Source organism: Oncorhynchus masou, chromosome 18 (genome assembly GCF_036934945.1).
Source record: "Oncorhynchus masou masou isolate Uvic2021 chromosome 18, UVic_Omas_1.1, whole genome shotgun sequence".
In the NCBI taxonomy this organism is placed as follows: Eukaryota; Metazoa; Chordata; class Actinopteri; order Salmoniformes; family Salmonidae; genus Oncorhynchus; species Oncorhynchus masou.
The window spans coordinates 61485696-61728195 of NC_088229.1; the positions used below are offsets into that span (position 1 = coordinate 61485696).

General features: G+C 44.1%; 1 protein-coding gene across 22 annotated transcripts; it reads right to left on the reverse strand.

Annotated features, from left to right (window-relative positions):
* Positions 1-89288: 89288 nt before the first annotated feature.
* On the reverse strand, positions 89289-213589 carry tcf7l2 (transcription factor 7 like 2). Of its 22 annotated transcripts, none has more exons than XM_064924119.1 (16): positions 212972-213589; positions 212758-212824; positions 212480-212604; positions 173768-173869; positions 167694-167753; positions 114702-114834; positions 112556-112658; positions 111224-111298; positions 105503-105640; positions 105156-105342; positions 104531-104639; positions 103825-103887; positions 103010-103060; positions 101717-101789; positions 101147-101219; positions 90197-90284 (listed from the first exon to the last, which is right to left on the reverse strand). In XM_064924119.1, exons 1-15 carry the CDS (start codon positions 213158-213160, stop codon positions 101177-101179), a joined length of 1518 nt encoding a protein of 505 aa, XP_064780191.1. In that variant the 5' UTR covers positions 213161-213589; the 3' UTR covers positions 90197-90284; positions 101147-101176. The 22 variants fall into 22 exon arrangements, with proteins under 22 accessions (XP_064780176.1, XP_064780174.1, XP_064780173.1 ...); XM_064924121.1 differs by lacking the exon at positions 101147-101219 and adding an exon at positions 100449-100473 and having other exon boundaries at positions 90203-90284; positions 212972-213588; XM_064924104.1 differs by lacking the exon at positions 101147-101219 and having other exon boundaries at positions 89289-90284; positions 105503-105625; positions 212972-213588.
* Positions 213590-242500: the final 28911 nt, after the last annotated feature.

Here is a 242500-nt window from a genome sequence, read left to right on the forward strand (position 1 = left end):
TTAACAATTGTCATTCATCTAGGCAGGCGTGTGTGTGAAAGCACAGATAACTCCAAAATAATAAATTAATAACGCTCTACCATTGGGATCATGTGAATGAGCATGTTTAGTCATTCTGTTTGACAACAAAAGGAAACGGCCAATTCCGGGGAGTGGAAGTCAAATTCTCACTGATATAGTTCCCTCCTCCAAACGATGGAGTCTGGGACGTGTGCTGGCAGAAAAAATATGGTGCAAATACACAGTATGGAAGCAACTTTTGTTTGCCCAGAAAGAGAGGAAGATATTCTCTCAGCGTCCTTGGTTTTAGAAAGCATTATTTGTTGAAGAAAAGGTGAGATAATGATTGCTTTTAAAACTCTATAAAGGATTGGGAACCTTGAATCTGGAGGTTACAGGAAGTGCTTACTTATATATGCAGGGTTTAGTAAATATCTCAGTTTTATTTTCATTGTTAGTTTTTTTTGGTTGTTTTTTCTCCTGTGAAGCACATTGGATTACATTCCATGCCTGGAATGTGCTGTAAAAATATAATATGTTGTTGCCTAGTGTTGTATACAACCGGCGCAATTATTTAAGAAAAGGCTGCACCGATTCGAAATGTTTCAAGGATGGCGGAGAGAAAGATTGAGAAAAAGATTGTCACGACTTCCCGCCCGAAGTTGGCTCCCCTGCCTGTTCGGGCGGTGCTCGGCGGTCGTCGTCACCGTCCTACTAGAAGTTGACTTCCCCTGCCTGTTCGGGCGGTGCTCGGCAGTCGTCGTCACCGTCCTACTAGAAGTTCGCTCCCCTGCCTGTCCGGGAGGTGCTCGGTGGTCCTCATCACCGTCCTACTAGAAGTTGGCTCCCCTGCCTGTCCGGGCGGTGCTCGGTGGTCCTCGTCACCGTCCTACTAAAAGTTGGCTCCCCTGCCTGTTCGGGCGGTGATCGGCGGTCGTCGTCACAGTCCTACTAGAAGTTTGGCTCCCCTGCCTGTCCTGGCGGTGCTCGGCGGTCGTCGTCACCGTCCTACTAGAAGTTGGCTCCCCTGCCTGTCCGGGCGGTGCTCGGCGGTCCTCGTCACCGTCCTACTAGAAGTTGGCTCCCCTGCCTGTTCGGGCGGTGCTCGGTGGTCCTCGTCACCGGCCTACTAGAAGTTGGCTCCCCAGCCTGTTGGGGCGGTGCTCGGTGGTCCTCGTCACCGTCCTACTAGAAGTTGGCTCCCCTGCCTGTTCGAGGGTGCTCGGTGGTCCTTGTCACCGTCCTACTAGAAGTTGGCTCCCCTGCCTGTTGGGGCGGTGCTCGGCGGTCGTCGTCACCGTTCTACTAGAAGTTGGCTCCCCTGCCTGTTCAGGCGGTGCTCGGTGGTCCTCGTCACCGGCCTACTATAAGTTGGCTCCCCAGCCTGTTGGGGCGGTGCTCGGTGGTCCTCGTCACCGTCCTACTAGAAGTTGGCTCCCCAGCCTGTTGGGGTGGTGCTCGGTGGTCCTCGTCACCGTCCTACTAGAAGTTGGCTCCCCAGCCTGTTCAGGCGGTGCTTGGTGGTCCTCGTCACCGGCCTACCAGAAGTTGGCTCCCCAGCCTGTTGGGGCGGTGCTCGGTGGTCGTCGTCACCGGCCTACTAGAAGTTGGCTCCCCTGCCTGTTGGGGCGGTGCTCGGTGGTCCTCGTCACCGTCCTACTAGCCGCCTTTTTCGTTTGTCTGTTTGTTTTGTCTTATTAGTTGCACCCATGTTTCTGTTGTTAGGTAGACCCGCCCTTGTTTTGTGCAGGATTGTCTTTATGTTACATGTGTGTGGTTTAGGTAGAGGTGGATTTATTTTCTGAACTTGGCACCCTGTGTTTTTTGGGTTGTCACGTTGTTGCCCGCGCCCTGTGTTGTTGGGCTTATCATTTTGTGTGCCGAAGTGAAGAGCCCTTTTCCCCAGTGGAACTCTCTGCGTCTGATTCCTTCAACCACCTAGTCCTGCGTGACAAAGATACTCAAGTGCACCCTCAATATGAGCAATATTAGGCTGTAGCAATATAAGACAGACTGTTGTTTTTTAAGCCACTTTTGTATGTAACCTAATAGAAGCGAACTGAATCTACAGTTTTTTGGTATGCATTTTTTTTACTCAACACAAACCCACACTCCAGACCTGGGTTGAAATATTATTTCAGGTATTGTATTTCAATTACATTTCACTACATTTCAATTACATTTCAATACATTTCAAAACAAGTATTGAGATAACCTTTTTTTGAGAAAAAAAACAAGTAGTTGAATATATTCGAAATACACTTGGAAAGTGTTTGAAACTCCCATACATTTAACCCAGGTATTCGAAAATAGTATTTGAAATAGGTATTTTAAAATACTTTCAAATATAATTTGGTGAACTGTTTGTTTTATACAAATAAATGCTCAAATAAAAGTGCTTGTTTTGTGCTCAAATACACAGGAAAAAAAGTATTTAAATAATACTCAATTATACATGTATTTGAACCCAGGTCTGACGCATGCACGCACACACACACACATACACACACAGCCAATTTCACACTATCACTCTGCCTGTAACTCTTTCTATCTACCCTGTCAATAGAGAGAGTTTGTCTGAATGCGGGCTTGTGCATCATGTGAGGTGTGACTGAAGATTTGATTAAAAAAGACAGCGAGAGAGAGAGACGTGCCAACTTCCACTTATCACAGACTCTAAAGTCAGCCAGGTGTCGAGTGTTTGGGAGAGATCATTTGAAATTCTGGTGAGAGAGAGTGAGCGGGAGTGGAAAAGGGAGACTGAGCGAGTGAAAGACTCTTATCCCTCCCAGACAGACCGGTTAGGAGTAAGAACAATGCGCTACAGATCAACAAACCTTCACATCTCAAACGAGAAGTCTCAAATGTGTACCTTTTGATATTTTATCATCGGCAGTGTTTTTGCTCTTATCGGCAAGAAAGGCGACTTTCAGTGCGCTTCTCTATCACTATATGTGCTTTACATATTTCATGTGCTCTTGTTTGGATGAGTGCACTGGATGATAGAGATATTGCCTCTTTCTAAACAGAAGGATTCTGAACAACTCTTCCTGTCCTTTTTGTCTGGGACTACTCTGACCCCTGTCTTGCACCAGGTGTAGATTTCCTTGATCCCTTTCCCTCCTCCCCTGATACCCACCCCCGCCACCCGCAATGAATGATTCACTTGGAAGCCCCCCCCCCCTCCATCAGAAAGGATCACAACCAAACATACACTACAGCCAAGCTTCTACCTCTCTGTCTGATCTCACTCTGTTGTGTAACACTTGAAAAATCTTTGCGTTCCTCGTACTTCTCGCTCTTCTTCACACTCTCTCTCTCACTCGGAGTTACATTCAGTATTGACTGTTTATCCTTTTTAATGTTTTTGAGAGGGCCCCGGGCTTGCGGATGGTGGGGGAAAGCGTTCTTCTTGACACACTTACGCCCCCGTAGTGAACTTTAGCTCCCAGCGCTCTCGCAAGTACAGAGACCCTCTCTCTCTCTCTCCCTCTTTCTCTCTCTCTGTCTTTCTCCAACCGGGGGCTCTTCTGAACATTGGCACCCAGGCGTTCCTCCTTTCCAAAGATCACCCAACGGAAGATTAAGACGCACAAACACTTGCGCAGAAAATTTACACAATAATCCTTTTTGCTTCAAAGCGGAGGCAGTTGGGTTTCACTGAGTTTTCTCAGGGGGGCTTGTAGTGCATGTAGTGTGTGTAGTGCAGAGTCACCCTAGAAAAGGCCAGGCCTCAGTCAAACCTGACTGGGAACAACAAACATGGTCCTTCTTATTTCTCTCCTTCTCCATCCATCTGTCTGTCTTTGAATCAGTCTTTGAGTTGTTCCCTCTCTCCATACTTCATATTATCGTTCCATTGGGGTATCTTTGGACCATGTCTATTGAGAAATACATCGAACCTAGCGTTACATATTTTAACTCACACAATCTTGAAATTGTACGTTGGGCTATTTGCAAACACAATTCAAACATTTTGTCCGTCAACATGCATTATGCTGCATTAGAGAAAGAATCAACCCGCGTGGGCTTTTCTCAGAAGATCAGTGTGTCGAAATGAAATGGGTAAATATAATCACTTCTTATCTCCCAGTCACTGTGGGCTGTTGGGTCAGCCAAGTCCTTAAACTCTTCGTCTCTGGGCTTTTGCTACACATTTATGACATCAAATTCATCCTAATTTGACCCCAACAATAATCATATTTTTTTTATGTAATATGTACAGACAGATAGTGACCCGCTTAAAGCACAGTGTAGAATCAGCCCACGATGGCCAATATGAAAAGCAGTCTGAATTCACAGCGATTATGTTGTATTGTTAGCTTTTCTTGTACTCTACCCGGGCGCTTTGATATCCAGTGATTGACTTCTAACTGGCATTTCAGAAAGAAAACACTTTTCAAGCCCCACACATATGCTTGAAGAGCATTTGATAGTAGGAAATGGTGAGCCTTCTCTACTGTAGAACAGAGAGCAGCCTGTAATGGAGGCTGTTTGGTGTGTGTTTAATGAACACTGGTACACAGTCAGATCCATCAATGTGGCACTTTGCAGTGACAAGAAGATCCTGTAATGTCACCATTTGGAGATTATGCTACAAATTAAACAAGTGCTTCTGTCCCATCCTGCCCACAAGGGAATATATGTTACATCCAGCCATAGAAAAAAATACATCCCCATTCAGCGTAGGACCAGATAGATTCAATATGTCTTGACTAAATGAGATTCTAATATGAAAATAGCCAGGGTGTTTAGCTCCTTCATCATCGAGTGTGATGACAAACCAAAGATGCTTGCACGGACAGACAAAAGAAAGGTCTCGTTCTGTGTGTGTGTGTGTGTGGGGGGGGGGGCACAAATGCTTCCCCACAGCCGCTCCCTCTTAAACCTAAAGGAAGACATCATAATGAGCCAATGACCTGAGACAGTTAACGACCCTCCTACCCCCCAAGGACTCCTTGCCCCCTCCAGCCCCGCTGTTACTTCTGGCCAGGGCATAGGCTACAACTCAAAGGGATGACCGCTCACAAGTTATCGAACGGCCGCTCAATAAAAGGTCACAGTAGCCCTCCTCTGCTGTGGGGTCCAGTTCTGGGAGTAAGCCCTCTCTTCCTCTCTCTAGACGCTCCTCCACACACACACACACACACAAACACACACACACACACACACACACACACACACACACACGCTGTCCCCCCCGCCTCATTCCCTGCCATTGCCTCAGCCACCTGGGGGATAAGCAAACAAGCTAATCATCTGTCTCTGCTCACACACACACACACACACACACGCACACACACACACACACACACACACACACACACACACACACACACACACACACACACACACACACACACACACACACACACACACACACACACACGCACACACACACACACACACACACTCCTGACTGACTGACAAATGTCAGGGTGACTTGTATGGGATTTTTATGAAAATCCTTGATTCATTGAACTGGTTAATTAGGTCCCTGAGGGCTGCACGCTAATTGCGAGCCAGAGAGCTGGCGAGGCAAGAAAACCCAAACAAAAGAGAATGGCCCAAACAAACAGACAAGCGCTCAAGAGCTAACACACACACACACACGCACGCACACACACACACACACACACACACACACACACACACACACACACACACACACACACACACACACACACACACACACACACACACACACACACACACACACACACACACACACATATTTATGCACACTCACTCACACATAAATTAACACACTAATAAACACACAACTGTTTTCATTTTTTACTCTTCTCGGCCTTCCCCTTCTCCTCACATAATTCCGTGACCTGCCAAATGTTCTCTCCTTCTTGATGTGCCGAGGAAGGAGAGAGACGCACAGCCACTGAAATCTGCCACATTGCACAAAGCATCTGTCGGCGCACAACACCCTGCATTTATTAAGTTTGTACCAATTAGCGGCGATAACTTAGCACAAACATCCATTTGTGCTTCCCACGTTGAAAACCCCCTAAAGTGACGGTGTCCCTCGATGTTACCCATGTGTCACCCAACTTTATCTTCCACAAAGTCGCTTGTTCTTGCATAATTAGAGCTGTTTTTCTTCTCCCATCTTCTCACTGGCTCTCGAGTGCACCTTGAGAGGCGGGCGGAGTGCTTTGTAAAAAAAATCCCACCAAGGTTGATTGAAAGACTCAGGGGCGTATCTTTTACTGGGGATGGGGGATGGGGGGGGGCGGGGACGAGACATGTCCCTCCCACATTCTGAAATTGCATTTTTTGTTGCCCCCAGTTTTATGATTGTAATGTGATACAAAATGAGGCAACGATGTGCCATAGGACCATGCGGACGCTTCTGAGCAGTCGGGTAGGCTGTTTGGAGTGTTCATCCGACTGGATTAAAAATATATACAATTATGCCCCCCCACTTCTAAAACCAAAGTTGCACCCATGGAAAGACTTGTGAGATGGAGACAGAGGCGGAGGTTGATTTTAGGGACCAGAACACAGAGGGAGCCCACCAACACTTCCACAGTTACACCTGTTTCAACAATTATTCCACACTTTGATAAGGAGCTGAACTCCTTGGATCTGTGTTTGGTTGAGTTCGCAGAACATTTTTAGTCTTCTTCTTGCTGTAGACTTGTGTTTTCCCAACTTTCAAACCTAAATAGTGTAACAGTATCTGAAGGGATGCTGATATAGTTGGAAAAGAAGCTGACCTGCTCAAGTAGATTTTAAAGATGGGCCAAGTCCTTTATTTTGATTATTTCAGCCACTTGGTAAGTCACACATAGTGTTATTAAGCACATTGGACTTACAGTCGACAGGGCATGTGGACTAGATGAGTGTGAACTCACCCGGTGGTCTGCTGTTACAGTTCTATGTCACTAAATCCCTTTTGAATGATGAGCAGCACCAAGGTCTTTGGTGCAGTCCTGCATTTCAATCTATGTTTGCTGTCCGGGCTCTGGCTGAGCCACTCAAGGACATTCAGAGACTTGTCCCGAAGAATCAAATCAAATCAAATGTATTTATATAGCCCTTCGTACATCAGCTGATATCTCAAAGTGCTGTACAGAAACCCAGCCTAAAACCCCAAACAGCCAACAATGCAGATGTAGAAGCACGGTGGCTAGGAAAAACTCCCTAGAAAGGCCAAAACCTAGGAAGAAACCTAGAGAGGAACCAGGCTATGAGGGGTGGCCAGTCCTCTTCTGGCTGTGCCGGGTGGAGATTATAACAGAACATGGCCAAGATGTTCAAATGTTCATAAATTACCAGCATGGTCAAAAAAATAAATAATCACAGGCAGAACAGTTGAAACTGGAGCAGCAGCACGGCCAGGTGGACTGGGGACAGCAAGGAGTCATCATGCCAGGTAGTCCTGAGGCATGGTCCTAGGGCTCAGGTCCTCCGAGAGAGAGAAAGAAAGAGAGAATTAGAGAGAGCATACTTAAATTCACACAGGACACCGGATAAGACAGGAGAAGTACTCTAGATATAACAAACTGACCCTAGATGCCCGACACATAAACTACTGCAGCATAAATACTAGAGGCTGGGACAGGAGGGGTCAGGAGACAGACACTCCTGCGTTGTCTTGGCTGTGTGCTTAGGGCCGTTTTCCTGTTATTGGGGAAACCTTTGCCCCAGTCGGGAGGTCCTGAGCACTCTGGAGCAGATTTTCATCATGGATCCCTCTGTACTTGCTTCATTCATCTTTCCCTTGATCCTGACTCATCTCCCAGAAAAACATATCCACAGCATGATGCTACCACAACCAAGCTTCAATGTAGGGATGGTGCCAGGCTTCCTCCAGACGTGGCGCTTGGTATTCAGGCCAAAGAGTTCAATCTTGGTTTCATCAGACCAGAGAATCTTGTTTCTCATGGTCTGAGAGTCTTTTAGATGCCTTTTGGCAAACTCCAAGTGGGATTTTGTGCATTTTACTAAGGAATTGCTTCTGTCTGGCCACTCCACCCATAAAGGCCTGATTGTTGGAGTGCTGTAGAGACGGTTGACAGTTTGGAAGGTTCTCCAATCTCCACAGACTCTGGAGCTTTGTCAGAGTGACCAATGGGTTCCTGATTACCCCCCTGACCAAGGCCCTTCTCCCACGATTGCTCATTTTGGCCAGGTGGCCAGCTCTAGAAAGAGTCTTGGTGGTTCCAAACTTCTTCCATTTAAGAATGATGGAGGTCATTGTGTTCTTGGGGACCTTCAATGCTGCAGAAATGTTTTGGTACCCTTCCCCTGTTCTGTGCCTCGACACAATCCTGTCTCGGAGCTCTATGGAAAATTCCTTTGACCCCATGGCTTGGTTTTTGCACATAAGACGAGCTCCGACTTATATGGCAGGGCCTGCAAACTATTACAGACTACAAAGGGAAGCACAGCCGCAAGCTGCCCAGTGACACAAGCCTGCCAGACGAGCTAAGTCACATCTATGCTCGCTTCGAGGCAAGCAACACTGAGGCATGCACTGAGGCACTGAGCATCAGCTGATCAGACGTGAGTAAGACCTTTAAACAAGACAACATTCATAGACAGATTACCAGGACATGTGCTCCGGGCATGTGCTGGCCAATGTGTCTTCACTGATATTTTCAACCTGTCCCTAATTGAGTCTGTAATACCAACATGATTCAAGAAGACCACCAAAAGTCCCTGTTCCCAAGAACACTAAGGTAACCTGCCTAAATGACTACAGACTCGTAGCACTCACATCCATAGCCATGAAGTGCTTTGAAAGGCTGGTAATGACTCACATTAACACCATTGTCCCAGAAAACCTAGCCCCACTCCAATTTCCATACCGCCCAAACAGATGCACAGATGATGCAATCTCTATTGCACTACACACTGCTCTTTCCCACCTGGACAAAAGGAACACCTATGTGACAATGCTATTCATTGACTACAGCTCAGCGTTCAACACCATAGTGCCCTCAAAGCTCATCACTAAGCTAAGGATCCTAAGACTAAACACCTCCCTCTGCAACTGGATCCAGGACTTCCTTAAGGTCTGCCCCCAGGTGGTGAGCGTAGGTAGCAACACATCCGCCACGCTGATCCTGAACACTGAAGCCCCTCAGGGGTGAGTGCTCAGTCCCCTCCTGTACTCCCTGTTCACCCACGACTGTGTAGCCAGGCACAAATCCACACCATCATTAAGTTGACAGACGACACAACAGTGGTAGGTCTGATCACCGACAACGACGAGACAGCCTATAGGGAAGAGGTCAGAGACCTGGCCGGGTGGTGCCAGAATAACAACCTATCCCTCAACGTAATCAAGACTAAGAGATGATTGTGGACTACAGGAAAAGGAGGACCGAGCACACCCCCATTCTCATCAACAGGGCTGTAGTGAAGCAAGTTGAGAGCTTCAAGTTCCTTGGTGTCCACATCACCAACAAACTAGAATTGTCCAAACACACCAAGACAGTCATGAAGAGGGCATGACAAAGCCTATTCCCCATCTGGAAACTAAAAAGATTTGGCATGGGTCCTCAGATCCTCAAAACGTTCTACAGCTGTAACATCGAGAGCATGGTTGCATTCCTGGCTGGTACGGCAACTGCACGGCTTCCGACCACAAGGCACTACAGAGGGTAGTCCGTACGGCCCAGTACATCACCATCCAGGACCTCTACACCAGGCGGTGTCAGAGGAAGGGCCAAAAAATGGTCAAAGACCCCAGCCACCCCAGTCATAGACTGTTCTCTCTGCTATCGCATGGCAAGCGGTACCGTAGCGCCAAGTTTAGGACCAAAAGGCTTCTCAACAGCTTTTTCCCCCAAGCCTGAACAGGTAATCAAATGGCTACCCGGACTATTGGCATTTTGCCCCCCCCCCCCCCGTTTATCATATATGAATAGTCACGTTAACTATACCTACATGAAAATGAAAGAGAGCTGCACACTCTAGGAGCTCTATACCTATATGCACATATTGTCTCAATTAGCCCGACTAACCGGCGCCCCCGCACATTGGCTACCTGGACTATCTGCATTGTGTCTCACCACCCACCACCCGCCAACCCCTCTTCTACGCTGCTGCTACTCTCTGTTTATCATATATGAATAGCCACTTTAACTACACCTACATGTACATATTGTCTCAATTAGTCCGACTAACCGGTGCCTGTATATAGCCTCGCTACTGTTATAGCCTCGCTACTGTATATAGCCTTGCTACTGTATATAGCCTCGCTACTGTTATAGCCTCGCTACTGTTATAGCCTCGCTACTGTTATAGCCTCGCTACTGTATATAGCCTTGCTACTGTATATAGCCTCGCTACTGTTATAGCCTCGCTACTGTATATAGCCTCGCTACTGTATATAGCCTCGCTACGCTACTGTATATAGCCTCGCTACGCTACTGTATATAGCCTCGCTACTGTTATAGACTCGCTACTGTTATTTTCAGACTTTTTCCTGTGGTTTTTATTTCTTTACTTATCTATTGTTCACCTAATACCTATTTTTTACATAAAAATTGCACTGTTGGGTAGGGCCTGTAAGTAAGTATTTCACTGTTGAATTCTGCACATGTGACAAATAAACTTTGATTTGATTTGATTTGACAAGCACTGTCAACTGTGGGACCTTATATAGACAGGTGTGTGCCTTTCCAAATCATGTCCAATCAATTGAATTTACCACAGGTGGACTCCAATCAAGTTGTTGAACCATCTCAAGGATGATCAATGGAAACAGGATGCACCTGAGCTCAATTTCGAGTCTCATAGTCTCAAAGGTCTGAATACTTTGGGAATGCACTGTATACTTAGTGTGATAGTCTTCTGTCATATGAAACCATAAAATGATTAGAATTTATATGTTCACCGTCTGGTGTATGGTGATATAGTTTACAAGCAGAGATTGTATTTGAAAATAAAAATCATACCTTGATTACATTGAGACATTTTTTATTTGTGGGAATGGGAACAGATTAGCAAAATGAAATAAATGTTTGGCTGAATTCCTGGTGATTTTACAGTATTTGTTTTAACAAAACATTCCCATCACAGACCAAACAGTCGCGTAGGCCTACATAAATACATGACTCTTGCATTTAACATGCGACTCACATAGACTTACACATAATAAACTATAGGTCTATAGATTAGTTAATAGACTATGGGATTAGAACAGAGTGCCCTGATATGACAATAATAATCACAAGAGAAGCTCATATTGACTCAAAACAAATTCATTTGTTTAATTACTCTGCCATTTTAAAGTCATGTCCCCCTCCCCGTTTCTCCTTGACTTCTCGTAAATATGTCTATCAACCACACTGTGGTTGTTAGAATCGTAATGTCAGGAACAGAATTTGTGTTATAAGCTGTTTGAAGAGTGTAGACCTGTGCAGCTGATGATGGCCCATCAAAACTACAACTAAACTATATTTAAAAAAGACATTTCACACATATAATAATAGGTTTAGCCTAAAGACAAAACTGAAAATAGTCTGATGGGTAACAATAGTATCAATGGTAAAATTGTGTGTGAAGAATCTGATGAACAGCACAGTTTGGAATGGACACAGAAGCAGGGAAACGAAACAGAGTGCCAAAAAGAGACTTTTGCAAATCCTCCTACAGTCACAGGCAGGTTAGACTTTTGATGTCTGTACAGAATCGGAAAGAGCAGATTCTGCAGTTTCCAAAACACCCATCCTTGCCAAACTCTCAAAAAGAACCCCTTGAGTGTTTTTTTTTCAAAGTATAACTTTTTGGCAGAATTATGTAGAATGTTGACTTAAAAAAGAAACATCATTGGCCTGAAGGGGGGGTCCAATAAGGCTTCTTGTTTAGTGTTAATCACTGGCATGGAGGCCAATCAAAGTCAATCAGGTTTGCATTAGGATACACGCTGCATATTAAACATCATCAAAGGAGACCTAACGGTATGCTAATACATATGATAATAGGTCATAGTCTACATAGACTCGAACAGTGGTCACCAAACTTTTCTTAGTCCAGATCACTTTCTGAGTCAAATTGCAAGCCGAGTGCTATTCTCTGCTGGGCGCAGGAGATCAAGTGTGCCTGCAATGTTTTATGTGATTTCTGTTCATTGATCAATACCCTATAGGGCCTAACTATAGTACATGGGTGGAGAAGCACAGGGCAATGTTCTATTTCCCAAAACAATGTACTTCCTAAAAACTGACAGGCTATTTACGTTGACTGGAAATAATGTTTCATGCATTTTCTATTTTCATATATAATTAGAAGCTAGGCTGTATGATAACACTGGTAATGGGTCAGTCGTTGTAGCCTACTACTTGTGAGGCACATCAGAGCATAAATGTAAATATATATATATATATATTGATATATACATATTTTACTGGACTGATGGTCAGTCTCAGCGGAAGGAGGGAGAGAGTGCGACTCGAAGTGGAGAAGCGTGTTTCAAGATTTCTAAAGGTGTCGAATAAAAACATTGTCCCCTTCGCTGTATTCTTTGACAATCTCTCTCTCAGCATGGTTTTGAAGTCTTACAGTAGCCTGCTCTACTGTCACTATGAACTTTGCTGTGTAGCAGAAGCTGCTGTAGACATGGTGATCTAAGCTATCCGATTGGCCAGTGGTATGCCTACAGGTACACTTGATCTAGCTCTCTGGGGGGAGTTTGTATCTTCGGAAAAAATAAAAAGATTTAAAACACTTCGCCTACCCGGCATGCAGGGCAGTTGAATCAAGTTCACCTATCGCATTATTAGCAAATAGGCTAATAATAAAAATGGCCAGCTTTAATGACTGAGCGACCAACCTTCTTGTACCTTTTGTTAAAGCTGCTGTACAAAAATAGTTAGTTCTGCGTCCTCCACCGAAATGCCATAATGGGTACTTGGATGACTGTATCGCTGTCATTTGACCAAATGAGTCCAAACAGGGCAGACAGGCACCTGGGGCCTTCTTCATTGACCAGTATGAATCGTTTTGAAAATACTGTTGAGTTCCATAAATTGTATGTCCAATATCTCATTCCATAATGCCTGGAAATCCGACTTGCTCCTAACGGGGTCTACTTTCCCCGTTGTAGATGTAGCATGCAAGTCCCCCAAACCTTGCTGGCAGCTTTTTGTTTCGGGAACTTGTACAGGAGCTAACATCCCAGTTGTGGATTTTATTTTGGACCATTAAATCATCTGTAAGCTTAATGATTTTATTGCAATCATCTTTAGAATTGTCTTTGAATCAAATAAAACTGTCCTCCTTCAAACTGCAAGCAGAGACATAAACATGGTATACACAAGTTCATTTGACTCTGGGGAAGTAGATAAAGGGCTTTCTTGCCAAAATCCTGAAGTATCCCTTTAAGGCCCTTGATTAGATCAGTAATCAGTGATTGATATAGTGGGGACTGGAGGCCCTTCGTGGTAGAATCACTGATATCAAATAACAAATACAAAAATGTAACAGTGAGCTTTGTTTGACCATTTTACTTGTTTTTGTTAGCCAAATTGGCTGGTGAGTCATAGCCTATACAGCGATAGCTACTTTACTGCACATGGTATCAGTGCGGAGCGACACGTGCCAGAACCCGCACATTATTTTGAAATTGATAAGCTGATTGTTTTGTTTTTTTTACAATTTGTTTTTATTGTTTTTCCTGGTAAATAATCAAGCATAATTCAACTTCATTACATAGGTTCAGCACTAGATTTTAGGCATAATTTTAATTTGAAATGTATTACTATTATTACTATTATTATCATTATTATTATTATCAATATATATATATTTCCCACCCCCTCCCTACTATGACTACTATCTGATGGTGTATGCAGGCCAGTGCTTGACTTGGACTGAAATATATGCCAGTACTCATTTTGGGTGCCAGTACTGTTTATATTTATGTTCAGGAACTCCTCAATACTTTTGAGATACTATTCTATAGGAGGTGCAGGAACTCAAGCAGAATAACATTTCAGCACCGGTACTCAATTCAACTCAAGTACTGTGTTTAGGTAAAAAGACAAATAATGTTCAAATCTAATTCATTCATAAAGCCCTTTTACATCAGCAGATGTCACAAAGTGATTATACAGAAACCCAGCCTAAAACCCCAAACAGCAAGCAATGCAGATGTAGAAGCACGGTGGCTAGGAAAAACTCCCTAGAAAGGCAGGAACCTAGGAAGAAACCTAGAGAGGAACCAGACTCTGAGGGGTGAACAGTCCTCTTCTGGCTGTGCCTGGAGTACATTATAAGAGTACATGGCCATATAGGCCAAATTGTTATTCAAGATGTCTAAACGTTCAAACAATAATCACGGTGGTTGGAGAGAGAGAGAGAGAGAGAGAGAGAGAGAGAGAGAGAGAGAGAGAGAGAGAGAGAGAAACAGCAGGTCCGGGACAAGGTAGCACTGTCCGGTGAACAGTTTCAGGGTTCCATAGCTGCAGGCAGAACAGTTGAAACTGGAGCAGCAGCACGACCAGGTGGACTGGGGACTGCCAGGAGTCATCGGGCCAGGTAATCCTAAAGCATGGTCCTAGGGCTAAGGTCCTAAGGGGGGAGTGAGAGCAGGAGAAAGAGAGAATTAGATGGAGCATACTTAAAATCACACAGGACACCAGATAAGTCAGGAGAAATACTCCAGATATAACAGACTGACCCTAACCCCCCGTCACATAGACTATTGCAGCATAGATACTGGAAGCTGAGACTGGGGGGGTCGGGGGACATGGTGGCCCTGTCCAATGATACCCCCGGACAGGGCCAACCAGGCAGGATATAACCCCACCCAATTTGCCAAAGCACGGCCCCCACACCACTAGAGGGATATCAACAAACCACCAACTTACTACCCTGAAACAGGGCTGAGTACAGCCCACTAATATCTCCTCCACCCCACGAGCCAGAGGGGGCGCAAAATGTTCCGTTTGGAACACTGACAAGTAGAGCATTAAAAAAAGATATAAAATGATAATAATTGCTCAATATGATTGAGTGGACCTGGGCCCACCCATCCTCACCCGTGCCTATGCCCCTAGTAACAACATTGGTATTGAGGCCTCTCAAAGGAGAGCAAAAGGAAAAAGTCAAGCAGCACTCAATGCACATAATGCTCATCTTCTGAATAAGGTCCAGTACCACAACAAGGTCAATGTTTGATTCCAGGGTAATTTTGGAGCCCTTTGTAACAACCCTCCTTAACATTCATAAGCATTCATCACCCCAAGAAACGAGCGCTATCGCAGTGTGATTGCCTGGTGAACACTTCTGCATTGTTCAAATCGCCCACCAGCGTTTTCACAGTGCCCTCTGCAAACTCTGTCTCTGACCCACAATCCTTCACTCTTAAGGGAGCGTTCATCCTCTATCTCTGCAAGAAGAGAAGGCTGATGGAGCAAAGGTCAGGTGCCAGAGAGCCGGAGAAAGAATTTTCAAATAAATGGATGAATAAATAAATCACCAGAGAAAACCAGAGATTGCTTCGTAGTAAAGGAAAAAGGAATAAATTACACATTTAAATGGGATATGTAAAATGCCTTTTCCGGTGTTTTCATGAAATGTTTAGATACTTTGATTCTCTCATTAACATGCCCCAGGCACTAGAAACATACTGTTTTTAAGTTGATGGCATGCAATTGTTGAAATGAGAAAGCATAGTGAAAGCCTGCGCTTAATTTCTTCTGTGTCTGTTTCTGTTCATCACTCTTGGGAAAGGCCCTAACTTTCTTAGGAACATGATGACAATAAAACAATACAAAAGCTAAAAGAATTTGCCTTGCTGAGACATGACGTCAGCCTGTGTAATGTGAGTGGCATTTCAGTGGCGTAGTCCATCTGCAAAGCCCAGTTAATGATGAGATTTGGCTTTGAATGCAGGGCGCCTCAGAATCTTCATACAAAAAAGTCCCCTACACAAGTCCTGCTGTTTCAATCCCCCTCAGACTAGCGCATATCGATCGGGTCGTTATTGACATGACACCTGCCGAGCCAGGCTTTAGCTATTGATAACCGATGCTATTTCTGCTGCAGATCAAAAACGGCGTGTCAGCTTTCATGTTTGAAAACCGTATTGATTTGCATAATAACCTCAAAAATGAGTACCCCAGATGAGGCAAGGACAAAACTGTTTCAGCATTTGTTATGATGTACGCTGCATAGACTTACAGTAACAAACAAATGAGCAGAGAACAGACTGTGATTGGCTTGACAAGTCAGAGTCAGACGACACCTTTTGTAATGCCACTGTTAATGAAAGTCATTTTATTTTATTAAATAATAAAATAACAATGTAAAAATAAAAACAAACACCCCGAGATAGACTGTAGACAAAAGCGCTGATGTGTCACTTTTCACACAGATGCAAATTATTGCCGCGCGTCGCAATCGTTTATTCATGAGAGGGCTGCCTTCCTATTGGTGGGTTCACCTGTATGCACGGCACTGCTTTCTCTTCCTCCCCATCACACCGCCGTGAAAGAGATGTCAGCCTCCAGAAGTGATGTGGAGACAAAGTTACTCTCCCTTCTGAAATACGGGTCCAGTTTAAAACCCACTGAATTATGCATCATTTGTCTGTCAGAGTAGCAGTAGTACCAATATCACTGCATATGTCCATTTTCAGTCTTAATTTACGTATGACCTCACTGGGCTCCTGTCGTGGCGTAGTATAAGTGAACAGCTTGGGTGTTGGGTTTGTGCCTCACAGTAGATTCCACTGTGTATGTTCAGTGTTATATATGTCCAGTATTATCACTTCATTTCAAGGAATATCAACCAGGGTCTACTGTATTTCAGTTTTCGTTTTGGCATGAATTACATGTAGATGAATTAAGACAATTGTCCAGTTACCTGTGATTTAAGGGAAATCCCCTTTGGTTCATTTCAGTTTATTTGGACTCCATCAGGCACCATAAAACGTGCTACAAACAAGGGTGGGACGAAGGCACATTCTTGCACCAACTCCCATTATTGTATTATACACTAAAGCATTCCAGCAAGAATAAATCCCCAATGCAAGATGCAAAATAAGAAGCCTGGGTTTTTGGAAAAATAGAGGGGTAGTGGTGTCTGACAGGCTTATAAATCTAGGACAGCTATCCTAAAGAGGGGTGCACAGATACTCATTGCAGAAACATAAAAGCCCTTTGTAGTGAGTTAAAGAGGGAGGTGATAGAGGGCCGAGGTTTATAGCCACTGAAGACTTCTTGCGCTCCTTTACGCTTGTAAAGTGTAGCTCAGAGGGAGGTTGTTGACTTTATAGGCAAGTGAACATACATGTTTATTCATCGTTAAAAAAATGTTGTTGTTAGGTGACAGCAAATTGTTGGGAGGGATGGGGCTGTATTTCATGTCTGGTTGAATTCAGATAAAATGTCTGGTAGTATATATGTCAAACTGTACCAGCATCTATGCTGATCATATTTTTGTGTAGACCCCTTTCCTGCAGTCAAACGACCATATCGCCCTCTAGTGGACTCATGGGTGGTATGTTAATATTATTCATAATTTCATCATTAATTAACATTGTTCATTTTTTAAATGCCAAAATTCTGGTGTTTTTATGTCAAACGTTTAAAAATATATATATTTCAGTCTTCTGTGATGTACATAAAGTGTAATATTTGGATGCAAACTCAAAATGAAATATATTTCAACTCTATATCTGACATGGTACAGGTGTCTTCTTTTCTTTAAGCACATATCCATGTGTGTGTATACTTTTGTTTCAAATTAGATTTGTGGAAGACTACCAAGAATCACTCTATGTGACCCTGATTTAGCCCACTGCTGTTAACATGTTCAAATCAGTTTAACAGATGTTAACATGTTCAAATCAGGCTTGTTTTTTTGATAATGCTTGCAGTTTCGTAACAAGGGTGGCAATTTAGCACAGGTTAAACACCGTGTCTGGAAACAGAGCCAAAAAACGATATGGAAAAGGGGTACGCTACTGAGGGACAGACACAGGAACAGATGCTTGAAGGAGGGCAGAGGGCTAGAATGGGGAAGACCGAAGACCTGATACAAAGACATGGGGGAGAAGAGAGGAGACGGGGGGCGCTAGAGGGAGAGGGAGTGAGTAAGGGGAGTTGGCCAGGTTAGAGAGGGAATCAGAAAAAGGGAGAGTGTTGTAATGTCACTCAAAAAGACCATGTGTCGATACAGCAGGTTGCCACGGCGAAATGGCTCTCCCAGACCTGCCTTGAAAAAAAAACCATAACATATGTGCCTGTTTATTTACAAAGTGCTGACACGAGTGCCTGAAAGAATTAGTATTCTGTTAGGTAAATGTTTTCCTCTGGGCTCCCCTCTCTGCAACTGCTTACAGATGTTTCAGCCATGCAGAGAGCGCAAGCCTTTTCCCACCACGCTATGAATGAAAAACCATGTAGAATGTTCTCTCCTGGCCAAATCCTGACAGTGATCTATGACTTATAGCTGCCTACTCTTTGCCGTACTACCCCCAGCATCGGCAAAGAGTTTTGTCTGTCAGATACAGATACAGTATTTAGTGCCGCTTTTATAGACCCCATATTTTTATGCCACAAAGTTTTCAAGTATTAAGTTTACCTGGCAGCTATCCAACACCAGATGTGTCGGCAGCGATGCAACAGGGGGAGAGAAAGCTTACACCACGCGGCCCAGTAACAGAATCATGCTAGACGCAGGTGACAATGACGTCTTGGCCTTTGTATCCTTTGGGAAATGCTAGGTATGCACCCGCTGTCCTGCAGGCTTAGATGGATCTGAAGACGTCAGTCACTGGCAACATGGCTGCAAGTCTTGAGGGCCAAGGGGAGCTATGGAGACACTTATCATAAAACACCTAGACTTTTCTTGTGTTTACACAACAAGGAATATAGAATAGATTGAGAATATTTAGCTTTCTTGTCTGTGATATTGGAGATAGAAGGTACTGTGTAAGTAACAGCCACGCACACACACACACACACACACACACAAAAAACACACACACACACACACACACAGAGGAAACGTAAAAGTAAACGACCCAATCTTGTTTACGAGAGTAGCGTTGGTCTCGCCAGACTGCCGGTGGAGGGGCACGCAGCCTTGACTCCCATTATTAATAGTAACTGAGGGAGTCGGGCAAGGAAAACATTCCTATCAGCAGGCCAGATAAAACCCCTCCAGAGGTAACTGGGGATAGAGAGCAGCCCTGCCGCTGGCCAAATAGAAAGATCATATCTCCATGCACTGAGCTGAGCCAGTCAGCCAATCAGACCAGCCACACAGAGACTTTCTACCAGGGAGATGTATAGAGATGGAGACAGAGCCAGCAAACCAAGTCTGGCTTTGGGATGGTTTTGGAGGGAAAGTGGACCTTCTCTGTCTTTTTGGAGACTGAGGGGCTAGACCAGGTCTGGTTTTTAGACGATTTGGACAGCACATAGACCGGACCTTGTTTTCAGAGGGTCTAGACTGAGGATAGTACTGTAGACCAAGTCCAGTTTTAGATGGCTGAAGAACGCTCAACTCCGTTCTCTTGTATGGAGGCGGTCCCCAGCTAGGTTTTACATGGCTTCAGAGGGCATTGAGATCTAATGTGGACTGAGGAGTGTTAGCAGGTCGGAGGTATACAATACATAGTAACTAGAAGTTGATAAGAGCAGGTAGAGGCTCACGGGCTATAGCCTAGGTTGTAGCTGTTTGGTGAGGGGGCACCGTGGATCAAAATGATAAGCATATTGAAATGAGAATAGGTGTCACGTCCTGACCTTAGTTCCTTTTTTATGTCTCTATTTTGGTTTGGTCAGTGCGTGAGTTGGGGTGGGCATTCTTTGTTTTTGTTCTATGTGTTATAGTTCTATGTGTTTTGCCTGGTATGGTTCCCAATCAGAGGCAGTTGTCAATCGTTGTCTCTGATTGAGAACCATACTTAGGCATCCTGTTTTCCCACTATGGTTGATGGGTAGTTGTTTTCTGTTTTGTGTTTCTGCACCTGACGGGACTGTTTTGTTTTCGTTCATTCTCTTGTTATTTTGTTTTGTGTTCAGTTTAAATAAAAATAACATGAACACTTACCACGCTGCGCTTTGGTCCACACCATCTTCATACGACGTCCGTTACAGTAGGCTGTTCAGCAAGATGTGACTTTCAATTTATAAGCACCAATACATCCAATCCAGTCTCTGCCTTATCTAGTCTATGGTCTATGTCTTATCTAGTACATGTCTTATCTCGTCTATGTCTTATCTAGTATATGTCTTATCCAGTCTATGTCTTATCTAGTCTATGTCATATCTAGTCTATGTCTTATCCAGTCTATGTCTTATCCAGTCTATGTCTTATTCAGTCTCTGCCTTATCCAGTCTATGTCTTATCCAGTCTCTGCCATATCAAGTCTATGTCTAATCTAGTCTATGTCTTATCTAGTCTATGTCTTATCCAGTCTCTGCCTTATCCAGTCTATGTCTTATCCAGTCTATGTCTTATCCAGTTCATGTCTTATCTAGTCTTTGTCTTATCCAGTCTATGTCTTTTCCAGTTTATGTCTTATCCGGTCTACGTCTTATCCAGTCTATGTCTTATCTAGTCTATGTCTTATCCAGTCTATGTCTTATCTAGTCTATGTCTTATCCAGTCTATGTCTTATCCGGTCTATGTCTTATCCAGTCTCTGCCTTATCCAGTCTATGTCTTATCTAGTCTATGTCTTATCCAAACTATGTCTTATCCAGTCTATGCCTTATCCAGTCTATGTCTTATCCAGTCTATGTCTTATCCAGTCTATGCCTTATCCAGTCTATGTCTTATCCGGTCTCTGCCTTATCTAGTCTATGTCTAATCTAGTCTATGTCTTATCTAGTCTATGTCTATCCAGTCTATGTCTTATCCAGTCTCTGCCTTATCCAGTCTATGCCTTATCCTGTCTACGTCTTATCCAGTCTATGTCTTATCCGGTCTATGTCTTATCCGGTCTATGTCTTATCCAGTCTCTGCCTTATCCAGTCTACGCCTTATCCTGTCTACGTCTTATCCAGTCTCTGCCTTATCCAGTCTATGTCTTAAACGGTCTATGTCTTATCTAGTCTATGTCTTATCTAGTCTATGTCTTATCCAGTCTATGTCTTATCCAGTCTATGTCTTATCCGGTCTATGTCTTATCCAGTCTATGTCTTATCTAGTCTATGTCTTATCTAGTCTATGTCTAATCTAGTCTATGTCTTATCTAGTATATGTCTTATCTAGTGTATGTCTTATCTAGTCTATATTTTATCCAGTCTATGTCTTATCCAGTCTGTCTTATTCAGTCTATGTCTTATCCAGTCTATTATCCAGTCTATGTCTTATCCAGTCTATGTCTTATCCAGTCTATGTCTTATCCAGTCTATGTCTTATCCGGTCTATGTCTTATCCAGTCTATGTCTTATCTAGTCTATGTCTTATCTAGTCTATGTCTAATCTAGTCTATGTCTTATCTAGTATATGTCTTATCTAGTCGATGTCTTATTCAGTCTATGTCTTATCCAGTCTATGCCTTATCCAGTCTATGTCTTATCCAGTCTATGTCTTATCCAGTCTATGTCTTATCCGGTCTCTGCCTTATCTAGTCTATGCCTTTGGGCTATTCTGATATTATTTTCAAGGAGGACATTTTGCTTCTCATTTTTTGATAGAATTTGGATTATGTATAAGGCTCGAAATTTACAGACGTCAAATGTATGATGTTATCCCTCTGTCCTCTCTTTCTCTGTAATTGTCATTTCCACATTTCCTTTGGATGAAGGAATTTTTACTATTTTCTTTTTCATTTCCGGGTAATTACTTTTTCGGATGTTTGAGTAGTCCCACATTTTTTCAACTGACCTTGTCCTTTTCAAGGTCCAGACTGTAAATCGGCACCTGGGCTTGACGAAGTGTGATAAATCAAATGAACACTGTATGGAGGGTGATAAAAACACATTTTCCAATCTTCTCCTCCTCTCGGGGTTTCTATTGTGTTATTCCTCATTCTACTTTCTCTCTCTCCAGGTTTGCTTATTTCCACCGTGCTCTACCTGTACATTGCCAGAGATGAGGGAGGTGAGATGTTCTCTCTCTCTCTCTCTCCTCATGAAACAATGTGCTTAGTCCTCAGGGTATACCCAGGGAGAGTCAACTGAACAACAGAAAAGACCATCCAACTGCACAGATATTTATGTTTCTGCCTATGTCTCCAACATGCACTGCACGGCGTGATTCATGGTGGTGATGAGGGACCAAAAAGCACTCTGACAGACAGGATACAGGTTTATACACTGATATGAGCGATGTGGGGTGAAGGGGCTACACCTGTCATCACTAATCACAATGGTCTGAAATAAAGAGCAGGAAATGAGGAGGCTGGGCAGTACACATGATGAAAACGCACACACGTACAACATAAATATGTATTCACACACACACATGCCGTAACGCACACAGACGATGCATGCTCACACAGAGCGTTGCCTGTGACAGCTGTTGGCATAAATATCGACAGGAAGAAAGCCCTTTTATTTCTTTCATTCTTTCTTTTGGCATGCCTATCGCCGTACACACTGTGGCCATGTCCCTGGCTGTGTTCTTCATTTTACCTCCAGATTTTTTTTCTGTGAAATTGAAATGGAATAATTTCTGCCAACCAAGATGAGAAGGGGACCGGGAAAATGGGGGGGGGGGGCATTAATAAAAAGATTTCTGTCAGTAATGAGCTTACTCTATGTATAGTGCAGGTGAAATGGGGTCTAATGATGACGTTAGTACAGAGAGAAGAATGGACTCTCAGGAGTCGCCAGACAGAAAAAACGCAGCTTTACCTCAGCATAGTTGCTCTATTCAATTATGCAGATTATCCCATTGGGCTCCCATTGCCTTTACTTTAATGATGAAGTGGTGCATAAACAGACATGGAGTTCATTTCTCTTTTTCTCCATTGTATTATTTCCTACTTGCAAGAAAGTTAATTATTTTAGTCATTATAAAGAGGTTTCACTGTCATGCAACTGACAAAGCAGCCTGGTCTCATAGACTAGACGTAACATAGTCCATGTAAATCCGAGACACTCAAATGACTGTTATATGATATCTTACGTTTGGTATGGTTCAAAATACAGAAGGTAATTTAAGGCAAAAACGGAAGTAGGAGGGTGGATGCGTGTGCGTATAACATGAATATCTAGCAACTCAAAGGTTTGGGGTGTTAGAATCTCATCACGGACAACTAGCATTTTAGCTAATTAGAAAATTTGCACTACTTACTACTTTGTAGCTACTTTGCAACTACTTAGCATGTTAACCTTTCCCCGAACTCTAACGCTTTAACCGAACTCCTTACCTTAACCCTAACCTTAATCCTTAACCCCTAGCCTAGCTAACGTTAGCGTTAGCCACTTAGCCACCTAGTTAACATTAGCCAGAACAAATTGGGATCCATAACATATCCTATGTGTTTCAAATTCGCAACATATAGTACTAATTGCAATTTGTAATGTATCAGACAAATTGTAATTCGTAACATCATACAAAATGGTTGGTGAACATCCACAAATTAATACATACCATACGAAAAGTAACTTATCATACTAATTGGAGTGTCCCGGATTTACATCTACTATGTTACGTCTACCCCTGAGTCAAGGTTGGACAAAGGGAGAAGGGGAGACAGAGAATGATGTGAAGAGACACATTTTTGCCTTCTGGGCCGATGGGATGAATCTATAAAATACAATCATCACATTTGATATAGGATAAGAACTGAGGCATCCTCTCATGTGTAACAACAGACAACCGAGCTTCCTTGGAGAATAAGTGGTTTCTCCCTTGTGACCACCGGGTGGCGGTAGAGTACAAGGGACATGCACACGTTGAAACCGCATCAGCACCAGAGCTCCATCACAAGAGACGATTGATCACTTTGTTTGCCTGTCTCAAGACATCTACAAAAACTATGCCAATAAGCCTGGCGATTCATTGTTAACTTTTGAACGTAGGCTATACAATTTAGGCCTGCATGTTATTAGACTATTGACGCTAAGGACAGGCGCATTTCAAAAATATGTTTTTAATCTTAAAGCACTTTTTTAAAGGTTTATTATTAGGTGTCCATGTTTGTGAAATCGAATATGCTGGCTAACAGTAAGACATATTATAGTGTAGGCCTAGACATTTGACCAATTTTAGGCTACTTTCCCTGCAATAAATATGTTTATTATGATTATTTATTAATGATGCATTCGCAAATCATTGCAGCCCATGTTAGAGTTTAGAGAGGATGGTTGTAGGTTTGCCTTTCGTGGGACCTGCATGGATTTCATGACTTCATGGCCTAAAAAAAGCTTTTTAAATAGCTTCTCATCCCGAAGGTTTCCATACTCTTACTAACATAATACAATGTTTAATGCTCTCTAATGGCATGTTAATATTATTATCGTTAATAAGCTAGCCTATTTTTATTAGGCAATTTTTTATTAGGCTATTGTGGTTTTCAGTAGCCCGTATATTGGTTTTATTGTCAAAATGGTAATTTATTTTGTGCATTTTGAGAGCATAGGAAATAGGATAGCCAGATTGACTGTGTGTTATTTTTCACGGAATTTGCCCAATCCGGGAACACTTCAAACTGCTTTCTGTAGGCTATTTCCTCAATGAATAGTTATTATGTTGTTTCAGCGCTAGCCTATATGTGTTATATAGTATTTTCTGTTGCAATTCCAAACGTTATTTAGATAATGTACTTTGTTGTGCGCCTTCTGTGCCTCTTCAGGGTCTTTCTCCCTATAGAATGTATTTTTTTTAGCTATTATTGATGCTCGCTACAGGCTAGGTGAAATAACTTAGCTCTTATAGGATTCAATAGACTATGGGAGTGTAGGCCGATGTTTGTAGCAAAGGCAAGCATACGGTCTGATCAATCGGGGGAAGATGACTGCATCAGAGCCTAATTCATTGAATGATGGAGAGAGAATTGATGCCCGTTTAATGCATTGCAATGAGTTGGTATGGGACTGTGCCCAAGACAGAGCAATGTACAATAAATAGGACTTATACACATCTTGTTTTGTGATCATGCAATATCTCAAAGGACATAACTTTTTTTCCATAATAACTTGCATTCATTGGATGTTGCTGAATGGAATGAAGGTGACCCTGAAGTCGGGCTATGCAGTTTAAGGTAAATATTGAAAATTAACCATTCCAGGTAATAACATTGAAGCATTCTGAAGTTGATTTATCTCGATTGGGGAAGTGTGGTTGTTTCATCTTTTGGTAGGATCTGGTAGGATTTGATCAAAATACAATGCTGTCCTTCAAGTAGACTGTTTATGTTGGCATAGTCACTTACTGTGTCCGGTTTCTTAGTAACCACGAAGAAACAACTAAGAAAAAACGAATTCTTCAGTATCTGCAACCCCTAATGTCCCCATGTGCGCTGCATGGGAAATAGCTCAATGGAGACTGTACTGCTGCTCGGCCTACCCAGGTTAACGCAAAAATTACCCAAAGTTGCCATAATTAAGGGAATGGGACACAGTTAAAGACAGGTGTACAATAAAGTTGAGAGCGGGGAGGAAGGATGCATTGATGTGTGGTAATCGCGCTCCATCTCAGTGACGGGCCCGAGCTCATGCATTCCGGTGCGCGCAGCGGGAGACGCGCTCTCCCTCCTCTCCTCCCTCCTCGTACGGTCGCTCGCGGTCTCGGCTGAGGTGGCGTGCTAATCATTTAAACAGCACATTCAAAGGAAATAAAATGTTTCACACAAGGATACAACAAAAACAGGAGGGAGGAACGTGATTAGTAGTGTTTGTGAGGTGCAGCGAGAGTGATTGAGTGGAAGGGGGACTTTGATTTGGGTCTTTCTGTTTTTAGATGCCGAAAGGTTCGGCTGCTAGTCTTCACGAATCTATAGTTAGCTGTCATCATGTAATTGGAAAGTTTTTTAGCCACATCAAGAAATCACTTTCAGTCGTGGAGGCCTAGCCTACTGTTCAGTTCTTGAGGAGGCACTGAATTCTTTGTTTTTCAAACATGACTCTTTGATGTGTGTGGTATTTTATTTAAGAATATCATTGTCTTTATCTTCTGTAGTCTGTAGTTGTAGGCTACAAAAATGGGTGAGAAAATGACATTTGAATGCAAATTCGGGTAAGGGAGAAAAGTCACTAGGAAAATATCACATCTAAGGAGCACTGAGTTAAAAAATGGTGTGGACTTATTCACTTCCGTTTTGTTCTTCGACTACATAAAATCTCTTTCTGAAACCCACATGGGCAAACACCCAAACACACCGCACTGAAGATGAATTACCTTGGTTTGTGGAGAGGTTAGTTAATATACACATTTGATGTCATGCAGCCCCACTTGTGTTGAAAGGGATTGTTAGTGTGTTGGTATCACCTCCTGTGCATTAAGCTCCACTTTAAACAATAAGCAGCGGAGAGCATATCCAAGCAGCCACAGTTTAACTCTTCCCTTTGATACCGATGCCTATTACTGTTGGGCTTATCTAATGGATTGGCTTCCCACACTATATTCTAGCACAAACCAATAATATGACCAAGTTAACGTGATCAGTGCATTAACTATAGCTAATAAAGCCGGTTGAATGACTATGAAATAGTGAGTTGTGACCTTTGACCTTTTGAGTGATGCCCATTGGGTCTAACAGTATTTCCTATGGTTGTAGGGCTGAGATTGGACCCCAAAACAGTGTACATTTGATTTAAACATATGAACTGAATTCTTTTCAGAGAGGAAGACAGTGTTCAATATCTTGTCTGGGCTTGGAGTGGAAGGCCACATACATGTGTTTTGTTGAGGTGGCAACAATGCTCTATTCTATTGGACTCAATTCCCTGATCACAGAGCATGCCTTTCTCCCTCTCCTTCTTCTCTTCCTTCCTTCTCTTGTTCCCTCTGTTCTAAAATGGGAGTGGGGAAAAAAAACGGACACATTCCAAGTTTAGCACCACTCAGTACCATTGGTTAGCCCAGAGGCTCACCGAATCTTTTTGAAGTGCCCTATAAAAGAAGAAGGGTAAATTGTTAGTTTGGTCGACAGATTGTGTATTTATTTCAGCATTTCCGCCCTTTTTTAGAAACCGGGCCCAACCAATTATAGCCATGTCTTTCAGGTCTATAGAATGTGTCTATATACAACTGAAATTATATGTACAGTCGTAATATGTCTGAGTCTGTGTTTGTATATTTATGTTGATCTATTTATGAGCTATATCATTAGTACATATGATGACTGCTTGCATAGTAGCAGCTATACTATACATGTATGAATGAATGGATGTGAGCTGAGCCAGTGTGTTTACAGTGTGTTTGTTCTCCTATGCCTTCCAGAACTGTGGCAGCAGGCAAAAGAATCTTCAGACAGCACAAACCAAATAGCTTCTAAATGGGCGGCCGCACTACAGCTGTTTGTTTATTTAACTCTAACTTGTAATTATGGCTCTGACAGACTGTAACATGGAGAAAGCCCATATTTGGCTCCAGTTTGAAACCAATCATCTGAGGCTGTGCTGGATTGCTCTTGATTGTTTAACCCATCGCTGTCACGCTGGTATAAAAGATTTTGGAGACAGGCGCAGGAATTCACAATAGGGGTTTTTAATACACCCAAAACAAACACGTATACAAAAACACTGGGCTGTACCCAAACAAAAGAGCGAGGGTAAACCTCGCTGAACAACATGGGACGATACCCATAATACACAAAATATATAGCACGCAGTAACAGCTGCACCAACGCATAGGTACTCACACCACCAACAGACATGGGAACAATAATCGACAGAACACTGGTAAACCAAGGGCACACTTATACAATTACTAATTACTGGGAATAGGGTCCAGGTGTGCGTAATGAAAGTTCCGGAGGGATCCGTGACAATCCCTGCCTTGTAACAGGGTCAATTTATGTGTTTAACCCATCCCTGCCTTGTTTTTGTTTTTTTTACTAGGCAAGTCAGTTAAGAACAAATTCTTATTTTCAATGACGGCCTAGGAACAGTGGGTTAACTGCCTGTTCAGGGGCAGAACGACAGATTTGTACCTTGTCAGCTCGGGGATTTGAACTTGCAACCTTTCGGTTACTAGTCAAACGCTCTAACCACTAGGCTACCCTGCCACCCTTGTAACAGGGTCAAGTTGTGCGTTTAACCCATCCCTGCCTTGTAACAGGGTCAGGTTGTGCTTTTAACCCATCCATGCCTTGTAACAGGGTCAAGTTGTGCATTTAACCCATCCCTGCCTTGTAACAGGGTCACGTTGTGCGTTTAACCCATCCCTGCCTTGTAACAGGGTCACGTTGTGCGTTTAACACATCCCTGCCTTGTAACAGGGTCACGTTGTTAACGTTTAACCCATCCCTGCCTTGTAACAGGGTCACGTTGTAACAGGGTCGTTTAACCCATCCCTGCCTTGTAACAGGGTCACGTTGTGCGTTTAACACATCCCTGCCTTGTAACAGGGTCACGTTGTGCGTTTAACACATCCCTGCCTTGTAACAGGGTCACGTTGTGCGTTTAACCCATCCCTGCCTTGTAACAGGGTCACGTTGTGCGTTTAACCCATCCCTGCCTTGTAACAGGGTCACGTTGTTGTAACAGGGTCACGTTTAACCCATCCCTGCCTTGTAACAGGGTCACGTTGTGCGTTTAACCCATCCCTGCCTTGTAACAGGGTCACGTTGTGCGTTTAACCCATCCCTGCCTTGTAACAGGGTCACGTTGTGCGTTTAACACATCCCTGCCTTGTAACAGGGTCACGTTGTGCGTTTAACCCATCCCTGCCTTGTAACAGGGTCACGTTCTAACACAGCTGGTTTTTGTGAGACTTTATTGATGGATTGTAGAATGTCTAAACCTTCAGTTTTATGAGATATTATAATTGTATAGTGTTTAAACTTGATGTGTGTGTGTGTGTGTGTGTGTGTGTGTGTGTGTGTGTGTGTGTGTGTGTGTGTGTGTGTGTGTGTGTGTGTGTGTGTGTGTGTGTGTGTGTGTGTGTGTGTGTGTGTGTGTGCATATGTGTGTAATGTTTTGTAACTCATCATACAATCAATCCATACCCCATAGATGAAGGTCGATCAGGACTTTGCTTAAGAGACAAACTGTATGTAAATCTCGGATACAACTGCTGCGGTTTCCTAATTTCCTCATTTTCATGAGCTGTCCTGACAACCAAATGAGTTGGCCAATCTGCTTTGCTTTCATTATTAGGCCTATCCATAGTGTGGAGATGAGTCAGAGAGGTATAGACGACGGAAACCGCAGATCTCAAAAGGAGCAGGAAGAGAGGGACTCGACTTCACAGCAAAGACACAAACCCAACCCAATCGCTCTTTCCTTCCCTCTCTCTTTTCCTTTCTTCTCTCCTCTCTTTTCACTGGTTTAAAGTTGTCCTGGCTTTTATTTTCAGAAATATTAATTTGGTTGAGAGTGTGAGTCTGAACACACCAAAAAGAAGCCGAAAAAGAGAGATGGAGAGCGAAGAAAAAGGGAGAAGGGGAGAAAAAGAGCTGCTCTGCGTGTGCGTTTCTCTCTCTTGACGTTTTGCTGAAGTTTGTACGCCACTTGAGCCCGCCGTTTCCCTCGCTAATGATACCAGTGGAGGCTCTCTGGGGAATGGCGTCCGTCGCCGCCTGGCTTTTACATTTTCCGGGCTGGATATTTTGGGAGGCACGAGCGAGGCCTATGAGGCGCATCATTCCAAGAGCTCATCTCGCTCTTTCTCTCGCTCTCCCTCTCTCATCCCCCTACCTCCAATTCGTTCCACTCCTCTCCCTCTCTTTTTTGTTGTTGTTGTACGTCTGCACACACACACATTCTCAGTCTCTTTCTGTAGTTTTTTTCCCCCTCTCTATTTTGTGGGGGGATTTTCTGAATGATGAAAGTATGCAGAGAAGAAGAGGGGAAAACATGTGCATGGGGAAAACCCCTTTTTATTAACTTATTCATTGTATATAAAATCAAGTTTTTTCCTCTCTTCCTCCTCTTTTCTTGGTTAAGGCAAATTAATGTTTAAAGAGGTAATTTACTGGGCCCTGGCAGGATCCACATTGTGTATCATACAAGCACTGGCAACAAAAGGAAATTCTAATCTAGACAGTAACACGATGGCACAGAGGATTCTCTGCGGGGGGCCGGATGAATTATACAACAATCTGTGTTCTCCCTCGTTTAATTTAAAGGTCTGTTTTCAAGGCTATTGCCGGTTGAACATCAGAGAGGAAGGTTTGTCTGTTGAGGTCAAGCCCATATTGACAAATATCAAAAGGCAAAAAGAGCGCCCAAAACAAAGATATGAATAAGCAAACATAAAGTGACTAGGGAGAGGAGGCAGACAGACACACAAGCACCATGTTTGTTGACCATGAAAATAGGCTTGGGTGAGGTTTGTACGGATAAACTATAGAAAGCAAACACATGAAAACAGTGTAAGGTCTATTCTCTTCATAAATCAAAATAATTGTTTGACTGTATTGCTTAGCTGTGATGGTTCTGTGCTTGGATGAATAAAGCTATTGTCTGTAACTGTGTTGTAGAATAAAGTAAAGTCTCAGGGACAGTAACAGTGTACCTGATATGAAAAATCTATATTTACTACTACTAGTATTTAAAATTTGTAGAAATGGAAAAATATGTACAAGCAGAATTGCAAATGGCTGATCCACAGCCATTGGGGCGGCAGGTAGCCTAGTGGTTAGAGTGTTGGACTAGTAATCGAAAGGTTGCAAGATCAAATTCCTGAGCTGACAAGGTAAAAATCTGTCGTTCTGCCCCTGAACAAAGAAGTTAACCCACTGTTCCTAGGCTTTCATTGAAAATAAGAATTTGTTCTTAACTGTCTTGCCTAGTTAAAAAAAATATCAGTCATACTGCCTACATGTCAACAATATTATATTGATTCATCATGAAGGTTTCTGGATGTAATTCTCAAGGCCAAGAAGTCCTCCGATACTCGTATAAACACAAAAAGATGGGAGTGTGTACGGCCCACTACATCACTGGGGCAAAGCTTCCTGTGGCCTAGGGCCTTTCTCTGACAACTAATCTCAGTGTCTTGAATCCTTGGATACAGTGAGACTCTTTTTGACCACACGCCTCTCAGCTATTCACACACTCATCCTCCCACCACCTTGCTCTATTGTCTTGTACCTATTTCCACCATCTTAAACTCTCACTATCCCTTCCCTGTCTTCGCTCTCTTTCCCTAATTCCGCTCAGGGCCGTGCGTCTGTCGGGCGTCTGTCGAGTTGTCAGCTGGTGACAGAATTACGCGGCCACCCCGAGTCTCCTCGTGTCACCACTGATTTCCCTCATAGCTCAACTGCGAGCGTCACACTCCATCATAGCTCGGCGAATCAACAGGTCTCGCCCCCCTGACTCCACCCCGCCGCTCGCCGCCTATGTCATCCTGACTGGATGAGTTTGACCTCTGAACTCACGGAGCAGACAACTCAATTGGCTCTTTTTGTGTCACCGGGAGGCTGTGGCAGCAAGCATAGCAGCATTTCATCACCACGTCTGCTCTTTGACAGGAGAGACGTAATATCTATGTGCCTCTTCTTTTTCTTCACTCTTCACCCTTGAACAAAAAAGGCCGTATAAAATTAACAATAAAAATACTGAGCTATGTTGTATGCTCAAAATAATAACACAATTGGTCAGAGAAAGAGATTTCATTTAACAAGTAATAAAAAAAAACTCTCAAAGATAGGGGTGAGTTATTGGCGCCCCTGTTTCCAGTACTCCAGCACCCTCCCCCTGCGAGGATTACAACACTAAGTTTTTTTCTAACATATTTATGACATTGGAGAACACATGTTGGGAGGGATCCGAGACCATTCCTCCATACAGAGTCTTTCCAGATCCTTCAGTCTGCTCTGATGGACTGCCCTCTTCAATTCAAACCACAGGTTTTCAATGAGGTTCATGTCCGGAGACTGAGATGGATTGTGGATTTTGATGTGTGCTTGGGGTTATTGTCTTGCTGGAAGATCCACTTGCGGCCAAGTGTCGGCCTCCTGGCAGAGGCAACCAGGTTTTGGGCTGAAATGTCCTGGTTCTGGGTGTAGTGAATGATGCCGTTGACCTTAGAAAGATCCCAGGACGAGTAGAAGCAAAATAGCTCCATAACATCAAAGATCCACCACTATAATTTACCGTAGGTATTGAGGTACTTTTCTGTTTTTCAACGCCAAACCCACCACTGGTGTGCGTGGCCAAAGAGCTCTATTTTCATGTCATCTGACCATAGCACTCCCTGGAGTTTGATAAACGCCTTTGCCACTTGGATTGGGACCGATGCTACGGTCAGATGACATGAAAATAGAGCTCTTTAACCACGCACACAAGTGGTGGGTTTGGCGTTGAAAAACAGAAGCACATACAAAAAAGTGCAAAGTTGTACCACTGATTTAAGGCGCCTCTCTCTCCAGAGGACAGCGCTTCTCTTACCTCCTCTCTATCAGTCAAAAAACGGAAGGTAAAGCTATAAACCCCACTGTGTGTGTGGGCTTCACACAAGTCTAGAACTGCGTCATCAGCACATAGATGAAACTGTGTTTCTGTGTGTGAGTCATGTTGGGGAAGGTGGCTGCCTCGGAGCTAGATTATGAGCAGGGAAGCAGATGGAAGATGGAACGCAGACCCACTGGGGTGTTGTGGTAGAACTGGCACACAGAGCCCTTCTTAGAACCGCTCCCAGCCCGAGTGGATGCCAGCACTCACTATAGCTGAGGTTGAATGACAATGTGTGTGTGTCTGCTTGTTACTCCCTTAACCTTTTATTTCACAATTCCTTTTATATTTCACAAGCTTCCCTTATCCTCGCTCTAATCCTCCCATCCTGTTTGACTCTCCTCACTTCGGCTCTCTCTCCTTTTATTCTTCATACATGTCAAACACCTTCCATATGAAAATCAGGCAAAAAAAAAAACTTGAATTAAATCTTACTGTAATATGTCCAAATGTATCCCTTTAAATACTACCAAAACAATGAGAAAAGTACTGTAGTACACGATCTGAAAACCATTTCTTTATGACTGTCCTTTAGCAATGCATTACATGTGTACATCTTTTTTTTTGTGTAGAGATGATTGACGGGGCATTTAAGGTGTGTAAATGCTCAGTGGGACATCTTTGCACAAAACAAGAGAGTTGTTTGTTAACCCACAACTCCCTAAAATCCTCAGCAAATATACAGATACATGGTTCTTATGGATATGACCACCCACCCACTCACTCAGCCGAGATGAGTCTAAATGGGTTTTACATCAACCACTATGCAAACAGACAAATGCACATCACACCCGGACTATAAAATGAGTATAGCCTGTACTTAGTTTCTCTATACACTAATAAACCTTTTTAACCAACTCCAATGAATTTCACATTAGTTAAGTTATTAAGAACCCATTCTATTCGACAGTATAACCTGGCAAAAGTCAAAACCACATGCGAATGTGAAAGATGATGTATACTGTGCAACAGATTTTTTTTTAAATCCATGTCAAACATAGTAAAACAGAATTCAACAAAAAAAATCTAAATATGTACCAAACACACACCAATTGACAGTACCAACGCTGAAAACTATAGACCTGGTAAGTGAGGGTACTAGGTACCAAACTGACTCCAAAGCCCAAGGTATACAGGCCTCCTTTTGCTGCGCTTCTTAGGCCACGCTAATGTTCCCGAAGTCTGGAGCTTATTGGTGTCTCTCCGTCTATTTGTCTCTCTCCCGTTCCCTATCTCTCTCACACACACACACACACACACACCTCCCTGCCCTCTGTACAAATCCTCAAGTTTGATTGATGAGGAAATAGCGGGCCAATTGCAATGTCCGTTCTGATGGATGACATCATTTGGCCAATGTGCTGATCACATATGCCAAACAGACCCTGACGTTCTTCCCTCCCTGCCTCCCTCCCTCCTTTTTGCTTACAATTGATCAGTGGGAGTTTGTTTTTGGTGCACCAGTCTCCTTTTGAATTTATTGCATGTGGTAGACCACACGACACGGCACGGCTCTCTTCTGACCATCCTCACAAGGCACGGCTCTCTTCTGCCCATCCCCCCTCCCCCGTCCTCACTATTCATCATTATCTAGGGGGCGCTGGCCATGACAGACAAACAGTGGCAGGCCGTTAGGTATCTGTTAAATTGGTTCTATGTCTTGAGTTTGTGGTATAGATTATAGATTTTACTAAGAGAGCTGATTTAATACAGAAGCACAGATAAATTAATTGCTTATGGGGTGTGTATGGTGGTGTCATTAGACATTTCTTTGGAAATTTCTCTGAAGGTTCTCAAACTTTTCTTCACAGACATTTTTACAAGGACACACACTGCAAATGTAACAGATGGCTTCGAAGCTTAGAAAAAAAATAGTTTTTCAAGGAAATATCTCAAATTCATCTCACTTCCTATTATCTGTGGTCACTCTGAACGAGTTCCGGTTGAGGGGAGAAAACAGGCTGTCCCATACTTGCAGGATGTATGCATATTCCTCAATCAAAATTACAGCCCCTAACACATGTAACTGTTTTGTGAGACCTCATTCTCCCCCCGCCTTATTTGCAGAAGCCATCCGAGCGCCACCTTATATTCAAATGGATTGACAGGTGAGGAGGGGGCGACGAGTTGATTGATGGGCGGGCGGAATGTAGCGCCGTGTTGGTTTACGAGGCAGAGAAAATCTGAATATGGAGAGTGTCACACTTGCCATATAAAGAAGGATTTGACAATGCATTATGTTGGAGATCTGTCACGCAAAAATAGATGAGCGGAGGAGTCCCGTGTGGTTCAAATGATGGTGTGTAGTGCAGTGAGTAACACCCCATTTCCCGACCCGACCCTCCCCCCATCCAATCCTCTGTGGACTATTCCGACATGGGTCCCATTGGTAGAGACCACTTTCTCAGAGTTAGCAACTGCCAAAAAGGACATTTTATCAGCATTCATGGACTTCGATGTATTTCTTCTTTTTTTTTACCACAGAGTCTAGACTGTAGAGGTTTGTTTGAGGATATCAGGCCACTTAAATCAGCTCTCATTAATGCGCATGAACTGAAATGATCCCCAATTTGCACAGAGCTCCAATACAGAACAACTCAAATTGCCTGGAAATGTCAAATATATTTATGAAAGTCTCCATTCAGTCTTGACATTTTATTGTAAAATTACTTTTTTTGAGAAGAAAACATCAAATATCCCACTGGGCACACACTGGTTGAACCAACATAATTTCAATTAAATTGCGTTGAACCAATGTGGAATAAACGTTAAATTGACGTCTGTGTCCATGTGAGGTAAATAATGAAAATGATGCATAAAAATGTACTTTATAACTAGAAGAGGATGCTTTATCTGAATAAAATATGCGACATGATCCCGTACAATATGCCACGTGCATAATATATACTTAACAAAAACATAAACGCAACATGTAACAATTTCAAAGATTATCTTGGCAAACGAGAAATGCTCACTGACAAAAATTTGAGAGAAATACGCTTTTTGTTCATATGGAACATTACTTCAGCTCATGAAACATGGGACCAACACTTTACATGTTGTGTTTATATTTGTGTGTAGTGTAGTATAGGTGACTTAAATAGTTGCCAAGGGAAGACATGGTTTAAAATACCCCACTCTACATATTGTGGTTTCTATAGAAAGGTCAGTACACTGGGAAGTTATAGTGCCTATAAACACAACACACCTGGTCCATCCCTGGTCCTAGACTGACTGTGTTACACTGAGGCCCCTAATAAAGTCATGATGTTACCTAATGGGAACCAGAAGTCCCCAGCCCTTGGGGTTGATTTGGGGTCGATTTGGGGTGGGATGTGGGAACACATTCATAGTGAACTCATCAGCTTCTATCTCCAAGCCAGAACCTCAACCACTGTCATTAGCAGGTTACCATCAGGTACTCTACCGTGCACCTTAGAGACTGCTCTCTGATGTATATAGTCATTGAACACTGGTCACTTGAATAATGTTTACATACTGTTTTACCCACTTCATATGTACACTGAGTGTACAAAACATTAGGAACACCCGCTCTTTCCATGACATAAACTGACCAGGTGAATGCAGGTGAAAGCTATAATCCCTTTGGATGTCAGTGTAGATGGAGGCGAGGAGGCAGGTTAAAGAAGGATTTTTAAGCCTTGAGACAACTGAGACATGAATTGTGTATGTGTGCCATTCAGAGGGTGAATGGGCAAGACAAAATATTTAAGTGTATTTGAACGGGGTATGGTAGTAGGTGCCAGGTGCACCAGTTTGTGTGTCAAGAACTGCAATGCTGCTGGGTTTTTCACGCTCAACAGTTTACCGTGTGTATCAGGAATGGTCCTCCACCTAAAGGACATCCAGCCAACTTTATTTACCTTTATTTACCTTTAACTTGACACAACTGTGGGAAGCGTTGGAGTCACCATGGGCCAGGATCCCTGTGGAACGCTTTCAACTCCTTGTAGAGTCCATGTCCCCACGAATTGAGGCTAAACCCCCTTTTACATCTGCAAAACAGTGTCCGCGACCAATGAACTTTGATTTGATTGTGTCATGTTCAGCACTTTTGTGACGATCAGCTCAGGTGCTGGGTGGGCCCGAGCTGGGTGATATGATCAACTCACTGGCCATGGTCTTTGATTAGGATTTACGTGTGTGTGTGTGTTTGCGTGTGAGTGTGCGTGTGTGTCATGACACCTCGATATTTAAGCCTGGGGGTGTTTTTGTCCCCCTCGCCACACAAAGTTAAACTGAGCTTCACTATGGAATAGACCCCATCCAGAGAGTAGGGGTTTTAGCACTGAGTGCTGATTTAATTGAGTATGTATGGTAATGGTTTCAAGGCGCTAATCTGTTATTTAGGTGTGAGGTGCAGGCCTCAACATGGTAGAGGAAACATATCATTGGCCCTCAAACAACAATCAATTCCTGATTTCCCCTCGTCCTGCTCTCTCCCGGCGCATCGTCTGGGCTGTGTGTGTGTGTATCCCTGTGTGTAAGTGTGTGAGCCATGTTTTACTCAGGAGTTCTCTTTGGCGACCCCTGACCCCTCTTTCTCGGAGGACACTGAGCTAAGAATGAAGCAGCATATCAAAGAGTGGAAGGGCATGGGGAGGCCAGTGGGTTTCTGGCAAAATCATCTCAATAAATAAATATCACAAGACACAGCCAGTGGGCAAAGCTTTGAAGCCCCACTCTCTCTGTGCAAGAACTTCTCTCTCCTTCAGTGTCTTAACTCACCATAAATCCCCACCACTCGTACGGACAAAATATGGGAAATACTGTGTACCGCAATCTGTTCCAGTGGCGCCATTACCTTTCCAGAGTATTGTTTCCCATGGAGGAGACTTTGAAAACTAATGTTTTCACTATTAAGATGGTCCCGGTTGTGGTAAGAGTCATAGCAACACTACAGTTGTCACGCCCTGACCTTAGTATTCTTTGTTTTCTTTATTATTTTGGTTAGGTCAGGGTGTGACATGGGTGATGTATGTGTGTTTGTTCCTGTCTAGGGGTTTTGTATGTCTATGGGTGTTTACTAGTCTAGGTGTTATGTATGTCTATGGTTGCCTAGATTGGTTCTCAATTAGAGGCAGCTGTTTATCGTCATCTCTGATTGGGAACCATATTTAGGCAGCCATATTCCTTGGGTATTTCGTGGGTTATTGTCTATGGTTAGTTGCCTGTGTCTGAACTTGTTTATATATATATATATACAGTGCCCCCTTGAACTTTGCGACCTTTTGCCACATTTCAGGCTTCAAACATAAAGATATAAAACTGTATTTTTTTGTGAAGAATCAACAACAAGTGGGACACAATCATGAAGTGGAATGACATTTATTGGATATTTCAAACTTTTTAACAAATCAAAAACAGTAAAATTGGGCGTGCAAAATTATTTAGCCCCCTTAAGTTAATACTTTGTAGCGCCACCTTTTGCTGCGATTACAGCTGTAAGTCGCTTGGGGTATGTCTCTATCAGTTTTGCACATCGAGAGACTGACATTTTATCCCATTCCTCCTTGCAAAACAGCTCGAGCTCAGTGAGGTTGGATGGAGAGCATTTGTGAACAGCAGTTTTCAGTTCTTTCCACAGATTCTCGATTGGATTCAGGTCTGGACTTTGACTTGGCCATTCTAACACCTAGATATGTTTATTTTTGAACCATTCCATTGTAGATTTTGCTTTATGTTTTGGATCATTGTCTTGTTGGAAGACAAATCTCCGTCCCAGTCTCAGGTCTTTTGCAGACTCCATCAGGTTTTCTTCCAGAATGTCCTGTATTTGGCTCCATCCATCTTCCCATCAATTTTAACCATCTTCCCTGTCCCTGCTGAAGAAAAGCAGGCCCAAACCATGATGCTGCCACCACCATGTTTGACAGTGGGGATGGTGTGTTCAGGGTTATGAGCTGTGTTGCTTTTACGCCAAACATAACATTTTGCATTGTTGCCAAAAAGTTCAATTTTGGTTTCATCTGACCAGAGCACCTTCTTCCACATGTTTGGTGTGTCTCCCAGGTGGCTTGTGGCAAACTTTAAACAACACTTTTTATGGATATCTTTAAGAAATGGCTTTCTTCTTGCCACTCTTCCATAAAGGCCAGATTTGTGCAATATACGACTGATTGTTGTCCTATGGACAGAGTCTCCCACCTCAGCTGTAGATCTCTGCAGTTCATCCAGAGTGATCATGGGCCTCTTGGCTGCATCTCTGATCAGTCTTCTCCTTGTATGAGCTGAAAGTTTAGAGGGACGGCCAGGTCTTGGTAGATTTGCAGTGGTCTGATACTCCTTCCATTTCAATATTATCGCTTGCACAGTGCTCCTTGGGATGTTTAAAGCTTGGGAAATCTTTTTGTATCCAAATCCGGCTTTAAACTTCTTCACAACAGTATCTCGGACCTGCCTGGTGTGTTCCTTGTTCTTCATGATGCTCTCTGCGCATTTAACGGACCTCTGAGACTATCACAGTGCAGGTGCATTTATACGGACTTGATTACACACAGGTGGATTGTATTTATCATCATTAGTCATTTAGGTCAACATTGGATCATTCAGAGATCCTCACTGAACTTCTGGAGAGAGTTTGCTGCACTGAAAGTAAAGGGGCTGAATAATTTTGCACGCCCAATTTTTCAGTTTTTGATTTGTTAAAAAAGTTTGAAATATCCAATAAATGTCATTCCACTTCATGATTGTGTCCCACTTGTTGTTGATTCTTCACAAAAAATACAGTTTTATATCTTTATGTTTGAAGCCTGAAATGTGGCAAAAGGTCGCAAAGTTCAAGGGGGCCGAATACTTTCGCAAGGCACTGTATATATATATATATATATATATATATATATATATATATATATATATATATATATATATATATATATATATATATATATATATATATATATATATATATATATATATATATATATATGTAGCGTCATGTTTGTTTTGCAAAGTTTGTGTAAGTGTTCTTCATTAATAAATAGAAGAATGTGTTCACGCTGCGCCTTGGTCTCCTCCATTCAACGAACGTGACAAAGGTTGACTGTTAGTAAAGCTGTTAGTAAAGTCATGTGACAGAAAATACTTATTTTCTTCTTATTCTTATTTGAGATCATACATTGATGAAAAACAAGAAGGTTCATTTATAAGCGTCTAAATTGCGTAATGAATAACTGTTACGGCGCCTCCGACGACAAACCCCAGCGACCTTAAGATGAATGCACTAATTGTAAGACACTCTAATTAATTAACAGTATCTGCTAAATGACTTACATTTAAAAAGTGGTAGCTACACATCTTTACTTTCAGCAGCTTGAAATGGTTTGACTTCTGTCTTTCTCCATCTCTGGTCCTGGTCCCCCCCCCCCAGGTCAAGTAAACAGGTCGGGGAGTGCATTGAAGTCTAGAAACATACAACAAACAGTCACTGAATTTATTCCCCTGGCTGCTACCAACAAAACCAACATACAGTACCAGTCAAAAGTGTGGACACACCTACTCATTCAAGGGTTTTTCATTATTTGTTGCTATTTTCTACATTGTAGAATAATAGTGAAGACATCAAAACTCTGCAATTACACATATGGAATCATGTAGGAACCAAAAAAGTGTTAAACAAATTTAGATTTTAGATTCTTCAAAGTAGCCACCCTTTGCCTTGATGACAGCTTTGCACACATTTGGCATTCTCTCAACCAGCTTCACCTTGAAGGCTTTTCCAACCGTCTCGAAGGAGTTCCCACATATGCTGAGCACTCGTTGGCTGCTTTTCCTTCACTCTGCGGTAAAACTCGTCCCAAACCATCTCAATTGGTCAGGTGATTGTGGAGGCCAGGTCATCTGATGCAGCGCTCCATCACTCTCGTTCTTGGTGAAATAGCCCTTACACAGCCTGGAGGTGTGTTTTGGGTCATTGTCCTGTTGAAAAACAAATGATAGTCCCACTAAGCACAAACCAGATGGGATGGTGTATCACTGCAGAATGCTGTGGTAGCTATGCTGGTTAATTGTGCCTTGAATTATAAATAAATCATAGACAATGTCACCAGCAAAGCACCCCACACCATCACACCTTCTCCTCCATGCTTCACGGTGGGAAACACACATGCAGAGATCACCTAATCTGCGTCTCACAAAAACATGACGGTTGGAACCGAAAATCTAAAAAAAGGATATATTTTCACCAGTCTAATGTCCATGTTTCTTGGCCCAAGCAAGTCTCTTCTTATTATTGGTGTCATTTAGTAGTGGTTGCTTTGCAGCAATTAGACCATGAAGGCCTGATTCACACAGTCTCCTCTGAACAGTTGATGTTGAGATGTGCCTGTTACTTTAACTCTAATGAATTTATCCACTGCAGCAGAGGTAACTGCTTCCGTTCCTGTGGCGGTCCTCACAAGAGCCAATTTCATCATAGCGCTTGATGGTTTTTGCGACTGCACTTGAAGAAACGTTCAAAGTTCTTGACATTTTCCAGATTGACTGACCTTCATGTCTTAAAGTAATGATGGACTGTCATTTCACTTTGCTTATTTGAGCTGTTCTTGCCATATAATGGAATTGGTCTGTTACCAAATGGGGCTATCTTCTGTATATCACCCCTACCTTTTCCCAACACAACTGATTGGCTCAAACGCATTAAGAAGGACAGAAATTCCACAAATGAACTTCAAACAAGACACACCTGTTCCTTGAAATGCATTCCAAGCTACTACCTCATGAAAATGGTTGAGAGAATGCCAAGAGTGTGCAAAGCTGTCATCAAGGCAAAGGGTGGCTACTTTTCTTACTGCATGATTCCATATGTGTTATTTCATCGTTTTTATGTCTTCACTATTATTATACAATGTAGAAAATAGTACTTTAGATATACAGTACAGTGGCCTGTTTCAAATGGCATGGAGACAAATGTGAGAATATCTCTGCACTGTCAGTGAACAACCTTTATCCTTTGACATGGACGACAGTGAAATACCAGTAGCCTTGATTATGTGAAAGTGGTAAAATGCATGAGAGTATGTGGTCTCTCCTCCATGAGAATACAATTGTACCACACAATGTATGCATGTTTTGTTTCCAAGGCTGCCCTACACAAACAAATGTTAATTTACTCGCCAAACACTTTATCCACATAAATCTGACTCTAATTCTATAATGATCCAGGCAATTAACTCTGTAATCTGTTATTAGAGTTAACAATGCTGTTCGGAGAGCGCCATCGGGGAGCAGTTTTGTTTTTTACTTTAGAAAATAATTGCGCGGGGGGGGGGTAAAACAGAGCAGTTCAGCCAAGTTTGTTCAAGGGAATTTCATGGCTATTGCTGGCTGTTGCCTCACTGTGTTTGTTGGTGACCCTGGGGAGATATGGAACGTCTTTTTCAAGTGGAATTACAATAGCACGAAGTGGACTTTGCTGAGACTGATTCGTAATGAATGATAATGGCAGTGGTTACTGTACAACAGTGCCTGGTAGATCAGTGCATTTATTGTATACGGCATATATTACCTCCCAAGTGGCACAGCAGTCTAAGGCACAGCATTTCAGTACTAGAGGCGTCACTACAGACACCCTGGTTCAAATCCTGGTTGTATCATAACCAGCCGTGATTGAGAGTCCCATAGGGCGGTGCACAATTGGCCCAGTGTCGCACGGATTTGGCTGGTGTAGGCCGTCATTGTATATAAGAATTTGTTCTTATCTGACTTGCTTAGTTAAATAAATGTTTACAAACATTGGAGAAAAACAAGTTTATATTTTGGGTTCTCATGGAGTGTAACAGTTTAACTAATCTCATGAGGCATTTATAAGTCATATTCACCGGCTTCGTCAATAAGTGCATCGACAACATTGTCCCAACAGTGACCGTACGTACATTTCCCAACCAGAAGCCATGGATTACAGGCAATATTTGCACTGATCTAAAAGCTAGATTTTCCGCTTTCATGCGGGAAAGCGGGACACTAATCGGGACACTATTCCGAATGCTTATAAGAAATCCCGCTACGCCCTCAGACAAACCATCAAACAGGCAAAGCGTCAATACAGGACTAAGATTGAATCCTACTACATCGGCTCTGACGCTCGTCGGATGTGGCAGGGCTTGAAAACTATTACGGATTACAAAGGGAAACCCAGCCGCGAGCTGCCCAGTGACGTGAGCCTACCAGACCGAAATGACTGTTATGCTCGCTTTGAGGCAAGCAACACTGAAGCATGCATGAGAGCACCAGCTGTTTCGGACGACCTTTAATCAGGTCAACATTCACAAAGCCGCAGGGCCAGATGGATTACCAGGACTTGTACTCGAAGCATGCACGGACCAACTGGCAAGTGTCTTCACTAACATTTTCAACCTCTCCCTGGCCGAGTCTGTAATACCTACATGTTTCAAACAGACCGCCATAGTCACTGTGCCCAAGATAGTGAAGGTAACCTGCATAAATGATTACCGGCCCCGTGGCACTCACATTGCTATCCATGAAGTGCTTTGAAAGGCTGGTCATGACTCACATCAACACCATCAAGCCAGAAACCCTAGATCCACTCCAATTCGCATACCGCCCCAACAGATCCACAGATGATGCAATCTCATCCACACTCCACACTGCCCTTTCCTACCTGGACAAAAGGAACACTGATGTGAGAATGCTGTTCATTAACTACAGCCCAGATGATAGTGCCCACAAAGCTCGTCACTAAGCTAAGGACCCTGGTACTAAACACCTCCCTCTGCAACTGGATCCTGGACTTCCTTAGGGGCCGCCCCCAGGTGGTAAGTGTAGGCAACAACACTGCCACACTGATCCTTAACACTGGGGCCCCTCAGGGGTGCGTTAAGACAGCCTATAGACAGCCGACAGCGATAAGACAGCCTATAGGGAGGAGGTCAGAGACCTGGCAGTGTGGTGCCAGGACAACAACCTCTCTCTCAATGTGAGCAAGACAAAGGAGTTGATTATGGATTTTAGGAAAAGGAGGGCCGTGCAGGCCCCCATTAACATCGCCTAGTTAAATAATGGTAAAATAAAATAAAAATTGAAGTAGAGCAGGTCGAGAGTTTCAAGTTCTTTGGTGTCCACATCACCAACAAACAATCATGGTCCAAACACACCAAGACAGTTGTGAAGAGGGTACAACAAAACTTTTTTCCCCTCAGGAGACAAAAAAGATTTGGCATGGATCCCCAGATCCTCAAAAAGTTGTACAGCTGCACCATCGAGAGCATCCTGACTGGTTTCATTACAGCCTATATAGCAACTGCATGGCATCTGACCTGAAGGTGCTACAGAGGGTAGTGCGTACGGCCCAGTACATCACTGGGGCCAAGGTTCCTGACATTCAGGACCTTTATACTAGGTGGTGTCAGAGGAAGGCCCAAACAATTGTCAAAGACTCCAGACCCCAGTCACCCAAGTCATAGACTGTTCTCTCTGCTACCGCATGGCAAGCGGTACCGGAGCATCAAGTCTAGGACCAAAATGCTCCTTAACAGCTTCTACCTCCAAGCCATAAGACTGCTGAACAACTAAACTAATCAAATGGCCACCCGGAACATTTACATTAAACCCCCCACCCCTTTGTTTTTACACAGCTGCTACTCGTTGTTTATTATCTATGCATTGTCACTTTACAAATTACCTCGATTTACACTCGGTACCGGTACCCCCTGTATATAGCCTCGTTATTGTTATGTACATTTATTGTGTTACCTATTGATTGGTTCAAATTTTTTTACTTTAGTTTATTTAGTAAATATTTTATTAACTCTATTTCTTGAACTGCATTGTTGGTTGAGGGCATGTAAGTAAGCATTTCATTGTAAGGTCTAAATCTGTTGTATGTGACAAATACAATTTGATTTGCTGTGATTTGACAGCCCTTCTTGGAGTTTGCCAAAAGGCACCTAAAGGACTCTCAGACCATGATAAACAATATTTTCTGGTCTGATGAAACCAAGATTGAACTCTTTGGCCTGAATGCCAAGAGTCACGTCTGTAGGAAACCTGGCACCATCTCTATGGTGAAGCATGGTGGTGGCAGAATCATGCTGTGGGGATGTTTTTCAATGGCAGGGATTGGGAGACTAGTCAGGATCGAGAACAGTGTACAGAGAGATCCTTGATGAAAATCTGCTCCAGAACACTCAGGACATCAGACTGGGGAAAAGGTTCACCTTCCAACAGGATAACGACCCTAAGGTTCACCTTCCAACAGGACAACGACCCATAGCCAAGACAACGCAGGAGTGGCTTCTTGACAAGTTGTCTTTTTTTTAATACATTTTTTTAAACCTTTATTTAACCAGGTAGGCCAGTTGAGAACAAGTTCTCATTTACAACTGCAACCTGGCCAAGATAAAGCAAAGCAGTTTGACAAAAACAACAACACAGAGTTACACATAAACAATCGTAGAGTCAATAAGACAAAAGAAAAGAAAAAGAGAAAAATCTATGTACAGTGTGTGCATTGGGGATGACCCGTGCAATATACCTGCTGGAGCGCGTGCTACGGGTGGGTGTTGCTTGGTGACCAGTGAGCTGAGATAAGGCGGGGATTTACCTAGCAAAGACTTATAGATGACCTGGAGCCAGTGGGTTTGGTGATGGATATGTAGTGAGGGCCAGCCAATGAGAGCATACAGCTCGTAGTGGTGGGTGGCAGCAAGAGCGACATCATTGATATATACAGAGAAAAGAGACGAGAATTGAACCCTGTGGTACCCCCATAGAGACTGCCAGAGGTCCGGACAACAGGCCCTCCAATTTGATACACTGAACTCTATCTGAGAAGTAGTTGGTGAACCAGGCGAGGCAGTCATTTGAGAAGCCAAGGCTATTGAGTCTGCCGATAAGAATGCAATGATTGACAGAGTCGAAAGCCTTGGCCAGGTCGATGAAGGTGGCTGCATCGATGGCGGTTATGATATCGTTTAGGACCTTGAGCGTGACTGAGGTGCACCCATGACCAGCTCGGAAACGGGATTGCATAGTGGAGATGGTACTGTGGGATTCGAAATGGTTGGTGATCTGTTTATTAAAACTTGTTAAGGCAATGGGTTCCCCTACGGGAACTACATCCCCCGTTCAGCTGAAAAGGTGGCGCAGGGAATGCAAAAATATTCTTTAGAAATATTTAACCTCCACACATTAGTGGAATAGTCCAATACCTCAAATGAAAGATAAACACCTTGTTCATCTACCCAGCATGTCAGATTTTTAAAATGTTTTACGGCGAAAACACAACATATATTTATGTTAGACCACCACCAAACCAAAGAAAAAACTTGGCCTTTTTTTCAGCAAAAGATAAAAATCGCAAAAGCAGGATTTAAAGAAAAATCAATCACTAACCTCTTGAATATTTTCATCAGATGACAGTCATATGACATGTTACACAGTACATTTATGTTTTGTTCTATAATATGCATTTTATATCCATAAATCTCGGTTTACATTGACGCCATGTTCAGAACATCCTCCAAAATATCCGGAGGAATTATAGAAGGCTACGCCAGATAACAGAAATACTCATCATAAACTTTGACTAAAGATACATGTTCTACATATAATTAAAGATACACTGGTTCTTAATGCAACCACTGTGTCACATTTTTTTTACGTTACGGAAAAAGTCTAACATTGCAATAATCTGAGACGACGCTCAGACGTACCAATATTTCTCCGCCATGTAGGAGAATGTCAACATGTCAACAGAAATACAAAATTACAACAAAAATATTCCCTTACCTTTGATGATCTTTCATCAGAACGTAGTGCAAGGAGTCCTAGTTCAACAATAAATCGTTTTGTTTCATAATGTTCAATTCTAGTGTCCAAGTAGCAGCATTTGCTACCACTTTCAGCTCAAATGCCCAGGATATCTTAGCATCAAAACTTCCAAATGACATATTACAGGTCGAAGAAACTGGTCAAACTCAGTGCAGAATCAATCTGCAGGATGTTATAATCATATAGATCCAATAGCATTCCAACCGGATCATTTGTTTTCATCTGGGCTGATTGGAACAGCCGAAGCACTCAAACGCAAACGCGCCTCAACAAAATGGAATCCTTTTGCGACACCAACTACTTTCCTTCCCATGAGGTCAAAGTGCACAGCAAATGCTCCATTACACTTTCTACTGAATGAGGACATCTAGTGGAAGACGTAGGAAGTGTTTCCAGATCCATAACTTGTTGGGCAGGGAGGGGGCGATGACGTCAAAGTTGCCCCAACTTTTAGTATTTCAAAACTTGTTTGGAAGATTGCCTGCCCTGTGAGTTCTGTTATACTCACAGAAATTTCAGAGTGTTTTCTATCCAATATTGATAATAATATGCATATATTAGCAATTTAGGACAGATTTTGATGCAGTTCACTATGGGCACGCAATTCATCCAAAGTGGAAATACTGCCCCCTATCTCTAACTGGTTTTAAGGGCAGGATGGATATAAGTCTATAACAGTTTGGGTCTAGTGTCTCCCCCTTTGAAGAGGGGGATGACCGCGGCAGCTTTCCAATCTTTGGGGATCTCAGACAAGACGAAAGAGAGGTTTAATAGGCTAATAATAGGGATTGCAACCATTTTGGTGGATAATTTTAGAAAGAGAGGGTCCAGATTGTCCAGCCCAGCTGATTTGTAGGGATCCAGATTTTGCAGTTCTTTCAGAACATCAGTTGTCTGGGAACGAGAAGCAGGGAGGGGGGGGCAAGTTGCTGCAGGGGGTGCTGAGATGTTGGCCAGGGTAGGGGTAGCCAGGTGGATGGCATGGCATGGACTTTACAGTGTCCAAAAACCTTTTGGAATTAGTGCTACAGGATGCAAATTTCTCGTTGAAAAAACTAGCCTTAGCTTACCTAACTAACTGAGTATATTGGTTCATGTCTTCCCTGAAAAGTTGCATATCGCGGGGTCTATTCGATGCTAATGCAGAACGCCACAAGATGTTTTTGTGCTGGTCAAGGGTAGTCATGTCTGGGGTGAACCGAGGGCGTTATCTGTTCTTAGTTCCACATTTTTTGAATGGTGCATGCTTATTTAAGATGGAGAGGAAAGCACTTTTGAAGAGCAACCAGACATCCTCTACTGACGGGATGAGGTCAATATCCTTTCAGGATACCTGGGCCAGGTCGATTAGAAAGGCCTCCTCGCTGAAGGGTTTTAGGGAGCGTTTGACAGTGATGGGGGTGATCGTTTGACTGTGGACCCAGTACGCACGCAGGCAATGAGGCAGTGATCGCTGAGATCTTGATTGAAAACAGCAGAGGTGTATTTGTATGGCATGTTGGTCAGGATGATATATAAGAGGGTGACCATGGTTACAGATTTAGGGTTGTACCTGGTAGGTTCCTTGATGATTTGTGTGAGATTGAGGTCATCTAGCTTAGATTGTAGGATGATTAAGCATGTCCCAGTTTACGTCACCTAACAGTACGAACTCTGAAGATAGATGGGGGGGCAATCAATTCCCATATGGTGTTCAGGGCACAACTGGGGACGAGGGGGGTCTAAAACAACCGGCAACAGTGAGAGACTTGTTTCTGGAAAGGTGGATTTTTAAAATTAGAAGTTCGAATTGTTTGGGCACAGTGTTACGGCTCTCGTCGAGAGGAGTGGACCAAAGCACAGCGTGGAAAGTGTTCATGATTTTTATTTTTAAAAACACTCAAACAAAATAACAAAAGTGAAAACGAAAGTCCACAGTTCTGTCAGGTATGGACACTAAACAGAAAACAAGATCCCACATATCTAATAGTGGGAAAAAGGGCTGCCTAAGTATGATCCCCAATCAGAGACAATGATAGACAGCTGCTTCTGATTGGGAACCACACTCACCCCACTTCGGTGGCGCCTCTGGTGCAGAGATCATTGCCTGGACCTCCGGACCGTAGATCATTGCCAGAGGCTCTGGACTGGGAACCCTCGCTGAAGGCTCTGGACTGGGAACCCTCGCTGAAGGCTCTGGACCGCCGACCGTCGCTGGAGGCTCCGGACTGGGGACCGTCGCTGGAGGCTCCTTTCCCTGGATCATCACTGCAGGCTTCGTGCCATGGATCATCACTGGAGGCTTCATGCCATGGATCATCACTGGAGGCTTCGTGCCATGTATCATCACTGGAGGCTTTTTGCCATGGATCATCACTGGAGGATTCGGGCCATGGATCATCACTGGAGGCTTCGTACGTGGAGCCGGAACAGGTCTCACCGGACTGAGGAGACGTACTAGAAGTCTGGTGCGTGGAGCTTCCACAGGGCTTACCAGGCTGGGGAGACACACTGGAGGCCTGGCATGTGGAACCGGAACAGGTCTCACTGGACTGGGGAGATGCACTGGGAGCCTGGAGCGTGGAGCAGGCACCGGATACACTGGGCCGTGGAGGTGCACTGGAGGTCTCGAGCGTAGAGCTGGCACAATCCGTCCTGGCTGGATGCTTACTTTCGCCAGGCAAATGTGGGGCGCTGGCACAGGATGCACTGGGCTGTGAAGGCGCACCGGAGACACAGTGCAGAGAGCCGGCGCAGGATATCCTGGGCCAAAGAGACGCACGGGAGACCAGGAGCGCTGAGCGGGCACCATCCATCCCAGGTCTTTTTTGATGGAATCTCTTTGGCTAGCCGGAAGATGGGTCTAGTTTGAGGCTAGCTCCAAGCTAACTGGTGCTTGCTTCGTGACAGAGCACGCGCTCCAGTAGGTATATCTCACTGGTCACCCCCAAAGCCAATTCCTCCTTTGGTCGTCTTTCCTTCCAGTTCTCTGCTGCCCATGACTGGAACAAATTGCAAAAATCTCTGAAGATGGAGACTCACATCTCCCTCACTAGCTTTAAGCACCAGCTGTCAGAGCAGCTTACAGATCACTGCACCTGTACATAGCCCATCTGTAAACAGCCCATCTATCCACCTACCTCATCCCCATACTGGTATTTATTTATTTATTTTGCTCTTTTGCACCCCAGTATCTCTACCTGCACTTTCATCTTCTGCCGATCTACCATTCCAGTGTTTAATTGCTATATTGTAATTTCTTCGCCACCATGGCCTATTTATTTCCTTAACTTACCTCATTTGCACTCACTGTAATATAGACTTTTTATTTATTTTGTTCTACTGTATTATTGACTGTATGTTTTGTTTATTCCATTTGTAACTCTGTGTTGTTGTATGTGTCGAATTGTTATGCTTTATCTTGGCCAGGTCGCAGTTGCAAATGAGAACTTGTTCTCAACTAGCCTACCTGGTTAAATAAAGGTTAAATATATATATTTTTAAATAGACAGAGACGTTAGACAGGAGTAGCCACTCGGATATGATCCGGAGTAAAGGTTTAGAGCTTGCGGTAGGAATCCGGAGATGTGGTAGAGAAAAGCAGTTCGATATGCTCTGGGTAGACATCACGCTGTGCGGACTGGCAGGAGTTGCCTGGGCTGGGGCTGACAGTCCGGGTTAACGGTGATGACCGCTAGCAGTGGCTAACTGACTACTAGCTACTAGCTAGTTAGCTGGCTAGCTGCTGAAGGGAGTTCCGGTTCAAAAGTGTAAAAATAGTAGATCCAGGCGGGTTGCAGGAGAGCATGTTCAGTCCGTAGATGGAAAATGAGATTTAAAAAAAAAATACAAATATATACGAAGAAAGAAGATATATACAAGGGACGGGACCAGACAATCAAAACAGACATTCCCACTGCTATGCCATCTTAGTTAGCCATAGTCTTTGTGGGGTATTGTGTGTGTCACACCCTGACCATAGTTTGCTTTGTATGTTTCTATGTTTTGTTTGGTCAGGGTGTGATCTGAGTGGGCACTCATGTTACATGTCTAGTTTGTCTAATATGGTTCTCAATCAGAGGCAGGTGTTAGTCATTGTCTCTGATTGGGAGCCATATTTAGGTAACCTGTTTTGTGTTGGGTTTTGGTGGGTGATTGTTCCTGTGTTTGCACCAGATAGGGCTGTTTTGGGTTTTCACGTTTCTTGTTTTGTTAGTATGTTCATGTTTAGTTGTCATGAAACATGAACTTCAACCATGCCGCGTTTTGGTCCGCCTCTCCTTCAACTAAAGAAAACCGTTACAGTGTATAGATTGATGAGGGGAAAAAACTTTAAAATCTATTTTAAAATAAGGCTGCAATGTAACAAAATGTGGAAAAAGTTAAGGGGTCTGAATACTTTCCGAACGCACTGTATATTGCAACAATGTATGCTTAAACTTAGACCATTTGCAAGCCAGTACTAACCAACCCACTGGGCACAGATGGTCAATTCAATTCTATTCCACGTTGGTTCAATGTAATTTCAGTTAAATTACATGGAAACAGTTAAATTACATGATTCAACCAGTGTGTGCCCAGTGGGAGGCATCAGTCCTACATGTGAATAATCTGAAATGGAAGGTAGATACACAACCAACAGACTGTTATTTTACTACACAACTAACAGATTCTTATTTTACTATCAGCAACAAATAGCTCCCGCACCTATCCCTGTAAAGTCCCTGTCAGTCTATAAGGTTTTCAAGCTGTTCGTTCCGTTATTCTTAATTTAAACACCATCTCATCCATCCTCAACATGGCGGACACAGATAAATCAGGAGGAGGGATAGCCCAGGGGGTGGCCGGGGAGAAACATTAAGCTCTGTAAGTAGTCAATAACACTTAGTCCTTCACTGCTGAGTGTGTGTGGGGGGGAGGTTCAAGGTTTAACACATGACTGAGGAGCGCGGTGGAAAACTGCAGGCCCCTAGGGAATATGTTATTGACTGTTGAACAGCCCAAATACATTTTTAACAGCTCTCTACAGCTTGACAATAGCGCTGGATTATTATTGTAAGGGGCCCTCTCATGGTTAACCACGGGCCCTCCTCTGCTGATAGCGCCCTCTCGTCTCGGTTCCTTTTACATGAATGGAACGGTTCTCTATAGCGATAGCTCTAATATTGGAGCGTAATATTTTGGGAGGTGATATTTTTTATTACTGGCTTAGTGTGGTGTTGAGAGGAAATGTTGTAAGTTGCTATTTGTTTTCAATGAGCAAAATTCTTATTCAAAGGAAACTAATTACATCAGATTCATTCTACTCACGATATACATAGATGTGAATATGTCTGTTTAGATTGTATAATGTTCAGAGGCACTGGGAGGAAGTCAGGAAGCAGAGTTTAACGAGAAGCTGCATTGTTAATTTGAGCATCCTGACTTAGTGGTTTGGGTTTTGATCTGTTTCAAGTGGTTGGGTGTCATCACATCTCTTGTTCCCTCTCCCACTGAGTCGTACAAGTGACAAAGGGCCTCCCTCACACAGCGGTGCCGGTGTGATCGCTCGCACATAGAGACACGGAAAATGTCAGCACTAATCTCCTTTAAAATGTCTCTCTTGTCTGCTCCAACACTCACGGTAGGGTGAACACTGTGTCTCTCTAATTATCTCCTGTCTGGTATACTGTCTGTTGCTATCATAGACTGAAGTTACAAAATAGCTACCGCTCTAAACTAAAGAGGGCAGTAACAAAGTGTAAAGAAAGAGTACTTTGTAAGTAGCTAAAGTATCAGATTATGGTTAAGAGTAAATTATATGTCTCCATGCTAAAGTGACCTGAGTGCATTGAAAGTGGGAGCAGTAATAGGATTGATATTGGAAGATGGTGGAATAACAGGGTGGTAACTGTGTAATATGTATAACTGCGACAACTGTATAATAACATACATACTGTATAATTCATACTGCCGCTGCTTATTTCCTGTTATGCAAAACCAGCCCAGATATCAACAAACTCCGTAAGTGAAACCAGATTTTTTTTTTTACTTTGTCTAAATCTTGCTTTGTAATCTCCTCAGGTTTTTGTTGTATTGTACAAGGTACTGTACGGTGCATGTTAAAGCCAGTAAATATTTTCCGAGGTGACAGTGGCCATATCTGAATACCGGTACTTGCATTCTAAATTGCATGCTGATTATGTATGTGAAAAGATACCATTTTATTGTATGTGAGATTTAAAAAAAATATTGTATGCTTTACTTTACGAATACGAAATACAATTTTGTATTTTCATCTAATTCAAATTCGCTGCATGTTGTTGAGTAAGAGAATCGTCTTTTCAGACCCATGTGTGTTTGACATCAGCTAATAGTCAGATAAGGAGGCGTGCTCTATAACAAATGTTAGGGAACAACCCAATTGTGCAATAGATGATGCCATCTCAGTATGCGTGTGCCTATAGTATTTTAAGGGGTCCTTATTACAGTGTAATTACACTGTAACAACACTGTAACAAGTATTGTAATTCATTGTAAAATACATAGTTACACTGTAATAACAACATGTAACTGGTGGTAATTGCAGTCTGTAATTACAGTGGTGTAACAACGAATGCTTGTTACCATGCTCGTTAAACATGTTAAAGTTGTCCGATAGCATCCCAACCATATATCCCAAATGCACCATGTTTCTGCCTGTATATTTCAGCCTGCACTATCCATGTTATAAGTGTTAGCCAATTGAAAATAGACCACCTCATTAACACAACTCAATAAAGGGCTCTGGAGTCTGATGCCCAGGCCCAATGGCAAAAACAAGTTCACAAATGGTTCACATAAAAAAAGTACTTGAAATTATTAAATCAGTTAACGGTGCAATGGGTCAATTACTTTAACCATCAATTAAACATTTTTAGACAAATGAATAAACAGTTATGGTTAAAATTGTAAGATAGTCATTTGTGCTTGACAACCCACGTGGAGTTCCAGGTCTCCGGTAGCCTCTGGAACTGCCGATCTGCGGCCAACAAGGCAGAGTTCATCTCAGCCTATGCCTCCCTCCAGTCCCTCGACTTCTTGGCACTGACGGAAACATGGATCACCACAGATAACACTGCTACTCCTACTGCTCTCTCTTCGTCCGCCCACGTGTTCTCGCACACCCCGAGAGCTTCTGGTCAGCGGGGTGGTGGCACCGGGATCCTCATCTCTCCCAAGTGGTCATTCTCTCTCTCCCCCTTACCCATCTGTCTATCGCCTCCTTTGAATTCCATGCTGTCACAGTTACCAGCCCTTTCAAGCTTAACATCCTTATCATTTATCGCCCTCCAGGTTCCCTCGGAGAGTTCATCAATGAGCTTGATGCCTTGATAAGCTCCTTTCCTGAGGACGGCTCACCTCTCACAGTCCTGGGCGACTTTAACCTCCCCACGTCTACCTTTGACTCATTCCTCTCTGCCTCCTTCTTTCCACTCCTCTCCTCTTTTGACCTCACCCTCTCACCTTCCCCCCTACTCACAAGGCAGGCAATACGCTCGACCTCATCTTTACTAGATGCTGTTCTTCCACTAACCTCATTGCTACTCCCCTCCAAGTCTCCGACCACTACCTTGTATCCTTTTCCCTCTCGCTCTCATCCAACACTTCCCACACTGCCCCTACTCGGATGGTATCGCGCCGTCCCAACCTTCGCTCTCTCTCCCCCCGCTACTCTCTCCTCTTCCATCCTATCATCTCTTCCCTCTGCTCATACCTTCTCCAACCTATCTCCTGATTCTGCCTCCTCAACCCTCCTCTCTTCCCTTTCTGCATCCTTTGACTCTCTATGTCCCCTATCCTCCAGGCCGGCTCGGTCCTCCCCTCCCGCTCCGTGGCTCGATGACTCATTGCGAGCTCACAGAACAGAGCTCCGGGCAGCCGAGCGGAAATGGAGGAAAACTCGCCTCCCTGCGGACCTGGCATCCTTTCACTCCCTCCTCTCTACATTTTCCTCCTCTGTCTCTGCTGCTAAAGCCACTTTTTACCACTCTAAATTCCAAGCATCTGCCTCTAACCCTAGGAAGCTCTTTGCCACCTTCTCCTCCCTCCTGAATCCTCCTCCCCCCCCTCCTCCCTCTCTGCAGATGACTTCGTCAACCATTTTGAAAAGAAGGTCGACGACATCCGATCCTCGTTTGCTAAGTCAAACGACACCGCTGGTTCTGCTCACACTGCCCTACCCTGTGCTCTGACCTCTTTCTCCCCTCTCTCCCAGATGAAATCTCGCTTCTTGTGACGGCCGGCCGCCCAACAACCTGCCCGCTTGACCCTATCCCCTCCTCTCTTCTCCAGACCATTTCCGGAGACCTTCTCCCTTACCTCACCTCGCTCATCAACTCATCCCTGACCGCTGGCTACGTCCCTTCCGTCTTCAAGAGAGCGAGAGTTGCACCCCTTCTGAAAAAACCTACACTCGATCCCTCCGATGTCAACAACTACAGACCAGTATCCCTTCTTTCTTTTCTCTCCAAAACTCTTGAACGTGCCGTCCTTGGCCAGCTCTCCCGCTATCTCTCTCAGAATGACCTTCTTGATCCAAATCAGTCAGGTTTCAAGACTAGTCATTCAACTGAGACTGCTCTTCTCTGTATCACGGAGGCGCTCCGCACTGCTAAAGCTAACTCTCTCTCCTCTGCTCTCATCCTTCTAGACCTATCGGCTGCCTTCGATACTGTGAACCATCTGATCCTCCTCTCCACCCTCTCTGAGTTGGGCATCTCCGGTGCGGCCCACGCTTGGATTGCGTCCTACCTGACAGGTCGCTCCTACCAGGTGGCGTGGCGAGAATCTGTCTCCTCGCCACGCGCTCTCACCACTGGTGTCCCCCAGGGCTCTGTTCTAGGCCCTCTCCTATTCTCGCTATACACCAAGTCACTTGGCTCTGTCATAACCTCACATGGTCTCTCCTATCATTGCTATGCAGACGACACACAATTAATCTTCTCCTTTCCCCCTTCTGATGACCAGGTGGCGAATCGCATCTCTGCATGTCTGGCAGACATATCAGTGTGGATGACGGATCACCACCTCAAGCTGAACCTCGGCAAGACGGAGCTGCTCTTCCTCCCGGGGAAGGACTGCCCGTTCCATGATCTCGCCATCACGGTTGACAACTCCATTGTGTCCTCCTCCCAGAGCTCTAAGAACCTTGGCGTGATCCTGGACAACACCCTGTCGTTCTCAACCAACATCATGGCGGTGGCCCGTTCCTGTAGGTTCATGCTCTACAACATCCGCAGAGTACGACCCTGCCTCACACAGGAAGCGGCGCAGGTCCTAATCCAGGCACTTGTCATCTCCCGTCTGGATTACTGCAACTCGCTGTTGGCTGGGCTCCCCCTGCCTGTGCCATTAAACCCCTACAACTCATCCAGAACGCCGCAGCCCGTCTGGTGTTCAACCTTCCCAAGTTCTCTCACGTCACCCCGCTCCTCCGCTCTCTCCACTGGCTTCCAGTTGAAGCTCGCATCCGCTACAAGACCATGGTGCTTGCCTACGGAGCTGTGAGGGGAACGGCACCGCAGTACCTCCAGGCTCTGATCAGGCCCTACACCCAAGCAAGGGCACTGCGTTCATCCACCTCTGGCCTGCTCGCCTCCCTACCACTGAGGAAGTACAGTTCCCGCTCAGCCCAGTCAAAACTGTTCGCTGCTCTGGCCCCCAATGGTGGAACAAACTCCCTCACGACGCCAGGACAGCGGAGTCAATCACCACCTTCCGGAGACACCTGAAACCCCACCTCTTCAAGGAATACCTAGGATAGGATAAGTAATCCTTCTCACCCCCCTCCCCCTTAATGATTTAGATCCACTATTGTAAAGTGGCTGTTCCACTGGATGTCAGAAGGTGAATTCACCAATTTGTAAGTCGCTCTGGATAAGAGCGTCTGCTAAATGACTTAAATGTAATGTAAATGTAAATTGTAAGCCTATTAAGGTTGGTTGAATAATGGTTTATAAATGCACTTAAAATGATCATAAGACAATCTCTTATGCCACGATGTAACCTTGCAAGGGTTTCACTGTTGAGGAACATTCTCACTTTTGGATGGAATGCATTGGTGCAATTATTGATTTATTCAAGGAATTAAAGCATGATGTCAAGATCTACCCATCTGTGTAACACATTCAAAATAGCGAGAACCTTGAACAGGCCCACATTTGTTGACACTGATGCCATCTGACATTGCGCAAAGAACGTGTGGAGAAGAAGGTCAGCTTGCAAAATTCAGACATGAGACATTGCAGTGAAAGTAACAAAATGTTGTAGATAAGACATAAACGTCAACACAAGAGATAGAAAGTATGCAGTTTGTTTAGCTTTTTTGTATACATGAATTCTGCTGGACGATTTAGCATCTTTGTCAACTAGATAACTAGCTAGCCAACACAAGGCTAACTGTAGCTTCTCTGGCGTTTTTGTTAGGCCTACCAACTAGACTAGCTAGCTAGTTACCATCTACTACAGAATAGACTTTCGATGTGATCTGTTGAGTTTTTGGGGATTAGCTTGCATGATAGCTAGCTAACTCGTTTTCTAACCTTGACTAGCTAGCTACCTAAAGCTGGCAAATAGCTATGCTATGGTTGTTACTCGCTAGCTAGCTGGCTTGATGGTCTAATCTTTCCTGAACCTTGTTCTCAGGATATCGATACCCCAAGGATGTTACGTGAGACACTCAGCATGTTAATATTATTAACTAGCTAGCTACTTGTGTTAACACACTATGAGTAACGTTAGTTCCTTTTCAATGTAGCTAAACACGAGCTAATTTATTTGTGTTAGAAAGCACTATTATTGCTATCTGGAAAACACAACAAGGTTAGGTAGCAGGCCTTAACTATAGAAATCATGATTGTGATTATTAGTGTTGGGTATTGTAAATTGTCATAACGATATTCTTCTTCTGTAACGCAGATTTCCACAAGGGCTCAGACTCCAGGTTTGGAAAATACTTACACAGAAAGAAACCGATGAAGACAGAGTTACCAATTTTCATTGTTAATTGTAATGTTAAAAAGGGAGAAAAAAAGACAATCCTGCTTTTCTAATTTAGTTTTCTAGGCTACTACTCAACACCACTAGAATAGTTATTGTTGTGTTATTGAGTAGGCCTATATCTTTGCTAATTTAATTAATCAAATTATTATTCTAACAATACTAATCCTTGTAATTTTGTAATAAATGTAAGTAATTACAATACCTTAACTTCTTGAAACTCCCCATCCCGGATCCGGGATCGTGACTAAAGCCTCAGGCTCATTAGCATAACGGATTTCTGAAAATCGCAAATAAAATTAAAATAATGCACTGCTCTCAAGCTTAGCCTTTTCTTAACAACACTGTCATCTCAGATTTTCAAAATATGCTTTTGAACCATAGAAATTGACTAATTTGTGTAAGAGTATGCAAAGCTAGCATAGCATTTTGTGTAATGTAGCACGCAACATTTTCACAAAAACCAGATAACCAAATAAATAAAATCATTTACCTTTGAAGAGCTTCTGATGTTTTCAATGAGGAGACTCTCAGTCACATACCAAATGCGCAGTGTTTCCTGAAAGCGTCTGTGTGTAGGAGAAATCGTTCCGTTTTCTACATTGCGTCTGGCTACCGAAACGAACCGAAATGCAGTCACCTACAACGTAAAACTTTTTCCGGATTAACTACATAATATCGACCGAAACATGGCAAACGTTGTTTGGAATCAGTCCTCAAGGTGTTTTTTCACATATCTCTTCATTGACATGCAGTTCGTAGAAGCTTGCTTTACTCTCTGTATCGTATGGAAAAATACTGGCAGGTGACTTTTGCGCACCAATTTCGGCGCAGGACACCGGGCGGACACGTGGTAAATGTGGTCTGTTATGGTCAATCTTCCAATGATCTGCCTACAAATACGTCACAATGCTGCAGACACCTTGGGGAAACGACAGAAAGGGCAGACTTACTCCTCACGCGTTCACAGCCATATAAGGAGACCATGGAAAACAGAGCCTCAAAAATCCTTGTCATTTCCTGGATGCCATCTCATCTTGGTTTTGCCTGAAGCTCACGTTATAGGGCACGCACAGAGAAGATCTTTGTATTTCTGGACACGTCAGAGTGTTTTCTTTCGAACGGTAGCAATTATATGCATAGTCGAGCATCTTTTTGTGACAAAATATCTTGTTTAAAACGGGAACGTTTTTCATCCAAAAATGAAATAGCGCCCCCATAGATGTAAGAGGTTAAGGGCCGTCGTGGTATCGGCTTGAGGGGAAATATACACGGCTGTGACTATAACAGAAGAGAATTCTCTTGGGAAGTAGTATGGTCGGCATTTGATTGTGAGGTATTCTAGGTCGGGTGAACAAAAGGACTTGAGTTTCTGTACGTTATCACAGTCACACCATGAGTGGTTAATCATGAAACATTATTATTTCTGTCTGCGTGGTGTACTGAGAACCCAGCTGGCTGTATGGACGGGGACAGTATATCCGGAGAGAGCCATGTTTCCGTGAAACAGAGTATGTTACAGTCTCTGTTGTCTCTCTGGAAGGAGATCCTCGCCATGAGCTCGTCTACTTTACTGTACAGAGACAATATACTCGGAAGCGGTGGATGGTGTGCCCATCTCCTGAGTCGGACTAGAAGTCCACTCCGAATACCTCTTCTCCGCCGGCGGCATTTTGGAGCAGCCTTGGTGATAAGTTCAATTGCCCCGGGGGGCGTATTTCTTGGTCGTAATGCTGGTGAGTCACCACCACTCCGATATCCAAAAGTTATTTCTGACTGTATGTATTAACCAATGGCTATTTTAACATGTAAATCTTGGTGGGGCAAACTCAAAAAATATATTTGAGATGCATGTGTAACGGGTGTCGTCGTCTGAAGAAGAGGAATCGGACCAAAGCGCAGAGTGGTAAGTGTTCATGCTTTTTATTTAAACTGAACACTATAACAAAATAACAAAGAGAATAAACAAAACCGAAACAGTCCTATCAGGTGCAGAAAACACCAAACAGAAAATAACTACCCATAAAACATAGGTGGGAAAAAGCTACCTAAGTATGGTTCCCAATCAGAGACAACAATAGTCAGCTGTCCCTGATTGAGAACCATACCTGGCCAAAACAAAGAAATACAAAACATAGAAAAAATAACATAGAATGCCCACCAAAATCACACCCTAACCAAACCAAAATAGAGACGTAAAAGCTCTCTAAGGTCAGGGTGTGACAGCATGCCAGCAAAGCCACTACACAACACAATACTAAACAATACATTAATTGCACTATAACTGTGACAAGCGGTGCCCACAACCTGTTAGGGCCTACATAAAGCTGTCCCAACAGCAGAGCTTACTTTACAGCACAATGGAGTGAATCCTTACCACTGCTACACCTGGCTATCAGCGGAGCCTTGTCAGGCAGCGAAACAGTTAAGCCTTGTTTACTGCATTTTTTTTTAAACAAAGCTATTATGGCTGACTTGCTTAACAACTTCTTCAGGCTAGGGTCCTTTTTCTCAATTTCCGCCTGACTGACATGCCCAAAGTAAACTGCCTGTTGCTCAGGCCCTAAAGCCAGGATATGCATATAATTGGTAACATTGGAAAGAAAACTTGAAAGTTTGTAGAAATGTTAAAATAATGTATGAGACTATAACATAATAGATATGGTAGGAGAAAATCCAAAGAAAAACCAACCAGATTTTGTTTTTTGAGAGCCTATGCTCTTACAATGGAAAGTATAGGGATATAATTAAATCTAGCTCTCAGAACGCAATTCCTATGGCTTCCACTGGGTGTCAGCCCTCTATGTTCAAGGTTTCAGGCTTGTTTCTTCCAACACGAGTAAGAATAATGAGTTTTACTACAGGGACACAGTCTTGGAAATATGTGTATGCGTGCGCAATGAAGATAAGATGCACCTGCTAATATCACTTTCCTATTCAACATACTTCTTTCATATGAAACATATTAGTTTGATTACATTTTAGGGTATCTGAGGAGTCAATACAAATGTATTTTGACTTGTTTTAACAAAGTTTTGCGGTAGATTTTTGCATGTTGAACGAATGGATTACTCAAATCAATGGAGCCAACTAAACAGACTTTTTGGGATATAAAGAAGGATTTTATCTAACAAAACGACAGTACATGTTATAGCTGGGACCCTTTGGATGACAAATCAGAGGATGATTTTCAAAAAGTAAGTGAACATTTAATCCCTATTTGTGAATTTATGAAACCTCCAAAAATATTTTGAAGTGGGGCGCCATCCTTAAACAATAGCATGGCATGCTTTCACTGTAATGGCTACTGTAAATCAGACAGTGCAGTTAGATTAACAAGAATTTAAGCTTTCAACCGATATAAGACACTTGTATGTACCTAAATGTTTAATATTCAACATTTTTATGATTATTTATTTGAATTGCGCGCCTCCAGTTTCACCAGAAGTTGACCCGCTAGCGGGACCGCTAGCCTTGAGAGGTTTTTAAACAAAATTGGTTTCTTCTGACAATTGAGATGTACAAACTATGGCATAAGGAAACGATGAGTGGATAAGAGGCATTCTGTAATCTTAATTAAGACATCAATGAGCGAGCTAAGACGGATGTTCAGCACTTTGAAATGTACAGATACAGAATGCAGAACATGGGCTGCTCTTACAGTATTTTCCCTGTACACCAAGTCAGAACCGTATGATATATAAAGGGGGAATTTAATTAAGCAGACAATGAAAGCTCTTACAATATTTTATGATGATATTTCTCAAAAACAGGTTATAGGCTACATTATTAAGAGGTTAAAATAGACCAAATTATTAAGGTGAGGCACATAGGCTACTAACAGCTTACTACACAACACACACTTAGTATTACTTTCTTTGCTACAGTATACATATCTCCCTGGAATATTATATAATTTATGCAGCAGCATATATGACATTTTTGGACTCACCTTGTGGTGGATAGTGTAATAGTGTAAGAAATAAGACACACAAAAACAAAATACTGCAAAATTGCTTAGGAGCTTGAAGCAGAGCTGCAATGTCTGTTGGCACCATCTTAACACCTCCCTCTGCAACTGGATCCTGGACTTCCTGATGAGATGGCCACACGTGGGGAAGGTAGGCAACAATACCTCCATCACACTGACAATCAACACGGGAGCCCCTCAGGGGTGTGTGCTTATTCCCCTCCTTTACTCCCTGTTCACCCATGACTGCGTGGCCTCGCACGACTCCAAAGCCATCATCAAGATTGCTGACGACACTATGGTGGTAGGCCTGATTACCATCGGCGATAAGACAGCCTATAGGGAGGAGGTCAGAGACCTGGCAGTGTGGTGTCAGGATAACAACCTCTCCCTCAAAGTTAGTAAGACCAAAGAGCTGATTGCAGACTAAAGGAAACCATTGATTTTAAAGTTTAACAAACCATACCATTTAAAGTTTAACAAACCAACTCTATGCACAAGGACTACTTTGAAGAATTTGTAGTGAAAAATGTACAAACACTATTTCAGTGGAAGAACTGTGCAGATGCAAACGGTGGTAACTGATTAACAGTAAAATCTCCCTCTGGTTTTTAAATGACCACATTTTCAAAAAACTCTGTTAAATATAATCTCCTAATTAAATTCAAAGATGTCTGAAGAAAGAATGGGGTGTCAGCTGTGACATGACACCTTGAGTTTGAACACATCTCTTTTGGTTATTGAACGACAGTAAGTGAAGTGGATTTCACCCGGTAACAGAGTTACGGATACATAATGACATCATGGGTCCCTGATCTGTACTATACAGAAATACATAATTATAGATATGACATCCCAGTAGAGCAGAGCATAGTAGGGTAGAGTAGAGTGCAGTAGAGTACAATACAGTACAGCACAGTAGACTTCAGTACAGTACAGTAAAGTAGAGTTCAGTAGAGTACAGTACTATACAGAGTACAGCACAGTAGATTTCAGTATAATACAGTAGAGTTCAATACAGTACTATACAGAGTACAGTACAGCACAATAGACTTCAGTACAGTAAAGTAGAGTTCAGTATAGTACAATACACTATACTATATTCAACTTTTCTTTACTATACTGTATTGTACTGTACTCTATTAGTGTATTGTATTGGACTGTATTCTACTCCTTGTACAATGATATCCAACCTTGTGAAAAATATGTCTACGATAGGTTCATATGGTCCAGTCTGTTCCGTCTGTGAATGTTAACATCAAGGCCAAGGTGGACTGATCAAATTTCACCTACTTTTTAACGTCCATGGATGTCCCCTGTTGGTCGGTGCTCAGTGGATGAGGATGCTGGTTACAGTAAATGGACAGAGAGGGGGCTCATAGGTAGGTGTCAGTAAGAGTTGGGAGAGGTGACATTAACTGGGGAGAGAGAGGCCGAGCGAGAAAGAGGGAAGTTTTGTCCAGACTGTTTTCACACTCTTGCCTTGACCACCAGACAACAGAAAGACAAGGGCTGTGTTTCAAACTCAAAAGACACACCCTCATCCACTTTCCCTTGCCTTATGCTCTTGGGGGAATCCCCGCGGCCATATTTGGTGTCGGTCCAAATGATTAGCCAAGCAAGGGAAGTTTGCAATGTAAGCCCCTATGGGCCTGAAACGCCCTATAATTCAACTCGCGATGATTGTACATCCGCTAAGAAAAGTCAGCCAAAACTTAAAACCTCAACATCAATATGGAGTCAACATAAAAGTGTAAGTAAAAATAAATGTAAATAAGTTAGAAATTGTGCTACTGATGCACAAATACGTCTCATAGCAGTAATTATGTTTTTATTTTGGTTAGCTTTTGGAAATTGCAGAAATTAAACATTTTCCTTCCTCAGAAGTTCCAGCTAAGCAGGCTAATGTTAGTTAGCTAATTCATTTGCTAGCTATCATACAGTAGGCGTATATAATAATTATATAGTTAATATAAGTAGACATGTAATCATAATTGACTGTGGTGCATATAAAGCACCCACAAGCTACCGATGGCTGAAAACACAATCTTCATGGGAAGAACAAGTGACAAATTTCCGGTCAATGTCAGTCCATTTCAAATTTATTCCTTCCTCCCTTGCCCCTTCCCCTGCAAGTGTACACTTGTCAGACCTCATGATATGTCATCAGAAGTGTCCACTTAATTTGAGGGCACAGGGTAGAGGGTGTGTCTGTTAAGTGTTTGAAATGCAGGCAAATAAAAGAGATGAGATGAACATAACAGTATGCCAGTGGAAGAGAGGACAGTAGCAGGTGACCCAATTGTGGTTTGTGACTGTGATGAATTTGGTAACGGAATTATGGGTAATTCATAAACAAAATTGATATCAGTAAAATCACTATATCTAATTGGTAGGTCTACAGTTACTTGTTACTTCTGTGAACTTTCATTATCCTCCCTGCTCATGAGGGAGAGGAATTTGAAAATATCTTTTAAAAATGTGTGTTTTTGGTAACGATTTTACAAGGCAATATTTCTTAAATTGACAGAAGCTTAAATTCTCCAAAGCTAAATATGTGTTGATATTATTTGGCAGGGGTCTTTACATCAATCATTGTGTTTTGATGTATTTCTGATACCTTTTAATACTTTTTCTGGTAAATGTTTTCCAGTGGTGTAAAGTACTACTTCAGTCGTTTTTTGGGGTATCTGTACTTTACTATTTATAATTCTGACAACTTTTACTTTTACTCCAATAGATTCCTGAAGAAAAGAATGTACTTTTTACTCCATACATTTTCCCTGACCCACAAAAGTACTCATTTCGCATGTTTAGCAGGACAGGAAAATGGTCCAATTCACACACATCATCCCTGGTCATCCCCACTGCCTTTGATCTGGCAGACTCACTAAACAAACATGAGTCATTTGTAAATGATGTGTGTTGGAGTGTGCCCCTGGCTATGCGTAAATAAATAAAAAACAAGAAAATGGTGCTGTCTGGTTTGCTTAATATAAAGAATGTGAAATGATTTATACTTTTACTCTTTATGCTTAAGTATATTTGAGCTATTACATTTACTTTGATGCTTTTATGTACAGTTGAAGACTGAAGTGTACATACACCTTAGCCAAATACATTTAAACTCAGTTTTTCACAATTCCTGACAGTTAATCTTGGTAAAAAATCCCTGTCTTAGATCAGTTAGGATCTCCACTTTATTTTAAGAATGTGAAATGTCAGAATAATTAGTAGAGAGAATTATTTATTTCAGCTTTCATTTCTTTCATCATATTCCCAGTGGGTCAGAAGTTTACATACACTCAATTAGTATTTGGTAGCATTGCCTTTAAATTGTTTAACTTGAATCAAACGTTTCCGGTAACCTTCCATAAGCTTCCCACAATAAGTTGGGTGAATTTTGTCCCATTCCTCCTGACAGAGGACATTTATCCAAAAAGTTAGATCCTATTCCCCATGTGCAGTTGCAAACCGTAGTCATGCTTTTTTTTAATGGAGGTTTTGGAGCAGTGGCTTCTTAGGACTCGTTTTACTGTGGATATAGATACTTTTGTACCTGTTTCCTCCAGCATCTTCACAAGGTCCGTTGCTGTTGTTCTGGGATTGATTTGCACTTTTTGAAACAAAGTATATGCACAAAAGTATGTGGGCACCCCTTCAAATTAGTGGATTTGGCTATTTCAGCCACATGTGTTGCTGGCATTTCAGGCCATTTGTAACATTGCTATTTAAAGAGCTTTCCAAGGATGTCAACTTTCCAAGACGTCAGTTCTTAAAATTTCTGCCTCGCTAAAGCTGCACCTATCAACTGTTAGTGCTGTTATTGTGACGTAGAAACGTCTAGGAGCAACAACGGCTCAGCCTCGAAGTGGTAGGCCACACAGGCACACAGAACGGGACCCCTGGGGGCTGAAGCGCATAAAACTCTGTCCTCGGCTGCAACACTCACTACCGAGTCCCAAACTGCCTCTGGAAGCAACGTCAGCACAAGACCTGTTCGTCTGGAGCTTCATGAGTTTCCATGGTGAAGCAGCCGCACACAAACGCGTTCTCTGGTGTGATGAATCACACTTCACCAACTGGCAGTCTGACGGATATGTATCTTTGCTTTTATGACAACTGGGTACTTTTTCCACTACTGATGTTTTCCATCGGTTCATCCAGTTATCAAAGCCTTTACTTTTGCCAAATTTTTCATGTGGAAAACTGTTAGAAAATACCTGCATTTCACCAAGATAGACTCTTACTGTAGCTTACTGACATCCAATTAGATATGCTCCTATGAACTTCCCATGTTGGTGTTCATGGGTCCTTTACATGGAAATGCACCCTTGTATATAGCTTACTTACTTTCTTGTGTTCTTCGTATTTCTTTTCCTTTGTTGTACTTTTTTCTATAGTATAATATTTTTACATCTGATATTGATTACTGCATTGTTGGGAAAGAGCAAGAAAGGCATGTTCACTATACAAGTGAACTTGAAACTAGAAGTAATGATGTCATGTGAATAGAATAACTCCCATTGTCGTTGTGGCGTTGGGGATACGGTTATAGGGTTAGGGTGCATACAAATTTAGTACAAATCAAAGAGTGGACATTGGTGAAGTGTAAAACAAAATATACATGGCAAACTACTATATGCAGCGTATACAACAAAATGTGAAACAAGGTTTTTTCAGGGAGTGATTCAAGGTTCTATATCTTTTATTCCATTCCTTCAAAGCATTCTGTAGAGATCCATTATTGATGTATTTATTTGATAAAGTTGGATTTACCCTGAGAATCCTGAAGGTTACAAACAACATATCAAAATACTATTTTCAGTGAGACGGCCATTAAAAATCACCCAGCCAGGGACTGTGTTATACTGTCTAAGAATGTCACCAAGTTCCAAAACCTACTTAATAATGTGGAAAACTTTCAGGCGGCCGTAATATGAATTATTTGTCATTGGAAGTTGTGTGTGTGTGTGTGTGTGTGTGTGTGTGTGTGTGTGTGTGTGTCTTTGGAGCGGGCAGGTGTAACACAAGATGAAGGAAGGCTTTGACAGAGAGTTGTGGCACTAGCCTGGGGGCACGCTCCACTGTGAGGGTAGTTGGCTCACTTCAGGCTACACACCGCCATCATTAGGGACTGTAACAGGGCGAGGAAGGTGACACACTCACACACAGTCGCATGCGCACACGCGCACACACACACACACACACACACACACACACACACACACACACACACACACACACACACACTAATACAACACAGAAGCGCCGGCGCACCTTCTCTTTCTTTTCATTACAGAGAAAGTCAACCAAGTCAGTTTTAGTTTTACAGTTCCTCTCTCAATGCAAAACAATCTTTCCAACACTCCCCCTCGATAACCACCAAGCCTCAGTGTGAAATAGAATACTGTGGTGCTCTTATCGCATATCTCCACATAGTTTTTGCGAACAGGTGTGTGCGCAGTGGATGTGGTTTGATGTACAGTGTAGTTTACAATCAAAGTTACCTGCTGCAGTATATTCTCCGAGTTCCGTGCTCAGCTCTTTTCCAGCCAGTTGCTCTTGGTGTTTCATACAATTCCTCCATATTGCAGAGGGACACGTTCACAACACGAGTGCAGAGGCCTGCCCGCCGTCCAGTCATAGTAGGAGCCCCATCTGTACAAAAGCCCACCATTCGATCCCCTGTGCTGTTTAGCATCCCCCTACATGTATAGCAAATAAAAGTCAATGCATGGGCATCTCGGCCGTCATAGCTAACGTCCATTTTGAGAGCTTAGGCTGGGGAGTTTTTGAGACATTCAGTCAGTTTCCTCTTGATTGCTAGCAATAGCATAAATTCTTTGTTTAACAGTGTTATCTGACCAAGGTATTGATGTGGGTTTCTGTGCCTCTGCCTCCCCACACATTGTTTCACCATATGAATTGTGTCCGGTAATGTCAAAGTATCTGCAATAGTGTGTGGTTTCATAGCGTAGCAGGCCTAGCCATTCACTGTGGGAATGATTTTTAAGGTTAACCACATTAACAATGATTTTGAGATACAAAGACAATATTACAATTTATATTTTTTGGTTATATAAATATATATTTTCAGGATTTGGGAAATTCTCCCATGACCCCATTTTCATATCAGGCAATCCCGGATGGGTTCGCGACCCTTAGTTTGGGAACCGCTGTGGTCGTGACTCCACAATAATGACCTAAATGACAAAGTGAATAGAAAAATACAAAATATACAGAATCAAAAATATTCCAAAACCTGGGGTAATACTGGGGTATTATTCCAAAACCTGAATTAAAACTGGGGTAATATTCCAAAACCTGGGGTAATACCAAAACCTGGGGTAATAATACTGGGGTAATATTCCAAAACCTGGGGTAATACTGGGGTAATATTCCAAAACCTGGGGTAATACTGGGGTAATATTCCAAAACCTGGGGTAATACTGGGGTATTATTCCAAAACCTGGGGTAATACTGGGGTATTATTCCAAAACCTGGGGTAATACTGGGGTAATATTCCAAAACCTGGGGTAATACTGGGGTATACTGGGGTATTCCAAAACCTGGGGTAATAAAACTGGGGTAATATTCCAAAACCTTAATACTGGGGTATTATTCAAAACCTGGGGTAATACTGGGGTAATATATTCCAAAACCTGGGGGGGTAATATTCCAAAACCTGGGGTAATACTGGGGTAATATTCCAAAACCTGGGGTAATACTGGGGTAATATTCCAAAACCTGGGGTAATACTGGGGTAATATTCCAAAACCTGGGGTAATACTGAAGAAGAAAAAATATCGCAAAGGAATACACTTTTTGGCCTAAATGCAAAGTTTTATGTTTGGGGGAAAATCCAACAAAACACATCACTGAGTAATTGCCTCCTTATTTCATGTATGGTGGTGGCTGCATCATGGTATGGGTATGCTTGACATCGGCAAAGACTGGAGTTTTTCCGAATAAAAAGAAACAAGATGGAGCTGATGAACAGGCTAAATCCTACAGGAAAACATGCGTCAGTTTGCTTTACAACAGACACTGGGAGAGGAATTCACCTTTCAGCAGGACAGTAACCTACAACACAATTACCTACAACATCTACATTGGAGTTGCTTTCCAAGAAGACAGTGAATGTTCCTGAGTGTCTCAAGTTACAGTTTTGACCTAAAACTACTTGAAAATCCAAATCCAGACATTTGATGTCGAGACATGATCTCCAACACCTTGACAGAGCTTGAAGAATTTTGAAAACAATAATAGGAAAAAATTGTGCAAACCCAGGTATGCAAAGACTTACCCAGAAAGAATCACAGCTGTAATCACTGCCAAAAGGAGTTTCTAACATGTATTGACTCAAAGGGTTAATACTTATCTAATCAAGGTATATTTTTAATGAAAAACAAAAAACAATTCTATATATATATAGTATTTTGTGTAGATCATAGAAACAACTATGTTGTTAAATCCATGTTAATCCCACTTTTTAACACAATACATTGGGAAGAAATCCAATGGGGTGAACTCTTATGATACCACTGTACCCACTGTCTATATATATTCATTATGCAGTTGTGTTTGTGTGTTCTTGTCCTATTAAGATGGGACAGGAACTTCTAATGTTTGTACAATCGAAAGCCCTCACTACCAAACCTTCACCCCACCACACACACCCGCACACCCACATTCCACTAGAGAAGCATTCTACTGCTGTCACAGGATTCCCCAATGGCACAGCCAATCAAGTCAAGTCGTCATATCATCTAGGACTCTTGGGCCACCAGCGAAGGCATTGCTCAAATCATTAGAAAGCTACACAGCGTCTCCATGGGATTTCTACCTTGTCTCTTCTCCCTCCTCCACTCTCTTGAGATTCACATTCTCTCTCTCTCTCTCTCTCTCTCTCACACACACACACACACACACACACACACACACACACACACACACACACACACACACACACACACACACACACACACACACACACACACACACACACACACACACACACACACACACACACACACACACACACACACACACACACACACACACACAGACACACACACACACACACACACATTGTTCCTCTTGATTTCTGTTTCCTCTTCAATATCCAGTTGTCATTGGTATGGACTAAGGTGTCACTTCAGTCACCTGTCCAACAGCAAAGATAAGTAGTTGCAGACTAGGTGAGAAATTTCACATTCTCTTTACTCGGCCACAAAACACACTTCCAAAAGTCAACCTCTGTTCTATTGTCACTTTTGAATTCATTAATGGTATGAATGAATCAAAGGAATGTAACAATATACCACAACAGTTCATGACAAATAATCACAGGACAGAATACACATTTTTGTTGTAAATATTTTGCATTGTCAGGGGGTCCTATGACTTGGCATGAATATTATTATTTGAGACGATCTAAGGTGGTATGTGAAGTGTGATCCATTTCTCACTTTGCAGCCATAGAAATGTCTACACGCTTCTTCATCCCACATGAATAAGGGTCAAACAAGACCTCTATTCATGTCGTTTTAATAACTCAGCATAGCAATTTTTCAGTCCAGGCTCTGCAATAACATGCTATTTGTATATTTGCCTGCAGCAATGGCCTGCCCCACAACATCGAGCAGCCCCCCCCCCCACACACACACACCACATTCACTTCAAAAGATGCCATTTTCATTACTCGGGTACACCAAGCTTTTCTTCCTGGAAATCTATGGAAACCTCCACACAGATCTGTACAATGCGTTTCAATGCCACTTTTAGTCTGGCAGACCCTGGAAGATGAGCAGTGTACAGTTCAAGGGTATGAGTCCACACAAATACAAGAAGAGTATATACATTCAAAGGGGCTAGGGAACAAAGAGGCTCTCCATTGCTTGATCACAAATGAAGCTATCCCTGTAGTTTTATTTGGTGCGCTGTATGTAGGCTATTTCATGTAGCCTGTAATGTACGGCCGTGTTCAAGCACAGCAGAAGGGCCCTCCGCATATTGTATGTTCCCAATACTTCAACAGTCTTGCCATTGTTAAATTAAATGTATTCCAAGCCGTAGGAAGCTGTACATGTTTTATACACTGAGTGTACAGAACATTAAGAACATATTCCAGGACACCTACACCACCCGATGTTACAGGAAGGCCATAAAGATCATCAAGGACATCAACCACCCGAGCCACTGCCTGTTCACCCCGCTATCATCCAGAAGGCGAGGTCAGTACAGGTGCATCAAAGCTGGGACCAAGAGACTGAAAAACAGCTTCTATCTCAAGGCCATCAGACTGTTAAACACCCACCACTAACATTGAGTGGCTGCTACCAACACACTGACACTGACTCAACTCCAGCCACTTTAATAATGGGAATTGATGGGAAATGATGTAAATATATCACTAGCCACTTTAAACAATGCTACCTTATATAATGTTACTTACCCTACATTATTCATCTCATATGCATACGTATATACTGTACTCTATATCATCGACTGCATCCTTATGTAATACATATTTCACTAGCCACTTTAACTATGCCACTTTGTTTACATACTCATCTCATATGTATATACTGTACTTGATACCATCTACTGTATCTTGCCTATGCTGCTCTGTACCATCACTCATTCATATATCCTTATGTACATATTCTTTATCCCCTTACACTGTGTTTAAGACAGTAGTTTAGGAATTGTTAGTTAGATTACTTGTTGGTTATTACTGCATTGTCGGAACTAGAAGCACAAGCATTTCGCTACACTCGCATTAACATCTGCCAACCATGTGTATGTGACAAATAAAATTTGATTTGATTTGATTTGATTTGATTTGATATTCCTGATGTTGAGTTGCACCCCCCCACCCCCTTTTTACCCTCAGAACAGCCTCAATTCGTCAGGATATGGACTCTACAAGGTGTCGAAAGCATTCCACAGGGATGCGGGCCCATGTTGACTCCAATGCTTCCACTGGCACCTACAACCCTGTTCAAAGGCACTTAAATATTTTGTCTTGCCCATTCACTCTATGAATGGCACACATAGACAATCAATGTCTCAATTTTCTCAAGGCTTAAAAATCTTTCTTGAACCTGTCTCCTCCCCTTCATCTACACTGGTTGAAGTGGATTTAACAAGTGACATCAATAAGGGATCATAGCTTTCACCTGGACTCACCAGGTCAGCCTGTCATGGAAAGAACAGGTGTTCATAATGTTTAGTCTACTCATTGTGTACGGTACACACTGTATTTATGACTGATGCCACTCAATGTACAGTTGTGCTCATATGTTGGCACCCTTGCCCTTTGCAGTGGAGTGCAATGGAGCAGAATGTTCTGTTTAATCTTTTCAAAACAGGTTGAATGGCTATTTTTTTACCCTAAAAGCACCTGCAACTTATATAGTAAACGAGATTCAGCTGCTTCCAACCAAATGTATTTAAAATTCTTTTAAATTTTGAATCATTAATCCAGTCCATTTTCTTTTACTTTAAGGTGAAACATCTAAATTTCAGTTTCAATTTTGGAAATTCACGTGAACACAAAATGTGTTTTTAATTTCAACTTATTTTAGTTAAAAATAGTTAAATATTTGAAGAAGTGCAAGGGTGTCAACCGTAATCGCCTTGATCCACTTAAGCTATCTACAGCAGGACAAAAGCATGAAAATGAAATGCGGTTTGCTTACAGCAATACCAAGAAAAAGAATAGAACTGCAATGCTTCAAAAAAGGAAAATTACCAATGAAATAGCAATGAAAGGAATTGGATGAAATAAATCAAAGGTCAAACCGATGGTCAAGTTTGACGACGACAACAGTGGTAGGCCTGATTACCAACAATGATGAGAGGAGGTGAGGGCCCTGGCGGAGGGGGCCAGGAAAATAACCTCTCCCTCAACGTCAACAAAACAAAGGAGCTGATCGTGGACTTCAGTAGACAGAGGAGGGAGCACGCCCCTATCCACATCGATGGGGCCGAGTGAAGAGGGTCAACAGCTTCAAGTTCCTCTGTGTGCACATCACTGACAAACTGAAATGGTCCCATCACATAGACAGCATGGTAAAGAAGGCACAACGATGCCTCTTCAACCTCAGGAGGCTGAATAAATTTGGCTTGGCCCCTAACCCCTCACCAACTTATACATATGCTCCATTGAGAGCATCCTGTTGGGCTGTATCATCGCCAGAGGGTGATGCGGTCAGCCCGACTCATCACCGGGGGTACACTGCATGCCCTCCAGGACATCTACAGCACCCGGTGTCATAGGAAGGCCAAGAAGATCATCAAAGACATAAGCCACCCGAGCCACAGCCTGTTCACCCTGATCTAGAAGACAGAAACAGTACAGGTGCATCAAACCTGGGACTGAGAAACAGCTTCTATCTCCAGATCATCAGACTGTTAAACAGTCACCACTAGCCAGCCTCTGCCATGTACCCTGCCCTGAATCTTAGTCACTGTTACTATCCGACTACCACCCGGTATTATACCCTGCACCTTAGAGACTGCTGCCTTATGTATATAGTCATTGAACACTGGTAACTTTAATAATGTTTATATACTGTTTAACCCACTTTATATTTATATACTGTATTCTGGTCAAGGTTCATCCTATATAACTACTTCTATACACACCTTTTCTATTCACATACTCTCCATACCGTCTTTACACACAATTATATATATACTCATTCAAGGGTTTAATCTTTATTTTTACTATTTTCTACATTGTAGAATAATAGTGAAGACATCAAAACTATGAACTAACACATTTGGAATCATGTAGTAAGCAAAAAAAGTGTTAATCAATTCAAAATATATTTCATAATCTTCAAAGTAGCCACCCTTGCCTCGATGACAGCTTTGCACACTCTTAGCATTCTCTCAACCAGCTTCCCCTGGAATGCTTTTCCAACAGTCTTGAAGGAGTTCCCGCATATGCTTGTTGGCTGCTTTTCCTTCACTCTGCGGTCCGACTCATCCCAAACCATCTCAATTAGGTTGAGGTTGGGTGATTGTGGAGGCCAGGTCATCTGATGCAGCACTCCATCACTCTCCTTCTTGGTCAAATAACCCTTACACAGCCTGGAGGTGTGTTTTGGGTCATTGTCCTGTTGAAAAACAAATGATAGTCCCACTAAGTGCAAACCAGATGGGATGGCGTATCTCTGCAGAATGCTGTGGTAGCCATGCTGGTTAAGTGTGCCTTGAATTCTAAATAAATCACCAACAGTGTCACCAGCAAAGCAACCCCACCTCCTCCTCCATGCTTCACTGTAGGAACCACAAATTCTGGTGTGCAAAAGAGCAAGAAAAGTCAATAAAAACAATAGTTGGATGGGCTAGGTGGTTGGATGCAAAAATCACTGCTCATTTGGACTTATCAGACCAAAGGACAGATATAAGTCTCCAATTTCAGTCTATTGCTTGTGTTTCATTGGCCCTGGAAGGAAGTTTCAGCCAAAGGTGTCCTTTTAGCTTTGCAGGTTTGACCATGAAAAATACCTGATTCACACAGGTTTTTATTTATTTTGACCAGTTCAGCTGAGATAAGTAACTAGGTCCTTTGAGAAATACTTCTAGATGACCTGGAGCTACCTGGCCAAGATATGTAAAGGGCCAGCGACAAAAAACAACAACACAGAGTTACACATAGAATAAACAAAAGTACAGTCAATAATCAATAGAAGAATCAATTTACAGTGTGTTTGCAAATGGAGTAAGGAGGTAAGGCAATAAATAGGCCAAAGTAGCGATTCTAACTTAATTTATTGCAAATTAACACTGGAAGTGATAGATGTACAGATGATGATGTGCAAGTAGAAATTTGGTGTCCAAAAGATTCAAGTCAGAAAAGTCAATAAAAACAATAGTTGGATGGGCTAGGTAGTTGGATGCATACAGGTTTGTTAACACAGTATTCATAGAAGGGCTAGGTAGTTGGATGCATACAGGTTTGTTAACACAGTATTCATAGAAGGGCCAGATGTATACAGAATGGTGTCATCTGCATAGATGTGGATCAAGGAAACACCCGCAGCAAGAGCGACATCATTGATATATACAGAGAAAAGAGTCGGCCCAAGAATGGAACCCTGTGGTACCCCCATAGAGACTGCCAGAGGTCCAGACCACAGGCCCTCCGATTTGACACACTGAACTCTATTTGAGAAGTAGTTGGTGAACCAGACAAGGCAGTCATTTGAGAAACCAAGGCTGTTGAGTCTGCCGATAAGAATACCATGATTGAGTCAAAAGCCTTGGTCAGGTCGATGAAGACGGCTGCACAGTACTGTCTTTTATCAATGGCGGTTATGATATCGTTTAGGACCTTGAGCGTGGCTGAGGTGCAGTCATGACCAGCTCAGAAACCAGATTGCGCAGCGGAGAAGCTACGGTGGGATTCGAAATGGTCAGTGATCTGTTTGTTAACTTGGATTTTGACAAAGGCGTTAACTTTAGCTTCGGGACAAAGGCGTTATCCACTATAGCCACTCGGTAGCAGCTAGCTAGCTGTGATGATCCGATGCAAAGGTCCAGAGCTTACGGCAGGAATCCAGTGATGTAGTGGCTTCTAGTCATGTTAGTGAAGAGTCCAGGAGGCATCAGCTGTGTAGCGAGTGATCATAGGGTCCACTGAGCAGGCCGGGAGATGGGCCTAGCTCAAGGCTAGCATCGGGGCTGGGCCACTCGGTATTGAGATGTGTCTGTTACTTGAACTCTGTGAAGCATTTATTTTGGCTGCAATCTAAGGTGCAGTTAACTCTAATAAATGTATCCTCCGGAGCAGAAGTAACTCTGGGTCTTCCTAATATCTATTGCTTGTGTTTCATGGCCCAAGCAAGTCTCTTCTTCTTGGTGTCCTTTAGTAGTGGTTTCTTTGCAGCAATTCGACCATGAAGGCCTGATTCACGCAGTCTCCTTTGAACAGTTGATGTTGAGATGTGTCTGTTACTTGAACTCTGTGAAGCATTTATTTGGGCTGCAATCTAAGGTGTAGTTAACTCTAATAAACTTTTCCTCTGCAGCAGAGGTAACTCTAGGTCTTCCTTTCATGTGGCGGTGCTCATGAGAGCCAGTTTCATCATAGTGCTTGATGGTTTTTGCGACTGTACATGAAGAAACTTTCAAAGTTTTTGAAATGTTACGTATTGACTGACTTTCATGTCTTAAAGTAATGATGGAATGTCATTTCTCTTTGCTTATTTGAGCTGTTCTTGCCATAATATGGACTTGGTCTTTTTCAAATAGAGCTATCTTCTATGTAGCGCTTGATGGTTTTTGAGACAGCACTTGAAGAAACTTTCAAAGTTCTTGAAAAATCCGTATTGACTGACCTTCATGTCTTAAATTAATGATGGACTGTCATTTCTCTTTGGTTATTTGAGCTGTTCTTGCGATAATATGAACTTGGTCTTTTTCAAATGGGGCTATCTTCATTATACCCCAACTACCTTGTCCCAACACAACTGATTGGCTGAAACGCATTAAGAAGAAAAAAAAATCCACAAATGACATTTTAACAAGGCTGTTAATTGAAATGCATTCCAGGTGACTACCTCATGAAGCTGGTTGAGAGAATGTCAAGAGCATGCAAAGCTGTCATCAGGGGTAAGGGTAGCTACTTTGAAGAATCTCAAATATAACATACACCCTTTTGGATACTACATGATTCCATATGTGTTATTTCATAGTTTTGATGTCTTCACTATTATTCTACATTGTAGAAAATAGTACAAATAAAGAAAACCCTGGAATGAGTAGGTGTGTCCAACCTTTTGACTAGTACTGTATGTAAACTCAGCAAAAAAAGAAACGTCTTCTCACTGTCAACTGTGTTAATATTTGTATGAACATAACAAGATTCAACAACTGAGACATAAACTGAACAAGTTCCACAAACATGTGACGAACAGAAAAGGAATAATGTGTCCCTGAACAAATGGGGGGTCAAAATCAAAAGTAGCAGTCAGTATCTGGTGTGGCCGCCAGCTGAATTAAGTACTGCAGTGCATCTCCTCCTCATAGACTGCACCAGATTAGCCAGTTATTGCTGTGAGATGTTACCCCACTCTTCCACCAAGGCACCTGAAAGTTCCCAGACATTTCTGGGGGGAATGGCCCTAACCCTCACCATCTGATCCAACAGGTCCCAGAAGTGCATAATGGGATTGAGATCCGGGCTCTTCGCTGGCCATGGCAGAACACTGACATTCCTGTCTTGCAGAAAATCACCACAGAATGAGCAATATGGCTGGTGGCATTGTCATGCTGGAGGGACATCTCAGGATGAGCCTGCAGGAAGAGTACCACATGAGGGGGGAGGATGTCTTCCCTGTAACGCACAACGTTGAGATTGCCTATAATGACAACAAGCTCAGTCCGGTGATGCTGTGACCCACCGCCCCAGACCATGACGGACCCTCCACCTCCAAATCGATCCCGCTCCAGAGTACAGGCCTCGGTGTAAGGCTCATTCCTTCACGATTAACGCAAATCTGACCATCGCACCTGGTGAGACAAAACCATGAAGAGCACTTTTTGCCAGTCCTGTCTGGTCCAGCGACGGTAGGTTTGTGCCCATAGGCGACGTTGTTGCCGGTGATGTCTGGTGAGGACCTGCCTTACAACAGGCCTACAAGCCCTCAGTCTAGCATCTCTCAGCCTGTTGCAGATAGTCTGAGAACTAATGGAGGGATTGTTCATTCCTGGTGTAACTCGGGCAGTTGTTGTTGCCATCCTGTACCTGTCCTGCAGGTGTGATGTTCGGATGTACCGATCCTGTGCTGCTGTTGTTACACGTGGTCTGCCACTGCGAGGACAATCAGCTGTCCATCCTGTCTCCCATTTCAACTCAGTTTTTTCACAATTCTTGACATTTAATCCAAGTAAAAATCCCCTGTTTTAGGTCAGTTAGGATCGCCACTTTATTTTAAGAATGTGAAGTGTCAGAATAATAGTAGAGAGAATGATTTATTTCAGCTTTTATTTCTTTCATCACATTCCCAGTGGGTTAGAAGTTTACATGCACTCAATTAGTATTTGGTAGCATTGCCTTTAAATAGTTTAACTTCGGTAACCTTCCACAAGCTTCCCACAATAAGTTGGGTGAATTTTGGCCCATTCCTCCTGACAGAGCTGGTGTAACTGAGTCAGGTTTGTAGGACTCCTTGCTCGCACACGCTTTTTCAGTTCTGCCCACAAATGTTCTATAGGATTGAGGTCAGGGCTTTGTGATGGTCACTCCAATACCTTGACTCTGTTGTCCTTAAGCCATTTTGTCAGAACTTTGGAAGTATGCTTGGAGTCAATGTCCATTTAGAAGACCCATTTGTGATCAAGCTTTAACTTCTTGACGGATGTCTTGAGATGTTGCTCAATATGTCCACATAATTTTCCTGCTTCATGATGCCATCTATTTTTGCACCAGTCCCTCCTGTAGCAAAGCACCCCACAACATGATGCTGCCACCCCCGTGCTTCACAGTTGGGATGGTGTTCTTCGGCTTGCAAGCCTCCCCTTTTTTCTCCAAACATAACGATGTTCATTATAGCCAAACAGTTCTATTTTTGTTTCATCAGACCAGAGGACATTTCTCCAAAAAGTACGATCTTTGTCCCCATGTGCAGTTGCAAACCATAGTAAGGCTTTTTATGGCAGTTTTGAAGCAGTGGCTTCTTCCTTGCTGAGCTGCCTTTCAGGTTGTCGATATAGGACTCGTTTTACTGTGGATATAGATACTTTTGTACCTGTTTACTCCAGCATCTTCACAAGGTCTGTTGCTGTTGTTCTGGGTTTGCACTTTTCGAACCAAAGTACGTTCATCTCTAGGAGACAGAACGTGTCTCCTTCCTGAGCAGTATGATGGCTGCGTGGTCCCATGGTGTTTATACTTGCGTACTATTTTTTGTACTGATGAACATGGTACCTTCAGGCATTTGGAAATTGCTCCCAAGGTTGAACCAGACTTGTAGAGGTCTACAATTTTTTATGAGGTCTTGGATGATTTCTTTTGATTTTCCCATGATGTCAAGCAAAGAGGCACTGAGTTTGAAGGTAGGCCTTGAAATACATCCACAGGTACACCTCCAATTGATTCAAATGATGTCAATTAGCCTATCAGAAGCTCCTAAAGCCATGACATAATTTTCTGGAATTTTCCAAGCTGTTTAAAGGCACAATCAACTCAGCCGGCTGCGACAGAGCCTGTACTCGAACCAGGATCTCTAGTGGCACAGCTAGCACTGCGATGCAGTGCCTTAGACCACTGCGCCACTCGGGATGCCAGGTAAGTTAGTCTAGCCAGCTATCTAAACCTAGTAATTATGGCCGGATGCCGACCAGGCACGCAGGGCATGTGCTCAGGGGCCCTGACCTGCAGGGGCCCCCAATGATTTTGTTAGTCACTCTCACTTAAATGTCATATTAAAATGGCATAAGTAATGTCAAAATGTGTAGAATAGCAGGAAATTCGCTTTAAAACTGCAAGAATTTCTCTCCACCCAATGGCAAAATTGTATATACTGGGAGTCAGGATGCAAGTTCAGGGAGTGTATTTAATAAATAAATGAACATAGAACAAAACAAGAACCACAAGTAGCGTACAGACATGAAACAATGGAACAGAAACATTAAAACCTAGGGAAAGAACCAAAGGGAGTGGCATATATAGGCAAGGTAATCAGGCAGGTGATGGAGTCCAGGTGAGTCTGATGAGGCACTGGTGTGCGCAACGATTGTGACAGGTGTGCATAATAATGAGTAGCCTGGTAACCTCGCACGACAGAGAGGGAGTATACGTGACAAAAATGAGTAGAATTGCATGAAATTTGCTGAAAAATGTCAACATTTTCTCTCCGGCCCACGGCAAAACATGTAGAATTGCAGGAAATACATTTTAAACACTGCGTCCCCTCATGAGTAGGGCTGTTGCGGTTTACCGTATTACCGTGACACCGGCAATCACGAGTCATGAAGGCAGTCAAATTCCAGAGTGATGGCCTCTACTAAAAAGAGGAGGATCAGCTTTCTATAGACTATATTTATTTTTGAACTTTTCTAATATTAAGCACATTGCTTATGTTTAAAACAGGAGAATAGCCTACCTGGCTGGCATGAAAATAAACCACGGGGAAAAGTGTCCTCCATTCGCTGTTTAAGTGCAGGTTTCAATGCAGGTGCATGATAATGGTCAACTCTAAATCAAAACAAATTTCACACATATTATTTAGTATATGTAGAGACAAGATTAAATCAAGAATAGTCTGATGGGTGACAATATTAGCCTATCACTTGTGAAATATATAGTATCACTTGTGAATGATTGTCACGGATCCCCGGTACTGCTGCTCATTCCGTTCACCAACTCTTGAGGTCCACCTCACTGGCCTTCTAGGTGTCACTGAACTGGATTCATTACCACCAACTCCGGATTGTCTTGTCTTATTATGCACACCTGGTTCCCATTCCCCCTGGTTAGTATGTGTGTATATATGTGCCCTCTGTTCCCCGTTGTCCTTGTCGGTTATTGTTACCATGTCCGTTGGTCCTGAGAGTACCTGTGCTGTTGTATTGGCTTCCATGCTACGTGTATTTGTGCACTTGTTTTACGGGTCTCGCCCCGTGTACTATTTAGAGGTTTACACCTCGCTCTCTTGTTTGGGTGGAGAAAGTAAACCTCCTATTACTCTCTTGTTTGGGTGGAGAAAGTAAACCTCCTATTACTCTCTTGTTTGGGTGGAGAAAGTAAACCTCCTATTACGCTCTTGTTTGGGTGGAGAAGGTAAACCTCCTATTACTCTCTTGTTTGGGTGGAGAAGGTAAACCTCCTATTACTCTCTTGTTTGGGTGGAGAAAGTAAACCTCCTATTACTCTCTTGTTTGGGTGGAGAAAGTAAAAACCTCCTCTTGTTTGGGTGGATTAAACTCTATTACTCTCTTGTTTGGGTGGAGAAAGTAAACCTCCTATTACTCTCCTTATTAATCTCTTGTTTGGGTGGAGAAAGTAAACCTCCTATTACTCTCTTGTTTGGGTGGAGAAAGTAAACCTCCTATTACTCTCTTGTTTGGGTGGAGAAAGTAAACCTCCTATTACTCTCTTGTTTGGGTGGAGAAAGTAAAAACCTCCTATTACTCTCTTGTTTGGGTGGAGAAGGTAAACCTCCTATTACTCTCTTGTTTGGGTGGAGAAGGTAAACCTCCTATTACTCTCTTGTTTGGGTGGAGAAAGTAAACCTCCTATTACTCTCTTGTTTGGGTGGAGAAAGTAAACCTCCTGCACCTGTCTCCAATCATTAGACAACGTGGCAATGGTGTCCAGCATAAGAAACAATGGCTTTTTATTGCTACTTTTTAGAATCATAGTCGCACACCTCATGTAGGCCTATATGTTTTAATAAGGTTTGTATCACAAATAAAGTTGTGCCTAACTGCCATACACACATGAGTTTTAAGTTTTCACCATAAAAAAGCACCTTAAAAAAATAAAAGCATTACATAATTGCATTTGCATCACTTTTGATAATGGTGTTTGCCCGCTAATGGAACATTTGTGCTTATAGCTTACTAGTTCCTTTCTATTTTATTCAGCTTTGATCAATTGCATTCTTCACACTATAAAATAATGCCACGTAATTCTAAGCAAATCTTGCCTGCTAATTGAACTAGTGTAGCCCACAACCATTTGGCACAGATCAGGACCTAACATAAGGATAACTCAGAGTAAGCTATTCTGTTCTTCTGAAATAGACTACATTTTCTTCCCATCATGCTTTAGACCTGGATTTATTGTGAAGTTGTAGGTTATACTACATGGATTATTTGACTTTTTAGAATGTAGATGTTCCAAAAGTCAGCATCAGTGGCTTGTAGGCTCTGTGTGGAAGCGAGGAGATGCTAAATGTGTTTAGGTTAATTAACCGCCAATTACCGTGAGACCGACAGTTATTTGCTTGACAATCACCGGCTGATGAAATTTCGTGACATTCACAGCTCTAATCATCAGTTCAGATTCCCCCCCCCCACATCCCTACTAAAGTTGCCCATCCTTGAAATAGAGCTTAGGATTCAGTGAATACAGTACTATATTGTCATTCATGTAGGCCTAGACATAGCTTGCTGTTACACACTGGAAGGAAGAGAGGAAGAGTTGAATGATAAGGAAATTGACCAAAGAGATAAACAAGAGATAAATCTTCCTGTCAGTGTCATGGTGTGACGCCTGACGGTATCAAACATATGGAAACCACATGTTTAACTCTGTCCCATTTATTCCATTCCAGCCGTTACAATGGGCCTGTCCTCCTATAGTTCCTCCCACCAGCCTCCGCTGGTTGTGCATGGGTACCTAACAAATATGTGCTCTTTAAAAACGGACCATTGGAGTTGCAGTTCAAACGTGTTTGTTGTGTCTTTGTAGCCATCACTGAATAAAGCCACTTCCCGAGACTTGGAGAAGGAGAGAATCTCCAGTGAAAATGTTATTTCATCAAAACAAGATTTTTCTTTGTTGTCATTTCAACCTGAGCTGTGGGAGTTTTCATCCTTGACCTATCGTGTCGTGGTAAAGTCAAGGGTGGTAATGAGTCATTTTAGGCGGTTTCATCCAATGCCAAGTTGTTGATGTATTTTATCATGTTTTTAAACACATTTCCTCGCAAACACTTCTTAAAAGCATATACATAAAAAAAATATTTAGGTTTATTGTGAGAAACAGCCCATCGCCGGCTCTTGTGAATGAAGTACACAATGGAGCTGTGTAGAGAACAATGGAGGACTATTGATGCACGTGGCTTTGGGAGAGAAGTGCTCAGAGGCGCCGACAAACACTGTTATCGCGAGTCTCTTCTGACCTCTGCTTACACGTCTGTGAGACATCTAAGATGACCTTTTATTTATTCATTGGAGCGCTGTATATTTTCAATAAGTATACATAGGATGGATCACAAAGAACATCCTATTTATCAGAAATCAGACCCCTTCGACTAGGCAAAGTTCTTATTACAGTTCTTCTCAGTCGCTTTGGTGCATTTTTCACATCATTCCTAACATGTGCAAAATAATAAGTGCATTTCTCAGAACAATTTGTACAAACTGCAATATACAATAGATATGTTTCTAAAGCTAGTCAGTCACTAAAAATCCTTAGAACATCTCTCAAAAGTAAATATTCATGCCAATGATCATGTCAGTGTCATCAGAATGATAAGTCATTGAGTCATTGTTCACGAACAAGGTCGTCAAAATGTTTAGGCATGTTGTCAATGTAACTGTGTCCTTTGACAGTATTACCTGATGTAAACTTAGGCTACAGTTTGAATGAGAGTTACTGTATTGAAAATGCACAAGGCTGCACTTCTATGGCATATATCAATTTCAACAGTACTATTTACATATTACTGTATGTGGGTTATTGATTCAAAGAGACTGGACAACCCAAGGGGCACAAAGGAAAAAAAAACTAAATTATAAAGAAACACAGGAAGCCACCCCTAAGGCACAACTTTGCCCGCAGCACTGTTGTGCTGTCTCTACACATCCAGACGTTCCTGTCTGTCGGCCCACATATTCTCATCCACATCACACTGGATATTTTCCCTTCCAATGCAACGTGGAAATAATCTTTTGGAATGCCTTATCCATCCTCTGCAGGCGTCTACTGTGATGTCCTCACATGCTGCTTCCATTAGAGCCAGCAGGGTCATCTGTGTGTGTGGCTGACGATCGTACACCTTGCTGAAAATAACTCCTCAATTGGGTTAAGGAATGGTGAATAAGGTGGGAGGAATTCTATGAGCATCCTCGGGTGGGTCACAAACCATTGCCTGATGTTTGATCGATGGAAACTCACATTATCACAAATGACCACATACTTTGGCAAATCCTCTCTAAACAGACCCTCTCATCATCAGGGATGAGAGCCCCGTAGAGAGTCTCTAAAAAGTTGAGTAGATGCTGGGTGTTGTATGGCCCTATAAGGGGGATATGGGTTAGGACACCATACTCCGAAATAGCAGCACACATGGTGATATTTCCTCCCCGTTGGCCTGGCAAATCCACAGTAGCTCTGTGACCGATGATATTCCGACCCCGCCTTCTGCATATGGTCAGGTTGAAGCCAGCCTCATCCAAGTACACAAAGTTGTGTGAGGGTTCACTTGATTCCAACTCCATTATACGCTATATCCCAGAACACACAGTTGAATTTGTTTTGGTAAGGAAGAGTGACATAAAATGTACAGTGCCTTGCGAAAGTATTCGGCCCCCTTGAACTTTGCGACCTTTTGCCACATTTCAGGCTTCAAACATAAAGATATAAAACTGTATTTTTTGTGAAGAATCAACAACAAGTGGGACACAATCATGAAGTGGAACGACATTTATTGGATATTTCAAACTTTTTAACAAATCAAAAACTGAAAAATTGGGTGTGCAAAATTATTCAGCCCCTTTACTTTCAGTGCAGCAAACTCTCTCCAGAAGTTCAGTGAGGATCTCTGAATGATCCAATGTTGACCTAAATGACTAATGATGATAAATACAATCCACCTGTGTGTAATCAAGTCTCCGTATAAATGCACCTGCACTGTGATAGTCTCAGAGGTCCGTTAAAAGCGCAGAGAGCATCATGAAGAACACGGAACACACCAGGCAGGTCCGAGATACAGTTGTGAAGAAGTTTAAAGCCGGATTTGGATACAAAAAGATTTCCCAAGCTTTAAACATCCCAAGGAGCACTGTGCAAGCGATAATATTGAAATGGAATGAAGTATCAGACCACTGCAAATCTACCAAGACCTGGCCGTCCCTCTAAACTTTCAGCTCATACAAGGAGAGGGGGGCCCATGAGGGGGCCCATGAGGGGGGGCCAAGAGGCCCATGATCACTCTGGATGAACTGCAGAGATCTACAGCTGAGGGTGGAGACTCTGTCCATAGGACAACAATCAGTCGTATATTGCACAAATCTGGCTTTTATGGAAGAGTGGCAAGAAGAAAGCCATTTCTTAAAGATATCCATAAAAAGTGTTGTTTAAAGTTTGCCACAAGCCACCTGGGAGACACACCAAACATGTGGAAGAAGGTGCTCTGGTCAGATGAAACCAAAATTGAACTTTTTGGCAACAATGCAAAACGTTATGTTTGGCGTAAAAGCAACACAGCTCCTCACTCTGAACACACCATACCCACTGTCAAACATGGTGGTGGCAGCATCATGGTTTGGGCCTGCTTTTCTTCAGTAGGGACAGGGAAGATGGTTAAAATTGATGGGAAGATGGATGGAGCCAAATACAGGACCATTCTGGAAGAAAACCTGATGGAGTCTGCAAAAGACCTGAGACTGGGACGGAGATTTGTCTTCCAACAAGACAATGATCCAAAACATAAAGCAAAATCTACAATGGAATGGTTCAAAAATAAACATATCCAGGTGTTAGAATGGCCAAGTCAAAGTCCAGACCTGAATCCAATCGAGAATCTGTGGAAAGAACTGAAAACTGCTGTTCACAAATGCTCTCCATCCAACCTCACTGAGCTCGAGCTGTTTTGCAAGGAGGAATGGGGAAAAAATTCAGTCTCTCGATGTGCAAAACTGATAGAGACATACCCCAAGCGACTTACAGCTGTAATCGCAGCAAAAGGTGGCGCTACAAAGTATTAACTTAAGGGGGCTGAATAATTTTGCACGCCCAATTTTTCAGTTTTTGATTTGTTAAAAAAGTTTGAAATATCCAATAAATGTTGTTCCACTTCACGATAGTGTCCCACTTGTTGTTGATTCTTCACAAAAAAATACGGTTTTATATCTTTATGTTTGAAGCCTGAAATGTGGCAAAAGGTCGCAAAGTTCAAGGGGGCCGAATACTTTCGCAAGGCACTGTACATATATTGCATGTTCCTTCCACAGCAATGGAAATGTGTGCAGTTTATGCTTACTGTACTATGTATCACTATAAAATGTTGCTGTAAAGTAGTTACATAGATATATGTTTTACCTGTACATACTGGTACCGTAGCTCCTTAACTCTGTCCTCATTCCTTTGGAATGGTACACGGTACAGCTGTTTCATACTCATCTGGTTTCTATGCAGCACCCTGTCGATGGTTGAGATGCTAACCGTATGGATGTTTTCAAAGACATCGTTGTCTTCTATAATGGTCCTTTGTATTTCCCTGAGTCTCATGGCATTGTTTGCTCGGACCATGGTCCAAATAGCCTCCTCCTGTTGAGGTGTGAAAAGGCGTCCTCTGCCACCGGTTTGAGGTCATCTTGCAGTCCTATGTGGGGAAAAATGCAGTGATGCATCGCACACTTTCACATAGACAAAAACTATGCGAACACACATTTTACTGTAAAACATACAGGTGGGTGCATGTAAGGTGCTGTATGTATCTGTATAGAGTATATTTCTGTATGCTGTGAAATACAAGTGGACTACTGCAATATGAAGCATTGTAGGAAGTATACAGTATACTGCTTATATACAGTAACAGTGCACTGTACATTGGTGGACATACCTGTTCTCTCTTCGAAACATTTGAACTATTGAGGACACGGTTGATCTCCCAATATTCGGCTGCACCCTTCGGCCCACCTCAGCCATTGTAAGGAATGATTGACAACATGGTCTACAATAGTGGCCCTTATGTCATCAGATATGCGCCTATGTCCTCTTCTGCCTCTTCCTCTGTTTTGCCTTCCACCACGCATCCTTGCTCGTCCTCTTGGTTGTTGACCCTGTTCGTTTCCTGGTCCATCCATTATTGGAAAATTGCAACTCTGTGTTGTGGTCTGTCTATATATGCTTGCCAATAGATTCTTCATGAGATGCACCTTTGAGCAATTTAGACAACTGGTTGATATTTGGTTGAACTAACACTTTACATTCCTTCATGAGTGAGGGTCAATTTCACCTGCACGATTCATCAATTCACGTTTTTGTACAAAAGGTCTAATAGAAATGTGTAAAACTATGCTTGACAGTTTATGACAAATAGTTCAACAATTTTGCATGTAATGGCTTATGGAAGGAACTAATGCCTAGATGTTTTGAGGGGTAAGACTATTCAACAGAGAACCATCTACTATATTTTGATCAACATGACATGAGCAATTGATAATGTGGAAAAAAGCTGACACTTGTACATTATCAATTGCAATTTGTTCAAATGAATAAGAAATTGCTTTAATGATGTGCACAAGTGACTAGATGATTTGGAATTTGTACAAGTAGTATCAAGAAGTGCACTTTTGATCTAAGAAATGCATCAAAGCGACTGAGAAACACTGTAACCTCAGGTAAAAACTTTGAATTTGAGATTAGAGTATATCATGGTTAGAAGGTGGATTTGTTATTCTTTGTTGACCTTTACCACCAAACTCAGGTAAGCAAGAAAGATCAGTTCCTGATATGACTATTTACTTTGACTTTTGTATTTTTACAGTGGAAATTGTGGCCACCATGTCCTATATGAGGAAGACAAAGGACAAAACTGACAACACCTCTTTGTGACTACTCCTTATCCCCCACGAAGCAACTCTTCTTCTTGCCATCTTTATTGTAGCGAACTGATGAACTACAGATATAGGATCTTAATTTTATCACCCTGTTGCAGGATAACTGTCCTGCCATGCAGGACATTTTAAACTTTTATTGTATTTGAATTTTTAAAAAGGCTTCTGAAATTTGTAATTTCCACTTAGAAATTGCAGACTTGATTTTACTTTAAGAAAAATATATCAACTCCTACAAAGAAAAACATGACTTATAATCCACATAATTCACATTTCCTGTTGCTGCAGGATCATTTTCCTGCTGTAGCATACTGCCTCAAATTAAGATCCTACATCTGTACAGTATTACCCTCTGAATTCAAATGGATTTATTTAATTTAGCGTCTCTAGGTTGCCTTTAATGAAGCAATGCATACAAAGTCAATTATTTCCGATCACTATTTACAAAAATCTGCTATGTTTACACTGATCTTAAAGAGAGCCATGTCCCACATTGACTTGGGGCGGCAGGGTAGCCTAGTGGTTAGAGCGTTGGACTAGTAACCGAAAGGTTGAAAGTTCAAATCCCCAAGCTGTCGTTCTGCCCCTGAACAGGCAGTTAACCCACTGTTCCTAGGCTGTCATTGAAAATAAGAATATGTTCTTAACTGACTTGCCTAGTTAAATAAAGGTAAAAAAAAAAAGTGAAAACAGATGAGAGGGGTTGATTATGATGACATCGCTGGAACCCAACTCCTCTAAAGGTGGGTTTGGGTCAGTTTCACAAAGATTATTCAACACTATCACTATGTACATCATCCGCACTTATGATTGCCAACCTTCTTTAACTCAAATATATGATCCATTTACGTTGAACTCTACGTGCTTTTTGTTTGATAAAGAGAAATGCAAGTGTGCAAATCATTTTCGTGGTACTTCTTTCAAAATCAAATAGTATTTCCATGGAAGTAGCAAAGCTGATCGTTTTTCCCCCTGCCAAACACATAGCTACTGATGCATACCCTTAACTGTGGTTTCCCAGACACGGATTAAGCTTAGTCCTGGACTGAAAAGCTATTTCAATAGATTCTCCGTTGACTTTGAGGATACTTTTCAGTCCAGGACTAAGCTTAATCTGGTTCAGGGAAACCGGCTTTTGGAACCCTTCACACTAGTGAAATCTCTCATTGAGTTGCTGCACTCACATATTCGATCACAAAGGTTAAGACACAGATTGATCTGCACATACTAAGTCGCTTTTATTAATACAGAACTGCATGCTACAGAGACTGTACAGCATAAACATTGATTCATTACAAAAACGTGGTTTTGGAACCATTTAAAATAACAGAAGAAAAAAAAGAAGGGAAACAAAAGAGCATAAAATAGAACAGGAACATCACAGCCGTTAAGGAAACATTCAAAAACTTTTCATCATTAGCATCTTATTAAACCAGAGAAGAAATCGACAGGTTACAGTCGCGTCATGTCAACTACAATGGTACCGAGTGGATGATTCTCTTGTAGCTTTTTTTTTACAGCCTCTTGCAACATCAACATGCCTATTTTTTCTATCTACCTATGTGTAGTAGTGTACTTAAAAGTGGCAGTTTGTGTATTTTTTTGTAGTTATTTCATAGTTTTTTATGAACCTCCTAATAATATACATAATTTGGCCCATGTGGGTTTATACAGTATAATGTCTGTCTTTTATTCAGTTGAAATTTAAATTTGTATATTTGACAATTTGCTACCAAACACATTTGTTATAGCAACATTTATACTACATACATAGCAATCTATGTAACGTCACAGCAAAGTATGAAAAAAGAAAGAAAAAGGAAATAAACGAACACAACTGAAACCCCTACAGCGTGATTAGCAGGAGAGCAGGAGAGAAAATTATCACAAAATTTGGCACGGAAAATCTGTACACAAATCTACAGTCCGGTAGAGATGGGACTGTGCAATAAAAAAGAAGGGCTTTAGACACTTCCCCAAACTACTGAAGACACGGTACCCACTGTCCCTTGGTGTTTCAAGTTTCTTTTCTTCTTTTGTAAAATGGCTTATAGACGCATTTCTTGAAATGAAGTTGTGCATACCTCTGTTTGTGAAATCTACACAGTACATTGGGTGGAATCCAGGTTTTCAGTGAAGAAAAAAATGAAGTTTTTATATAGTTGCTTACGTTAAGAAAAAAATATTTGTACAATGTATTAAGAAAAAGAACAGATTTTAAAATGGACAACATACAAGATACAACAAGCAATCTCTAAAGCAATAAATACTACTGGTCCTAGCGTTGTGACATTTTGTATTGAATACCGCAGCCCCCCACCCACCCCAATAGACTTCCCCCCGTCTCCCTTCCAACCGCCCACCCACCCCACCTGACTCCACCCCCAAAGGTAAACCAAAAAAAAAAAAAGACAACGCAATGGAACGATGCACATTAACACAGTAACCCCCCCCAACCCACCCACCAAATAGTTCTGTACATTTAAAGAAGAACAAGTAACATCACAATTAAAGTTGTTCCTCAGTAAGAGAGGTGTCTCCACGATCCTCATACCCTCCAATGATTGGTTCGCAAGCTCGTATTTAATACAAATAATGAAGGAGAACCAACTCTTTCAAGAAAAGGGGTCATTGAATAGTCATGTAATCTACCATTTGTTTTATATCTGTCATTGAAACACGTTTAAGTGGAACTAAATAACAATTTTCTGTTTAACACTACAAAATAATGAGAAGAACAGAAGTTCAGAAGAATTTTGGCAGATTCACAAAGCCATACTCTACAGCTCATTGGATTATTATTTCATTATAATATTTATATTTTTTCAATAATGATGGGTCAAATATTGACCAGTGAACTTTGATAAAACAGTAACACATTTTCAAAGCCTTATGGCACAGAAACAGAAAAAAAGATTGAACGAAACAAAGAGAAAAGAATGAAGGGTGCAGAGCTAGAAAAAGGGGAAGGAAGGAAGGAGTGAATAAGGAGGGATCTACTCTATAGACTTGGTAACGAGCGACAGAGGCTGAGGGGCCGTGGAGTTGGGGTGTAGCGAGCGGGAATGACACAGCGATGCTGCCAAGGGCCTGGCCAGGGCGGCGCCCGAGGAGCCCGGCTGCCGCGAGGACGAGACGTCGCCGCGCGCTCCGTTGTGGGCTGCGCCAGGCGTTTTGCCCGCTGCAGCAGCAGAGTTTCCCAGCAGAACCAAAGATGGCGGAGGAGGATGCCCAGGCAGGAGGTGCCGGTGCGGGTAGTGGAGAGGCTGGTGGGCCGGTTTCATAGTCAGTGAGAGAGGTTGCATTTGTTCAGTCTGAGGTCTGGACTCTTTCGAGGAGGGGGAGGGGGCCACCGAAGAGGGGGAGGATGGGGGGGAGTCTAGTAAGCTGCCGTCCGAAGAGGGAGGACTGGCACAGCTACCTTCACCTTGGATGTAGCGAATGCACTTTTTTTTTCTCCTGGAGATGGGGGACAGAGAAAGACGGGTTTTGTTTAGCAGGACATCCCAGAACTGACAACAATCTGCTGGGCAATAGCCGAGCCTTAGCAGTCAACATAAATGCACCATCTTGTTTCACTGGCATTATGCATGCCGTCGATGTCTTAAAGATAACATCTAAAACCTATTTCTGGGCGTTACATTATTGTTGTTTTCTGGTGCATTTAAGTGGTTGCCAACACTACAGCCTGGCTGAGGATCAAGGCTACATGTGGCCTGCTCAGATTCCCAGGACATACACACAGTACACCAAACAGACAGACAGGATGATAAACAAGGAGAGGCAGCAGGAGGATGAAAATGATGGATGAGAAATGGATGAAGAATAAAGAAGAATGAAGAATGGTTTTATTGGCGAATCTCAAGACAACTCCCTTTATTGTTGCTATTTTCCCTCATCTTTTAAACGTTTCCTCACAGAGTTCTGATCTTTACTCAACCAAAGAGCTGGCCGTGGTGAAGAGCTACTGCCAGGATCAACCTGCTCTTCCGAGATACTAGTCCTCCCCCTCTCTCCCCTCCATCCTCTCTTCCCTTCACTATCCTAACTTCTCTCACTCCCCTCCCTCCTCTCTTCCCTTCACTATCCTAACTTCTCTCACTCCCCTCCCTCCTCTCTTCCCTTCACTATCCTAACTTCTCTCACTCCCCTCCCTCCTCTCTTCCCTTCACTATCCTAACTTCTCTCACTCCCCTCCCTCCTCTCTTCCCTTCACTATCCTAACTTCTCTCACTCCCCTCCCTCCTCTCTTCCCTTCACTATCCTAACTTCTCTCACTCCCCTCCCTCCTCTCTTCCCTTCACTATCCTAACTTCTCTCACTCCCCTCCCTCCTCTCTTCCCTTCACTATCCTGACTTCTCTCTCTCCCCTTCCTCCTCTCTTTCCTTCACTATCCTGACTTCTCTCTCTCTCCCCTCCACTATCCTGACTTCTCTCTCTCTCTCTCTCCTCCACTATCATGACTTCTCTCTCTTTCTCTCCACCACTATCCTAACTTCTCTCACTCCCCTCCATCCTCTCTTCCCTTCACTATCCTGACTTCTCTCTCTCCCCTTCCTCCTCTCTTTCCTCCACTATCCTAACTTCTCTCTCTCTCTCCTCCACTATCCTGACTTCTTTCTCTCCCCTCCATCCTCTCTTTCCTTCACTATCCTAACTTCTCTCTCTCCCCTCCATCCTCTCTTCCCTTCACTATCCTAACTTCTCTCTCTCCCCTCCCTCCTCTCTTTCCTTCACTATCCTAACTTCTCTCTCTCCCCTCCCTCCTCTCTTTCCTTCACTATCCTGACTTCTCTCTCTCCCCTCCCTCCTCTCTTTCCTTCACTATCCTGACTTCTCTCTCTCCCCTCCCTCCTCTCTTTCCTTCACTATCCTAACTTCTCTCACTCCCCTCCATCCTCTCTTCCCTTCACTATCCTAACTTCTCTCACTCCCCTCCATCCTCTCTTCCCTTCACTATCCTGACTTCTCTCTCTCCCCTTCCTCCTCTCTTCCCTTCACTATCCTAACTTCTCTCACTCCCCTCCATCCTCTCTTCCCTTCACTATCCTGACTTCTCTCACTCCCCTCCATCCTCTCTTCCCTTCACTATCCTAACTTCTCTCACTCCCCTCCATCCTCTCTTCCCTTCACTATCCTGACTTCTTTCTCTCCCCTCCATCCTCTCTTTCCTTCACTATCCTAACTTCTCTCACTCCCCTCCATCCTCTCTTCCCTTCACTATCCTGACTTCTCTCTCTCCCCTTCCTCCTCTCTTTCCTCCACTATCCTAACTTCTCTCTCTCTCTCCTCCACTATCCTGACTTCTCTCTCTCCCCTCCCTCCTCACTTCCCTCCACTATCCTGAATTTTCTCTCCCCTCCCTCCTCTCTTCCCTCCACTATCCTGACTTCTCTCTCTCTCCTCCCTCTCCTCCCTCTCCTCCACTATCCTGACTTCTCCCTCTCTCTCCTCTCTCTCCACCACTATTCTGACTTCTCTCTCTCTCTCTCTCTCCTCCACTATCCTGACTTCATTCTCTCTCCTCCACTATCCTGACTTCTCTCTCTCCTCCCTCTCCTCCAATATCCCGACTTCTCTCTCTCTCCTCCCTCTCCACCACTATCATGACTTCTCTCTCTTTCTCTCCACCACTATCCTGACTTCTCTCTCTCTCCTCCACTATCCTGACTTCTCTCTCCTTCTCTCCACCACTATCCTGACTTCTCTCTCTCTCTCCACCACTATCCCGACTTCTCTCTCTCTCCTTCCTCTCCGCCACTATCATGACTTCTCTCTCTTTCTCTCCACCACTATCCTGACTTCTCTCTCTCTCCTCCACTATCCTGACTTCTCTCTCTTTCTCTCCACCACTATCCTGACTTCTCTCTCTCTCTCCACCACTATCCTGACTTCTCTCTCTCTCTCTCTCCTCCACTATCATGACTTCTCTCTCTTTCTCTCCACCACTATCCTGACTTCCTCTTCATCCACTATCCTGACTTCTCTCTCCTTCTCTCCACCACTATCCTGACTTCTCTCTCTCTCTCCACCACTATCCCGACTTCTCTCTCTCTCCTCTCTCTCCTCCACTATCCTGACTTCTCTCTCTCCCCTCCCTCCTCACTTCCCTCCACTATCCTGAATTTTCTCTCCCCTCCCTCCTCTCTTCCCTCCACTATCCTGACTTCTCTCTCTCTCCTCCCTCTCCTCCACTATCCTGACTTCTCCCTCTCTCTCCTCTCTCTCCACCACTATCCTGACTTCTCTCTCTCTCCTCCACTATCCTGACTTCTCTCTCCTTCTCTCCACCACTATCCTGACTTCTCTCTCTCTCTCCACCACTATCCCGACCTCTCTCTCTCCTCCCTCTCCACCACTATCATTACTTCTCTCTCTTTCTCTCCACCACTATCCTGACTTCTCTCTCTCTCCTCCACTATCCTGACTTCTCTCTCCTTCTCTCCACCACTATCCTGACTTCTCTCTCTCTCTCCACCACTATCCCGACTTCTCTCTCTCTCCTTCCTCTCCGCCACTATCATGACTTCTCTCTCTTTCTCTCCACCACTATCCTGACTTCTCTCTCTCTCTCCACCACTATCCCGACTTCTCTCTCTCTCCTCCCTCTCCACCACTATCATGACTTCTCTCTCTTTCTCTCCACCACTATCCTGACTTCTCTCTCTCTCCTCCACTATCCTGACTTCTCTCTCCTTCTCTCCACCACTATCCTGACTTCTCTCTCTCTCTCCACCACTATCCCGACTTCTCTCTCTCTCCTTCCTCTCCGCCACTATCATGACTTCTCTCTCTCTCTCCACCACTATCCTGACTTCTCTCTCTCTCTCTCTCCTCCACTATCATGACTTCTCTCTCTTTCTCTCCACCACTATCCTGACTTCTCTCTCTCTCCTCCACTATCCTGACTTCTCTCTCCTTCTCTCCACCACTATCCTGACTTCTCTCTCTCTCTCCACCACTATCCCGACTTCTCTCTCTCTCCTCCCTCTCCACCACTATCATGACTTCTCTCTCTTTCTCTCCACCACTATCATGACTTCTCTCTCTTTCTCTCCACCACTATCCTGACTTCTCTCTCTCCTCCACTATCCTGACTTCTCTCTCCTTCTCTCCACCACTATCCTGACTTCTCTCTCTCCACCACTATCCCGACTTCTCTCTCTCTCCTTCCTCTCCGCCACTATCATGACTTCTCTCTCTTTCTCTCCACCACTATCCTGACTTCTCTCTCTTTCTCTCCACCACTATCCTGACTTCTCTCTCTCTCTCCACCACTATCCTGACTTCTCTCTCTCTCTCCCTCTCCTCCACTATCCTGACTTCTCTCTCTCTCCTCCCTCCTCACTTCCCTTCATTATCCTGACTTCTCTCTCTCTCCTCCCCCCTCACTTCCCTTCATTATCCTGCCTTCTCTCTCTCTCCTCCCCCCTCACTTCCCTTCATTATCCTGCCTTCTCTCTCTCTGCTCCCTCCTCACTTCCCTTCATTATCCTGCCTTCTCTCGCTCTCTCCTCCCCCCTCACTTCCCTTCATTTTCCTGACCTCTCTCTCTCCTCCCTCCTCACTTCCCTTCATTATCATGACCTCTCCCTCTCTCTTTCTTCCACTATCCTGAATTCCCTCTCTTCCCTCCACTATCCTTACTTCTCTCTCTGTCTCTCCTTTCCTTAGGGGGGAGAGTTCAGATGTTGTGGTAAGAGGTTAGGGGGATCCCCACTACGCTGCACCTGCCCCTAAGACGTGTATATGAGGGTCACGGTATAATGGTTGCATTCCTGCTCGGGTCAGGACTCTCCCCTGTCTGGCACGCCTGCAGCCAACCCATCTTGCTCTGTGGAACGGTCCACAATGCAACTGCACTGAGCTATCACTCAAGAGGGGGGGGGCTGTGCACGTGCTATGTTCATATGGGGTGCAGGGAGGCAAGGATGGACAGAGGGGGGAGCCTCTACCCACCTTGTATCACCCTGACATCAACAACAACAACTCCTTATCACAAGGTCTGTGCGTGCCTCGAGGGCAAATACACTGTGGTTCAGACTGTGTTACTAGCTCACAGGGACAATGAGCAAGAAGGAGAAAGAACAGAATTGGGAAGTGGGGAGGGAGGGAGGCGGGCAGAAGTGAGTGATAGAAACGCTGCTTTGGTTCAGCTCGCCTTCTCTGTTCTATCGTTCAATCAAGGGTAAGGCCTGTTTGTCAAGTCATACCCTGCCTGTACTCCTTCAGGTAAAAGGTTGACATAAATACTGTGAGAGAGAGAATGAGATGGGAAAAAAGAGGGGGGGATCGATCAGTAAGAGAGGAACTGATAAGAGAGGAATGAAGAGAAAGGGAGAGTGGGGAAGAAAAATATATATTTGGACAACCACACATACCTTACACTGATGGCATGCTGGACAAAAAGGCATGCACTTGTGAGATTTAAAAATTACACAAAGAGAACAAGCACACAACAAAAGAGAAAGAGTAAAACCACAGGGAAATGCCAACTGAAAAACAAGGGAAAGGGAGTTGAGATGTCTGCTTGGCTGTCAAAGACCCTGTATGAGTATTGTGTGGTACTATTATTACTGCCAGTACCAGTCTGTATCTCTTCCTCTGCCAGTACCAGCCTGTATCTCTTCCTCTGCCAGTACCAGCCTGTATCTCTTCCTCTGCCAGTACCAGCCTGTATCTCTTCCTCTGCCAGTACCAGCCTATATCTCTTCCTCTGCCAGTACCAGCCTGTATCTCTTCCTCTGCCAGTACCAGCCTGTATCTCTTCCTCTGCCAGTACCAGCCTATATCTCTTCCTCTGCCTGCCTGTATCTCTTCCTCTGCCAGTACCAGCCTGTATCTCTTCCTCTGCCAGTACCAGCCTGTATCTCTTCCTCTGCCAGTACCAGCCTGTATCTCTTCCTCTGCCAGTACCAGCCTATATCTCTTCCTCTGCAAGTCTGTATCTCTTCCTCTGCCAGTGCCAGCCTGTATCTCTTCCTCTGCCTGCCTGTATCTCTTCCTCTGCCAGTACCAGCCTGTATCTCTTCCTCTGCCTGCCTGTATCTCTTCCTCTGCCAGTACCAGCCTGTATCTCTTCCTCTGCCAGTAACAGCCTGTATCTCTTTCTCTGCCAGTACCAGCCTGTATCTCTTCCTCTGCCAGCCTGTATCTCTTCCTCTGCCAGCCTGTATCTCTTCCTCTGCCAGTACCAGCCTGTATCTCTTCCTCTGCCTGCCTGTATCTCTTCCTCTGCCAGTGCCAGCCTGTATCCCTTCCTCTGCCAGTGCCAGCCTGTATCCCTTCCTCTGCCAGTGCCAGCCTGTATCTCTTCCTCTGCCAGTGCCAGCCTGTATCTCTTCCTCTGCCAGTACCAGCCTGTATCTCTTCCTCTGCAAGTCTGTATCGCTTCCTCCGCCAGTGCCAGCCTGTATCTCTTCCTCTGCAAGTCTGTATCTCTTCCTCTGCCAGTACCAGCCTGTATCTCTTCCTCTGCCAGTACCAGCCTGTATCTCTTCCTCTGCAAGTCTGTATCTCTTCCTCTGCCAGTACCAGCCTGTATCTCTTCCTCTGCAAGTCTGTATCTCTTCCTCTGCCAGTACCAGCCTGTATCTCTTCCTCTGCCAGTACCAGCCTGTATCTCTTCCTCTGCAAGTCTGTATCTCTTCCTCTGCCAGTACCAGCCTGTATCTCTTCCTCTGCAAGTCTGTATCTCTTCCTCTGCCAGTACCAGCCTGTATCTCTTCCTCTGCCAGTACCAGCCTGTATCTCTTCCTCTGCAAGTCTGTATCTCTTCCTCTGCCAGTGCCAGCCTGTATCTCTTCCTCTGCCAGTGCCAGCCTGTATCTCTTCCTCTGCCAGTCTGTATCTCTTCCTCTGCCTGCCTGTATCTCTTCCTCTGCCTGCCTGTATATCTTCCTCTGCCAGTACCAGCCTGTATCTCTTCCTCTGCCAGTACCAGCCTGTATCTCTTCCTCTGCAAGTCTGTATCTCTTCCTCTGCCAGTACCAGCCTGTATCTCTTCCTCTGCAAGTCTGTATCTCTTCCTCTGCCAGTACCAGCCTGTATCTCTTCCTCTGCCAGTACCAGCCTGTATCTCTTCCTCTGCAAGTCTGTATCTCTTCCTCTGCCAGTGCCAGCCTGTATCTCTTCCTCTGCCAGTGCCAGCCTGTATCTCTTCCTCTGCCAGTCTGTATCTCTTCCTCTGCCTGCCTGTATCTCTTCCTCTGCCTGCCTGTATCTCTTCCTCTGCCAGTACCAGCCTGTATCTCTTCCTCTGTCAGTGCCAGCCTGTATCTCTTCCTCTGCCAGTGCCAGCCTGTATCTCTTCCTCTGCCAGTACCAGCCTGTATCTCTTCCTCTGCCAGTACCAGCCTGTATCTCTTCCTCTGCCAGTACCAGCCTGTATCTCTTCCTCTGTCAGTACCAGCCTGTATCTCTTCCTCTGCCAGTACCAGCCTGTATCTCTTCCTCTGTCAGTGCCAGCCTGTATCTCTTCCTCTGCCAGTACCAGTCTTTATCTCTTCCTCTGCCAGTACCAGCCTGTATCTCTTCCTCTGCCAGTGCCTGCCTGTATCTCTTCCTCTGTCAGTACCAGCCTGTATCTCTTCCTCTGCCAGTACCAGCCTGTATCTCTTCCTCTGCCAGTACCAGCCTGTATCTCTTCCTCTGCCAGTACCAGCCTGTATCTCTTCCTCTGTCAGTACCAGCCTGTATCTCTTCCTCTGCCAGTACCAGTCTTTATCTCTTCCTCTGCCAGTGCCAGCCTGTATCTCTTCCTCTGCCAGTGCCAGCCTGTATCTCTTCCTCTGCCAGTACCAGCCTGTATCTCTTCCTTTGCCAGTACAAGCCTGTATCTCTTCCTCTGTCAGTGCCAGCCTGTATCTCTTCCTCTGCCAGTACCAGCCTGTATCTCTTCCTCTGCCAGTACCAGTCTGTATCTCTTCCTCTGCCAGTGCCAGCCTGTATCTCTTCCTCTGCCAGTGCCAGTCTTTATCTCTTCCTCTGCCAGTGCCAGCTTGTATCTCTTCCTCTGCCAGTACCAGCCTGTATATCTTCCTCTGCCAGTGCCAGTCTTTATCTCTTCCTCTGCCAGTGCCAGCTTGTATCTCTTCCTCTGCCAGTACCAGCCTGTATCTCTTCCTCTGCCAGTGCCAGTCTTTATCTCTTCCTCTGCCAGTACCAGTCTTTATCTCTTCCTCTGCCAGTGCCAGCTTGTATCTCTTCCTCTGCCAGTACCAGCCTGTATCTCTTCCTCTGCCAGTGCCAGTCTTTATCTCTTCCTCTGCCAGTGCCAGCCTGTATCTCTTCCTCTGCCAGTACCAGTCTGTATATCTTCCTCTGCCAGTGCCAGCTTGTATCTCTTCCTCTGCCAGTACCAGCCTGTATCTCTTCCTCTGCCAGTGCCAGTCTTTATCTCTTCCTCTGCCAGTGCCAGCCTGTATCTCTTCCTCTGCCAGTACCAGTCTGTATATCTTCCTCTGCCAGTGCCAGCCTGTATCTCTTCCTCTGCCAGTGCCAGTCTGTATCTCTTCCTCTGCCAGTGCCAGCCTGTATCTCTTCCTCTGCCAGTGCCAGTCTGTATCTCTTCCTCTGCCAGTGCCAGTCTGTATCTCTTCCTCTGCCAGTGCCAGTCTTTATCTCTTTCTCTGCCAGTACCAGCCTGTATCTCTTCCTCTGCCAGTGCCAGTCTGTATCTCTTCCTCTGCCAGCCTGTATCTCTTCCTCTGCCAGTGCCAGTCTGTATCTCTTCCTCTGCCAGTGCCAGTCTGTATCTCTTCCTCTGCCAGTACCAGCCTGTATATCTTCCTCTGTCAGTGCCAGCCTGTATATCTTCCTCTGTCAGTGCCAGTCTGTATCTCTTCCTCTGCCAGTGCCAGTCTGTATCTCTTCCTCTGCCAGTGCCAGTCTGTATCTCTTCCTCTGCCAGTGCCAGTCTTTATCTCTTCCTCTGCCAGTGCCAGCCTGTATCTCTTCCTCTGCCAGTGCCAGTCTGTATCCCTTCCTCTGCCAGTGCCAGCCTGTATATCTTCCTCTGTCAGTGCCAGCCTGTATCTCTTCCTCTGCCAGTACCAGCCTGTATCTCTTCCTCTGCCAGTGCCAGCCTGTATCTCTTCCTCTGTCAGTGCCAGTCTTTATCTCTTCCTCTGCCAGTGCCAGCCTGTATCTCTTCCTCTGCCAGTGCCAGTCTTTATCTCTTCCTCTGCCAGTGCCAGCCTGTATCTCTTCCTCTGCCAGTGCCAGCCTGTATCTCTTCCTCTGTCAGTGCCAGTCTTTATCTCTTCCTCTGCCAGTGCCAGCCTGTATCTCTTCCTCTGTCAGTGCCAGCCTGTATCTCTTCCTCTGCCAGTGCCAGCCTGTATCTCTTCCTCTGCCAGTGCCAGCCTGTATCTCTTCCTCTGTCAGTGCCAGTCTGTATCTCTTCCTCTGTCAGTGCCAGCCTGTATCCCTTCCTCTGTCAGTGCCAGTCTTTATCTCTTCCTCTGTCAGTGCCAGTCTGTATCTCTTCCTCTGTCAGTGCCAGCCTGTATCTCTTCCTCTGTCAGTGCCAGCCTGTATCTCTTCCTCTGCCAGTGCCAGCCTGTATCTCTTCCTCTGCCAGTGCCAGCCTGTATCTCTTCCTCTGCCAGTGCCAGCCTGTATCTCTTCCTCTGCCAGTGCCAGCCTGTATCTCTTCCTCTGCCAGTGCCAGCCTGTATCTCTTCCTCTGCCAGTACCAGCCTGTATCTCTTCCTCTGCCAGTGCCAGCCTGTATCTCTTCCTCTGCCAGTGCCAGCCTGTATCTCTTCCTCTGCCAGTACCAGCCTGTATCTCTTCCTCTGCCAGTGCCAGCCTGTATCTCTTCCTCTGCCAGTGCCAGCCTGTATCTCTTCCTCTGCCAGTGCCAGTCTGTATCCCTTCCTCTGCCAGTGCTGAAGTGCTAACTGGCTGTCAAATCGCTACAAATGAGCTAATATAATTTTTTTTAACAGACATATCGATTGATAGTATGTGCCTGTGTAACATATTGATTTCCCGTCTCTAGGGGAATTACGGCAGATGCATCTTTCAGGAAATGGAGCCCGGTGGGGTCTGTTAACCTCTTGGCTCCTTAAACGAAGCAGGATTTATCCCTGGCTATTTCCAAGCCTGGCCCTCTGACACCCCGCTGCTGCCCTACTCATCATCTACCCGAGTATATCATCATCTACCCAAGTATATCAATGTGATCAACTATTGACGTCTTATTTTCAATCTGGAACAGCACTACAGTAGAAGCTGAGTGTGGAGCCTTGCTAATTGAGTTCAGCAGGCCTTGTGGATGACTTGAATTGGATGTTGACTTCAACTGGACACCATATGAAATCAACCTTTAGAATTGGACATGAAAAGTGACTTGGCACGATAACTCAATATCTTATGAGCTGTTTTCTTTGAGGCAATGACCAAATGCCAGATAGACTTTCTGGTGTAATAACTACAGATCAATGTTGAAAATCAAAAAAGGAGAAAAATGAAATGTTTTGATAGGTCGCATGCCCTGGGTTGACCATGGTGATGCAGAGTATCAAACGGAGTGTCACAATGGTCAGGGTAGAGGTGGGGACACAGTGCAAGCCAGACGCGGAGAAGGATATTACTTAACAGAAACAGATACCTACCATGAAAACATTCCCAATTCAAAGACTGCTTGTGTCAGAACAGAAAGACAACAGGTAGGGACTAATTAAGGGTTATTGGAGAGGAGTTTGGAGGAAGAAGAAGAGGAGGAGGAGGAGGAGGAGGAGGAAGAGGGCATAGAAGAAAGTCACTCTGGTGCCCTCTGAGAAGCAGGGTAAACCTTAGCACGACAAGGTTATCAAGAAGGCCAATTCAGACAGACACTTAAAACAGTTTGGATGTCAGGCACTTACATCCAGCCTGGATAGAAAATGGATTTCAACCTTTCAACTTGCCAGAAGAATAGTATCATAAACCAATCATGTGTTCCTTTTTAAAATTACATTACAACAAAAAGGCCCAAGGTTCTCCTAAATGTGATTGTGTTCAATGTTGCAACAAGGACCTTCCCTTACAATGTTATAATTGCTGAGGTAGAGTACAAATGATGAGAGTAAATCCATTTTCTACGACTGGGCTTCTAGTTCTCAAAGGAAAATTAGTGAAATGACCTGCTAGGAGAAGTTTTATCGCAGAAACTCCCCCAATCAGGAAAAGGAACAGATAGAATGTTGGCGTCATCAATTAACACATTGAAGGAAAGAAAACACACATCTGTTTTCGACGTGTTGAGAAGGTTGTAAGAGAAGGAAGTGATTGTCATTACGGTCGTCCTCCCGTAGATACTACAGGGGTATACCTGCATGGTTTGCACCATAAACTCAGCTGGTCAAGCCCGAACAAGGCACGACACTTCTTTGGGGCATTTGCATCTGTTAGCCAAAGAGGTAGACACACAAACGATACAAAAACACAGAAAATGGACACGTCATTGGACAGACAACATATAGCCAAGGCTTAGGTTTGGGCTGCCAACACTGGGACCTCCTCCACACAGTCCAGGCCATCGCGTCTCCAACCCCTCTCAGACCCAGGCTGATGAGGCCTGCCCCTCATTATGAGAATATGCCCTATAGGACCCACCCAACCCCACATCTATATGCTGCAATCTAGACTTGGGTACAGACAAACACCACTCACACCAACACACACACACACACGGACATTAACGCATACCCTGTTAGCCCTGTTCCCAACACAACTAGAGGCAGGCCAGACTAGCAGGGCTGGGTTGGAGGAAGAGTCGGGAGGTGGCGACAGCCTGGCGAAGGAAGGAGAGTGGGAGGCGGGGAGGGAAGGAGGAAGTCCCAGCTCAGCAAGCAGCCGTCACCTGGCCCCCGGCGTTCACGCCGGCACACACCATACACACCTGCACGGGCCACACCAGTTATTCTGCTGATCGAGCCCAAAGCGCGCTCGACACTTCTTAGGAGCGCTCAGGTCTGATGCCACAACAGGGAGGGAAGCCAGCAGACAGGAGGAAGAATAACCAAAAAGGGAGGGAAGAGAAAGAGGAGAGAAATAAAGGAGAAAAAAAAACGGAAACCAGTGAGTCTGTGAGCTTCGTAATCGTGGCAGATCTAGCTAATTTCCCCTCTAATTAACAAAGATGCAGTATGTCTTTACAGAAAGGACTGTCAGAAGACACCGTTAGTCTTTCAGACGTTAGTAATCAAACCGCAAGCAAAAAGCAAACAAGTGCATAAATGTGCAAAGATTAAGTGGAACAAAAAGATAGTCATTTCCCCTTTAATAGAAGGTTAAAGCCAAATATTAGAGCATACGTATTTGTTAAAGGAGCAGAATATGATGGGGGAAATAATGCAGACTTGATTACATTTCTGCCAAGTGCCATTCATAGTTCTACTTTTTATCGCCATATTTGAGAAGGAGAGGCTAGAGGTGGTAGGTAGGAAGAGGCGGAAGTATCTGACTGTTACACTAAGTGGAGGTTTGGGTTAGTCTCAGCCAGGGAAAGCATTAAAGGGTTCAACCTTACTGAACGCAGCAAGGGCACTACTACTGTGCTTAGACCTGAATTCAAACACCTGGCACACGGTTTTCTACCATAGTGGCTTAATAATCCAAATGTAGAGCAAAGTGACAGCTGGGCCAAAGGAGGAATCCTATGGTGAGTGAATCCAGGCCTTAGTTTGAGCAGAGACCGCGTAAAAGGGGAATAGGCCCAACTCATTCTGGCCCAGGGAAAGGCACAAGCACAGCTACAGAAGCAAATAGATTAAGGAGGTTTACCCTGACTGACGTAAAATCTCTGGGTCATACTCAACATTAAGATTACGTTAACTTAACAGCCACCACTAGAAACATATACAACATATGGATTTGGCCAAATGGGGAAGATTGTTCTAGAACAAATGGCTTAAAAACAGAAGCGTCATTAAATAAATATGTAAGTATATAAAATAAAACGTACTTTTGCTAGTGTAAATAAAAATGGTCAAATAGATAAACATAAGAAACATTTTAAGAAAGAAAGAAGCAAAGAAAGCATATAACATCCTTCAAAGTATTGCATTTAGCTTAAAGTAAAATGTATTTGAAATCAGATATATTTCACATGCAGAGATAAATACATAATAAACTGAAAAGAGAGGAGAAAAAAAACAAATGAGTAATTTGAGACTCAAAATGACATTAGCACCTGTAATCGGAGGGAGTGAAAGGCAAGGGTTTGGAAAATATTCTCTGTGTTCTGAAAAAAAGAACAGATGGAGAGGCCTTCAAGAGGGGATCATCACGTAAACGAGAGTAAAATACAGTTTCACATGCCGCAGTTCTCCTTCTCAACCCACAGTATGGAATATCACAAGAATGTGAATATTAAGAATATAAAATGAAGAAGTAATAGAATTAGTAAACCTCCTTAATTTTAAGAAGTGGGTGATTATTTCCCCCTTTATCGGGGTGATTAAAAAGCATGCATGAAAACAAGCAGGGGCGGCCCAGGTTACAGACACACAAGCGCAGTCTATCTGCAGGGCACAGGCATTATAACACGCAGACACACAAGCGCAGTCTATCTGCAGGGCACAGGCATTATAACACCAGACACACAACACTGGCAAAGCTCATGTTAATAACTATCGTAACGCTTCAATTTTACATTCTCAAAACACACATATCAATGTTTCATAAATGCTGGGGGGCAAAGTGTGTGGGTGTGTGTGTGTGTGTGGGGGGGGGGGGTCATGCATATTCAACGTTATTAGCTGGGGAAGGCTATGGGAGGAGGTGGGGAATGGAAGGATGGGGTAACAAGCAAGTCTACCATTTAAATATTGCATTACGTGTAGCATAACTATGTAGTAGGAAAAGAAACGAGCACGTCAACACAGAAATAAAATAAAAAGCAGTAGAGGAGGGAAAAAAGGGCTAGACTATTATCTTGCAAGATGTCACACAGTCCTGAACACATGAAGGGTCTCCTAACAGGAGAGAGACCTGCCGCTCACTTACCATTGCCCTCTCCTGGCTGCTTATCCCGTTTCCTCTTCTTCTTCTTGCCCTGTTGGTTAGCCGCCAAAACAAGAGAAATAGACAGGAACCTTAGTTATTATATTGCAGAGGACCTGACACGTGAAATGAAAAATGGGCCCATCTTTCTGTTTGTTTATTCATTCATTCTCTAAACTCTTTCTCTGCCCGCCAGTTTTAACTGCCCCTGCAAGACATTGCAGAATTTCCCCTCTTCTCCCTTTCTGTATTTTTCTCTCTCTCTTGCTCTTCTGTTGTAATCTTTTGACTTGTTTTCCTCTCATTTAGTGACCATCGTAGAGGCTTTGTTGGTTTCTAGCGAGGGAGTCAGATTTGCAGAATGCTTTGTGAAGGCTGAGAGGAGTCAAAGTTCCACTGGCCAACCTGACCTTTGGAAGGGTGTACGATGACCCCTGAACTGCTGGACGCACAGCAAACGCTGGGAGAGAAACGTCCTATCAGTATCAGAATTCCGGGGACTTTAGACCCTGTTCTATATAGCCCGGCAAATCTACTGTAAAGTATATTGTAGATTCCATTGGCTGAGGTGTCTAGGGAAGCAGTCAACAGGCATTGCTAGCGAGGTGAGCTCTCAGCTCAGATGGAACAGTAAGAGCACTCATCCCAGACACACGTCCTTGTGGAGAGGAGAAGTACAGGAGGTACGTGTTGAAAACTTAAAAACTTACATAGTTATCTCGTGCAGACCAGCCGGGGTAGAGCTGCATGTGAAGCTGTCGCTCTTTCCTGGCCAGCTCGTAGTATTTCGCCTGCTCCTCTCGCGTTAGGGCGTGCCACTACAGACAAACACGTGGAAAGAGAGAGGGACGGGATGACAGGGGGAAGGACATAATAGAAAGAGAAGAGTGCAAAAAGTGTCAACAGTAGAAGAAGACAATGAGAAGTAGAGACAAACTAAGACATGTTGCCTTTGTCTACCAGACCCAGTAGCAGGCCTATATTCAACTAAACCATACAGGGTGTGGGGTGGATATTTTCATTTGACATTTGATTCATTTAGCAGAAACTCTTATCCAGAGCAAGTATGGTTAAGGGCCTTGCTCAAGAGCACGACAGATTTGTCACTTAGTCAGCTCAGCGATTCGAACCAGCGACCTTTTGGCCCAACGCTCTTAACCGCTGGGCTACCTGCCCTATGCATAGTCCCTTGTACAGGGAGTTACCAAGCTGTATGTGTAAAATGGGCGAGTCTGTGTCTATGGCGGTGCCATCTCTCTCTCTCTCTCTCTCTCTCTCTCTCTCTCTCTCTCTCTCTCTCTCTCTCTCTCTCTCTCTCTCTCTCTCTCTCTCACCCTTCGTCCCAGGATCTGGTTGATGGCGGCGCTCTCTTTCAGCGTGCACTCGGCCACCACCTTGGCCCTCATCTCCTTCATGTAGAGCATAAAGGCGTTCAGCGGCTTCTTGATGTGGGGCTGCTTCTTCTTCTCGTCCTCCTTTTTCGAGTCCTGGTGTTTCCTGTGGAGTGTGTACAGTATAGTACTGTATGGTTGGCAAATACCCAGAATTGGTATTAAACAGCTTATTGTAATGGTACAACAACACCAGTGCCAAGTTTTCCTCTACTGCCGTTTAGTTTACAATGGTAAAAAATAAGCAGAGGTGAGTGTGTGTGTGTGTGTGTACAGATGTGTGTACTCACGAGCTGTTGAGTCCGATGTCGCTGTGGGAGGACTCTTGCTTGACGTTGGGCGTGACGATGGCGGGGTGGGGGATGCCGGTCTGGTGCAAACTGTGATGAGGAGGGACCATGTGGTGAGGGAACCTGGAGGACAGAAAACTGTGTAAATCGTCAGAGTGGACACGTGTGAAATGGAAGATGGACACATGTAGACACAAACAGAGACAGAGTATGCTCACTCGAGCATTCATACAGACGTGCACATGTTGCCGGGCTGTATAGGGCCGAATCCTAACTTGAGGTTCGGGCGAGAAAGTTGGATTTTTGTGCAAATCTGTCATTGAGATTCAATGCATGACTTACACAAAAGCTTGAATTTCGCGTATATCAAGAAAGGATTCGGTCCATGAGTATCACAGAATTTGTATCTCACGATTACATGGAAACAGTTACCCAGTACCCACACTACACATCACGAGTCATATTTCATAGTATTAATTTTAAAAATGAGAGCTGTTTTGTTTTGAAGTGGGAAGAGTTTCAAATGGAAGGACAGGACAGTCATTTTCTGCCAAAATGGCCCATACAGACACTTCAACTCTAATAGGCTTTAACAAGTCCTCACATGCTTCTATAGCTGAGCCAAAATAGTGTCTTCCTCCAATGGCAAGTCAGTGTTTAGTGCTGCCACCCTTCTCCGGACTGTGGATGACAAATACAAGTTCCAGGATGTCTTGGCCCCTTTACAATGTGGCAAACTACAGGTATGTGGGGTCTTATGCCAATCTGTGGTGTAAGCTGATGTCAAAACTGAGATCATGTTTAAACATCTTCAGCTCAATGGCCTTAGCTTTAACCATGGGCAAGGCACCTTTTTCTGTGTTAGGCCTATTCCATTGGGCCTCGTGCTAGATTCCACTGGGCCTCATGCTAGATTCCATTGGGCATCATGCTAGATTCCACTGGGCCTCATTCCAGATTCCATTGGGCCTCATGCTAGATTCCACTTGGCCTCATTCTATATTCCATTGAGCCTTATTGCTAGACTCTACTGGGCCTCATTCTATATTCCATTGGGCCTCATTGCTAGATTCTACTGGGCCTCATTCTATATTCCATTGGGCCTCATTGCTATATTCCACTGGGCCTCCTTCTAGATTCCATTGGGCCTCATTGCTATATTCCACTGGGCCTCATTATAGATTCCATTTGTCAAATCAAATCAATTTTATTTGTCACATACACATGGTTAGCAGATGTTAATGCGAGTGTAGCGAAATGCTTGTGCTTCTAGTTCCGACAATGCAGTAATAACCAACGAGTAATCTAGCTAACAATTCCAAAACTACTACCTTATACACATAAGTGTAAAGGGATAAAGATGTACATAAAGATATATGAATGAGTGATGGTACAGAGCGGCATAGGCAAGATGCAGTAGATGGTATCGAGTACAGTATATACATATGAGATGAGTATGTAAACAAAGTGGCATAGTTTAAAGTGGCTAGTGATACATGTATTACATAAAGATGCAGCAGATGATATAGAGTACAGTATATACGTCTACATATGAGATAAATAATGTAGGGTATGTAAACATTATATTAAGTAGCATTGTTTAAAGTGGCTAGTGATATATTTTACATCAATTCCCATTTTTAAAGTGGCTGGAGTTGAGTCAGTGTGTTGGCAGCAGCCACTCAATGTTAGTGGTGGCTGTTTAACAGTCTGATGGCCTTGAGGTCCTCATGCTAGATTCCACTGGGCCTAATTCTAGATTCCACTGGGCCTCATTCTAGATTCCACTGGGCCTCATTCTAGATTCCACTGGGCCTCATTCTAGATTCCACTGGGCCTCATTCTAGATTCCACTGGGCCTCATCCTCGATTCCATTGGGCCTCATGCTAGATCTGGATTACTAATGGTGTTATTCTTTGTCCCCCAACTCGACATCTTCGTAACACCAGTATCATTAGCTACACTGATTGAGGGCAATAACCCGCATATATGGATTCACTTCACAGAGCAATGAGCAACACAATTGTGTGTGTGATGAGTGAGTGAGAGTAATTATGTCTATGTAAGATTATTTGAATGTGAGTGTAGAGTATATATATGCCCCAGCTACGCATGACTGTACGTACACAAATCGTAGAAAAGGAGTGGAGGATGAAGGAGGGGGAAAAGGGAGGAATAATTTATTATTTTTCTTCTTTAACAGCTCATTATCTGGATGTGTCTGGCTGCATGGCTTGGAGCCGGAATATAATGATGAGCATCAGGTCGCCAGGAACAACTAGTTTCTGTTGCAGGCGATCTCTGGGGAGTGTGTTTTCTCTCTCCCTCCCGCTGCTGCTCTTCTCTCTCTCTCTCGCTCTCTCTCTTGCTCCTGCTGCTCTTCTCTCCTCCCTTCTCCTCTCTTCATCATTGACACGTTTGTGTTTGTGCCATGTCATCTGCTGAGGGGACAGTGGCTGCAGATCAACCATCATTAGGCCGCTGCATTTCCCCTACTCTCTCTCTTTTTCCTTCCTTCTCCCTTTCTTTGTGCATTTAAAAAATATATATATGTTCTTCCTTCTCTACTTTCCTCCTTCTTCCTGTCCCCTCACCCCCTCCCAACTTCCCTCCCTCCCTCCAGCTGCCACCGCGCGGCCCAGGTTATGGTTTAAACATGACGGCCATCCCTTTGATGTGCGGGGGCATCATCCAGCCTCATCAGCACAGAACAGCGCCGTGGCCCAATTTGGCCAACAGAGGGGGAGAGAGATAGAGAGAGGGAGCCCCCAACCCCCAGGCTCCTACGTCTCAATCCGAAAGACAGGGATGGGAGTGGGTCATTGGCTGTAACGGAGGCCCAGTGTCAGCCAGGGCCATTTAATTGCCAATGCGAGGCGGTATCCCCGTGCCTGGTTAATGTATAATGACTCGCCCCGGCGCACCTTCCCTTCCGCAGAAAAAAACAAGTCTGAGAGGTAGCGAGTGAGGAAGGGAGAGAAAGAGAGAGGGGTGAGGGAGGAACATATCAAAGGGCAGGGGGCGAGAGGCCTACACTTCCTCCCATGTGTCACACACAGGCCTGCCAGATATGAAGGACCTGTATGGCTCCAACCCCATTATTCAAATCATGTATTTTCCTTTGCTCCATCCACTGACTCTGCTCTCTCCTGCTCGCCTTTTTCCCTCCAGAGAATGTATTTTTTAACAGGTCCTGGGTGTAAGGTGCTCATTGAGGGGGTGCAATGTACGAAAGTGAGACTCACCCTCTGCATCCTAATCGGCCGGTATGTGGCACTAGGGGATTGTTCTCTTGTTAAGATCTGGCTACCCAGTGAAATACAGGACCAGGACATCTCAATCACTCAGGCCTCATGTAATTGTTAAATATTACTGCACTGGGCATCCCTAGTGGCGCAGTGGTCTAAGACACTGCATCACAGTGCTAGCTGTGTCACTAGAGGTCCTGGTTCGAGTCCAGGCTCTGTCGCAGCAAGCCGTGACCAGGAGTCCCATAGGGCGGCGCACAATTGGCCCAGCGTCGTCCGGGTTAGGGGAGAGCTTGGCCGGCAGGGATGTCCTTGTCCCAAAGCGCACTAGCGACTCCTGTGGCGGGCTGGGCGCAGTGCAGGCTGACACAGTCTCCTGGTGTTTCCTCCAACACATTGGTGCGGATGGCTTCCGGGTTAAGTGGGCATTGTGTCAAAGAAGCAGTGCCGCTTGGTTGGGTTGTGTTTCAGAGGACGCACGGCTCTTGACTTTCGCCTCTCCCGAGTCCATACGGGAGTTGCAGCGATGAGACAAGACTTTAACTACCAAATAAATAGATACCATGAAATTGGGGAGAAAAAGGGGTAAAAATACACTGTTGGAGCTATGAACACAAGCATTTCGCTACACCTGCAATAACATCTGATATATATGTGTATGTGACCAATAAAATATGATTTGATTATTAGACATGGACTGGACTTCATGACTACTGGATGTCTTGAGGCATATTTAAGCAAGAAAGCCCTTTTAAAGCCAAGACACAATTCTCTAATTCTGTTTACATTTTTTTGCTTCCGAAACCCTGTCATATACACAATTATCCAAACCTTTCAACTCTGCACCATTTATCTACGCCTTTGACAACACAAATGGCCATATTTTTTTGTCAAATCTCCCACTGCAGTTTTAACAAGGACGTGCTAAATCCCCTTTCTCCAGAGACGGAGACCTCCACCTATTCAGCTATGCTAATTCAATTAGGTCTCATCAGAATGCATTAGCTCTCCCCAGCCCCACAGCCAATCCCCCGAGCTCCCATCCAGCAGATTCAATTAGCCTCGCTGGAAATAAGATGATCACAATGTAAAGGCCGTCATTAGAGCTGAATTAGCTGTCACTTAAAGCACAGGTCCACTAGACGTTGCCAGACCTCGGTTAGTCTGGCTGCCCGGCTCTACCAGAAACCAGACACACCGTGACTGCACCGGACAGCAGGGCAACAAGGGCTGGGCTGGGGAGAGGGGGGGCGTCTGCTTTAAGGGAGTCGCTGGGAGTGGAAGAGGGATCCAATAGATGGGTAGCGATTATAAATGAGAGCCTTTATAATAACCCTGCTACAACCAGCTTGTGTTACAGTGAACAGTTACTAAAGCCATGAGCTTGTCTGGATCAAGGTGATGATGGAAACTATCAACCTAAATGCGTAAGTGTTGTATATTAATGAGGAATAGATGTGAAGATATACATGTTCAATGTAAGGCTAACCAAGAAAGAGGACAAACTATTGGCTAACATATCCTCTTTTTTTAACAGTGTGAATGTGCTATTCTGCTTTTAATTAAAAGCAGCGTTCAAGATGCGTGTGAGCGAGTGCACATGAAACGTGTTCAATGTCAAAACACTAGGTAGTATTTCACAACATTAACCTTGCTATACCCCATTCGAGGCCTCCCTCTCTCTCCTTTCCTCCCTCGCTCACACTTATCCATCTATGTCACGGAGGTTTGGACAGTCGACCCTCAGGAGCTGCTTTTCCAATCAGCCTGTAATAAAGTTGAAGTTTGGCCTGGTTCCTAGTTCCAAACTCTCTAGCTGCCTGCACTGAAACGCCTGTGAATGCTGCTCTGGGCTTGGGGAGAGGGACATGGTGAAAGAGCAGCCACACAAATCACGGGGTACTTGTCATCCACAGTTAACTCTTCCCACATTCCATACAATACAGAGTATTGGGAGAATCAAGCCCAGTTAAAAACACATAACGCAGCAACAACAATGCAGAGTAGTATAGCACAGTCCCCGGGGGAACCAGCCCAGTTAAAAAAGAACACAACAACAAACATTTGTGCCCCCCCCCCTCCCGGTGCACTTGTGTCCAGAGCCCTCCCCTTGAGCTGGACCCTAATGGGCCCAACAAAGAACTAACCAAGGGTCAAGCCCCAGCATGCATCATTCTCTCCTGTTAAGTGTATAGACGTTTACATATCAACGTGTCTGGTTGTTTAAAAACTAGCAGCAAGGACCCGTCCATTACAGATGTGCCTGACATGCAGCTCGGGTAAATGTTCTTCGGGGCCTCATTAGCACGAAAGTGATACATATAATTAATATTTCAACACATTAGTGGGGGACACTGGAGGATTGCCCTTTTGAGCGTGGAGACGGGAGTGTGCACTCTCTGCGTCACAGTCTCCTCCTGTGTGTGTGTGTGTGTGTGTGTGTGTGTGTTTATCTCCCAAGGCTCAACTCACCTTTGCATGGATGCATTGACAGTGAGCGCAGTCGGGTAGGGGTGCCTAAAACCCTGGTAAACAGGTTGACCTTGCCTAGGAGAAGGACAAAGAAGAGAGGGAGGTAAAGAAACATGGTTGATGGAAGTAGAGGAGGTAAAGCCCTCTCCGTCTCCCTGATCGCAGGCCTCTTTATTCTCATTTGATCAGGACTAAAATCTAGGGGATTGCAGAGTGCGGATCAAAGGAGAGGCAAACTCCAAACAATTTGAATGCCACAAATCTGATACGAATGGCTAATTAAATTTCATAACCCTTCGCTCGGTGTCGACGGAGAGGGGGCCCCTTCTTCCCCGAGCTGAAACTAGGTGTTTTGTTGTGATAATTGAAGACGAAGCGCAACTCTTTAATGGAGCCATCACGCTAATTGAGGTCTACACATCTAAAGACAAACAATAATTAATGTAAATTTATACCAAAATAAAGTGCAGCAAATGAAAGGGTGCCGCGGCTGCGCTCGGGACCTCTCCCGGTATTTAGATCGCGGTGAGAAAACATTAAATTAACAGAGCTTAATTTGTAGCCTTTTGTCATATTAACAAGTGTTGACAAGAGTCACCCAGGGATAGCCCCCATGTGGAATTGTGGGTAAAATACGGGCAGTCACGGTTCATTGCTCTAATTGGACAATACAGAGACATGCAAAATAGCATTCGACACAAAGTTGGGATTGGAGGGGGGTTTAGGAAACCACAGTTTGCTTCTGTGGCCCATGAGTCAGTCCATTGCTTGAATGTATAAACTGGAGACAGCAGTAGAGGGATATTTAGCCATTCTCTCTGCAATGTGCTCAGCTAGGAGTCAAATCAGTGCCTGATCAAAATTGAGAGGACCCCGTTTGAGATAAGTGGATACAGATCTTTCACAAAGCACTCTGCTTATGATGTTACCAGTCTGGAAAATACTGAAACCAAGCTATATTAGCATACACAACAAACCAGAAGACGTGGCCTCTGACCGAGAACTATTTTACGTCATATCTTCTACATTTGAGATGCTGATTTTACAACGTAATGTACTACAGAACTCAATGCTCTTAATCTACATCTAGACATAGTTACAAACAACACCAGCGCATGCTTGGAGTAGTACAACATGCTTAATGACAGGTGTTTGGTATTTTATTAGGATCCCCATTAGCTGTGGCAAAAGCAGCAGCTACTCTTCCTGGGGTCCACACAAAACAGGAAACATGACGTAATACAGAACATCAATAGACAAGAACAGAACAAGGACAGAACTACATACAATTAAGGGACGGGTCATTAAGGAGAGTAATAAGAGGTTGCTTACTGTGGTACTAACCACCCTAGCGGGTGGGGGATCTGGCCTACAGCACCGGGTGAGAGAGGGTAATAGGGAGATATGTCTGGGTGTTGTGGAGGCCTTGGAATTCCTGGAGAGAAAGAGAGAGAAAGGGTAGAGGGGCAAACAGTTATCAAATTGTTCCCAACATCGCAGCCCCCCCCCCCCTCCAGTGTTAAATTACTCCTTTGTGAGTTTCACAATTGAACAAAGTCAACATCACTGGAAGCTGGGTGGGTAGGGAGGAGGAGGTGCGGTTGCGCCCGCATGTTCGCGGTGCTAAATCACACGTCCTGATCAAAGCTGTTCCGAGTCAGGCGGTACGGTGGCATAACATGTTGAGAGAGACCGAGAAAAGCAAAAGAACGAAAAAAACAATAATAGCAATTTTCTATCATCCACTCAACTGAAATATTTTTAAAATATAATTGGGGGGTTTAAGGAGAAGTAACATGCACTACCCCAACATGATCCTGTCACATTAGTCTCCTATTGAATGAGAGGATTAACAACGTGTGATAATTGAGGTTTAGAAGCTAACATAACAAACGATGTGTACAGTCTCATACAGATGAAATTGACATCTGTTCCTTTAGAGGGTAGGTAGAGGTAGAGCTTAACTGTAAAATAAACCGGGTCTGACCCAGCAAGTTATCTGACTGCCGTAAGCATGAATGAAGTGATGTTACAACTGTCTCTTCGTGTTATTCATGACCAGCTTGTTTCATAGCTTGTCGGCTTACCCAATGTACTGTGTTACATGTTGTATTAGCCTAGCTGTCTTCAACTGACACCGGCTCTTATGACTGTCTACGACACCTGTTATGACATGCCTATGCCATTATGAAGTAGGTCTTATAAACAGGGGCCCTTGGTCTCCTGCTTCTCTTTAGCACAAGTGTTTATGTTCCACTATTCATCTTCATGTTTAACAAAGGCGAACAGTGACAGACGTCCGACATAAGGACAGCTCGCACAGAGGGCGAAACGATCACATGTTTGCCAATGTCGCTTTCACTTCCTGTGGCAGCTGACAGGCAAAGGAAACACGCACACAAGCCACCCAAAACATTAGGTCTCCAAAAGTCTGGCGAGAAAAGAACTCGCTCAAGACCAGAAAAAAAGGAGAAATAGAGAAAGCAAAGAAATGATGGCTTTTCCATTTTTTCCGGTGTTGAGAGCTAAAGGAACAACAACAACAGCGACAAGGAAGTGTTTGAATTCCCCTGGCAGACAGCATAGCAGAGGAACTTTTATTGTCTCCAGTGCATTCTTCCACAGTGGGCCTGCCTTGCCTGCATGTCGGTGCAGCAGTTTTTGGGTGGTGCCGATATGGCCACAGTGGACCCAGATAAAGAGTTCTGCAGAAACCTGGCCGCACGATTCCATCCACAGCCTGTATGTTGCCGTGGTGTGTCACACCCAAAGCAACAAGGCGGAGCCGGATATGTGGAAAGCAGACGTTGTTCAGTGACAGGTACCTAAAGAAGACTTTGTGCATCCAGAAAGTAGAAAAACCCTCACAGGTCTCAAAAAAAGGATGGCGAACTAATTGTGAACAATTAGGATTCGAGTAAAAAAAAAAAAAATGTAATCACAAGTTATAGATCGTTAATTCCGCATTTGATGCTGAGAAGGGTTCCAAACATGCTGCTGTAGGACCTAGTTCTATAGACATAATGGCTCTGACTGACACACTACTCAGAGGAAAGCGTTCCGAATGTTGATTTACGTTGCTATCCAGTGCTGAGGCCTTAATATAGCTTGTTCATTAATTTAACACTAAGCTCAATTAAGCAAGGCCATTAACTGGCGCATTAAACAGCAGCAGGGTTGTTATTATTGCTCCTTTGTGAGGACAATCGTAATAAGAGACCATTATGACCCCAAAACTCTAACAAAACAACCAGACGCCTTTCAAAGCATTACTTACCACTGTACAACATACTGAAAGTAAGTTACCCTATTAGGTCATAATGTTTATTGCAGGTAATAACTGGTAATAACTGGTAATAACTGGAATATCACTGTTTGGATTTGAGGACTGAGTGGCTGGAGAGTTAATAATTTGCAAACCATGTTAACCATTTCACAACTGGGCCTCAGTGTAGTGTAGTAGTGTAGTGTGTCTTACCTGTTTTGGGGTCCACATCTCCCTGTAGGTGCGGAGGGGGGTTGCCCGGTGTGAAGTGTTCATTGCTGTAGGTGATCAGAGGCGTGAGCGGGTGCACGTGGTGAGGGTGCTGTACCACTGGGACTTTATTAGACTAGAGAGAGAGAAGAGAGAGAGAAGAGAGAAGAGAGAGAGAAGAGAGAGAGAGAAGAGAGAGAGAGAGAGAGAGAGAAGAGAGAGAGAGAAGAGAGAGAGAAGAGAGAGAGAGAGAGAAGAGAGAGAGAAGAGAGAGAAGAGAGAGTGAGAAGAGAGAGAAGAGAGAGAAGAGAGAGAAGAGAGAGAGAGAAGAGAGAGAGAAGAGAGAGAAGAAGAGAGAGGGAAGAGAGAAGAGAGATAGAAGAGAGAAGAGAAGAGAGAAAGAGAGAGAGAGAGAGAGAAGAGAGAGAGAGAGAGAGAGAGAGAGAGAGAGAGAGAGAAAGAGAGAGTTAGAGAGAGAGAGAGAGAAGAGAGAGAGAGAGAGAGAGAGAGAGAGAGAGAGAGAGAGAGAGAGGAGGAGTGCATGTTAATATTTGGGGTAGATTGCAGGCGCCAACAGGAGAATTCTAACATGGCTCAGAAAGCTGTTGAAAAACGAGAGCTATCAAACGATCAACCCCTTCGGAGAGCCAAACCGCCAGAGCCAAGTGAAAATAGTGTGGTTGGTAATTAACACTTCTTGGGTGACACTCAGGTATGCCATCTCAAACACAGAGCTGCCATTTTAGATTTGGATTGGGGCTGCATGACAAGGGGGCTTCAACCAAACGCGTGTAAAATCCACAGTCATTGTAACAGCAGACAGCAACACTCCGCCATTCAATCCCCCCACTCTCCTTTAGTGGTTTATCCCACTGATTCCCTCTCCTCCTTCTGATCTCTACCCCCCCTCGCTCTGTCTCCCCCCGTGTCTGGTTTTGGGGGGTAGAGGAGGAGGGGAGGTATAAGGGATAGGGGGATGTTGTAATAAATCAATTTCTACATATTTGCCAAATGAGTTTTAGCTATGTAATCTGCTCTTTGTACCACTAAATGACGCAGGCTCCTTTTTCAATTACCAAAAGATGATAGTTAAGCTGAGGGGTTCTCCGCTATGGGCCCTGTGATAACCAGAGCTTAGCCCCCTTTTCTCCAGGCACAGGCACACACGCACACGCACACCCACACACACTAACCAGATTAGTGTTCTGGTACAAACCACTAGCGGTGAGCTGGTCTTGCTCTTCAACCGATATTCTATTCTGTCCCTAGGCAGTCAAAGAGGCATCACTAATCAGGCTTACGATAACATGGCTGATGTGTGCTGGGGAGAAGGAGACAGGGAGCTAGCTGGGTTGTGTGTGTGTGTGCGTGTGCGTGTGCGTGTGCGTGTGTGTGTGTGTGTGTGTGTGTGTGTGTGTGTAGAGAGGGAGGGGGTAATGAAGATGCAATGGGGGTGTGGGTAATATTCCAGTCTAACAGTCCAAACACTCATTAGCTACCCTAACCATGGTGAGGCATCAACCCAAAGCCTGGCTATGGCAATTTTCCAACAGACTTTGAAATGCATTTAAGGGGGAGAGGGAGGGAAAATATATGGACTCTATGCCCATTTAACTATACAAATGCAAAGCCGAGGGCCCTAGGCAAGACATGTGTGCAGAGCTTAATGCTGAAAAGCCATCATCGTCTCCATACGCTAGCTGAGCCTACTGTGAGCGCTGTATGAGATAAATGGCCTATTCTATGAGACTGACTACCAGACCAACTGACCCTACAATGTTCCATACCCAGGGTGGGTGGCAAAAGGGGTTGGTCTGGACTGTACCAGGCTGGAGTGGGGTAAAGTACCCTTCCAGACCCCCCCTTCTGTGGGGCTGTGACAGGGGTAGAGAGGAGAGGGCGAGGGAGGGAGGGAGGGAGGGAGGGAGGGAGGGAGGGAGGGAGGGAGGGAGGGAGGGAGGGAGGGAGGGAGGGAGGGAGGGAGCATTCCCCACTGCCATGGTCCCAATGAAAGATTAATGAACCCAGTAGGACTACTGGGAGACATGGAGAGACTCTGGGGACTCATTCAGCCCTGAGCTCAAAAGACTGTAGAGAGAGAAAGGAGAGAGAGAGACAGACAGAGAGAGAGAGAGAGAGAGAGGAAGGGAGGGGGTGGAGGTACACGCCTCGTTAAAATGAACACAAGACACAAATCAACATGTTTCTCCCCCACAGTCCCCCTATCTAGAAATCTAGAATGGAGAGTTCAATAAATATTGAGGGAGATGACAGCTGCCAAACACTGCTGACGAAGGTAGCCATTGAGCAGCGTACTGGTTTCCCCAAACGGCCTTCTCTCCTCCTGACCCCCTTTCCCCTCCTCCTCTACCCCCCTCAGTAATGATGTGAAAGAATGTTGTCAATTCTCCCTGTGCTGAAAGGCTTTAGTGGCCATTTAAATGAGTTCTTTTGTCTCCATTGAGACAGTTTAAAATGCCCATCCACTGAGTCTGCATTCAGAGAGAGAGGTGGATGGATGGATGGATGGAGAGAGAGAGAGAGAGAGAGACAGCGAAAGAGACGAGAGAAAGAGAGTGAGCGAGAGGGTGAGAGAATGAAGGAGAGACAGACAGCAAAAGAGGAAAAGAAAGAGAGAGAGAGAGAGAGAGAGAGAGAGAGAGAGAGAGAGAGAGAGAGAGAGAGAGAGAGAGAGAGAGAGAGAGAGAGAGAGAGAGAGAGAGAGAGAGAGAGAGAGAGAGAGAGAGAGAGAGAGAGAGAGAGAGAGAGAGAGAGAGGGAGCCGATTTACATCACAGTCACTTCAGGGGCTAACAGGCCTCCATTTCAGAAGCCCCGAGCAGAGCCAGGTAAATAATAGCCAAGACAAGCGCTCCAGTTTATGTGGCTTCTGGGTCCACGCGGACACTGCTGCTGTTTGGCTACTGTAGTGGCCAGCCTCTCTCTGTCTCACTGAGGGGAGGGTTAGAACCACCCCAGGAAGGGAGCAGGAAAGAGGGAGGTGTGCTGCCTAACAGAGAAAGCTAGCATTCTGAATTATTTCTAATGGTTGTTTCTCCGTGCGGTTATTCTAAAACAACTCTCCGTGATACGCTCACAGTAGGTGTGCAGCGAGCGGTGTGCACGAGTGATTCTCTGCAACTTCCATTTGGGTCAAGTCGACTCACACACCTCTACGTGGCCAAGAGTCCAGACATCCCTGACAAGCTCATGAGTTTAGCTTCTGCACACTCACAGAGAGAGAGCAGGTGGGCCATCCCAGATTCCAACACCTACAGTGCAGAGCCCATCTGGACTGTAACACATTCCCATTCAACAATACATTTTTGCTTCTAGAAAATAAAATACAGCCTACAATGTACACACACTGCAAGCACACACACTGCAAGCACACACACTGCGCACGCACGCACGCACGCACGCACGCACGCACGCACACACACACACACACACACACACACACACACACACACACACACACACACACACACACACACACACACACACACACACACACACACACACACACACACACACACACACACACACACACACACACACACACACACACACACACACACACACACACACACACACACACCTTCCACTTCCATTCCAAGCCCTGCTCTACCTGTGTAAGCCAGACCCCAGTGAAGCGCCTGCTTTTTACACCCTCGGACAACAGGCGCTGACGGAATCACAACACAGCTCCTCAAAACAAACGGAACATTATGCAAAGCACGCAACACTACACCAAGGAACTACGTGGGAGTATCTTCTCTTTTTCTCTACAAAGGACGAATTCCTGGCCCCTCTGTTTCTCTACAAAGGCAGGAGCAAAGCTGACTTCCTGGCCCCTCTGTTTCTCTACAAAGGCAGGAGCAAAGCTGACTTCCGGGCCCTTCTGTTTCAATCATCTCACCACTTCCTGCATTACAATAGACAGAAATATATCAGGAGACCAGTCATGGGAGAGCTGTTGAGTACAGCGCGTACACAAACACACACGCACACAATCCTCTGACTTTGTATACACTGCTGTTCCTTGATGTTCATTCTGAACTAAAGTATCCTGCAGCAATTCCAACTGCTGAATGGCTAACACACACACACACACACACACACACACACACACACACACACACACACACACACACACACACACGCACGCACCACACACACACACACACACACACACACACACACACACACACACACACACACACACACACACACACACACACACACACACACACACACACACACACACACACACACACACACACACACACACACACACACACACACACTACTTCATTAAAATACAGAAAATACAAAAATTATTCACACTGCCAAGAAAGAGCTGTGTTTTCCCTGGAGAAAAGTGAGTATGTGTGAGAGCGTGCGTGTCGACGTGAGCGTACGCGTCCGTACGCCGAACCCCATCGGTGCGAGTGACAGCCGCGGGGCTCAGGGTCTTGACCCCTGGTGGTGACCTCACTAGTGTCTGGGCTGTGTGGACGGAGAGAGGGCCTGTGTGTTTGTGTGCAGGCTCTCTGGTTGCCACGGAAGAGGCAGTGTCACACTCACTCAGCATCGTTGTCCGACCCCCTGACCCCAAGGCTTTCCCATCAGCCACTCACGCACTGGGGCTGATGTAGGGCGGACAGCGTTGGTTAGGTACCCTCTGTCTCTAATCATGATCGGCTATGAAAAGCCAACTGACATTTACTCCTGAGCTGCTGACTTGCTGCACCCTCGACAACTACTGTGATTATTATTACTTGACCATGCTGGTCATTTATGAACATTTGAACATCTTGGCCATGTTCTGTTATAATATCCACCTGGCACAGCCAGAAGAGGACTGGCCACCCCTCATAGCCTGGTTCTTCTCTAGGTTTCTTCCTAGGTTTTGGCCTTTCTAGTGAGTTTTTCCTAGCCACCGTGCTTCTACACCTGCTTGCTTGCTGTTTGGGGTTTTAGGCTGGGTTTCTGTACAGCACTTTGAGATATCAGCTGATGTATGAAGGGCTTTATAAATACATTTGATTTGATTTACTGCCTTGTGCTCTATGGTTCAACTGACCATGGTTTTGGATCTGAAAATATCAAGTGGTATTTGACGTTCAAATGGTACGTATGAGTTAGTAACTATGTTTTAATGATGTATTGCTTATCAATTAGTCTAGTTACAAACTTCTTTAAATAAATAAGAGGAAACTCGGCTAATCAAACTGTCTTTTTTATTATTAAAAAAACATTTATTTATTTATTTAACCTTTATTTAACTAGGCAAGTCAGTTAATTAAGAACACATTCTTATTTTCAATGACTTCACCACACATTTGTGGGAAAGACAGTTACAAGAGGGGCCCTCTGAGAGACAGAAGGAAAGGGACAGGAGGAGGACAGAGAGAAAGAGAGGGAGAGGGGCCCTGTGAGAGACAGAAGGAAAGGGACAGGAGGAGGACAGAGAGAAAGAGAGAGAGGGGCCCTGTGAGAGACACAAGGAAGGGGACAGGAGGAGGACAGAGAGATAGAGAGAGAGGGGCCCTGTGAGAGACAGAAGAAAAGGGACAGGAGGAGGACAGAGAGATAGAGAGAGAGGGGCCCTGTGAGAGACAGAAGAAAAGGGACAGGAGGAGGACAGAGAGAAAGGGGCCCTGTGAGAGAGAAGGAGGACAGAGAGAAAAAGAGAGAGGGGCCCTGTGAGAGACAGAAGGAAAGGGACAGGATGAGGACAGAGAGAAAGAGAGAGAGGGTCCCTGTGAGAGACAGAAGGAAAGGGACAGGAGGAGGACAGAGAGAAAGAGAGAGAGGGGCTCTGTGAGAGACAGAAGGAAAGGGACAGGAGGAGGACAGAGAAAAAGAGAGAAAGGGGCCCTGTGAGAGACAGAAGGAAAGGGACAGGAAGAGGACAGAGAGATAGAGAGAGAGGGGCCCTGTGAGAGACAGAAGGAAAGGGACAGGAGGAGGACAGAGAGAAAGAGGCCCTGGAGAGAAAAAGCAGGACAGAGAAAAGCTGTTGGCCTTGCATATCCGCTTGGTGGCACCTTGCAGGGCAATTTGAAGACTAAATGTGAAGGTGGCGACCTTGTGGCCCCTGGGGGGCCTAGCGCGTCTCTGTGTCCTTTGTGTCATGATATGATGAGTTGTCACAATGGCTTGCGGGTTGTAATGAGCTGTAGTGGGGATGAGCCGGAGAGGGGAAGTTGGGGGGGCTGACAGCGTAGTGATGGGAAGGGGAACTCGCAGGCCCACAAATTCCAGAGCAAGCAGAAGCAGCTGCCAAGGCCCTGAACCGCTCCCAAAACGTGCCAGTTCGCAGAAAACACAAACTGTACAAGGGGAGTGGGAGGTAGGGAGAGAAAGAGAAAGAGAGAATGCTTGGAGTGCCCCTTCCCCTTCCTCAGAGTGCCCCTTCCTCTTCCTCAGAGTGCCCCTTCCCCTTCCTCAGAGTGCCCCTTCCCCTTCCTCAGAGTGCCCCTTCCCCTTCCTCAGAGTGCCCCTTCCCCTTCCTCAGAGTGCCCCTTCCCCTTCCTCAGAGTGCCCCTTCCTCTTCCTCAGAGTGCCCCTTCCCCTTCCTCAGAGTGCCCCCCCTTCCCCTTCCTCAGAGTGCCCCTTCCTTCCTCAGAGTACCCCTTCCTCTTCCTCAGAGTGCCCCTTCCTCTTCCTCAGAGTGCCCCTTCCTCTTCCTCAGAGTGCCCCTTCCCCTTCCTCAGAGTGCCCCTTCCCCTTCCTCAGAGTGCCCCTTCCCCTTCCTCAGAGTGCCCCTTCCTCTTCCTCAGAGTGCCCCTTCCCCTTCCTCAGAGTGCCCCTTCCCCTTCCTCAGAGTGCCCCTTCCCCTTCCTCAGAGTGCCCCTTCCCCTTCCTCAGAGTGCCCCTTCCCCTTCCTCAGAGTGCCCCTTCCCCTTCCTCAGTGCCCCTTCCTCAGAGTACCCCTTCCTCTTCCTCAGAGTGCCCCTTCCTCTTCCTCAGAGTGCCCCTTCCTCTTCCTCAGAGTGCCCCTTCCCCTTCCTCAGTGTGCCCCTTCCCCTTCCTCAGTGTGCCCCTTCCTCTTCCTCAGAGTGCCCCTTCCTCTTCCTCAGAGTGCCCCTTCCTTTCCTCAGAGTGCCCCTTCCCCTTCCTCAGAGTGCCCCTTCCCCTTCCTCAGAGTGCCCCTTCCCCTTCCTCAGAGTGCCCCTTCCCCTTCCTCAGAGTACCCCTTCCTCTTCCTCAGAGTGCCCCTTCCTCTTCCTCAGAGTGCCCCTTCCCCTTCCTCAGAGTGCCCCTTCCTCTTCCTCAGAGTGCCCCTTCCCCTTCCTCAGAGTGCCCCTTCCCCTTCCTCAGAGTGCCCCTTCCTCTTCCTCAGAGTGCCCCTTCCTCTTCCTCAGAGTGCCCCTTCCCCTTCCTCAGAGTGCCCCTTCCCCTTCCTCAGAGTGCCCCTTCCCCTTCCTCAGAGTGCCCCTTCCTCTTCCTCAGAGTGCCCCTTCCCCTTCCTCAGAGTGCCCCTTCCTCTTCCTCAGAGTGCCCCTTCCTCTTCCTCAGAGTGCCCCTTCCCCTTCCTCAGAGTGCCCCTTCCCCTTCCTCAGAGTGCCCCTTCCTCTTCCTCAGAGTGCCCCTTCCCCTTCCTCAGAGTGCCCCTTCCTCTTCCTCAGAGTGCCCCTTCCTCTTCCTCAGAGTGCCCCTTCCCCTTCCTCAGAGTGCCCCTTCCCCTTCCTCAGAGTGCCCCTTCCTCTTCCTCAGAGTGCCCCTTCCCCTTCTTCCTCAGAGTGCCCCTTCCCCTTCCTCAGAGTGCCCCTTCCCCTTCCTCAGAGTGCTCCTTCCTCTTCCTCAGAGTGCCCCTTCCCCTTCCTCAGAGTGCCCCTTCCTCTTCCTCAGAGTGCCCCTTCCCCTTCCTCAGTGTGCCCCTTCCTCAGAGTGCCCCTTCCCCTTCCTCAGAGTGCCCCTTCCTCTTCCTCAGAGTGCCCCTTCCTCTTCCTCAGAGTGCCCCTTCCCCTTCCTCAGAGTGCCCCTTCCTCTTCCTCAGAGTGCCCCTTCCTCTTCCTCAGAGTGCCCCTTCCTCTTCCTCAGAGTGCCCCTTCCTCTTCCTCAGAGTGCCCCTTCCCCTTCCTCAGAGTGCCCCTTCCTCTTCCTCAGAGTGCCCCTTCCTCTTCCTCAGAGTGCCCCTTCCCCTTCCTCAGAGTGCCCCTTCCTCTTCCTCAGAGTGCCCCTTCCTCTTCCTCAGAGTGCCCCTTCCTCTTCCTCAGAGTGCCCCTTCCTCTTCCTCAGAGTGCCCCTTCCTCTTCCTCAGAGTGCCCCTTCCCCTTCCTCAGAGTGCCCCTTCCTCTTCCTCAGAGTGCCCCTTCCTCTTCCTCAGAGTGCCCCTTCCCCTTCCTCAGAGTGCCCCTTCCCCTTCCTCAGTGTGCCCCTTCCTCAGAGTGCCCCTTCCCCTTCCTCAGAGTGCCCCTTCCTCTTCCTCAGAGTGCCCCTTCCCCTTCCTCAGTGTGCCCCTTCCTCAGAGTGCCCCTTCCCCTTCCTCAGTGTGCCCCTTCCTTCCTCAGAGTGCCCCTTCCCCTTCCTCAGAGTGCCCTTCCTCTTCCTCAGAGTGCCCCTTCCCTTCCTCAGAGTGCCCCTTCCTCTTCCTCAGAGTGCCCCTTCCTCTTCCTCAGAGTGCCCCTTCCCCTTCCTCAGTGTGCCCCTTCCTCAGAGTGCCCCTTCCCCTTCCTCAGAGTGCCCCTTCCTCTTCCTCAGAGTGCCCCTTCCCCTTCCTCAGAGTGCCCCTTCCACTTCCTCAGAGTGCCCCTTCCTCTTCCTCAGAGTGCCCCTTCCCCTTCCTCAGTGCCCCTTCCTCTTCCTCAGAGTGCCCCTTCCTCTTCCTCAGAGTGCCCCTTCCTCTTCCTCAGAGTGCCCCTTCCCCTTCCTCAGAGTGCCCCCCCTTCCCCCCCTCCTCAGTGTGCCCCTTCCTCAGAGTGCCCCTTCCCCTTCCTCAGAGTGCCCCTTCCTCTTCCTCAGAGTGCCCCTTCCCCTTCCTCAGTGTGCCCCTTCCTCAGAGTGCCCCTTCCCCTTCCTCAGTGTGCCCCTTCCTCAGAGTGCCCCTTCCCCTTCCTCAGAGTGCTCCTTCCTCTTCCTCAGAGTGCCCCTTCCCCTTCCTCAGAGTGCCCCTTCCTCTTCCTCAGAGTGCCCCTTCCCCTTCCTCAGTGTGCCCCTTCCTCAGAGTGCCCCTTCCCCTTCCTCAGAGTGCCCCTTCCTCTTCCTCAGAGTGCCCCTTCCCCTTCCTCAGAGTGCCCCTTCCCCTTCCTCAGAGTGCCCCTTCCTCTTCCTCAGAGTGCCTCTTCCTCTTCCTCAGTGCCCCTTCCTCTTCCTCAGAGTGCCCCTTCCTCTTCCTCAGAGTGCCCCTTCCTCTTCCTCAGAGTGCCCCTTCCTCAGAGTGCCCCTTCCCCTTCCTCAGAGTGCCCCTTCCTCTTCCTCAGAGTGCCCCTTCCTCTTCCTCAGAGTGCCCCTTCCCCTTCCTCAGAGTGCCCCTTCCCCTTCCTCAGAGTGCCCCTTCCTCTTCCTCAGAGTGCCCCTTCCTCTTCCTCAGAGTGCCCCTTCCTCTTCCTCAGAGTGCCCCTTCCTCTTCCTCAGAGTGCCCCTTCCTCTTCCTCAGAGTGCCCCTTCCCCTTCCTCAGAGTGCCCCTTCCTCTTCCTCAGAGTGCCCCTTCCTCTTCCTCAGAGTGCCCCTTCCCTTCCTCAGAGTGCCCCTTCCCCTTCCTCAGAGTGCCCCTTCCTCAGAGTGCCCCTTCCTCTTCCTCAGAGTGCCCCTTACTCTTCCTCAGAGTGCCCCATCCTCTTCCTCAGAGTGCCCCTTCTTCTTCCTCAGAGTGCCCCTTCCCCTTCCTCAGAGTGCCCCTTCCCCTTCCTCAGAGTGCCCCTTCCTCTTCCTCAGAGTGCCCCTTCCCCTTCCTCAGAGTGCCCCTTCCTCTTCCTCCTCAGAGTGCCCCTTCCTCTTCCTCAGAGTGCCCCTTCCCCTTCCTCAGAGTGCCCCTTCCTCTTCCTCAGAGTGCCCCTTCCTCTTCCTCAGAGTGCCCCTTCCCCTTCCTCAGAGTGCCCCTTCCCCTTCCTCAGAGTGCCCCTTCCCCTTCCTCAGAGTGCCCCTTCCTCAGAGTGCCCCTTCCCCTTCCTCAGAGTGCCCCTTCCTCTTCCTCAAAGTGCCCCTTCCCCTTCCTCAGAGTGCCCCTCCTCTTCCTCAGAGTGCCCCTTCCCCTTCCTCAGAGTGCCCCTTCCTCTTCCTCAGAGTGCCCCTTCCTCAGAGAGCTCCTTCCAGGCAAAAATATTCTAATCTCCAAGTGATGTTCATTTCCCACCTCTGTTTCCAGTAACTACATTTTCCCTCTCACAGTTAGCAGTAAAAACATTCAATTAGATCACCATATTGTAGTTAAAACTGGAACATTTCTACAGCATTAAATACATAATTTTGTTTACACGTGAAACCAACTCTCACTGTCGTGTTTGCACTAAAATAGTATCTGTTCGTAACATTAAAGGATCTCAGTGCTGCGTTGGGAAAAAATGAAAGAATTTAGGAAGGCGCCAGGCGATCAGAAATGCTATTCCAGAAAGTGGGGAAAGCAGCCCAGTCCAGAGCATCTTGCCCCAGAGACCGAGTCAGTATATTTAAAACTTAATCTATTCACTTTGCTGCATGCTGCTGATCACAAAACAGAACAAAAAATGTTATCTGGGCAAAAAGCCTTTGCTCTCATTCTCCATCTCTCTTCATTCAATCTTTCATACCGAAGTCTTTCATTTGTCAAATTTACATTCCGCAATATATCTTACACAAAACGTTTGTCAATGTGATTTTGATGAATAATTTGTCTGACATTGATTTTAATGTCGTCAATTTTGAGGTTTATACAAGAGCAACATGAATGCTGTGTGTGTTTATGCTTTCCCGTTAAAATGTAAACATCTCTTGAGCTTTCCTACCTGAGTTGAAGAGGTGTCTCTACGCAGCACAAGAGCTACACCGAGTTCTGTCATCTTTTGAAATGCAATCAGCGCCTCACATTTTCAGTTGAAAGAGCCAATTATAATTTTGAATTAGACTGCAAAATTAACAGAGGAATATGATAATTTGTGGGTTATTTCAATTATATTTAACATTCCATGGTTAGACGTGAGCATAATCATGTCATTATTTGTCTAGGAAATACTATTCAGCTGGATAACAAGATGTGATATGTTGAGGAATAACCATGCAATATTGAAATAACTATTTAAATGTAAATGTGTTAGTAAATAACTGTTTATAGATTTAAAAACAAAATGGCAAAAAGCACAATTATTTCCAATGCTGCTACCTCCTGTTTTCAGACTGTTTCAGTAAATGTACACTGCTCATTAACGCACCCCCACACACACCTCCCATACACACATCAAGATCAAGAACCCCCCTCCCCCGCACAGAAACACAGAAAACACCAAAAAAAAAGGGTTAAGAGTTACAATATTTGAAAGAAAAAAGCACTCTTTAAAGCCACTTTAAAGCAGATGACCACCAGCTTGCACTTACAGTAAGGGGGAATACCCCCTGGGCCCCCCTTAATCACACCAACCATCATCTGATCCTCAAAGTTCAACGGAAACAAAAAGTGATGGAGCACAGGAATTGAGAGAAAGGGAGATGAAGAGAGGCAGGGGAGTGTGCTTTACTCACCCAGCCACTGAGATTGAGATGCCAGCAGCCAATCTGCTGGAGGAGGGAGAGCCCGGGAGCGAGGACTCCTTCTCTGGCACCCCTCTCCTCCGGCCCCGCTAAAACGCCATCCCGCGGGTACATAACCCCCTGCTCTCCTTTCCCCTGCCTCCCACTTCTACTCCCTTACCACGCCTCTCCTTTCCCCTGCCTCCCACTTCTACTCCCTTACCACGGCCTCTCCTTTCCCTGCCTCCCACTTCTACTCCCTTACCACGGCCTCTCCTTTCCCCTGCCTCCCACTTCTACTCCCTTACCACGGCCTCTCCTTTCCCCTGCCGCCCACTTCTACTCCCTTACCTCCCACTTCTACCACGGCCTCTCCTTTCCCCTGCCTCCCACTTCTACTCCCTTACCACGGCCTCTCCTTTCCCTGCCTCCCACTTCTACTCCCTTACCACGGCCTCTCCTTTCCCCTGCCTCCCACTTCTACTCCCTTACCACGGCCTCTCCTTTCCCCTGCCTCCCACTTCTACTCCCTTACCACGGCCTCTCCTTTCCCTGCCTCCCACTTCTACTCCCTTACCACGGCTTCTCCTTTCCCCTGTCTCCCACTTCTACTCCCTTACCACGGCCTCTCCTTTCTCCTGCCTCCCACTTCTACTCCCTTACCACGGCCTCTCCTTTCCCCTGAATCCCACTTCTACTCCCTTACCACGGCCTCTCCTTTCCCCTGCCTCCCACTTCTACTCCCTTACCACGGCCTCTCCTTTCCCCTGCCTCCCACTTCTACTCCCTTACCACGGCCTTCCCTTTCTTCTTCACCCACTTTTTCCTCCTCTACTTCTTTTTCGTCTTTTCTTAGACCTCAGTTCTTCGTCCCCAAAAGTACTGGAGCATGTGCAGCGGGGCACGTGCGTGTCCCTCAAACTGAGGCCTCCTCATCGCCACACGACGGGTCTGTTGTTCAAGGGGTTTTGTGACTGGAGGTACCACAAGCGTATGTCTCTGAAGATCCATGGATGGGGCTCAGGGTCTGGGGCCTAGTGGCCTGCCCCCCTCCCCACCCCCCACCCCGTACCTCCCCTAAAAAGCCTGGGGAATCCTCCACTCCCTCCACCACTCTCAGCAGCCCTTCGCAGCCTCCTCTCTCAGGAAAGTTTGTGCCGGTCACAAGAAATGAAAGCGAGAACACGAACCGAGGCGAGAAAAAAATATATCAAGTACTGCTTCCCGGCAGTGCAGAGAAGTGTTCCCACAAGCAACAAACAAGAAAAAATATACACAACAAAATCGTGTTATTACTCAACTCCCAGATTGCACGCTTGTATCTGTGTGTATATGTGTGTGTGTGTATATATATATGGGTGTGTGTGTGTGTGTGGGCTCTGCGGTCCCTCCAGGATGCCCAGAGTCGAACTGGCGGCTTGAAAAGCTTTGGCTACAACAAGGTAAAGCCAGCAAGGCAAGAGGAAAAAGACAAAGAGGAGAGAGGGGGACAAAAAAAGAACAAGACAAGACAACATCCACAAAGGGAGGGTATGCTCAGCAAAGTGTGGCCAACAGTCACTTATCCATGTGATACTGACAGTCCCCTGTCCAACCCCACTTTCCAGGGGGATACGAGAAAGAAAGGTATTTGTCTTCCCTTTGACACGGACGTGACATCTGCATGGGGCTTTCGTTCTGTTTTTGTCCTTTCCAACAATACTGAAGATGGGAGGACGATTCCACCCCTAACTCTTTCTGACCTCTCCGTGTGAGGAGATCAACCAGGCCTAAAGCCTCCACACCCCCTACTGCTCTCACTGTACTCTTAAACATTATTATCTTGAGATCATTTCCTCTGAATATTCGGGCCCCGCAACCATGCTCCTGTCCCCATCTCTTAGCAGACTCTTAGCACATCTAGGGCGTTTGACCAGAGAAAGCATACCTCGGAGACGTAGAAACCAATTAACACGCAGGGTGAATTAACTCATTTGCACTACAACCTGCTTCACCAAGGTTTAATTCGATATTTAATTTTAAATATAAAAGGTTGGTTTCTAATATATCTATAATTATATCATTGCAATATTACTTAGTGACAAAACAAATCTGTGGAATTGGCCGACGATATATTACAAACACATTGTCACTTAATTTTACCTTGTGATAGTGAATCTAAAAAATGTATTTTAAATATAGGGCCAACTGAAAAGGTGGTCCAGTATATTTCAATATCTGAGCAACAATAAGACAACAACGGAAACAACAAAAACCTACCGTATGGCTTTTATCCAACTATTTTATTTCAATATGTTTTTTCACTTTTTTTCTCTCTCTTTTTTCCCCCTTCTCTACTCCGGCCTCCGCCAGGCAGTCCTGAGGCCCTTAATGCCAAAACAAAGCCCTGGGAATGTCCTTTACACGGCTCCCACAAAAGCAACGAGGCTCCGGTTTGACAAGTAAATGAGCCCCTCACAACGTGGAGGCTAATTGCCCTCCCTCCCTCCATTCAGCTCGGCCGCCACACTCCCGCGACCTCCTTTGTCCCATGTGCCCTCTCTTAAGTAAACTGCCAGTTCGCCCTCAAATGATGGACAGCTCCCAATCCGCCGGGCCACAACGGCAACAGACGACTCTGAAGAAAGAGAGAAATAAAAAGACCCTCCATCCCACTCCACTGTCTCCGGCGTTCGCACTAGACTACAACGTGTGCAAGAAAAGAAATGACCGAGAGGAGAGTCTGTAGAAAGAGAGAACACCGGAATAGACAACAATGGACAGAGACCGTTACAAATCCCACTCATTTGGACTTAACTTTGAGGAATATAAGACTGGACACTAAATGAAAATTACTGGCATAAACTCCAAGAGATGCTCCTAATCTACATACCATGATAATTGATTTCAAAGAAAATGTACTGACAATAGAAATTGAGTTTCATTATTTTTTAATTTTTAAAAAAAAAGCTAAATTGTTTGACAACAATAACTATCAAAATAGATCGAAAAAATATATATATAAAAATGCATTAGAAGAAACTGAAGAAAAAATACATGATATTTAGTAATTAAAAGTTGTACGGAGAACTTCACTGTTTTCATTACCTTAATCATAATTGTTATGATTTAATATCAATATCAATATGATTATATATTTTGACGAAATAATGCATATAATTTAAGATTAGTGTTGCCTTAAAAAAAACCCTGTCAGACTGTCAGACAAAGCACTCAAACACTTCCTTTCAACCTGTCACTTAGCAACTAAACGATTATTAATTGCCAAATGGAAGACATACAGTAATGTCAACAAACTCCAATGAAATAATTATATTTAAAGCCAGATTTAAAGTACGCTCACATTAGTTGAACAAAGAAAGCACAGGAGGTAATAAATAATGTTGAAGTCTTACCATTTAAAAGAGCTGTATTTGGGATGCTGCTCGGTTCCTGGTTAAAACAAGCATGCTGGCGCTCATGGCAGTGCACAGACTACAACAAGACGCCCATCACCATGTCATCCCCTAATCCACTGGGGGGCAGCACCCCATCTACGACAGCCCCTCGCTAACCAAACGCCCGATCGGCTGAGTCAATAACACACCAGCCCAAAGAAGAGGGAAAATGAACAGTGGAGCACCAGCCAGCAATGGCAAGCACATCCAGGTCCGACAGAGGAGAGAGCAAGCGCCCCAAACCGGGCTCAAAACACTCAGCCCCCTCAGTCAGACACACACACACACACTCACTCAGGCAGCGTTGCTCTCCTTCGCATCTGACCATCTTCATATCTCCCCTAATAAGCTCTTTCGTGTCCATCTCTCTTTCTTTGATAAGTTGCAAGAACAATAAAAAGAAGTGAGAGACAGAAGTGAGAGAAAGAAGTGAGAGAAAGAAGTGAGAGATGGGGAGAGAGAGAGGCTTTCCTTCGGCGGCTTGGCAGACATAAAGATACTCGACTTTTCTATAGGAGTTGCCCTAACTTGGCTAAAGTCAGGCAGTGGAGTCTCCCTTGTCATGTCATGAATCCCCAACGCTATCCACGCTCCATTCAATAGGAGTCGGACGAAATAAAACGCTAAATGAAAAAAACAACACAGGGCAACAACAACGACAACAAAAAAGCCAAAGGAAGTAATCCGATCGGGCAGCGAGTGTGTGGTGTTGTGGCCACGTTGCCCCCCGGTCCTGCCTGCCGATAGCCCCAGGTTTTCATGAAGGGACCCCGGGAAAATACAACGACACCAAAAGCCCAACCAGACATTTATTAACAAAAGACCTGTCGCACTGTAACAGCTTTGCAACCTCTACTGTCTTCCTGTAATCTCTAAAGACAAGCGAGAAGAAAAAAGATCCCCGACTCCAAAGTCAAACAAAGCCAGAAGACAAGCTAACAACAGCCGTTAACAATAACAAAAATACTAATACATCGAAACAAGCCGGTTGTGTTCCTAGCAAACTGGTGAAAGGAAATGAAGCCCGGCCAACTGGTGGCTTGAAGAGAGGAAGCCCACTCTTAAAGCCATGTTCAGACCATCCACCATACCACCGCTGTGAGCCTTTCAACCATAGCAGAAAAAAAATGACTATTGATCTTCAAATAGCGATAATTGAAACGATCAAAAAGATTAAACAAAAACGAGAATGTGCTGACTTACCATGTTATGCTATTTTTTTGGGGTTTCAAATTTTTGTAAAAAAAAAAATATATTAGCTCAAAGATGCGGCATCGGAGGTGTCAAATTGTTGTAGCCGTCTCTTGATCGTATTACTTCCGCAGTCCTGGTTTCCAATGCGTCTGAACTTTTTCCGTTTCCCTTGTATTTTGTTTGTGGTACCCAGCTTTTTTCCCCTTCCTTAGACTTTAAAAGCATTCAGCTCAGTAAACCAGTAAATTATCTTGCCACCTTGCGCAGCTCTGATGCTTTGGCCGCTAACTTTGGAAGGCCCTTTACTACTGCATCAAAATTAGCATTGTCAAAGCAGTTAATGAATATTAATATTGTGTTTGTCATTGGACCTGGCCCATTGCTGAACTCCAAGTCATCCATCAGGGACAAGATTAAGCACACAATTATTTCTGACTGACAGGGACCAAATCTGGGAGTTTTTTTTTTTACTACAACAATTTAAAGAAAAAGACTCGACATCATCTTAAGGCGCCTCCCTGGAGACAAGATTAATACACTTTTAATGAATCACGATTTCATTGTGCGTGAGCTGGAGGAACGTCAGAAAAATATACATATTCTGACTAATGATTTTTACCGTTTTTTACTGAAAGGACAGAAACCACAAATTACAAATATTTACTGTGACAACATTCAAAAAGTATTATTTTTTTCTCTCCTTTCGATAGAACCTGAATTATGAGGGACATTACTGCCATCCTCACGGAACACTTTCTCCTGGGTGATTTTTAACATGACTTGGAATGAAGAGGAATGAGCTGCAGACGCGGAATAGTAAATAATTCCTGCACAAATTTGCCATGAAACATCCATCAAAAACCTGGACCTCCAGCACTCTACGCGGAGCCTGACACAGTGCCGATTGCCATGGACCACACATGCAGCCTTTACCACCACCCACTACCAACATTTCAACATTAACCAGTAAAACCCTTCCCTAAACCACCAGAACCACCAGCTTACAGCTCAAACCAGAGAACTTTTTCCTACCAGTCTCAAATGCACTACGTACAATCTGGGATGTACATCAAACATCACGTCTAAATAGTCACATATGTTCTGATCGAGACTGGCCGGAATAATACCAAGTCGTAATAAAATGTGTTTCAAACAAATAGCGCCGTAATCACCAGCATTCTTACCTTCGCCTGCCTCGCTGAGAAATTAGCCGGGTAACATGCCAATTAGTTCATTCCTAATGTTAATCCAACATCTTTTGGGAAAAAAGTATTCTGCAAAAAAAGATATATTTTGTCTTCTCGTGCATTGAGGCGTAAGATTTTGAACAAACAGAAAGCAAAGTCGTTTGATAAAAACTATTTCTACCATTCTGTGACGTGCTTTCGCTGCTTTCATTTTCCAGTTATTGGTCAGGGGGTGACCAAAGTCTGAAGCATTTTTTGGGCACGTTAATACTTACTCTCTTTTCTCTAGAAAATGACTACTATGAAATATAGTAAAATGGTACTGAGGGGGGGGGGGTGTACAAAAAATGGCAGATGTGGGGCACTAATGCCACCGGCCCGGTGAATTGGTGCAGGTTGGGGGTCAAGCTTTGGGCGCACCTTGGAGTGTCGGGCCCCTGCCGACCACCCCTCCGGACATTTAATACCATTAGCAACCCTTAGATGAACATTCTAAATTGGGCTTTTGTTCTCAAGGTGCCGATCCGACCCCAACAGCCCACCAGCACTACCGCCCCACAATACAGATGGTAGTGTCTTTTATGGAAATGAAGAAAGCAGCTTAGGACCGACAGCTCCGTATCTACATTTTTCTGCGACTCGAAAAGACGTCGCCGTGATTTGTATTGAGTGTTTTTATTTTTTAGATGCGTATAGTATATAGCTGTCATTTTTATAAGAGATGTATTATGGTCAGTGTGAAATATCATATTTAGATATTGCTTTAAAAAAAAAATAGAACATAGTCAATATTTGTTTTAATCTACTGCTATATTTAGAGTTATACTTTAACATGGGAGAACATTTAGTTCTAAAATTTTAGAATATTTTCCAAACATAGCAGTCATAGTTTAATATATGTGGAATTTTACAACATAATTGCGTGTTCCTTATAGACGTACAGTATTTTGTAATTCTACATCGATATAAATGTTTATGTCTATGAATAATAATAATAATAATAATAATAATAATGATAACAACAACAAGGACAACAAAATTAGACACTACACAAAAATAATTATTATTGGATAATTCATGTTGTAATTGACACCGACAAACAACCCAATTAATTAGTTGTTCACCAGAGTCGGTCTTTAAGAGCAAACAATTATCAGAGAACCCCTCCACGTCTTAATGCATGTTCAGAGTCTAAAACAGGTCCAATCTAGGTGAAGAGAAGGAGAGGAGAGCAGGCAGCTCTGTGGCCCAGCATGATCACATCAGCACTAGTATCAAATTAACTCTCCGACTTTGAAACTTATTGATCTGCTATTAAGACACTAGTGAACTTGATGAAGTGAGTGCTGTAGGTGACTCAGGGACTTCAAAGTCTCGCACCAGCCACATAAAACATGCCACTTTGATCCCACCTCGGATCTGGAGAAGGGACTTCTGAGGAACCCCCAATTCGTCTCCTCTCTCCTCTACTCTCCTCTCTCCAACTCACCCGAGGCCCGGGCTATACTACCGGCTCTCTCTTTCTCTCTGGCAGCATGGAAACCTGGCACACCACTACTGTACAACCACACGTACGGTTAATTGCAGCAGATTTAAGGGAATGATTAACATGGAGAATACAGTAGCTTTTACAGTGGTGCAGATCTCCCTGCTGATTCACACAAACACTCTCATGAAAATACACACACACACACACACACACACACACACAGTTTGACTGCATGCTACGATGCATAAAAAAGTCACATTCACGACGGCTCTGCTGCCGCTTCTAAAGACGTCACCATTACAATTCACTGCTGATAATGAGGCGAGTCTCCTGACCGAGTTTACGGTATGAAATAGTGTAAGGATAAGAGGAACAATGCAGAATGCTAAATCTAGCAATGCTATTGTGTGGTGAAACCCCCCCTCCTTCTCCCCCCGCCCGAGGCAAGTCTTGACACCCACATTAGATACTGCACACTGCCAATCATACCTGGGATTCTTTTCTCCTTTTGTGCCACTGGGTGGAGGTAGTAGTTAATGTTTTCAGTTCACATTAAATCCCAATTACATACTGAGTAATAAACAAATCCAGACAAGCCCACGGAACACCATCTTTTCCGGGTAAACCCTCTACAGAGGCTACTTTAATGAACCTAACACAAAAAACAGAGTCTAACCCACTCAGAAGAAGTCCTATCTGCTCTCTCCATTCCACTACGAGAGCAGACGGGAAATGGATGTCAACAAGCCCCACTGGAAACACAAGATGTACGAGATTTCAGGTTCTGCCTCCATTTCTCAACTAACCTAAAAGGGCAGAGTAAAATAAATATGAATGACTAAATTAATCATCAGTAACTCAGTGTTTGTGCTCAGGCTCCAGTGCTAAAGAGGTGTGTGTGTGTGTGTGTGTGGGTGTCTACATGTGCGTGTGGATGCATTGGACTGCCAGGGCTAAGCTGTGTCTGTTTAATTAAGAAGGGGTAAATAGATGACAAATGTGAGACAGTTAAACATTTAACGTGTGTTTATCTCCCCCCTTTACGCACTCATTTATTTACTTTAGAGGAGACTCAGAGTGGGTGGTGTTAAAGACTGATGGGAGAGATGCCGGTGGATTAAAACGCTGCCTCTGCACTACCGTGACAGCCAGCAGGCAACAGAGAGAGATTACCTGACAATTGTTATGATGTTTTTCACTGTTCAACTTAATTCTGTTTGATAAAAGGAGAGAGATTATACAATGAATTGAATAAGTAAAAAGGCTCGTGCTGCTATACAGCTGCTGTGAAAGGCAACAATTAAATTGGTTTCGAATTTGATGACATTATGATATTGTATGACGAAGAACATTTCATTTCAAATGTTCCATTTCAAACAATATCAAGTGAATTGACAATGTCAAATATTGCTTTAACGTTCATGACCTCATTCTCCCTGCATGTAAAATCACCAATCAGCAATGAGAGACGTATTATTCTTCTGACGCTTCCTATGTTGCACTGATGATGTGCCAGGAGTCCCCGTCAAACCCGGGCTGCACTAGAACCGTAGTAAATGCAGAAGGAGCAACGCCTGCGGCACACGCAGCCTTTATCTTAACCCACTCGCACTATCTAGCTAAAAGTTAGCATTTCCATTGTGACAATGTTAAAGTAAAAAAAAATATATATAAAAATATGCATGGGGGATGGATAGAGGAAGGGGAGAAAATGCAAAGGAAGAAGAGGAGCAGGAGGAAGAGGGGGGGGGGGGCTGTGCCACGAGCATATATAAGAGAACTTTCACCAATTAGTGAGGAGAAACGGGAGAGGGTGCTGCCGCAGCACCGGTACTCAAAGAGCCGGGCCTCGCGGCGCGAAGCTGTCATGTCGGCAGGATTGATCAACAGGCCTGCTATTTCTAATGGCATGTTGTCATGAAGCCGCAGCCATGGGGAGACACATGCCTCAGTCCTCGTAGACAGCAGTGTGTGTGTGCGCGTGTGTGTGTGTGTGTGTGTGTGTGTGTGTGTGTGTGTGTGTGTGTGTGTGTGTGTGTGTGTGTGTGTGTGTGCGTGTGTGTGCGTGTGTGTGTGTGTGTGTGTGTGTGTGTGTGTGTGTGTGTGTGTGTGTGTGTGCATTTGAAAGATAGGGAGTACTGCAGCAACCATATATACCTATTCTGTGCCCACATATATTTTACTAACAATTTGAGAAAAGGCCTCAATTCCTCCTCCCCTCTCTTCCTTCCTACCTTACCCAAACCTAAAGGGTTCAAATGTGACAGGTGCACCTGTATTGTTTCATTCTCACCTAGGCAAGCCAAACAAAGCTTGGGTCAGTGCAAAGACTGCAAAAAATTTAAATGGATAATATTGCTTTAAAAAATGTAATAATTACATATATATATATATATAATTATTATATATATATATATACACACACACATAAATATATATAAATATATATATATACGCAAACACACACACACATATACACACACACACACATATATACTAACCGTTCGGTAGTACAATTTGTGAAATTAAAATACAACAAATAAGATGATGCATTTAAAAAAAAATTGTGGACTTTCATAAACAATCTTACATATCTATTTCATTGAGCAATAAATTATTGTCAATGCTGCATTAAGTTTGCAAAAATATTTCTACTATCATCTGAAAAGCACCTTAATTGATTAAAGCTCATTTACTGAAAATCTAGTCAATAAAAAAAATGTATAATGTATACTGGAATAATGGAAAATGGTTCTCGTAAAAATGACGCAATCAAACAAAGAGTAAAGCAGTAGTCACATTGTTCAGTTTTTCAGTAAACAGTAACAAGAAGGCTTGCTTCATTTCTAGCCTTTGCGGCCTCACTGTGGCCTCACTAACGATAAAAAGTCAAATAAAAGTTACAGAACTTTAGAGTTGAAGGTATCGCTAGCTACTTGGACTGCATGTCACGTACAGGTAACCTTTTTATCGGGCCTGCCTCTGGTCTCATCAGTCGATGAAATTCCCTGCCCGCGGCAGTGGCTTAGCCGAGGGACACGGACCAATAGAAAAATATTTCATTGTGTTAGCATTTCAAATGGCGAGTTGAGGGCGGGGGGGGGAGTATTTGGAGGGGTGGGGTAAAGAAGCACTAACCGATCATTGCCAGTGGAAATAATTGGCTATTCCGAGAATAATGTCCTTTACCCACGATCCTCGGAGGGCCTAACGCTAGCGGAGGGCACTTTTTTTTGTTCCGTGTCTTCAAAAAGAGGACCGCTTGGGGGTACTGGCCGTATTCGGGTTTTAGCTCAGTCCCCTAAAGACCAGGGGGAAATAATCTGAGGCGCTGAACCAAACTCGGCTAATCCGCACCCTAATTAAAAACTCTGAAACCCCAAAACACCTCACAGTAACGGCAATCGAAATAAAAAGGGAGTGATAAAAAGGTCGGAACGTTGATTTATTGCGAAGTTACAAAATAATAATGATAATAAAGTGAACGAATGAAACGACAATATATGGAGGGAATTTTTGAACGAGGGACTGCACTCGGCTTTCAGCCAAGACTAGATAAACGGCTCAAGATGGAACAACCACGGTGGTGCTTCGATCCTTTTATTCAAGGGGATTTGGGTTTGAGCTCTGTTACACATCGCCCAAGCATATGCAATGACCCTAACTGATATCGGTGCATCTTTTGGCCATATCTTAATCTTACCTTTATAAAGCTCTGTGCCTTTTCAGACTCAAAACAGCATTAAGAACGAGCATTGTTTGGAGCGGGGGGGGCTGCCTTGGGAGACGATTCCACAGAATTGTTAGGCCTGGTCCGGGGCAGGAGCCCTCTGGATAAACAGCTGCTTATGCGCACGAATCAGCAACTCCATAGAGCAAAGTGGGAAAACAAAGCACAAAAAAACAGCTAAAAAAAGAGATCCAGATTAGGGGGGGAACCATCCCAAATGCTCCATCTCTCCATATCGATCGTTTTAGGCCTACAGCATGCAGGGTGTCAATTTCACCCCCCCCCCCCCCCACCCACCCTCGAAGACGAACGGGCGAAGTCCCCATTACACACCTCCCCTTCGCTCATTGTGAATTCAGTCAACGAAGTCAATCTTATTAACTTCCGCGCTGGTTCACACATGACATTTTCTTCAATTTTCTAGCCAACATCAAAAACATCAATTAGCAGCTGGAAAATGGGAAGGAGCGAACGACAGAGTCTGATAACGGACTTATTTGAAGCTGAGGATAAATCTATTCTCTGGTTTCTGAATGTGTTCATTACAATTGCATTTACAAAGAGGACCTCCAAAATAGCAAAGAAATTCAATTTATCTTCTAGAAATGTCCAAAAATAGTTATTTTTATTGTTATCGTGTGTCTATTTCTCGGCCTCAGTGGGCAACACAAAGCATAGTGGTGCCATATTTTCCTTCTCTCATTGTAACAGATTGCAACTTCTTCCACAGAACTTGAAACTTGTAACGTCAAATACAACCCAGAAAATGTAACATTTTCTGTGATGGATTGAGACTCAGATAAAAACCCTTTAACCAACCTATTGTCAAATAAAAATATAGACCTAGGCCTACTGCATAATTATTTAACTTCTATCCTAAAATAGTAATTAAATACACCAGATTTCATATCACTTGACAAATCTGAGGTAAAAATCCTGTCTTAAATTAGTTTAGACTTTAATATCCAATATCCTCTGTACTGATAAGTAGTCTTGGAATGTAGCCTATGTGGCATGGTATAACGCCCCCTCATAGTTTAACTTTGCATTTAAATGTTATATTTTTTACCCATTAATGGATCATGGATACATGATATGCTACCCAAAAATAAAAAATAAAATAATTAAATACCGTACATCAGCTCATTTCAATTGATAATTTCTAGATTTGTACTCATGACATCACAAAGTGTTTTCGAAATTTGAACCTGCACATTAATAAACATTTGTTTGCCCAACTTTTCCCCTTTCCTAACATTGATGAACATGTAACCCAATAAACCTTGGATAGTAACCTTTAAGTAAAAAGGCTATTTTCTGCTGATGTCCAAACATCGTCAGACGGCTTCCTCGTGCTTGAATTACATCTCCGAAGGGGGCCAACAGAAGCCATTTTAGCAGCAAGACACTCGTAATGCGATGGGGGAGATCGTATACAGAGACACGGGGATCACGTTCCTCCGGACCCATTGATTTCTGATCTTTTGACATTATTTAGATGCTTTTTATTTTCTTGCCCGTCTTTTCTTCCACGTCACAGAGGACACAGATGTCCAAACAAGCGACGGTGGGGATATCTACTATCTGTCAAAAGAGCAGGCTTTTCCCGGCACTGAAGCAGTGGAGTGCACTGACATAGTGCCCGAGAATCGGCGGGATGTAAATATCACTCTTTATAATGGGGCTAATCAGATTTCGGATGCTATTTGCCTTCTCGCCGAGGGGAGATGGGTTGTATAGAGCAAGAGGGCTGTAACCAATATACTTCCCCTAGTCCATCAGAGGCCATGTCTGCACCTCAAAAACAAGTCCTTTAATACATCCATCTGAGGCTGTAGGCTACAAATCACACTGATGAAGAAGGACTCAACTGAAATGTACGGTGACACATTTACCTGACGTTTCATGTACAACATTGTAAATGTGGCTAAAACAAACAAGCTGGCGAAATGCAGAACAAAATGAGTAACGCTGCATTTGTAATACCTCTGCTAGATTAATGCTGAACATACAGCAGTGATCATTTCCATTAAGCAGGGATTTGATCATCTTCCCCATGTGCTTTCACAGGCCTGTTTTCAGATTAGATCACTGTGAAAATGGTCAAATTGTTCTGTTTATCTCCCTGTAATTATTTTGATGCAGATGACGGGGATTGTTTGAGCGGCTGTGTGTAAAGGCTTGATGACGCACACGCACGTACGCACAGTGAGAGAAAGACCTCTACATGGACAAAGCCGAGTAGTGCCTCGAAATACCATTAACCCATTAGATTGTTTAGGGAAAAAAAGAACGTACAAAAGGACTTACAGTAAGCGATTTGTTTAAGGTGAAAGAGCAGGTTTGAGCACACACAATGACCATCTTCAAGTCAAGTAATTACTGGCAGTAATGTTCTGGTGACGTGACACTAATGGACTTTCAATGAGGTAGAAAAACAGGCAAACTCGACGACCACGGCATGACATTTGCCATGCTAGTGGACGGCGCTTCAATGGGCAATCAGGGCCACCCACACATCTCCTATGGCTTCAATTGTAAAGGAGAATTCATATTTCTTGTTCTTCCCAAAATATAACTATGAACAACAATCCAGTCAAAGATAAAAGTATTTCTTGAAGAGCACTCCAATCATATTATTCTCATTACCTGCACATTGACAGTTTAAAAGAGCAATTACACACAAGCAAGGTAAAAACAAAAGAAAGAAAGACAATGTCAGGAGGCCGTAATGTTTTTATACTAACATCTTATTCTCCTGAGGTCTTAAATAAGTTTTATAGTCGGTCTTATAATAGCTCTTATAATAGGTCATTTACTAGGTCTTATAATAACTCTTATAATAGGTCATATACTAGGTCTTATAATAGGTCATACAATGTCTTATAATATGTCTTATAATAAGTCATATAATAGGTTATATACTAGGTCTTATAATAGCTCTTATAATAGGTCATATACTAGGTCTTATAATAGGTCATACAATGTCTTATAATATGTCTTATAATATGTCTTATAATAGGTCATGTAATAGGTTATATACTAGGTCTTATAATAGGTCATACAATATGTCTTATAATAGGTCATATAATAGGTTATATACTAGGTCTTATAATAGGTCATACAACGTCTTATAATAGGTCGTATAATAGGTCTTATAGTAGGTCTTATAATAGGTCATATAATATGTCTTATAATAGGTCTTATAATATGTCATACAATGTCTTATAATAGGTCATATAATATGTCTTATAATAGGTCGTATAATAGGTCTTATAGTAGGTCTTATAATAGGTCATATAATATGTCTTATAATAGGTCTTATAATATGTCATACAATGTCTTATAATAGGTCATATAATATGTCTTATAATATGTCTTATAATAGGTCTTATAATATGTCATACAATGTCTTATAATAGGTCATATAATATGTCTTATAATAGGTCTTATAATGTTGAAATAAAACAGGAACATAGCATTCTGTTTGATCCATTTATCCATTTTACAAGAAAGCAATTCAGCTTTATTTTGTGTGGCGCTAATGGTGATACCTTATAGCAGGGTTTCCCAAACTCAGTCCTCAGGACCCCAAGGGGTGCACGTTTTGTTTTTTGCCCAAGAACTACACCGCTGATTCAAATAATCAACTAATAATCAATCATTTGAATCAGCTGTGTAGTGTTAGGGCAAAAATAAAAACGGGTCTAACCTCTAGGTCTATATAATCCTGGTGTTTATTTAAAAAACAATGCTTATTTTAGTTAAACGCTCAACAGACGTGCTTATTTTAGTTAAACGCTCGACAGACGTGCTTATTTTAGTTAAACGCTCGACAGAAGTGCTTATTTTAGTTAAACGCTCGACAGACGTGCTTATTTTAGTTAAACGCTCGACAGACGTGCTTATTTTAGTTAAACACTCGACAGAAGTGCTTATTTTAGTTAAACACTCGACAGACGTGCTTATTGTAGTTAAAAGCTCGACAGACGTGCTTATTTATGGCGAAAACTAGCGATCAATCTTAGAGTCTCTATTCTTTATAATCACTTCTATTTTCAGTCCATTAAAGTTTGGCCGTGTCACTTGATTACACCCTTCGTATCTACCTTTCCAATTACTTTTAGAGTTTGGGATTTACAAATGTGCACTTTCATGTCCCATGTTGGCAGATAAGTCGCTGCTCCTGGCCATGAAAGCAGAGCTTTAATGAGTGGCACTAGGGTTAATTGGTTCGCTAAGATCCCAGAGTCATGTGTCTCAATATGAAATTAAGCCATTTCCCGGAGTTTCCACAACTTATTTAATTACAAACACTTCAGCCCAATTTCCATTTCCCACACAGTTGAAAAAAAGGCTGTGTTAATCTAACCATGTCTGCTTGTTTGTTTGTTTGTTTGTTTATTTGTTTATGCTGGTTGGTCTTACACTGCTTTCCCATGATTCCTGAACCATCATATGTTCTTCATAGATACCCCATGGTGTACAAAGCTCTCTTTCAGATAAACATCATCCACTGCCATGAGTACGTGCACAAGGCTGCGTTTAGACAGGAAGCCCAATTCTGATTCCCCCCCAAGTAATTGGTCTTTTCACATCAGATCTTTTTCAGAGCTGATCTGATTGGTTAGAAGACAAAATGAGTGAAAAGAAAGATCAGAATCGGGCTGCCTGTCTAGATGCAGCTGTGGGGTGGTGGTAGAGAAAATGGCATGAGTCACCAAAACGGTTTGGTCAATTTAGTGTTTCCCCTAGATGTTGGTAGCTTGTGTTTGTCATAAGGTTTTAGAAGGAAAATAATAACATCTCTCCCACCTTTTCACTCTCTCCATCCTACCTACACACACACACACAGACAGACCCCCCCCCACACACACATACAGACAGACCCCCCCCCCCCACACACACACACACAGACAGACCCCCCCCCCACACACTACCAGCTAATCCCTCCTAAACAACTGCACCAGTCACTTGCTATTAGGACCTGCACAAGCTGAATTGGTCCTATAAAATACCTTGTAATTAACACTGGTGCAAATGTGTTAAGGTTACCCTGTGGTAGAAGGGGTTCAGTACTCCTAACAGTGTAATTACGGGTTCCCCACAACGCTCCAACCATCTCATTTAACATTGGTAATTCAATCCATCTTCATTTTCCCGGCACCGCCCACTCGTTGATGGATAGTTATCATTAGAGGGTGACAAAGCACTGAAACGACTGAGGCGTGTGTTGGGCCTAATGCCGGGGTGCAGGAGGATGCGTCCTCTCAGACACACACCATTGCCGTCTAAGAGTGGTCCTACATTACTGAGGGGTGTGTATGGAGAGATGGGACAGAGGGAATGCTTTGGGTCAGAGAGCAGGATGCATGCTGTAAAAACACACACATAAAAGTACACACACACAGACACACACAGACACGCACACACACGCACGCACACACACACACACACACACACACACACACACACACACACACACACACACACACACACACACACACACACACACACACACACACACACACACACACACACACACACACCTATATCAGCATACACACCCCTTGGTTCCCAGTGACCCCTAGACACAGAGAGGCTATGGTTCTGCTCGGTACCCTGTAATAGCATGCTGCTCAGACTGCTGTGAGACGGCAGACAGACACACACACACACACACACACACACGTCTCGTATTCGCAGTAGTCCAACACTAACCACAGGCTCTGCTTGAGGGAGAGTGGTCTGGTCTTACTCTATGCATTCAGCCCCAGCCTGGCTGTATACATCTTAATTATGTGCTGTGTTGCTTCCCCCACAGGGGAGAGTGGGGCCGGAGAAGAGTCTCCTAGTCATCCCAGGGCAGCAGAAGGCCTCTGTAATGAATCTCTGCTAGACTTTATGGGTTCTGTCTGACCCACCGCATTACCACACAACTCACGGCCTTCTCTAAACAGTTTGTCACATTTAAACAGGCACAAGGCCAATAGGTCTCAATAGCTCCACATGAAGCGCCACTTGTTTGCATTATCGTAAAAATTATAATTCCTTTTATCAAAATCAAGGTCCTACATACACAGTCTTGTAAATGACACGCAGTAAACCTATCTCTTCTAACACATGGGCATATGAAACAAATCCAACACAAATCCATTTGGCTGCAATGTGGGGGGGGGTTGAAGAGGAACAAATGCCCAGAAAAGGGAGCCCAGTTGACGTGCGACTACAGCAGCCCTGCGCTCAGCTCAATGTGATTATCTCTCTTTCCTTTGTGGACGCAGGTTTAGGGGTCAGCGGTGCCATACACACATGCCTGGCCTTGCCATTTCAATGATTGAATTGCATCAGGAGCCCTCAATCGATTGGGTTCAGTGGCCCCACAGAGATCCCTGTGGGGAATGCCCACCGAAGTCTCACTGTCCTGGGAGGGGGGCCCCTATCCACTAAGGAGGAGCCATTGACACCGGGAAGAGCAGCTCCAAAATGTCTGCCGCACCAGGCAGTGGTGCTTCAGGTTTGTACCCTGAAACGCGGGGCCTACTGCGGGGCAAGGGGGGGCGTTTTATTTTTTCTATTAGCAGGGATTTAAAAGGCATTTGGACACCTGGAGTTGTAGACACTTCCACAAAGACATAGACACTCTCGGTTTTACTGTCACACACTATTCAACGGTGGCGCACACAGAGGTTCAGTCAGGTGACGCTGCCTGGCTGAATGAGATTCTCAGGCTTGTGCTCTCTTGTTTTCTTGGCTCGTTGTGCGGGGGGAACGCATTGCTATAGCCTCCAATCTCAGCGTGCACACAAATACAGCGCACACACACATGCACACAGCCTTTTGCGGATACTCACGCGTACCCACCTTGCATTCCCCCTATTGAATTACCCCTCACATGTAGGTCTATGTACTGTATGCCTCCATAGACATCAGTGCTGGCCTGCCTGCAGACCCTGCAGTTTGTTTAGCAACACTCCATTTGACGACGCCCGAAGGGTGCAATTAAGTCCAATTACAGCCTGTCGGTTTTATTAAGAGGCACAGGCTGGCCAGGCTCGGGGGCAGCACGGGGAGTAGGAGCTGCACCAAACTGTTGCACCGCACGCAGCCAGACTGGCTGACTGAGGGGAATAGAGGCATAACTCTGAGGAGAAGGGCAAACAGAAGCAGACGTCAGCAAACCAAAAAAAAGACAACTGACAGACAACTAGACTAAACAACTCGGCTGTGAATGTAAACAATGAAGGTGTAGAAAAACAGAAAAGGTTTAATTAAAACTGTTCTTCAACCAGGCCGGGGTCAGCAGGTGAGCTGACCTCAGATGCTCTAATGATTAGCCCAATGTACATCATCAGGCTAAGGCCCCGTTCGGCACGTAGAGAGATAAGTACTGTAAACAGCTGCTCAGGCCACACTGATCATCTATCCTTGAGGTGAATCGGGGGCTGACTAACAGTCAGGTTTAGAGGCAGTACTGTGTGCCAGGCTACGCCATACTGTATTACTGAGTTATCAAACTAGAAAAAGCATGGTATGATTACTTACTCTTATGACCGCTGATAACAATTGATCAACAGGGCAACGAGAAATGTAAAAATGTATGAATACCAGTGATGGTGGGGAAAAAAATGGATTCAGATCCATTTCACAATATTATTTTGGATGATATTATATCGATACTTTGACTCCAAGTAAAGTACCGTAAGCTAACGCTAGTCAGCTTTAGCTGTGGCACAATTGCAGAAATTTTCTTTCAACTTTTTAAATAGCGAGCCAACAAGTTTTCATCACTTTTACTTCCATGACTGATCAAAACTCAAATTCACACCCCTTGACTTTTTCCACGTTTTGATGTGTTTCAGATACAGGCATCCTTCCTAACTCAGTTGCCGGAGAGGAAGGAAACCGCTCTGGGATTTCACCATGAGGCCAATGGTGACTATAAAACAGTTACAGTCTTTTGGCTGTGATAGGAGAAAATTGAGGATGGCTCAACAACATTGTAGTTACTCCACAATGCTGGTTGTGAGTGAAAAGAAGGATGTCTGTATAGAATACAAATATTCAACATGCATCCTGTTTTGAACAAGGCACTAAAGTAATACTGCTAAAAATGTGGCAAAGCAATTTTCTCCTGAATACAAAGTGTTACAGTGCATTTGGAAAGCATTCAGACCACTTTACTTTTTCCACATTTTGTTACATTACAGTTTTATTCTAAAATGTATTAAAAAAAATATATATATATATATATCATCAATCTACACACAATACCCTATAATGACAAAGCAAAAACACATTTGTAGACATTTTTGCAAATGTCTAAAAAAAATCTACAATCTACATAAGTACTCAGACCCTTGACTCAGTATTTTGTTGAAGCACCTTTGGTAGCGATTACAGCCACGAGTCTTCTTGGATATGACGCTACAAACTTGGTACACCTAGTTTTGGGGAGTTTCTCTAATTCCTCTCTGCAGATCCTCTCCATCTCTGTCAGGTTGGATGGGGAGCGTCACTGCACAGCTATTTTCAGGTCTCTCCAGAGATGTTTGATCGGGTTCAAGGCAGGGCTCTGGCTGGGCCACTCAAGGACATTCAGAGGCTTGTCCCGAAGCCACCCCTGCGTTGTCTTGGCTGTGTGCTTAGGGTTGTTGTCCTGTTGGAAGGTGAACATCCCAAGGATGATTCATGGGAACAGGTTGTACCTAAGCTCAATTTCGAGTCTCATCGTAAAGGGTCTGAATACTTACATAAATAAGGTATTTATTTTTATTTTGAATACATTTGCCCCCAAAAAATTCCACGGGTTTCACTTTGTCTTTATGGAGTGTTGTGTGTTGATTGATGAGATTATAATTTAATAATTTAAAAATCTGTTTTAGAATAAGGCTGTAAAGTAACAAAATGTGCAAAAAGTCAAGGGGTCTGAATACTTTCCGAATGCACTGTATCTTTGGGGCAAATCCAATAGAACACATTACTGAGTACCACTCTCCATATTTTCAAGCATAGTGGTGGCTGTATCATGTTATGGGTATGTTTGTAAGAAGGACTGAGGAGTTTTTCAGGATAAAAAGGAAACAGAATAGAGGAAAAATCATAGAGAAAAACCTGGTACAGTCTGCTTTCCATTAGACACTGGGAGATGAATTCACCTTTGTGCGAGATAAATTCACCTTTCTGCAGGACAATAACCTAATACACAAGGCCAAATCTGCACTGGAGTTGCTTACCAAGAAGACAGTGAATGTTCTTGAGTGGCCACGTAACAGTTTTGACTTAAATCTGCTTGAAATCTATTACAAGACATGAAAATGGTTGTCCTGCAATGATCAACAACCAATTTGACAGATCTTGAATATTTTTTTCATAGAATAATGAGTAAATGTTGCACAATTCCGGTGTGGAAAGCAATTTGAGATTTACCCAGAAAGACTCACAGGTGATTCTGTGGGGGCGGCAGGTAGCGCGTTAGAGCGTTAGAATAGTAACCAAAAGGTTTCAAGATCAAATCCCTGAGCTGACAAGGAACAAATCTCTTGTTCCACCACTGAATAAGGTTACTCGTCTAACGCTCTAACCACTAGGCTACCTGCAGCCCACAGAATCCCCCGTGAGTCTTTCTGGGTAAGTCTCAAATAGTGTTAAGATTTCCCTTCACTGGAACTAAGGGGTCAAGCCTGAAAAACAGCCCCAGACCATTATTCATCCTCCACCAATCTTTACAGTTATGCATTCGGGCAGGTAGCGCTCTCCTGGCATCCACCAAACACAGAATTGTCCGTCGGCCTGACAGATGGTGAAGCGTGATTCATCACTCCAGAGAACGCGTTTCCACTGCTCTAGAGTCCAATGGCAGTGAGTTTTACACCACACCAGCCAACACTTGGCATTGCATGGTTATCTTAGGCTTGTGTGCGGCTGCTTGCCCATGGAAACTCATTTCATGAACCTCCCGACGAACAGTTATTCTGCTGACGTTGCATCCAGAGGCAGTTTGCAACTCTGTAGTGAGTGATGCAACCATGAGCTTGTGTGACCTACCATTTCGCGGCTGAGCCGTTGTTGCTCCTAGACGTTTCCCACTTCACAATATCAGCACTTACAGTTGACCGGGGCAGCTCTAGCAGGGCATACATTTGACGCACTGACTTGTTGGATAGGTGGCATCCTATGAAGGTGCCACACTGAAAGTCACTAAGCTCTTCAGTACGGGCCATTCTACTGCCAATGTTTGTCTATGGAGATTGCATGGCTGTGCGCTCAATTTTATACACCTGTCAGAAATGGGTGTGGCTGAAATATCCAAATCCACTCATTTGAAGGGGTGTCCAGATACTTTTGGCAATGTGGTGTTTTAGTGTTTTTTAAAAATTTCTTCCACTTTGACATCAAACAACGACAATTAAATACATTTTAATCCCACTTTGTAACACAATAAAAATGTGATAAAAGGGGTGTGGGGTGTGTCATGGGGTGTGAACACTTTCTGAAGGCACTGTAGAATCGTGAGAATCAATTCCCAGCCCTAATAAATACCACCCATCTGAAATCTGACAGCAAAAAAACGTCTGAATGCAGATGTCACAAAGCAATTTGAGAGGGGGCTACATACAGTAGTCATGTGAGCTTGCCCTGGGATACTTGTGTGTGTGAATAGCGTAATACTACAGCTGTGATAGAACAAAACACCGGCACATCTTTCATCAGTCATCATCGCATCAAAAATGTGCCTCAAATGAATGCGTCGTTTTCCACAATCACCCCCTTTCCTTCGACCCCACCGCGGGGATGTTTACAGATAGCTATCATTCTGTCTTCTTCACGTTTTGCGTTTGGACACGTTTCAAAAGACCAGGGCTTTTTATCTCGCCTCATGCTGTGAGGAAATTTGCTCCTTAATGGCTTTCAAAACAGGAAGCCCGACAATAAAAACTGGAAAATGAGAATGCAGTCCTTTCAGAAGAGGCATTCTTCGTAGTGTTGGAGAATTGTATTCTGAGTGCACGTCACTGTGGTGCCAACTGTGTCAGTCACAATGACCTTCGCCTGCCAGCACAACTTAATACTACAACTGGATACCAAATTAAAGTCTGAATGCTGTTTATGGCATTCTTACTGTAGTATATTTCACAACCCAATCCCCTGCCTCCTCTATGGAATTCATGCCCACTGAGTCTGTCCTGGACATGCCATGAGTAAGCTAGTCCTTCTGTGCACCAACACAAAAAAAGAGACCAGAAAGACAGCTACATGCGCTTCTGCACAGTTGGATAAAAACAAACCTTAAGCGCACAACACAACTTCCCCAAATAACTTTTTGTTTCAAAAATGTTCTGAAGTGGGGTTTTTTTTCTACTCTCCTCTCTCTCTCTCTGGGTAAAACAAATCCCTAATTTCCGGCCCCAAAAACCCCCCCTCCCCTTTCTCCCTCCCCGTGTGCCCTTTCCGTGTGTGGAAGTGTTCCCTCCCATTGATTCTTCTCAGCCAGGGCCCTTCCTTGACGGTGTCATCTCCTGCGCCATCCTTCCTTTTAACCGTGCTTTTCTCTAGTGGCGTAGTGTGCTAAACCGTCAGAGAGGAGTGGGAGAAGAAAAGAAAAGCTGATACATGCGGTCCAAAGTTTCATCTATTGATTTCTGTTTGATGAGATGGTGGGGGGGGGGGGGGGGACAGTTCAAAGCTGCGGAGATTCCGTTTTGATCACCACTACAGTAGTGGTGTTTGTTAGTAGGGGCAGTAGTAAACAGTAGACAAAGACTGTATACGTGAATTTGTGTGCGTCTGCCTGTGAATTCCTTTGACTCTGCGTTGTGTCTTGTTCACGCCCAGATTCCATGCGGTCAGTAGGTTCATTAAAAGTCGTGAAAACATGCAACGGCTTTATGACACGCTGGTATGCGATCATTAGAATGTGCCGGCACGTGACCTACTGTACACGGCCCATCGCTATGGAGCTAAACGGTAGACCAAGTGAATACATTCGCTAACTCGATGCGCGGTTTTAAATTGCAGACACAGGGAGCAACACATAAAGAAAATCACTACTATTCAACTAATTGAGAGTTACATGAGCTGGAGTGACAGGCAGAGGAAGCGTGACAGCAGAGGAAGAAAGAGAAGAACAAAGGTAGTCTTTGCAGCGTCCATTCATTTCCCCCATTGTGGAGCAAGATACGGAGAGCCAGGGAAACAGAGTCAAAAGGCAGCACGGTCAGAATGCTGGGTAAGGTAGCAACTACAGAAAGGGAGAATGGGATGGCGGGAGTCTTTGCAGTGTCCATTCATTCCCATGATGAGCCAGAGCTGTAGACTCTCACGCAGTGCTCCCCACTCTGCTCGTCCTCTCTGTGATGTGCAGCTATGTCCACTGGGGGCTACAATTAGCCAATCAAACTCAATCCAGCCGAGACTCGGCGCCGCCTCTCAAACCCCCTCGCTCTCTGGAGCCTACTCCTCCAAAGAGACGGGCAACTTGTAAGACTGGGGGAGGTAGCCTTTGAAGTCCCAGGCGCTGCCGAGGCCTCCCTTTTTGCTCATATCAAGGGTGAGGAGACGTAACAATTAAAATGGCAAGAGGCAGGCACCACGGCACGCATGCACAGCACACAGGCTCGTGCCCATGCAGGAGAGCTCGTGTGCCGTGAGCACGCCCGCTCAGGAGAAGGTGGGCCACAATGGAGGAGAGGCAAGCTAGGTGTTAGCATGGTGGCTAACGGGTTAGCACTGACAGAAACTGGTACAAGCGATGAAGGATCTTGACACATATTTCCTAGTAGCGTCTTTTCCATCCATCTCAATTTTCTCTCTGTTGCTTCTCTGTCATTACCTCCCTTTCATCAACACAATTGGAGTCATCCGTCTTAGTGGTAGTGACTAAAGCCTAGATGGCCTGTAACGTATGTGACTCCATGTTGCATAAGACACAGCTTTACTCCTCTCAGTGGCAACCTTCCAGGTAATTACACAGCACTGACTACCAGCCCAGATAGAGAGCGTGCACACACACACACACACACACACACACACACACACACACACACACACACACACACACACACACACACACACACACACACACACACACACACACACACACACACACACACACACACACACACACACACACAGACAGACAGACAGACAGACAGGCAGGCAGGCAGGCAGGCAGGCACGCACGCACACACACACACACACACACACACACACACACACCTCCCCTACAAATGCAGAATCAGTCTGACACACAGCCAGTCACAAACCCACATCATTTTAAGGAGGCAATCATACCCTGTTCCCCAATCCCCATATACTGCGATCCTCCCCTGTCAACTCCTTTGCCTTGAGTCTGCTGTGCTATAGCCTACAGTATACCAGGACTGACTTTGCTATATGGTGCAGGGTCATCTATAGTTTAAACAGGTGTGGTTACGCAGATGCAACAGAACATGTGGACTGTATTAGCTACAGCAGTGGTCACCAACCATTTCCAAATCAAGACCACTTTCGCAATCAAAAAGCAAGCAGAGATCTACCACTCATTTTCTTTTAAACATTACTTTTTTTTTTACATGAACCTAATAAAAACAGTTCTGTAAAAATTAGGTTTGTGCATTAGGCCTAATACATTATCACAGCATATTGGCTATATGTCTGGCCTGCCAATATTGTTCTTCTCAGACCATATTATATTTCACAACTTGAGCTTTAGATCAGTTGGTGAGCGCACTTGCGAGGCACAGCTGAGCATAAATTGAAAACATTTGCAAATCATTTAATTTTTTTATTTTACTGGACTGATGGTACCTGCATCTGATGATCATGATGCTTTCGAGACAACCGGGAACTCGGGGAAAAAACAAGGTCAAGTCATGACATCAGTCATTTTCAGGTTCGAAAGTTGGAGGTCTAGAAAGTTGCCAGAGTATACGACTTGGAATTCCGAGTTGGATAACCGTTCAAAACTATTTTTCCCAGTCGGATCGTGAGTTCCCAGTTGTCTTGAACACTCGGAAGTCAGATTTCCAGAGTTTCCCGAGTTTTGAACACGGCATGACCAGAGAAAGTGAAATATTCCTTAAAGTAGACACGACAAGCAGGGCTATCGATACACTTGTCTTCTCATTCATTGCAGATGCAGCGCGAGCGGAAGAAGGGAGAAGCATGTTTTTAAAGGTATTAAATCTTAAGTAGAATAGCATTAACGGTTTCTGTGGCCGGGGTGGTGGAATCTCTAGGTGATATGAACTATCCGATTAGCCAGCGCAGCAGGCACACTCTATTAAGATACAGATCTCCCGGTCCGCCAGGTAGGCAGTTTCTCTTTTCATAAAAATTAAATAGTTCAAATGGAAACACTTTTCTTACCCGGTGCGCAGGGATTCTGAATCAAGCACACCTACCACCAACAGCACAACGCAAACATAAAAAGAAAAATAAGAAAAGCAAGCCTTTCACAGCCTTTAAAGTTGGCTTTTCTACAGAAATGTTTGGTGATTGACTAGGAATGCCTTGAAGAGCGACCAGTCGAGCGCGATCGATCATTTGGTGACCGCTAAGCTACGGCAAGGAACAGCAGCCAAAAAGAGCTGAACCAGAGTTTTACTGTAGCACCCGTCAAGACAAGAGCTGAACCAGCGTTTTACTGTAGCATCCGTCAAAACAAGAGCTTTACCTGCGTTTTACTGTAGCATCTTTCAAGACAAGAGCTTAACCAGCGTTTTACTGTAGCATCTTTCAAGACAAGAGCTTAACCAGCGTTTTACTGTAGCACCCATCAAGACAAGAGCTTAACCAGCGTTTTACTGTAGCATCTGTCAAGACAAGAGCTTAACCAGCGTTTTACTGTAGCATCCGTCAAGAGAAGAGCTTAACCAGCGTTTTACTGGAGCAGTCCATCAAGACAAGAGCTTAACCAGCGTTTTACTGTAGCATCAGTCAAGACAAGAGCTTAACCAGCGTTTTACTGTAGCATCTGTGAAGACAAGAGCTTAACCAGCGTTTTACTGTAGCATCCCTCAAGACAAGAGCTTAACCAGCGTTTTAGCATCCGTCAAGACAAGAGCTTAACCAGCGTTTTACTGTAGCATTCCTCAAGGCAAGAGCTTAACCAGCGTTTTAGCATCCGTCAAGACAAGAGCTTAACCAGCGTTTTCCTGTAGCATCCCTCAAGGGTGCTCTTTTAGCAGCTTGTCAACAAACTGCATGATAGTGATAGAAACAAAAATAACTAATGCATAAGCTTGCATTTAATTGCAAACATAAATTGGACATCAGTTCTGAGTACATAGCACTGCAAGTCATGCTTCATAAAACAAGGAAGCATTCTGTCTTTTGTCTGTTATTTTAGACTTCTCTAAAGGCAGAATCCCATAAAAGAAAACACAACGGCTATGGTCTCAATGAATGCCAGTGAGAATCCACTGAGCCATTCAGGCTGCCAGTTGATTTATCCATGCCTCACTACACACCAATCAGCTTGCCCGCCCGGCCACACCACCAGCCAGTCACTTGTCTGCCATTTCAACACAAGATGGAGACAGTGCCAAAAGTTCTAATTAAAATCTCCATTCACCAAGACGTGTGAGGGAAAGAGCCCAAATGCTGGTCTTTCCAACAAAGTCGAGGAAAACAACCAATTCTGCGACAAGCCGCATCTTCTCGGTTATTGCCGAGCACCAAATAAATAAGCATGAAGAGGAGGGGGAAGGGTGGCGACATCTTGTTACGGAGGAACAGAGCATGTAGCAGATAACAGAGTGACAGTGTTCAAAGAGACAGTGTTCAAAGAGGCAGGCCGGTAAAACTGGAGCAGATACGACATCATCGCCTCACTGTCCCTTAATCAGCATCTGAAGAGCAGCCTGTCGCGTGTCTGCAAAACCACGCCTGTCTCACTCCAATCACAACGCTTAACGTGCTTTTAATTTCAAATCTCACACACACACACACAAACAACTGTCACACAGCCACTCGGGCTGTGCTGCATCCATGCTATTTATTTTACTCAGAAAGGATGTTAACAAGACAAATGAATGAATATATACACAAATAATGTATTTAGATAACGTTAATAATGTATGAAAAGTAAGCTGCTGTTTTTCCACTGCTGAGGACTTTGATGGTGGGTTCATTATGGTGGGTTAATTAACTCTTGTACGTGCTTTTGTTTACAGTCTGGTTAGTGTCTGGTGCACATGGCATTTCTACTTGCCCATCAGCAGTGTGAAATGTTGCCTGAAACAATATTGTATCCACTAGCTATATTCTATATTAAATATTATAAACTGGGTGGTTCGAGCCCTGAATGCTGATTGGCTGAAAGCCATGGTATAACAGACCGTATACGACAGGTATGAACCCAACAATATTTGTAATTTCTAATTACATTGGTAACCAGTTTATAACAGCAGTAAGGCAACTTGGGGGTTTGTGGTATATGGCCAATATACCACGGCTAAAGTCTGTATCCAGGCACTCCGCATTGCGTTGTGAATAAAGGTTTCAGCATGCTTCAGTTCTGCTAGCTTCAGCTAGTCAAAACAAGTGCGTGTGCTCGCATACTCCCTTTAAAAGAACTTTGCTTGAAAAAAAAAGTTCCGTCAATTTTGAAACGCCGTTGCCAGTATAAACTTCCTCAAAATAATCAGAATGAATCTAAGATAATTCAATAAATCTGTCATGAAATTTGACTTTTTTTGCAGAGGAGATCTTAGCCACACAAATGTACATCTATCTAAGATGTACAGTATTTCTCAATACAAATGTGCATGAAAACAATTCGTCGCCCGTTGAATGACAACAAAGACTTTATTGAAGAATCCCTACAGTTGACCAATCACCGACGAAGGGGTGTAACATTTTGGCTACCGATTTAGGGCTTGCCTCCCCCAAAAATATTGTGTGCCCGAACAGCCGAAAAAACCCTTACCGAAGTCCAAAACAAACCAAAACGTAAAAAAAATATATTGCTGTAGTATATGCACAAACTCTTCCGAAATGTTTCGGCTCAGAACTGCCCTTAGCGGTGGTATATTGGCCATATACCAAACTCCCTCGTGCCTTATTGCTTAATTATAATACAGGCAGGCACCACATTACTACAAGACAAAATAGCTCGCTCAATCAAGCATGATGGTCTTGTAAGTATAAAAGATGTTTTTTTTTATTCAGTGCCCTCCATAATTAACGAACAGTGAAGACTTTTTTCTTCTTTTGGCTCAAAACTCAAAACGTTTGAATTTTTATTTTTTTATTTTTTTTATTTCACCTTTATTTAACCAGGTAGGCTAGTTGAGAACAAGTTCTCATTTACAACTGCGACCTGGCCAAGATAAAGCATAGCAGTGTGAACAGCCAACAGAGTTACACATGGAGTAAACAATTAACAAGTCAATAACACAGTAGAAAAAAAAGGGGGAGTCTATATACAATGTGTGCAAAAGGCATGAGGAGGTAGGCCTATAATTACAATATTGCAGATTAACACTGGATTGATAAATGATCATGTACAGGTAGAGATATTGGTGTGCAAAAGAGCAGAAAAGTAAATAAATAAAAACTGTGGGGATGAGGTAGGTGAAAATGGGTGGGCTATTTACCAATAGATTATGTACAGCTGCAGCGATCGGTTTGTTGATAAGATAGCTGATGTTTGAAGTTGGTGAGGGAGATAAAGGTCTCCAACTTCAGCGATTTTTGCAATTCGTTCCAGTCACAGGCAGCAGAGTACTGGAACGAGAGGCGGCCGAATGAGGTGTTGGCTTTAGGGATGATCAGTGAGATACACCTGCTGGAGCGCGTGCTACGGATGGGTGTTGCCATCGTGACCAGTGAACTGAGATAAGGCGGAGCTTTACCTAGCATGGCCTTGTAGACGACCTGGAGCCAGTGGGTCGTGCATTTGGTTTTACTAGCGTTTAAGAGCAGTTGGAGGCCACGGAAGGAGTGTTGTATGGCATTGAAGCTCGTTTGGAGGTTAGATAGCACAGTGTCCAATGACGGGCCGAAATCGTATATAGAATGGTGTCGTCTGCGTAGAGGTGGATCAGGGAATCGCCCGCAGCAAGAGCAACGTCATTGATATATTTTCGAGAAAATGTTTGCCTCCCTACCATTGGAGGAAGTACAGTTCCCCTCAGCCCAGTCAAAACTGTTAGGTGTCTGGCCCCCAATGGTGGAACAAACTCCAGTGTGGTGATGCCAGGACAGCGGAGTCAATCACCACCTTCCAGAGACACCTGAAACCCCACCTCTTCAAGGAATACCTAGGATAAGATAAGTAATTCTTCTCACCACCCCCCCCCCCTTAATGATTTAGATGCACTATTGTAAAGTGGCTGTTCCACTGGATGTCAGAAGGTGAATTCACCAATTTGTATCAGGGAATCGCTCTGGATAAGAGCGTCTGCTAAATGACTTAAATGTAAATGTAAATGTAATTGAACCCTGTGGCACCCCCATAGAGACTGCCAGAGGACCGGACAGCATGCCCTCCGATTTGACACACTGAACTCTGTCTGCAAAGTAATTGGTGAACCAGGCAAGGCAGTCATCCGAAAAACCGAGGCTACTGAGTCTGCCGATAAGAATATGGTGATTGACAGAGTCGAAAGCCTTGGCAAGGTCGATGAAGACGGCTGCACAGTACTGTCTTTTATCGATGGCGGTTATGATGTCGTTTAGTACCTTGAGTGTGGCTGAGGTGCACCCGTGACCAGCTCGGAAACCAGATTGCATAGCGGAGAAGGTACGGTGGGATTCGAGATGGTCAGTGACCTGTTTGTTGACTTGGCTTTCGAAGACCTTAGATAGGCAAGGCAGAATGGATATAGGTCTGTAACAGTTTGGGTCCAGGGTGTCACCCCTTTGAAGAGGGGGATGACTGCGGCAGCTTTCCAATCCTTGGGGATCTCAGACGATATGAAAGAGAGGTTGAACAGGCTGGTAATAGGGGTTGCGACAATGGCGGCGGATAGTTTCAGAAATAGAGGGTCCAGATTGTCAAGCCCAGCTGATTTATACGGGTCCAGGTTTTGCAGCTCTTTCAGAACATCTGCTATCTGGATTTGGGTAAAGGAGAACCTGCAGATTCTTGGGTGAGGAGCTGCGGGGGGGCCGGAGCTGTTGGTCGAGGTTGGAGTAGCCAGGCGGAAGGCATGGCCAGCCGTTGAGAAATGCTTGTTGAAGTTTTCAATAATCATGGATTTGTCGGTGGTGACCGTGTTCCCTAGCCTCAGTGCAGTGGGCAGCTGGGAGGAGGTGCTCTTGTTCTCCATGGACTTCACAGTGTCCCAGAACTTTTTGGAGTTGGAGCTACAGGATGCAAACTTCTGCCTGAAGAAGCTGGCCTTAGCTTTCCTGACTGACTGCGTGTATTGGTTCCTGACTTCCCTGAACAGTTGCATATCGCGGGGACTGTTCGATGCTATTGCAGTCCGCCACAGGATGTTTTTGTGCTGGTCGAGGGCAGTCAGGTCTGGAGTGAACCAAGGGCTGTATCTGTTCTTAGTTCTGCATTTTTTGAACGGAGCATGCTTATCTAAAATGGTGAGGAAGTTGCTCTTAAAGAATGACCAGGCATCCTCAACTGACGGGATGAGGTCAATGTCCTTCCAGGGTACCCGGGCCAGGTCGATTAGAAAGGCCTGCTCACAGAAGTGTTTTAGGGAGCGTTTGACAGTGAACTCAAACCATAACTATGAGGTTAAAGTGCAGACTGTCAGCTTTAATTTGAGGGTATTTTCATCAGGTGAACTAGTGATCAATTACAGAACTTTTTGTACATAGCCCCCCCCCCATTTTAGGGGAGCAAAAGTACTGTGACAAATTCACTTATATGTGTATTAAAATAGTAAAAAGTTAAGTATTTGGTCCCATATTCACAGCAGGCAATGACCATATCAAGCTTAATATACACATTTGTTGGATGCATTTCCTGTTTGTTTTGGTTGTGTTTCAGATTATTTTGTGTTTATATATACATATATATATATATATATATATATATATATATATATATATATATATATACACAGTTGAAGTCGGAAGTGTACATACACCTTAGCCAAATACATTTAAACTCAGTTTTTCACAATTCCTGACATTTAATCCTAGTAAACATTCCCTGTCTTAAGTCAGTTAGGATCTATATTTTAAGAATGTGAAATGTCAGAATAATAGTAGAGAGCAGCTACTATTTTATTTCTTTCATCACATTCACAGTGGGCCAGAAGTTTACATACACTCAATTAGTATTTGGTAGCATTGCCTTTAAATTCTTTAACTTGGGTCAAATGATTCGGGTAGCCTTCCACAAGCTTCCCACAATAAGTTGGGTGAATTTTGGCCCATTCCACCTGTCAGAGCTGGTGTAACCGAGTCAGGTTTGTAGGCCTCCTTGCTAGTACATGCTTTTTCAGTTCTGCCCACAAATGTTCTATATGATTGAGTTCAGGGCTTTGTGATGGCCACTCTAATACCTTGACTTTGTTGTCCTTAAGCCATTTTGCCACAACTTTGGAAGTATGCTTGGGGTCATTGTCCATTTGGAAGACCCTATTTCGACCAAGCGTTAACTTCCTGACTGATGTCTTGAGATGTTGCTTCAATATATCCACATAATTTTCCTACCTCATGATGCCATCTATTTTGTGAAGTGCACCAGTCCCTCCCGCAGCAAAGCACCCCCATGCTTCACGGTTGGGATGGTGTTCTTCGGCTTGCAAGCCTCCCCCTTTTTCCTCCAAACATAATAATGGCCATTATGGCCAAACAGTTCTATTTTCCGACCATATTTCTACAAAAAGTACGATCTTTGTCCCCATGTGCAGTTGCAAACCGTAGTCTGGCTTTTTTACGGTGGTTTTGGAGCAGTGCCTTCTTCCTTGCTGAGCAGCCTTTCAGGTTATGTCGATATAGGACTTGTATAACTGTGGATATAGATACTTTTGTACCTGTTTCCTCCAGCATTTTCACAAGTTCTGTTGCTGTTGTTCTGGGATTGATTTGTACTTTTTGCACCAAAGTACGTTCATCTCTAGGAGACAGAACGCGTCTCCTTCCTGAGCGGTATGATGGCGGCGTGGTCCCATGGTGATTATACTTCCGTACTATTGTTTGTACAGATGATTGTGGTACCTTCAGGCGTTTGGAAATTGCTCCCAAGGATAAAGTCTTGGCTGATTTCTTTTGGTTTTCCCATGATGCCAAGAAAAAGGCACTGAGTTTGAAGGTAGGCCTTAAAATACATCCACAGGTACACCTCCAATTGACTCAAATTATGTCAATTAGCCTATCAGAAGCATCTAAAGCCATGACAAACATTTCTGGAATTTTCAAAGCTGTTTAAAGGCACAGTCAACTTAGTGTATGTACATTTCTGACCCACTGGAATTGTGATACAGTGAATTACGAGTGAAATAATCTGTCTGTAAACAATTTTTGGAAAAATTACAAAAAACAAAAAAGTAGATGTCCTAACTGACTTGCCAAAACTATAGTTTGTTAACAAGAAATTTGTGGAGTGGTTGAAAAATGAGTTTAATGACTCCAACATAAGTGTATGTAAACTTCTAACTTCAACTGTACTTATATATTTATATATATATATAAAAACAATAATGAAGCTATATACAGGGAGTACCGGTAATGAGTCAATGTGCGAGTATACAGGTTAGCCGAGTTAATTTTGTACGTGTAGATAAGGGTAGAGTGACTATGCATAGATAATAAACAGCGAGTGGCTATTTGATTAATTGTTCAGCAGTCTTATGGCTTCGGGGTAGAGGCTGTTAAGGAGCCTTTTGGACCTAGATTGGAAATCAAATCAAATCTAATTTTATTAGTCACATGCACCGAATACAACCTTATAGTAAAATGCTTACTTACGAGCCCCTAACCAACAACATAGTTATTTTTTAAAATACGGATAAGAATAAGAAATAAAAGTAAAAAATGAAAGGGGGGAGGGGGGGCAATGCAAATAGTCTGGGTAGCCATTTGATTAGGTGTTCGGGAGTCTTATGGCTTGAGGGTAGAAGCTGTTTAGAAGCCTCTTGGACCTAGACTTGGTGCTCCGGTACCGCTTGCCGTGCGGTAGCAGAGAGAACACTCTATTACTAGGGTGGCTAGAGTCTTTGACAATTTTTAGGGCATTCCTCTGACACCACCTCGTATAGAGGTCCTGGATGGCAAGAAGCTTTGCCCCAGTGATGTACTGGGTCATTCGAACTACCCTCTGTAGTGCCTTGCAGTCGGAGGCCGAGCAGTTGCCATACCGGGCAGTGATGATGGTAAATAATGTATTGTGTCATTTTGGAGTCACTTTTATTGTAAATAAGAACATAATACGTTTCTATACACTTCCACATGAATGTGGATCCTACCATGATTACAGATAATCCTGACTGAATCGTGAATAATGATGAGTGACAAAGTTAGATGCACAAATATCATACCCCCTGAAAAAATGCTAACCTCCCCTGTTATTGTAATGTTGAGAAGTTAGCATGTCTTGGGGGTGTGATATTTGTGCCCCTCACTAATCACTATTCACGATTAATTCCGGATTATCTGTAATCATGGTTGCATCCACATTAATGGAACAGGAGATGGAGCGTACTGGAATTTATTATGGATGTTAGAAACTGAGTTTTTCTGATGCGTATTTGCACACTGCAGTCAGTGCACAACCGGCGCACTGTTTACATGTAACGTTAGCTAGCAATTCGTTTTCTCAGCTACAGTTTGAGTTGTGTCCTGTCTGAGAGTGAAATGTGGATAACTCTTACTGAAGCTTGGAGTATGGATTAGCTAGCTAGCTGGTGTTGCAAAAGCCAATTGCATGCATTGTACGGTAGCAGTGTCACAATTTGTCCAAAGTTTGGTGTTGGTTTTGAACTAATGTACTAGCTAACGTAAACTCACTCACTTTTGTACATCGCCTTGGTCTGTACAATTGCCTTTATTTTAGTGCCCCAAAAATGAAAATACTTCCAGATCAACTGTAATGTCAATATCATTGTAAAGCCCAATTTCTCCCCCTTCCAACAGAATCAATTACATGACCTAAACGCTGCCAGTTTCTGCATAATTCTAGAGGGCAATGAGCCCCATCGGGTCTTTTTAAAAATGGCGGGTGGGGAAATGAAACTAATGTGTGATAGTGAGAAGGAGAGATGTTGTGTGGGAAAATAGCTTTTTTTCACTCGATCTGTCCAACTTATAACCTTATCGCCTCTAAAATGTAAATAAAACACTATAAAGAGTTTATATAATGTGTCATTACATGCGTATTTGAAGGTTTGTGTCGAATTTGAATCGGGTTTTTAGGGAGGTGGTAAAGTGATCTTAGAAGTAAACAGCGGCTTTGAGAATGATGATCGCATACAATGATGACGCAAAAAATGGCTAGGTATCCCACCTTACCCCTGTCACTGTCCATTTCTTGTTTTTAAAGAATGAGAGAAGTGCTACACCTGGTGGAGAGAGATTGTAAGACAGAAATAGTTGCTTTGTGCGTGCTGTACGTTATGACATGACACATCACGATGTAACGGAGGGTCCGTTTTTCAACTTTTCTCCAATACTATAGAGCCATTACCATGTCGATCAACGCTTGAATAGAAACCTAGTTCACACCCCCAATTTTGAAGTCAACACAGTCGCTACAGTCCCATTAGTTTTCTTTGTAGTCTCGTTTGAATGTTGCAGTTGCGCACATTTGTACGGAATGGGATGAGTTTACATTAGCTATGTTTTGTGGGAAAATGTAGGACTCCCATTTGGATATGAGCTAGCAAACGTTAGCTAGCTTCTGTGTCACGGTCAGCTGTTTTGTGTATAAATCTTCCATAACCAAAAAATAGCTAGCTACCTTTCTTTGCTTGTTCATTAGCTAGCTAGCTTTCAGTTGACTGGTGTCAGCTAGTTACAGAGGCTAGCTGCTGGACTTTGGACAAGTAAGCTAATGTTGGCTAGCTAGCTACCTAGCTATTCAAAATATCTGTTTGTATTTGTTCATTGTGGTATTCAGCTTGAATACCACCATATCGCTCGCTATCTACTGTAGCCTGTGTTTGTTCTCATACTTTTCTTATGACTGGTATCCTGGTGAAGCTGTGTTGTTGCCGAGCCACCGAATTTCTTGACCTGGTGTTAGAACTCTGAAAAATATATTAGCATTGTCAGAAATGCTACAAGAAAGGTAGCACGTCAATGGCATGTGAGAGTGATAAAGTATGCATTTAATCAAAACTGTTGCCCCTACAAACGTATTCAGTCCGAAAAGGTGGCAAGTCTAATGGTCATTTTATGGACACTTTAGTCTCGTTCTTATCCAACGCCTAGATATTGAGCTTGGCCGGGGCAAATTTGTTTTATTTTTTCCTAATGCTAACGACCCTGTTCAAAATCTGGTATATGGTTGCGGTGACGGCTAACAACGAGAGCCAGGGAGTTACCTCATCAACATTAGTGTCATATGTTAAAGGGCTGCAGAGTGTTCTAAGGCACTGCATCTCAGTGCTAGAGGCATCACTACTACTGTATCACAACCGGCCGCGCAATTGTCCCAGCGTCGTCAGGGTTAGGGGAGGGTTTGGCTGGGGTAAGCCATCATTGTAAAATAAGAATTTGTTCTTAACTGACTTGCCTAGTTAAATAAAAGTTTTAAAAATATATTTAAAAAATATGATATGATGGTAAGGAAATTTGAATTTAATATTGAGTTTCAACCAACGCCATACTATTGTAGCGCCGACCAGTGCGACAATAATAATGGATTTTCCTTAACAACATACCCATGTTTGGCCAATGTTTCCCTGACATGTATGGCCATTATGATTTAAGGATATTCCCTTACTTAGTGCACTTGTGGTATTCTCAGGTAGATTTAAGTGCCACGTTAATAAGCCCTTTAATCAGAGGTGATTCTTGGAGGGCTGGGGGGGGAATAAAAATAACAAACGTGCATACTTGCAGAAGTATGCAAGAGCATGCAAATACAATCACCTGCCTCGGTGTGAACTGTCACAAATATCCACAAAATTTTCAAAAAAATTGTCTGTCATTTTTTTTTGAGGATTCAGGAGACTAAAGAAGAGCCTGGCACTCAGGGATCATTGACTAAACTGACTGTGGAAAATAAAAACACAGCCAAACAAATAAAGAAAGTTCAGAGATGTCTTCACTGAAACTGCTGAGAAGAACAAAATAAAATAAATTGGAGGTTAGTCTCACTCAGGTTGAAAAACTCACTGAGGACAATACAAAACTATTCAGAAATCAGATACCGAGTGTTCTCAACTAATCCCCCTGACCCGCTCTCACGCCGTACGAGCAGGGAAACTAAACCTAATTCAGGGCGGCTTAAGTGCTCCCTGGAAACAGTCAGCATTCCACCGGCCAACACACACACACAGACAGACACACTCAGAGAGAGAGAGAGAGAGAGAGAGAGGATTTTAAACTTTGACTGCCACAGTGCATTCAACCGTAGCAATAAATTGTTGTTTGGGGCTGTGGGGTTCATCGCCTCTCCGTAGACTCCCAGCCCACACTACCCCTCTCAAAACATCCCACTCAAAATCTCTCACCCCAAACAAAGTGCGGCCACTGCAATCAGGCAAAGAAGCAGGCAGGGGATGGGTGCCAGTCTAGCCAGTGAATGTGATTCAAGAGGACAGCAGACAGTAGCACTATATACTTTTGGAGTCGAATATTAGAGATGTACATCCAGCTTCCTTTGGGTGCATTGCTATTTGACCCTGACCTTTGGACATCTTTCAGCCAGATACAGCAACACATAATCCTTAAAAGGAAAAGTTTACTTCTTTACAACCAAATCTCTATTGTTTATGTAAATGGCACGTTACAGCTAGAAGGGTCAAGACACTTATTTAGCGATTCCACTTGTTTTGGGGAAACTCATTCCTGTTCTGCAGTACGGGGGACTCTGAAATAACATGAATAAATGCTCCTAAAACACCCAAATATGTCCTTTTAGAAACAGCAACTCTCTCAGTATAGTGATTCAGGTCTTTAGATGTTATACGCATGAAATTGGGTCATTGCGAACTTTATCCGCAGCGTTATATTCCATTTTGTGCGACTCAAGACGTCTCCTCTAATCCAGCTGTTCCATTCTTGGGGTCGCCTGCTGCTAGAATGGTCACTCGAGTCGAAACAAAATGGAATATAACGTTGCGAATAAAGTTCAAAATGACACAATGTCATGCAAGTTTCTCAAAAACAAGTAAAATTGCAAAAGAAAGTGTCTGGACCCTTCTATAACATGTCAGGCGGCAGGGTAGCCGAGTGGTTAGAGCGTTGGACTAGTAACCGAAAGGTTGCAAGTCCAAATCCCCGAGCTGACAAGGTACAAATCTGTCATTCTGCCCCTGAACAGGCAGTTAACCCACTGTTCCTAGGCCGTCATTGAAAATAAGAATTTGTTCTTAACTGACTTGCCTAGTTAAATAAAGGTAAAATTAAAAAATAATTTACATCAAAAATAGAGATTTTGCAGTATTAAAAAAAACACACAATTCTCCTTTAATGAGAAATCTTTAAGACTTTAATTCTAGAGGGATCATCATTTACGTTATTTACAGTTTCTTTTCCTTTAACCTTCTGACCAAGTAAGTACTGGCTGTGATTTCATAGAGCACTAACACGAGTCATGACGCACACACAAACACATACTGTACTTTGGAGGCAAACACTGCTCCAAACTCTACAGGCGACCCGAGGGATATTCTCTATATTACTTAACCCGACTCTCATGTCAAAACTTCCTGGAGTAGGCATTTCTAAAGGAAAAACAAAGAGTTTCACAAAGTAATAGCGCTGTGTATAGTCCCACACAATTCAGTCTGGTAAGAAAGTGAGAACAGAGGGAGGAAGGAAGGATTTCAACAAAAACAAATCATTGGTTTGCTGAACAGATGTGTTTTAAAAACACCCTCCAAAGATTGAGATTTTATCTCCTGAGTCAATCAATTTTTTGTGTTGAGATAGGGACAATTCAATTGTCTCAATTTTGCAGTAACATTGGCAATAACTGACAGAGCAAGGAAATAAAATGTTTCATGCTTTGTTGGCGGCATCAGGGCTGGACTATAGGCTACTTGTAAAGTTATAGCCTAAATCTTCATGTTAACTCACTGTAATATGTTTTCCTCCTTTGCTGCCTTCCCATCGCCCCTCCTCCTATTCCTCCTCCTCCTTGGAACCAGTCATTCCATTCCTCAGCTGAGAAAAGGAGGTCACGTATCGACTTACCCAGCGTCCCTCTCCCTCTACAGCCACAAGACCCTTCAGAAGAACCCCCCCATTTCATTCCATCACTCTACCCAACCCGGAACAACACCTCCCCATTTCATTTCTTCCATACTAACCCTTCCCTCTCATTTCAATTCTTCCATACCCCCCGTTTCCCCCTTCCCGCCCAACCATGCCCTCAGCCCAATACTAATTGGTAAATCTGTTGAACCATAGCAGTTCCAACAATGAGACACCTGGAGTTCTGTCAAAACGAGTTTCCCTGTGAAACGCCCTCAAGAACTAATACAGTACATGGCCCCCTCTCCATCGCTCACAGCAGCCCAGCCACAGAATCAGATGGGCAGAGGAGGAGGGAGGGAGGGAGGGAGGGGGAGGGAGGGAGGGAGGGAGGGAGGGAGGGAGGGAGGGAGGGAGGGAGGGAGGGGGAGGGAGGGAGGGGGAGGGGGAGGGGGGGGAGGGAGGGAGGGAGGGAGAAGCAGGGGGATATAGAAAAAGTGCTTCATGTTAATGATCATTATTTGGAAAATTCGCAGTGGGATGTTTCACCAGGTCCCTGAAGACCAATATGCCAAATGAACGAATCTGTTTGCACACTGCACCATTATTTAAGGTCAAATTTTGATGAGACATTTTTCTATCTGACTGCAAAACTAAGCTACTATTTTAAAATGATCAGTGCCATCACTTTCTCGTCACTTTTCTAGTTTGCTCTCAAGCACAGAAACACACACGCACACACACGCCTGCAGTGTGTCACAAGGCGTGGTGTCTGTGATGTCATGTGCACCGGTGCTTGACAACCTTACTTGACCTGACGAAGACCACTAATGTAGCACACAAACAGACACACCTCAAATTGGATTGGGCAACCATACATCTACATCTTAGACAGAGAGACACAGACACCAACACATATGCAGACACACTGGTGCAGACAAACACATATTCAAGACTCACAAAGAAACACAGACATAGACACACCCAACAGAGCTCCTGCCTTGCCTAATCAAACAAGTTCTGGCAGACACTTTTTACTGAAGGGTGGGAGGGGGAATGAGGGATATCTCTCTCCACTTGTAAACAGTGTTTACATTAAAGGTTGTTCCCAAAAGTGTTTTTTCCAAGTGAAACATTTTTATTACTGACACGGTCCCAATGGAGTGTGGAAAATCAAGCAATTGATCAGTCGGAGCAACTCAGGCAGGAATCTCAAAAGAGTCCGGGATCCATACAAAGGAGACAACAATTAGTTTCCGACTTGGCTCCTCAATGACAACCCACGTCCCACAGTTCCTCTCACTCCCGTCATCAGGCTAAACGTGCAACCATGAGCCACAATCTAGCTTAGCGCCCACTGATCTGGCAGCAGTCAACAGTCAGCTCTGCAGATGAAGGATAGCCATTATGTCCTGCTCCATTCAAACGCTGACCGTTTGGGTACGTCAAGAAGGGAACCATAATTGAAAAGTAGTAATATAGAAATGAAACAGGCCCTGACTATTCATGGTCCGTTGATGGCTCCTGACGACAGGAGAACAATTCAGAAAAGAGAGAGAGAGAGAGAGAGAGAGAGAGAGAGAGAGAACGATAGAGAGAAAGAGAGAGAGAGAGAGAGAGAGAGATAGAGAGAACGATAGAGAGAAGAGAGAGAGAGAGAGAGAGAGAGAGAGAGAGAGAGAGAGAGAGATTCACACACTCCACTCCCTAGTTAACTTCTCGCTGGCTCTGCATTCAGATGCCGATAATAAAGAGAATCCTCTTCAAGACAGCTGCTAAGAGAAATAGATGAAAAGAGAACAGAAAGAGATTCTCTCTCCCGGATGGTAATTCAAACACGAACACAGAATACAGTCCTTCAGCAAAAGACTGGAAAACGATTGACATCTCATAATATGTGAAAAAAAGAATTAACAAAAACCTCAGAATAAATACACTATACTGTCTGACAGAGACCTTTGTGGACCTGAAATCATCAATCTATACCATGTTCAAACAGTAGAGACTTAAAGTAAAATACCACCAAAAACCTCAGAATAAATACACTATACTGTCTGACAGAAACCTTTGTGGGCCTGAAATCATCAATCTATACCATGTTCAAACAGTAGAGACTTTAAGTAAAATACCACCAAAAACCTCAGAATAAATACACTATACTGTCTGACAGAAACCTTTGTGGACCTGAATTCATCAATCTATACCATGTTCAAACAGTAGAGACTTAAAGTAAAATACCACCAAAAAATGACCTTTTTATATTTGTTTCATTAGTCTGTTGACATAGTCCCAAAATACCTACATTTCAAAATACACAAATCCTCCCAGTATGATGCATGTTGCATCCGCAGATGATTTCGATAGTTTGAAAGTTTTGGGACTATGTCAACAGCGGACTAATGAAACAAATACCCCCCAAAATATTGTCTGGGTGGAGTTTCCCTTATAATCAATAGACACTTTGGCACTGTTGTAAAGCAAAGGATGCTACAATCCTCTATCGACAGAGAGCGTAATGCTACCTCGAGAGTAAACATTCTAAACCATCTGATGTTAGCCACAAAGCCCCGTCAGCAAACGGAGCTGGGCTAAACCAACTATCATAACGCTAGAGTGGGTTATTAGCCCATTACTCACAAAACACGGTTCACAGTTTTCTAAATCAGGCTTGCCAGAGAACTACGAATGTATGTGTTGCACAAGACATCAGTACATATTTAGTGTGAGAACCAAGGTTAAAAAGAAAAGTCAATAGGGTACTTGAAACTTCAAAAGTATCCCCCAAAATATCTGCACCAGCCCCCATTACAGAGCAACAACAAAGCAAGTCAACAACAAAGCAAGCAACAGCACTCAAATCAGCAGCAAACACAACAACATAGCATGATTAGAATTATCATTAGAATTATGACTATTATTATTATTTTTTATTTTTTTTAAATCATCATCATCATCATTTGTCAGTTGTTATTTTGGCATCATCAACCAGCTAGCAAGATACTTGGAATTCAAAGTTCTCACCAACTGAAATTGGTGAAGGCTCAGATCTGACTGTCCGGGGAATTCCAAGCAGAAGGGCCCCTGAAAGGCAAAGACGGACGTTCCCGAGTCACACAATTATATCAGCTCACACACACACACACACACACACACACACACACACACACACACACACACACACACACACACACACACACACACACACACACACACACACACACACACACACACACACACACACACACCATCATCATCATCATCATCATCCTAGCCTACCAGGGACATGAATGCAAAGGAATGTGTTCTCACTTAAGCCTAATGCAGCCCCCCTTTTCACTAGCTAGGCTATTCATTTATTTAAAACTTCTATTTCCTTTCCTTTCCAGTGCCTCAGCTGCCTTCAGTGCCTTCTTTCTCTAGGGGTGCCTTAACTCTCCTTATACACACACACATTACACAGAGAGAATATGAGAACATGGGTTGGCTCTGGGTTGGCTACATGGCTGTTATACTGGCTGGCTAGTTGTTAACACTGGAGTAACTTGGCCGTTTCTTGCTGCTGGTTCAAAGACATTGACTTAGGAGACTGCAGCGTGCACTAGGGTGAACATGGGAAGATGTCTTCCAGTGCAGTTCGGTAGGTGTGCAGCTAACAACCAAATCACATTTTAAATCACTCTAAAAAATCAGGATATGAAGGGCATGGAAAGGGGAAAGGGGAAGAAAAGAGGGTAAATGAAGAGAAACAGGGAAGGAGATATAGAGTTCATGCATCAGTTTACAAAAGAAACGTGCACACTAATCACATTGTGCAAAGTCATTCAGACACACACACAACAAAACCCTACTGGACCACCTAGGTTAGTGTGTTTCTCCATATACTGAAACCTTACTGTCGTGTACAGGTCACTCTGCACTAAGGTCAATGAGTCAATTCTCGGAACAGGCTTACAGTATTTTCAGTGCTTACACATACATGCACACACATTCTAGATCTCCGTCACACATTCCCCAGGGTGGCCTTAGTTCACAAGGGTTATAACCGCTAAAATACCACTCAGAGGTAAAGAGGACAATGACTTCCCAACTATTCCTGTGAGTTTCAAAGCAGCTATCCACATTTCTCCGTGCAAATCAAATAACAGCGAACGGTGGAGAAAATAGGCTTCCCACTATTACAGGTCAGAATCTGGATGCTTCTTCTCTAGAGATTCCTCTGTCGTCTGCTTAGCAGCCTCTGACTGTCCTTGGGGTGTTCGTAAACAACTGGACATTCGGTGTCATAGGGAAACAATGACTTTGTCTAGATTACATTTCACTGAGTGAAACAGCAAACCCCTACTGCCCTCTAGTCACAGTTCCTATGATTGACACGCGTCTCGTCTCAGCTGGTCTCACATTTGGCACCTTAGTTGGTTGTGATGTCAGCCTGACAGTGCAATGTCTGGTCTGAGACAGTGGACAGTGCAAAGGCCTGGTTGGGTGCCCATAGGAGGCACAAAGCCCCCTGTCTCAGGGTGAGGCCATGTCTCCTACTAACAGCTCTGGTCTAAAGCAATGCTGCCACAACAACAGACACCACTGAACACATCTGTGATAACGCTACCACGGACTTTGCTCAGACTAGCTAGCCAGAGCTTACAGACTGTAGTAGAGGGTTTCTGAGCAAGGAATAGAGAAGAGAGAGAGAAAGAGAGACAGAGACAGGGAGAGATAAAGATCAAGAAAGAGAGAGAGAAATATCGATAGAGAGAGAGAGAACGTGAAAGAGAGAGAGAGAGAGAGACCTCGCCTCGTAAACAGTGAGGGTAGTGTCTCCAGTCTGTGACCCTGGGGGCGCTCATTAACAGTGAAGGAGGCCAGGATTTCACACCAGGGCTTCCAACCCACAGGGCTATTGTCTGTACAACCCAGGTGCACCGCGATTCAGAGGAAGGAGGCATATCTTTATTTAACTTGTCACAACGTACATAAAGATGGACGTAGAGTGGGCAAGAGGCCACTTCTTTTCTAAGGAGGACCGGCCAAGCCGTTCAGCCACAGTTGGGGACTGAGAAGTCATTGTGGGCATTTCCTGAACACATCTATTCTATTTCAAAATGTAGGGATGGGCACTTCATTTCAAGCCAGCTCCCACTCGTTTCTGTAGGTCTTCTTACAGTGCACTTTACACGGAGAGACAAACGGGCCTGCAACTTGAAAGCCGAGTGTTCATTGGTTAGAAAGCCTCAGGTGGGAGGTCTTGCCATACATAGATGTAATGGTCAGGTTCCATCACTTCCTCAAAGCTAATTATCATACACTCGGAATAGGCACACAACAGGACACTACACCTTTCTCTTACTCCCTCAAGTTCCATGTTCCACACTGCTCCTGACACACACACACACACGCAAGCACGCACGCACGCACGCAAACACACACACACACACACACACACACACACACACACACACACACACACACACACACACATACACACACACACACGGAAGCCCAATTGGGAAATGGTTAACACTCCAGCCCATCCCCTGTTGCCAGTGAAAGCCCAGAAAACAATGTAGACATTGTCTGGCCTAAACAAGACTCGAACAAAAGGACTGTGTGTGTGTGTGTGTGTGTGTGTGTGTGTGTGTGTGTGTGTGTGTGTGTGTGTGTGTGTGTGTGTGCACGTGCACTCTCTCACTCTCAAACATATGCGTATTTCTGCCCCAGTTCCCAGCATGTCAATTTAAGAAACATTGTTAAGAATGTTTGACTTGCACCATAATAGTAAGTCTAAAGTGGTTGCGAAATGAAGGCTATTCATCACATAGCCTATAATTTACTTTGTCAGATGACTGAGTAAGAAGATGACTCAATGTTTTAAAGCCAACAACAAGTCACCTTTCTTACATTCCCTTACCCTTTTCTAGTCTTTATACAGAGTAGAAATGTAAATGACTTTTCTTAACTTGAACACACAACAAATCCCGTAACAAATCATACATCTGTCTAAAAACAAACCCCGCCTCTAAGCTACCAGAACAAGTAGCATAAAACATCAGCCAATGGGTTATCTGTGGTGCACCAGTAATGAAGGAGACTGTCAACTCATTGAGTTGTGAGACTGTGTACACGATGTGTCACATGAAGATAACATTAGGAACTTAAACTGTGTGACTACGGACAGAGGGTCTATTTTCCACAATATTATCTCGGACTGTTGACTGTGTGAGGCAGATGCACAATGCAAAAAATGTCTCTCCCTGGGTTCCTTTCTGTAAAAAAAAAAAAAAATCACATCAATAGACTTATCAATAAATAATACCATTCACTGGTGGTCTATAAGTTCAGCGGCAGCGGTTTGGAGGCTGCCCCGCAGGGCGGTCAGACACTTCAAAGGCCCTGGCATGCCCCCTTTGCGAGCGTGGCGGTGAGGGGCAAAACCACGCAGGCTCTTAGCGACAAGCCCTTGCGAGGTCACTTCCTCCATTCCCTTCATGGCTGATCCTCAAGAGCTCCACCCACTTCTCCCCCAGAAACTGACCTACCCAGAGACTCTTCACAAGATCCATTTTTATTTAATTCTGTGTATCTGTCTATCTGTCTATCTGTCTTTGTCCTTCTCCATCTCTCTCTGCTCAATTTAGCATTTGTGTGTCTCAAACTTGATATTTTTTGTTTAATTTACTGTTTCACGGTCTCTCTCTGACTTTTTCTAAGATTGGGTCACTTGAAATTCTCCTTATCTTCGGTGCCTATCGGCAGGCTCTTATCGCTGCAGTGCAGACAGCATATTCCTCGCCAAAGAGGTCAAGGTGCCCAGGTGTTCTTCCCATTTAAAAGCAAAAAGAAACCACTGTTTACCGCCCAATTGATTGATAAGGGGATCCCATAAAGTAACATATAGACCATGTTGGTTAGGGGGTTGCGATCTATACATTTACACGCTGACTGAGATACGAAGGCACAAGGTGCTGTGATCTCTGACCATGCCCCTCTGTCTATACGTTGTCAAGACTGGTATGATGCAAACCAGGGAAACATTGAATCCAACTCCCCTCAGTCAGAGATAGATGGAGAGGAAGGGCGGGATGGGAAATAGCAACACAAGCTTCATCTCACATTCAATTGAATCACTTACTCTAACAGCGAGTGTGTGCCGGTGCAGCAACACCTCTGATCCCCGGTTCTTGATCAAACAAATCACAGATGGTACCGATCAATCAAAAAAGAAATCATATAATATACAATGAGATAAACACGTTTGCTGGCGCAACGAGATGCTAATGTATTCTGAGCACGAGGCATTTGAACCGGAAGCGTGGGTTGGATGTCATCTTAGGCAAGTCCTCTTCAAGCCCCCGGTACTAAGGAGCAACGGAAGACGTGAGGTGATAAGTATTTACAGCCATATGACTCACGGAGGGATAAAAACAGACGTTTTTACCTGCAACTTAACTGCCTCCCACCAGCTTAATGATTTCAGAGGAGACGTAATGTCTCTTAAAATAACCGTCCCCTGAACTTTACGGTATAAAAATAACACCGGCGTCACCGGAGGATAAGGGGGGGCCTGTCCTACTGAGTTTGGTTGTTGTGTTTGTTAGAGCACTGTCATCGCCATCTCTTTGTCTTAGCATAACTTTTGACAGGGTTTCTGTTTCAAATAAACAGCCTATTTTAAGCTGTATGTACTTAACGAAACTGGGCAAAAGGCCATGAGGGCTGGCGTGCCGACTTTCTATTCCCGTTGAACTGGAAACCATTTCTGATAGTATTTTTATTGTGACTCATAAAAAAACGGTCTATACTTATCAAATACCAACAGTGACGTACGTGAAGTCAGTGCCTTGACATCATTTATGCCACTAAACGTTCAAGTCTTTGCGTAAAAACTCAGGCGCTAAACAAATGTCGACTGCGTGTTCGCTCCATGGGTCAACGCAGGGTCAAGCTATGTGGTGAACTCGAAAATCAATCAGGTCAGAGTAGGACTACTGATCTCAAATCAGTTCCCCCCGTGTCCATGTAATCTTCTTTGTTATGATCCAAAAATTCAAACTGATCCTAGATCGGGAACTCATACTCTGGAAAAGCTTTATGAATATGGGCCAATGGGTCTATAGCGTAGCCTAAACCAAGTATATGTCCGATAATATTGCATATACACCATGTATAAACATGAACGTTGGTGATGGAACACCAGAAACAATGCTACCCACTATGCTAATTCTGGCCTAAGGCACTTCTTAGTCACCTTGTTAACACCTTTCACATTCGTGCCTCACATCGGATTGATATTCCTCACCACGTAACCTTCACATTGACCTAATAGCCAGGAAAGTGAGAAACAGAACAGTGTAACAGAGAACTGGCTCTTTACATTTCAACATGGTCTATTAGACTACAATGATTCAGTTTTCATGACCCTATCACGGTCCAGTAGTCACGGAGCCGGCCTGGGTGCCCGACGGGCTCTTTGGAATGTGAGCAGCGTGGGTTCTTTAACCACGTGGTTATAACACCGCCGACACCTCATGAAGGTGCTCATGGAGTCAGCAGAGTAAACCTTCCTTCTCTGAGGTTACGGGTCGTCGCCATAGGTTTCCTATAAGGTTCATGTCCTTAGCCGGCTCCAAACTCTTACTGTACGGTAAGGGCCGGGCGGGGCCTTGTGTCGACACACTGCGTCCAAAGGGCAATGGTCACCTGCCACTTTGCCAACTCCACTACAGCCAACAGGTTATCCCAAGTGAGCTTTGCCTTTCCCATGATCTTACCACTGGCTTTACGCAATCAGTACGATCACTATAAATATTAAAGCCTCCAAAATGCTTTATATAAGCAAGACACCCCTCTAAAAAAATATGCAGAGTAGCTACCTCGGTTTAAAATATCTTGGCTGGTTAGTGAGTGACTGTCATTTCCTGGAAGACAGACATCTCTCTAGGTATTTCAGTTAGTCACTGACATCCATTCAACAGGTTTTGTGTTGGGAAAAAGAGGGTATACAGAGGTGTACAACAGGACACAGTAGAAGGGTTGTCATTCCGTCTGAGAGGGGAAAAGAGGAAGAGAAGTGTAAAGGACTAAAGCAGGGTGCTACTTACAACGATGTGTGCCGGTGACGGGGACCGGGCATCTTTAAGTGCTTGTCGACTTTGAAGACTTCCGTGGTTGACATCGAGCAGGGGCCATTTCATCTGTAGGTACTAGATGGTGAGAAAGAAACAAAGTGGAGCGAGAAAAAAAGAAGAACACGTTAACGATGCAGAAAGGTGTCGTTTGTTTTACAGTTAAACAAAAAGGAATCGAGATTTTAAAAGAGATTTACATGAAAGAAAGTTTAAAAAACAACTTAAATTGAAAATGGTAAATCCCAAGGCATGTGGTGGGTTTCGCCTCAGGAACAACTACACCTTCTTCATATGGATTGAGAGGAATCATAACATTGTGTTTTCGGTGACATATTAGTCCGCCCCCCAAATAAAAACGACATTAGATTGAAACAATTTATTACAGACATTAAAAAAGAAAACTACATGTCCTAGCAGTTTGAAGGGGGTACAGTTGTGTTATGTGGCATCCGTTCAAGAAATAGAACCGTTCCAAATCTGAGGTAGGCTAAATCACTGCTTCTGTGAAGGCTACTGTAAGTGGATTATGGGTTTAGAATGACTTAATGCCATAAATGTGACCACTCTGGGATTCCAGGTGACTTGACTTTTATTGGCCAACCTCATAAAACGGTGCACTGTGGAGCCATGGCACGCTGTTATGGGTCTGACTCAACCTAGTGACTGTCTCAGTGAATAATTGACCTGGCCTTTATCAGGACTGAATGACACACACACACACACACACACACACACACACACACGCACACACGCACACACACACACACGCACGCACGCACGCACGCACACACACACACACACACACACACACACACACACACACACACACACACACACACACACATACACACACGAGAGAGTGAGAGTGAGCAAGAGTGAGAGAGACGCACACAAGATGTAGATAGATACATGGATCGATTGTCTCATAAAGTGGGTGGAGCCCTTTAAATCAGATGATATGCCAATCGTTTTGGTGACACAGTCAACCACACTTAGTTTCCTGGACTGTAAGGCAGAAGGAAGGAGGAAGAGCAGCTGCTCTGGATTATGAGCAAAGGAATCAGGGACAGCAAAGTCTGAACCACTGCCTTTACAGGGGCAAGAACTTCATAAAGGAGAAGCCTAGCATCTTAAGTATTGTGACCAATGTCTTCTTTGTCAACAGGTCATACTGAGTACTTACCTTCAAAGGATTCAAGGATACTCGGAAAAGGGTACTCATATAATGCAATAGTGGAAATAGAATCACCCTCCCCGCTCATTCCACTACCCACAGCCGAATGCTTTCCCTTCAAGACCTCTATTTGCTGTGCCTACTCTTTGACTATAGCTAATGCTCCCACTACATTTTGAAGGGGTGATCCTTCCGGGGTGACCCTGCTATAGACTACTCTTGCCTTACAAATGTCAGGTGTACCAAGTCGGAGTGGGTCACAGACTGAGGTCACCTCAGCTGCCTGCCTGCGCTAAGAGAGGGCCCCCAACATAAGTTACAGGGGGTCAACAGGGTGAAACAGGCACTTATTGTACGGTGTGAAAAATAGAACTACTAAATATGATGGTAGGGTGGGTAAGAACCATTGACCTTTCCATACTGCTCACTGACGGAGAGTACATTCAAATAGGTATTCAAACCAATACGTCAAACGGTGACAGGAGTTCCCTGAATTTGCATGCGGGGCTGTGGACACACTCCTAATGGGAATGAGGGCAGTCAAAATATGAAGGGAAATATATGCCATAAAAAAATAACTATAAAACCCTGTACAGTTGATAAAACATGATCAACAACTAAATATGTACAGGGAGAACAACACAACCAGACAGGAAAACTGACACCAAGAGAATAAGGCAAAAGGAATAGAGAGAGAGAGAGAGAGAGAGAGAGAGAGAGGGAGAGAGAGACGGGGGGGAGAGAGCGAGAGAGAGAGGGAGAGGGAAAGAGAGAGAGGGGGGAGAGAGAGAGAGAGAGGGGGGGGAGAGAGGGGGGGGAAGAGGGGGAGAGAGAGATAGAGGGGGGGGAGAGAGAGAGAGCAAGAGAGAGAGAGAGAGAGGGAGAGACTGAGAGAGAGGGAGTGAGAGACAGACAGACAGACAGACAGACAGAAAAAGAAAGGGGGTCATTAGAGTTGGCTAGTAGAAACACTGGAGGGTTCCGGACTCGTTTCTTAACCTTGGGACCACAGGCCGGCGCATGAAAAATGGATTTGAAGTAAACTCGATATAAAAATAATATATATAGTAATATATGCCGCCTTATACCACACCAGGTCCCCCCAAAGGAAACTTCTGACAAGTCGAGTTGGCCTTGTATCTTGGCCTCTGATGCAATAGGAACATCAACTGCTGTGCTAAGATTCCGTCCAAAAAACTTGGCCGGAGCTAGAATTGGAATGTTGTCATTCCATATACGTCTGTGTCTCTATCCTCTCTCCTCTATCCTCTAAATAAAACAATCACTCTGGCCCTTCTGCTGCCCGCTATCCATCAGCTCCTTTCCTGTAGCCAACTACCTAATCAGAGCTACTCTCTGTCCTCTACGTAAGGGCCTGTGCTGGAAGAAATCTGTACACTTGTGTGTTGCTGTGTTTGTTACTACGTCAGAAAGTGTGTGTGTGTGTGTGTGAGATGTCTGTATTTGTGTGTGTGCCACAACCCTTCCTGAGACCGTGGATAAATCAGTGGTAATTAGCAGAGGGTTCACTGCAGGGTGCTTTGCTGTGGTTTGTGCTGGAGGAAGTTATTGACTCCCGTCCTCTGCCTCAGCCCCTGCAACAAAAACTCAGGCTGGCTCCACAATGACTCATTTATGACCCCCGTAAGGCTTTTACTGCAACGGTATGTTTGTGCATCAAGGGGCGGAAAGTAGTAAATGGGCGGAAAAAATCGATTGTTACATATTGTGATATTAATTTTTTACGATATATTGTATCGTTTTGACAATATCACAATATTACTTTGCGCTAATTGGCTGTACCTGCACCGAAACTATTTTTCCTTCAAAGGTTGTTCATCATCTTCTTTGTTAAATAGGAAGCCAATATGTTTTCAGCACTATTATTTACATGATTGATCAAAACTCGTTTTATCATGACTCTCTCTTGTTCTTCTGCAGCAGACATATGGTGACAGGTATGTTTTGGAACATCGAATCACAGTAAAATCGCAGTATAAAAATCGCAATACATATAGAATCATGAGAATCGCAATACATATATCGGCACCTGAGTATCGTGGTAATATCATATTGTGAGGTCCCTGGCAATTCCCAGCCCTAGTGGAGAAGACGACTTGTAAAGCTCCAGTGGTTGTGGTCTTGTGGTTTTTACAGACCCCCCCCCCCCACATTGGGTATTAATTGCCATGAAGGGACGGGGAGACGGGGGCACTTGAGAGTGATGGTACCACTGTGAGGTAACTCAGGACAGCATATACAGTGCCTTCATCGAGTATTCATACCATTCTACTTTATGTTACAGTCTGAATTCAAAACAGATGAAATATATCTATGCCCATCTACACACAATACCCAATAATGAAGGATGAAAACATGTTTCTAAGAACTTTTGCACATTTATTGAAGATGAAATGCAGAAACATCTAATTTATATAAGTATTCACACCACTAAGTCAGCACTTTGTAGAAAAGCACCTTTGGCAGCTTTGAGTTTTTCTGGGTAAGTCTCTTAAGAGCGTTGCACGCCTGGATTGTGCAACATTTGCCCATTATTCTACTCAAAATTCTGTGTTTAAAATTCACTGCTTGACTGAGGTACCTCACAGACAATTGCATGTGTGGGATACAGAGACGAGGTAGTCATTCAAAAATCACAGTAAACAGTATTATTGCACACAGACTGAGCCCATGCAACTTCTTATGTGACTCCTGAACGTATTTACGTTTTTGCCATAACAAAGGGATTGAATAGTTATTGACTCAAGACATTTCAGCTTTTAATTTTTAATTCAATCCAATGTTACATTCTGGGGTATTGTGTTGAGGCTAGTAAACAAACAAAAACGAACATCACAACTGAATCCATTCCAAAATCAGCCTGTAACACAACATTTGAAAAAGTCAAGGGATGTGAATCATTTCTGAAGGCACCGCACACACATAGGGTTCCAAAAGGGTTTATTCCCATAGAAGAACTCTTTTGGGTTCCATGTAGAACCCCAGGGACTTTTCTGTCATTGAAATCCTGGACGCTTAAAAAATGTGCATTTAGAAAGTATTCCGACACATTCCTCTTTTCCACATTTTGTAACGTTACAGCCTTATTCTAAAATGGATTCACTTAAAAAAAAATGGCTCATCATCCTACACACAATACCTCATAATGACAAACAGGTTTTTCAAAATGTTTGCTAATTTATTATAAATAAAAAACAGAAACACCTTATTTACATAAGTATTCAAACACTTTGCTATGAGACTCGAAATTGAGCTCAGGTTCATCCTGTTTCCATTGATCATCGTTAAGATGTTTCTACAACTTGATTGGAGTCCACCTGTGGTAAATTCAATTGACTGATTTGGAAAGGCACACACCTGTCTATATAAGGTCCCACAGTTGACAGTGCATGTCAGAGCAAAAACCAACCCCCCACCCCCCACGCCCTGGGCTAAACTGAGCAATCGGGGGAGAAGGGCCTTGGTCAGGGAGGTGACCAAGAACCCGATGGTCACCCTGACAGAGCTCAGCTGCAGGGACTAGGAGACGAATCAGGATCGAGGGAAAGATGAACGGAGAAAAGTACAGAGAAATCCTTCATGAAAACCTGCTCCAGAGCGCGCAGGACCTCAGACTGGGGCAAAGGTTCACCTTCCAACAGAAAAACAACCCTAAGCAAACAGCCAAGACAATGCAGGAGCGGCTTCGGTACAAGTCTCTGAATGTCCTTGAGTGGCCCAGCCAGAGCACGGACTTGCACCCGATCGAACATCTCTGGAGAAACCCTGAACATTGTATTTTATTTAATTAACCTTTATTTTAAAATTAAATAGCTGTGCAGCGACGCTCCCCATCGAACCTGACAGAGCTTGAGAGCATCTGCAGAGAAGAATGGGAGAAACTTCCCAAATACAGGTGTTCCAAGCTTGTAGCGTCATACCCAAGAAGACTCAAGGCTGTAATCGCTGCCAAAGGTGCTTCAACAAAGTACTGAGTAAAGGATCTAAATACTAATGTAAATGTGATATTTTATTTTTATTATTATTTTTTACATTTGCTCAAATGTATAAAAACATGTTTTTGCTTTGTCATTATATGGTATTGTGGGTAGATTGATGAGGAAAAAATATATTTAATCCATTTTAGAATGGCGTGGTTTACGTGGTCTGTGGTTGTGAGGCCGGGTGGACCTAGAGAAATCAACATTCCTTTCTCTGGCAACAGACATTCCTGCAGTCAGCATGCAAATTGAACACTCACTCAAAACTTGAAACATCTGTGGCATTGCGTTGTGCAACAAAAACTTCCCATTTTAAAGTGGCCTTTTATTGTCCCCAGCACAAGGTGCACCTGTGTAATGGTCATACTGTTTAATCAGATTCTTGATATGACACACCTGTTAGGTGGATGGATTTTCTTGGCAAAGGAGAAATGCTCACTAACAGGGATATAAACAAATTTGCCAACAAATTTTAGAGAAATACGTTTTGTGCGTATAGAAAATGTCAGGGATTTTTATTTTATTTCAGCTCATGAAACATGGGGCCAACACTACATGTTGCATTTATATTTTTGTTCAGTGTATATACAGTTGAAGTCGGAAGTTTACATACACCTTAGCCAACTACATTTAAACACAGTTTTTCACAATTCCTGACAATTAATCCTAGTAAATATTGTCGTAGGTCGGTTAGGATCACCACTTTATTTTAAGAATGTGAAATGTCACAATAATTGTAGAGAGAATGATTTATTTCAGCTTTTATTTCTTTCATCACATTCCCAGTGGGTCAGAAGTTCACATACACACAATTAGTATTTGTTAGCATTGCCTTTACATTGTTTAACTTGGGTCAAACATTTCGGGTGGCCTTCCACAAGCTTCCCACAATAAGTTGGGTGAATTTTGGCCCATCCCTCCTGACAGAGCTGGTGTAACTGAGTCAGGATTGTAGGCCTCCTTGCTCGCACACACTTTTTCAGTTCTGCCCACAAATGTTCTATAGGATTGAGGTCAGGGCTTTGTGATGGCCACTCCAATACCTTGACTTTGTTGTCCTTAAGCCATTTTGCCACAACTTCGGATGTAGGCTTGTGGTCATTGTCCATTTGGAAGACCCATTTGCAACCAAGCTTTAACTTCCTGACTGATGTCTTGAGATGTTGCTTCAATATATCCACATACTTTTCCTCCCTCATGATGACATCTATTTTGTGAAGTGCACCAGTCCCTCCCGCAGTAAAGCACCCCCACAACATGATGCTGCCACCCCCAAGCTTCACGGTTGGGATGGTGTCCTTCGGCTTGCAAGCCTCCCTCTTTTTCCTCCAAACACAATGATGGTCATTATGGCCAAACAGTTCTATTTTTGTTTCATCAGACCAGAGGACATTTCTCCAAAAAGTACGATCTTTGTCCCGATGTGCAGTTGCAAACCGTAGTCTGGCTTTTTTATGGCGGTTTTGGAGCAGTGGCTTCTTCTTTGCTGAGCAACCTTTCAGGTTATGGTGATACAGGACTCGTTTTACTGTGGATATCGATACTTTTGTACCTGCTCCCTCCAGCATCTTCACAAGGTCTGTTGCTGTTGTTCTGGGATTGATTTGCATTTTTCGCACCAAAGTACGTTCATCTCTAGGAGACAGAACACGTGTCCTTCCTGAGCGGTCTGACGGCTGCGTGGTCCCATGGTGCTTATACTTGCGTACTATTGTTTGTACAGATGAACGTGGTACCTTCAGGCATTTGGAAACTGCTCCCAAGGATGAACCAGACTTGTGGAGGTCTACAATTATTATAATTTTTTTAGGTCTTGGAACCCTCTTTGGAAAGTGTTCTACACTTCGGGGACAGCCGAATAACCTTTTTTTGGTTCTAGAGAGCACCGTTTTTCTATTAGTGTACTGGTGCCAGAGAACCTGGTGGATGTCACGTTCCTAATTCTGATTCCAGTCATTGGAAAGTCTTCTCATAGACTAGACTGACCAAATGATTGTCCAATTTGAGTATTATTGTCCAGATGCACACAAATATCCACACAACCGCAGGGAGGCCTTGAGTGAGGGGACGTCCGTTGAGGTGGTATGTGTTTGGGGGTGGGGGGTGAAAGGTGACACCCCAGAGTGTGGCGCTGGAGCGGTGAGAGGTGGAGAAACAGGGGGCACATGCCCTGACAGGCAGCTCCACTTCAGGCTGCTATTGCAAATGTTCTCACATGCTAATCCCTCCTGCAGGTTTTACAAGCATGCCAAGGAGAACGGAGCCCCGGCAAGTGGCAAGCTTTCTGACCCCACCTCCTCCCCCTTTCCCCTTCTCCCTCCGTTCCTCCCTCCTCCCAGCGCCTGCTGACGGACGCGCCGCCGGGGCTTGAGTAGGCAGTGACCCCTGACCCCTCTCTGACGCCCTGCTCCCCCCCCAAAAAACTCTCCTGCTAGGAGGGCCTCCCTGGTAACTCGAGAGCCATTCCAATGTGACAAATTGCTCCAGAGGATAACTCTCTCGCCCCCTACCTCTTCTACCCCCCTTACCCCCAGCATCTCCCGCCCCTAAGAGCCACCCAGAGCACACACTGTGCATGGGAGGGGCGTCCCCCTCCCCTTCCTACCCCCTCTAACCCTTCGCCCCTCCTCGGCTCACCGGACCAACAATGGGAGCTGAAGAACTCAATTGTCTCTGATGAAGTAAAAGACAAGGGACTCCTCTAAATCCTCACAGAGGGATGAACTCTCCCTCTCTTCCGCCAGGAGATTCACCATAGCGACAAGCACACTGGTTAGAAAGTGGGTGAGAGTTAGTGTTAGAGAAGTGGTTTTAAAAAATAACCCCAAGCTCCCACATTTCACTACCAAGGTCAAACTGCTGGACTGTCTGCTTGCCATATTTGAGCGACTGATGCAGAAGTTCAGCTTGGCATAGCTTGAGCTGCTGAATGTGACCCAGATCACAATGCAAACAAGCTGAGGCTAACCCAGTGCCATCCATTATACAGGAGGAGGCCACAGCGGGAGACAACAGAGTGCTCATACATCCTTCCAGGTCCACACCACCAGTTGGGTGATAGTACTGAATATTTGACTTTGACTTAGAGGACTACTAGAAAATTTTAACCTCAAATACATTGAAACATACTGTACGTCATTAACACTAGTCTAACGCATAATGTTACTACCATTGCAGCTCTGCCAAAATGTATGAATTTCATGAATAAGCTCAGCGTCAAACCACTGACCAAATAAAATAATCTTATGCAATTTTACTAGCGATAAACTGAGTCAGCTGCCCTGAATTGTTGAGACGGTCGATGGTGTAAAACCTGTTGTTGTTAAAACCCCATCTAACGTGTTTATCACATCCAATCCAAGCCTCGGCGCAGACCGGCTTGTTCATTTACTTTTGGATTAAGAGCAGAGGCTTTCCCCCAATCAGACAAACAGGCTTCCTAATGTGCCAAAGTGGCTTGGAACACTGTAAATATTCCCCACAGACCAGCGAGAGAGGATGAGGTGAATCCCGGTCGCAGGCCAAACGGGGTCGAGAGGCATTCCAGCGCTGTAAACAACGTTAGAGGGAGATCGGCGGGAGAGAGAAAGAGCGGGAGAGAGAGGCGAGCAGCTCCGGTCCACTTGCTCTGGAGACCCCAGGCAGATCTCCAGCCCATCTGTGGCCATGGGGCTCTGCTGCCTCATAGTACAGCCATGACACAGCCACCGCCAGCCAGACACAAGAGCAGTGGTTGTGTACCACACACACAGACACACACACAGAGATTTTGACATGTAGGCTACAAGGAGCAACATACGCATACACTCAACACAAAATAACAGGCATGTTCACCACACACACACACACACACACACACACACACACACACACACACACACACACACACACACATATTACTGAACACATGCTCACACACTGTGGCTAACCGTCATCATGTGCAATAACAGGGGCCTGGGATCAGAATGATAGCTCGCAGATAACACCAAACCAAACAACAAATATAAAAGAGGTTTATTTGTGTTCGCTGAGACCCATTCCAAAGAGGCAATCCCACTATCCCAGCGTCAAGTCTTATTGGCGTTGACTAAGACTAGAAGGTCTAAGAAGGTGTATTGTTTAACTTCACACTCTCCTAAGGACAGCTGGTAGATTCAAATTATACTGGAAAACGATGGGAGAATATGTTTCCTTGTTGATATGTGTGGGTTCCTTTGTCTAGGCCACAGGTGCAGGGCTAAAATATGCACCCACTTGTTGGGGCGGGAACAGTCATTTTCTGTAATTGGGGGGGGGGGGGGATTATGCAATCCAGACTCTTTGAAATCTCCCAGGTCAAAACAGAGACCCTTTCTCAATCTCTAGGATGTGTGTGTGTGTGTGTGTGTGTGTGTGTGTGTGTGTGTGTGTGTGTGTGTGTGTGTGTGTGTGTGTGTGTGTGTGTGTGTGTGTGTGTGTGTGTGTGTGTGTGTGTGTGTGTGTGTGTGTGTGTGTGTGTGTGTGTGTGCGTGTGTGTGCGTATGTGTGCGTATGTGTGCGTGTGTGTGGATGCGTATGTAGGCTTTGTCTCCAGAAAACTGCGGATGGGGAGGAAGAAGAGTGCAATAAGCAGGCAAACAGCGAAGGGCAGTAGAGGGAAGAAAGTCCAGCCAAAGCTGAGAGAAAGTTAGTCGACGCGAGAGAGGGCTCTTCATGACTGATTTAGTTCTTCTAATACACATTTTATGAGTAAATATTATTTTTTATATTTTTTTTAAAGCCCCACCAGCTCTGACAGCCCGAGGCGTTTTGCACCAGGAAAATAACAGTGGAATATGGGAAGACCTGGGGTTTGTGTGCCCTGGGGCGGGAAGGGGTCCGCTGGGCCTGCATTTACTCCAAAGCCAGAACCGCTAGGGGGTTCCACAAGGCCCTGACTCCAAAACCTCCCCCCTCCTCACCGCAACCTCCTCTCCCACCCCTCCCACATCCTCTAAATGTATTCTACAAACTGTCTGAAAACAACGTAGCCAAAGCTGTGTTGGTTTCAAAAGACTCTGAGGCATTGGTTTCTTTTGGAATGGATAGTTCCCTCAAAATGTGTCCCTGAACCATTTCCTAATCTGTCCTGTTCTGGATGTTAACTCTGGTCTCAAACACAGATTCACCAGATATGTGTGGTCTTGCTCCTCCACTTTTTACTGAACAGGTGAGGACACATGCCCAAATTTAAAACACTGACCTGCAACACAAGTTTCAAAAGACGCACAACACACATTCAACAACAACAAGAAATATCCAAAAATGATTGAACAAAAGTTAATAACAGCAGTACAATTCCCTATTATAAACATGTCTGTTCGAAAGACAAAATCATCTGAACCAATGATAAATAATATGAGTGACTGTGGGAGCTGGAGTATTTCATGTTCAGGAGCTGACTGTATTCTAGAAGGAACAGCTCCACAACACTTCAGAGACAATATTCATGTTCAGGAGCTCCACAACACTTCAGAGACAATATTCTAGAAGAGGAACAGGAGCTCCACAACACTTCAGAGACAATATTCTAGAAGAGGAACAGGAGCTCCACAACACTTCAGAGACAATATTCTAGAAGAGGAACAGGAGCTCCAGCAGTAGAACATTTGAGGTGTCGGTACCCAGCTCCTGTGAGCTCTTGGCCAAGTCAAGCACTGATCCCACTTGGAGGAAGGAAGACCAGTCACAGACACACTGGGGCACTCACATCTTCTCCAAGGATATGACATCATCCCAGTGTGACTCTAGACTCTTGGTGGATTTCCAGCCTACAGATTCAGAAAGTAAACAGTGTTGTGTTTCTTTAACTCCCCCTGGCTCTACCTCACGGTGTCATTAAGAGTATCTGTGGGTCTTTCTATAAATAGAGCTGGGAGGCTGAGGACTGCAGGGGCCTGCTGTTCTTCCGACAGACCAGGGATGCTAATAAACAGCACAAGCATCTTTAACATCAGGCTTGGCTGGCTTGGGTCTCAGGTCGCTACTGCTTCTATCTCAGCTTCAGTCTCTAGTTCTCTGACTCTCTCCGTGTCTGGGCCTTTTCCCCAAGACTGTGGTTCCACATCCTCCTCAGTCTATACTTAAAACAAAGCTCTCCGAGGGTCTCTTGGATCTACCGTGGTTCGGAGAACGGTTCTAATTGTTTCAATTCCAGCAAAGGCGTAACACATAGACAGTGTAAACTGCAGGTTGCTTTGTACTATTTGTCCATAGTAGCCCAGAGCAGCACAGTGAGTGTGGGCAGAGAGCGAGTGAGATCAGGGCTGAGGTGAGAAGCTCAAGTCAGATCCCAGTCTTGCTTCCGCCGGTGGATTCTCGAGCACACTGACCTACATAGCGGTTACGTGGGCTCAGCATGCTAGCACAGCGGGGCTAGGTGTGCCTGAGCCCTTTACGCAAGGCGCTCGCTCTGTGTTACAAAAAAATCAGTTGGGTAATAGGTGAACGTTGTGTGTAAATTCCTGTGGTAATATTAAAAGTATAAAATAATAAGTTGAAGGTTGAGCCAGAGCCCTGAATCCTCTTATGGCAGAGCCCCCTTGAATGGGTTGAGGCTGATGATGATTGGCTCTGTGATGTCAGATGGATGTCACCCTGACTCAACAAGAAGCTTACCTGTTAGGTAACTTTTAGGTAACTACGGTACTATACCCGTCCATGGCCGTCAAATTGGAAAAGGATTCTATTGGAGTATAAAGCAAAGAACGCAGGTTCCTTTAGGAGAAAAAATAATAATAAAAATAAATAAATACAAGCCTAGAGAACATGCGCGCGCGCACACACACACACACACACACACACACTAAAACGCTCAGAGACCCCACAGCTACGCCGACACACCCTCAAATAACACAAAAGAATAACACACACACACACACACGCGCGCACACACACACCTTGGAGCAGTTCAGACTCCATATTCATTTCCAGGGCTCCAGCTCAAAATTCCGAATGGTTTCAGGACACAGGCACAGAGCCTTACTACAGCTCCAAGACAGTGAAGGCGGTTTGTACTACAGCAGAAACCCTCCCAGTGGTCAGAGGAATCTGCAAATCTACAATACTCTGTAATATACTGTATCCCAGAGAAAACATCACCATACTCCCGTTGATTAAGCCTAGTTTAAACTAATCTACTCTTCCTGAAGGCAATTTGATCTTATTGACTTTGATACAGGGAAATATTCCATCCATTTGACTGTGATACAAATATTTTCCATCCATTTAAAACACACCCATTATAGCATTGGGAGACTAGCTCTTCACTGTCCGGGCTTAATTAAGCAATATGGCCAGAGGTGGTGTGGTATATGGCCAATATACCACGGCTAAGAGCTGTTCTTACGTATGACGCAACGCAGAGTGCCTGGATACAGCCCTTAGCAGTAGTATAGTGGTAATAAACCCCTGAGGTGCATTATTGCTATTATACACTGGTAAGAAACGTAACGTTTGGTCATCCCAGTGGTATATGGTCTGATATACCACAGCTTTCAGTCGATCAGCATTCAGGACTCGAACCACCCAGTTTATAATGAATAAATAAGTCATAAGGATGTGGTTATTGGAGCTCATTAAAATGGAGGACGTTGCTGTGAAAACAGGACTCTGGGAGGGTCAAGGAGCCTCCTACGTGGACCAGGCTGCGTGGGTGTTTCTCCTACCCCTCTCCTGTCCCTCTGTACCCCACCCCTCACCACCAAATCAACTGACAATGATCCCCCCCCCCCTTCCACCACCCCACACCCCACTGTCTCTTGCACACACACAGACACACAGACACCTCATGGCTAATTACTGCATCGCTTAATCACTGGGTGATCTGTCTGACTCTGAAAACCCCTCCTTCACAAGAGACACAAACAAAAGTGGGCACACAAGCCAATTACTGATGAATCTTTTCTATGGTCTTCTACCAACTCCTTGTTTGGTTTTCCTCTTGTCATCTCCACCGGCCAAGGGAAATGTAGGGGAAAGGGAGAAAGATACAGGGGAAAGCGTGACAATCTACTGTGTGTGACCTTTGTCCCGTATAGCCAACTTTAAACATGCAAACTTGATAGGAAAAAAAAAAAACTTTTGAAAACACACACTTTGTTACGCCCTTCTTCGTATCTCTCCGAAGTGCCCCATGACAACGGACAGGAATCCATGGACACACCATGATAATACGTCGATAACGAGCTGAGGCCATTTATTGATCAGTTTCATTTTGCATCTCCTAGCCAGGGTGCAACAGCCAGGCTGGATGGAGATCATCACACTGTTCACACACACACACACACACGCACGCACGCACGCACACACACACACACACACACACGCACGCACGCACGCAGGCAGGCAGGCAGGCAGGCAGGCACGCACGCACACACACACACACACACACACACACACACACACACACACACACACGCACGCAGGCAGGCAGGCAGCACACACACACACACACACACACACACACACAGGCACACAGACACACACAGACACACACAGACACACACAGACACACACACACACACACACACACACACACACACACACACACACACACACACACACACACACACACACACACACACACACACACACACTGTTACTGACGGAGAAATAAGTTAGAGCTAAACAGCCGCTTTACAGCAGACGGGCTAATGACACGCCAAACGTGTGTGTGAACAAGAAAGAGAGAGTGCGAGAGAGAGGGGAATGAGAGAGAGAGAGAGAGAAAGTGAGGGGAAAGAGAGAGAGAGAGTGAGAGAGAGGGGGGGGGAGAAGGCCACAAGGCTTCTGTAAAGGTGCAGTGAGACAGAGAGTGGACACACACTATACCCTAGTCCCACTACATTATACCATTAATCTCCAATATGAGCTATATTCTCATTCTGAAACAGTTTTCTGTTCGAAGGGATCTTCGTTTTTTTATATACGCAGATGATGATGATGAGCTAAGCGTTCACCATAAGAGCAGTTCCGTGTTGTTTTCCAGTGAGTGAACACAACAGTGTGCACGGCACGCCCATGTCAACAGAAGACGTTCTCCTCCCCTTAACACATTCTGACAGCTCTCTCCGACGGGCAGATGAAGACATCTGAACGTGCGTGTAGCAAACAAGACGGAGTAATATCCTCTCTTATGTCAACGAGGGCCAGCACGGAAGCAACCCTCGGCAATATTGGGAGCTTTTCGGAACAAAAAGGCTCGGTCCTGGCACCGGAAATCCCTTACACTGCACACCTTAACACACAGCGTACGAATAAACCTATGTATACACCTATAGCGTCGTAGATACAGATTCATAAAGGTTGTTTTTTGGTTCTCGTTTTGTTCCAGATAGGGTTCCATAAAGGTTAACATCATCTAGAAAAAAAAATCTGAGCTACAAACTGTGTGTTTCTGTCAGCTGGGGGGGAAGCAGTGCAGCGGTGGGAGGAGGAGAGAAAAAAAGCCCTCAGCCAAGCCATCAAGTTGAACATTGAACTTCACAGTAGTAGCTGCCTTTCTATGCCTCTCCTTTTGATGTTACCTCCAAAGCAAAGGATCAAAGGCTTGGAGTGTGGCGTGGGGAAGTCCCAGGCTCTTAGCCTGCCAGCCTGTGATATATGTAAAAATCTACGCCAAAAAAAAAAGAGAGAGCAAGCTAGGGAGAGACGGGGGAGAGAGACAGGGCGAAAGTCAGAGAGAGAGAGAGAGGGAGGGAGACGGACAGAGAAAGGCAGAGAGGGAAAGACAGAGAAAGAGAGAGAGAGAGAGAGTGGGGTGAGTGAGAGAGCGAGAGAGAGCAAGCTTGCAAGGAATGTGGCTAAATAGTAGGTTTCACTCTTAATGAACGGTGGGGATGCAACAGGCTGCTTGACCTCTGGTTGTTTTAGCCAGAATGGGAGGTTCAAGTAATGTGTGTTTGAATCAGAGAATAGGCATTGGTTTGATACTGAGAGAGGTGTGGGGGGGGGGGGGGGGTGGTACTGGCAGTGTTTGTTATCCTGCACCCAATCCCCCAAACAGCAGTGCAGTCCCTACCCCTTACCCCAACCCCCCCCCCCCATCGCCTTTTCCAACATCAAGGGGGTGAGGCTGTGTCTTCTCTACATAAATATACAGTGTGCTGTTAAAGTGAGGACTACAGTAAACACAGTGGAGATTAAATGCAGAACCGTCCATCCACACACACACACGCTACAGGACATGGACAAACACACACACACACACACACACACACACACACACACACAGGACATGGACAAACACACACACACACACACACACACACACACACACACACAGGACATGGACAAACACACACACACACACACACACACACACACGCTACAGGACATGGACAAACACACACAGCTGGGCCAAATACTGGAGCAGAGGTGTGCTGAAATTGACAAACCTCTGCTAGAGACAAACAAACAAACACACACACACCCTTTCCCCAAGGCTATAGGATTAAGAGGTCCAGCTGGTTGACAGCAAGCCCTTCCTTCCCACGTATCTCGTCGATCTTCCCCCACAGCCCCACCCCTGGGCTGCCAGCTAGCCATACCTATGAGGAGGACACACCTGAACTTGACATCAATCGGCCCCAAGCTTTTCCTTCACACACACACACACACACACACACACACACACACACACACACACACACACACACACAATCTGATCTAAATAAGGCTGACAACTCCAAAGTGGTGCGAGGTAAAGGACACCTCAGGGAGGTGCACCGTTGAGGATGGAGGTGCACCGTTGAGGATGGAGGTGCACTGTTGAGGATGGATGAGGAGGGTGGAAAACATGTTCATCCTTCCTTCACTTCCTCGATGGGAGGAGCCGTCCTTGAGAGAACTCGAAAAAACTTCACCATCCTGCCATCTATAAACCAACTTGCACACGGAATAGCGTACAAACAGACACATGTACGCAGTCTCACATCCAACACTCAGATCTAAAAGCCCAACCAGCACCAACGTCGGTCAGGATTGTTCATCTACCCTTGGGGTCACCGCCACAACCCCATTCTTCAAGTTACAGATTCCTTAAGAGACATGGCCTTGAGAGAGGGAGGAGTGGGGGGAAAAGAATGGAGGTATGACATAATCAGCCCGTTGTTGGAGGAATAGGAGAAAGTGAGAGAGAGTGAGAATGGAAAGAGAGAGAGAAGGCGAGGGGGAGGAACATAAAACATGTCCAGATCTTGTTTCGCAACAGCTGCCAGGTCCTCTGGACTTCCTGTGTCTCCACATCGTTGTGTGTCTGAGTACAAGTAAGCCTAGGTTATGAGTGGCTGCATGTATACATTATGATAGAACTTGTCGACAAGAACTACAAAGCATGCCTTTGCTCAAGTGTCACGGTATTGTATGTAAACACAAAACAGATGGGGCTCTTCCCAATGTAAATTAATAGCTGAAGGACTATTTGAAGGAAAAGACCTGTGCTGCTATTCAGTCGCATACAGCACCAATATGTCCAATCTATAAGACATTCCGGCTTTCATTGACCTTTAAGAAAATTGTTATTGAATTTCATTGGGAAATCGTTCATATAGCATAGAGAAATGCAGCACACAAAAGGTAGATCATTCGATATTGCAGACAACCCCCTTGACAACATAAGGAACCATTTCCCTATGACTAAAGGATTTCCTTCAAGAATAACAATCCCACATGCCACTTTCTCTATATGAACCTGAGAAAGAAGGCACTTGTAAAAAGGTTGACTATGCCCTAGTCTTGATTTCAAGGCAAGGATGGCAACACCAGATGAACTGTATCCAGATGGTTGAAAAGTAACTGTTCTGGCTCTGTATCCATACTAGAGCAAACCTGAGTGATGGCTGCACTGTGGGGAAGAGTCAGAAATGGGGTTCATGGCTCGAGGACATAGAGCTTTTAACGTAGCAGGTTAGAAGAACCTATGAAGCAGGTCAGGATAATTAACGTAGCAGGTTAGAAGAACCTATGAAGCAGGTCAGGATAATTAAAGTAGCAGGTTAGTAGAACTTATGAAGCAGGTTAGGAGAATTAAAGTAGCAGGTTAGGAGAATTTATGAAGCAGATTGGGAGAATTAAAGTAGAAGGTTAGAAGAACCTATGAAGCAGGTTAGGAGAAATAAAATAGCACGTTAGTAGAAATTAAGAAGCAGGTTAGGATAATTAACGTAGAAGGTTAGGAGAATTAACACAGCAGATTAGAATAATTAATGAAGTAGATTAGAATAACTTATTGAAGCAGGTTAGGAGAATTAACATAGCAGGTTAGGAGAATTAACGTAGCAGGTTAGGATAAGTAATGAAGCAGGTTAGGAGAACTTATGAAGCAGGTTAGGATAATTAATGAAGCAGGTTAGGAGAGTTAATGTAGCAGGTTAGGATAATTTACGTAGCAGGGTTAGGAGAATTTATGAAGCAGGTTAGAATAATTAACATAGCAGGTTAGGAGAACTAAAGTAGCAGGTTAGGAGAACTAATGTAGCAGGTTAGGAGAACTAACATAGCAGGTTAGGAGAACTAACATAGCAGGTTAGGAGAACTAATGTAGCAGGTAAGGAGAACTAATGTAGCAGGTTAGGAGAAATAACGTAGCAGGTTAGGAGAACTAACGTAGCAGGTTAGCAGAATTAGGTTAAGTTTAGGAGAACTAATGTAGCAGGTTAGGAGAATTAACGTAACAGGTTAGGAGAATTAATGTAGCAGGTTAGGAGAATTAGGTTAAGTTTAGGAAAATGATTAGGGTTAGCTAAAATGAAGAAATAAAATCTACTTTTGATGTTCATTTTACATTCTGGCCATGACCAGAAATGGGTGGATAAACTTGAAAATAAAGGAAATTAGCAGGTGGGGCATGTTTCAGGTGTGATCAGGGCTTGTGTTGCTAAATCTTGGCTTCAGTCTGCCTCGCCGTGATGGATAGCTAATGAGCAAGAGAAAAATCCATCGGGTGATACCACAGAATAACATCCATCGACAGGACAGATCGCTAGTTCCCTCCCTATCAACGACGGGTTAGGGGGAAGAAAAGACAGGAGGATAGACAAGGACGGGGGGAATGGGAAGGGGGGAGTGTGAGAGAGAAAAAAAGTCCCAATGATGACACCTAAGTGCAAAGAACGATTAAGGATTTACTTTTCAAAAAGGACTCCCATTGATCTTTTTTGATAGACCTGCAATAAATCTAACTAGATCGACTCACATGAGAACGAAGCCTAATCCTTTAGTCAGATCCAGAAGAACTCAAACCAAACCAGCTGTTAATTTAGGCTTTACAAGATAAAGCAGGAGAAATCCAACCTGATGTACCCTAGGGCAAGGGCTTACATCATCTCTGTAAAGCAATCAACTTATTGCCAGTTTGGAGAGGTAATCAGAGCACACACTGTGAGTGAGAGAGCAAGGGGAGAGGAAGAGTGGAAGAGACATAAAGAAGAAGAGACACATATAACCCGAGAGGTAGAAAGTACAAAACAACACTGAAAAGGGAAAAAAAGACGTAAAATCGAGAAACATAGCCCAAATATTGCTACACTGAAAACATATGTATTTTTTCCTCACATGGTGAACGTCTAGGCCTACCCCTACACAGGTCTATTGACTGAAACACTGACTACATGAAACAAAGATACAAAGATACAGACAGCTGAAGTAGAGCAGACAGACAGCTGAAGTGGAGCAGACAGACAGCTGAAGGAGAGCAGACAGACTGCTGAAGTAGAGCAGACAGATAGCTGTAGTGGAGCAGGCAGACAGCTGAAGTGGAGCAGGCAGACAGCTGAAGTGGAGCAGGCAGACAGCTGAAGTAGAGCAGGCAGACAGCTGAAGTTGGGCAGGCAGACAGCTGAAGTGGAGCAGGCAGACAGCTGAAGTGGAGCAGGCAGACAGCTGAAGTGGAGCAAGCAGACAGTTGAAGTAGAGCAGGCAGACAGCTGAAGTGGAGCAGACAAACAGCTGAAGTGGAGCAGGCAGACAGCTGAAGTGGAGCAGACAGACAGCTGAAGTGGAGCAGGAAGACAGCTGAAGTGGAGCAGGCAGACATCTGAAGTAGAGCAGACAGACAGCTGAAGTGGAGCAGGCAGACATCTGAAGTAGAGCAGACAGACAGCTGAAGTGGAGCAGGCAGACAGCTGAAGTGGAGCAGGCAGACAGCTGAAGTGGAGCAAGCAGACAGTTGAAGTAGAGCAAGCAGACAGCTGAAGTGGAGTAGGCAGACAGCTGAATTGGAGCAAGCAGACAGTTGAAGTGGAGCAGGCAGACAGCTGAATTGGAGCAGACAGACAGCTGAAAGAGAGCAGACAGACAGCTGAAGTAGAGCAGACAGACAGCTGAAGTGGAGCAGGCAGACAGCTGAAGTGGAGCAGGAAGACATCTGAAGTAGAGCAGACAGACAGCTGAAGTGGAGCAGGCAGACAGCTGAAGTGGAGCAAGCAGACAGTTGAAGTAGAGCAGGCAGACAGCTGAAGTGGTGCAGGCAGACAACTGAAGTGGAGCAAGCAGACAGTTGAAGTGGAGCAAGCAGACAGTTGAAGTAGAGCAGGCAGACAGCTGAAGTGGAGCAGACAGACAGCTGAAGTGGAGCAGGCAGACAGCTGAAGTGAGCAGACAGACAGCTGAAGTGGAGCAGGCAGACAGCTGAAGTGGAGCAGGCAGACATCTGAAGTAGAGCAGACAAACAGCTGAAGTGGAGCAGGCAGACAGCTGAATTGGAGCAGGCAGACAGTTGAAGTGGAGCAGGCAGACAGTTGAAGTGGAGCAGGCAGACAAATGAAGTGGAGCAAGCAGACAGACAGCTGAAGTGGAGTAGGCAGACAGTTGAAGTGGAGCAGGCAGACAGCTGTAGTGGAGCAGGAAGACATCTGAAGTAGAGCAGACAGACAGCTGAAGTGGAGCAGGCAGACAGCTGAAGTGGAGCAAGCAGACAGTTGAAGTAGAGCAGGCAGACAGCTGAAGTGGAGTAGGCAGACAGCTGAATTGGAGCAAGCAGACAGTTGAAGTGGAGCAGGCAGACAAATGAAGTGGAGCAAGCAGGCAGACAGCTGAAGTGGAGCAAGCAGACAGCTGAAGTGGAGCAAGCAGACAGGAGAACTAATGTAAGATATTGCTACACTGAAAACATATGTATTTTTGCCTCACATGGTGAACGTCTGGTCTATTGACTGAAACACTGACTACATGAAACAAAGATACAGACAGCTGAAGTAGAGCAGACAGACAGCTGAAGTGGAGCAGACAGGCAGCTGAAAGAGAGCAGACAGACAGCTGAAGTAGAGCAGACAGACAGCTGAAGTGGAGCAGGCAGACAGCTGAAGTGGAGCAAGCAGACAGTTGAAGTGGAGCAGGCAGACAGTTGAAGTGGAGCAGGCAGACAGACAGCTCAAGTAGAGCAGGCAGACAGTTGAAGTGGAGCAGGCAGACAGCTGAATTGGAGCAAGCAGACAGTTGAAGTGGAGCAGGCAGACAGTTGAAGTGGAGCAGGCAGACAGACAGCTCAAGTAGAGCATGCAGACAGTTGAAGTGGAGCAGGCAGACAAATGAAGTGGAGCAAGCAGACAGACAGCTGAAGTGGAGCAGGCAGACAGTTGAAGTGGAGCAGGCAGACAGTTGAAGTGGAGCAGGCAGACAGCTGAAGTGGAGCAAGCAGACAGTTGAAGTAGAGCAGGCAGACAGCTGAAGTGGAGCAGGCAGACATCTGAAGTGGAGCAGACAGACAGCTGAAGTGGAGCAGGCAGACAGCTGAAGTGGAGCAAGCAGACAGTTGAAGTAGAGCAAGCAGACAGCTGAAGTGGAGTAGGCAGACAGCTGAATTGGAGCAAGCAGACAGTTGAAGTGGAGCAGGCAGACAGCTGAATTGGAGCAGACAGACAGCTGAAAGAGAGCAGACAGACAGCTGAAGTAGAGCAGACAGACAGCTGAAGTGGAGCAGGCAGACAGCTGAAGTGGAGCAGGCAGACAGCTGAAGTAGAGCAGGCAGACAGCTGAAGTGGAGCAGGCAGACAGCTGAAGTGGAGCAGGCAGACAGCTGAAGTGGAGCAGGCAGACAGCTGAAGTAGGGCAGGCAGACAGCTGAAGTGGTGCAGGCAGACAACTGAAGTGGAGCAAGCAGACAGCTGAAGTGGAGCAAGCAGACAGTTGAAGTAGAGCAGGCAGACAGCTGAAGTGGAGCAGACAGACAGCTGAAGTGGAGCAGGCAGACAGCTGAAGTGGAGCAGACAGACAGCTGAAGTGGAGCAGGCAGACAGCTGAAGTGGAGCAGGCAGACATCTGAAGTAGAGCAGACAAACAGCTGAAGTGGAGTAGGCAGACAGCTGAATTGGAGCAAGCAGACAGTTGAAGTGGAGCAGGCAGACAGTTGAAGTGGAGCAGGCAGACAAATGAAGTGGAGCAAGCAGACAGACAGCTGAAGTGGAGTAGGCAGACAGTTGAAGTGGAGCAGGCAGACAGCTGTAGTGGAGCAGGAAGACATCTGAAGTAGAGCAGACAGACAGCTGAAGTGGAGCAGGCAGACAGCTGAAGTGGAGCAAGCAGACAGTTGAAGTAGAGCAGGCAGACAGCTGAAGTGGAGTAGGCAGACAGCTGAATTGGAGCAAGCAGACAGTTGAAGTGGAGCAGGCAGACAAATGAAGTGGAGCAAGCAGGCAGACAGCTGAAGTGGAGCAAGCAGACAGCTGAAGTGGAGCAAGCAGACAGGAGAACTAATGTAAGATATTGCTACACTGAAAACATATGTATTTTTGCCTCACATGGTGAACGTCTAGGCCTACCCCTACACAGGTCTATTGACTGAAACACTGACTACATGAAACAAAGATACAGACAGCAGAAGTAGAGCAGACAGACAGCTGAAGTGGAGCAGACAGGCAGCTGAAAGAGAGCAGACAGACAGCTGAAGTAGAGCAGACAGACAGCTGAAGTGGAGCAGGCAGACAGCTGAAGTGGAGCAAGCAGACAGTTGAAGTGGAGCAGGCAGACAGTTGAAGTGGAGCAGGCAGACAGACAGCTCAAGTAGAGCAGGCAGACAGTTGAAGTGGAGCAGGCAGACAGCTGAATTGGAGCAAGCAGACAGTTGAAGTGGAGCAGGCAGACAGTTGAAGTGGAGCAGGCAGACAGACAGCTCAAGTAGAGCATGCAGACAGTTGAAGTGGAGCAGGCAGACAAATGAAGTGGAGCAAGCAGACAGACAGAAGTGGAGCAGGCAGACAGTTGAAGTGGAGCAGGCAGACAGTTGAAGTGGAGCAGGCAGACAGCTGAAGTGGAGCAAGCAGACAGTTGAAGTAGAGCAGGCAGACAGCTGAAGTGGAGCAGGCAGACATCTGAAGTGGAGCAGACAGACAGCTGAAGTGGAGCAGGCAGACAGCTGAAGTGGAGCAAGCAGACAGTTGAAGTAGAGCAGGCAGACAGCTGAAGTGGAGCAGGCAGACATCTGAAGTGGAGCAGACAGACAGCTGAAGTGGAGCAGGCAGACAGCTGAAGTGGAGCAAGCAGACAGTTGAAGTAGAGCAGGCAGACAGCTGAAGTAGAGCAGGCAGACTGCTGAAGGGGTGGCAGGCAGTGTAGGCAGCCAGATCTATTTATTGCCCTGAGCACCCTGTAATTCCCCTGGAGGCTGGCCCAGTCTCGGTCCCCTATGGCCGCTGCCACCTCACCCGGGCCTGCCATCCATAGTAATTAAAACTGTTATTTTTGTTCTCTCCCCTCACCATCTTAGCGGAAGTATTGCAAGACTGCTTCCAGCCCACACGAGTAACATGGTCTAATGTCTTTTTCAGCCATGCATCCTGTGTTTGTATGTGAGTGTGTGTACACCATTATGCATACCACACACACACACACACACACACACACACACACACACACACACACACACACACACACACACACACACACACACACACACACACACACACACACACACACACACACACACACACACACACAGTCATTAACCCCATCTCCTTGTCTATAATGCCCTGTTTACTACATGCAACCAGATCAAATCTCAAATCCAATTCCATGTCTTACAGACCCCTTCACGTTGTGGAGGAGGGGTGCAAAAAGCAGGCTCTGTAGTCTCTGGACACTGTCCAAGGGACACTGAACCTCAGGAGTCAAAACAAAACCACACGTGAAAGCAGAGCAAAAACAGATCCCCCTCTCGGCCCCCCTCATCCCCCCTACCTCTCCGCCCTCTCGTGGTTACACTGGATGCACACAAGGATCACCACGACTTTGTGGGGCTCCTCTCTCCCCCTACAAATTGTGGCATGTTTTGGGGCTTTGACACGGACCAGTACTTGTGTGTATACAGGGCACATCCCATGTAAAGGAGAATGCCACTTTAGCTCCCTCTATTGCCCTGTGCTATATTTACCGGCCTGCTAAACCTCCACTACCCCCACCCCGTCTTAAAAGAAAAGAGCCCAGCCCAGGCCTGTGGTTCTGACTGCCCACTGGCACCTCTCACCACGGCCACGAGGTCACACTTTTAATTACACAGAAACAGTAATCTCACCAGACAGATGGCAAGCAGGCCGCCTCTCAATTACTTTATGCCCAATTGAATCATTACTGATGTTATTTGCTCAATTATGGCACACAAAAACACCACAAAACAGGATTTGTGCTACAAGTGTGGGGTGGGGGAAGCAGATGTGCCTCTTGCCAAGCATCTGTGACGGAGATCCAAACAGCGTGAAGAACACAAGCACAGGGCGATGTTACTTTCAAAAATATATATCTATCTATAATACTATATCCAGGGCCAGTGAAAACAGACCCTTATTTTTAAGGAGGTAACCAAAATCATGGGCCTATGCAAAACGCTCCCAACACCCCCTGTTTGGTAAACCACATAACAAGAGCAATTTATACTAAACCAAAATATAAAAGCAAACATGCGACAATTTCAAAGATTTTACAGAGTTACAGTTCATATAAGGAAATCAGTCAATTGAAATGAATTCATTAGGCCCTAATCTGTGGATTTCCAGGCCAACCCACTGGGGAGCTAGGTCCAGCCAATCAGAATGAGTTATTCCCCACGAAAGCACTTTATTACACAATTTGGACGTATGGCCAAATTCTATAGAATGACATTGGAGGCAGCCAATTGCATGCACAGTACCTCCAACATTGTGTTGTGTTACAAAACTGCACATTTTAAAGTGGCCTTTTACTCCATCCCACCAAAACTGGCTGAAATTTCACAGTATTGTTCCAACCTCAGTGTGGAAATACATATAAAACGCAGGTGAAGCACATTTTTGATTGCATTGGGCCTTTAAAAGGAGCGAGGGAAGACATTTGGTTTATGGTTTTCTCTGGGCCCAGCGGTTGTCTTTGGGGAACATCCCAGGGCTCGGCTCCTTTCCTGAAAACCCAGCAGTGAGCGAGCTCTGCTCAGTGTCCAACCTGCCGATGCTTCGCTCTTCCTGCCAACGGCTTCTGTGAACAATTAGAGGTTGGCTTCCCAGCGTCTCTGATCACAGCTCTCCAAGCATCTCAATCTCTGGACAATCAGCTCGAATGTGTTGGCTACTCAGACATGCTTGAAACCAACACTGATACTGATATTGATTTGATATTGATACTATTACAAAATGTCACAGCCAAAACCAATGAAGACACAAATCCTGGTTAGTTTAGGCTAGAACTTAATAGCACATGTATTGATGCACCGATGCTTGTGTAAATGCTTGTGTAAATGCTTGTGTAAATACTGAAACTGAGGCTTTAATCGAGCCAAGAGAGATAAATGCTTTGGTCTTTCGGGTTGTAAATCCCCTGGCTGATTGGCTGCCCGTTTGGTCATTGGGTATATATTTTGCCCTGCTTGGTTGCACCCTGGGGGGTCATGTTCTTCGACACGTATACGGAGCTTCGTGCCACTGGGGGCTGGAGTCCAACAGGCCGGAGGAGGGCTATTGATCTACCCTAACCATCATAGGGACAAGGAGAACATCAATGCAACACAAACGTTTCCCAACCCAACAAGAACACTCTGGTCACTCCCACATCTTCTCCTCGATTAGAAAGGAGCAAAGTGGGCTAAACCAGCACAGGAACTTCCAGGGGGATATATACGGGTCAAGCTGAGACTGACTCGCCAGGTCAGTCACTTTCAGATGCGGCCAATTCTGAATCCGTATATAATGGCTGTGAAAAACATTTGTCTCCCTCACGACACTAATAAGACCGACATCTCCCCGCTGAATGGGAACAGTTGCGTCGAGCGGCACGTCCTCTGCTGTAAAACGACCCTCGGGACATATAGAGAACTTCCAAGCAGTTTCTTTTGAGTCGGGTGAGGAATTCCCTTGGCCTATAGAGCGCGGTCAGCAGTTGTTCTCCCAAGAGGGCGTGATGAGCGACTGGGAAGGAGGGAGGATGGCTGGATGTTACCAACCACATGTCAAATTGAGAAAGAGGGATTCTTCCAGAGCGATTTAGAAAATGTGGAGGTCCGCAAAGCGATCCCGCAGGCCACGTTACAGGATGAGGAGGAGTAGGGTTGGTGGGCAGAGTTCGTCTCTCATGCACATCCACTCTGTGGCCCTGGAAAGAAGAGTTCCCCGTTGTAATCTCCAACTCTGCCATGATATCGGCGTTAAAGTGTGGGGGAATAGCAGCCAAGTTAACTAAGGGAGATAATATATTATATTACTGCAGGTCATTTAGCAGATGCTTTCATCCAAAGCAACTTCCAGTCATGCGTGCATACATTTTACATATGGGTAGCCCTGGGAATCGAACCAACGATCCAGCCATTGCAAGCGCCATGCTCTACCGACTGAGTCATACAGGACCACCAGCATCTGCTCTGGCAAGCTGGAAGGACCTGAGTCTACAGCTCCAATCACTTGACCTATACTGCAAACTGACCCACATCCTTAAACAATCAAATGTCAATACTGGTCCACAGTAGTAGCATCCAGTGGCTTACTAACAACACTAAGCAATGGGACTACAGTAGTTTCAGACCAAATGATCCCTGCTGAGATTAGGGTGAAGAATTCCACCGAATGCCGTCTCCTTACCCCCTCACCACGGCCATGGACTCCTGCCCTCCCAGCTGCTGTGTGTGTGGCAGGGGGAGCGCCATGGCAGGCAACTCTGACACCTGTCCCTGACAAGTCCCAGCATTCACACAGTAACTAGAGCTCGCTGCCTGGAAGTCAGGTGAAAAACACGAACCCCCACTTCCTGACAGCACACACACACACACACACACACACACACACACACACACACACACACACACACACACACACACACACACACACACACACACACACACACACACACACACACACACACACACACACACACACACACACAGTAGACTACACGCGTTGCAATATCCCAACCAAGAGGCGCTTAAGTGTGATCCAGACCACTTACAAAGCCTCAATACCATGGCTAGAGATACCCTCATGTCTCTCAGATTCAATCTGTGGCTTGGAGCTGTAAAATGTTACTTCCCCCAGTCTCTCGCCCACCCTGCTGTAACCGCCGGGTTTTTTTTTGCATAGCGCTCGACTTGCGTAACTGTCGAGTGGTTTCTCTCCCGGGAGACAATGACTGTGTTCAGAGTAGGCCAAATCTTTCCATTTTAAATAGGCTAGAGATTGGGAGAGAGACAAGACGATTGGTCCACTGTTTAAAAAAAAAAACACTTCTATGAGAGTTGTGTAACATACAGGTAACTGCCCAAATAAAGGAAACACCAGCATCGTGTCTTAATAGGGCGTTGGGCCAGCATGAGCCCGAACAGCTTCAATGCGCCTTGGTATAGATTCGACAAGTGTCTGGAACTCCATTGGAGGGATGAGACAACATTCTTCCACAAGAAATTCCATCATTTGTTTTTTTGTTGACAGTTGTGGAAAATGTTCTCAAGCTCCAGAATCTCCCATTGGTGTTTAATTGAGTTGAGATCTGGTGAATGAGATGGCATATGGTTTACATCCTTTTCATGCTCATCAACTATTCAGTGACCACTCGTGCCCTGTGGATGGTGGGGGCACTGGCATCCTATGGGGGCATAGCCATGGTATCCAAAATAATGGCCTGCCCAGTAATCTTATACATGATCCGAAGCACAATGGGATGTTTACTGATTAATTAACTCAGGAACCACACCTGTGTGGAAGCACCTGCTTTCAGTATACTTTGTATCCCTCATTTACTCGGAGTGTTTCCTTTATTTTGGCAGTTACCTGTACAGTGCGTTGTTTTTTTAAGGGAACAGTGAGAAGCACAGATAGGTAAGACTGCCTGGGGCTGAGGTCCTGAGCCTTGTGTGCCTGGAGTAAACGTCGGAATCCATGCTGTAATTGTAACTTAATTGTAAACTCCCCTGAGTTCACTGAGAGTATCAAAGTCTAGCTGGGTCAGGGAGTGTGTAATTGAGTTGTACAGTCCAACAACAGCTACAACTGACACTGCTGCAGCTACTGTGAATCCTTCTACTATTACCACTACTAGTGCTTCTTTACCCATTATTCACTTTATGTGTGCTGTATAGTGAGTTTGTGGGGGGGGGTTAGGGTTCAAGCTGCGTGCTGGGGCAGAGGACTGAGCCTGATTGAGTGCTGCAGTCCCTGGTATGGAGATGCCGCCGGTGCTCACTCTGCCACATGGCCGAACACCGCCCCTTTCCCCGCCTCATTTGCACGGCTGTCCCGCTTTCTGCACTCAGTGTATCTTTTTGTCATTTCCCTGCCGAGGGTCCATTTGTATTATCTGCCGAAATGGCAGGCAGGGGGAGGAGGAGGTAGGGAGGAGGGGGTAGGGAGGAGGGGTTAGGGAGGAGGAGGTCGGGAGGAGGGGGTAGGGAGGAGGAGGTCGGGAGGAGGAGGTAGGGAGGAGGAGGTCGGGAGGAGGAGGTAGCGAAGAGGGGGTAGGGAGGAGGGGGTAGGGAGGAGGAGGTCGGGAGGAGGGGGTAGGGAGGAGGAGGTCGGGAGGAGGGGTTAGGGAGGAGGAGGTCGGGAGGAGGGAGGGAGGAGGAGGGAGGGAGGAGGAGGTAGGGAGGAGGAGGTCGGGAGGAGGGGGTAGGGAGGAGGAGGTCGGGAGGAGGAGGTAGCGAAGAGGGGTAGGGAGGAGGGGGTAGCCAAGAGGGGGTAGGGAGGAGGGGGTAGGGAGGAGGGGGTAGCGAAGAGGGGGTAGGGAGGAGGGGGTAGGGAGGAGAGGGTAGGGAAGAGGGGGTAGGGAGGAAGGGGTAGGGAGGAGGGGGGTAGGGAGGAGGGGGGTAGCGAAGAGGGGGTAGGGAGGAGGGGGTAGCGAAGAGGGGGTAGGGAGGAGGGGGTAGGGAGGAGGAGGTAGGGAGGAGGGGGTAGCGAAGAGGGGGTAGGGAGGAGGGGGTAGCGAAGAGGGTGTAGGGAGGAGGGGGTAGCGAACAGGGGGTAGGGAGGAGGGGGTAGCGAAGAGGGGGTAGGGAGGAGGGGGTAGGGAGGAGGGGGTAGGTAGGAGGGGGTAGGGAGGAGGGGGTAGGTAGGAGGAGAAAACAGGGGAGTCTTGTACCAAGGAGACTGTGGTTTTCTACAGCGGCACTTCTCAACACCAACCCCCCCCCAGAACACACACACAGGCGGACGGACACTGAGGCCCAACTCCCCCTCCCTGACTAATGTGCCCCGACACTCATGCATCACCCATAAATTGGCCAAATGAATTAACCATGACCTCTGCTTAGCGTTACAGCCTTTAAATGGATTTCCCCCTCCTCAGGTCTGGCCAATAATTGCATTTATCCATCTTGTTGAAATGCAGTTTACACACTTGCTAACATCATGCCAATCCCGGCTACATTTTCCGCTCCAACGGCGGGAGTGAGGGAGATTTGTCTTCGGATCATAACAGGTCATTCGAACAACAATTAGTCTGATCACTTCACTGTATGTCAATGTCTGGCTGCCCAGTAGGCAAGGCCTTGGTGGAACTATCTCTCTAAACCCCACTCCTTCTCAACTCAAACCTCGCAATTCTTTATTATCAGTCACGCAAACCTCCAGGTTGAAGAAACAACAGCCGGCCATGGTTGTGGTATCTGGTAAATGAGGGTGGCGAGCGACCACACACAGACAGACCATGCTATAGCTGTGAACACTGGTGTTGGTGGGGTTCATCTCTACACTTGTGTTGTGTTTGAACAGTAGTGCATCAGACACTCTGGGGTCCACAGGACAATTCAGCAATGTAAACACAGAGGAACTTCCTTCCCCTCCGGTCCTTCAGGCCGGCACTGAGACGACCCACTGTTTAAACAGCAGAGAATTCCTCCGGCCGCCTGGCCATACCAGAGCAGCTGCTCTCCACTGACAACTCAGTGCGGGGCGGACCCGAGAGAGAGAGAGAGAGAGAGAGAGAGAGTAACGTCAAAAAGTCCTCGGGGTCATCCTCCAAAGATAAATACATATTTAAATACATAATGGCCATAACAGGTTAACTTTGACCACTGTGATGTCTGAATGGGTTTTCTTTGTTCACATACAATGCTAGGGCAGTGACCTGGGCACAGGCAGATGAGCTAACCAGAATATCAAGAGTTAAAACTGAAGTCTTGCCACTCAACACCACCTGTTATGACAAAGCCAGCAATTTATCTTTATTGGTATTTGAAAAATGCAAAGCACGGTGCTCCATAAAGATAGAGGGGAAGTAAAGGGGAAGATTTTTTTAAACTCCTCGTTCTAAAGGGCACCGTGACAGACGTCACAAGGGCCAGTCACATGACCCTCATTGTCCACCCCCGCAAAATGACACCATGGCGACCAAGATGCTTATTGTCGAGTTGTGTGGACCACGTTCAATATTTCATTCATCCCTTAAGTTCTCAAAACTTCCTTTTCATCTTCTATTATTATGACACCATGTAAATCCTTTCAATTGACTGTCTATCAAACCTGGTATATCACTATAACAGGCCTAATATAGACAATCAGAGGAGACTTCCTTTTCCCTGTAGATATCAACCTTAGTGCTATATGACTGTAAACAACAGGTCATGATTTAAACCCAAACCTTATTTCAACCTTGCTGAATCCAATTGTCCTCCACTTCAACAGGGCAAAATTCCCTCTGCTTTTCAATTGATTTGGTCCTCAGTCCGCATCCATCCCCTCTGGCTGACAGTGAAGGCCACTCATCCCACCTCGGGCCAGTTGTCCAAACAGACACTCAATTCACTTTGACCCCTTAGGGAGCCAATTGACAATTCACTCAGTGCTGGGAGTCAATTTCCTCACGTTTGGAATTGACCCTAAACATAGCTGACCCCATTCCTCAGTGGAGTAGAGTGCATTAGGGAGATTTAAACCTATGCTTTTCACACAAACGACACCCCCCCCGCCCCCACCACCACCTACTCAAACACACAGACCATAACATACAATTATATCCCACAACAGAATGAGATGTGCTATTCAATCTACTCTACAGCCTAATAGGAGCCCACTGTAGCATGTGCCCATGTGACCAGTACTTCTCATGATATGTTATCTACTGTGAACAAATCTACTTGAAAAGCTGTCCTTTTTAAGAGGGACAATATTATCATGTGCAAATAGATTTCTAATCGGCAGCAAAAGAGTGGACACTGGAAATTTGCTCTTAATCTATTGGGAAATTGGTGCACAGATCCGGATGATCTCTCAGTACTCCACATCGCGTGTCTGCAAAGGGCTTAAATTTCATTAGCCTTGTGCATTTTTACATACAGTAATCTCCGCAACATTTTGTTCTAAATCCCACAATAATCTGGAGATTAGCAGATGATTTTATTTCTGCTGTGGCTCTGAAACTCCCTCACCTTTTCAAGCAGTTATCAACCAACATTATACAGCAAAAAAAAGCAAACAATCACCTCCCTAGTGCGCTCACGCACACACACACACACACACACACACACACACACACACACACACACACACACACACACACACACACACACACACACACACACACACACACACACACACACACACACACACACACACACACACACACACACACACACACACACACACACACACAAACACAGCACTCCTCAGAGCTTATCCTCCACAATTAAGAGTATAATTAGAATATAACATGTGCATAGTTTTATCACCTTTCCCTTCTCAATGATGTGTTTAATACAAAACGGTCCCTCACATCTTAAAAGGTTTGGGTCCAGATTATCCGAACAAACAAAAAATTGCAATCACAACCTGGACAGACAGACCCATCTCAAGGATGTCAAATGATCTATGCTCCTCACAAATACAGAAACCCTTGACATTTGTGAATACATTAAATACAGCAGATAATCACCATAACAGGATACACTGGTAAGACGGCTGCCTCTTTTAACGCAGGACCTAATATTGTAATGACAATGACTTTATATTTGCAATTTTCTTTTCCCTTTCAAGTTAAAAATACAGTTATAGGTTTGTTGTAGTTTATAACAATGGTGAGATGCTACAAGGATGAACAAGTCCTAAAGGGTTCACATATTTTCTCCAAACCTTGCAGGCAATTATTCATAATCACTTCTCCCAAAACACCAAGCCCTCCTGAATGAGATTTCCGCACAGTGGAACATTCTAGAGCGTTCTACCACATCCATAAAAGGCTGGCCAACCACAGGTGATCCCTGCACATTGGCACGGCTCGTTATTATATAGCCCAACATGATCATTAGGGGTTGTGATAGTGTTACACAAACCGCAGAGCTGCGCACGCACACACACATGCAAACACACACACACGCGCGCGCGCAAGCAAACAGACAGACACTCCAATGGAAAACTCAACCACTCCTATCACTCGTCATAAAAGGGTCAGAGAGGCAGCTCTTTTCCCAACAGACAGCACTCTGCACTTTGACCCTCCCCAAACACACTCCAATCCAAACATATGCCTGGCACCACCAAATTCCCCCACTGTCACACAATCCTCTCGCCCACCAACGCTTTTAGGGCGGACATTTTGATGATGAGACGTAGACACAGGAGGAGGTAAATACTGTAGAGAAGTGGCCAGATTCATTAAGAGGAAAAGCCACACACATGGCCTGTCTGTCAAGCTCGGCAATAAACTTGCCCCCCTCCCTCTTCTCCTAGTCCCGCTGTTTTTTTGGGGGGGGATAAATGTGAGGCCTGGAGGCACTATTATTTGGACATTAACCAGGAACTGTCGCTGCTCTCATTGCTCGGCATTAACAGCAATTATGCGCCCTATTCAACCGGCCTTTGTGCGACCCACCCACCCCCCACCCCCCCACAGACACACACACACATACACACATCGATGGACTCATTTCCCGCTTTTCTTAACCCCCCCCAACGCATTCTCTCCCACGCCACCGGTAAACTCCTTTCGCTGCTGGGCTTGAATGAATGAGTTCATGGAAATATGCACACAGACAAAAAAATATATATACCTAGTGTAAATGTTATCAATAATAGCATCAATAATTATTTCCCCCCCCAAAAAACCAGACAGTAAAATACCGTGCACGTGCATTTGAAAAATGCAACACACTTAATGTTACAGTGTTTCCCTATGAAAAGGTCTGTGGTATGACGATCATGAAATGATCATTAAACAGACAATCAATACTACAGATGTACCACAGAGCTATTTGTGGACACAAGAAAGAGTAGCTGCTGATATTACAACAGCTAATGGGGATCCAAATACCCCAGAAATCGTATCTTTGTACTGGCTGCAGTGCAAAACCCAGCTCTATTATAAAGAAATACAACTACCACCTACTCTAAACTATATTGATTCTATAATTAATGGAGAGAGAAAAAAATATTTCAGCTTCAGTAGAATTACAGAATAAAGGGGTGAGATTGTTTGATCTTAAGGGGTCATTGCCTGTAAGGTAAGCCTTGACATCTCGACTAGTAGTCCAGGGCTAACTCATCCGACGCTCGCAGCACGTGTATTTGTGTCAGAAACATTTAAAAGGTATAAGGACAATACAACAAAGAACCATAAGAACTGCCACTTGAAATTCAGGGTACATCCATGCATTTTACATGTGTCCGATCTAGGGAGCATAGAATATCCAATATATGAGTGCATATTGCATGCACATACTGTGCCGTACATATATGGGACACACATGCACACACACACACACCCACAGATAGGCAATCATTAGATTTCCATGTTTCAGGGAGCCCCAAGCCCTGTGGGCCCGGCAGCAAGACTATATTTAACAGATGACAAAAGTTGCATTCCAGATGTACAGTGAGATCTTTGTGTTGAGCTTTATGGAAATGCATGGGAGACAGAGACAGAGAGATCGAGAGAAAGGGAGAGAGGGGGTGAGTGGAAGGGAAGAAGAGGGGAGCACCAGTCTACAGCTGCTAAGCCAATGCTGTTTCTTTAACAGAATAGCATACAGCGGTATGGCCCAGCGATAGGGAAGTGGAAGGTCAGGGGTGAAAGTGTTTTGTCGGTAGTCTATGCAATTTGCTTTACCAGCCACAGTTCTATTGAGGAACAAACATTGGATATTTCAGTTATAGGTCTATTACAATTCAATGAAACCCATCACCTTTTTGAAAACCTTAGATTTAGAGTTCTATTACGCAAAAACCCATCGCATAGTTTTAAAAGGTAAACATAAGGGGACAAAAGAAGAATGAACTATACACAAACTTTATTCACTACCAGTAGGGAACTATTCCCATCCCAGTATTTAAAGACCGAATTAAAAACACGCCCACAAACGTGTTGGACTGACTTATTTGTGTGTGTGTGTGTCGTTTCAAACCAACTGATGGAGAGTTTTGAATGCTTTCACACAGCTTCGCCTGCCAACATCATCAGCACAAGACAATTAAGCCCTGCCAACGAGAAAAACAACAACATCTCTGTAAATATTTACAGCGCAAATCTCTTCCATTCATTCACCAGGCGCTAACAAAACCTTACTGTACTCTCCCTCTCTAACCCCCCCCCTCTTTCTCTACATCTGCGATTCATTGACTTTACAATTTACCACATGTCGAGATGGGAGAGGTCGAGACTCCATCTGAATCACGGCACAAATATGCGAGTGATTTATTGTTTTAAAAGCCGTGGGCCGATTTAGTACAACTCTACTTTTCCTGAGCATTACTCCTATTGGCAGACCATGAACAATTACAGTTTGGACTAATTAAGCTGAGAGAATGTGCTGTGCGCCGCTAATGTCTAGCAGGCCCCAATTTTTGTTTAATGGTGCCAAACTTTGCTCCCCAACTTAACTCCCTCAAATCCAAAACAGATTGCCCCTTTTTATGGGTGTTTATCAAGCTCAAGAAAAATAAAGATGTTTTCTTTTCCTTGCATGGGATGAGAGGAACAGAGAGGTGGAAGGAGGGGAGAGGAAAGATAGAGAGAAAGAGAGCGAGAGAGAGAGAGAGGGAGAGAGAGAGCAGGTCCTGTTTCCACTATACTTTGTAAACAAAAGTGATTTGCAGGACAAAAGGATCACAACCTTAATAAATTCGGAGTGCGTTTTGCGAGGTGAAACACAAAATGTGGACGCATAGTGCCATGAACCCCCTGCGGATAGCAATTAGGTCCTATTAACATGTAAAGCCGATTTGATAAGGTTTGGGTCTATCCCCTAAATCCACATGAAGCTATCTTTCCTCACCTCGCAGGGACAAGCCATTCAGAGCTGCACCAGAACGAACACACACAATCCACATCATATACCATTGTTATGCATATGCTGCTAACATATTTCAAAAGATACCGTCTGTGTCAATTCCAAAATATTGGACATACCATCACATCTACATAAACACAAAGGACTACGCTAGGTGCTATTTCCAGGCTGATGTTCCAATTACAACTGCTAAATCGGATGTTAATTGCAATAATCTTGCCACAAATCCACCATTCCCTCCAAAAACATGTAAAAATGGCATGCCATTAATTATGAAGGTAAGTAGCATTATTTTGTATTATTTTTTTTAAATAGGTGGGTCTACCACAATAGGAGAGATACTGGTGCAGCAATACAAGAGAAACAAAGAAAAGAGAGAAAAAAAAGCTATTGGTATAGCTAACCACACATAGCTGCTCGCAGAGCTTGCTGTGGAATCGCCACGGGTCTCGGGACCGTCTTTTTCCTCCACTCTAAATAGACCAGTGGAATCTTGGTGTTCTCTCTCCCTCTCTTTTTTTGTTCCTTTTTTAAAACTAATCGTAATTATACAACGAAACCCAAAACCCCAGCCAAAAGCCTGCTTGCCCAGGGAATTATGGGGCCAGGGGTGGCGTCAAATATCTTAACATTCAAAAGTCCGAGAGGCAGTAAATAAACCCAGTAGATTTATGGCCCTGCAGCCCTATGCCAGAGTTCTTGGAACCCCACTCTCTCGCCTCTCTGCAGACCTGTTGAGGTGTGACGTTAGCCCGTAGCGCTGGAGCTAACCCATCACCTTTTCAGAAAGACCCATGTTAGCATTAGCATCTGCACAATCGCAGAGAGAGTGAGAGAGAGAGAGAGAGAGAGAGAGAGAGAGAGAGAGAGAGAGAGAGAGAGATGCGCAAGAAACAGTATGGCACCGGGGGTTAGCTGGCCAGGCCTCTTCACCAATTCATCCTGCTCCTACTGAACCAGCAGACCTTTGTGTGAGGTTGGAAAAGGAGGGAGGGGAAGGAAGTGAGGAACGAGGGAAAGAGGGAGGAGAAGAGGGCAGGAGGCCTAACACCCTGGGCACAACGTCATGTCAAATTGCTAAATGATCCCAAATTGTACAGCTTTTTAGACTTAGGTGGTTGGAAAAACAAACTCTCGCTCATTATAGCTCTCTGAGGTCAGACAAATTATAGTGACCTCCACACACACACACACACACACACACACACACACACACACACACACACACACACACACACACACACACACACACACACACACACTCACACTTCAAAAAGACATGCAGTAACGGAATCACAGGAAGCATAGAAAGGCATGCCGAAAATGTTAAGATCACAGCCCACTGACAAAAAGGAGAACTCAATTGGTAAGACCGTAGCATCACGAACACCACAATCGTATCACCTTGGACCAATAAATGCCTAAAGGTATGGAAACAAAAAAACAAAAATGTGCACACACATGCCAAAACATGAATTTCAAAAATAATAGTATTGCGCCGTCTGCGCCAACGAGACCGGAAATCGATTAAATTCGAAAATTGGACAACCGACGACGCCTGCTATATCAAAGAACTGTAACATAACAATGGAGTGAGCTAGCCATTTCCAATCACAGACACAGTACCAGTCCTATTCCGCAGCCTTCATTACTAGTTAGGGAGGAAGACAGATAATCAATGCCCAAGTGAATTATTGATGCTATACATTTATGAATACAACGGACACAAAACATCAAAGCTCTAACGTCTGGACACACACGGTGTAAAAAGGAGGGCTGGGTTAGTGCAGTAGGTAAACCACTGTCAGTCTAAAAAGGCATGACGTACTCTCAGGGGAGGAAGAATAAAGCTGTACTGCACATTTATAGTGCACTTCTATTTGTGCAATAAAATGATATCACGTGTGCAATGTCGTCTTGCTTTGTAAACCAATTACAAAGCAAACACGGTTCGCTAAACATTTCTGAAATGTTATTTTGTGCAGATCCCACATACAGGTAGGTGATGGGGAATGACAGTGACCAAAAAGGCTAATATGACAATGTTCCTGATTAGGAATTACCTCTGAACTAATGGGCAAGAGGAGGAAGACTGTACACAGACCCGAGATCAGATTGAGACATGTACAGCAGCATCTTCTTACAGAGCAAGGGCATTCCATGACTTTATTCTTATTAGCTTAGTACATAACAACATTCTAATGTGGAAGTTACGTGTGCTAGTGCTAGACCTGGGTTTATAGTGAACAAAAAGAAACTAACCCTTGCCCGCTGAAATAAGAAGCCAGCTTAAAGTGCGTGTGTGTGTGTGTGTGTGTGTGTGTGTGTGTGTGTGTGTGTGTGTGTGTGTGTGTGTGTGTGTGTGTGTTGTGTTAAAGGTAAAGAATGGCAATTGGTCTCAAATATGCACGAGACACACATTTAATAAAATACCTAATCATAAAACATACAAATCGCAAGATAATTCAATAAGATGTCCAAAAAAAACAACAAACCAAAAAATAGCTGTTTAATTATTTTGTAGACATGTTATAAGACATGCTTAACATGTGTCAGACACAAAAGGATGCCTTGCATTGCCCATCACATGTGTGTTGATTTTCAAGGTGTGCCTGATGCACTAAAATGAGGAAACAAATATGAATTTAATTACCAAAAGGCGTATATGGGGGTAAGTTCATATTTCCTAATGCCTGTTTTTTTTTGCCTTAACCTTATAAAATTAGATGACATGTCCTAAAGCGACGACTTGTAATTGCAACCATAAAAAAAGAAAGAAGAATGGTTTAGAAAATGATCCCGCTTAAGCATTGCCCAGTGGGACTTGGAGGTGGCGAGTAATTGAGTAAGTTTGCATAATTATAGCAACGCTGATAGCCTCTAATAAATAAGATGAATTTATTCATAAATAGCGTTTTACATGGCACATGCTTTTAAGAGCGATGGTTTACCCGTTACAAGCTAGAGTGGTATGCAAGCAGTACATAGGATACAACACTGCAGCATGTCAAATTCTAACACTATTTCCAGACTATACATCAATTGTTTTAGATTGAAATGTTTGAGGGAAAAAATATGAATGTCTGCATATTCAAAGTAACTGTCAATGACAGGCCTCTTTCAGCTAATGTCAATGCCGTTAGACAGATGCAAATTAAATAAACTAATCAACACATTGGTTTTGTTTTTACAAGGTTCCTTCTCAATGCTCTTCTGAGTTTCCTTTATGTTGATATATTTATCTAAACGTACTTGTGTTAGGTGTTACTACACAGTACCAAGAAGGTTTAAATGGGTCGTGAGTTTTAAGCATTAAAGTAAAAAAGGTTTTCAATGATGTTGTGAAAACAACGGAGCCAAGGCAGAGTACAACATTATATTAGGGGGCAGTATAAAATCAAAGCCGGAAGCAGCCTATCTGAAACTCACATAATAATACAATAACAACAAGAAAAACAAGAATCATTTTTAATTGTCCACTATAAACTGAAATGTTTTTATTAAAATTAATGTTTATGTTTTGTATTATAATTTGATCACAGGTGAACAAGAAATAGATTATCCATCATATGCACATGACCTTGCATACAATTGTTTTTATTTGAGGTGATGGAAACGCATTGAGTATCCCTACTCCTATAGAATGCTATCGGCTTCAGAGAGACATGCAGGGACACTGTGTTGCAAGCGACATGCATGCCATTGTACAGTTCATAAGTTGTGAAACTTCTGTCTACATTTAACAACTAAACACACCTAGCTGGGTGACAATGCGCGTTTACTCTAGAGGCTACTTGGGTTGTGTCCACTAATGTATAGGTGTAAATAAACGAACTTACTGTGCGAGCTGTTGGAGAAAGTGATCCATTCGGAAGGTACGGGCTTGTAAGATCGGGGATCATTATAAATGGATAGCCCGGGTACGGTGGGCTCTTGAACAGCCCTCCATCTTGCCTTTTCGCAGCTAACATGGCGGGGGAAAAGAATAACTTTTATAAGTGCCTTGAAAACTTTGATGCATCTGAGATTCCAGAAGAAACTCATTCCGTACGCTCATATAGTGCCATTGTGTAAAAATCTAAGAGACAAGAGCGTGAACGGAAAAGCAGAAACTCACCCTCCTCTAAACTTTCTCTTGTTTTGTCTCTGAAAGTTTCAGATCTAGGCGGAGGCCGTCTTTCCGCCTTGAAATGCAACGAAACACAGGGGTTGCATTAAAGAAACACATAGGGAAATCATTACTTTTAAATACCGTGGTTTCACTGCACATTTCGCGCACAATAAGTAAATGGTTGCAAACTACCGAATGGACAATCGATTATTTCACTTACCTCCGAATCCGACGAGCTGTTTTGATTTGTTTCTGATTCATTTACAAGAGAAGATTTGACATCTGCTAAATCCCTTTCTGCTGATAAATTCTCCGAAATTTTTTCCTCCTGCTCCCCTTCGTCTTTGAAGGAAATCATTTCATCGTTCGCACCCAAATCGTCCCCTCCACCGCCGTTGAGCTGCGGCATTTTCCCGAGCAATTTTGGGGGGCAAAAACACAAAGTTTTAAACCCTTGATCTTGGTGATCTAGAATCCGAGTTAAAGTTTAGAGTCTGTATTGGCGTTTTCCAAGCACTGGCGGTTAGTACAAACTAAAAAGAAGGGGAATCTTGGCAGAAAAAGAAGCCGGAGATGGAGCTGAGCCGCTCGGATTGAGTGAGTTGAAGTTGGTCGGAGTGGTTTTCAGTTCAAAGGCGGCGCTGATTGACAGATAGAGAGGGATGGAAATAGAGAGAGTCTGGATTCAGGATTATTGACAGGGAGAAACACACAAGAAACTAATGAGATTCAAAAAGGGAGGGACTTGAAGTGACGTTTTTATAAATAGGGAGAGAGAAAAAAGCCTGGAGGAAGCTGGTGGACGAGTGTGCAGTTAGAGAAGGCAGTTTGGGTGAGGAACGCAGGACAGTGAAGCGCCCGTTTGCTTTTGTGCTGGAAAAGCAAAATAGGCTGAAGTAGCCTACTTGTAAATGCGGATTCAATATATGGGCGGTCTCCCACTGAAAATGAATAGAGAGCACATCCTTATTTTCTCCTGTTTCAAAATGTAGCAATTTTGAAAAGCCACGGCATAGGGGCCAAAAGTTTACTGCGCATGCTTTCCAGGATAAACTTAAATCAATATAGGCTATATCAACATTTGCTTCATAGGGTAGAGGCAGGTTACATGAAGCAGTATGAATACCATTTCGATTACTATGACATCTTGAGCTCGTTCCTTTTTTCTTTAACCCATGTCATGCTAGCTATGATTATGTTGATATTATTAGACTTGTTGTTGTACATTTCTCATAACATATTGCATAATTGTATATTTTAGACTATATCCTGAATTAGGTTGCATCTATAGTTTATGCATTTGCATTTTGAAATACAAAGGACACAATAATGGGCGCACAGACGTGCTCTCAGTCTGCACACGGTTGGGAAGAATACAGACAGAAGGGCTAATGAGGCCGGGGTTTTAAGACTAACCTGTAGCCTATTCATTCTGAATAATATAACAGGGGCTTGGTACATTTGTGCTGTGTTCTTTTCTCCATCTGACAGATTTCTAAAGCACAGGGGAAAAAATGCCAGCAAAAAACTTTTCAGCTCATTTGTATCATTGATGCAAATTATTAACGGCTCTCGAAAAAATAAATAATTATGGAGCAGGTTTATTTATAATGGACATCGAGTGGTGCTGCTGGAATAAAGACATTTTAATTAGACGATAGGCTAGATTTTTTTTGTACGATAATTTAATGAATAACACACTTAAACCTACTGTTTGCGTCAAATGATGTCACCTGGCTTAATATTAATATGCTTAATTGACTCCTTGACAGCTCTACACAAGGCGGTCAATCAGGTCACGGTCAATTGACAGAAGCCTGGTTGTAGGCCTGCCTAGCAAGAAGGCCAGTATCGAGTCTTTTTTACGACGAAGATTTATTGAATATAAAACTGCCTACCTGAATGTGGTCTACGATCATCCTCAACACTTATCGCTGCTTGTATTCACACCTTCGTCTCGAGGTGTTGTTTAAAAACAGCAACCTCTAGGAACTCAAAAATAAGTCATTCTTCGCTCAGTGTTTAAAGTGTTTGAATAAATTAGGCAGAGAAACAAAACGAGGGTTTAGCATTTTTTGTTTTGCACAATTTTCTTCATTGTTAATTCTGAAATGTAATTATTAAAGTGTATATCTCTGCTTTGGCCTATAGGGTTCATATTTTTGATTACCCCTAAAATGCTGTTGGTAAGCATGTATAACATTTTTCTTGGAAAATATAAGCAGTTTATGGAATAGGCCTATAGCTGACACACCTCTCATTTGGCTGCTCTAGACAGACCACTTTAGAGAGAGAGAGAGAGAGAGAGAGAGAGAGAGAGAGAGAGAGAGAGAGAGAGAGAGAGAGAGAGCATGTGTGTGACTCAGTAGTCCACTTGTGAGGCTCCAAAATGTAGCCTGGAAAAGCAATATTCCATTTAATAATCATATAAGTGATGTTTAATAAATGATTAAATGTTTCTTCCAGAAAAAAAACAAAATATACAACTGTAGGAATTTTTTTTTAAATGGCATAATATACTGTTTTTTAGTCTGTCTTCTGCTCAGTGGTCAAAATACTGTGTTGACAAAAAAAATCCACATAGACCTGCTGCATGCCAGAGATAAGGGCTCTATAATGAACTTGTATATCAACTCGCTTAAACAGGCTGTTTTAAAAGCGCAATATGATCACTGATTTGGCATGACTGGATCAGCTGAAAGCAATATGGTAGAAATCTACACAATATTATCAAATTATTGAGGAAGGAAGGAAGGAAACATTGGCTGGGCAGGAGGGAATATAAGGATACTCTTCTTAGATAATCATGTATGTCTGTGTATGCAGCAAAGAGGCGCCCCACCACTCGCAGCTCTACAGACCTGGAGCCCACACATAACAGCCCAAAGCAGTGGAATTCCAAGCTTGCCTCTCCCTGGATTACCTCAGCAGGTGCCTGAGAGTTCACTGTGTTGTGTGGCGTGTTATCGTGCCTGCAGCGGGGTACCTGCCTCTGATGCTGTCCCATTGAGTCTAATCTGAGGGACCTTTTAATAGGCTGATGTGTGACTCAGCCAAAAACAGGATGGTATGTAATCTAATGGGCATTTGATGAATTACTTTATTATTTATTATTATTATTAGTATTGTACACAGAGTGAACAAAACATTAGGAACACCTTCCTAATATTGAGTTGCAGCCCCTTTTGCCCCTCCTAATAGCCTCAATTCGTCAGGGCATGGACTCTACAAGGTGTCGAAAGCTTTCCACAGGAATGCTGGCCGAATTGTGTCAAAGTTGGCTGGATGTCCTTTGGGGGGTGGACCATGCTTGATACACACAGGAAACTGTTGAGCGTGAAAAACCCAGCAGAGTTGCAGTTCTTGATACACTCAAACCAGTGCGTCTGGCACCTACTACCATACCCCGTTCAAAGGCACTTTAAATATTTTGGCTTGCACATTCAACTTTAACCTGTATCTTCCCCTTCATCTACACTGATTTAAGTAGATTTCATGAATGGATCATAGCTTTCACCTGGATTTACCTGTTCAGTCTATGTCATGTTCCTAATGTTTCATACACTCAGTGTATATTATATCATTCCCGAGCGGCGCAGTGGTCTAAGGCACTGCATCGCGGTGCTTGAGGCTTCACTACAGACCCATTTTTGATCCCAGGCTGTGTCACAGCTGGCCGTGACCGGGAGATCCATGAGGCCGGAGCACAATTGTCCTAGCGTCGTCCAGGTTAGGGGAGGGTTTGGCCGGCCAGGATTTCCTTGTCCGATCTCGCTCTAGCAACTCCTTGTGGCAGACCGGGAGCCTGCAAGCTGACTTCAGTCGCTAGATGGACTGTGTTCCCTCCGACAAGTTGGTGTGGCTGTCTTCTGGGTTAAGCGAGCAGTGTGTCAAGAAGCAGTGCGGGTTGGCAGGTTTGTGTTTCAGAGGAAGCATGGTTCTCTGCCTCTCCCGAGTCAGTAGGGGAGTTGCAACGATGGGACAAGACTGTAACTACTAATTGGATATCATGAAATTGGAGAGAAAAAGGGGTAAAAATTAAAGAAAAAAATAAAGTGTTGTTATTGGTGTTCCTATCAACTGGGGAGAACAAGTATTTGATACACTGCCAATTTTGCAGGTTTTCCTACTTACAAAGCATGTAGAGGTCTGTAATTTTTATCATAGGTACACTTCAACTGTTAGAGACGGAAACTAAAACAAAAATCCAGAAAATCACATTGTATGATTTTTAAGTAATTAATTTGCATTTTATTGCATGCAATAAGTATTTGATCACCTACCAACCGGTAAGAATTCCGGCTCTCACAGACCTGTTAGTTTTTCTTTAAGAAGCCCTCCCGTTCTCCACTCATTACTTGTATTAACTGCACCTGCTTGAACTCGTTACCTGTATAAAAGACACCTGTCCACAGACTCAATCAAACAGACTCCAACCTCTCCACAATGGCCAAGACCAGACAGCTGTGTAAGGACATCAGGGATAAAATTGTAGACCTGCACAAGGCTGGGATGGGCTACAGGACAATAGGCAAGCAGCTTGGTGAGAAGGCAACAATCGTTGGCGCAATTATTAGAAAATGGAAGAAGTTCAAGATGACGGTCAATCACCCTCGGTCTGGGGCTCCATGCAAGATCTCACCTCGTGTGGCATCAATGATCATGAGGAAGGTGAGGGATCAGCCCAGAACTACACGGCAGGACCTGGTCAATGACCTGAAGAGAGCTGGGACCACAGTCTCAAAGAAAACCATTAGTAACACACTACGCCGTCATGGATTATAATCCTGCTGCGTATGTAAGGTCCCCCTGCTCAAGCCAGAGCATGTCCAGGCCCATCTGAAGTTTGCCAATGACCATCTGAAACATCATTCTTTCGTGATGCTTTTCTGCAAAGGGGACAAGATGACTGCACCGTATTGAGGGGAGGATGGATGGGGCCATGCGAGATCTTGGCCAAAAACCTCCTTCCCTCAGTAAGAGCATTGAAGATGGGTCGTGGCTGGGTCTTCCAGCATGACAACGACCCGAAACACACAGCCAGGGCAACTAAGGAGTGGCTTCGTAAGAAGCATCTCAAGTTCCTGGAGTGGCCTAGCCAGTTTCCAGACCTGAACCCAATAGAAAATCTTTGGAGGGAGCTGAAAGTCCATATTGCCCAGTGACAGCCCCAAAACCTGAAGGATCTGGAGAAGGTCTGTATGGAGGAGTGTGCTAAAATCCCTGCTGCAGTGTGTGCAAACCTGGTCAAGAACTACAGGAAACGTATGATCTCTGTAATTGCAAACAAAGGTTTCTATACCAAATATTAAGTAATTTTTTTCTGATGTATCAAATACATTTTGCATGAAATAAAATGCAAATTAATTACTTAAAAATCATACAATGTGATTTTCTGGATTTTTGTTTTAGATTCCGTCTCTCACAGTTGAAGTGTAACTATGATAAAAAATTACAGACCTCTACATGCTTTGTAAGTAGGAAAACCTGCGAAATCGGCAGTGTATCAAATACTTGTTCCCCCCACTGTAGTAATTTCACAATGGAGGAATTTTTTTAATTGCAAAAGGACCTATCAATTCTGTCACCTTCTCACCTTCTCACCCCTTTATATCAATACACACCACTGTATTTGATCAACCACTCTTCCTTCCTAGATATTACAGTGGAAAGAGCTATTATAGTCCTAGTGTCCTTACAGCCAACCTCAGGCAAGATAGTCCTGCACACATACTAAACTATGTGAGCCAACAGTTAATTACCCACAATGCCTCTTTATTTCCGACTGTGCAGGCTGAAATGGGTCTGGGGACAATTAGTATATTATAGGGTCTGTCTATGGTCCTTGCTATCTGGGATCTTTTAGACGTCCCAACTCTGACGTTACCCCATTGAAGTTCACATTTCAAATGGTTAATGTAAGTGTTAGGGTTAGGTAAGGTTACGGTTAGCGTTTAGGATAGGGACGTCCCAAAGATTCCGGATAGCACTAACCGTCTGCCTACCAAATTGTTTTCATATTGGTAAAAATATGTGCATTTTAAAGCCGTGTTTAAAGGGTAACTACAGTTTGAGTCATGCCAGATCCAGTCTGAGCAAGATGAATAAAACAATATAATGTTTTCTGTCTTTAACAAGTGGAACTTGGCATTTAACCTTTTATTGCAAATTGCAAATTAGCCCTATTGTATGTGAAGGCTCTGGTAACCATTTTAGCATTTTTTCTAGTACAGTTCAGATTCATTATATCATACGAATAATGACATGGTTAACCACAATAATGTGTTTCTAATGGTTCTCCCCATTGTGTAAAATACAATAATGGGGGAATTTATTTAAAAAATGTATTTGATTATGCAAAGGACCTTTTATTTTATGATGTACAATATTTTCATAATTATTTTAAAAGCTAATCGGATTACCAAAATGAGTTTGCAGAGGTGGTTAATTAATGTTTCCTGCCAGTGTACAGTACAAACATACAATACCACTCAGAAAGCTGAGTAGAACAGAAAAGAGATTATAAATGAGGTGGTTCGAGCCCTGAATGCTGATTGGCACTCCGCGTTACGTCGCACATAAGAACAGTCTTTAGCCATGGTATATTGGCCAGAGACCACACCCCCTCTATTAATGCTGGGGAGTAAGTCACAAAAATAAGCATGGGTTTGTCTTATACTGTGCAATCAATACTATTGCCATGCCACAATTTCTTTAACAATCTGTTCAACGAAGCGACTGTAGTTTGATTAGATTATTACAAACTATACATTAATTCCACCAACATATATACACACTCTGTAAATGTTTACATTTGACATTTTAGACACTTAGCAGAAGCTCTTATCCAGAGCAACTTACAGTCGTGAGCGAACACGTTTTCAGACTTTTTCGATACTGTACAAACTATAGGCATTAGATTGTTTAGAAGTGAGAAGCACAATATGAAGGAGAGTTCAAGTAACAGGACAGACTAACATGATTGATGGTAACATTCTGGTTTTGTGGCATTACTTCTACCTCTGTAGGTATTGGCTGCTGGCAACACCGGACTGTCTCCAACCAGTCCAACCGTTACAAAACAGTACATCGTGAGAACCATATTAGAGAAATTAAGTGAATTGCCTCCTTCATCCAAAACAAACAGCAGGCTTTTCAGAAATGGATGTGATAGTCATTAATCAGAGGGTGAGGCAGACCTAGAGCTCTCTAAACATGGAACCCACCTGAGACAGAACTGCAGGACCTTGGAGCTACAGAACACCAGGGTCTGTGTTCGCTGTCCTCAAACCTTGTGGTCACCTCCGATGTGTCAGCCAAGGCACAGCAGTGTAAGTCTGTCTGTCAGAAGAATTGTCTCGCTGGATGGCGAGCCAACCCACTGAGCAAAAAACAGGTTGAATGAACGTTCTTTCAATGTAATTTAAAAAACAATCTATGTAATGATGTTGAATCAACGTGGAAAACTGTTTAGATTTGCAAAACGTCATTAACGTAAGGCATTTTTGTATTTTTTCTCTCACCCAATTTGCAACCTAAATCCAATGGCATGGCGATATGTTTTGTTTATTTCACATTGAATTCACATTAGTTGACAACTCAACTAATGTAATTCAAAACTAGACATTGAACTGACATCAGTGCCCAGTGGGAAGCCACCTCTGGCTTATAAACGTTAAATAAAATTTAATGGTAGGCCAACAACACAGCAGATTTGTGTTGGGTATTATTGTGTTTTCCTGGTGTTTGACACCTAATGAGAAGTGAAAACTATGGAGGCCTACATCATAGATCCATATACATTACCATTCAAAAGTTTGGACACACCTACTCATTTAAGGGTTTTTCTTTATTTTTACTATTTTCTATATTGTAGAATAATAGTGAAGACATCAACACTATGAAATACCACATATGAAATCATACAGTAACCAAAAAAATTGTTAAACAAATAAAAATATATTTAATATTTGAGATTCATCAAAGTAGCCACCCTTTGCCTTGATGACAGCTTTGCACACTCTTGGCATTCTCCAAATCAGGTTCACCTGGAATGCTTTTCCAACAGTCTTGGAGGTGTTCCCAAATTTGGTCAGCACATGTTGGCTGCTTTTTCTTCACTCTGCAGTCCAACTCATTCCAAACCATCTCAATTGGGTTGAGGTCGGGTGATTGTGGAGGCCAGGTCATCTGATGCAGCACTCCATCACTATCCTTCTTGGTCAAATAGCCCTTACACAACCTGGAGGTGTGTTGTGTCATTGTCCTGTTAAGAAACAAATGATAGTCTCACTAAGCCCAAACCAGATGGGATGGCGTATTGCTGCAGAATGCTGTGGTAGCCATACTGGTTAAGTGTGCCTTAAGTGTGCTTCACGGTGGGAACCACACATGCAGAGATCATCCGTTCACCTACTCTGCGTCTCACAAAGACAGGGCGGTTGGAACCAAAAATCTCACATTTGGACTCATCAGACCAAAGGACAGATTTTCACCGGTGTCCATTGGTTACTACGTGATTCCGTATGTTTTTCATAGTTATGATGTCTTCACTATTATTCTACAATGTAGAAAATAGTACAAAATAAACTAAAACCCTGGAATGAGTAGGTGTGTCCAAACTTTTGACTGGTACTGTATTTGTTAGTGCTAAATTGGATGATTCCACGAGCACATTCTGCTGATCTTCAGTAAGAACATGAGAGCATTGACTTTGCATGAGAGTGACTCAAATTTGTGGCCATTGTTAAGTTTGTTGGTTTTGACTGGTTTGAAAACAAAAATGTGCAGTATTTATAATGATGCTGACAAGGCCTGTGCCATTTGGCTTCTACTGACTGCAGGTCAGGTGTGGCACTAAACATTACCACAAAGAACACTGACAGAAAACTGACCTTTTTTGTTTCTCACTTTTCACAAACCTCACAAACAACCATATCAAAAGAGATGCACGGGAGGCATGCGGAAAATAACTGTTATCCTGACCCCCCGCTTCCTGTTTCGGACTAAAAGGAAGTGCCTCATAATGATGGGCTTGTGTTTTGGACCACACCACCTCTACTTTTGTAGGGGAAAGACCAGGAACAATGTTTCAATGACATTCAGAAGAATGGCCCATAATTACAACTGTACTGGCTGAGAGCAGGCCGTTTGCCCTGTTTGTGGCTGAATTAAGTGTGTGTATGTTGAGGGGGGTAGTGGTGGTGGTGGGTGGGCGGCCTGAGAATTAGATTTCCATTCAGAAGGGGCTTATTTAGGATATTTACCCATTGTCCACATCACATTTGCATTCCCTCCTTTCGCTCTATCATTCTCTCTGTCTTTTTCTCACGCTTCATGGAATTGTTTTCCAATCATATTTATATATAGAAACAAATTATGTCCAAGCGGTCCGTTCACATGGGTCGTGGCTGTATAGCTCCAGAGTTGATTGTATGCAGGTGCTCTTTGAATAGGACATTGCAAGTACCGAGAAAAACAACAACCTTTCTAACACAAAAATACTGAATAGATTCAGACTTTGTGTCCCCCAGAATGTTAACCTCCGCCTCGATGTCCGTGCCTATGTGGACATGTAATTAGCATAATACAAAAATCACCATCGCAATCTGTCTGTTTAAGCCGGGAGACTTCTGCGTCAACAGAAGTCTCTAGCTGCAGAGTCCAATGCTGTGTCTCAATCCACCGCATCCTCCGATGTCGGCCTCCCGCCTCTGCAGTGCAAGGTAGCAGAGCTACGGCCGTGTTTGCTAGTACACGAGACATCCCAAAAATCATGCGTTTTTATGAAAAGCGCCCGTCAAGCACCAACAGTTTAAGCTGCCCACTATCAAAAGCCTGAGACTCTCACAAGACTTGCTTACAAGCTTCACGAGACTTGTCTGAAGATACCCCGCTACAGACCACTAAAACATTTATACAAATGCGGTTTTTAAACCAGGGTTACACATGTAACCTTTTTGTGATTGTTGTTCATTTTTTTCCTGATGCTTTCCTATACGTCTCCTTTTGATCTGTTTTGCTATGTATGCATGTTTTATTCAATGTTTTTCTATTAGCTAATAGCAGTAAATCCAAGTTCAATGTTTGTACACGACATGACCAAATGTATGTGGACACCTGCTCGTCGAGCACATCTCATTCCAAAATCATGGGCATTAATATGGAGTTGGTCCCCACTTTGCTGCTATAACAGCCTCCATTCTTCTGGGAAGGCTTTCCACTAGATGTTGGAACATTGCTGCAGGGACTTAATTCCATTCAGCCACAAGAGCATTTGTGAGGTCGGGCACTGATGTTGGGTGATTAGGCCTGGCTCGAAGTCGGCGTTCCAATTCATCCCAAAGGTGTTCTATGGAGTTGAGGTGAGGGCTCTGTGCAGGCCAGTCAAGTTCTTTCACACCGATCTCGACAAACCATTTCTGTATGGACCTTGCTAAGTGCACAGAGGCATTGTCATACTGAAACAGGAAAGGGCCTTCCCCAAACTGTTGCAACCAAGTTTGAAGAACAGAATCGTTTAGAATGTAATTGTATGCTGTAGAGTTAAGATTTCCCTTCACTGGAACTAAGGGGCCCTCTTTGGTCTCATGAGTGGAATGTTCTTAATATTTTTCCTAATTAATAACGATTACTTTATTTTTTTAAACACAGCCTTCTGTAATGTATATAAAGTGTCAAAATGTATTACATATCAACTCTATATCTGACATGGTACATGGTGTTTAGGTGTCTTCAGTTTTTGAAGCTCATAACCATGTGTGTGAGGTGTACACTTTGGTTTCAAAGTGGATTTGTTTAAGACTACCCAGAAACACTCTGTATGACCCCGATTTAGCCCACTGCAGTAAAAGGTTAATATCGGTAATTGCTTTGGAAGGGGGCATGATTGTGCATTATGCTGTAGGACTACATTCACGAGGTATTCAATATTGCCACAATGGCTTAGTGACCTTAGCTCAAATGAGATGCTCCATAATGCAAATTAAATCGTTTTCTCATCAATTACTTGTGACTACAGTACGTTCCACCGGTTCGTGTTTGTTCAGTTTGTGTTTTCATAAACAGCAGGTGGGTGAAGGGATACAGCTGCATGCAAGATCAAAGCTTATACACTGATGGAGGCAGAGAATGGTTCCGAGGTCAAAGGGCGCAGGGTTATGGTTGATGCCTGGCAAAAAAAACAAGATGGATGCAGCAGACACATGAACTAGTTTTTGGTGAAACCAGATTGGCAAAATGAGGTCCCCCTGGGACCACTGGGTCATGACCACTAGAACCACTCCCAATGGGTGAGGTGATGTATATATTTTTTATATCCAAATTCATTGTATTTTTACTCTTTAGTCAGTATACAGACTCTCCTATGCAGAGTGACACAGAGCATACAGTAAGGAAGCTATAAAGGAGAGTAAATGCAGGTAAACAAAAGAACAAAACTCTTCAAAATGATGGATGATATGACGTAATCCGAGAGTTTACAGAGTTCTGGTGTGATGTGAGTTATTATCATGGGCATTAGTTTAAGGGCATAATGATTTGCCATATTGATTACTTCTGCCCTAGGTCAAACTGATACAAATCTGTTATTTTCCTTAAAGTTCATGAAAATCAACCAAATCGCATCTATTTTAAGCACATCTGTGTATTTTCTCCTGGTTACTGTTTTGAATTGCTTCCCATATCCTCCAAATGCCCTCTTTCCAATCGGTCTAAACTCCACCAGTGATTTTATCAGTACCCCTCACGGTTTCCATACCAGGACGCTAATTAAGAAATTAATGCAGGAAAATCAATTGGCCTCAAGTTTGTGTGCAATGTATTCATGATGGCTTCAAGCTAACACCAATCAATGCTTTTTACATGGGTGGATAAAACTGCCTACTTTAAGTTATAGCTGGAGGATTTTGATAAGAATTTCAATCAAAATAAACACCTAATGAATTATACACCTTCATGGTGTTGTAAAAGGTGTATTGAATATATCCAAGGGCACAAAGTCTCTTTTGGTCACCACCTATCTATCTATCGCTTACTACGATTCAACATGCCGGGAAGATTCCTGGTGCATTTTCGCTGTACGTTTGATAACTGGTGTGCTTACTGTCTACTAACATGTTTGAAAGTGTCCCTATCAATTTACAATTCAAATGTGCATTCAGTGATCTGTGATGTACTGCCTGTATTGTCAGCCGATGAATCAGTGTGTTTCGTGCGTTCAAGCCTATAGAGGACAAAAGCCCATTTGGGTGGTTTGAGCTGTGCACTCCTTCAAAACGGTTTCATTGAGCAGCAACTTTGAATTTTTTTTTACGCAATTGCCTTCCTCCAAAGCCACAAATTGCAATTAGGATATAGCAATTCATTACCTGAACAAGAAGAGGGCAAAGGGCAAAGAGAGACACAAATACCCCACACAAGCATGCCTTTTAATGCCATTGAAGCCACAGGTCGGTCCTCATAAACCACAGCACAGAGAGGTGGTGGTTTCATTCTCTATTTATATTTTGACCAGCATAGTTAGCGATAACTGTAATGAAAACGCAGACCCTTGTTCCATCACGGTCCGTGCTTTTTCTTCACTCAGTGAAATGAGTCCCATGTTCTATTTCCGTTCATTAACCAACCTCCCAAATGCATCATAAGCCTAGAAATCAGATCCCAGTATATTTGATCAATATTAATAAGGATAGGCTAACTCCTCTGGTAATTAAGAGAGTCCCTTGGCTTTGATTTAGACCATTACCAACGCCTCTGCATCTTTAGATTTAAAAAAAAAAAAAAAAAACGGCCTCTTTTATTTCATAACATTAAATCCCGACATGCATCTTCTAAAAGCTTTAATAAGACAAAGATACGATTTGCATCCCCATACAAGTGTCTTTTTCAATTGATTAGGAAGCCGCCATTGATGTGTGAGAAATGGATGTTTTCCTCTGTTCTTAATGGGTTCTAATAGAAAAGGCGGAGACGTTGCTTCTTTGATGTTCAATCAGTCAAAATTCCCACTTCTTCTTTTGTCAGACTATATTTGGTAAATAACGGCGACAATCCACGCGCTTTAATATGATGAAATAGAGGGAGAAGGAGATGGAGGGTGATGGACAGAGGGAGAAAGGGGTGAAAGAAAGTGAGAGAGTGCACAATGGTGAGAGGGAGCTGGAAAGGGAGGGATGAAGAGAAAGAGAGAGGGAGCGACAGGGCGGTGGTATTTCACATGTTTGTGTTTCAAATGCATGTATCTGCTTTCCATGGAGACTTTATGTGACACGGAGCCCTCTGACAAACGTAAGTAAGTGAGCATACTCAGCTACCCTTTCAATGTCAATCTGGATGCTTAAAAAAATAGGGCAACTCTGGACTGAGCTCTCATATTCTGGGTTATTTGTTTATGGGTAAATGATATTTCACAGTACTGTCCCCATGCTTGTGTGAATTACGTGTTGCTGTGACACATTACTTTGTTAATTCCAAACAACATCCATATCATCAAAGTCTGTCCAGTCTCCCAGTTAATGCTGTCACACTTTGCCCATAGCATCAATGTTGTCTGTGTCACTCAACCCATAAAGTGAAGCTTTCTGGTAACTATGAGAGGAATACAAACCACATTCACCACCAATACCCTATGTAGTGGCAGGTTTTTGGAGTTTACATTCAGTCTATGCCCATTGCTCTGCCATGTATTTGGAGATGATATTCACTTAGAAGATTCACTAAAAACAAAGGTTCACAAAGCCAGCCTGCACATCATCAAGTGGATTTGGCTTGCAGATTAAAAACAAGGATATTGTAAGCAAACAAGGATGGCACACGTCATGTATATTAACACTTCTGGAACACTGGAGCAGCTTTTAAACTCCAACATCTTTATTAGAGAGTGGGCGAGGCTAGGGTGTCTTCAACGACTCATTAGCATGCTGTTTAGTCCCCTCTCAAAAATGGGGAAAGGCAAGTGAACATTTTCAAAATAAAGGAAAAAATGCTACGATAGAACCCTGAGTAGAGAAAAAGCAGCTGTTCTTTCCATTTGTCCTGTCAGCAGTTCGCCACTGGACAGACAACAGACAATAGACAGAGACACACGGGGAGGCATAGAGAGACTGAGGAAACAAACAATAGGTGCATAAATATTACATGATAAAAATAGGTCAGCGTGATGGACTGAGGCGCAGGGAAAGTCAAAAGAAGAGATGGACAGGTGGCAAGAAAGATAGAGAGATAGGTAGATGGAGCGAGAACGATAAGGTTAAATAGAAAGAGGACAATAAAGTGAATGGGAGGAGAGACGAAAAGGTATTGGTAAAGATGGCGAGATGGTGAGGTGGAAAGCGGGAGGGAGAGGTGGAAGGAAAAGAAGGAGAGGTAGGAGGATGGAGGGAGAGTGCGCAGCAGGGAGCCAAGAAAGGCTAGGGGCTGGCTCCAGGCAGGGAGAGGTCATGGGAGGATTTAGAGAGCAGATCAACCATAGACACACTCGATAAACCCCCACGGACAGGAGGAGACCTGATACCGCTCGACACTTTGGAGCATTCATTTACAAATGTTCACATCCTTTAAGGAGCAAAAAAAAAGACTTGTCAATGCTGTTCGATATCTGCAACAAGCCCAAATACCGTAGCGTTGGGATACCATAGAATGCAGAGGGGTTTGTTGGGTGGATTTGTTTTGCATTGGTTATGATTTCCTTTTTACCGCGGGTGTTGTGAAGTTCCACTAAACAGTGGAAAAGGAGAAAATGATTTAAATAATGTTTATGTATCCAGATCCATGGAAAAAAGATCAACCGCAATTGTTTTACACAACCTTGTAGTGCACTTGCAATGTGAGGCCCAAATGAAGTTGATTATTTATGTCTATATTACAACATAACACAGAACATTAACATGCATGTACACAATGAACAGGTGTGAAATTGAATCACTGAACCCTGTAGGCAAGATTGATAAACAGAATGCCGTCCGGGTTGGTCCGGGTTAGGCCGTTATTGTAAATAAGAATTTGTTCTTATCTGATTTGCCTAGCTAAATAAAGGTTACAAATAAATAAAAACAGCACTACCTAGATCATCAGGATATTTAAGTGAGCAAATATATTTTTTTAAATTGTATATATTAGGGGAAATATGAAGCTCAGTATAGTGCTGTTTAAACAGAGGAGATACAGTCATGATATTCAGGTACCAGGCAGATTCCTGGTGTATTTCTCAGGCCTAAAATAATGGCCTCAATCTAATAGAGTTGATGTATATAACTATACACACAAACAGTACAGCATCACGACAATAACAGATACATTGCTAAATCGTGTTACTGGATCCACACCGTGTGAAGAAAGTCTGACAAAGCCATGAAATGGAACAATTATTTGACTATGTACTATCATAGTGTGTTTTTACTGTTCATTGTGTAACTTGTATTTTTAAGTGAAATAATTGTCTTTAAAATAACTCATTCAATTTGGCTCTGTTTTCCTAACCAACCCAGGATAGCAGTGTTCTTTTTTTATCAACTCAGAGACAGATGTAGGATCTTACTTTGATCAACCTGTTGCAGAAGAACTATCCTGCAATGCAGGAAATGTAAAACTTGTAGTACATTTGAGGTTTGAAAAGGCTTGAAAAGGTAATTTCCACTTTGAAATTCCAGACTTGATTTTCCCTTATGAAGAATTTATCAACTCCTACAAAAATGCCCATTAATGTCCATTATTATAATTAATTATTATTAATGTCCATTATTAATGTCAATTTATTATTAATATTAACCATTATTATTATTAATGTCAATTATTAACGTCCATTATTATAATTACATTTCCTATTGCTGCAAGATTATTTTCCTGCGTAAGCAAACTGGCTCAAATTAAGATCCTACATCTGTAGGTCTGAACAGGGCCATAGTTGCTCCCAAAAAGCCCATGAGAGGACTGAGGGCTCGTGTAGTGGTTACCGGCTCAGTGAAGCCTCAGTTGAGCGACCACCAGCCTCTCAAAAGTAACTCAACCCAAAAGTGAACATAAGAGGTTCTTTCTTTCACCCTTGTTAGAGACGGCCGCATCCATAGAAAGCTCCTATGGTCGACTGGTCTAAAGATGGCTGCCTACTCCAAACACCTCAGACCAAACCAGTAAAACCTCCCAAGAAGAATCTATCTAAGTTGGTTTAAATATATTCATAGTCGTGTCTTAGGGGAACATATTTCACTGTTGCACATAATTATAAGTCCTCAGGTGTGTGTCATTGAACTGTAAATCACCTTTGATTGTTAGAAGTGCCTTATTTCAATTCTCTCAACTCTCTTGCATTTCAAACACACCCTAAGTAAAGTAAGAGAAGGACAAAGGAGAAACACATTTTTTCTTGTCTTCGTGGTTTGCAGAGAATAAAAGTTTCAGAAGGGCTGTTGCTCCCACGCCTCACTTTTTCCATCCAAGAAAGCTGTGTCAAAAGTATGTTTTCTAACGGTGCCTCATTTGCATGTTTGAATAATACATACTACTTATAAGCATATTAATTAAATGGAATATAGACGCACGTAATTTGTAGGAAGAGATTAGAACTCCAGAGTGACTGAAGATGACAGCTGGTGACCCCCCAAGGTCGCCCTCTCTAGTTTAGTCATTGTATGCACAAACATGGGATAAAATGTCCTCATACATCATATTAGGGCCATCAGTGAGAGACACTTCCCAGTCATTATCACCACCATACTGCATCATTCAGGATCCTGGTCCATACATTCTCAGTATTTGTATTATCACCCTCTTGTATCTCACACACTTACAGAGATGAATAACAACTAAAGAGAGATTGTTAAAAAAAACCTTGAGGTCTCTATACATAGGTAAGACTGTGTGTGTGTGTGTGTGTGTGTGTGTGTGTGTGTGTGTGTGTGTGTGTGTGTGTGTGTGTGTGTGTGTGTGTGTGTGTGTGTGTGTGTGTGTGTGTGTGTGTGTGTGTGTGTGTGTGTGTGTGTGTGTGTGTGTGTGTGTGTGCGCTTCGGTCATTACTGTACCATAAGTACCAAATCAACTCAGAGAGGCGGCGAGTGGAAAGGAGTCAAATCAAATCAAATGTTATTGGTCACATACACATGTTTAGCAGATGTTATTGGTCACATACACATGTTTAGCAGATGTTATTGGTCACATACACATGTTTAGCAGATGTTATTGGTCACATACACATGTTTAGCAGATGTTATTGGTCACATACACATGTTTAGCAGATGTTATTGGTCACATACACATGTTTAGCAGATGTTATTGGTCACATACACATGTTTAGCAGATGTTATTGGTCACATACACATATTTAACAGATGTTATTGGTCACATACACATGTTTAGCAGATGTTATTGGTCACATACACATATTTAGCAGATGTTATTGGTCACATACACATGTTTAGCAGATGTTATTGGTCACATACACATATTTAGCAGATGTTATTGGTCACATACACATGTTTAGCAGATGTTATTGGTCACATACACATGTTTAGCAGATGTTATTGGTCACATACACATGTTTAGCAGATGTTATTGGTCACATACACATGTTTAGCAGATGTTATTGGTCACATACACATGTTTAGCAGATGTTATTGGTCACATACACATGTTTAGCAGATGTTATTGGTCACATACACATGTTTAGGAGATGTTATTGGTCACATACACATGTTTAGCAGATGTTATTGCGGGTGTAGCGAAATGCTTGCATAGTGGAAAAGGTTGTAGGGGAGCGCCTCTGGGTGCACTTTGACAGGGCCGCCAGTCAAACGGGCCGGCTCTCTCTGTGTTTCTGTCAATCTCCCTCCTCTGAAGATTAATTTAAAGGGAGGAGGGACGCCTCACTAGCTCCAAACAGGTAAGAGAACCTTTACTATCAGGCCTCAGAGAAAACAGGAGAAATCTGATGTGTTCTTTCAACTGTACTAAACTGAGCCAGGCTCACTGACTACAGGTAGGCCACTGTCAGCTGATTAAGAAAGAGAGAGACAAAGGGAAAGACAGAGAGACGAGATAAAGGGAGGGATATACATATAATGTGAGAGATGGAGAGACAAGAGTAAAAGTGTAAAGAAATGTATAGATTAAGGGGTGGGAATGAACAGAGCAAGATTTTGATCTACGGGAGCAAAATATCATCTGTCTGATGGAAATCTCTTATCTCCAACAAAGAAACTTTTTCATGAAAAGGAAAAAAAGATCATATTTTTCCCGTTAACGAACATATAATTGTGAAACTTCAGAAGCTATTTTGAATACATGTTATTGGTCCTAGAGGGATTAAATCTACATAGTGCATTGAGAGAAGTGAGAGAGAAAAAAGTGGGAAGAGAGAGAAGGGAGAAGAGAGAGGAAGAGACAGAGTAAGTCTGTAGAGAGTATGTTGATCCATACCAATAGGCTTACAGTGATGGAAGATATGGCCTTCCAATCTACCACTCTTAGGAACGTGCTGGGGGACTCACTCTGACACACACATATGTGTATGGACTCACACACACACACACACACACACACACACACACACACACACACACACACACACACACACACACACACACACACACACACACACACACACACACACACACACACACACACACACACACACACAGCTTTCTCAATATTTCATACAGCATGCCCTAACTGAGCTTCTCAAAGCTCATAAAAACCAAGAGCACCAACCTGGCACACAGGTTCCATGGTACCCCCAAGCCAACTATGAAAACAACCCATTCACCTACAATCTGACAGACTGCCTTTTCACCCAAAACCCCAAATGCAATATATTTACTTAAGCTTAACCAACCATTGAGGCTTCAGGTTCACACAACTTCTACAGCGTCTTCACCATCATTTCGGTATAATTGTAAACCACGGCCGTAGTATGCGACGATAAAAAAGTGACCTCACATCAAATGTACACACCATTTCCTCAACACCACTAACGCTGAAATCACATCTTTATTCAGAAAGAGGGAAACGGCCCACATGAATAATAATAACAATAAAACCCTGTGTTGTGTTTTTATTGGATAGAGAGAAATAAGAGGTGAAAGGTGAGAGAGAGAGCCCTGAAAGAGCAGCAGGCCGGAATCGAACCCAACCTGGCAGCGATACATTATACATGTGCTCCCGAGGCAGCGAGCAGCTTAGACCGCTAGCCCACCCCAGTTCACACATTTCCTGTTTTGCTATTGTGTTTATTTGCGTTTGAGAATACGGGTTTGATTTAGTAAACCAACATGGAGCTATTACAGTAGCCTACTGTGCTGTGATAGTTTCCATCCACTGGGATAAATAGTGATTTGTAGTTCCTTCCTGTCCTCTGCTGACCTCATCAATATGAGACGTGAGTATTGGGGATGAAGATGATTGGAAGTACCTTTAAGTTTCATGAAAAAGAGAACATAGCAACCAACTGTTTCGGCCCAATTTCTTGTTTTGAGCCGCCTCTCAAACCGAATATGGAATCAAACACGATTCTCGCCACACTGTTTTGTTTGGTCTGGTATTTTCTTCAAGCTGGGTGTCATCGGAGAGTAAACTATGTGTACATTTTCAGCCCTTTGAGTTTTTTCCCCTCTCTTCCTCTCTTCGCATGTGTGTGTGAGAGAGTGTGTGTGTGAGAGTGCGTGTTTGCGAACAAACGTGTGTGTGTGCTGGCTTTGTTTTTCTTTTTGAAAATCCCTTTGATGTGCCCTGTTTATTTATTTATTACAAAAGGCCTTTTCGGCGGTTAGGGCTACGGTGGTGGGTACGGCAGTGCTCGAAGTGCCATCCATCAACGAGGAGCCTCTTTGACGGATGAACCGCTGACCTCGCCTTCCCAGCATTCTTTGCTTCTGCCACAGTACAGGTAAAGCAGGGTCTTTTTAATTTTTTTTTTTTAAAGGAGACTCGCTTCCTCATCTGTCTGAGTATCAATGTGTGTCAGTGTCCGTATATATTCATACTGTAACCCAATTCATTTCTAAATATGAACATATTATTCAGATATTATCTTTCCATCTCTTGGTAAAGATAACCTTGGTAACTGAGGACTCCTACTGTGTGGAGGTCATGTGACGTCATGCTGTTGATGTGACGATTGCAGCAATGATTCATAGTAGGAACAAGTTTCAATTGTAAAATAAATAAATAAAATAAAACAATTGAAAATATGTTTCAGTTGAACAACTTCACCAGGTTCTTTATACATGTTATTACATGTTAGTGATACCTTTATACCTTCCAGGATTTTAAAAAAAATGTAACATTGTTTAAAGGTCCAATGCAGCCATTTTTATCTCAATATCAAATCATTTCTGGGTGACACTTAAGTACTTTACTGCGATGAACTAAAATAGCTTCTTAGCATAGACTAATTTCTCAAGCAAGAACTTTGCTAGGACTGTCTGAGAGTGGTCTGGCTGGGGAGGGGAAGACATGATACAAAAAGTGAATGAGGGCTCAAGGCTGGAGCAGGATCGTTGAACCATAAACACTGTAGACTTTCAGCATCCCCAGGGATTTCCATTCACATCCTTTTTGTTAGCCCTGTTTAAGAGGGAATTCATTTAGAAGGAAAAAATTGTACTGATAGTGAGAGTACATCAGTAACAGTACTAGTTTGTTAAACCAAATTCATTTTCTTTCCTTCATAACCCATTTAAGTGATAATGCCCGAGAAGCCGGTGTTTAGAGGATATATTGGCACGGGTGTTGTTAGGCCGAAGACGAAGTCGAGGGCCGGCAAACCGTGTCGCTGGTGACGACACGAAGGGAGGGGGTGGCCTCGGTCAAGCACCGCTTGCCTCTCTTCCCAGACTTGTTGATGACCTGATCCGGTCTTACGTGGATTTTCGAGACCGGGCTAGCTAAACTAGCGCTGCATAGCATGCTAGCCAGGTTGGCTAACTCGCAGAGACGAGCATGACCTATTGTTGCATACTGCCCAACTAGCGCTGCATAGCATGCTAGCCAGGTTGGCTAACTCGCAGAGACGAGCATGACCTATTGTTGCATACTGAACTAGCATGACCTATTGTTGCATACTGCCCAACTAGCGCTGCATAGCAGCCAGGTTGGCTAGCATGCTAGCCAGGTTGGCTAACTCGCAGAGACGAGCATGACCTATTGTTGCATACTGCCCAACTAGCGCTGCATAGCATGCTAGCCAGGTTGGCTAACTCGCAGAGACGAGCATGACCTATTGTTGCATACTGCCCAACTAGCGCTGCATAGCATGCTAGCCAGGTTGGCTAACTCGCAGAGACGAGCATGACCTATTGTTGCATACTGCCCAACTAGCGCTGCATAGCATGCTAGCCAGGTTGGCTAACTCGCAGAGACGAGCATGACCTATTGTTGCATACTGCCCAAGAAAAGTTATTTCTCGCTGTTAGTGAACCTTCTGAATTCTTTTCACCGGAGCAAAATTGTACCACTGCCATTATAGTAGTTGCATAGAGCTATAACATAATTTTCTCGCTTGGCCTTCAAACATAAGAAGTACCTCAGCACATGTGAAGATTTCAAAAAAGAAAAGTGCCATAGCCTAGTTTTCTCCTTCACCTCATCTGTGCTTTATTTGTATTGAGATATTAGCTAGTGTCTTATTTATGTATTCCTCAATGGTGGTTTTGATTTACATACCCTCTTTTGTATGTCACCATTTGTTCAGCGAGTGTAAAAGGTGTCTATAAAATAGAGATAGATAGTGAAATACTAGTCATCCATCAGTCTAAACAATGAGAGCTGATGGGACACTCAGACCAAGGAGGCTATATACTCAGAATAACCAACATACAATGAATGAGGACTCAAGGCTAGAGCACGATTGTTGAATCACAAACACTGAAGGCTCTAAGCATCCCCGAGCATTTCAATTGACATCGTTTTTGTTCAAGAGGGAATTCATTTAGAATTAACATGTTGCATTCATGGTCAGGGTACAATGGTAATATTACTAGTTTGTATAACCACATGCTTTTCTTTACCTCAGCACCTATTGTTGCATACTGTCCAACCCCAAGGAGAAAATGATCTTACAGCTCTTTGCAACTAGTATAATGGCAGTGAGTGATAACATTTTGCTCCGGTGTTATACTCACTGCCATTATCCTAGTTGCAAAGAGCTGTAAGATCATTTTCCAGCTTGGCCTTCAACCACAAGTACCTCAGCACATTTTGAGAGTTCAATGGCCTCATTTACACCTGGCACTAACATGCATCCTGATCTTGTCCACATTTTACACATGGTGTTAAAATGTATATTTTTTTCCATCCACTCTGTCCGCATTGTGACAATATTTCCTGGTCCCTCTCTGTATGCAAGTTATTTAATAAATATTTATTCTAAATAATATGTCATATTGACTTTGATGGCATTAGTCAATTGTGCCAGTTGTCAAGGATTTTAGAGGGTGGGATAATGATTATTTAAATGGTTTCACTGGCCAGATCCGTCTACACTTGCACAATGCCTGCCTGACTACCTCTGGAGATGGGCAGGAAGATCTGATCACAATACATATTTTAATAGTCTACACCAGTCCTGTCTTAAAATGTGGACACAATCAGAATGTGGATAAGATCAGGACAAAGAACGCATCTGAGAACCAGGTATAAACAGGGCTAATGGTTCTCCATTCCAAGTGTAAAAGAAAACAGTCCATACACATTCATGAAAAATATATTCGATATACAAAATAAATGTGTAACGTTTCCCTTTATACTGCACATTATATTCAGATGTGAGTGCTATTGAGGATAAGTTGACCGTTTGACAGTGTAACGCATCACTATAGCCGGTATCCATGTTTCTTTCTCTCTCTATCCATATTTCTCTTCCTCTTTCATCGCACTGGCTTGTCCGTGGGGGCCCAAGCCCCCCCCTCCCCCTCTGACTCCCCTCCCTTGCCCCTCCGACAGAAACCCCCAGATGGAAACCACGGGGATTAATGATTCATAAGCTGCTATGTACACAATTATTCCTATTCTAATGTGCAGTAATGGCTCATGAGCATCTAATACACATATGGCATGGATAGATGAATCTCCTAACAAACAACACACAAAAAAACTAAATATTTACATGATTTGGTCAGTTGGTAAAATTCTATATCTTGTGTCCTTTTGGTAACGAGAACCTGCATTCGACTCCGTGAAGTGTTTGGCCATCGATGTCAAACCTCTAGTTGACGTTGTTGTTTGGAGTTTGGCGGTTGGCTGAAGGTCACTGGTATTTCTCAGAGGGTCTCAGTCTGTGAATTCAGCATTTGAATCCCAGAGTGTAATTGAGCGTCTCGTGGTCTTCTGAACACACTGAGGGATTGAGTTCCGATCAATCACCCTCTATGGACAGTCCATACAGTCCAGCTTCAACCACAGTACTACATGTTGGTTGTATGTGCTCAGCCTTTGCACCTGTGTAATAATCTTAAATACCAAAGCAAATTTTTTGTGACAAACTTTGTTTTTTCTTTTTTTTATGGGGGGGGGGGGTTATTCGGGACAATTTCTAGACAACTCTAGAGACCTAGCAATTGCAGTAATACTTCCCCAAATATCTTTGCGTCTTTAAGTTACAGTATGTCGATGGAACGTAAACATGGGGCCAGCCATGTTAGTAACTTCCATGTTGAAATATGGTATAATTAATCAATTCTGACTCCAACCGACAATGGTCAAGTGAAGGCGTCCAGTGCCCAGAAGGGTTGTCCTGTTTGGCATACTACTCTCAATATCCATGGAAATTCCCTCTTAAATTATTTAAAAAATATATTTAACCCACCTCCTCCTGCTGTCATGCAGAACCTTTCACAGTGTTGTTGATGAGTGTGATTATGATGATTAAGGTTGGGTCCTCTCTATCTTTCTCTTCCTGTTCCTCAGACATGGCCAGTAGGATTCTGATGCTTCCCTTTACCCATAATCCTTTCCCTTTCTTTTTTTGCTGATTAGAATTTCTGCCGTGGCCTCTGGGATTGGACGATTTGAACATATTTTATTTAACCGCTGTAAGGCCTAATATTCCAAAGCTGTGATCTATGGCAGAATTACAAGTCTCAGGGTCAAGGAGGGATTCTGCCACAGAAGGGGAGGGTACAATCACTCTTTAGAAAAAAGGAATGATAGAGACAAGAACACAGAAAAAAGGGGGAAGAATCTCACTAGTTGTCTTTAAAAATGAATGAGCAAATGGGTAATCCCAGTCACTGCATGGTAAGGAGAAAAATCAATATTGGCTCTGTTCATCTGGGCAGTCAGAAGAATCCTTGAGATGAACAAAAGTTGTGCATTTCGTTGCCGCCACTATACAACTCAAGGTGTCTGTGTGTTTTATAATAGCGTGTGTGTGTGTGAGACTGACAATGTATGGGTCCATGTGTTCAGTGAAAGTGTTTTGAATCATGTCTGTGTGAGTTTAAAAACTGAGCAATGCCCACATTTTGAAAGCAAATATATTCTTCCTGCATATTACAGCACTGATATACAAGCATGATGTCCACATAAAAGCAAGCAGGCTGGCATTACTTACTGTGTTAGATGTATCCTACAGTACGAGTGAGAAAAAGGTGGTTGGGGATATAAGAGGACATCATATAAATGCTGCAAACTTTGAACTCACCATTCAATTGACCCCTCATGCCAACCTGTAGGGGTTCCCCTCACAACAATCCAATTTCACTTCCTGCACTGTGTAGAAAGACAGTCAGACGAGCACTGTGATTGGACACACCTTCATGAATGTTTAATCACTACCCCCCCCCCCCCATCTAAGGCAGAGGTATCATGGAGACCTTCTGTCATCTTTCCATCCCATTTTCCTCATCTCCAGTACCGATCTGTCATCCTTCCATCCCATCTTCCTCATCTCCAATACCGTTCTGTAATCCTTCCATCCCATCTTCCTCATCTCCAGTACCTTTCTGTCATCCATCCATCGCCCTCATCTCCAATACCTTTGTCATCCTTCCAGCCCATCTTCCTCATCTCCAATACCGTTCTGTCATCCTTCCAGCCCATCTTCCTCATCTCCAATACCGTTCTGTCATCCTTCCAGCCAATCTTCCTCATCTCCAATACCATTCTGTCATCTTTCCATCCCATCTTCCTCATCTCCAGTACCATTCTGTCATCCTTCCATCCCATCTTCCTCATCTCCAATAACATTGTCATCCTTCCAGCCCATCTTCCTCATCTCCAATACCTTTGTCATCCTTCCAGCCCATCTTCCTCATCTCCAATACCGTTCTGTCATCCTTCCAGCCCATCTTCCTCATCTCCAATACTGTTCTGTCATCTTTCCATCCCATCTTCCTCATCTCCAATACCTTTCTGTCATCCTTCCAGCCCATCTTCCTCATCTCCAATACCATTCTGTCATCCTTCCAGCCCATCTTCCTCATCTCCATCCCTGTCATCCTTCCAGCCAATCTTCCTCATCTCCAATAACATTCTGTCATCTTTCCATCCCATCTTCCTCATCTCCAGTACCATTCTGTCATCCTTCCATCCCATCTTCCTCATCTCCAATAACATTGTCAGCCTTCCATTCCATCTTCCTTCTGTCATCCTTCCAGCCCATCTTCCTCTCCATCTCCATCCTTCCATAATCTTCCTCATCTCCAGTACCATTCTGTCATCCTTCCATCCCATCTTCCTCATCTCCAATACCATTCTGTCATCCTTTCCATCCCATCTTCCTCATCTCCAGTACCATTCTGTCATCTTTCCATCCCATCTTCCTCATCTCCAGTACCATTCTGTCATCCTTCCATCCCATCTTCCTCATCTCCAATACCATTCCATCCTTCCATCTTCCTCATCTCCAATACCATTCTGTCATCCTTCCATTCCATCTTCCTCATCTCCAATACCTTTCCCCCATCCTCATCTCCAAAATCTTTCTGCATTCCTTCCATCCCATCTTCCTCACCTCCATCCATTATAGTATATCTATGAGCTTATGTTTATGTTTAGATGATTATGCATATGAAATTCCTCCCTGACACAATTGTACCCCTCTTCTCCATCCCTAATCCCCCCACTCCCCTCCATGCTGACATGCTAAGCGATGCACCCCCCCCCTTGCCCAACCCCAGTTCATTAGAGAGCTCTTCAGTAGCCTGTCATCGAGGATGTGCTCCATCAAAGCTGATCGACTCCCCGTTCTCCAGAAAGATGTCGTGGGTTATCATCGTTTGCTCAGATCTCCGGCTACGGGGAACATGAATGGCAGGCCGTCTTTTGAAGACTGTGATTTCTACACTGATGCCTCCCAGTTGGAAATGTAGAATATTGTCTGGTAAGACACCACATGCAAAGTAAATGACTGTGCAGCTTGGAACTAGCACAACAGTCAGTGCCTGCCTTCCAGGCTTCTTGCAGCCTTGTCTGATCCATACATCCTTCCAGATCTCCTTCTCTCTTTACCTCTGTCGGTCTCGGTCAATCCAGCTCTACATTACACTGTCTGAGGGTTGACCAGAAGAACGCTTTGTCTCTGAAAAGAGAACAGACATAAAAAATGGCCCTACTGACCTGATTTCAATTTGAAGACATACATTCAAATCCATGTACCATAAATTACTGCATTTAAATGTTGCAAAAGCATCTTACCATTTACTGCAGCATACTATACGTTCATATATTCTAATAGCTATTGGAGCCCTGAAATGATGAAATGATAAGCATTGCATAACAAAACGAGAGGTTAAAAAGTATGCAAACATTTAAGAAGCCTAATACGGTCTACTGGGTCAATTATATGAAGTCTCCATTATCATGCAAATGGAAGCGCCGGTTACAACTGTATTCCTTTGTAGTGGTAAAGAGTTAATTTTTAGCTCAAAGGATATGTCAGTACTCTACAGGGAGAGAGATGAGAGAGATGAGGGAGAAAGAAAGAGGGGGAGATTAGTTTAGTCTGCTTCAGTCCGTGTCTGACCTGGTCTTTGTGTTCAGTGTTCATATTGTATGAGTAGTTCACCTGTGTAGGTGCTTCACTCTGCAAGTTGAGGTGCACGTAATAGAAGGTGCAGACATGGGATATGACTGTGGTTCAGCTGTGGGTAAAATGGACAGTTGCAGGCTCCGCCTTTCCTTCTTCCTGAGGGGTCAGGTTGTTCTTCGGTGCCGAATGAACGACAGAACGAGAGGGGCGGAGGAGGGAAGACGACAGGAAAGTACGACAGGGCATCTTTGTTGTTGAAATGCAATACTGCTTTAATGACAACACAAATGTTCTTCACATCTACAGAAAGCACAAAAATGTATCGGGGGGGGGGGAACTAAACACCCCCAAAAAAGTATGAAAAGCAACACAATGTTGAGTTCAGCTGCTCGGACCTGATCGTCAAGATAGACTTACACTATTGATGGACATTTTGAACACCGACCGAAACATGCACACACAACACGCAAACCAACTGCACTCGCCATTGCACTATTCCGGCTCCATCTTTTCGACCACAAGCACAAGGGTAGGCGCTCTAGACACGGCTGTAGCTCTGTGACCTACCACAGAGAATAGGGCCATTGTCATGTCTTTGTGCGTGTAAACACCATTAAAATAAACAACAGCGTTGGATGATTAAAAAAAAAGAAAAAGAGAAGAGCAGGGAGGGGAAAAAAGAAGAAAGCCATTCTACTTTGGACTGGTACAAAAAGGGGGAACATACTGTAGCCCTCTCTCTACTATCATAGAATGAAAGGGGGTTTAGGGGGTTGCTCCAGCACGTGTGACAGTAGAGAGGGATGTGTGTGTAATGTATTTTTGTCTGCGTTTGTGTAGACAGTCGATACAGAGGCAGACTCATCCCTATTGTCAAACGGTGTCATTGTGGACTTTGGCTCGCTGGTCTGTGGGCGTCCCTCGCAGCGGAGACTCTCTGCGAGATAAAACGTCTGCCCTCCCATCGCGATCCCACTGTCGGAGTTGTTTACCTATCCCGTTTAAGGTGCGTCTTTCAGAGGGACAATGGCTCAAACGCTCCCTGTCACAATTCCTGTTTGCCTAAACGGCTGACAAACGCCAGGATTTTGTACCGGAAGGGGCCGCCGCCGAAAAGTTTACTCGTCCTGGGAACAATTATCTCCTTTTACCGGTTTTCGAGAGAACCCCTGGTTTGTGTATTAAACACCAGGAGACGTACGCTTAACCCGCGCTGTGGATGAAGGGTTCTAGTTTGCCCGATTTTTCAAATGTGGCATAAATGGCTCTTGCATAAGGAAGAAGAGATGACTCAAACCTAAATGGTAGACACATCTCCAAAACCTTGAAAAGCATATTCAGCCTTGGACATGACGAACTCACCAGCCCCTCAGACAATGATCATATGACAATGGACAGGGACATAAAACACGAGCCTGTCTAGCGATCGGAGAGAAGCAAACACATTTAAATGGCTTTAGACATCCAATTACTAATCACCCCCCCCAAAATCCCTCCCCTCTCTCTCCCTGTCTGTATGGAGCTCACACACCTCTAGTCACTTGAGGTGGGTTAACACTGGGCTTAATTAAATATTAAAAAGGTGTCTGTACATGCTACTATTGTTGCCCCTTGGAATAAGATAGAACCTATTTTTGACAAGTTTTTCATCCTTCTCTCCGTGGCAAGATGCTCGTCGAAAACCAAATCAGTCACAAAGAACAGAAAGGGGGTAATGAATAATCTATTTCGTACTTTAAAGGCACCCGCTGCTCGGAGGGAGAGAAGGAGAGAGAGAGAAAGAGAGAGGGAAGGAAGGAGGGATGGAGAGATAAGAGGACTGAAAAAAAGGAAGGATGGGCAGACAAAAAGGAGAACAAGAGAAAGTAGACAAAAAAAAGGAGAGTGCTGGCAGATGATACCAGGCATCTGCCAAACCAAGGAATCATATGACAGGCCTCCTGTTAAATAATACCCCCCCTCTAAACAAATCATTAGCCCTCCCCTCCCCTCCCCCTTTAACTAAAGATGTTTAATGCCATTTCCTAATGAACATAATAGCCAAAAATAATAATGAAACAAAATACAAACATCTAAACGGAGCCCAGCCAGGGTTGTCGGCGACGCTCAATTATTTCCTTGTCAAGTGGGTCTGTTTTTAATGAGGTCCTGTGGGACTGACAGCTGTCTGTCAGCCCTGACTTTTTGACACCATTACAACTTCAAATAGAGCCGTGCTCGCTGTCTGCCGTGGCCACGCTGTCTGCCGCGGCCACGCTGTCTGCCGCGGCCACGCTGTCTGCCGCGGCCACGCTGCACGGCAGAAGGGAGGCTGCGGCAGCGCTACAACTCAGCTCACCCTGACAGGCTGGGAGAGAGAGAGGGAGGGAGGAAGACAGGGGTGAGGGAAAGAGGGAGGACAGGGGGTGTGGAGAGAGGAGGGAGGACGGGTGGAGGTGGAGAGAGGAGGGAGGAAGGGACCGAGGAGAGAGGACGAGCACACGTAGGCACTCCAGATAGGTACACACAACAATCAGTTGTTTGGCTCATATACACCAACCTCCAGGTATAGATCCTCATACACACCTCCACCTGTTCTTCCTTTTGATGGAAAAACCAAATCACACAGGTGATTATCTGATGAGGTTGGCAGGGATTTCTCCCCCCTCCTCCTCGTTTCCTCTCCTTATCCTCTTTTTTTTACTCTTTCATTATTCCTCAACTTAATGATAACTCGGCCACTGGTTGGCCCACGTAGGATGGAGGGGGAGCCACTATTTTGTTGGTCATTAATTTGAACCTTTGAAGCCGCCG

What these genes read in the sequence shown, in the direction of transcription:
- tcf7l2 (XM_064924102.1), bottom strand. Translation starts at nt 213,160, where the DNA reads ATGCCGCAGCTCAACGGCGGTGGAGGGGACGATTTGGGTGCGAACGAT. An exon ending in AAGAGAAAGTTTAGAGGAGG is followed by an intron (nt 212,605 to 212,757) that starts GTGAGTTTCTGC and finishes CCGCCATGTTAG; the next exon opens with CTGCGAAAAGGCAAGATGGA. An exon ending in TTCACTCCCTCCGATTACAG is followed by an intron (nt 101,220 to 103,009) that starts GTGCTAATGTCA and finishes TTTGGCTAACAG; the next exon opens with ATGCAAATGCCCCAAAGAAG.